Source organism: Lutjanus erythropterus, chromosome 23 (genome assembly GCF_056507025.1).
Source record: "Lutjanus erythropterus isolate fLutEry1 chromosome 23, fLutEry1.hap2, whole genome shotgun sequence".
NCBI classification, from domain to species: Eukaryota; Metazoa; Chordata; class Actinopteri; order Lutjaniformes; family Lutjanidae; genus Lutjanus; species Lutjanus erythropterus.
The window spans coordinates 17,007,943-17,254,473 of record NC_139339.1 but is presented as its reverse complement, the minus strand read 5'-3'; the positions used below and the strand labels follow the sequence as shown (position 1 = coordinate 17,254,473).

Sequence of the window (246,531 nt, the reverse complement as noted above, 5' to 3'; positions counted from 1 at the left end):
TCCCAGGGGTTCTACAGAGAATCCTTCTATAGTGTAATGGTTCCACTCAGAATCCTCTTTTCGGGGTCTATCCAGAATCTTTTCACCTTCTAACGGTGCAAACAAGAACCTTTCTTTACATAAACACAAACTGCTGAACCTGGTGTCTGGTACAATATCTTCTCTCATTTTTCCGCTGTTCTGTATACCACCGGTTTTCTCTAGAACCCACCAAGGGGGTTCTACCAGGAATCTTTTTATATTCCAAGGGATTTATCCAGAATCCAACCAGGGGTTCTACTGAGAACTCTTTTATGTTCCAAAGTCTTTTTAGAATACACTCAATGGGTTCTACAGAGAGTCTTTTATATTCCAGGAGTTTTATCTAGAACACACGTAGGGTTCTGGGTAGAACATCAGCCCTCCAGGAAGAATCCTTCTGGAACCCTTATTTACATTATGTTGAAATGGTTCCTTGTTTTTTTGTTTGTTTGTTTTTTTTCCCTTAATTTTCTTTAAGGAATCCAGCTTCTGCCTCAGACGCCTTTCTGGCCATTTGCTGCATTTCCCCCATAGTAAGAAGTTTTCCCACACTCTCCCTGCAGACTGAGATGATTGGGATCGTAGATAATCACTGTTGTGGAATGCCACCAAGCTGCAGTGCCACTCAGCTGAATGTGTGTGAGACTATATCTTTGTGTGTGTCAAGAGAAAGATCAAGTGAACGAGGGAGGATAGAGAGTATCAAAGACAAAGGGAGACAGACGTGAACGTGCCCAGACAGCTCACTTCTCATCCAGACCACGAGGAGTTTGTTTTGGTCAGATCAGACATTTTTTTCTTTCTTTTCAACCCCCATTTTTTTGTTCTCAGAAACTCTGAACTGTAATATTTGGTTTGGTGGTGAGTGCTGCCTTCAACTGAGATCAACTTTAAAGCCAAAATAATGTTTTCTCCAGCATGTGTTTCTGTCATTTTTAGCAGGTTTTACAGCATATCATCCATTCATCTCCTCCACCACTGAGAACAATTTACCAGAAGATCCCAAATCTCTCGGGCTTCAAATTATACAGGAACAAACAACATATCAAAAAGATGCAATTAGAAATATAACCAAAGTCTGGGAGTGTTCAGAGTACAAAACTAAACCACGATGCAAACAAAAGATCTTTGTACCAAAGACCAAGAGAGAAAGTAACAAATTATAATTCTCACACAGGACTGTAACCGAGCAGCTTCACTCACTGTTTGTATTTTATGCAGTGGTGACAGATGTGCCCAACTCACAAAATGTGGTTCCCAAAATATTCTAGGAACATTCTGGGAGTGCTTTCTTAACATTCTTGCATTATGTTCCCTAGATGTTAAAACAGCAAGTTTTTCTGACATTAATGTTTTTAATATACTTTTAATATGACATTTTTTTCCTATGTAAAACTAAAGTTATAGTTATATTCTGAGGAGGTTAGTTGAATGTTCCTGTAAGATCATATGAACGTTTCCTTTTAATGTTCCCTTGATGTTACAGTGGCAAGCTTTTCCTGTGTAAAACTAACCTTATGGTTTTGTTCTGGGAAAGTTAGTTGAATGTTTCAGGAAGGTTACATGAACGTTTCTTTGAACAAACGCATTCTAACAAAGTTCACATTCTAACAAAGTTGTGCGATGGTTATGCAGAAGGCAACCAGCAGGAAATCTCATGGCAACCTTACAAAAATCACCCCCCCCCCAAACATTACTTTGTGTGATTATTAGGACATTTTGGGAATGTTTCTTTAAAGAAAAACATTTGTGCAACATTCTTCTAACACTGTAGGAGATTACATAAGACTACCAACAGGGAACCTCAGAAAATATGATCAAATATGATCCCAAAAAACATTCTTGAAACATTGTGGGAGGGTTACTGAATAGAAACATGGAAGGAACATTCCACAAACGTTATGGGAATGTTATATGTTATCAGGTTACTCTCTTTTACCTTAGAGGTATAACAGGAAATAGAAAATTCTTCAAAACTGTACTTAAGTACAGCACTTTATTAAATGTACTTTCCACCCATACTTTTTATAACGGAGTATTTTGTGAAACCAGCACTTACTTTTCAATGATTTTATTAAAGTAATTATGTGGGGAAAATTCATGTTGCTAAACCATTTCTAAAATTGTTTGAATCACGAAGGTTTTTGTTTGGTATCAGAATGAACAATCTCAGTGGTACAGGGAATCTCTGTCGCATTATGTGTCATTCTGCCACCTGGTGGCACCAAAGTGAGGTACTGCAGTCAAGTGCATCCTTTGCAGAATTCAGATTTGTGACTGTCAGCAGAAAACATGTTAAATTGTGCCGTTTTGCACTGAATTTGCACAAATATACAGCCATTTCACAGAAAGTTATGGGACAAACCAGTTGCCCAGCATCCAGCAGACTCCCAAGAGAACAGGAAATAATTGTTTTTACACAAAAGTGAATGAGCTCATTTCCTAAAATGTCAATTTCTCCCTTATTATTATACAAAACTAACTGTTCCTGTACTTTTGATCAACCAAATGATCTTCTTAGCTCCTCAGCTCATCCATCTTGGCTTCAACCTCAAGACTGAAATTGCAAATAATTCTAACAGTATTCTACAACAGAATACACTTTTCAAGAAAATAAAAAACAACAATAAATTAAGCTTTAGTACAGATGCATTTTATTTTATTAACCATTGTCACTCGTGATAAAAAAAAAAAAAAACTTTTCTTTTCCACTATAACATTTCTTCTTTGTGTGTTTTTCTAAGATAGGCACTTGTTTCAAATTTTTTGGAGACTGCTCACATTATAAATATGTACAAAATGCAAAAATGTGACGTCACAAGGCCTTCACAGTTACATTGAGTCGACTTCCCGTCCATTAAAATTTTTTCTTTTTAGAAGTTTCTAATTTCCTACAGCAGAATGCAGCCTCAAACATTATCCCATTTTTTTTTTCCTTTTTAAGCACAAAAATACAGGTTTTGTTGCCGTTTTTCTGAGAATCAAAGCCCTGATGTGAAACACAGATCAGGTTTTTTAAAAGAGAACAATGAATACACACACACACACACGAACACACACACACAAGAAAGAAAATATTCATTAGGTGGCTGTGGTCTGAGGTTGAAGATCGAAGATGGATTCTACAGTGCCCTCAGTTTAATATTACAAAAAAATTAAACAGTGTCAAGTTAGAGCAGTTTTCTTAAAAAGGTACCCCTGATGTTTAGTCACTTGAATGTAAGTCCCACCAATTTTTCGCTCAGTGCTAAAATAACAATTGGGCAAGTGGAACCGGTGGAACCTCAGTCAGCTTTCACCTTTTCTGTGTCCTGTACTTTGATTTTCTGAGTCTATGTCGATAAGAAAATCATTTTGAAGATGGTTAAAAGATGTTCCTGGGAGACCTGCAAAAGTAATATATAGCTTATACAGCCACATCCTAAGATAGCTAATGTTAGGAAAATGATACTTAGCTAGCATTTTGCTATAACTAACTAGCTTAAGATTGATGTAGATTAGTTAACTAGTCAGTGTTTATTTACGTGAGCTAACTGTTAGCTGGCATTTTGCAAACATCAGCAATCAGATGTAACAGAATAGCTAAGGATCGATGCAGATTAGCTAGCTAACTGGTGTTTTTTTTTTACATTAGCTAACTTAAGATGTGACTATATACACGTCATTTTTACAGGTCCCCCAGCCACATCTTTTAAACACACTGCAATATAGATGAGCCTAGCACATAGCAGGACCATGTTGACCCATGTTCCTGAAGGAGCAGGACTTTGGGAGGGTCAATTTAATGAAGTTAATGTCAAAGTTAAATTAATTTGAATTAGTTATCCTGGAAGTCAGGTTTAGCTTAGTTAAATTACCACTTAAAGTTGGTTATGTTGCCCTTAAGTGGCTTAAAGTGCTTCCAAATTTACCAGCTCCCTTTGATCTCAGTAGAAACTTACATTAATGACTATGAATTTAGCGACCAGCACATTCATCAATCTGCACAGTGCTTTAACAGCTCACAGAACAATTATTCCAAAAAAAAAAACAAAATCAGTAAATAGACATAAATAGTCTTCACAACCCATATAGTTCTTCACAGGTCAGAGTTACATTCAGCCGCTGCCTTTTAAAGTGCTTTAACAGGGATGGTGAAGATCTGAAACCACAACAACTTCCTCCTTCCAGTCTCAAGCTCATTATGGTTAGCCACGAAGCTGTAGATCAAACAAATGACCCACCAAATCTGCCCCCTTTAGTCTCTTTTCCTCAGATCGAGTCATTCAAGTCTGCTCCAGAGTCTTTAGCGACACGTGCACGACTCCGCCACCATGTCCTCCATCTCCCTGTACTCCACCTTCTTCTTGTGCACGACCAGCACGCTCATGGGCATGTACTTATAAGGCACGCAGGACGGAGGTGGAACGTCCCCGACGCCCAGGTCATTGATGACTGTCTGGATGATGGCGTGGTTGGGGGAGTGATAGCCGTAGTGGAGCACCCGTGGGCAGTTTCCCTGGCAGAACCGTGGGTTGTACACGGGAGGAGCGATGAAGTAGTGACCCCAGCCGAGCTCATCGAAGGAGAGGCGGAACGAGTGGAGCCTGCAGCGGTTCTTGGGCGTACCAGTTTTGTGTTTGTAGTTGGGGATGTCTGAGATAATGGAGGCAGAGGGGGAGGTGGAGAACGAGGAGGAGGAAGTAGGGGCGTTTTTCAGAGCATCCAGCGAAGGATCCTTGGGCTCTGAAGATGAAAGGTCTTTGGACCGGCGGCGGCGGCGAACCGAAGGATGCCACTGCCCTATTCGCCTCATGATGTTCTCCCCCTCCATCCCAAACAAGTCCCCCATCCAGTCTTTCACTTCCCGCTCCTCTTCCAGGTATAAAAGAAGAGACGGGACTTCCAGATGAGATTCACCACTCCATCTTTTTCTTCCTCCAGTCCACCACCTTGAGAGGCTGGCATCCTTTTCAGCTTGCCCAGGTTCGGTGCACCAGTACTGGGCAGTGAGAGTCAGGTGCCCCCTCGCACCCTGGCTCTTGCTCTGCTGGACATGTGCGGTGATGTCTGTCTCTGTCCACCGCTCGTGTGGCTCCAGGGTCACCAAGCTGTCATTGCCCAGTGAGGTGATCCGAGCCCTGCAGCGGGGCGGCTCCAGGGCCTGGGTGGTACCTGAAGTTGCAGTGGAGGAGGGGGATGAAGAGGATGAAGAGCGGAGATGGATGAATGAGACTCTGATCAGCTGCTCCGAGGGAAGAGTGTCGAGTTTGTACTGGACTGTGAAGCTGTAGTGGTGGTCTGAAGGTGAGACGGAGACACAGAAGAAGAAAGAGCATGAAATGTCTGCTGCATATCATTCAAAAACTTTAAATCATATACTGCTACCACAGCTTAAATACTGGTTCCAGAACAGTACTTTTTCAAATAACAAATGCATTTTAACAAAAGAAAATGACAAAGACCTGGAAGCAGCTAGAGAAACCTGGAAAACTGGACCAACCTGACGAAACTGACAGACAATGTAGAAATTATAAATAACTGTCAAAACAAACTGCAAAGAGCAAACAGTAGTTTCCCACCAGCATTAGAGCTTTGTAAAAGCTTTCTGCATGTTTAATGGCTTGCTGACGCTGATGAGATTTACTCCTACTGAACTTTGGTATCAAATGACAAAGGCATATTTTGATACTTTAGTACTGATATTACAAAAATTAACCCCCCAAATACTACTCTATGTGATTATTAGAACGTTTGGAGTATGTTACACTTATTAAAAGCATTTACACAACAGTCTTACAATGTTGTGGGAGGGTTTTGTAAAGGACTGCAAACAGGTGATGGATGTTGTCATCGTCCACCATGATGGCTGACAGTCATCACAGACTCCTTTACCTTTGTAACATCATAATTTAAAAGACCTCCGTACTTCAGGTGCTGACCCCCTGATATTTGCCCAAGTTCTGTTTTTGACACATGGGAAAGAAAATAACTAATAACTAAGTTACAGACGTGTGGTCCAGAGAAGACGACCCCTATAGACGCAACAATATCGTCCAATGCAACGTCTCACTTGAGACATCATCATATGCCATTTTGATAGACACTGCCCAATCCTAGCTCCTTGTACCCAGAAGTTAATCTGTTAGAAATTTCATTTGTGATGCTGGTTGGCGCTGATACCTGGAATGAAACTAAGTACATTTACTCAAACAGGCTACTGCACTTAAGTACAAATTCAAGGTACTCATACTTTACTTTAGTATTTCAATTTCAACTTTCTATTTCTACTCCACTACATATCAGAGGCATAAACTCTTCTTATAGTTACTAGTGACTTTTCAGATTATAATGTGTCATACCCCTCCTGTCCAGTGAAAACCACAACCCTCAAAATTTAGTGATTTTAAATGTTTGTGACAAACTGAAGGATGAAGTTTACCTTTACTGTAACTCATTGTTTTTAAATACAGAACTTTTACTTGTAGTAGAGTACTTTCACAGTGTGGTATTTTACAGAAGTAAATCTGAATACTTCTTCTTGCACTCAAAAGTTAATTTCACCTCTGGACGCAGGCAGGTAGTGCATTGAGGACGCCGATGGTCTGAGCAGACGCACAGTGTTGGAGCCGAACTTCCGGTGTTGTTTGGGTCTGCCGTCCGGTCCGGCTGCGCTCTGGTACAAACTCAACATGAACTGCAGGTTCTGGTCCGCCTTCTGCTCGTCCGTAAGCGGGCGATGGTGCGCGCCTTCGTGCTTATTTGCGCTCTGGTGACTGAAACGACGGCTGCGCTTCAACGTGGGGTGATGGGAGGCCACCGCTCCGGTGAAGCAGCAGGTGGAGCACAGCAGGAAGATAAAAGCAGACAGGACGCAGACACGCAGTAAGCTGTGTGTGGAGTGGGTCGCCCTCATTTTGGTTATAAAACCTCTGGTGCTAAAGAGCTCCACCAGGGTTGGCAACCATCCTCTGCACGACCGAGGGCGCGATTTACAGGCTCACCTGATCACCAGCCATCACTTCAATGACGATCAACTTCCTCACGGTGACGGTGACCCCAATTAACCCCTCGAGTGTGCGTGAGCCGCCAACAGCGGTGCGTGGAAGCCACGTGATTGGTGCGTAAAGGTGCGTAAAAATGGTAAAAAAAAAAAAAAAAAAAAAAAAAAAAAAGAAGAAGAAGAAGAAGAAGAACGAGCCTTTTTGTGGCTAATTTATTGCACAAATTATTTTTTGTAGTTTCACATACTTGTTTTCTATGGAAGCCCAGGTTCTAAAAATGATGATATAGAATCTTTCAATAATGAGAAATTTTCTCATAATAGTTAGTATCTCAAAATTATAACTTACCCCAGAATACTGACTTAGTATTGCAAAATAATGAGTTAGTATCTCAGAATAATGACCTATTTTGATATGCTACGTTATTATTTTGAGAAAGCTTCTCAAACGACTTACAGGATCTTTTCATCACATTGGCGGACATGGGTTTATTTTTCAGTGAAATCATTCTTTTAAAATCTCAACACATTGTACCACTAATTTTGGTACATTTAGGGTAAACTTTAATACTCAGTTTTTTCATTCTCATTGTATGTCTTATGTAAAATTTAATTGAGTATGTCTAACACTTTCAAGACTTTACTGTTGTTTAAATCTGCTGCTTTATTGTGATTCTCAAGCCTGTTCTGGTGTGCCCGCCTTCAGAGTCTGAAAAAAGGTGATGCCTCCAACTCTGCAATTTTATATGAGTCATTAACAGATTGAGATAAGAGAAACAACTAATAAAAAAGGATCCAAGTTTCATTTTAGTGAAATGAAGGTCAACCCATAACATCAGCAAACTTTTTTTGTTCATTTCCCTACATAAATCACGTTCATTCAACTTAATTTCACTACTTTTTGCTCTGGACATCAAAGAAAAAGTAGTTTTGTTCACAGCTGATCACCACAGGAAAAATGGTAAATACCACTGGTATTGGTATCACTTTTTAAATTTTAATTTTTAAATGATACTCAGTCCAAAAAACATAAGATACACATGTCAGTTGCTCAAAAACATTGAAAAAAAGCCACAATATACAAAATTGAGTAATTTGACTCATCAAATCAATTGAATTTAAAGTTTGTGAGAGTTTAAGATTGTGCAGTTTTAACCATAAATAAAACTTGAAACAGAATGATCATAAATAAGTTAGTTATTAACGTACTTGTATGTTGTGCACATAATCTTTTTGTAAAAGACCACTGTAAAATATAAAATGTTCAGAGAAGTGCATTACTGCATAGAGTCCAACAGATGGTGCTGTTCACCAAGAACAAAAACTTGGTGCTTAGTGTTTCTGCAGGCAGACAAATCCTGCATCAAACTATAGAAACTGTTTCTCTAGAAAATAAAAGCTTGTTAAACATTTGAATTTCTTGCTTGTGGTTTGCATGCATTGATCTCTGTGGCCTTTCTTAAGTTTCACAAACCTTTTCTCTTTGCCTTTTATTTCTCCCTGACCTCACTATCAGCAGAAGCCTTTGAGGAAGGTCGTGTCAGATTTACATGTAGGAAAAAGGTCAAACAAACAATCAGTCTTTGTCTTACACATGTAGATAACAGGTGCTGTTTCCACCAGAAACGAAATGTTCAACAAATAACTTCTGAACACAGAAAAGAACACAAAAGTAAATTTGTGTCTCTCATTTATTGTCCCAGTTGTGGATTTTAGTGCTCGTAAGAATGTTTTTTTGGGTCTGGCATATATGTTCATGTAATGTAAACATGATTTAATTACCTAAAAAGGTGCATAGCAATAATTGTGACAGAGAGGAATAAATAAACACAAATGCAGTCATGATAAGGAAAACAAAACACAGAGAATGAATTCTGTAAGGTTAAAATGTAAAACTACAAGCATGAACCCCCTCACAGAATCAGAATTAGCTTTACTCATACACATACACTGTAAAAATAACTTTTAACTTTAAAAAGTTACCCACTTTAAGTTGACTGAATTTGAAAAAATAGAGGTTGAGTTAATTTTGTAATGATTCAAAACAAATTATTCACTTTTATTTTAATTAGTTTACTCAACAATTTCTAGTCTTTTAGAAGAAAAAATAAATATCTTAGGGGCGACCCTTCAACGATAAGTGGTTATGTACAATGAATGAATGAATGAATGAATTAATTAATTAATTATTATTGTTATTATAATCATTATACATGTGTAGCACCAGAAAAATTTGCAAACTGGACCCAAGTAATGTTTTTATAATTTTATAATGGACGCACTGTGGGTGACAACATCTACTGCCAATCAGCTGTTCCAAGTTTAGTTTACAGTTTACAGAACTACTAAAGAAACTACTGACCTATTTTCAGGGTCAGAGAGGTCAGAGAATTGTTGTCCAGTGTTCATGTTTAAATGGACTGAGGAATAAGGAGAAGTTCACTCAAAATGCACAATCACGTAGTTGTGTCTGTGGGCCAGATGTGAAGATGATGTGAATTTTGTAATGATCCTTACTTCCTGAATTTAAGCAGTATAAGTTAAGATTGTGAAAATATCGCTGTCCTATTTAAATTAAATATGCAAGAGTAGTCATACATGTCACTGTTTATGACACATGGCATTTATCCTTTGCTGGACAGGTCACTTAAATAAAAAAAAAAAATGGGGCATAAATTATATCCACCTCTCCAGGCACCACTGCATGACCTCTACTATTTCCAACAGGCACCTGAAGGCAGCATAATGATGAGAATGTGTTCTGACCAGGGCTGTTTCATTTGTGCCTTGAAAACACAAATGATTTCCTTGGGTTAGAGCGGTCAAAATACATTAAATTATGCATGATTATTTAGCGGATGAAGGGCAGTGTCAGTGTAAGTGGGTCACAGAGAGGCCATCACTGTTTATGACAAACATGTACACTCTCCACAAACAAACATGTAAGTCATGATAAGCTGCGACCTATTTAAACATAAATGCAAACCTTTAAGAATGAGCAAATTTGTTGAGAGCAATTTAAATGTGTTGCATGTAACTTTTCTCATTTCCTTATCTAACTTCTTATTATGTATTTTTTCATTTCTATATAGTTATATAGTTATTTCTATAAGTTTGATTTGATTATTATTTCGTATCTCTTAATCCTACATGTACACATATTTTGGGCAGTTTTGAAAACCAACTGACCTCCATGTTAATTGAGTTATTCTCTGCTGTGCACTACATATTACCAGGCTACTTCTCAGGTAAAGAGTGCAGTCAACTACGATGTTTCCTGACCAGATGTCAGATAACTGGATGTCTGTCACAGTAACCTAATACCCTCAAATAATACAGCAGTAAACCTGTTTTCCTTGCATCACACAGAGGAACAACAACAACTTAATGGGAAACAACAAGATTTTTACTTCCCTGTGGCTCAATATGACCTTGATAGCATCTTTATAAGGTTGTTAGTAAAAGCCAGTGTGACTGATACTTTGTCACATGCAAAAGAGTTTGGGCCTTGAAAAGACACTTCTCAGTCAACACACCTCTGATCTTTCGCTTGTTTTGAGCGAGCTGCTTGAGTGAAAAACAGTATCATTACAGAATTATTTATTGCAGTGATTTGGGGCATTAATTTGGTTTAATTTCATTCCCGCTGACCTCTAAAGACTTTTACATACTAAAATAGACAACGAATCAAATGATGTAATGGTACTGTATGTTGGCATGGAAGTTAAACAGTCCATCCACTAGAGGGCGCAGGTCAGGGTCAAAAGTTACCCCAAAGAAGAAGAAGAGTAAAAAGTTTCTGATTGCAACAAACATAGCAAGGTGATTGTAATAACATATATCTTGAGAAAATGTTAAAAGCGGCAGCATTGTGTAGCATCATAATTAAATAAATTAATTAAATAAATGCAAGAATTCTTTTCACTAATTAAATGATGAAGAACAACAATTCCATTACTTACATATGATAGTAGGAGTGTAATACCGATACCATAAACTCCAGGTATGATAATATCACGGTAAAAAGTCCATGATGCGATATTTATCATTATATTAACAAAACGCAGAAAATCGTGACTTGAAAAAATGGACTTTTGTTAACTAAAAAAACATATGTACAGTATTTTTCATAGAAAATTCGTTTTTCCTTTTAATTTAAAGGCCTTTTGTTTTCGGTCTTGAATAAAATAAGATAAAATAAAAGTAGCCAGTCATGACCTAAAATTGCCATGCAGTGTCTTTGGCAATGATTGCTTCATATATGATTACAAATGCTAAACAAAAACAATGCAACGGTCAGAAGCAGCCCCTTAAAGATAATAAAATAATATAACATCATGTTAGATATTGTTAGTGTCCAGTATGTTTTTGAGATGTTTTTCACTGTGATATCTTGATATTCAGTATATTCTTACATCCATGAGGAACAGACATGTAATGATTTCTGTTAGATGGGAACCTGTCAGTGAACACGACTGGTCACCTGGACAAACAGCCTCTAAGAAAAACAGGAAATACTGTACCAAGGTCATTGTTTCTTCACTGAGATTTTTTATGCCTTTCCATGGGAACCTAAAGATGGAAAGCAGAAGCATTTTAAGGTACAAGAAAAAAATATATACAAACAAAAAACACTATACACATTAGATTTATTAGTTCATAAAAGACATTTTTTCAAGTCGTCATTTTTCTTTGTTTTCTAATACAGCAAAAAATGTTGTATCATGGACCTTTCATTGTGGTATTATCGTACCATTTGTACCAAAGCATTTCTGCTGCATAAATGGCATTTCGGTAAAAGTGTATTTATTAGGCGATTTCTCAGAAAGAAATGTTGAATTCGTTTTTATTCTCATTTTTCCCCGAGTCTCTGGTGCTGATCTGTTACCGTAACATTTGTTTATAGAGTGACTGACTGGAAATCCTCAGTTTTATGGGACCTCCTTGTTTGTTTCCTCAAGGGATTTCTGGTGTGTTGTGGTTGTGTCCCTCTCATCCTAATCTGCTCTGACAGATGTTGTAATGTTCTGGAATAACACACACGCAGAGGCACACTTCAGCCAGACTGATTTCCCATAAACGTCACACGTGGAAGAGGTGACCTGTTAATAATCAGATTTGACTGAAGCCAGACAGAGGGCCATAAAGGTCAGTCAACACAGAAGAAATTGACTTTTGAGTTCTATTACTGGATCCTGTGTGCAGAAACACAGTGTGTGTGTGTGTGTGTGTGTGTGTGTGTGTGTTGTGAAATGAGTCAGCAGCATGGTCACACAAAAATGTCAATGTTTGCATTTACTGTATGCTGTGACATGGTTTCTTTCCGTACACATGCCTGGAATTAGTGAAGCTGTCTGTCCCCTATGGTGAGGAACATGCAGCATCTTAGTATTTATTGAAAATGTTTATTTAAGTTCCAATCAAGTCAAAATCAACATTTTTTTGACGATCGTTTTGAACACATATTGTATTTCATGTCACCAATATGCCAGTATCCCACCCAAAGATCACAAAAAAGTTGTTTTGTTTTTAATGCTTTTTCCGAGTTTGTCTTTTCATAGAAAATGATTAATAACTCATTCTAGCCTACTATCAAACAGTAATGTTAGCTAGCAGGCGGTTGAATGCTAACCTCAGCTGCTGTCTAACAGTTGCTAATGGGTTAACAAATATTGTTTTAGCTTGAAATATGGCCCATTTTCTCTCCAGATTTTCTCTATCCATTGTCTTTTCCCTGGTTTATCAATCCAGAAGCAGTGAAATGATTACCGCTTTGTCAGATTTCCTATCTTTATATGACTTGCAACATGGAAGACAGCAGTGCAACATTATCTTTTTGATAACAGCATTTGAGCTTTCCATCCTGAATGTGATGTCAAAGGAAAATCGCTGCCACGTACACTATTGGCTTTTAGCTTTATTAGCTTTTTTGCATTTTAGCTATTTGGAATCCTTGCATGCTAACATTATCATGCCAGCTTTTAATGAGTAATTTGATGTTAGAAAAAGGTGTATCATCATGCATCATGATTGACAGCAGTGGGTGATACCACAGATCAAACCCTGATCACTGATCAATACTGGCTTTAAATGGTGTCACCTGCACAAGATGACGGTACTTGTATCCAGAATATTTTGGATTCATTTTGTCCATCTTTATAAGGTCAGTGAATGTATCTGATGAGGACTAGTATGTTCCCAGCAGGCTAGGTGGTTAGCTTTCCAGCTACAGATCACCAACCAACCATCAAAGTCAGGGAAGAAGACTGTAAGCTTGCATGGATGGTATCAATGCTTGATTTAAAATACTTAAAAAATTAGGTTTGCTAATGTTTATGAAGAAAGAAATGCACTCTATACAAGTCCACCAAATAAGCTTTGTTTCCTAGTAAAAATGATTGTAAAACTGTATGTTGCTGCTAATTCTAAATGACTTCAGATGACTTTTTAAAAAGAGATAAGTGCTGCAAGAGATGAACTGTCACCAAATGCACTATCAGAGAATTACTGGCTTTGATTCAAGGCCTAGTCACATTTATAGGGATTTCTGGGTAACCAGTTCCTGTTAACGTCATCCTGCACAGTCCATACAAGGACTGAGAACTGGTCAGATGAGGTCATGTCTGCAACTGTCTTTCGATCCGTTTGTCCAGGGGAATTATTCCTTCTGACTTCAGGGCAATCAAAGATTAAAGTTCAGATGAACACTGGATGGTCAGCCAGGTTCTTTTTTTCCTGACCAGTGGACCGTGGACTGACTGGAAACTGGCATACTCTGTCTATAAACGCTCAACCGTCAGCCTCAACTCTGCTGCCCACCCCAGCAGACTGTGCCAATAAAGACAAAACCTACATTATAATGGAGACTTTTATGTAGGAGCTTTAATCCAGCCAGCCTGGTCTCACAAAATGGCGTATGAATAACACACACATCTTAGGCACAAATCATTTTTCACAGGTGAGGTAATGTATTAAAGTTTTATTCTCGTTGCGTTTAGTTACATTTGCCAATGTCCTCACAATCTGACGGATCCTGTGTTTTCGAAGAAGTTACAGCAACTCGTGTATCCTTTTTAGACATTTTAATCTGGAAATGTTAGATATCATACCTTTGATTTACAGATGTGATGCAAGTTAGTCATGCTTTCTAAGTTAACTTTTTACTAAAGTTACAGAAGTCACAGTCACAGACATGAACTACAGTCTCCTCTGTAAAAGTAGTGCTTGTTTGACTGATCCATTCACTCCAATCTCCATGATATCTGGACTTCGTTGCTCTTTATGCTATGTCACGTGACATTTTTGTCTGTATATCACACCCCATCTCAGCCACAAGTGAGTCCAACATATTTTCACTTCTCATGCAACAGAAATGATGCAGCTGTCTGTAGCTGTGTCTTGTCTCTCTACAAGGGGTAAGTCAGCACAGACTGAAGGACACATAAGAAGCAAAAGAGGCATTGTGAAAACATGTGAAATGACTTAGACATTGGCATGTTATTTATACACCATTTGATGAAACCAGGCTGCAAGCATCTTAAAACTTAAAATGTTCTCCACTCTTATTATTGTTTGTGTGATGATGCACTTTCCAAGCTCATGATGATAGATCTGCACTTTATCATCTACACTTGTTTCCACATTTGTCCCTTCAAACATTCAAACCATGACTGCAGAAATCCAACGCTTTGCATCTGTCTTGCTCAATAAGCATAGAAAATCTAGTAGAAAATGTAATTTCTTCTCTTAACTCTTCGTCTCTGAAGCCTTCACAAGCTCTCTCTATCTCTGCAGCTGCTCAGCCTGTCAGGCACAATCTGATGAGTCATGCTTGGTGATTATATATAATGCAGATGTTCTGAGTTTATGTAATGCAGGGGTTCCTGTCAGTCTCGTGCTCCCCTGGAGACCTTTAAGTGATGAACAACCTTACAGGAATCAACGCTGGAATTTTCCATTATATCCATGTGTGATCCTCTGCACTGCTTGATTAAATCAAGCCAAGTCATCTCAAATTTTATTTACATAGTCCAATATCACACATCGCAATTTGCCTCTGGGAGCTTTACAATCTGTCCAGTGTGCGACACCCTCTGTCCTTTAGACCCTTGATCGGGAAATGAAAGACTCCCCCCAAAAACATGAAAAGGATCAACTGTACTTTTCCTCTTTCCTCCTGTTCTCTCTAATTCTTACATTTCAGTGAGTGTTTAAACATACTTTTGATGTGAGACAAAAGTCTTGAACATCCTGCCTCTCATCTGTCCTCTGCCAGGACTCCCTTTGGATAAAAACATGCTTGTCTCTTCCAAGCTGACCTGATCTGCCCTTTGAAACCTAATTTAGATAAAAAACTGGCCATGGGATTATTGTTGCTGTGGTATAACATCCCACATCTATCTAACAGAAAGATCTAAAATCTCTTAATTTATGTTTTGTAGGAAGGCACATTCGGTGACCTTTTGAAATTAACTGAATGCCTTTCAAAATTACATCACTGTCCAGCTGGAAATGAGGCTCAATTGAATTTCTGAAGACACGTGTCCTGTAAAAATGCAGTCACTCTCACCTTTGTCTTACTAACCTAAATGATGAGATCCAGCCATGTGACATGCTCCCATTTTTGTTACCCACTCTAGTTTCACAGCCTGACAAAGGAAAGTAAGCATTATTCTGTCTTTGTATGAGTCACAGTGTGACAACGAACAGACTGGAGGTATTGTGTAAAATTTTTCTGGAATAGCTGGCCTCTGCTGGGAAATTCATCCTGGAGATAATCAATGAGAAAGCACTGAAAATTAATTTTCACTGCATGGTTCCACAAGTAAGTTCTTGAATATGTTTGGAACTATTTATGAAAGTCCTAACTTTGCAGAAACAAGTGCAGCTTGGTAGATCACATATGTAATTAGGAAAAGCCGCAAGCCTACTCTTTGATAAGGAATGCTTCTGCCACTGACCAAAATCAAGGCCTGGCCTTTGGACTGGACTTGGTCCCCACATACTGCTCTTTGCCTGCCCATTGCTCTGAAGTAACTGCAATAGACCAGTGAAGTGAAGGTTTTTATATGTCTTGCACTTGTTAGGTGACTGCAACCAGCCACTATAGCAGAAAGGAGAGACTAGAAAGGAATAAAGAAAAAGAGACAGAACATATGGCATTATGTTCAAAATATAGTAAATACCATTTATTCATAATAGGCCTTCATATTTATTTATTTAAAAAACTGACCTATTGTTTTTTTTTATTTCCACACCTGCCCACTCCCATTGCATTTTCTTCTTGTCCTGTCCCAGCTGCCGATGAATAGTGAAAATAACTCCCATCCTGCGGGAATCCTGCAAAACCCCATGTTCCGTGGGATTCCTGCAAAAATGTCAGCCTCCACCGCTCCACTTATCTGTTAAATTTTTCTCTGCTGCACCATCTATGGCAAGGTGAGCCAGTGGCAGGCAAATGTTTTCTCATTTGGGGCTGCCCACGCAGATATTTCTGACACCCTTCCCACTATCTTGGAGGCTGCCCTGGCCAATCTCAGCAGACCACTGGCTGACAGGGAAGGGTCGTCAGCTGATTGAACCCGGGGTCCTGGACCAGCCCCTAAATTTTCACTAAGTGACTCGAGGAATGTGACAAAAAGACAAAAGACAAAGACAAAAGTTTTTTATGCAAAAGCAAAAAAACTCGACTCCTATTTGTCAATATCTGGCTTAAGGAGAGTCCACACTGTGTTTTTTTTAAACATAAAAACAGAAAAAACCATCCCAGATGAGCCTTCATTTGTCACCATCTGGCTTGAGGAATGTGAGAAAAAAGAGTCCAAGTCCCCCCCCACAGAAAAACAAAAAAAAGCATCCCGGACAAGCACCATTTGTCACCATCTGGCTCAAGCAATGGGAGAGAAAGGGAATCCATACAAACCCACGGTCATCATCAACTGGCTCAAGGAATGTGACAAAAAGTAGTCCACACAGTTTTTTTTTTATGTGAAAAAAAAACAACCCAGATGAGCCGCATCAATTTTTTTTTACATAAAAACAAGAATACAGAAAATGAACAACATGGAGAAAACCAATGTAGAACACAGACACCTTTTAGAAAAAAGAAAAAATATTTTACTTACAATTTCAGCGTATTTACACACAACAAACACAAGTAATATATATAGCTTTACTCTTTCTTAGCACAAGACCCAAACTGTCATGAGTCCAGACATGCCTTCAGTCTTCCGAACAAACATGTACACACTTTAAGTCACGTGCCGGGGTCATATACCTGCTTATGTAAACCCTGCTGCCTTCCTATATTCCCTCTGTGTTGTATAAGTGGGACTGCGAGATTGCGTCAGGTCAGGGACATCAGTAGTCAAAGATAATGCAGCACACAGACTCTGCTGATAAAGCCTTATCTTAGTGCAAGTTCATTCACACACACTGTGGCATTGACACACACATACACACATCCAGTGACCTCTTTGCCTTTTTAAACCCTTTTTAGCCATCTGTGTCTCTTTGTTGCCATTCCTTCATGTTACAATCACGTGTGCGTTGTCTGGCCCACCTGTGCTCACGTTACCTGCACGTATAACAGAGGAAGAAGAGAGAATGAAAGTGTGTGTTTGTCTGTGTGCGAAAGAAAGGCCACAAAAAAAAAAGATTGGATTTTGATGGCCTCATTTAGGTAATGACTGGTTTTCTGCAAACACATAATGTCACATTTGGGCCAGAAAAGGGAGATAAAGAAAGGGGTGGATGACAGAGCATGGACTGTGACTCTTTCTCCCTCCCTCTTGCTTCCTCTCTCCTGGGATCATGGCCTGTCTATATAAAGGTGCCACAGCTGAGTTCGCTGAGTCAGGCTCACTTGAAGAGACTTCCAGCAACCCTGCGACTAATGAAAACCTGACTGAACGTGACTCCACGCAACCTCCAGTTGACTGAGCTGGTTGAGCCCGCGAGATCAGGGAACCTCGCCGGTCGAGATCAAATTTACTAAAGCCTGAAGAGCTGCCGGTCACTGAGGAGAAACGTGATCAGCCTAGCTGGCAAACAACTGAAAAGATGCAGGATAAAGTCTTCTTCACCCAAAGGAAAGCAGCTGTAGCACTGTGCATTGTGCTGCTAATGCTGGCTCAACAGGTGAGTGGATTGTCCTGAAGTAGTTACAGACATGAAGTCTGGATTTATGAGTTCATAGAGGGTAGGACCACTTACGTACCTTACTTAGGGCTGGTTATCATACTGGTAGTGATACCTGGGCTTCGATACTGGTTCCTGCATGATGCTTTTTTCCAATACCAATTTTATGCAATAAAATTTAAAGGAACAGTTCACCCCAAAATCAAAAATACATATTTTTACACTGTCCTGTAGTGCTATTTATCCATCTAGATTTTTTTGGTGTGAGTCTTTGAAAAAAAATAGAGATGTCTGCCTTCCCTCCAATGTAATGGGACTAAATGGCACTTGGCTCGTGGTGCTCAAAGAACCAAAAAATGCATTCGAAAAACAATATTCTGTCTGCAGTAGAATCAACTGGAACTACTTGAGAATCCACTGCAGCTGCTTTCGTTCCTACATGAAACTACTCACAGCAATGAGTCTATTTTCTATTATTTTTTTAATGCAAGTCAAGGGTTTTGTATAATGTTTCATGTGTTAGTCATATGCAAAAAAGTCTCAAAGTGATAAGAAGGTAAAAGCACTATACAACTTATGTACTACTGCAATGTAGAAATAGGAAAAATGTTATATTAAAGTTCATTTACAAGATGCAAACACCAGTTTGACAACTTTCTTTCATGATACTTAAATCACAATATTATTAAAATTTTAATTATTTTGCAATATGCTAGTGGGATATATTGTGTTTTATTACCGTTTTCAGCTGCAGTTATGTCCCCAAAGAAAAACTTTAACATCAAAGTTTTCAGTTTGCTCATCTCACCTCAAACAGACGGACTGACCAACACTGTCATAAAAACCTACCAGTCCTGCTGACTGTAACCACTGCTGACCTCAAGAGCAAACTTTATCCTTTTGTCAGTTGACTATTAAAACTATAATTTTAGATTGAATGACCAATTGTGCCTAAAAAAACACTGTCCCTCAAGTATTATCCTACCACTTTGATTCAACGTGCCACAATAAATCAATACCAGCTAATGCAGTGTGCCTTGTGTTCTTTTTGAATAAGCAATTTTGTACCTTTCTGTGTCGATCTGTTTGTGTGTGCCAGGTGTGTGCCGGTCCGCTGGTCCCACAGGTCCAGTCCAGCTCTGACCAGAGGGCAGATTCAAGCGGGGTCCACACACTGAGGAGGATAGCTCGGATGACCCCTCTGTGGAGGATTATGAACAGTAAACCGTTCGGAGCTTACTGCCAGAACAACTATGAATGCTCCACAGGACTCTGCAGGTAATTGAAAAGGAAGAAAGTACAAAAACACCACATTCAAGCCATTATTTTAGAGAATTGTTCTCAAGTAGAGGTACAATCATTGGTATAAAGTTAAAATAAATGTAGTGCAGTGTAAACACAGTTTTTATAAAATGAATTTTGATTGGACGGTGATTGCTTTTGGAGGTCGGGCATTTCTGAAATAACAGCTGCATCACAGCTTTCAGAGTCAGGTTAAGTATAAAATACTCAGTACACACTGTAAGGTCTACAGTGTAGATATTATATAATTTAATTTCTTTTACTTTCAGTCAGTTTGACAAGCTTTTGATTAAAAAAAAAAAATCTTGTTAGCTTCATAGATCCATCAGGCTAGCACCATCAGCAAAATTAGCAGGTCAGCGTATTCTGTTAAGAATATATACTATCATAGGTACGTTTAATTAGGTCTGGCACGTAGCTAACTTAATTCTTTCAACATATATTTACTTCCATTCAACTGAACATAAAAAATGCTTATGAAGATGAAGAAAATTACATTATTACCTTCTTAGATGTAATAGTAATGAAACAATTCAGAAATATACTTAGCAAAAATACTGAATAGGCTGCAAATAACCTAATCAGAAACTTGCTATATCCAGATTTTTACACTGGACAAAATATATTCCATCAAACTTAATTTTCAAGACAGAATGAGTGAGAAAATTGGCACTTTCGAAACTTGGGCTTTCACCTTAATCGTGTGATAAATCTATTAAATGTTGTGCAATGCTAATAACCCATTGTGGTCCCTTTTTCCTAATAATCCTATCAGGATTTGGTATAAAAATGTATGAAAAAATATGTAATTTCCAACTAATTCTAAGAAATACAGATCCGGGAAAGTGGTTTTAGTTAGTTGTGTTGAGTTATTTCTGGAAACCAAGTAAATATTAATTTATTATTCATTTGCAAATATTATTGGAAAGATTATTTCATATCTGTTTAGCTGTTTGCTTGCCTGCAGACAAATTGCACATTTTATTATCAAGTGTACCAATGAACCTGTTGAATTAGTTTGTAGAAATCAACTGCATCCAACTTCTTTTACTGTGGAAATAGCTAAACCTCAGTATTGAACTTGTGAGAATAATGAACCTTGCCTGACTTTTTTCTTTTCTCGCCATCTGTTTAGGGCGGGATACTGCTCCACCAACCACCGTGCCCCTTCAGAGACCGTCAACTACTAGACGTCCTGGGACACAACCAGCGTGTTTACATGAGTGTACAGCCATAATCCTCAGGGGTTCTCTATACTGGGGATATGCACATAGGCTTTTTTTAAAAAAACAAATTTGTATTTATATGTGCAGATATGTTTCTGCCGATATCTAAATGTTTATTTGAATTTACACAGCAGGTATCCAAAAAAAGGCAAGTTGGGGGAAATTACTGCTCCATTTTCTATATTTCAAAAGGAAAATATAAGAAATATCACTTCATTTAAGCTAGGAGGAGGTGGAAAGAAGATGGGGGTGATTTAGCTTTTTATACTTGATGTTTTCCATGATAGGATTTAATGTGATCATCTGACTTTTTTTTTTTTTTTTTTTTAGATTACAACAAGGGTGAAAATTAATAAAACATACCCACAGCTATGGACCAAAATCTTTCAACACGGACAAACAAAACCAACATTTTTTAATCTCAGAGGCTCCGTCCTGCCAGTTACCGTGGCCTTAATTCCACAAATGATATAATTTAAACTGCATAGCTTGAGAACAAGATTTCACTGGCGACAGTCCACAGATTCACTGGTATAACATCTTTAACCAAACACTGAAACAATATTAACACATTTTTAAAATATAGCTGTGCAACTATTGAGCCCAAAGTTCTCTGTGGACATAGAAATCTAAGTTTAACATTGTCATGATTGAACCACAAGTATATGGTAACTTCATGAAGGTATGACAAATACTTTTTTATCTGTTGTGTTCTTTTTGTAACAGATAATGATGGATGGAGCAGGGAACAGTGTGAGCATCTTAAAAGCTCCTGACCTTTGAATTTTTCTAGATTTTGTCATCTTTGTCTTGCGTTGTGTTTGACAAGTTATCACTTGAATGTGTCTAATCATCCCCCTGGTAATGTGCTAATGCGCTCTGAAGTGGAAACATTTTGATTTACTTTGCTTCTCTCACAGCATTTTGATTTTTATTCATTCTGACACGCATCATAGCAACAAAATTTGTTGTCTTAAACCAAAGTATGAAAAAAGTAAATACATGACATGTTTGGATGTTTTCTCTTCAACAAAGAAAGCACCCAAACATAAATAAAACTGTAAGATTAGCCGACCACCGTCAACTGTCAAAGGCAAAAAGTGTTTGCGAGAGGAAAACTATAGATAAAACAAAGAAGGAAAAGGGGCGTAACAGAAGATAGCGCTCTGGTAAAAATCAACAAAGAAAGGACAAAGATAAGTCAAAGCAAATAAAAGGAGCAGATTACAGGTTACAGAAATATTGAAGCAATACTCGAGTACCCTCAACCTTTCGAAGTCTTTCTTTTTTTTACATTTTAGTTTTATTCTACTTAAAGTTATATTAAAAGTAGGCAAAGCTTCTTATCAAAATTTACAGTTAGTTATGGTATAAATTTCTTCTCCTTCATAAGTCCCGCCCCTTTTTGGAACTTTGGTCAACTTTTTCATTTCCTCTTCCTGCACTCTACGTCAAAAACAACCAAATTTTAAAGATGATTTAATAAGTACAGGAAATAGGCAAGGAGAAAGTTGACAGACGTCATGCTGAGTGCCAAGTTTGCTCAAATCTTATTAGAGTGAAGAGCAAAAAGGGGCGGGACTTAGGAAGTGGGAGTTACTAAACTGTAAACAAACTTTACATTATTGATAATACAGTATATGCATGCATATGGATTTGGTGTAATGCAGTGATTCACTGATATTTTATTTATTTTATCCTTTGTCAAAAATATACCCATTTCCATCATTTTGTTTAGTTTTTTTTTTTTTTTTAAATACATATTTGTTCCTTATATTTTAATGGTTTGTTTTAGAATAATCAATCACCCTGGCTGGATTTTTTTCAGCTTCTCAAGTGGGAAGTGGGATTTAGACATCTACCTGCCTACTTATAGTACATTTAAATTTTGTATTGGCACAGTGTACAAATATTAAGAACAGATTCATAATAACAAGCTGCACAGCTTTGTTTTTTGTTTTTGCACATCCATCTCCTCAAATTGAAAAGCGACCATGGATTTAGCTTGAACCCGCCTGCATAGTTTACTTCATGCACAGAGCAGGAGGTTGCTGATATTTTGTACACTCAGCATGTTTGAGAAATGTTTGAGTAGGATTGCACTTTTCAACCCAAATTATCTTTGTACTGTGTACCGTCTACTGTATGTACTGTATTACTTACATGTAGAAGGATGGAGAAAAAGTGGAATAAATCTTTGGAAAAAAGAATTAATTGCATCTGACTGTTTTTAAAATTTTGATTGTGAATAGAGTAATTTAGAAGCATTAAACACATTTAAAACACATAACTGATTTAAATAACTGCAAGACCCCACTGTAAAATATATTTATATTATTAGTATTATTATTTTATTCAACATTTTTAGTTTTTATTTTCAGACTATTTAAGAACTGATAAACATGAGTTGTTCTGACTTGAAGCCTTTTTCAGTCAAATGAATTCACTGCTTGGAGTTGAAGTGTAAATAAAGAAGCACAGTCAGTGTATTAGTAGACTTTTTTTTTTTTTTTTTTTGAGTTTTGAGCCCAACTCAAACTCTTTTAAGTTTTGAAATAAACATTTAAAAAGTGTTGCCGACCTATAATCTTTAATTGAGATAATTTAGCTTTCTTCTTTCAATAAACTTGCATCTTTGAGTTTTAGCAACTTAAAAAACTTAACTCAAAGAAAAACTCAAAGATTCAAGTTTAACTTTATCTCAACAAAAGTAGTTGGTAGTTAGTGGTTGGAAAAACTTTTTGAATGTTTTTGAAAAGAGTTTGAGTTTGCAGTAAGTTTCTACTGTTCATTTTTACTGTTTTAGAGTTGATTCTTCTTCCACCGCTGTTCAAACACCAGCTCCATTTAACTCATCTGCAACGCTTACACTGCAGGACCTGTACGACACTCTGACTCATCTGTTCTCACACTGGAGACTGAATATGCCGTCAGCGTTCAAAAGTCAAACAGCTGTCGGTGTTCAGATATTCGATCTTTCGCAACAACAGAGACGAGCCAACTGTGTGAGCGCAACAAACTGACAGAGGGCTGGAAATCATGTGGACGCAAGAAGAAATAATGTCCCCTGAAGGATTTTTCCACTGAAGATGAGAATGTGCAGAGTCACCAGAAATCTGCATGTGTGTTTTCTGTGTGTGTTTAGTTTGCATACTGCATGTGAGTATCAATGCACGTGTTTACATACACAGACAAACATTTGTGATGAGTCGATGTCAGTGAGTCCCTGTCAGCCCGGAGTCAAAAGTAAATGACAATTACTTGAACATTTCAGGTGATTTATATTGTGTATTTATTCAATTTAAAGGCACAATATGTAACATTTATGCATGTAGTATATATCTATATTATATATGTTATTGAGTTGCATACTTACATTATCCCAAAACATGTTTACAACAATGTTCAAACCCAGAGAAATAATTTTGGTCAAAGTGTTTCATTTTGACGCCCGTCAGTGTTGTCATATCCCCTTTATCCCCTCTAGTTGAAACACAGGAAACACCAGCGTAGACTCACAAAGGCGCCTCATTGGCTGCTCATGTCCGTTGCTGTGATGCGTCAGTGTTGCCGCCATATTGAACCAACCAAGACTGGCCTGTAAATCGATGTTTGTAAACGGGGGAAATTGTGGTTCCTCTGGCTGAAAAAACACTGTAATATTTATATTTCTCAAACAGTGCGTAGTTAATACTATCAAAGTGAGCTTGTGATCTAGGCTACGTGGAGTAGAAAAAAGGGTTTTGGTCTTGGTCTTCCTTAGTCTTCTAATCTTACTCTTAAACTGATATTATACTTTCCGTGTCTGCCAGCACACGAGAGTCTGCTGGGGTCCTTTCATCATCTATATGTGTATTTGCAGACTCCGTGCAGCCCTCCATGTTTGTTGTGACTGCGCAGACTCATCTGCAGACCTTTCCTTGTGGCCACTACAGATGTCCATCTACTGCACATGTGTGGAACACAGACTCCAGAAACCAGTATAAATAAAACTGCTTTGGGGTACAAATCTGTCAGTGTAGGTTTTACCCTTGTGATTTGATCATGACCGTCCATAATTTGATCATGATCAAATTTTTAATGGTTTGTTTGACCTTAATCATACCATAGTTGCTATGTGCAGACATTATAGAAAAGTTGGCATTGGACATAAAATTAAAAATGTTATTTAACTTATTCTGTGTTTTTTTTGTCTGGCAAAAAGGTTAAAAGAACTTTGCAGAGCCAGCGATCTCAACTCCAATCAAATTCTGGAGAAATGTGCTGCAGTGTCTGCTTTCTCGTCTCCTTTGGCATTCAGGACAATAGATGATAATTTATGTCCACAGTCGCTTTCAACATTTAAAACGACACACCATTCTGCTGTCCACAAAAAACAAAGGATCAAAGTGACTAACGAAGGATGCAGATCAAATTTGAGTTAAGACAGGCTGACACATTAAACTCAGGGAACACATTGTTGTTTTTAAAATGTGTTTACTGTTCCTTTGTGACATATTGTGAAAAGTTCACGGTCCTGTGGCCTGATGTCAAACTTGGACGCTCCACATCACTGGCCATCAAACACTGTCTGGACAGGAGTCATCTAGAACACAGTGTTCCTTATACAAGTTGTACCAGCCAACTTGCTGCCACATCACTGTGTGAAAGTGTATGTTAATCTTTTAATGTATGATGATGATGAGTTTTTGGGGCAGCAGCTGAGATGGGCAGGTCGGCTCATTTGATAGTGATTTGCACTTAATTTACTAACTTTATCCATAATTCTTTGAGGGATACTTTTGGGATTCAAGTAACAGATTACATCGACTACATTCCATTATGAAATAGCTCAACCTTTCCTCTACTTTCATGTCTGTTTTGTGAACTGCACTTTTATTTTTGTTCACCCTTATCTTCTGTCCTCAGTTTGGGTTCAAAGCAGGTCTCTGCTAGAGCTGTGTCTGATTGGGGTTTTATTTCAGCCTACAAATGGACGATTAACGTCATTCCTTATATTCTACATTAGTCCAACACTGGCTGAGCCTGTGGGAGCAGGAACACATGCTAATGCCGAATTCAAGAGGACCTTCAAAATAAAGAGTAAAACAAGATAAAACATGGCAAAACATACAGCTTTCAAGTTTGAACTCACTGACAGCCAAGACTGATCCATCCATCAGCTTGAGCTGTTTTTTAAGTATTGCTTCATTTATTTAACATACATTGAAGTGTAAACTATGAAAGGAAAAAAAAGATAAAAAAAACATGAACATAGCGGTTTTTGTGGCTGCTTGCATCCCCTGTGGTGGCCTTGTATATAGGGTGGTATTTACTGATTGCCATTATTGTGACTGTCCTGTTTCTGACCTTGCCAGCCAGCACACCTGTTCCTCTTCAGGATAATTGTGAGGAATATATAGAAAGGTAGTGAAACTGTTATGAGGTTAAATTGTCCAGATTTTAAAGAATCAGGGACGAGCAAATTATAAATAAAGCAATTCTGATTTTAAAGCATTTCTTGTTATACATTTTCTATTGGGTTACCATGGTAAACTAATACCAGGAATACTTTAGACGCTGAACAATTATATTATTATATGATACTGAATATTAAGTTAAAGTAGTGTGCCTGATGATTGTTAAAAGATTGTATTCATTGCTCTCATGTCTGCTTCATGGACCCAACATACAGCTGGTCAATGACCTCACCTCCACATCTGTATCCACGGAGACCGTTATAACACTGTTCAAACATGCTGACTGTGTTGAGTCTGCTATCGGCACCGAGTCTTCATAATTTCTACAGCATGTATGCAGAAGTTCACCAGCCCGTGCTGCAGACTGCATGACCAATAAATAAATGTAGATATTTTTCTCTTGTAAAAGTAGAGAGCAAAGTTTTACAGTAATGTTGTTTGGTTGATTTAACAGCTGCATGACAAAGCTGACCTATTTATGAGCAAACAAAAGTCTACAGCTGCTAACATCCCTGTGAGGCTGTGACACTTACCGGAGCAGTGGTAGTGCTCGATGAAGTAATGATCACTAAACTCAGAAATGTTTCTCCCAAACTTAACAAAAATTTCTGTTGAAATATCTTGGAACAAAATTAAAGGCTATAGAACAAGCATGGCTAAAAAAGAGTTGGGTATATGTGTTTTGGAACAAGACTTTACATCTGGTTTCACTTATTGATCTCATAATTTGCTGTGCAAGCTCAACAACTGAGACTGATACAAATAAAATAATAGAGAAAAGATGATAAACTGCAGGCCGATGTTTCACACGAATCTTGAGAAATCTTTTTGTTTATTGTTCTGCTGACTGCTGCAAACTGGGTCATATGTTTCACATTTGAAAACATTTTTAATCCAACAATTTAAGACTTTTTAGTTTAGTTTAATTAAATTTGATCAGTCAAAAGGAGCATTGATCGGGATGAATATTTAAATACTGCAAGACAATTTTAGAGCAGTTTTATGATGGCATGTGCTCACATGTACCAGAAATCAATATTTTCAGGCCTAGACAGAGAATGTGTCTGCGTTTATTCCTGTCTGTTTGCTTTCTCTGATGTATAAAACCAAGGTCACTGTCTGTGTTTAACATCAGTAAACTCTGAACTCTAAACACCATGTTTCAAAGTTTAACATGATGTATACTCATTTTTCTGACTGAATTTTCTCCTTTGAGGCTGTTGAACTTGAGTTTTTGTATTGATTTTACTTGAAGAAACCTCCGACTTCTTATTTCTCTAGACCTTGCATTTTTAGCACTGCTAGCTCTTGACAACTATTAATTTAATTGCTTCATTCAATAGTCTATATATCTTCAAAACTGATTTCATTTCATCACCAGCCTCAGCCTTATTATCCAATTTTTAGCTGTTCAAGGCCTTAAATAACATTTAATCTGTTTTCAACTTTGGTTTGGAAACTGAAGTTAACAAGAACACGAGCTCCAGAGTCAAAACTATGTTTCCCCCAGAGAATAAATAATGAGTTTCAGCCACAGTTTCTGATCCAAGATGTTTGACTACATGTTCACTCTGTCATTGTGTTTAATTGACATTTCACTTATCTTAAACAAAGAATGTAATTTCTTATAAGTTGCTTTGAATTTTTATGACGCCTTAATATTTTATTTATTTATGTTTTGCTTATTTAATAGAGTTTAAGTTAACAAAGCTTCCACCTTATAGATTTGCACTGAGAGGAAAACAGCAGAAATCACAGCAGTAACCAGAGGACAGGAGAACAGCAAATATAATGCTTGTACAGACTGCGGATTTAAATATTTAGGATGTTCTATATATATGATATTACAGAAAGTTACAATTACATTTATACCAAAATAATTGGTAAAATATTCAGACAAATGCAAGACAACAGAACACAACAAAGCTTCACAGTCTTCATGCAGCAGGTACACTGCTGAGACTGGCCCCGACCTGGAAGCACAAGGTTAACACCAGGGTTAATGACACTAGAATTAGTCTGAGCACATGTAGTGCCACCTGCTGGACGCTTTAACTCACCTGCAAACAAAACATGATGCTTTTGATCTTTCAAGTCTTCATTTACTTTGATAAATGGTTTGAGGCTCATCATTGATATCTTGAATTCTGAACAGGGGTCAGAAACATCTTTAACAACTACTTTCATGTACTGTCAAAATTTAAATAAATGTGATGACAGCAACTTTTTGTTTTATTTTATTTGAAGCCTAAACCCTTCATTATTGACCCTGAAAGATAATAGATAATAAATGCTCAGAAACAATGCATTTCTCAGTTTTTTATTACAGAATTAGTTTCAAAAACAACAACAAAAAATCAACCAGTTGTTCCAGTGGACACACTTTTCAGATTATTATTTAGAGAAGTGACTTACTCTTATTTAGCCATGATTGTTCGTAGTTCACATGGAGTGTGGCGCTCACCGAATGTCAGAAATAACTGATCGATCAGTCGGTTATTGTACAATTATTCAACAGGCATCACACATTTCACACCAATAGCTCAAGTTAAAACATGTCTGTTATTGAATTACCATCATTAATTCCATGTAACATTATTTTTCACTCAGTGTACTAGAGACTGAGAATGGGTTGCATCAAAAAGGATTCATTTTTAAACCCGATTAAACCTCAGTTTAGCTTTTATTCTGATTAAATTTAATTCTGGCGCACCAAAACCTGTTCCAATTCCAATTTAAGATGTGTTCATTTTAAACACTTAGGGTGATTTTACTTGGCTAACTCACGTTTTTGCTAGCTTGTAAATAATGTAACGTTTTGTAATTTTTTTTTAACTAGCTAACAATGTAATGTTTTGTTACATTTTTTAGCTAACTAGAAAAGAATGAAACATTTTAACTTTTTAGCTAACTCGGAAGCAATGTAAAGTTTTGTTAACTTTTCCTGCTCTTAAACTAGGACCTGACATCACTCAAATTCATTAATTTAATTTCAATTCAATCATTTATTTTAATTTGTATAAACAAACATCTTCATATCTGTTCATATCACATCGAAACTGTTTATTTTCAGTTTACATCAATAAACTTGGATTAACAAAACAGATTAGTTTTGGGTTGTGCAGTAGAGCTCTGTTTAATTTTACATCTGGATTTACTAGTTTTGCTCTTGATTATAACTAATCTTAGATTAAATTCATCTTAAATGGTGAAACCCAGTCTGAACCCCTAAAACATCTGTGCAGCAAACAGTTAAAGGTGAAATGTGGGAAAATGTAAAACAACAGACGTGAGTAAATCGCTAGTTTTACTACAATTACATTAAAATAACTCAAACAAAGTTACAGTTTAGTCACAGTTAATTAAGGCATTTCCTTTCTTAACAGGACAGAAATCTTAATTGCACTTATTAAACTGACTTGAAACTGCATTCAGTAATACATGTACAAATCCACTGCATGCTGCAAACTTGTTCATTTCCAACACATCCACATGTTAAGTTCATTATGTGTTTAAAGGTGAGGTGGTTTGAATCACTACACAATCTCCAAAGTATGCTATTTTTGCATAGTTAAGAAAAAAAACCACACTCCTCTAGTTTCATTCACACATGCTTTTAAGTGCTACAGTGTTAAGGCATTAACAGACCATTGTTCTCTTTAAGACACACCTGACATCTAGTTTAACTTTCTTTAATCATCATTTGAGAACTATAAAATAAATAGTAGATTATCTAATGCATGTCATTATTTTATACATCATACAGCATGTAGGACTGGAGGTAAAGTGAGTTTTAGTAGGTGAGCTGCAAAGCAATATTTAATGCTAACGTTCCAAAGTCAACAATGGTTTGTTTTTCAGTCGCTGAAGTTACAGATGAACTGAAAAGTGAAAACAGTGAAAACTATGTGTATTCTGGCTCAAAGTCCATGTTAATCAGTGGTGATTTAGCTGTAAAGATACCACTTTATGAGGGTCAAATCACATTAATTCTCACTGATTAAATTAATACATTCATCTCTTTTCACATAAGAAAAAGTTCTTACATCGGACCTGTATGAGCAGAGGACGGAAATCAATCTCTCCCTGGTGATTTTCTGTATTTTTCTTACTGTCAACAAATCCTATAAAAAGGCCAAACCCAACAATAAAAAGTCTGGTATGTGCCCTAGAGCTCCACAGTTTCTATTCAAGAGCGACTCTGTTGCACTGGATGTTCCTTCATTTTGATGACAAAGAGCACGGGTGTCAGGCTGTCTGTGATACAGTATGTGCGCAGGAGAAGAGCAGGTTGTCATGGAGACCAGTAGTCACATTTCCATCCATTTATTTATCACTCAAAAGCTCTTTTCTCCCTCTACTTTTGACTCTTGAGCTGCTGTAACAAGTAAATTTCCCCTGTGGGATCCATTAAGTTTATCTTCTCACATCCACATATTTTTACAGGAGGTTTCTGCCTTTTTTTGAAAAAGACTTAATGCACTAACACATATTGTAACACTATATGACAGATCCTATTTGTATGTGTTGTTATTTTAATGTGAAATGTACTGAAGCTGAAAACGGCTGTGCTTGCAATTTTTTTTAATGCAGTTATCTTGATATCACAAGTTAATATATAATGAGATAATCAACTTGTTATCACAGGAAAACAAACACTCTTATTACTTAAAATGATAAACTGTCTCACTCTCTTGAGATTTGTTTTCTTGTGATAAATAATCTCATTATTTTGAGAAATGTAACTTATATTTTCTCTCAATAAATTACCTTGAGACTTGACCTTTTGTTTTCTTGAGATAAATCTAATTGTTATCTCAAGAAAACTTCCTTTTGTTTTCACAAAGTAACAAGATAAATGAACCTGTTATCAGGAGAAAAGTAGCTTTGTTATTTAAAGAAAATTAAATAATTAACTCATGATGTCATCACTAAAAATAATTGCATGTGCAGGTGAAAATTTTAGCTTTGACTTGTTTTAATTTTGGACTGAGTGGTTTCACCGGTTGTCCCCTCACTGCACCGCACATGACCCACTGGGCAGGAAGTCCTGCACGTACACCGCCACGGCCTTGGTGAGGTAGGTCATGCTCCCAAAGCGGCCACTGGGGGCACTGTCGTACAGCAGCCTGCACACTCCAGTGGATGGGTCCCTTTCCAGGATGTGCTCCTCTGCTCCGAGGTCCTTCTGCAGGATGAGGAAAGGAAGAAAATACGGTCATACTTCATGCCAAAAATATTCATCTTGGCTCCAAGAGCCTTTGGATGTCGCCGCCCACCTGATCCTTGTAAAACATGTCATTGGCGATGTTGACAATCTTCTCCACGTGGATGATGGAGCCGATGCTTGGGATGTCCACGTCGGCCAGCATGGTGAGCACCAGGATGGCCTCCACCAGCAGCTGTCGGTACTCAGGCTGAGGGACGCGGTTCAAAACCGTCTCAACGTGGACTGAGAATTTGATCTCTCCTGGTGTCATCTGGAGGGGGAGTTCACAGAATGAAGAGAGGAAGAAGAAAAAAAAAAGACAATTAGCAATAATGGTTACAGACTACACGACCCTGTAGTGGATTCATACTGATTTTAAATTGTGTAAACATGCAGCTTGTAAATCTCAACTGATTTAAATGATTTTATTAATTTTATTTATATTATCATGGTCACATGAAATAATACTTTCTGATTGGCTGAAAAGTGTCTGTTAAAGCTAATTTATGTATCACAAAAATGTGATATCTCTAGTAAACCTTTAATTTGAGTTCTTCAAATTGATTTTTAGCATTTAACTTAAACAGATCTGATGAGGGACTCAGACTGAGATTTAATAAAAATACTTTTGAACCCCAAACCCAGTGTACGGCTTTAAGTTGTAAAGTGAGATGAACAAAACCTGAGGGGCACAATGTGTGTGGACAATAATCAGGTGGATCTCTTACCTCCCTGGTGGTTGATGAAGGAAGGACAAACCCTTCTATGGACAAACCGTGGCACTGGAAGACAATGTATTTGTATGGTCACTATTTTTTTACAAACAAAACGTGTTTTGCTCCAAGTTTTATTTTTACAACAAAAAGTTTGGAATTGAGGCTGTACTTTCTCCACTCCTGCAAAACCCGGATCATGACCAGGACCCTCATGTGAATGTACTGTATGTGCAGACTGACCTTCTGCAGGATCTTCCAGACTTTCTGGTAGAAGCCCACAGGGACTCGGTTCAGCGCTCCGTCCAGACGTCTCCTACGCAGCCATTGGCCATGTCGAGTGTCTTTGGCAACCGGAAGAGTCTCTGGAATGTCCAGAGATTCTATGGACGGCAGCCTGTACTTCTGAACAGCAAGAAAAACAAACAAAAAAAAGATTTAAAGCTCTGTTTGTTATAAGAGAACAGCGCCCTCTACCTCTTTTGAAGTGTAAAACAGTCCAGAAGACTACGCTAGACTAAAATTAGGCATACAAAACTGTCAGCTCAATGCAGTGTTCAGAAATATCTGATCAATAGACAAGACTTTACCCCAGATTCAAAGTTTTCTATGTCCAGAGAGTGAGATCGCATGCTCTGAGAAGCAGAAATAGAACAGAAGGGAGAGGAGAGAAACAAAACAGATGCACAAAATGAAAAACACAAAGCAAGTAACTGAAGTGTGACCGATGGATCCAAACAGTGATAACATAAATAAAAAAACAACCCCGAAGCCAGTTGTAACACGTCTTCCACTGCTAAAACTGAAAGTCACAGCATACATGAATCAGAATTAAGATGGGAAATGATTTACACGAGGTTAGAACAGATAAAACAGATTAATTCACTTTTGTGTAAGCTTGCAAAATTTAGCGTGATGAAATAGTGATAGCTCCAAACTGAGACACAAGTGAAACTTTAACCAAACTTAATTATCAGTTTGCAGCAATTTAACAAAGAGCTAACAGCCCAGTGTCCGTTATATTTAATGGACAAGAGACTAAAGGAAGAATTCAGATTTGTTTTAAAGTGAGTCTTTATGAGGTACCTATCTATAGTCAACTGACAGAAAAGTAATTGGCAGCAATTTTGGAAAACTTATGGACTGGATTTTGGACTGTTAGTTGGACAAAATACCACGTGATAAATTTTCTGGCATTATGTTATAGAGTCATAGGAGTGCCATAAAAAAAAAAACAAATCTGTGAAAGAAAATAAATGTGAAAACATTAAGACAAATAAATAAAAGACTAAATAACTAAATAAAAAAAAGTGGAAATATAAAGAAAGAAAGAATAAATGAATGTGGAGATATAAAGACGAATAAAAAAGAATATATAGAAGCAGTCATTTATTTTTATTTGTTTCTGTATGTTTATTTATACATTTCTAAATATCTGTATATTCTTCTTTAAACTTCCACATTTTCCTATATAGGTTTTTATTCTTTTATTTATTTTTGTTTTGTTTTTTTGTATATTTTCTTATACTTTACAGACTTATTATTCTTTTATGGCACTCTTGTGACACCATATCTGTTGACCAAATTATTAACAAAAAAAATTATTGGCAGATGGATACTAAAAACAATCATTATTTTCAGCTCTACTAAAAATTAAGAAACAGATATTTAAGCTGAAGCCCTGAGAGACTGAAAATTAGCAGCCACATGGTAGCAGAGTGTTAATCGCATATATGTTCTGCTCTTTTAGTTGGTGTTCATGTTAATTATTTCAGATGAATTAACATCCAGAAAACAATGTTTAAATGTTAATATTACTGTCACCTTTCGACGGGAGGTCAGTGACTGGTCGAGCTGAAATGAAGACAAAAAATCCACTTTGCATTACAGACTTTAACTTCCTACAAACCCGTTTAGACCCAAGTCTAAGTCCGCTACCTCTAAACTATACATATATAAAAACTAGATTAAAATTAATTGCACCTCAGCTTTAAATTTTAATCTTATATGAGGCAGTTACAATTTTAAAATGGCGGACTCAACTTTTCTTTTTCTTTTTTTTCTTTTTTAAACTTTTTAGCTAGCTAGGAAACAATGTAACATTTTGACCAAATTTTACCTTGCTAACAAACAATCTTGATTTTTAAAAACTTTTTAGCTAGTAAACAATGTGAGATTGATTTTTCACAAGCAAGCAATAAAACCTTTTTTTTTTTTGGGGGGGGGGGGGGGGGGGGGGGACTATTTAGTTAATAAGCAATTAATAACTTTTTTCCAGCTAGCTAGCTAACAATGTTTTGCAAAAAAAAAAAACTGTTTTTTGCACCAAAAGTTTCCCCCCTCTTTTATACTCACTAGCTAGGTCCCAACAGCACTCACGCTTATTTTTTATTTACTTATTTTAGTAGGTAAGCAAGCACCTTCATGTTGATAGATCGGTTGCAATTGTGCGACAGAGCTCTGCTTGATTTTAAGTCTAGATTTTCTCATTTTAGTTTAGCTTAACTCTAATAAGAACTAACCTTAGATTAAATTAATCTTTGTTGGAACCCAGTCTTAATTCAGTTCATCAACACCAATGTCATAACAAAATCCATGCTAATTTTCAAGGCCTATAAACACTGCAGTGATCACTGCATATGGGACAGTTATTTTAGGGATATTATCAAATTCAAAAACACAAAAGCAATTCTAATGACTGACACAACCACAACACATCATCATCATCACTTTGATCAGCTCTGTCAAAGACAAACTGCATCTTGAATACAAAACTAATTTAATTGCAATTTAATTCCTTTGTTTTGATTCAGTAACAGCTGATTTACCACAATCAAACGCCAGTATCTAAACCTTCCTCGTCTCTTACAGATTCTAATTTATGAATTTCATCATCACCTTAACTGACTCAGTCAAAGACACCCTGCGGTCCATCTGCAACAGAGGAAACACAATGATTTGAAATGTTTAAATGCTAAATTGCACTATTATTAACAGCCTGTAGCAAAAGCGTATCTCTTTTCCACTGCAAAGCCATTAACATCCTTCTCAACATTGTCAAAATCAACTCCACAGCCAGATTATTTAACTCCTCTTAAAATCATCATCCTCATCATCACCTCCGCAACCGGTTCTGTCAAAGACAACCTGGGTTCCTGGATCAAAACAGAAAACAAAACAAGCAGCGTTATCAAGTTGTGCTTGACGATTCATTCTTGACCTCTGAAGCAGCAAAACAATCTCGACCCAAGGTCCTCTTGCTCATTCAATCAAGAGGTGAAGTTAACTCATTTGTCAAGAAAGTGTACAAGTTCAAGTTTCCCCATTATTCTTTGGACTTCTCATCCATGTTGGCTTATAAGAGGAAGTTTACAGTTTGTTCATGACCTTGGAAAAAAGCTGTGGACAAACCACTCAAATTGATAGCTCCAGAAAAAGCGAGTAAGTGAACCTTGACTTGAGATTGCTTTGTCGACTTCTGCCCAGCGTGGACGAGAAGTCGGAAAAGTTTGAACACCCACAGCTCAGCGATGACTGAATACACCCCATCTGATAATGTAGCCGTGTTTCCATCAAGATTTATTACAAATTTTAACTAGCTAGCAAACAATCTGACTTTTCTTAACTTTTTATCTACCTAAGAAACAATACAACTTTTTTTTTTAGCAGGAAACTAGGAAACAATGTAATTTTAACCGGATTTTGAGTAAATCAGCAGAAGAAAATGCATGTGATTGCTTGTTTCCATCCACAACGTTAAATGATTATTAGATGTGATTAAAACAGTTCCAGTCGACCCTCATACAGTAAAAAACAATTCAGAAAACATGATGGAAATTTGCATCAGATCTGCGTAGAGCGATCATATGTCCCTATTCCACAAAACAAAAGACCACTAACGCCCACTAACATTTGGTGTTTCTCTACAGAGAGAAAGAGTACAATCAGCATTCATTCCTGGGTCTCTGCAGTGGTCGTGGGTATTTATCGGCTCCAGCTCTGATCAGCAGTGATAAAAACATGATACTTGGGTGAACACATATTTTCACTTTTTCAGCGTGCTTGTTTTGAGTCGAACAGCTGTAAAATGATGGATAAACACGTTTAATATCCAAAAAATTCTTCACAATAAAAGTCTCCTGATATTTTGTTATCTAAAAGTTTTCTTAGGAAGCAGCTAAATCAGGAAATATTGTGATCTCCTGGGTTGAGTCTCACTTTTCCAGCACATTTCTGACATTGAATGCAACACGAGAAGAAAAAACAGAAAGGCAAATTCCACCAACAAATTTTGCCGTTCCCATGAACCTTTCTAATGCAATACTTATAAAATACCTTGATGGAAACACGGCTATTGTGACACTTCATTTGTAACCGACAGAAAGTAGGACAGCTGAGTCACTGATATTCTGATTGATCTGATTGGTGATGTTTACATGGAAGGTGAATTAACACCTACAGCATATTCTGGATTTCTACTTCATTTACCAATAACTGATGTCTTAACAGTAAAAAAAAAAGAGAAAGAAGAAACAGATATAAAACTGCGATAGTTAATATTCCTTCATGTGATCATCACCTTAAAAGGATCCGTCAAGGACAACCTGTGCTCCGCCTGCAACACAAAAACCAAGTTATAAATAAATCACAGTCAAAAAGCTGCTTAAGTGATTTATTTAAAACTGAGAGTGACTTTACAGCTCCACAATTAATTCAACTGAAAAACTGACAGTTCTTTGAGGAGCAAAAAGCTACATCTCAATCGCCTCAATTTATCAGCTGTCAGTGATTTCCATAATTGTCCTCTGATGCAGCCCGTCACTTTCATTTCACCACAATTATCCCGGTGAATTACCACCTAATCTGATTCAACATCAGCATCATCATCATCATCATCATCACCTTACTCGGATCCGTCAGAGACAACCTGTGCTCCAGCTGCAACAAGACAAAAGTGAGTTCGCCAAAAAAAAAAAAGCACAAGATTTTCAAAGTAAGAGCCTCGTCTCCTCACACTTCATCACCATCAGCACTTTGAAAAATACACTGGAGAGCAAATTAGCACAAAAACTCTGACAGTTTCTCTTTTTTCCACCTCAGTCGTCTTTTAAAGTCGACTTTAATGTTTCTGGTTCTTGCAGAAACAAAACAGATTTGCTTTTAAAATCAGGATCTGTTGCTGAACCTGTCAGCTGCTTTACGGAGGACCAAAACTGCCAAAATCAAAAATAAATGAAGAAATAAATAAATGACTGATAAATAATTAATGATTATGCCATTAAATGCACCAAAACAATGTTAAAAATCCAGAAATTAATTAATTTATAAAATGTGACTTAAATGAATATTTCAGTTTTGATTTGCTTTTGTATTTATTTAGCTGTTTATTTATTTACCCATTCCCATTTAATTTCATGTACTTTCCCATTTCCCATTTCATTTATTAAAATTTGTGTATTCATTTATGAATTACTGTCCCTCTGGGTATTTCCACAAACCTATTTATTTCTGTATTTTATTTTCACATTTCTTAATGCATTTCTGCTTCATTATGCAAATGAGGGGACTGTTGAGTGTGTGTTAAAGTGTGTCATGGCGTCAACTCTGTGCATATTGGTTCATCGACATCAGAGTACAGAGAGTGACAACATTATTGAATAAATAACTAAATTGGGGAGTTAAAACAAAAGTAAAAAAAACAGTAGAAAATTTAAACAAATATCAATTTTTATATTTATCTTTTTATTTATTTATTTATTTATTTATTTATTTATTTTGGCAGGTTTGGTCCTCCAGACTCCTACAACAGTTCTAAAAATACATGAAACAACATTGAGACAATAATGTGAAAAATATTAAGTGTGTGAAAAATATTAACTACTGTACCATGTATTCCACGTCTACACGAGAAGAACGTTTTAATCTTACAAACATGTCCTACCAGCTTCATGTCGCTCTTCAGTTTGCTGATGCCGGCTCGCTCGCTCTTGGTGGCGCCTGTGTTGCCGAGGTGATGGATGGAAATGGCGGGACTGACACCAGCATCTACATCTCTGACTGTGGAGTGGAAAGAATGAGTGGCAGAGCAGAATCTCATTGGCTGTCTGTGGACAATATGGGATTTGATTCGTCGTTATGACAACAGAGTGTTTGGACTGGTGGACTGACCGCTGCGCTGCACGCCAAACTCTTTCCCACTGAGGATGTGGTGAAGGAGATTCTTCAGTTCTGATGGACTGAGACTCATCAGACTCTCTGTGGCTTCCTCTCCTGCATACACGCACACACGCACACACGCACACACACACACACACACACACACACACACACACACACACATTTCAGAACAGATTTCTGAACTTTAACTTAACTAAAACAGCTGCCTTTTTGAGATGAATGAGAAAAATAATCAAGTTACTTGAGAAAAGCTGAGCGACAAACTTGACTCAGTTGATACTGTGCTTTTGTTTGTTTATTAATCGATTGTTTGTCTGTACTGCTGCATTAATTCAGCCATGATTTTCTCAAAAGAAGAAAAATGAAACCTCTGCTCAGCCGTCATAATGACGTGAAGCTCAGTAAGCTAACTTTTCAGCCAGATATCAAACAATGTAATGTAACTTTTTAGTTAGCTAGCATATATTGTGACATTTTCTTAACTTTTTAGCTTAGTGTTTACGAGCCCATCTGAAGTGGAGGCTTCCTGTATGCTCTAGGTTCATGACATTCTGTTCATGACTTCTGTGCCATAATTATGAGTTCCATTTGAACGCCACATACAAACTGTTGATCAGTTTGCTCAGACAATAACTAGGAGCTGCAGTCTTGTTTTAAAACACCACCTTTTTCCTCTCGTTCCTGCCTCACCTGAGCAGTTGAGTGACTGAGCCAGTTCAGTGGCCATGACCTGGATAATGAGGCCGATGCGGAGCCTGAACATCTCACTGAAGAGGTTGGGCTGAGTCCTGATGCTCATTGCCAGGTACACCATGAGCTCCTGGAGGAGGGAGAGGGGTTAAAGAGGACGACAACAGGACGAACCCCAAGGTGACGGTGGGACATGTCACTCACCTGAGTGAGTATGGCTACACTGATGTTGTTATCGCTGGCCTCGTCGATGAGGACAGCCAGCTGGTCTGCAGGTATGGGAGCACTGATGGTTTTCTCTCTCGGCTCAGGAGGCAGACCCACGGTCAGGTGCTTCTGGTGCGCCAGCAAATCAGAGCAGGCCTATGGACAGATCACAACCAATCAGAACCAATCAGACTGCTGATAATATGAGACAACAACCAACAACCAAAGACAAATCACTATGCAGGTCTGATAAGAAATATGAAGTATAAAGAAAAAGAATAAAATTAATGTTTGAAAAATTTAATAACTGCACCACAGACCTTTTTTTATTTCAACCTTTGAAAGTGATAGTTTGCATTCTTTGAAGTGGGGTGTATGAGGTGCTTAGCAATAGTTAGTGTATTACATACAGTATCTTGCAGTTCACAAAACAAAACAAAAAAAAATTAAAATACTGACTCAGTAAAACAATAAAACAAGCAAAACAAAATTTCCACGTTTCACAGAAATCTATTCAGAGGTTTTTCAGACATCACAGACTGAGTCACTTGGAAGAAAACATAACCTCGTTGGCAGAAGGGAAAACCATTCAGTGAATGTCACCCTGTTTTATTTATAGCAGGGTCCATGTTCACGTGTGTGTGTGTGTGTGTCCTACCGAGTCAAGCTCCTCCACCTTCTTTTTCAGCATGCCAGAGATCATCCTGATGAGGCCCCAGTGTTTGAGTTCACCCGCCTTCTGATAAAGGTCAGTCAGCAGAGATCTCACTGTGGAGCCTTTACCGTGCAGACCGGTATCCCAGTCCATTCCCCTGTGATGAAAACAAACGCACACACAAACACAGAAGGTCTAATGAGGACTAGACTTGCTCAGACAGAGACTTGAACAGCAGCAAATGAAGGAAAGGTAACAAACATACAGAAAAAATGCAAAGTACCAGTGGATTATCAGTTTTTTGCTAGCTAGTTCTACAGACTATAGTCTTAAAAACAGACTACTGGCTCTGCTGACACGAGGATGTAAAGAAATGTTTGCAAATGTTTGAACACTAGAGAACTGACACTTTATTTCCACCACTTGTTGCTCTCTGCTCTAATAATGGAAGTTTGGTATCCAGCGAAATCTCAGTGAAACTCCTGTACTTTAAGTACTTTTAAGATGTGACTGTTTGCAATTATATTGCTTTTAATAACAATAATTAACAATATTTTTCTCAGCACAGACTATCTCAGCACATAGCATATGTAAGCTGACTGAGGTTCTGCTGGAGTAGTGCTAATATTTGAAAAGTGTTTCCCTCTGTGACAAAACAGTCAAATGACAGCTCTATAAAACTGTGTATCTCACTTGTCTTTGAAGAGGATGTAGAGTATATCGGCCTGGTCCTGGAGACTTTGTGTGTCTTTTAGCAGCTGGGCCAAAGCGTCATAATCGATGGCTCCACTGGCATCTCTGGGGATGCCGCACTCTTTTGTCACCGACACCTGTGGAACCTGGAGGACAGAGGTTGAAAGTTAAAAGCTGAAGCTGGACGGTTGCAGAGAATCTAAGGATGGAGTCTAGTCTGAACTGTATCAAGAACAAAACATTAAAGGAATAGTTCAGATTATTTCAAGCTGGTTTGTATGAGGTACTTATAGATAAACCATGTATTGATGTGGACAGGGACAACGGCAAAACTTAATTTAAAAATGTCCAACTAAATAATATCCCAATATCATTTAAGGTGTACAGAATAGTAGAATATTTTTACCACTTTACTTTGCAGACAGCTTTTTCTGACAGGAAACCACTGTTATATAAGCTGAATATCACTCTCTCCAAACCAACCAAACTCCAACGACAAAATCAGTAATTTCACTTTCCAGAACACAGGAGTTGCTGGTCTACCACTGCCTCCCTCTCTTAGTTTGTCTGTGTTATTGTGTGACTTAAGTAAATCCAAACTATCCCTTTAAATTACAGAAGTCACAAAATAACACAAACAAATTAACAGATCAAGTCATCAGTACACCAGCACCTCCTGTTTTCTGCAATATTTAATTACTGATTTCACCCACGCAGTTTGGTTGGTTTAGAGAGAGTAATATCTGGCTCATATTTTGGTGGGTTCTACAAACTGGGAGGGAGTGTTGACCACCACCTACTGTAGATAATACACTATCAATCGATCATACACTCCAACGTCAAATAATCTGAACTGTCCTTTTAAAACACACCTCAGTGTTTTGCGGTGTGGCTGCCTCCGGGAGGTTGAGGTTGAGTGAAGGTTGAGTGGAGCGGAACAGCTTGTTTGGCAGGTACATGTTGACATCTGGACAAAAAGAAACAAAAAAAAAAAGAGTTTAAAGTCAAAATATCTTCAGAAGGAACCTAAAAGGCCCAAATGATGGTGAAGGATCCACTCACTTTGTATATTGAGATCTTGAGCCTTGTTCATCAAAGACACCATCTCCTTGGTTTTAGTGGCCACGGCCTTGAACCTCCCCAGAGCTCCAACCTGACGTTTGGTCTTCTTGGGGGCAGCGTGAGCCAACAGGTGGTCCAGATACTGGGCGAGGTCATCGGCCTCTGGAGAGGACGATAGGTAGAGAAATGGAGAACAGAAAAGAGATAATAAGGTGAGAAAAGGTGAAGAAAAAAAGAACAAAGAAATAAAACGAGAGAAATATGATATCACAGAGAGCAGAAAAGAAAACATTTATCAAATTTAAAATATCAATATTCAATTTTCAACACAATTCAACTCACCTTTATTGAGTGTGCACACAGACAGGTCCATAAACCAGACAACCCATTTAACTTAAACCATCTAAACTGTCTAACTTCATGACACAAATAAAAATATCTAAAAGTAATTACAAGTGTTACTATATAACATGTTATGTAACATGCATTTTTCACCGCAATCCCCCAAAAGACAGATCTTTCCATGCACACTTAGTCGAGGAGCTATATTCTATTGAAGTTAAAATATTGTTAGACATGCTGCTACCATTTCTTTTCAGTGTGATTAATAAATGTTATAAATAAATGCTAACACTGACTGGACATTTACATAACAGACAGCAGCTGTCAGACAAGCAATGTTAAAACATGCTGTATATTAAATGAAGCCTGACTTGCACTGAATGTGACAAAACCTGTTAAAACATGCAGAACTGTGAATGTTTTTATTGTTGTCCAATTCCTGCTGAGAAAAGATTCAATACAAAACCTAATAAACTGTAAATTTGAGAACATCGGCTTATTTATGCATGTTTCAATGTTTTTAATTATGTTTTAAAGGGGCTCTGTTATGCATTTCCATCATATATAATATTACAGTGTTGGATGTTCTTATTAAACGAGACCAAAGTTTCATAACATACAACAGAATTCATCACCAAAAGTCAAGGCAGAGCAGTCGGAGGAGAGAAAAAACAGGAAATATTTGCTCTGTACAATATGATCCAGTTTTACCAAAATATGTGAATAAAGTCTCAGAAAAGGAGTGTAGTTGCTGTAGTCTTGCATAACCAGACCGATCTCTGAACTAACTAGCCAGCTAGAAGTTAAAGTAGCCACTACTGCCAAGTAAAACTGTCCATCAGAAAATCCTGCAGTGTAAATAACTTGAGGCAGAGCAGCTGGAGGACATAACAAGGAAGACAGTAATGCATGAGAAGAAAATATTTCATCTATAATATATGATGTAGTTTCACAAAAATCAGTGAATGAAGTTATCAAATTGCTGATAGTGCAACATGTCATTTCATGGGAGTTTTGATGCTTATGATATTAGCCACTGTCAAATTGGCTTCAAAGCCAACTGGGGACTTGTGTCATACAGAGGATGAATAGAGGGGCTGCATAAAGGGCCAGTGCAAAATAAATAAGGATGTTTTTGAAATGGGAATCATGCAAAGCTACTCTAGTGGAACCCCAGAATAAAAATATAGAGCTGGAAATGAGCATAATAGGTCCCCTTAAACGCAGCACAAGCTAAGCCACTGAGTTACAGCTCAGTACAGACAGGATGGGGACGGGGGACAGAGCAGTGATCACGTGACAGTAGGAAAAAGCAGGTAGAGGCAATTAATGAGAATCAGGTTACTTAGTTTGATGTCACGTTTATGCTGAGATAATTCACAGGTTATGTTATTAAAAGATTTATTAATTTTGTGGATTTCAGAATGGGGTGAGCTGAATCAGATCATTCTCAATGACAAAGAAAGAGACAGACATGCATGTAACACAGACACATTGTGGGTTCTGTGTAATTTTGAGTGTCTAGTGGGTAAGTCAAGGTATTGACAACAGTTGCAGGCAAAGTCCAACTACTTTGCCTGTATGTGCTACTATCAGGAATGGTCAAACCAACGATGGAGAGCAAACAAGCAGCAGCTGCCACTATAAGCTCAGTCTAAAGACTTAAATGCATCGGTGGTCTCACCATTCCTCCCCATCCATCCATCGATCTGTTTTTTTCTTACCATCATCACAACGTAACTCATGCACGTATCCATCGGCGTCACCTGCATCATCATCATACTCTTCGTCGTGGCGGTTCATGCTGCCAGAAGCCTTACCGTCCAGGAAGCTCAGATGAGCGAAACAGGAGGTGGTCAAGAATTCCGACAGCTTCCCCGTCTGGATCCTGGAGAGGAGAAAGATGAGGAGAAAATCAAACACTGGTGTTTACTAAAAAATCTTAGTCAGGGACAGCCTTAGAGATTGATTTAGTTGTTTACTATACTGCTGTAAAATTGGCTTCATTTTTCAGGTTTTCAGGTTGCTGCTTGGTTAAAGCCTCTAAATTCCTACAAACTAAACATGAGACATGACCTCAGTATCCTCTGTAAAATTCACCTTGCTCCTCCATAATATCCATCCTGAAGCTTCTTCAGCGTAGCCAAGACTGCAGGGTCGAGGTTTGTATGGTCTTCAGCTGAAACACACACACAGACCCAAAATGAGGATTACGTGCACTCAAGGCATATTTAATCGCAATTGCTATAATATTGTGACATAGCCGAGTACAATATCCAAAACATAGAATCAGAACCAAATCGTGATTTTTTGAAACATTTTTCAACACTTTGCAAGCCACTGTCTTGAAATAACTTCAAAATACATGGTGTGTTCGTGTGCACTTACTCAGCATAGACTGTGAAATGGGCAAAGTGACTGTGGGTCGTCCAGTCATCCTCCACCTGGACGAGAGGTAGGCGATTTCTGTCCTCAACATCTCCACGATCATCTTGTTGTCCAGCGCCATGTAGAACTGCTGGTGGTCGATGAACTGGATGGTTTTAACAGGGAGAAACAGAGGCATGATGGGAAAGTTTCTATTTTTTACTCATTTTTACCAGGATGATGTCAAAAATTATCCTGACCAGTGAATTCAAAGTGACAGTATATCACAGGTCATGCAAACAGTTATACTTTTATGGTCTTATTTGTTCTTTAATGACATTTTCAAGCTATAATTAACTTCTCATTTTGAAATTAAATCACTTGTAATTCCTTCTAACTATCTACCTATTTTCATGCATTATATCTCAAGACTTTTTAGCATTTTAATGTAAGTATTATAATAATATTATGAGTAGTGGCAACTATTTCTGAGCTACGACAAAATGACATTCACTGCCATGTATTTCTTATTAACCTGAGGTGTGAATGAAAATATGGCGTTTCTGATGATGTAGAATTTGGAGGTTCCCAGTACTCCTATTCTCCTGTTGGGTCGTCCCGTCAAACCCAGCCTCGGGTTACGGCCTGCAAAAGAGCATGAAAATTAAGAAAAAGGTGAGTGAAAGCCTGGAGACGTAAGTCAGGCTTACCTAAAACTTGCCAAAAGTCTAAAAGTGTCTATATTCTACATTTTTCTGCTCTTTTTTTTTTTACCCCTTCATGTGATTCTGATGTTTTCAATTTAGCTCCAACAGCTGCTGGTCTGAGCAGTATTAGCCCTCACCGGCACAAAGCCTTTATTCATCAGCACTTAAAGCAAATAACAGCATCCGTCTCATGTCTGACTCAGGCGCCTGAGTCACTATTACATAGAAGTCAACAAAGCAGTCTCAAGAAGTTAGACCTGGTAACTTTTCTGCACCACTTCCAACATGGGACAAGTCTGAACTGATTACCATCAGACTGAGGTACAGGTTACAGGAGCACAATGTGTAAAAATATAGAATAGAGATTAAACATGGTTGTTGCTCTGTTGCTCTATCGCTTAAAGTGTTGATTTAGTTGCATCTAGCAGGGAGCTTGCAGATTACAAACACTTCGACTCACCCTCCAGTTCCAAGTGTGTAGGAGAACCTGTGGTAAATGAGTCAGTGTTTGGTTTGTCTGTTCTGGGCTACATAACCTACATCTGAATGACCATACACATTCCCTCGTTACTTAGGGTGACATTGTAATTTTTCAACTTTTGGCAAAACGGAAGATTCCTCTTGATTAAAAAACAAAACAGTCATCCAAAGCTTTTGACCCAAGACAAGTTATAAGAAAACGTTCCCTGCAGTTGTACCAAGTCTGGCGTAGATGTGACTCAGGACTCTGGAGGGCTGCACGTGGATTGGATAGATGTCGGCAACAGTCTCCACATCGATACCGTTCTTCCTCAGCAGCTCTTTAATCTCCTCAGTCTCTGCCAGAATGGACACTGCAAGAGGACAAACAGGCTTTGAACATGCATAAAAAAGAATTTCCACATCAAATCTGGAATTGAAACAACAGCTGACCCTTCATCGAATGTGTTATAAACTCACCTTGTACGACCACATCAGGTTTGGTGATGGTGGAGAAACGTCGATTAAGAGGGTCAATCTCTCCGGGAGCAAGAAATCCCTTAAAAATGAGACAAAGCTTAATAAGTCAGAGCCCCAAAATCTGTATGTTGGATCTGCCAGGGAGATCTGCCAGATGGAGTGAAAAAGCTAGAATAGGTTATGTTTTAGAAGCATTTTGTTAGATTTGCTTAGATTAGCTTTGACATAAAAAAAGAAAATCCAGTAAATGTGGCTGTCACTGTCCTGTAATAAGCCTTTCCAATTATTTCATTCAGCCCTGCCTACTTGTGTGCCCGCCTACCCGTGCACTCTCTGCACTCACTGTAAGGCTGCAAGTAACAACTACTTTCATTGCATTATCGAGTAACCTGTCTGTCATTTTCTAAAGTGCTCTGAAGTGGGATTATATTCTTCGGTTATGCATTTTTAGTGTTAGGAAATAAAATGATCACTCACCTCGGTCAAAAGGTTTCCCAGGATGTACAGAGACTGTCCCCATGCCAGAGGACATTTGCCCATCGGGATCCTCTCCACAGAGTGAGGGTTCACATACTCCTCCTCCACCTGTTTGTATACACAAACAAAAGTCAGAGGCATGTTTATTTATATAGCACCATTCAGACACGAGACAATTCAAGGTGCTTTACAGGAGCACAGAAATACATTAAAATAAAACATTAAGAGAACATAAAGCTGCATTTTAAAGACAATAAAAACAAAAGACAAAAGCAGTCAAGCATTTAAAAGATAAGAATTGCTGTTATCCTATTTACGATACAGAAATCTTACAAAAATTCAAAGTATTATCAAGAATTTCTAGAATTTCCCTCAAAGTCGTGACCTTATCTGCAGGGACACTGTAGAGCTCTGGCACCAGTCGCATCCCATCTTTCTGTTTGATCAGGATGCCCTCCAGAGCCTCCTGGTACTCCTGAACCTGGATGATTTAACAGAATTTATATCAAACATTTAGCTCAGGAATAAGAGGTGTGTTTTTGTAATGGTAAATAATGACACACACATACACACTTAAATTACCTGTTCAGGGCTGTTGCTAAAAATACCATCCAGTATGAGGTAGGTCCAGAACAGCGGCCACTCACACTCGATGTTTTCAAACAGCTTCAGCTCTGCAGACTCGTAATACAGACGGTTTGGATCCTGGAGGAACGAAGAAGACAGAATTAGAGAGAAAAAGAGCTCTCAAATTACATCAACATGTGAGAGGGCAGAATATAAAAATATGCACATGATATTCTATTGATCCCTGCAGGGAAATTCTTGTTGAGTCAGATGTTACTGCATCTACAAATCTACATATCTGAAACTGACAGGATTTCATATGTTCACTCTTCATTTGAAAGTTGATCTACTGCACTGGACCAATCTGTGGCAAAAATAATAATTTACAAAAGCTCAGGTTCAGACGGGAGAAAGACAGATTGTTCCCTGATTTTCTGGACCAAAATGAAGTTATTCTTTATACTACAAGTGTCTAGTGCTGATCATGCTGTCAAAAACAAGCCAAACCCAAACAGCATGGTTAAAAGCCTAAATATGAAAATCAGAACACAAAGGAACATATCAGATATACTGACAAGTTTAAGTTTTCAGTATTAATTACTCAAACCCATTTTCTATCCATAGAGAGAGAATGTGTGATGAATGGGCTGTCTGACAGAAACAGCATCGACCTTTACAGGCTGTTTACCTCTTTAGGTGTTTTGTGTCCGTCTCTGAGGAACCTGCAGCAGCCATATCGACCCTGAACAGACACAGAGAGGAAGTTAGCAAGGAAAAATTTAGATTAAATATTCAGCAGTTTGGTTACTTCAGTAAATGTGGGAGCATCTGATTATTGTTCATGCCTACATACTCTCTTTCTGTAATACACTGTATTTATCATTATGTGTTTGCTGTAAACATTTTCAGCATATTCCATGAACAAAGTTAGATTTCTTCCTTTATGAAACGTTTTTTGTCATATTTCAGACTACGATTGTAACTTGGCTTTAAATTCTGCTGTACCAAAATTTTGAATTAAAATTAAATCTAAAGTTTAGTTTACGTTTGGTTTTACCTAGATTAAATTTATTTCTATTGCACCAAAACTTTAAACTCCAATTTAAAGTATGCAATGAACTGTTTTGTTAACTTTTAAAACAATGCAATGTTTAGTTTTTTTATACTTATTCAGTCCCGACAGCACTCAAATTTAATCAACAGCTCTTTAATTTGTTGCAGCCCTATGTTCATACTGACAGTAAAACATGTTCTGTATCCTTTTATTGCATTTCTCTGCACCTGCAGTTTAGAGATGATCTCCTCCTTGGTCATGTTGACGATGCTCATGTCCTCCACAGCAAAGGCAGGATACGAGATGATGGCCAGGACGCCGGCATCCACCTCTTTGGACATGGATGCTCTGGGTAACATGGACGTCAAGATAGACTGATGGGGGAGGAAGAAAGAGGGACGAAGAGTGATATATTTGACATTTAACACTAAAGTAAAAGTTCATCTCATATATAACTGTATTTGAATCTGTGTACCTGGCAGTGCTGGATGTCATCAGCCAAGGCATGGACCACAGATCCAGGTCCTCCTTTTGCTCCAAACAGGTTAAGGTCGTCTAAAGCCTCCAGAGCTGCCTGGAGGACACAGAGCAGCGTGACCCTCGTTAAAAACTAGACAACAGTATAATGTGGTGTAGTATACAATAATTTACAGACAGTACACTTACTGTAGATCACATATACACTTTAGAGTAGAAGTACAGGGTGTCCACAAAGTCTCTTTACAATTTAAAAAAATTATTACAAAAGCAATTGATGAGATATATGTTAATCAGACTTGTTCTATGAGGTCAGTGGTTATCAAAGTTTTTAATCACATTGCATTTGTGTATTTCAGGTACCCTGTTGATGAAATAGGTTCTGTTAAATAAACCCCTAAAAAATGGGTACTCCTCAAGAAAAGGCACATAGACAGGGACAGTGTTGGATAAAGGGAGGAGTGGACGACCAAGAATATCTGAGGAAAACACTGATCGTGTAAGACAAGCCTTTGATCGTTCTCCTACAATGTCCATCCGTACTGCTGCCAGACAGTTGTCCATACTTAATCCTGTAGTTTCACTGAGTCTGCGTATCCGATTTTGTTTTTGTTGATTTTACACAACATCCGAAATATGTGGCATTAGGGTTGTGATTCACGGTATCATCTGTGATGTATACTGTTATTATGTGTATGTACAGTAATAGTGCATTATACCACAGTTCATTAAAGTGCACAATCAATTCATGCTGTTTTGCTTCTATAAATACTATTAACTACATGTAATTAGTGGAGCAGGGAACGTCCTGTAGTGGTGCCTGTTTCCAAAGTCTTAATTTAAACTGTCTGTGTGTGTGTGTGTGTGTGTGTGTGTGTGTGTGTGTGTGTGTGTGTGTGTGTGTGTGTTTGTGTGTGTGTGTGTGTCCGCGTGCGCACTCAGTACTGCAAGTCCTGTGTTATTTCTGAGTGAGACGCCATTCTTGGAAGACCAGAGAACATGATACCCCCTGTATACTGCCGGCCAAGGACAGCACTGTGTCAGGCAGGGAGACCAAATATCCTGTTATGTGAAAACTCTGTGTTTTCTTTCATTTGATGCATTTACAGATTGAGGCAAGACTTTTTGATGATATAAAACTCTTTTAAACATACTATAAGATGAAAAACATCCTCCTATTTAACTAAAAAAAAGGGCCTGCCACCATTAGTTCTTTGAAATTAACAATTTTACCATTCAGGAGCATTTTATTTATCTATACTGACATCAAGAAAGTAACAGTGCTACTGTGCACACCTAAAGTCCTTCCATCCAGTCCAAAGATAGCGTGGAGAGTCTGGGTTGTCTAAAGGTCAATGTAAAGGCCGTCGCAGTGACTAGACACCTTCTACCCTGCCAGAGATTTTTTACTGGGGCACCTGTTCTGTCTCTGCTCTCGCTCAGCACTCAGGAGCTGTTTTCTCCTCCGTCTACCTGTTTCCAAACCTTCTCCTCACACAGATATCACCCACAGGACAAAGGAAAGACGAAACTGATGAAACTGTGCGTGTATGTGCATTAACCTTGGCCATGCCTATAGAGCTGGCGTTAATCTCAGTGATGCCCTGGTTGGTTTTGTCTCCTCTTTCCCACATCCCGTAATCCTGCAAGGAAAATGGATCAGAAATTATTTGAATGGATCTCAATCATGAGCAGCTCAGTTAACATCTTTGCCCTTTTTTTAAGTGTTTTTTTGTTTGTTGATAATGACTTAACACTTACAGCTACTTTGTAAGCTGCCTCAATGTAGAACATGAGATTCTGAACTACATCCACTTCATCTTGGGTGTAGACAATATGGAGACCTGGAGCACACAGACAGACACAGGAACAGACCATTTAAGGTATTTAACAGTTGGGACATAAATCTGTTCAAACAACCAATACAGAAGAGAGCACTCAGTACTCAGAGTGCAGTTCTCCACCAGGCAAAAGGTGGTGAAGCACCTACTGCAAGGTCACCACAACTGCCACATGAAGATCTGTAAAGTGTTCATTAAAGTGTTTTGGTTTTTTTCTTTGAGGCAAAGAAGAGCGCAATGGTATTGTAATTGAGTGTCCTGGGTTCACCTGACAGTATAAACTTCATTGTAATAATGGGATGATAATTCTAAACCTCCCAATTTAAACACTGTTATCTACTTTTAATGTTTTTTTATTTATTTAGAACATTTGGAACCTTGAGTCATTTATTTGAAACATTTTGTTATTTACGTGGAACAATTAATAGAAGTTTACATTTGTGGAGAAACTCGCAAAAGCTGAAATTCTTAATTAACTTTCAAAGATCAGAGCTTGCATGTCATAGTGGAAGTTGTGGCCTTTGGCACAGAGCTTCATTAGATCATTGTCAGTAACTGAATTTTATTCCAACAAGTAAAAACATGTTCATGTTCAGAATAAGCAGGTTAGAGTTGATTTGGTAGTGAAGTCCACACCTCTCATTAAAGATAGGAAGGATGGAGTTGACAAAATTAAGTACCTGAACCGTTTCCTTATACTGCAAAGATTTATCAAGATTTGCAAACATGAATTTGTGTTGTGTATTTACCAGATGCAGTCATCTGAGCGAGGAAGAGCAGGAAGAGAGAGGTGGCATCGACCTGTAGGTGTCCCCACTGGTCGTCTCCAACAACAGGAGCACAGGTCCTGGTGTTGTACTTTGCATGGAGTGAGTCTGAGGTACTTCTGCTGTATTTAAACTTCTCCACCTTATCCAGCTGGAGGGGGACAACAGGATAATACATATGATGATATGAAAGAAATCTGTCGATCTGTTCCAATAATGTTTATATTGTGATATGCATCCTTTTAAAATCTAAGATTGTATTATGCCTTGCAGGCAAAGTTGCAGGATTATGTTATGGTAATTTTGTTTTTAAATGGTTAAATGACAGTAAGTTTTCATGAATTTAACACACTGAATCAGCCAAATACAAACCGTCCCACGTGGTAATTTTATCTGCAGGTTCTTAACTGAATTTCTTCACATGGTTAACAAGGAGCTAGGACACTGTCCAATTCCTGTGTTTACTGCTCATTCTATTTGTGTGTGGCGATGGACAGATAAAGCACAATATCAAAAAGGGTATTTCAGACAAGAGAACAGCAAAAAAAAGTGAAAGGTTGTGAATGTGTCTGTTGGAGATAAAAAAAAACTCTGCACCAACATACCTGCCTCATTATGCACTGGAGGATACCTCTCATTAACTTCACCACACTCTAGAGACAGAGAGAGCTGGTTAAATGTCAGAATTTCAAAACTCATCGCTCTTAGTCCAGGCAAAGAAACATGAGACCAAAACAGGGCCCTTCATCAGCAGGGAGAAAGGAGATGAACGACTACCTGCTCCAGTTCATAGGCCTTGGCCTTGTCTTCGTCCCTGTCGGCGTTCTTCCTGTAGGCCAGACTAAGGGCCCACACAGACAGCACGCAGTAAACATTGTCTCTGACCCAGGAGTGCGGCTGATCTGGGCTGCCCGGCAGAAGACCCGTTACTGGATCCTGTCAGACACAGATCAGTCAAAGGTCAGGAGTTAACACAAATTAATGAGATGCTTTGGAGGGTGTAATGTAGAGGCAAACCGGGGTTATAATATTATTTGTCGTGCAAACACTTAAGTTTATCTGTTGTTTCATAATTACTTTGAGGGACTCGAGTATTATCAGCAGTTTATCTGAATTTTGTCCATTTTTGTTTTCATTCAGTAATTCATGAATAATGACTTTAACTAGAGTTGTCATGATACCAGAATTTCAAATTCCTATACAATACTATTGTTAAAAAAAATATCCAGAGATGCACCAGATCCTTCTTTTCGGTTTGGTTTATTGTTATTGTACTTGAAATAAGGGTCCCTTATGATAAGCTGTGATGGAGATTTGACAAGGAAAGTGAAAAAGATACTTTGTTTTATTAACATCTTGCACACAGTGCAGGTACACAAAAAGTCACTGAAAACTGTCAGGTTTTGCTGCTGCAAGCCAAATTTCAGGCAGGATGATAAAGACTGAACTCAGTTCAATGAGCACATAGATCAGAGTATCATGGCTTTGGTACTTTCGATACAATAAGTAAAAGATATTGGCATTTTAAATGTGGTAATAAAAGTATTGATACTTTTGATAACCTTGCAGCCAAACTATGCAGCCAGCTATGGAACTGGAATAGAAGTTTAATCTTATTATCTTATCTTAATATAGCTTTTGCTCTCTGTAATTGCAAGGACCCTAAAAACATTTTCCTGATGTTTATGTTTTGTTTGCAGTCATTTTATTTCAGCTAACAGAGACAGTTCTTTCAACATCGAGTTAGGTTTCATCAGCTTCTGGTATGTTGCACAAATACACCAGCAAGAGAGAAGCCGATGCTAGATATTTGTCAAGGCTCCAGCTTTTGCTTCTTCGTAGAAAAGTGGGTATAAACAGAGTGATTTATGTGTTTTAGAGTTGCACACGTTGACTTATTTTACTAATGGAATATACTGTTGAAAGGCTACATAACGCAGAGCTCTGGCTGAGACATATATCACCCACAGCAACCCTAACAGACAGATTGACTGTCATTAAATGTATCATTCTTAATCAACTGGACTGTGTTGTATTCCCGACTCTTGGCTTGCGCCTGCAGCAAACCTCTGCTCTCACTGTCACACTCATTAGTGCAATGATCCATCTGAGCACTGAACTGTATACAACTGCAGGCTGGCTGTTATCCATTTGGGACGGATTCAAAGGTGACTTCTCACTGAGTGTGTCCACTTTCATATTCCACTTGAAATTTCTTCTACAACCCCAATTCCAACAAAGTTGGGATGTTGAGTAAAACATACATAAAAACCAAATGCAATGATTTACAAAAACATAAAATACAGTACAAAGACAAGATATTTAATGTTCAAACTAACAAACTTCATTGCTTCTTTGTAAATACACACTCATTCTGACTTTGATGCCTGCAACATGTTCCAAAAAAAAGTTGGGACAGGGTCATGTTTACTACTGTGTTACATCACCTTTTCTTTTAACAACACTCAGTAAGTGTTTGAACTGAGGACACTGATTGTCGAAGTTTTGAAAGTGAAAGTTTGCTTAATAAACGACTCCAGGAGCTCAACAGTCTGTGAGTCTCTGTTGTCATATTTAGTGCTTCACAATGCACCACACATTTGCAGTGGCAGACATTTCTGGACTGCAAGCAGGTCAGTCTACTGCCTGAACTCTTTGACTACAAAGCCACGCTATTATAACACGTGCAGAATGTGTCTTGGCATTGTTTTTCTGAAATAAGCAGGGACGTCTCTGACAAAGACATCGTCTGGATGGCAGCATATGTTGCTCCAAAACCTGTATGTACCTTTCATCATTAATGGGGCCTTCACAGATGTGACAGGTAGCCATGATGCCATGGGCACTAACACACCACCATACTATCACAGATGCTGGCTTTTGAAGTTAGCGCTCATAACAATATGGATGGTCCTTTTCCTCTTTAGCCCAGAGGACAGGACGTTCACGATTTCTGAAAACTATCTGAAATGTGGACTTGTTAGGCCATAGTACACTTTTGCAGTGGACAGATTATTGTTCAGTGTTTAAAGGAAACACTCAGCAGAGAAGGGGAGGATACAGAGGATAAGCAAGATGTTTGTGTTCTTCTATGAGTTTCACTATGAGTTCACAATGAGTGTTTAACCTTGTGAGGCCGTTTGGTGACATATTGTTTGGTTTTCACTTCTTCAAAAGGCTGTTTGAGGGCTTAGACTTGTTTTTAGGGTTCTATTTAGATCAAGGGAAGTTAGTTTGGAAGCCATTATATTAGTCTCTCCAAAGTCACCACGCAAAAACAGTAAAACTATCTCATACAACACAGACATTGTTCGTCTACAGTTGTCTCTGTTAAGTTTGTTTGTGTAATTGTGTGACTTTGGGAAATCCAAACTAACCCTTTAAAACAGTGGTTCTCAAACTTTTTTCAGTAACGCAACCTTTTGAAACATTTTTTTTTCTGCAGAGTACCCCCTGAAAAGTGCCAAATCATTTTTGTAATTCAAAAAAGGCTACTTGAAGAGGTACAGGACTTCCTAAAATGTCTAACACGATTTGCAACAGTAAGAGGTGCAAAAACCAGGACCGGCCGCTTAACACTGTATGTTAACTTTCCCTTAATTTACCTCTTAACTGCTTCTGCTTAAGGAGGAACTTCCCAAGTCAGTGAAAGTAATGGATGCCGGGAAGGGGGAAGTTAGCTTTCAGGATTTTTCACAGAAAACACTTCTGTTGACTTACTATCAGGGTTCTTTCTAGTTAGTTTTCATTTTCTGTAGAGGTTTAGGCAACAGTCCCTCATTTTTTTGGTTTAGGAAACAAGATCATGGTTTTGGTTAAAATAGAGCATTAACCACATGTTAGAAAGGCTTTCTGGTAGAAAGCCCTAAACACTAACTTCTTCCATGTGCTGGGTACCAAAAAATATGAGACAAAGTAAATGCATGACAGTGTCAGATGCATACATATGTTAAAGTGAAAATATATGTATGTGAATGTGGAATGTAGCTGTGCATGTGTGTGTGTGGGGGGGGGGAGCAAGACAAGAAAATGCATGAGTATGAGTGAGAGAGACAGAAATATATATCCAAAAAAGGAATGTATGCATGAGAGAATGAAAATATGTGTATGTGAAATGAGACTGTATTCGTGTGAGAGTGAAAATATATGTATGTGGATTAAGAATGTATGACTGCATGTACGTATTGTATATGTGTGTGCACGTATGTATGTGTGAGAGGGCCAGAATGACATATGGCTTGTATGGTCCCTCATACATACAAGTGATGAGTCTCTTATATGTGTATGATGTGTGTTTCTGTTTGAAAAAGGGCTGCTGCTTTGCGCAATATCAACTCATATCACCTACTGCAACAAGCGTGAAAACACAAGCGAGTTCGGCTCTCACTTTAGCTAACATTACCTGACTGCAGGTATGCAGCAGCTACTGTTCCCGTCTTTATTTAACTGTCTAGTTGACTAAATGTACGTGGAAAACATACTTAAGCACTTACTTGGTGTCTTAGGATAGTTTGTTGTACCATCCGGGCATAATTATCAAGTTTGACCCCCGAGTTGCTCCTGCTTCTCATGGTGTTAAATCAACGGTTCAGTTCAGTCAAAGTTGCTTCAAGTATTCAACACTCAAAACGCGCTAAATCCTCGACAATAAAGTCATGTCTTCTGCGCCTCTCGGAAGTCCAAAAAGCCGTAAAGGAGGACAGCTTTCAGGGCGACCAGGAAAGCTGCTGCCTGGCTGTCAAAAGAGCAGCTCTGCGGCGGCTGCAACGGAGCTCCAGCAAGTGTTGTAACCTGAACCTGCGGTGGTCAAGTATAGGAAGGGAGCCCCAGACCCGCGAAAGATCTCGCGAGAGTTATCATTTTAACCAAAACCACGATCTTTCTCCCACCTTAAGAAATTGTTTTTGTCCATAAACATACCAAGATCTTAATCACAGCGCTGCCACGTTATAAAATATAAATACTTTGTATAATGCGCGCAATGAACAAACAACGCGTAAAAATCTCGCGAGAGTTTCTCAAATCAAGAGTTCCCTTTCCAAACATTAGCAGCTGCGGTAAACTAGTCACAGGAAGCAGACACGAAACGGGAAGTTAAGACATGTTTACTTCAAAGTAAAGGCATGCAATGTAAAGACGCTGTCATATCCGTGCAGTTTCTTTGTTTCTTTGTTTCTTTCTTTATTGTGTAAACTAAGATAGATATCTCTTTTAGTTTTTCCACAGCAGCAGTTTAAAAAACATGAAATTTTCATCTCTTCTCAGACTTTATAATGGGTGTGTATTGCGTGCGGTCGTTAAAGCTAGAGTGGGTGATGTCATCGCTAGAGTGGAGAGGGGGTACAAAATCATCCAGAAATTTTCTCTTCAACTCGCCGCTACGGCCACACCGTTCGCTCTACATACACAAATTTTACAGCATTTTGTAGGAAAAGCCGTGCCGGTCGCAGAGGTGTGACCGCCGAAGCCAACGGACAAACGGTTTGGGCTGAGCGGGGTCCAAAAGGGCGCCAAGTCGAACCGGCTGCCCCATTCGCTCCCATGTTAAGCGAGAGCCCAACATTTTTGGAAGAAAGCAGACGATCCCTGTTTTTTCCATCGCCCTACCGGCCTCATTTTTCACACTACAGAAATAAAATTTGCACCATCGCGTTCGCCATCTCGTCCTCTCGCTCACCGTATCCGGTTTTTAGCTCTAGCCATTACGGTTGTTTGTTAAACGGCTGGAGTTTGAGTGGTACGTTTTCTCAACTTTTGCCTTTGTTTGGAGTATTTGAAATTGAATGTGCGGTTGCTTGCAGGCGATTGGCTGATTCAACCAACAGCAGTTAGGCTGAAATTGACCAATCGCCTGTGTGTTACAGAACATTCAAATTTGAATACTGAGAGGACCTGAGTTCTTAAAACCTCATGCACAGACAATTAGACTTGAAGCAGCTCAAGGTTTGAAATTACCAGCAGTTTTAAAAGACTGTCTCTCTGTCTCTGTCTGCCACTCTCCATACCTGTCTGTCTCTCTGTTTGACTAGAATTGAATGTCCTGTTGCTCACAGGCGATTGGCTGATTCAACCAACAGCAGTTAGGCTGAAATTGACCAATCGCCTGTGTGTTACAGAACATTCAAATTTGAATACTGTGAGGACCTGAGTGAAAACCTCATGCAGAGACAATTGCACCTGAAGCAGTTCCAGGTTTGAAATGACTAACAGTTTAAAAAGACTGTTCGTCTATCTCTGTCTCTCTATCTCTGTCTGCCTAGAATTGAATGTGCTGTTGCTCACAGGCGATTGGCTGATTCAACCAACAGCTGTTAGGCTGAAATTGACCAATCGCCTGTGTGTTACAGAACATTCAAATTTGAATACTGAGAGGACCTGAGTTCTAAGTAATTAAAACCTCATGCAGAGACACTTACACGTGAAGCAGTTCAAGCTTAGAAATGACTAACAGTTTAAAAACACAGTCTGTCTATTTCTGTGTGCTACTCTGCATGCCTATCTGTGTCTCTCTGTCTGTCTGAAATTGAATGTGCAGTTGCTCACAGGTGATTGGCTGATTTAACCAACAGCAGTTAGGTCCTCTCAGTATTCAAATTTGAATGTTCTGTAACACACAGGCGATTGGTCAATTTCACCAGCCTGAGTTCTTAGCAGTTAAAACCTCATAGAGAGACAATTACACCTGAAGCAGGTCAAGGTGTTTGAAATTATCAGTTTAAAAAGTCTGTCTGTCTGTCTCTCTCTGTTGCTCTGCATGTCTGTCTGTGTCTCTCTGTCTGTCTGTGTCTTTCTGTGTCCACCTTGGACATTTTGGACTGCAGTTTTTTTTTACCGGTCAATAAATTCGAAGTTTCAGTTGCTTTATGTAAAATTGTTACCTTTCTTTCTTCAGATTTAGTTCTTTCATCTTTCTAACAAACATTCAAAATTTTCTACATAATTCTAACATTCTTGGATTTTCATATCAGCTGTTCAGCGTGGCTTTGGCTTTTTAACTAATATTCAAATATTCTACATAATTCAAATATTCATTTATTGTCAGCGCAGCTATTCAGAGTAGTTTCAGTGTTTAAAAAAAATAATCAAATATTATACTAAATTCAAATATTAATTTATTTTCATGCCAGGTATTCAGTGTGGCGTGAGCCTTTCTTCAAACATTCAAACATTTCACATAATTCAAACTTTCTTATATCATTCACGCAGCTTTTCAGTTTGGCATCAGCCTTTCTACATACATTCAAACATTCAAATCATTCAAAACTTTCTTGTATTCAAGGCAGCATTGCAGTTTGGCTTCAGCTTGAAGCATTCACACCCGCAATTTCTTCAGAAATTGCTTTTCTAGTTTGGATCGATATGCAGAACTTTCTGTCTAGAAAGACCACATCATAAAGAAACGTGACCAAAGGTTACTTAAAAAATGGCAACAAAGTGACATACAATACTGGATGGAAAATTTAGTCCACTGTACTCCTCTGTGAGAACTTCTAATGTTTTATATGCACCTAGAGATCATTAATATTAAAATAAATTTACTCTGGGAGGTCTGTGGGGAATTCCACTCAGGTTCAATTCACTCATGTGTTATCTTAAAGTAACTGTGAGTTTTATATGAAAAATATTACATGATATATGTTGTGTTGTTGCATGCCCTTTTATTCAGAATGTGAATCTCTAATTGTCAGTCACATGAAAGCAAGCAGTTCACATAAATTTAGTGCTGATATGAACTGCTGTTCATGACTCTTTCCACCAGAGGTCGCACTTCACCACTATTTATCTTAAAGGGTGAGAGGAGAGTGACCATGAGGCAGTGAACTTTTGTTTATGATGATTCATTTTAGTTTAGAAAACTTTGCTTCCTGTTTCTGCCCTCTACTAGACTTTCTCTTTGATCACAGGTTCATGTTCAAACCTCTCTGCAGTGACTGAGATATTATCAGTATAATTTGTGTTAAGTAGCGACAGAGGAAATAATCCACCACACTGTAAAAATAAATTCAGTACATTAAGAAAAATGTGCTCAAAGTATTCAGAGTACTCAATAAAGAAAAATGTTTCCTGACTGTTATAATATCATATATTACATCAATAGATTATTATGACTCATGCATTAATGTACAAGCAGGATTTTACTTTTGTAGTCAGAGTGAAGTTCATTTCGAACTATTCTGTACAGGACTCCAGCTGGTGATCATTTTTGTTATGGTTAAATTTGATGAATCAATTTATTGATTAATCAGTTGATTGTTTAGTTTGTACAAACTACAGAAAATAGTGAGAAACGCTGTCACAAAGTCTCAGAGATGCATTGCACAGTGACTGATTCGTCCAACCAACAGTCAAAAAAAATATTTATGAAAAAATATATTAAATTGTTAAAAGCAAATCCTCACACTACAGAAGATGGAACTATTTTTGAATGATAAATGAATTAATTAATCTTTTAATGATACTATGGATTGTAGATGGTGAAGTTCCTAAATTCCTGCAGTTTTGTGGTAAGTGGTCCAAGCAGGTTTTTTTTTTTGAGCATTTGAGTATTATGATGTTTACCCCTTCAAACATACAGAAATAATACCACTAATGGAAATATTGGCCGAGTCTGTGATTTTATTTGACTGTTTTAGAGCCGAGTGAAACAACAAAATTCTATAATTTAAGTCATTATTCATTCCCAAATTATGAATTAGTGTGATTTTGAAGAGAAATTTCCAGTAAATTAACTCAGGTTTTCTCCAAAATGTCTGAGAAATAGAGAGGAGCATGTAGAAGCAGCTGCATCTCCAAAACATTGAGAATGTTGCTCTGTTTGTTGTGGTTTTTTTTTTTTTCTGTCATGCTCTTCTGTTTTCTTCGCCTGCTTCCGTTTCCTCCTTCTATTGTGACTTTTTCAGTTTTGTTTATGAAAATGAATACACAGTGCATATTTTTGTGTCAATATGGGAAAACAGACCTAAAGATTAAGGCTTAATGTAGGATGACTTGTTATTGTTTTTAGGACTTCACAGAGGAGGATTAAGTCTCCTCCTTCCGAGAATAGATGCATATTAAACCGGTTAGGTGAGTCGTGAACAATAGTGAACATAGACAGCACATCTATTTTGGGAACATCCTGAGCAAGACAGAGAGAATTTTCACAGGAGGAGGCTCATTGGACTTGCTCAGTAAATGATATCCAGCACGTCGTCTAGTGATGTCTGATTCACCTCTGCAGGAGTTTAAATTAAAGCAAGCTGCAGTGAGCAGTGGCTGTTCAGTCTTTTTAACAGCAGGTCAATGCATTTGCATATTGTACAGTGCAACAGTGGAGAAGTACGGGCAGGTAACAGTGAGTGCGTCATAGCTTTAGAGGAAATGTCATGGGACAGGAAGAATCTTATTTGTATGACGGAAATGAATCTAATCTGGTATGTTTTATTCCAACAGCTGTGTACTGAATGATGAATAAATGAATTAGCATCCCAGGAGGATGGGTGCAGTGGAAAGCCTCCCAGCATGCACCAGTTGCAGACATCAGTCTCAGTTTATGCGTGTTTCTGCAGTGTAAAAGGTTCGATGTGGGTTCCAGATTGTAAATTGTATAAACATAGAGAATGTAATGTTAGCTCGCTGTCGTACTGTTTCTTGTCCAAGTAAACTAGCAGCTAAAACACTGTGTGAAACAGATAGAAAGGTCAGGTGAAGACACAGCAATACAGTTCACATTTATATTAGTCTACATTGCAAGCTTAATTACTTCCAGTGTGTTTTACTTACAGGCGTAAATAAATGTTTACCATCAAATAGTAATATTAGTGAGATGGTGGTTAATGCTAATGTCAGCTGTTGTGTAGCTGATGGGTTATAAAATATGTTGTTTCAGTTTGAAATATACCCTGATGTCCCTGTGGATTTTCACAATCCATTGTCTTAGATGTCCATAGATACATCAGGATTAATTTATGCCTTTCCTATCGCACCATGTAACACTATCAAATGGTACTGTTTGCTAGGAAGTGGTTGAATGCTAATGATTGTTGTGTGAACTAAGGAGTTGTCATTATGTTGTTTTAGCTTGGACGTATGGCCCAAAGTCCCTCTGGATTTTCACTATCTGTTGTATTTTCAGGTGATCAATCAGGAAACAATGAGACAATAACAATTTGTCAGATTCTCCACTTTTAAGATTTGCAACAACATCTAAGTGTGCCATCAAAGGAAAAGGGCTGTCGTGTGAACATGCTGAATGTTACCTAGCCATTTACAAATTACTCCATCTGCCAATGCCACAGAACAACCAACAACAGACCAAGGATGCAGAGCCACGTGACAGCCAGCTGGCAAACCCAAACTTACTGCATCTTGAGTTGAAGTTAGTTAGTTGGTCACTGCTGCCTTGCATTGCTCTTGGCTAGTAGAAATCAATTGTAAGTTACACCTTTAATTGATGATTAAAAATCATTTATCTTAAGGGCAACCTATTTGGAGATGAGAACACAAATGGTTTATTGTTGTGCTGATGCAGAAAGTGCACTGCGCAACTCCAGCTTGCCAGTGAATTATAAGGGAGAACTCTAGTTTGCCACAATCGATGTATCTAATAGAATATGATGCCTCTAGTGTCACAAAACTACTAGAGATGCTTAATTTTATTTTGCATGTTACAAAATCAGTATTTTGATTGTCCCCAAGTTGCATGATGTCTTATCTAACTTCAGTTTCATTTCTTTAGATTGTGTCTGTTCTTATAGTCACTGTAAAGAAAGTGAAAGTGCACATGTATTTGCGGGTTAGTGAATGTTACACAATGTTTTTCTCTTGACTGTTTGTTTAGTTGCTCGTTTTCCTGTTTAAATTTTGCTTTGTCTAACTGGCTGGTATTTTGCTTTTGGGTTATGTCCAGATTCCTTTTGTCTTGCATTTTTCATACTTCAAAATGCTTATTTAAAGGTCCAGTATGTAAGATGTGCAGGGATTTATTAGCAGAATATGGCCCCTAAAAGAACCCCTGGATCCTTTTAGGGGACAGAAGATCGAAAACCTTATGAAAATATTATAGGGTAAATGTATCTCTATATTGCACCATACTTGAGTAATAAGTTTGTTCAGACATCATGCAGAAAACTCAATCAGAAACGTCATATTTTCCAGGCAAATCACACGTATTATAGCATAAATCTAGCAATGAAACAATGCATTAATATACGCATGGCTTCCACCTGGCACTAAAACCTGCAGCTGCACCATTTTTACAACAGTATGCGTGTGTGTGTTTGCTGATGTTGTAAAATAGGTTGTTTGGCAATATAGGGAAATATTACTACATCAATAAACTTGTTTGATTTGAAAAAACAAATAAGACAGAGGGGCCCACAGAGGAGAGAGACATAAAGTATATTGAGTTTATGAAACTATTTATGCAGGGTACTGTGGGTTGGTGAAGCACAGTTCTTTTATAGCAATGCCTCTTTATTTTTTTTTTTTAGCTGTTTCAAAGAATACATTTGTCATGAAGTGAGACATGTTTCCCTATAGGACATTTTTAATGTTTCTCCATTTTTGTGTTCTACAAAGGCTTCCTCTTTTCCACTTGAAACGTTACCAGTTATATGTTGGTTTCTCTACTATTTTCTGCACACTATTTTTTTTTATTGCATTTGCCAGTGTAGTGTCCACATATCTAAAACTAACACAATTTAGTTTAAGAGAAATTTACTTCATAAAAATCAGCACCACTAACCACAGCCCCCAAAATGATTTAAAGAACATTGTGGGTTGATTTATTGCAGGGCTGTTATATTATCCAGTAGCATAGGTGCACCTAATAAACTGGCAACCGATAGCAAAGACTTTGACAGCATTTTTTTTTTATGTAGTGCCAATTATGGCTGACAGCAATTATTTCAGTTATTTTTCATGCAAAAACATGTCAGCGTTTTAGCTTCACAAATTCTGAGGATTTGCTGCTTTACTTTTTTTTGGACATACATTAAATTCTGCTTTTTAAATTATTTTTAACATTTTTTAAAGGTTTGGACTGTTGGATGGACAAAACAATCATTATGCAGATGTAACTTTGGGCTCTTGGTAATTGGGACACCATTTCTTACGGCATATTTTCAAAATGTTTAAAAACCAGTCAATGAACGAATGCACAAAATTATCGACAGATTAATCTGTAATGAAAATTATCATTAGTTACAGGCCTGTACAAAGTACTTGAAAATGAACTCGACCGCTTCTACTAATCTATTGATATTATATATGCTAATATAACACTGGCATTGTAATTTTACTTTTAATGCTTTTATTTTCCTGAAAATACATTTACTTTTTCTCTTTTTAACATGTTTTTATGTGATACTTATTTATACCTGTTTTATGTATTTTATGTATAAGAAAAGTATATTATCTCAACAAAACATTCTTAGTTGGTAAAACTTGGTAAAAGTTGAACCACTCAAAAAATCTATCAAGTTGTCTTAAAATTTTTACTTTTTTCCTCTTTTTCATTTTTATAGCCTATATTATATAGCCTATATTAATTGTATTATTAGTTAGTGCACATATATGATTGTTTTATCATACGATAACTACTTTATTTCAAGCAGTCTGTGGGTAACAAAGGAATATGATCAAACAAGTCACAGTTGGCCCAGGTCTCCCCTACTATTACTGAAATACAAAACATTTTTCATGCAGGGAGTATTTTTACAGAGCGGTATTTTACTAAAGTGAAATATCTGACTACCTCCGTCCATCAGACAGCAGATAGTCTGTCCTTTGACCTGTCCTCCTCTTCATCTCTCTCCTCTCTGTTTACCTCATCCTCTCATATTTGCATAGCTGGACCCGAGCGCTCGTGCTCGACTGTGCACGCCCCCGCACTCACCTGCCTCGCGCTCGGACCTCACACTGACAGGCTCTCGTGCGCTGAACCAGACGGAGACGTTCAAACGGCTCTTTTTACGTAGAAAAGACGATTTTAAGAGGATATTTTTTGCCCTTTTACGTGTTTTTAAGGGTTAAAATTGTTTGTGACGACAGTAAAATTGGTGACGGATAATGCTGAGCGATAAAAGAGGGAAATAAACCTCATCGTGTGAGAGCAGACAGACATTAAAGGGAGTGACGAGACAGACCTTAACGTTAATTAACAATGAGGTAAGAATATTATTTACCCTTATGAACTTAAGTTTACTTTGAATTACTTGTCTGGCTTAATCTATTATGTTACAGTCTAAGCTCCGTGTTAATTCAGCACTTTTAACTCTTTTATAAGTTAGTCTAAATTACTTATGAACCGATAATAGTAAGAGACCTTGATAAACCTAGCTTGATAAACCTTGATAAACCTTATCAAACTAGCTGTTAACGTTTATTGCCATACAAAGTTAGAAAATACACGACAAAAAAGTTGCCGATTTAAGTCCTATGTGACCAATAAGGTGATTTTTTGTGTTGAAAGACGAATCCATGCTTTTCTGTTTAAGACAATTAGTCTAGCTTAACTGATTATCAAATTAAATTGACTTTTATGAAGGTTTATTTAACAGTTACAGCTGCTGCCATCATCTGTTAACCTTACAGATAATGCTAGTGAGATTTTAAAGATAGCTTTAAGAGAGTCATTCATTGGTGATAACATCTTTTACTATATTTCCTCTTTCAAATTCAGCAGTTCAACTTTTGGAGATGTAGCTGTGTGTTTGTGAATTTTGTGGCTGGACAGTTTCTTTGTAAATTATCTTGATCCACATAGACCTAAAGAGACTCACATTTTTACTTACCCTTAATTGGAAGACATTATGCACGGAAAATGCATATGTTGTCAGTCACTGAAGAAACTCCATTTGAATATGTTGAAACGTTCAATGTAAACAGCTGACAAACACGTAGAAGATTATTCGGTTAGATGATAAACAGAAAATTACTTTTTTTGAAAGAAAAATGTCAACATTTGCTGATTGCATCCTTTGTTGTTATCTGTCTGGACAGCTATGTTAAAGGAATGTGAAAAATGCTCATCACAATATCCCAGAGCCTAATGTGACATGTATAGTGTTAGATTGCATCTTTTGTCCAACCAACAGTCCAAGACTCAAAGACTTTTGATTTACTATCATAAATGACAAAGAAAAGCACACCTTGCCACATTAAAGAAGGTGGAAGCAGCAAATGTTTGACATTTTTACTTAATAAATGACATGATAATGAAATGAAATGATAAATCGATTGTCAAAATGGTTGGCAACTAATTGATTTACAGATAGATTAATTGACTAATTGTTGCAGCTCTAATGATAACCTTAATATTCTGTGGTATCAAACTGTTGGTCAAACAAAACAAGCAATTTGTGGGCTTAACCTTTGACTCTGGAAAGTTGTGATGGGCATTTTTCACTTATTTCTAGCAAAAATAGGTTAATGGATTGATTGAGAAAATAATGGACAGGTTAATCAATAATAAAAAGAAACTTTTAGTTCTAGGTTCAAGTACAATAGGAGCTCTTAGCCAATGTGTGTAATTTAAAAATATTTGAATTTCTCTTATCTAAAAGTGGCTGAAAAGTCAAATTAATTGCACCCACCTTGAGTTTAACTGGGAAAGCAATCAAGAAACAATTTAAGTAACATTCAATAAAAGCACAATGTTCACAATGTTTGTTTTTGAACTAAAGAAGTATGAGGTAGTTTTGGAAAACCCCTCTCTCTTTGAAAAGTGCTTTATAGACAAGCAGAACAGAGTAGTGAAACCAGCAAACAGGGAAAAAGGACACCAGTGGACACACCAGCAGCTCACACAAGTAAGAACAATAAATGTACTGTCGTTACCACACAGTGTCACAGACACACAGTACCTCCATTTGTATCAGTGTAGAAAAGAAACCAGATTGTTGTCATTTAATGTAAAAGGACCAATGGGGTCAATCAAGGTGAATGGATGAATCAGATGAATTACTCTTTAATCCTTCCATGACTTTGCTATTAAATCAGATGTGTACCTGTAGCAGAAGAGACAGATTAAAGAGAGATTTTTTAATCCTGGAATTAATGTTGACATTGGAGCACAGACAGAGGAAGGTGGGCATGATATTTTGCACACTGATCAGACAGTCTGTACAGAGTCAGACGATAGGGAAGAAGCAGCAGAGAAGCAGATGACAGTAAAACACTGAGTGTAGGTATGTGGTAACTGGAAAAAATGTTTTTAATGTGCACTGGGTGCGTCGCTGCTGACATGTCATTCCAGTACACACCTGAACAGTGTGTACGTGTGTGGTGAATGAGTATGTGTCACAGGGGAAGAGCCAGCAGCAAGACTAACTAGTTTTATGGCATAATGGGAAAAGACTAAAAGAAGCTTGTTATTAAACTGGCTTCAAAATCATGTGCAGGTACAGTACACTTTTAGAAGTATAAGTGCTAAACAGAACCATATAGGGATGTTCGTAGAGTTTGGTAATAAGTTAAAATTTTCCAAATTATCATTGTCAGCCCATCCATTGGCGATTGGCGATATCTTCATGCCCACTACCACCTCCACCTGTCCTGTCCAGTCTCAGCTGGGGAATGTGTGCAAGCGGCGAATTCACTATGTTACGCATGCTGCGTACATTTACTATGTCCAATAGACAAAATAAACTCACCAAGTGTCTAAAGACTACATGTTCTACAACCATGCACCTTCTGAATTCAAGGTTTCCTTTTACCGAACTAAGACGACCTTAATTAGCTCATTAATCCTCGGAAAACACACTTGATTCAAACTTGACAGAAGAACATGTCTTGGAATCCCGGTGCTAACTAGTTTTGAGCAGAACCATTATAATTATTATATTTTTTGGTACCAGCTGGGAACAAACCTTTTGAGTTCCAACCATTTTATTTCTGGTGAAATGCTCTGACTGATTCAAAATTAGGTGCTTGAACCAGAGCAAGAACTTCTTGAACAAGTTCCGTTCAAGAGCCTTGAAATCCTGATGCTATCTAGTGGACCAGCCCACATTTATACCAGTTTTCAGTGTAAGAATTAGAATCAAGGATGTTATCCACAGAGGGGGTGCTGCACAACTCACAGTTACCTGTAGAATATGACACCCTCACATTGGTTCCCAAGGAAAACCGCCTATTTTTTGGTTCCAGCTGGGAAACAACTATTCAGGTTCCAAACCAATTAATTTTTTGTTGAAATGCTCCGAACAGCTCACTGGAACAGGGCCAGTTCAGTGTTGGTGGAAACAAGGCATATGAGAGGTCCTACAGACAACCCTGTTATGGTTTAATGGCTCCACCCTAAACTTGCCCTGGAGGTTTTATTCATAACCTTTCCACCTTCTAAGGGGCTAACAAAATCCAAATGGGGGTTTCTACAACAAATCTTTTTATATTTCAATAGTTTCATTTAGAACCCACTCAAAGAGAATGTTTTTTTTTTGGCTGAAAGGGTTCTTTACTGAAAGGGATTCTCAATGGAACCCTTAGTCTTACAAAAAAAATCTCTTACAAAACTTTTTGTTCAAAAAAAGAATTCCTTGGCTGAAAAGAACTTGATTAACCTTTTTATTTTTAAAAAGTGTTTTTTGGATGAAATGGGTTCTCAATGGAACCCCTACTCTTACAAAGAACCCCAGATGAACCCTTAATTCAAAAAATGTGCTTTTTGGATGACAAGAGTTCTTAATGGAACGCCTAGTGTTACAAAGAACCCTTGATTAAGGGTAAGCCTTTATTAAAAAAGGATTCTTTGGATGAAAATGTTCTCAATGGAACCCATAGTTTTACAAAGAAGCCTTGACAAACCCTTTCTTCCAAAAGAGGTTCTTCAGAAGCAAATGGTTCTGGGTATAACCTCAGCCCTTCGGAAAGAACCCTTTTGCAGCACTTATTTTTAAGAGTGTATGACTTCCTTCCTGGCTTTAATTGAAATATCTACAGTCTCTTAATTCACTGAATTCATGTGTTTACTCATTGCTTTTTGCTGATTTTGTTTAATTGTTCATCTTTTTTTGCAGTGAGATTCTTCTTCAATCCAGTATGGATCAGCACTTGTCAAAGGAGATTTTGCTGTGGTTTAAGATTCCTTATCAGCGATCTTTGGGACCTTAATGGATCTATGTAATCCCAGAAAGACTGTGGCAGTGATTATCTTCATCATTATAAACTATTTTGATGATATCTTTTTTGCTGTAGGAGCTGGACTCTCACTGGAACAATCTGAAAATTAACAGATTTTTCTTTTTTTTCATTAATTTAATCTGACACATAGACAGACATAAATAACACCTGACACCGAAGAATGAAGAAGTAAACACTATTCTGGCATGTACTCATCGTGTAGACAAGCAGACAGAGAGACAGACAGACAGAAAAAACAAAGTGACAAGTTGATAGACGGTGAGATCCCTCACACTTGCACAGGTCACGATGCCAGACAAGTCACAAGGCTTTCAGGACAAGGGGAGGCCTGGAGAAGAGGCATCACATCAGGTGTCTTTGGTACCGGACATCATGGTCGTCTCCAGTGATGAGAAAGGCAAACCCACTGGAGACAATATCTTGGAGCTTGATGACTTCAGTAAAACAACAGACGTTGTAAAACAAAGCAGTGACATTAAGGTTTTGCAATCAGGACTCAGTGAATCCCAGGTTGCCGTAGAGGTGGGTGTGGCAAAAACAGCACAAGCCCCCGAACCTCTCAAGGCCAATTCTTTGTTGAAGGGGACAGGAGTGACCTCGCAGGCGATGGATCACGGTGCCCCAGTCAACGTGTCCTCTGACAGGCTGCAAACTGACAACAATCACTACAGTGACTCTGACTACAGCAGCTCAAAATCCAGCCCAGGTTATGCTTGCACTAGTTTCAGCACTGACCTCTGTGACAAAGGGTTATCTGAACTTGATAGAAGCTCCTATGAAAAGATGAACCCTATTTCTCCTGTCAACCTCTCTGAACCCAGTTTAGACACAAATAAAGACACAAAAAATGGGCCAAACGATGACAGAGACATTTCCGAAATAGACTTGACTGTTAAACCCAAAGCAGAAAACTCGTTCAGTGGCAGTTCACCTGTTTTCCCTGATGATTCATTCAGAGTCTACCAAGCAAGGGACAGCATCGATGTGAGGTTGGACAATGAGGATGGAGACGAGGACAGGCGAAGCACCCATTCCAGGCGGACTGTGAAAGATGGGGTGTGCTGCTGCTATCAGGCATTCCACAGGGCTTGTCTGCAGTGTGTGGAGGAGACTCCGGCCATGTTGTCTGGACTGGTGCTGTCTCTGGCCTTCTGTGTGGCCATCATCGTCCTCATTCCCACAACACGAAAGGTGAGTGTGTTTGAGGGGATCTGCTGCATATGTACACACATAAACTTTTAAACTTTACGTTTACTTCTCAACCTTCCATGTGTATGATTGACAAATACATATAGATTTTGATTATTAATAGTTATTTATCAAGTAAAAGTCCCAAATCTTTCGCTGGTTCCGGCTTCTTGGATTTGTAATCCATTTAGATTAAATGATGAGTTAAAAGGGATACTTACAAAACTACACTTGGTTACATAACTTTGGTTTCACATCAGAAAAGACTATCTGATGGCAAACTAAAAAACTGAAAATATAGGGTACACTTGAACTGAAATTGATTGGGCATGCTGACTGCCATCTACTGTGAGTAGTACACTGACTGTGAAGTACCTCATGCAACCCCACTTCAAAACATCCAAACTATCCCTTTGACCAAAAGTAAAAAAAATCAGAAGGTATTTAGTTTACTGTGATATATAACAAAGAAGAGCATCAGGTTCTCACATTGGACTGGGGAACCTGGACTGAGAGAATTTGTCACATTCATTTTTTTCTACATTTTTTCATGAAAAATTATGAAAAAGTTCAGTGATTATCAAAACTAAATATTTCTCTAGCCATTGACCAATCGGTTGGTCAACTCAGCCAAGTGATCATTTCTGTAGTTGTTACATGTAAATTAGGAAAACCTCAGAATTCTTGAACTGAGTATGAGGAAGGTAGTCGTGATATTGTGCTCACTTATAGTTGACGGTGTGTTCAGTACTGTAAGAGACAGCTGTCTCCACAGACTCATTTCACAAGGAAGAAGAGGACATTAATTACTACACTGCCAGTCAACACAAGCACTTGGCTGAAAAAAGTTTCACAGCCAACTCCAACATGGGTTTAGAAAAATGGAGCATTAAAACCTGTTCCTCCAAAGTACCACTACATTCTCATGCTTAAGAGTACATGGCTTCCCATTCTTAAAATCAGTGGCACATGAAAACAGTCCATGTGTAGGTTGTCTGTATAAACCTGCCGTTAAAAGGATAACTCAATTCTAATTATCTGCAGGGTGTCCATTAACTCCCGATAATGGACACTGACTAAGAAGCTCCATTGAACCTGCCAGTTCACTCTTCTCTCTGAATGCACTGGAATGAATAACCATAGTAACAAAGCCTCTGTTTACAATATATTGCAACACATTAAATAGCTAACATCTAATTACAATGAGTGATGTCAGCATTTCTATTAACATGTTTTGAAAACGCAGCTGAAGAAAGAAACTGAAAATAAAAGAGACAAAAAATAACTTACAACCTGCAGGAAGACACTGCCCCTCTAAACTTACTTCAACTCACTACTTCAGGCTGCTGATGACTGTACACAGAGCAAAATATATTTACAAAAATTATATTTACCCTTTGTCAAACTTGGGCAATGTTATTGAATTTGAATCTTACTAGAGTAAAGTTTAGCTTTCCAGCTAATAGTTATGCGGGTTTTATGAGCTGAGCGGATTAGAAATATCTCCCGTTTCCAAGTTGTATTTAAGGTTCGACCTGTTTACTGGAGAAATGATCAATGTTTACATTGCATAAGAAACTTATGGGGAGATATCAGTCAGATCTTCATGTAGTACCAGTGAAACAGAGTTTGGACTAGTGAAAAACATTTGATTTTGATTGCAAGACACATGAAAATATAAATTAAAGGGTTTTTTTTATTATGTAAAATGCTTTATTTGTTTATACTGAACAGACATGATAAAAACAACATGCTTTGGATCCACTTATGTTTCTTGGTCCATCATGAGTTTCAAGCAGCACATGCCTGTTTGTTTTCTAACAATCATAAAAGTTCAAAAGACTAGGTTAGTGCTAGTTCACCAACCAATCACATGGAGCTTCATTCTCTTTTAGGAGAATCATTAAACTTTTACAATAGTTTTGTGTTTGTACTAGCCAGTACTTTGTGCTAACATTCACTCTATTTACTGTAAATATATTTAATTATTTATGTCTTTCTTCTACATCTCAAGGTTTTTATGGATCAGTAAAATACGTTTGACAGGCTTGTGCATTGGATGCCAGCAACAACATTGTTAATTCTCTGAAAAAAGAAAATATCACACATCATGTTGTCCCATTGCAAAAATGAAAATACCTTTACTTCACATGGCACCAGTAGATTAAAAATATTGCACCAGCTGTTTGAAGCTCAGCCTGGCTTTCATGTCTGATGAATAAAGGTATTTTAATTTTAGTGTAGAACAGACAGGTGCTTGTTGGATATGGTAAACAGCTGAGTCAAAACAGGACAAGACATGGTAGATCTTTGAAAATGGATATTAAAAGAAAGTGTTCCTCTCCCTCTGTGTCTGCTAATTAAAATGTTACTGCCTATAAATTATTTTTTTGCAGCTTTAACTCTCCCTATACCTGAGATGTTGCTTTGATCAACAGCCATTAACACACTGATTTGCAGTTTTTGCTCCTTTTCTGCACAGGATATCTATTTCCATGTTGGCGCTCTGTCGGTGGTGTGTGTGGTTCTCTGTCTTAGTGCCATCCTGCTCGTCTGCCTGCCCTGGCTGGCCACGGTGAGGCGATGTGGAGGAGCTCTGGCTCTCTTTGTCTGGGGGACACTGTACATCACTGCCATAGTCTTCATCTTCACTGGAGGACCTGTCACTACGTGGGAACAGGTGAACAAGAAGCACGAAGAGACAGAAATCACGAGTTTTATTGCAGTTAACTGTTCTTTAATGCTGTTGACTTTTAACTCTCTGCATCTTCCACTCCTTCACTCTCCCTTCTTACCCTCTCAGGTTGCATTTTTCCTCTTCCTCTCTCTGAGTGTGTACACTGTGCTGCCTCTCTCTATGGCCTGGGCCCTCATGGTTGGCATTGGGACCAGTGTTTCACACATCATTATCATCAGTGTCTACGTCCCCGTCACAAGCCCAGAGACACCAGACCTGGCTGTGCAGGTGAACATTTGCCATTGCAATGTTTTTTTTTTTGCTCTTTCCCATTACTAACAATGACAGCTAAGTTTGTCCCTGCGAGTTTGTAGTTTAGTTTTGGGTAAAAAACAAATAGGTTCATGTAATTAAGTTTCAAATGTAAATGTACAGGCAAGAATTTGCATGTGACCTGTTTATGTAAACAAACTTTCGGCAAAATACCATCCAAATTCAAATATCTGTGTGAGGCTTTAGTCAGCCTGCACAATACTGTCTTATGGTCTGTGACCAGCAGTTTACAGTTACACAGGAAATAATGCAAATTATCTGCATCACTCACTCTGTTGATTGTCAGAGAAGTCCTTCATCTGGTCTGGACACCTGTATAGTTCAATTAAGTATAATATTCAAAGTATCAATATCCTTTCTTCTCGTCTGACTCCCCCCTCAGCTGGTGGCGAACGCAGTGCTGTTTGTGTGTGTGAACTGTGTCGGGATTTTCCATCTGTGGATGACCGAGCACGATCTCAGGATCTCCAACCAGAAGAGAGAAGAGTTCAGCGCCATACGCTCCCAGAAGGAAATAAAGAAATATCAACAGGTTCAAATACCCATTAGACAATTTAAATTAAATAAATAAATAGTTTATTTGCACAAACTGCTTTTCGTTTGAGTCAGCCTTTATTTACCCTGCTTGTCTTAGTTTATTGCAGTCCAGTTCATAGGACTCCTATGGTTCAGTTATACTAATTTTAATGCAACACAAATGTCATTTTCATTAAAAAATCTGTAATTGCAGATGAGCCAAGAGATTAATTTATTAAAACAAGCAAACAGATATTAGCATACTCCAGCATAGCATACTACTCTTTGGTTTTCTTTTCAACATAGACAAGTCTAGTACATACTACTACCCTTAACATACGTACTTATGTTATCAAAACGCTAACTAGCTAATTGATATTGATCGTTAGCTAGCTATTTGATAGCTAATGTCAGCAAGACACTGGATAACTAACAGGAAAGGAGAAAGTTGTTGTTTTTGGAGCACAGAGTGAAAAGGGGTGGAACTTAAGAATGGGTCAATTGACAGCTTTTTGACAAATATATTTTAAAACCTCACACTTGATAAAAATTATTTGATGAAATTAATATTTCTATATTGTAGAAGTCTAATCTAGTTCTCTGTTGTGTGGTTTGTTTTAGTTACTCTAGATTTAAAATCGCTATGTGTAATCAGTCTCATTCAAGAGCTCTTTACCTGGACAGCCTGGGTTTGGTTACTGTATGCTTTTCTGGCTATTAGGTCAATAGATTAATCATTCACTTGTCTGGCGCTCAGCAGCAATAGAATTGGCAAACCTGAATGGATGCTGTTCACAGCAAGTACACAAATAGATGAAACGTGATCCACTGAGTAAACATGGCATCGCTTCAAAGAAGCTCTTGATGGCCACCTATTTCTTTTACAGCCTTTGTGAACAGATTGTCACCTTTGTAAGACAGAAATCCAATGACCCAGTGTGTGCAAAGCCTCAGAATTCATCACCCACCATCTCCATGCACAATATTACCCCCCATCCTCTCTGTGTCAACAGGAGCAGCTCCTTCTGTCAGTGTTGCCACGGTACATCGCCATGGAGCTGAAGACGGAGGTGATAAAGAGGTTTTCCAAGCCCAAGAGTGATGAGGAGAATGAAACTAACTTCCACAACTTTCACAGTCTATACATACGGCAGCACAAAGACGTCAGGTGAGCGTCATACTATTCCAGTGTTAACATGATGACATTACAGCCATAAGTTGTCTCTGTCCTTCCTCCTTCCCAGCAACTTTTTTGTGGTCACAGGATTAATGATTGTTCTGTCTCAGACTCCTATGCGCCGTACGGTACGCCTGGTTTCTTTATGGGACAAGTATGTGTACACAATATATGCAAGGAATTTGACTCTATTTTCATATTGCACAAAATGTGCTTACTCTGTAGTAAACATACCGCTAAGACTGAAACATAACACAAAACAAAACAAATAAAGGTAAAAAATGGAAAATAAGGAAGAATGGGCAACATAAATAAAAATACTTGGCAAAACTTGAAGTTTTGACTTGTATTCAAAAGCGTAAGTATTTAATTTCTGAAGTGCCATAAGTATTTTTATTTTGCAGATTTAAAAAGCAAAGAAACATGGATCTAATTTCGACTAGCTCTAATATTACTAGTAGGCCTGGGTGATATGGACAAAATATCAAATATCACAATACTTTTGACCAGATACCTTGATATGGATATTGCACCAATACTGTAGGGATGACTGGTGCTTTCACCAAATATTAACACAATGAGGTTTTTGATAATCATCTGTAATGCTGATACAATGACTGTGTAGGTAAAGGATGAGGTGGAATGGTACACAAAATTCATGGTTCAGTATGTGCTTTGGTTTTAGGATCATGGTTAGGTACATTTTTGGCACAGCAGGGAAGATGACATAAATTGTTTCCACAGACACCCCAAATTCAGTTGAACAATGTCGGCACACAGGTTGGTATTAATCTGTAACTTGTCAGTTTAACTTATCTGGAGCAGCGACGCTACACAAGCTTGTCAAAGCAGGCTGAGCCAACTAGCATGCATGCTTAGCATGTTCCAAGTAAATCTCCATGTGTGAATATTAGACTAAAACAGTTTTTACAGTTTTGGTTACATGGTGTGTGGAACTGAGGATAGATCCTATCTGAACGATTTAGGATGAATTCACATACTGTTCTACCCCTAGTAGCATTTAAAACCACAAAAAGACAACACTTATGCCCTATCACGATATAATCCTACTCAAATCTAAGACAACATCTGGTCTCTTGCCCCACGCTAAGCTTATAATGCTTATGCAGATGTAAACAGGAAGTATAACTAGAGCAACTATTGTTATATATATTTGTTTACATTTTGGCAAATTGGCACTACTGAAAAGTATGTTGAATTTGCTATTAGCATTTGCATTGTAAAGATATACAAACAACCATCACTTGATTAATTTGACGTTGTAAAAGACTTAAAAATGTGATAAGACAAGCTCTGGAGTTATATATTCACACAATAGTAAAGTTGACAGCTGTTGTCATCATCTTGGCGATACATTTCTGAAGTGCAACTGTGCTACAGGTAAATCGGAGATTTGTATATTTGTTTTGTATTTATTGTGTTTATTTTGTAATGCTGTAGCTGTTATTGTATGTACATATGTGTGCCTGATATTTGTATCAATTTGGATTTGTGTAGCATCCTGTATGCAGACATTGTGGGCTTCACAAAGCTAGCAAGTACCTGCACTCCAGAAGAGCTGGTAGCTGTGCTCAACAAGCTCTTTGGCAGATTCGATGACATCGCTAAGGTGAAAATACAAGCTCATCCCACCTAAAATAAAACTTTTATTTCCTCACAGAGAACAGTTTGGTATTAGTCTGACTCTCTGTCTCACCCTGTTTCTTTCTATCTGTAGAAGAATGGGTGTCTTCGAATTAAGATTTTGGGTGACTGTTACTACTGTGTATCTGGTTTGCCTGACCCCATCCCCACTCATGCCAGGAACTGCGTTCAGATGGGACTGGACATGTGCACTGCCATCAGGTCAGTTAATTTTTTTTCTCTCAGTGTTATTTGACGTGTTTTTCCAGCCTCAGAAATAAAAGCTATTCAGTGCTTTTAATTTGCATCTGATGTTACTTCCTCATGGTCTTCATGGCACGTTTATGTCACTATTTGTTCCTCAACAACTGAAACCACACTATACAGTATATTAATGCTCAGAGTGTGCCATTACAGCGTGTAGAAGTGTCATGATATGAAATTGACCATAATATTCTTATGAAACTACACATTTTCAATTAGGTTGCATCATGTTGATAATTAAATTATAAGTAGCATCAAAGTAGCAGCTATTAAAGGGTAAATTATTTTTCAACCTTGACCCTATTTTCCTGTGTTTTTGTGTCTAAGTGAGTAATTGCTACAACAGTTCTTGAAATTGGTCCACTATTGGCAAGACTGCTGCAAAGATGGATTTTAACATATTTTTATTCATTTTTTGTCTTTTTATTGTTACACATACAACTCAGACTAAAAATGTTGAATTAAAGTTCAAATAGCTCAACAAGGAGTTCCACACATTACCAGGACATTTTTATTCTGATTTAACTATACTTTTGGCTCCCTGTAGTAAACTGCGAGAGGCGACGGGGGTTGAAATCAGCATGCGGGTGGGTGTCCACACTGGCAACGTGCTCTGTGGTGTGATTGGCTTGCAGAAGTGGCAGTATGATGTGTGGTCCGATGACGTTACATTAGCCAATCACATGGAGTCTGGAGGTCTTCCTGGGTGAGAAAATTTTAAATCTGTTTAGAGATAATAACATTTTGAGTAGGTGTCTACATCTATTCATATAATTGTAGTTTTTTTTCCTATTTTGTTATTAATTCTGTTTTTATTATTAATAGGCGAGTCCACATCACAGAGGAGACATTGCAGCACTTGAATGGAGCATATCAAGTAGAGGAGGGGAATGGGGGGACTCGGGATCCTCTTCTTACAGGAAAAAAGACCTACCTAGTTATTGACCCCCTAAAGCCAGACAGTGTTTCCAGGAGATCTAAATTGGTAGGTGTAAACATGTTTGTGAAATGTATTTATTGTTCTCTGTCATCAGGTTTTGTAGAATTTTCTGAAAAGATTTTTTGTATCTCATCTGTCAAATTTAGTGTGCCTAAAAAGCAATGTTATATAGTATATTTGTGGTCTTTCATTTATAGCATGTTATCTGTACAGGTTTATTTACTTTTTTGATTAACTTGCGCTTCCAAAAATCACTCCTTATAAAAGAAAAATAATCAAGTTTCCGATGAAGTAATCTAAATATGCAACTTCCTGACAGAGACTGCATATGTGTATAAGGGGAAGCATGTTAAGCTACTACAGAGAACTTCAATATGTTGCTGACCCCCACCCCCACCGTCCACCCTGAGAGAAACAAAATATTTTATTTATGTTATTTACCTAATTTATGTGCAGTCGTTTCATTTCAGCTCAATTCAAAGTTGTTATGGCAGCTAGTGAGCTACTAGGTAATGTTTTTTGACTTTAAGAAGTGATGTTTGCTAGTTTGCTAACTATTCTTAAACTGATGTTTACTGAAGTAAAGTAAAATAACGTCATCTCTGTCTTGATTTCAGCCAAACGCTCTTGTGTCAGGAGAGAATAGACAGCGGGCATCGGTCCGGATGTCTCAGTACCTGCAGTCGTGGCGGCAAATCCACCCCTTCGCTGACCTAAGCAATCCTGATGCCACGCCCACCAAGAAGCCAATCATCCCCACCAATTCTGTCATGAGCCAATCACAGTTGTCTGCAGTATGTATTTGTGCTGTGCCCCTCTTTGTTGTTTAGCTTCTCCCAAATATGGAGTGGTGTATAATAGTTTATATAGGTAGAAATACAGCATACAGCATTTTCTAGATGTTAGCAGACACACATTTTTCGTAATGACTAAACCTACAGCAGATATTATGCACCACCTGATGGTCTTTTGCCTGTGTCTCACCAGTGTTTAATCACAACGTTTGTATTGTACATTTGAGAAAAGTGATATTAGGTCATGCATTTTGTATCTGTGTTTGCTTCAGGAAGGACCATCAAGCCAGAACAATGCCTCCAGGTAATCATATGCAAAATACACCATCATTAATGCACCTTCTTCTTGTGCATTACATGTGTTTAGTATATTGTTTTTGGTTAAAACTGTGTCTAATGTCTTCTTGATTTTTTCCAGTTTGGTTGTGGATAATAGTGTTATGGGGTCTCTGGACACAATAGACACTGCAGGGTAAGTTTCCATCCAAATTCTCTTGTAATCTGCTGCTTCTGTGTTGCGTAGAAGAAATCCACAAGAACCTCTTTAATGTGAAATACATTCTACCAGGGCTTGTTAATGCTTAATTTGTGAATAGAAGTTTTGACAATTCTGACAGTTCTGATAATTTTATTGATCTCTTCCTTTTACTCCAACTTTTTTGATATTTTTTCTATTCTGTATGTCCTATTTTGGGATCAAATTCCTGTCCATCCCTTTTTTATTATTCATTCAGGAGGAGATTAAAGAAGCTCAACTGTTTTACTCTGCTATTCAATGATCTGAGCCTTGAAAAACAGGTAACTTCATTGTCTGCTCTAACTTAAGAGAAGTAAACAAAATCATGTATACCATAGTATGTATTTATGAAAGAGTAGGCACAAGTGTGATGTGAGATGTGTGTGTTTGCAAATTAGTTATTTCTACTTTATTTGTCTATCTGTGTGTTTGTGTTCCAGTTCCGCATTTCAGAAGTGAAGGGTTTACACCACTCGATGAGCTGCATTGCCTTGATCTTCGTTACTCTTTTTGCTGTCCAGATGCTTGTCTCTACGAAGTGAGTAGCAGTTGCAACCATACTTAAATATTACATGTTTATGCTCAGTATGTTTGAAACTTTTTCTTCTCTAATCTTTATTTGCTCATTTCTGAATGAGGGACAAAGAGTAAATGATTTGTCTTCACCCCCTCCTAGTAACTTTGAGATGGCAGTGTCCTATGGTGCGACTTTCCCTGTGATGGTGCTGCTTCTGTCCATCGCTTTCACTGGATACTTGGAGGTAAATGAACACTTGGTGGTATGTTTGTAATAACGCTGTCTAGTATTATAAGAAGTGCAGATCTTGAAGTTTCATATTAATTTACAGTATATAAGGTTTAGTTCTCAATCTGCAGCAGCAAATGAAAGCAGGTACGTCTACATTAGAGTTACCCAGATTGATTGGATGGTCATCATTATGAGCTGATATTTATTTTAAAAAATATGTGATTGAGAGATTGAGATTAATGTTTTCTAGGCACCGATCACAAAAACTGATGATGATGAAAAAAGCCTTGAGCCAGTTCTCATTTGAATTGGTGTCATTGTCACATGCTACTTAACCAAAAGGAACACTTCACCCCCATTGTGATTTTGAGTTATTAACCCCTTGCTGCCTTGTGTTGCCTCCATGTAAATGTACACTGAAACACAAAACTATATCAAAACAATGTCACACAACTCACACAGTATAATCAAACCTCATTTATGTAGTTGTGTGCTTAATATTAATTAAATGAAATTAATACTAACTACTAATTCAATAATTTCTGATGGAAAATGTGTATCTACATAGCTGCTTCAACCAAACAAAAAATGGTAGGTATAGATTGTGTATTGTCTGATATGGCTTGTAGCTGATTGTGAATCAGGATTGGTGAACTCAAGAACAATTTATTTGTTACTGTTTAAACTGTTTAAATTTTCAATTTGTTTTTAGATTGTTTCTTATCTTTGTATTGTTCACTGGTTATCATTTGTTTGTATTACAATCGAATTATTGCTTTGTACCACTGTGAATTGAAATATGTAGTGTGATTCCAATGACCAGCAGCATTTTTATTAAATGTTTAAACGAATGTTTGTTTACAGAAGTGGCGGTCCAAGATGCCAGTGGGTGTTCAGTGGATATCAGGGCTGTCCCGTGGTGTCTCCACCAAGGTGGTGCTGCGCCTGTTTGTGGTCACGCTCTGCATACTCATCACTCTGCTGATGGCCTTCCTCAACTTAGTGAGTTCCTCTTCTGCCTCCCATTTATTTTGCCACAGTTTTCTCTTTCTATTTCCCATCCTTCCTTGATACATTTGTTGTTCCATCAATCTTTTTTATTTAGTCTGGTTTTGTCCTCTTGTTTTTGTCTTTCAGGTTTTTCTGCCTGGAAACAACTGCACGTCGAATACGAACCAGACAGAGCTGGAGGGTCTCAAACTCTACACCGTGCCCGTAAGTATCCATGTTTCATTTTTATAACGTCTTATAATTCCTGTGGTAAATTATTTTAATGCTGTATTGTTTTATTCTGAATTTTGCTTATAAGTCAGTCCAAACCTTAGCATTGTTATAAAACATTTATTAAAACATCACATTTTTTTCTCATTTTACTTGTTCAGTTACTGTTTTTTCACACACACAAGACACAAGAAGCAAAACAAAAGCATCCCCTTATTGTTTTGAATGTGTGTAGAATATGTCCATCCTATTTAGTAGAATATTTCGCCTTTTCCATAGCCAGGCATCAGCCATTGCTTAACAGTTGGAGCTTTAGTTTTTTTACTCTTGATTCATTCATTCATCCTTTCTTCACTTATTAGGTATACATATATCAAGTTTTTCATTAGCTTTTGAATGTTGAGAGCTTCATTACAAGCTTTGAACATCACACATAAACCCATAAACCCATATTTTTCTCTTTCCACCTCACCTCCCTCTCCAAACATCCAGTACTACCTGTACTGCTGCCTGCTAGCCATGCTGGGAGTGATTGTGTTCGTCAGGATGTGCTTGTCTGTGAAGGCGCTGCTGCTCACCCTGGCTGTGGTGGTTTACCTGGCCCTCTTCCTTCATGTTTACGCCCCAAAGTCAGACTGCCTCGTCCAGCTGCTTTACACCAACAACACCAAGTAAGTCACATGCCAGGGGTTCAATATAGCTTTTATGTGCATGAACATTATTTTGAGAATTAAATTAAGCAGCAGCAGAATAATCAGTTCTAATATTTAATCAATTAAAGAAGAAGCTGCCACAACACATAATAATTGTATATAATTCTAACCAGTTACGTTCAATAAAGTTTACTTTAAATTGACTACACTAAGACATTCCCTGATCTACTTATCAGGGAATGTAATCCTGATAAAGTTCCACTTTCCACTCATCCACATTCATTCACTGCTATCTTTAGTCATCACACTGTCTGTCTTCTTAGCTGGAGGTGTTAAATTCCCTTCCTTTTGTCTGACACTCAAAAGTCCAGATTGTGAATCCTTGTCTAGAGTTTCAGATCACCATCATTTATTCAGGAGCTTTCTATAGACAGAGGCCCAACTGCCCGGGGGTACAGGCCCCATTCACTGTGAGATACAAGACACTCTTGTCTGAGGAATTATGTAATGGAAGGAAAAAAAAAAGAGTGGCAGTAGTTTAGCAGTCCAGATTAGGTGAGAGTGTGACTCTAAATATGTTAACATTTGTTTTTTACAGGCCGGGAGTGCTGAAGGACCCTCAGATCATGTCTGGGGTCTGGCTGGTCATTTTTTACATTGTATGTCTCATACTGGCCAGACAGGTATGTGTGTGTTTACAAATGTTAACACAGTGACTCTTCATATTGAAACATATGAACATGCATCCAAATTTGTTCCTACATTTTGTTTGTACTCCTGCTGTCTGTCTCTCAGGATGAGCTGGGTTGTCGTGTGGACTTTCTGCTGGATCGTTGTTTTAAGATGGAGCAAGAGGAGATGGAGACCATGGAGAATGTCAACAAGCTCCTCCTTCAGAACGTGCTCCCGCTCCACGTTGCCTCAGTCTTCATTGGCAAAACTATTCGCAACCAGGTAAAGGAAACAAAACACAGCAGAGATGTACCGTGCAGTATTGTATACAGAGTGGGAAATTGTAAGGCATAATACATTTTAGATCACTAGAAAATTAGCTGCTTCCCCCACTGAAAAGACTGAGGATGAATGACATTTGCAAGCATGTCTCTTAAGAAAATAGAGAATTTTTGAGACAGTATTTACTTGTCTAGACCCCGGTAAAACTGGCAATTCTTGGATAAATTATCATTTTCCCACTCAATCCAAACAAACAGCTCGATCTCAGAAGCAGAAAGAAACTGACAATCACAAGTTGTTTTTATTTTTAAAAACACAATTTCCTTGGCATTTGCAGCTTTTTAGACCAAGTTTGATTTAATGTATTTCAGAAAACACCAGACAAAACAACAAAAAACACTAAAACTGCTGTAAATAGCTATGATGAAATAACTCTCATTCTGCCTAACAGAAGAGAAAGTAAGTTCAGGTAAATTTTATAATGAATGTATTTTCCACAATATTATTCTCTGTTTGCTCCCTGAGTCAACATTTAAAAGCTGAACAGATTCCTCACCAGATAATGCTGGACTTTCAAAATAAGAGAGAAATGTCCCACACTGTACCCCACAGAACTATGTTACAAGAACAAACAACAGTAATGTGGTAGTAGGTAGTGTTTTTGACTCCACGGTGCACTCCCCCCGGAAAACAGCGTCCGTTCCTGGCAGTGAGAGCTGAGTAGGTCTTACTGCTCACTGATGGTAATTTACATGTGGAAACATCACAACCTGGTCAGTTGTCTTAGTCATACTTCCATCAGGAAAGCAAGATCCATCTCTGGCAATGAGAGCTGAGTAGATCCCGCTATTTACAAAGAGCGTGAACTAATTTCTTTGTCATTTTCCACAATGCATGATGGCTCAGGATGTCTCTCACAACACAATTGTACAACATCCATGAGATTATGAAGACAGGGTTGCGCTTTTTAGATTTGTAACCCTTGGAAAAAATCACAGATTTCAACACTACAATGTATATTTATATCCATATGTATTATTTCTATATTATCTCAACCAATTAACCTATTTGAAAAGATTTATTCCACAAATAGACATCCACCATGTAGGGAAAAAAAATCTCACTTAGAAATGAATGTTGGCATTGAGGTGATGGACATTCTTATGCAAAAGTAGCTGAACAGGTTCAACTCCGTTGCTTGTACATCTGTTCATCCCTGTTTGATTTATAATTGTTTGTTACAGTACATACAATCTGTACAGTTTTTGTTCCTCAGCTGTTCCTTGTTATTATCCCCCCGACCCTCAGATTCACTTGTAAATATTCAAATTCTTAGTGCTTTTTTAGTATTTTGTTTTCACCCTAGTATTATTTGTTTTATTACTTACAAGCACTGGGGTCTGAGAGAAATGGCAATTTGATCCTCTATTTGTGCTGTGCATAGGCCAGACTTAACAGTAGTTTTGAATTCAAGTTTCTGCTGATGATGCTGATCTTGGAAGTAAATCCTTTCCTTTTAAAATTTGTGTTTCAGGACCTGTACAGTCAGTCATATGACTGTGTGTGCGTGATGTTTGCCTCAGTGCCTCAGTTCAAAGAGTTTTACAATGAGAGCAGTGCCAACAGGGATGGTCTGGAGTGTTTGCGCTTCCTCAATGAGATCATATCAGACTTTGATGAGGTATGAGGAAGAAGATTATCCTGTCAGTGTCAGCGTCACCAGATTGGAACATTTATTTTGTCTGTGTGTTTTTCCTTCCTATGTCTCACTTTCTCCTCCTCCTTATCTTGCAGCTTCTGTCTAAACCCAAATTCTCCTCAGTGGAGAAGATTAAGACCGTTGGCAGTACGTACATGGCTGCTGCAGGGCTCACACAGTCACCTCAAGGGGACGAAAGAAAGGTTGGTTCATTCTTCTCAAAAATAAAGTGATTTCATCCATTTTTTTTACAGGAATTTACGAGATGTTTTAAAAGCAAAGGTGAAAGACCCTGCCCTACATTAACGTGATCTCTGGCTCCCCCTACAGAAAATTGAGGTGTCCTACAGTCATGTGCGTGCCATGGTGGAGTTTGCCATTGCTCTGATGGGCAAACTGGAGCTTATCAACACACATTCTTTTAACAGCTTCAAACTCAGGATTGGTGAGTTTATTCTGGGCTAATACTGATAAGGTGGTTAATAATACTAAAAGGCACCTGGCCTAAGCCTTGTTTCTGTGTCCCCAAATATCAGTCTACTGTTTTTATGGTAAAAACTACCTTAAGTGACTGGATCCATTTGATACTGACTCAGAACTTCCAGCTGGGATTTCTTTATCATAATTTTCTTGTTCAAACAATACTAGAATTTCTACACACTGCAGATTCCACCATTTCAGTATTTGAATTATATAAACAAGTGTCAAAACTATTTTCAAGTTTGAGGTAGAAGAAAGAAGATTAAGTGCCAAAGAAGGCAATACTTTAATAAAATCTCTAACCTCTAAAAAAAGAAATGCATGTTCTATTTTTCTGAAATGTAATCATTCCTCCTCATTGCATTCCCCCACTTGCAGGAATAAACCATGGTCCAGTGATTGCTGGGGTGATTGGAGCTCATAAACCTCAGTATGACATCTGGGGGAACTCTGTGAATGTGGCCAGCAGGATGGACAGCACAGGAGTGTTGGACAAGATACAGGTCAGAGACAAAGAGTCAAAAGACAGAAATATACCCTACAACCTGCCTAAAAAAAAATACAAATTAAGCAATATTTCTATGCAATTTGCAACCTTGCTCTAAAAGGATAGGTTCACAGTCTTTAAAGTATGTTTTAGTCATCATATGGACACCTGACTGTTGTTTTAAGACAGACTTGAAAAATTATGAACCTATATTTTAAAGGCAGCATGGAGGTCTTCACTGAAACAGATCCATGGAAAACCTACATGAACCAGAGGTGTGAAAAAGAGACCCGATCTGAAAGGGACCTGAAAGTTATGCCTGATCCTAATAAACCTGTAGAAGATTTATCCCAATCCAAGCTTTGGTTGCCCCAAACAGACACAAATGGTTAGAGAATACTGGGAAATAAGAGCGATACGTGTTTATTTTTACCTCCAATTTATAATTCACAGTATCTGACATCAAAACCACATTTTTGCAATCATTTTAGTATGGCTAATAGAAGATATTAGATATATTGACACACACAGACAAGCCCAGTTAGACTTAATAGAATTTGGAATTGGCAGGAAACCAAGCAGATACGTGAAGACTTAAGGGTGAGAGATTATTTATCCACATTTATCTTCAAGCCTGTAGACTAAAAAGACTTATTTAAAAATGTGCCACAAATCAATTAATTTCCTTTCATTCCCTGAAACCAATAACGTTAATGTATCATTCTCAGAAAATTGACGCTTAAGTTCCCAGATCCACTTTAATTGAACCAGTCCAACACCATCGAGTCAGGTTGCGGGAGCAAAACATGAAGAACTAATGTTATTTTACTCATCTCCACTTGGACAAACTTAGACCAAAGAGAATTTTATTTGCAAATGGCAGCATGCAAAACGTGCAATACAACTTCCAACTTTGTTTGACAAAAACAGTGAGTCAAGTCTCTGGTGTTAAAATGGCAATTACACTTAGTGAAGAATTATGACTTGTTTAGGATTTGAAACTCAAAGTTTTAGGGCTTGTAGCTTGTCATACTTGACTTGGGACTTGAGTGCAAAAACTTGAGTATTACTTGTGGCTAGCAAAACAATGACGCAGTCTCACCTCTTTGCGTTACCATTTGTGGTCCACTGTGGGCAGATAGATCAGTGGATGCTAAGGATTGCACAGTAAATGCTGTCATTTGTGTTCATTACCTCTGCAGCAAGGAGTGAATGATTGCCACACATTTCCTCTGTAATTCTTTTCTTTCTGCTCCCAGGTGACAGAGGAAACAGCCCAGATGGTGGAGAGCGTGGGATACAGCGTTACTCTCAGAGGAGTTGTCAATGTCAAAGGAAAAGGGGAACTCACCACCTACTTTGTTAACACGGACCAATCATCTCCTCAGTTCTGACCTCCACAGTCAGATCTTGAACAGACTGAACATATCACTCACTAGTTCCAAAACTGCAAATGCTTGTGAGTGTTTGTTTTAATGAATCTGGAGCAGCAGATTGGTTGGTCTTGTGAACTGTTGCCTGCAGAGCTAAACGCAATCACTGGCACGGACTTCAAAATACTGCTGTATGTTTACCCAGGCTTGGACTCATCATGAGCATCTGCACTGACTTAACGTTGAAACAGAGATGTAGCAATACATCTACAGAGGAGCTGCCTTTGTCTTTCGGATGAGACACTAAATAAAATCCAAACTGGTTAAATGAAGACTGCAACTATAAATAGAGAGCTTTCTACTTATGGGCTATTAAATGGCAAACCATGTTGCTTACTTTATCTGTACTGTAACAATACACTTTACACTGTATTATTCAGAAAACATGTAATCTGAATTGTTTTTTGCTTTTTTTTATTTTGGTACACATGGTTGAATCACATACACTGTCCAACAGTGTTCATGTATGCTTAATTTATTGGAAAAAATACTATGAGGTATCCATCTTAGGTGTACCAAAGATTTCTAATGTTTTATGAAGGATATTATAGAAGTAGCTTGTGCCTCAAATAAGTGAAATAAGCAAAATATTCTTTGCAGTTCATATTAGGTTATTTACAATTTTGTTTACTATTTGTGTGTTTTTTTTAGCTTTGAATGTTTCATGTCAGTGTGGGGGCACAGAAAATTTTGTCTGTAAATGTAGAAAAAATGGGGTAGATAGTTTGTTACGTGAAACAGCTCTACCAGTTGGCCTTTTCCTCTAGTTCCAAACTTCCAAAAGGAGACAAGATAAATCTGAGGAGTGAAGAGATGATTCACAACATAAGAAAAAAAAAAAAAAGAAAAATACAAAATATGTGCTGTATTTTTTTTCCTCTCTAATTTGTGCTTTTATTGTGAAATCCTAGATAATTTTACCTATTTTTCTCCTATTCAACCCAATGAAAGTGGTACAAATGAAAAAACCTGGAAAGGGAAACTCACTCAATTCAGAAAGCACAATATATTGTAGTTTGTTTTATCTCTCTGCTTTTATTGTGAAAATCCTAGCCATTTTTCCTCATGCCCAATGAAAATGAGTTCTCATGCTCAATTGCATAAACATGTACAAGTAGACACTGGTTTACTTTAGGTGTCCAACTGAAAAGGTAAGGAACTACTGATTAGTGTTGATCACTGCTGCAGCCATGTTCATAGAAATTATGGTTTCTGTATTCGCTACAGCCCAAAACTGACACTTGATGCTGTAACACATTTGCACGCAGGCATAATGATGTGTTGTGCCACGAGAAGTCAGATAATGCACATTTGACATTGCACTTTCTAAAGTGTTGTATTTTTTAAAGGGAGTTCTGCATTACAATCCAATGTGGATTGCATACAGAATTTTAAGTATAATGTATTTCTGTGAGGGATGATGTGCAAATATAATAACAGAGTTTGAGTATGTTAATTATAGGGAAATATTTTTCTATGCTATTTATAAACTAATAAAAAAAAACAACTACTGTCTTTTGTTTGCTTATCTGTTTTAAATATCACAATAGCAAACTGTACACATAGATTGTGAACAACATCAGTCCTTGCACACTGAGAGGGCAGGATCAAACAGACAGAGACAAAAGAAACAACAGATCCATCAAAGTAAAGTAAAAATGAAAAAAAGTGTGACAAATCACTTAAAAACCTCCAAGTGCTTTTTCAGTACAGCTACTAGTCGGTTTGCATGTTCCAGCTTCCTACGTGTATATAATGAGTACCTTGCTTATCAAGAAGTGTGGAATTTCCCCCCAGTCCTGGTAAACGCCCACGTGCGCTCTGATTGGCTAAAACTACTCATGCAGAACTTTTCTGACTTGGTATTGGCTACCGCTGGTGTCAGTCGCTGTGCTTCCTGCTTCACGGTGCGGTTTGTTATTAAACCTCTCTTAAATGTGACGGGAAATGTTGACGGTCGGAGTAAATGAAGTCGGTGAGTGTTTGATGAGTTCTTATCAAAATTCAGAACTACGTGTTTTTTTAGTCGACAGGATGGCGAAAATGTAGGTTGTGGCGTTTTCACGGCTTTTACAAGCGAAATGCTGTTTGAACGTGAATGAAGAAAGTTTAAATATGAACGTTACTTCAGCTGCCAACACCTGCGTTAGCATTAACTGTCGGTGGAGGTAAACTGACAAACCTCGGTCCCTCTTGTCGCTTGTCTTTAAATAATTAAATGTGTTCAGTTTACAGGAAAATGAAGGGTTTAATTCCTCTGTGAAGCAGCTACATATAAAGACACGCTGAAGATGTCAGGGGCCCATGAGTCAAACAGGAAGCGCCGCCCCCCCAAAATGTTCTTGATCTCGACCGACCTGAAGGTCCAGGACCAGCTGGACGGTACCATTCGGCTTCAGCGGGGGTTCATCTGCCAGGAGCAAGATAAGAGCAGGGGCGACTTCCTTTGGGTCAAGGTATTAACGCACAAATTAACATGATTTATATTTATATGATAAATGTTAACACGCCCCACCATTCAGTGTACACCAAGGATATTTTGATACCTGGGAAGAGAGCTCTTTTGCGTAATGCCAGGAGAAGAGGAGATCAAAAGTTATCAACAGAGTTTACCTACTGTACTGGAAAATTCTGTGTAATTTATTTTAGGGATGAATTGATTATCCCTTATTTTGGTAATAGATAGATTAAGTAATTCGGCAAGCAAAGATATCTCACATTAGTGCCAGTTTATCAAATGTAAGGATTTACTGTTTTTGTACAGTGAATACTTTTTGGGTTGTGGCCTGTTGGTTAGACAAAATATGTAATAACAGACACCACCCGAGGGATCTGGAAAGTTTACTATGTTCCAACACCTAAATAAATTGGTTTATCAAGTAAATCAAATCACTAAATTAATAATCAAATCTTTTGCAGGTTATTTGATAGTGAAAATAATCCAGTTACTTCAGCTAATCTTAAATGACCAGTGTGTAGCATTTAGTTGCATGAAGTGGTGACTTAGCAGACTGCAAACCCATCGCCTCACCCTCCCCTTTCAAGCATGTAGGAGAACCTGTGGTGGCAGCAAAAACATAATGCAATTTTTGTATATTTTCTTATTTATTTTTTGTATTTATTTATTTTGTTAGGATGGTGCAGGCAGTTTAACACCATTGATCTTACTGTTTCACTGTCACTCTCATTAGTTGCAGCCCCAATTTGGTGAATGATTGACTGAGAGGTGGCTGATGGTATGCCACTAATGCTACAGTAGCGCATGTAGATCCCGAAGCATGGGAACCTGTAGATTCACACCAAATTTGGAATTTACAGTCAAATTATTTTAGGTGTAATCAGTACATACATGCAGTGGTTATCACTGTTGCCTCACAGCAAGAAGGTTCTGAGTTCGAATCCCCCAATCAGCTGGGGAGCTGGGTAGTCTGTAGCTGGGGCAGGACCTTTCTGTGCGGACTTTGCAAGTTCTTCTCGTGTCTGCCTGGGTTCTCTCTGGGTTGTCTCTGGGTACTCCGGCTTCCTCCCACATTCCAAAGACATGCAGTCTAATAGGTTAAATGGTCACTCTAAATTGCCCGTAGGTGTGAATGTGAGCCTGAATGGATGTTTGTCTCGACGTGATTGCTCTGTGATGAACTGGCGACTTGCCCAAGGTGTACCCTGCCTCTCACCCAGTATCGGCTGGGATAGGCTGCAGCGCCCCCACAAACCATCAGGATAAGTAGTTACAGACAATGGATGGATCAATACATAATACTAATGAATGAGTGGCATACCATTTTAGACAACAGCATATACCACTGAATGAGCGGCCTCTCACTCTACAGATCTACATATGCTGCTGAAGCAATACTGGCATACCATCAGCCACTTTTTGATCTCTGCGCTGCTGAACTTATTTTAAAGGTGCAGTGTGTAGGAGTTACATGGATCTATTGTATTTTTGTTACCTTAGAATGAGCTGTTTACTGTATATCTACAGGAGCTGTGCATCCTCCCCTATGGAGGCTGCGATGTTGGACTGACATGTTTCTACAGTAGCACAGAACGGACAAACCAAACACTGGCTCTAGATATGGTGTTTTGTGTTTGGCAGCCACTGTAGGATCTCCTACACACATGGAAGGGGAGAGTGAGACAAGGTATTTGCAATCCATAAGGGCACCGCTAGATGCTACTAAATGCTAAGTAAAAGTGATGTGAGGTAGATTTATTTTAATCACTTTTAACCAGAAGTTTTACATGGCTTGGCTGGTCCTTTCCTTGGCTTCACCCATACTGAAACGTGCTCCTATCATGGCACCATGTTCTCTACCACATGCCGCTGAGTCACCTTATTCTTATTTAAATGGTGGATATACTTAGAACTGATTTCACGCCTCCTGAGTTTGCTACTCGCCTCTAATATCTTTCCTCTTCTCTCCCACACATTTGTCTGTCTTTGTCTTTGCCTGTTGTTCTCCTGCAGGTGTTGGATAATGACATCATGTTAAAACTAGAGAGGAAGTTCCTGCATGAAATCCCGGCTGAATTCAGTGGCCTGTTGGAGCCTGTATCTAATCCAGAGACCCGCTTAAAGCTTCTAAGTAATACATCAAGAGTTAATTACAACACAAAAGTGGTTACACTGTATACCATATTAGTATAATGAACAAGTCTGTATCAGTAGAAGAATTAATGGACACTATGTAGTGATAGTTAAAAAAATATTGATATTAAATAACAGTTATGGTAGCGATAGTAGCTATAATAACAATAAACAAAGACTATTCATAACTGAAATAGTGTTAGTAGTGGCCAAATAAGGTCAGTTGTAGTAGTAGTAGTAAAAATAGGAGCAGGAGCAATAATGACAAAATACCAGTGTTACTGGAGTAAAGCTTACATAGTTTCATTGTGTTGTATTTTACAGACAATCCCGGGAAGCTGCAGCATTTGGCTAATTTGCCTCTTGATGCTCCGCTGTGGGTCCAAATAGGCCAACAGGATGAGCTGGCAGAGGCAGAGCTTAAATACGTCGGCCCGCTGACCAGAGGGAGCAGTGCTCTGATTTTTGGGGTACAGCTGAAGGTAAACTCAACTTGAGGATATAAGTTGAAACTTTTTAGTATACCACATCATTGAGGATTAAATCCAATAATGCTATTGACGTTAAAGTTACAGTCTCTTAAGATTTCAGGTGCTTATTGTTCCAGGATTCCAGACAACAGCCACCTTTTTTTATTATATTATGGAGGCAGATTCAGTACATAAATTCAGAGCAAAAAATAAATGGATGAACAAATAAATGAATAAATCTGGAAGGAAAAAACAGAAATTCCATACATGTATCTATCTGTATCTATATATAGTTATTATACCCACAGTTATAACAGAAAATGCACACTTGGATATGTTTGGTATTTGGTACTAGTCCCCCAGTAAATGCAACTTTGGGATTAAAGGGATTCCTGACTCCCAAACCAGCTGCTTAAAAATTCTAATACTTTTATCCAAAGTGGTCTAACCAAACTACATTCCCATATACAGGGCAGGAAAGTTAATGTTTCAGTTTTACATTTCCATCACATATTGTTGTTTAATAACTTTATTCCATGGAGTCTCTACAGTATGTGATAATATCTATGCAGTACTTTATATTGTTTGAGCTCTCCTCTCGCTTCTTTCACATATTTGCCACATCCTGACAATTTTAGACTATTTATCACCTTAAATTTCTTCTCCAAGACTGTGCGTCAGAGATTCAGACTTTTCTCACTTTTCGACAAGTTATGCTTTTTCCATGTCAGTTTGGGTGATTTGTATGAATCATCCAGCTATTAAATTAATTGAACAAATCTCCTTAATGATTCCTGCAGTTGGTGGTTAAATTGGCCGACACAGAGGGCTACGTTCTTCTACAGATCCGGGCGGCCCCACATGGTGTTTACAACTTCCATGAGACAAAGACGCAGGACTAGTCTTTTGGTCATGAACAGAGAGAGTGAATTCTGGGAATAACAATCGGGTAAATGTGTAGGAACACTCTAAAAGTTTGGTGCCAAGATTAAATTAATGTGCTAACATTAGCTCCAGCCTAATCAAATAACTAAATAAACCCAAACTGATCAGACCGATCAACACTTGAACAAACTACCTAATTGACAGAAACCATGTTAGAGAAAAACTTATTTGATGTGACATTTTTGTTTGACTCATGAGTCATCTGCTAACATGGAGGGGGTGGAGTTTATGACCACCACTGCAGCCAGCCACTAAGGGGGCAGTCAAGTTTTGGTCCAGCTTTTTGGGGAAGCTGTTTCTTGTTCATCTCTATATATGTCAATACTTGCATAGAAAATGCAGTTTCTTTACATGTGCAGGGTGTCTGTGAAAGGACAGAGCTCTGATTGGTCAGACAGTTTACCTGTAATAATGTTGTCCTGTCCTTTTCTCTCCTCTGCAGGGTTCTGCAGCAGGTAAAGGAATGAGTAATGGTTCCTATAAAGGCCATCGACTCTTCAGCTGCCCTGAAGGTTGTGCCCTCTTTGTCCCAGTCAGCCAGATCAGGCTCCGCCACTGGTCTCGCAGCAATGGCTTAGACACACGTGAGCGAGACCGCGAGCGAGACCACCACCGCATCAGCAGCAATAATCACCCCAGCAACGGGCACCATAGCAACAACAACGACCGCTCAAACCAGCATCACCATCAACAGCAACCCAGTCGTCACATTAGTTTCCATCAGCATCGTCCCAGCAGCCCTCCTCAGCAGCCGCATCCTGTTGGCATCCTGTCCCGAACGGCGGAGTCGGCACCCATCGCAGTTCAAAACCAGATCCAGGTCCGAGGCCCGGTGTCTCCACCACCATTCCATGTTGGCCAGCGAGTTTGTTTCCCCCTGGAGGACACCGTTTGCAGCGCGGAGGTGCGCTTCTGTGGCCTCCTGCCTGGTCGGTCCTCGTCAGGGATGTATGTTGGAGTCCTGCTGGTCAGTACGACATGAGGTTATATCTTGTTAGAGAGATAGTTCTCATTATTTGATGTCATTGACATAAAAAGAATGCAAATTTTCCCTCTGCTTAATTCTCTATTATAAAAAAAACATTGTCTTATTCAGCTTATTCAACTATTCAGCTAATTCATTTTCACTCATATGTTTATTAGGAAGGTTTTGTGTGTGCAGCTTTGTGTTTGACTTTGCGTTCCACGTTCCAGGACACTCCTGTTGGTAACTGGGACGGGCTTTATAAGGGAGAGAAGCTCTGCCACATTCCTTCCCCTCTGTATGGAAAACTTCTGCCAATCACCAAGGTTTCCCCAGGTATGCTCAAGGTTTACACAACAAGGCCTCACACACACATTAGTTGAGAAAGTGAGTGACTTTACATGTGCAAAATATTCCCATTAATATGTAGTCATGCATACTCTTGATTAACACTCACAACCTCAGTCTATCATTAAACCATCCTTTTGAAAAGGTTGCTGTTGTAATACTTGTGCATATCCAAAAACCTGTTTAAATAAAATTAAGCTAAGTCTTTCATGATGTTTAAAATAGGGTCTGTTTCTCCTTCTGACCAGAAATGCGGGAATTTCTCTTGTGCATGCATTCTACTCCAGTCTTACAAGTTGTTGGTTATTTGGTTTGTTACAGCGCAGAGAGCTGATTGTAAATGTGTTGCAAACTGTGGTTTAAAAAAAAAAAAAACTTAAGATGCATATTCCGAATATTGTACATTACTGGATGCGGCCTCTTCTTAAAATCAAGATGGTTAACGTAGAGAAGACATTATCATTAAGAATGCAATATTTTATCAACAGTTAGAATATGAGAAGAAAAAACAATTTTGTGTGCAAACATATCAGTTAACAACTAATTTAGGTCCAAGGACTCCATAGACATGCACACAAACATAAACAGAGACACACAGGGACGAGATGCACCTCGTAAACTCTGAAATACATAAGCCTACATCTGTCATTACTTTTGTGTTCTTTCACTACAAAAAAATTCTAAAAAACAAAACTCTTCTAAAATTGCTCGACCGTTTCCTTTTACAACAGGTCCCCAAGTTGTTCAATGCTTACACTCATTATACAGTGTTGTTAAGAATGCTTAAATTTATAAACAGTTTTACATGATAAATAGGAGGCTTCAAATAGTCTCTGTGATCAGTGATTTGCATTAGCCAGTACTGCTTCCAGTGATTGCTGATCAGCCTCAAGAATCCTGATCAGAGCACCCTTAATTTAGAACACATAAAGAAAAAATAACGCACCCAACTCTTGTTCCATTTCCTTTCAGAGCCTAAATCCCACCGTCACAACCCACCTCACCACATTCCCAAATCCATCCTGAAGCCCGTGCCACCTCCTATTACTAAACCCGGCCCTATGTCACCACCTGCCTCTGCTCCCAAGATCGCCCTGATGCCCCCCACCAAACCAGCACTTAAACCCCCTCCGCTACCGCCACCGAAACCCAACAACAAACCCCTGCCTCCCCCTCTTCCACCTCCCAAACCCCGCAGCCCGACATCACCAATCGCCACCGACCAGCTGCAACACACCAATGGGGTGCACGGACCTCCTTCGCCGCTAAGGTCACCAGACTTTGTTGAAGCTGCAGGGGAGGATGGAGAGGCAGTACAGGAAGGCGAGCTGGAGGTGGGGTCGATGGTTGAAGTGAACGACCCGCCGCTCTTTGGGGTCATTCGCTGGATTGGACGGATCAGTGGGATTTCAGAACAAGTGGCAGGAATCGAGCTGGTGAGATTTATAATCATTTTATAGTCTTGATTTAAGGTACAGTCTGTTATCCAAATCCTGTTTATGTCTCTAATTGATTTGTTAAGGGACAAATGTGAGAGGAGCACTAGTAACAACTAAATCAAAGGTTTTAATTGTTTCCCGAAGCTGTAAAAAGTTTGTTTACATCATTAATAACTTGATAAATGTGTGGCACAGCAAACTAAAGTAGAGACATTGAACTGACTCACATAATATTAAATGATACACTGATAAACACAAACCCTGTGTGTGTGTCAGGATCAGGAGCTGTCTGCAGGAACAGACGGCAGTTACCTCGGTGAACGGCACTTCCGTTGCCCGGCCAACAAGGGGCTATTTGTCAAGCTTCGCAACTGTAGGCGGGACTCCAGGTTTCCAGCCCCTGAGACACCTGTCAATCAAGTGGAGCGATGCAACTCTATAGGTAGGAGAAGCGGCCTGTAAGTTGTTAAATTTGAATTATTGTCATCTTGAAACCGACTGTGACCAGAAAGTGATTGTGGAACCAGAATACAGTCCCTTAGTCGTGATATTTATATGTCATGTGAGTGTATATGAACAGTTCTATTATGTAACACTGTCTCTTGTGTCCCTGTGGCTCCCAGCCTTTGCAGAGTGGGGCAGCGAGCGTGTGGAAGAGCACACTCCCCCTGTGGACGGGGAGGAGGCCAGTGAGCTCTATCAGGGCTGGAAGAGAGGCATCCAGGGTCACCTCAACTCCTGCTACCTGGACGCTACACTGTTCAGGTAAAATCAATGCAATCTGAGGCTGCCGATGTGCTCTATAGTAACAGATATGATTAACGGCAAAGCAGCTAGGTGTGCAATTCTTCAGAAAATCACTCTAGGCCCAGTTTAAATACAGATTTAATAATTATAGATTAATGAGAGTGTGTGTCACATATTAAAACTGGTATAGATATTGTTGTAATCTTTAAAAAAACTTCTTCATTATAAATACTGTATCCTTATGAATTATGTAACAGTGTGGTTTTATTGCCTTTCTTGGCTAATTCAGAATAAACAGAACCAAGTTAGGTTGAGTACTGAACCCTACCATTGTTTAGCTGTAAATTAAGCTGAATTCATCTGTAAAAATATAAGTATGGCCACTTATTTTGCTCCCTCTGTCATGTCAATGTCATCTCTCTCTCTCTCCAGTCTGTTCTCCTGCTGTAGTTCAGCAGACTGGGTGCTGTTTTGGCCCTCAGACCCTGAAATGGTCAGTCAGGCTCAGGACCTGCTGCGCTGTGAGATCGTCAACCCCCTGCGAAGGTCTGTAAATGTGCTCAGTATAATTCACGACATGTTATTATTATTATATATTTTTTTACACACTATTTTTTTTTACTTTAAATTGCTATTGCAAATGCAGTTGCTGCTGAGGATGCACTATTGCTTCTAAAGCTGCTAAAGTCCATTTTACACTGGACAAAAAAAAAACAAAACTCACAAACACCCACCAAGATCTGGCTTTTGTCTTCAGTGGGAAAGTACAAATGCTATTGATTCCTGGGTCAGATGGCTCTTCAGTAGTCACAGGGGTTTATTGGCTCCACCCCCAGTTGGCCGTGATAGAAACATGATACCCAGGTGGATGTGGACGGTCCTCATTCCTTCTGTAAAAATTACTTTGTTGTGTTTTTTGTTTTGTTTTGTTTTTTTTTTAAATACAAAAGAACTTTGTGAAGTATTTGTGCACTGTTATTTTTCCCAGGTATGGCTATGTGTGTGCCAGTAAGACCATGGCCTTGAGACGACTGCTAGAGGCTGAAAATAGCAACACAGGCTTCACCAACCAGGAGAAAGGTGTGTTTGTGTGTGTGTGTGTGTGTGTTTGTGTGTGTGTGTGTACATGTGTGTGCGTGCGTGCGTGCGCCTCTGGATTCCTGTCTCTCATCACTCTGCAGGTGTACCTGTCATGAACAGTGTTTCCATGTGTGTGATCAGAGGAATGCTGTCATGCTGCTGTTGTTCTGTCTGTCAGATCCTGAAGAGTTCCTCAACAAGCTTTTCCAGCTCCTCAGAGTCGAGCCACTCCTCAAGATCAGGTAACCAGCTCACTGCTGTGTTTCTGTGCTGAAAGTAAGTAAGTCAGTAACACAATGTGTCTCGTGGGGCATCGGTTCACACATTATTTGTTGAGCTTTTATCTGCATCCAGTCACACACACAGCCGCACCCTGATCCACTATCACACAGGCCAGTTGTTCTTATTTGATATGAAGGACACTGACTTACACTGGCTGGAGCTGAACTCAGTTTACCTCAACTCACCTATTTCCTGAACCTTCTTCATTCTGATTTAAGAGAGTCATTATTAATAAGAACATTTTATGTATATACCAACAAGAAATAAAAGTAAAGAAAATCCACAACATGAAATTTTAAACAAAACAGAATAATTTAAACAATGTGTAGGATTTAGTGGTATTTAGTGATGAGGCTGCAGATTGCAAACAACTGAATATCACTCCCCTCACCCTTCCCTTCCAAGTGAGTAGGAGAAGTGGACATAAAACTGGAGAGAGGTGCATATCAAAGAGAAGCAAAACACTTGTGATACACTTCTTGTTAATCTCAGTAAATAACACCAACTCCTGATTTTTTTTTCTCTTCCTGTCTTTCAGATCAATGACTCAGCAGCCTCAGGAGTGTCACCTCTACCAGCTCTTCCCACCCACCCTTCCTCCCTCTCCCTCCTCGCCCTTACCCCTCTCCCCAGTCGACTCCCCCATCCCTCTCTCATCACCGTCATCCAGTCGGATCAGGGTTGCCAGCGTCCAGGCGCTGCTGGAGTCCTCCTTCCTCCACGCCGGCCTCAAATTTGTCGAGGTATCAGAATCAAGTTTCAATATGTTATATTGCGATAATTTTGGATCAAAACTCAGCCTTTCGTTAGAAGAAATGACAATATAACTATCAGATCATGTGTGTCGATCAACCCACCAGGCTCCCTCCTGCCTCCTGCTGCTTATGCCTCGGTTTGGAAAGGACTTCAAAATGTTTGATGCCATCTTGCCCTCCCTCAGCCTGGACATCACAGATCTGCTGGATGACAGTAAGGGCAATTTTTGTAAAGCAATCTACATTTTAGTTGAATTTTATTTTGTTTCTGGTTTGGTTTTAATGTATTTTAAGGCTTAGTTTTAGTTGTTCCTGAGGTGTTTTTGTCTCTCTTTGTGTTCCCAGCTCTGAGACAGTGCAGCATCTGCCAGGCTGTTGCAGAGTGGGAGTGTCTCCAGTGTTATGAAGACTTGGACATCACTCCTGGTCGTCTCAAACAGTACTGCCAGACCTGCAACACACAGGTAACCATGTCTTAGTGTGGACCTGAGACTGATTTGTAGCCTTGGCAGATTTCACCTGATGTTATCAGTTATTTCAATATTGTCTATGAATATTTTAGCTTTTTTCTTTTCTATATTTTTTAATTTTGTTGCAAAATATCATAAGATTAGATTTATTTATATTGAAAGAGTGATTGGTTAGAGATTGATGATAGCTCTTCATTTGTTTCTTGACTCAGAGACTGTAGACTACTGTGCACTGTAACTATGGTAACACCTTACCCTCAACACTGTTCACTACTGTTCATCTTTTCTATCCATCATCAGGTCCACAGTCACAGGAAGCGGGTGTCCCACAGGCCGACGAAGATTGCTGTCCCCCAGGGGGGGCCATGGACGGGCCCTCTGCACTGCACCCGCCAGCGAATGTCTCTCTTTGCCGTAACGTGCATTGAGACAAGCCATTACGTGAGCTTCGTCAAGCATGGGCCACTAGCTGCTGATTGGCTGTTCTTTGACAGCATGGCAGACCGGGAAGGTGAGACATCCTCGCCTAAGTTACAGGATCAAAAATAAATGGTTATCTTTTCTATAACCATCTGTCCCTCTCTGCTGTCACCCAGGTGGCGAGAATGGCTTCAACATCCCACAGGTGAAGACATGTCCGGAGGTGGGACGCTACCTGAGTCTGTCAGAGGATGAGCTGAGCAGAGTTGATCCCGCCTCTTTACGGGAGCCCACCCGACGCCTGCTCTGTGACTCCTACATGTGTCTGTACCACAGCCCTGAGCTCAGCCTGTACAAGTGACCTGGACACACACACACACACACACACACACACACACACACACACACACACACACACACACACACACACACACACACACAGATCTGAGCCTTGAGCAACACACCATTCAACTCACACACAAAAGTTGTCCTCAGGTTCTTTGTCTTAGCTGTCTGATTAAAACCGTCCATAAAAAATAAATAATAGAAGTTTTTCAGTCTCTTTGACCCTGCTCACACTTGCCAGTAAAATGCGTCACTTATAATCTCTGCCTCTGTTTGTGCCGCATGTTTTATCATTACATTCAAGTCACAGATCTCAGCACCCACGTTTCCAAATAAAACCCCAGCTTCCAGCTGATATGCACATGCTCAGTTTGTCTCAATGTTAACAAACTTTATAGAATATATTTTCTTTTTATTTGAGTTGAAAGTCAACAGATACAAAAAACAAGAAAAATCCACAGAGTCTGTGTGTAGCAGGGTTTACAATACAACTGACGCTCTTTTACCTGAAATCTGAGATTTATGGGTTGTAAACCAACTTTAAGAGATGTATTATCACTTCTATTTGTGTATTTTGATGTTAACTTGTATTATTTTTTATTTTCAAACTCAATGTGTTTGTATTTGTCTTGTTGTACAAAAACTGAGATAGAGAGATGTAATTTCATAACTTGATAGAATGTGATAGAAATTGTTACTCTGCAGAAAACTGAATATTTCTTCATCTAGATGGTTAAAAAACATCTTTGAGAATTCTGGTAATGAGTTCACGGCCCTCTGGCTTTTTCAAAGATTTGACTATTTATTTTCAGCAAATTGGGTTTTCAGCTGTGCCTCAATGCTACAATGAGATTTTGTACTTTAGTGGGAATACAGATTAGAGCCGTTAGCTGGTTTAGTATTGGCCAATATTAGTTTATTACAGATATTTTGATATTTGCATACATGCAGACATGATAACAAAAACTGCAGTATGAATGTTAAAGATGTTTGAGATCATTTAAAAACAGTGTTGCTATTACATAGTTTGTCCACCAGAGTGTGCTGACGTAGATACAGGACAATGTTTTAGATCTATAACACGGACAACTTCATATTTCCACATACAGCATCCTATTACATCTGAAAAAAGTGAGCTTAAAGGAGTCTTATCATAAATATGAGCTCTTACTTTGTGTTTATGTTAAAAAACAAATACTGGCTGATAGGGTTAGGGTTTAGTGTAATGTGAAACTTTCCCTATTAAGTCATAATTTTGAGAAGCTATGTCATCATTTTTAAGTAATTGACTCCTAAGTTTGAGATACTAAGTCATTATTTTGAAATAAGGAAGTCCTTATTTTGAGATAGTAAGTCTTAATTTTGAGAAAGTTTGTCATTATAATGACTTAAGGACATTTTATTTTCATCATGTTGGTGGAAATGGGCTTCCATATACATCAAAAACAAAACAAGTTCAACTTTGTACCCAAGACAAGCAACATGTTCATAGCTCAGATTGTTGTGTTGCAGCTTTTTCCCCCAAGAGGTACAAACAAGTTGAGCAAGAAGATGCAACATCTGTTCACACTTGAGTTGCATTTGAGACCTTTTCTGAACCTAAGTTTACTGCACCAGTTTGCCCCGAGCCAAGGCCAGATCTGGTTCTATGATCTGCCTTAAAAAGACTGAACAACATGTAATTTGTAATGTGACAATCAGCTAAATGAGAACAGTAGTATGATGCATGTGTTCTAATGTGCCTAATGAACAAACAGCCTGCTGTAGTTTGTTGGTGGTTTAAGAGCTTTCTTCACTCAAGAACGTGGTGGTAAATTAGTCTGAAGGGTGGAAGTACCTGTGACTGTACAGAACCACTGTGCCTTTACATGTGTACACTTTACAATTCAATTTGCACTGCTTTATTTACACGTCAGTATGTGTGTGTATATATCATATCCTTGCCTTAAACTGACTGTAAAGCCTGCACACAAATGTTTAAACTATTATATTGCTTACAGGGGGGTTTCAAATAATACAGCTGAATGCAGTGGGGATGATGTCCTGCTAATAAATGATATGATACTCTTCTAGTTTGTTTATATTTGTGTGTCTCTGTTTGTCTTTTTTTAATTGAAATCTATCTACAGACATGCAAATAACATTCTGTAGCTCAATACATTATAATAAAGGTATAAATATAAAATATTATTAAAACATTTAAATATCACTAAGTAAATAATCTATAAATAAACATTTTTTACCCATAGGGAATAATAAAGACCAGTTTTATGCATGTCACTGGTGTTTCAAAGCATCATTGGTGATTTTTGGTCTCATTAAATAAATAAAAATGTTTTAATAATAATTTTACATCCACTGAATTTTGCTACAATCAGACTTTAATAATGTCAAAATGTTATAAATATAAAAAAATAGGTCATAATGTACAGATAAATGTATTTGATATGATGTTATATTTTGTGGTCAGCTGGTTGAACTGTATAACTCAGTTTTTGATTATTCCTGGTAAATTCCACATTCACATATCAAAATGGTCCAAATAGCTCCAAACCCAGCTGTCACTGGTTTGCTGTTTGACTTAAACACTGTGGCACTTTCTTTAAATATGTGTTATGTATAATACGTAAAGAACAAAGAAGCTCCAAAGTTACTTTTTACTGTTTGAAGTTTGTATGACAATTATTATATCTCTTTGTTGGAAGTAAAGTTTTTTTTTTGAAAGAAAGAAAAATAAACAAATAAATAAAAAGGTAACTGTGGAAAGATTGTTTCTTTATTTCGAACAAAGAAACTTACATGGACGAAATTTGTACTAAAGGGAGCACAAGAAATTTAAAAAAAAACATACAAAACAAAAGTAAAAAGAAGAAACATTTTAACGTGAAGGGGGAATAAATAGAAAATAAATTATTTTTTTTATTTTTTTTTTGTTATTATTATTAATATTTAATTAATCTTTTTTCCTTCTTTTTTTACATATTCAAGCTGTTATAGTTTTAATAGCTTTTTGTTTCAGAGAGTCTTAAATAGAACAAGTGTATGTATAACATAAATTGTACATCGTAGAAAAAAAGGCGGACGTGACGCAATATCCACAGCGGCAGCGTATGCGCGTCATCACTGCGTGCCCCGGAACCTGCGAGCGACGAGGGGGTCGACTTGTCTCTCGTCTCAGCGAGCCGATTTCCTCTCATTTCATCAAAAATCACAATAAAGAAAACAGCCAGCGGTCATTTGGATGCTTATGTAAGGTGAGATGAATGTTTCTGGATTATTTAGATTTAACATCAACGTCGTTACGTCTGAGCTGCTCAACAACAGCGACGTCAAGTGATAACGTTGGTAAAATCGTCTGGTTTCATCGTGTGTGGTCGTTATAATTTTCTCGTTTTCTGTTTGAATTGTCATTATTTTTACTTGTACGGGAGAATCTGTACGGTTTTGCTCTTTGATGTATCTAAGGCAACTTTATTATCAATCAATAACTTGCTTCTAACAGCCTGCGTCTGTTTTTTTTTAACTGAGCGAGTTTTATACAAACAAATGATGCTGAATGAGGAGAAACATGCCTGAAACCATATCACTGCTTTAACTACTCATGTTTTTAGTAGACATGTACTTATATAATGTTTATGTAATTGATGCGGATAGCGTTAAAATGTTATAAATCAGTAAAGACTTTTGTAACAACCCTGATTGCAGGTGCAAAACAATTTAAGCATTTACTAAATACTTGCTCCAGTGAGATTTGGGGTATAAAAACTGATTAAACATTACATAAACCTTAAAAAAAAATCAATATGTAACATAAGTGACCTAAATTCTGCGCACCCCTTGACACTGAAACAATGACGGAACACAATATGGCTTGGCATTTTGGTGCATAACAGTAAATATGTAAGTAGAAAAATATTAACATTAACAGAAAATTTGCAATAAAGATATGTAAAAAATTTATTTTTTTGTTTGTTTGTTTTTGTTTTGTTTTGTTTTTTATCTTTGTAGGTGATTTCTGTCTCTGAGGTCCAGCAGTGCAGACGGTTGCCATGGCATCTCCAGGGAGACAAGGAGGAGGTGGTGGAGGAGGAGGAGGAGGAGCTCTGTCAACAAGAGGAGGCAGCGGGGCCAGGAGGATGAAGTGGGCTCTGGAGCTGAGCCTGGGAAGCACCAGGTAGAAGCATCGAAACGATCTGTCAGACATGAGTGCAAAAATACAGTTTGTGGACCTGGACATCTAAAACTCCTCCGTCTGGTCTGGTGGTCCAGGGATGTAACATCCTCATCTGGATTCTCGTGTGAGACCTTGGTGACATCTATTGAAGGCAAAAAAATAAATAAAAACAAACAAATCTGTCACGACAAGGTGCAGAGAACTGGAATTAAATTGCATTTTTACTCTTTTATGTACAGAATCAGAATCCCCTTTATTGGCCAAATATGTAAACACATACAAAGAGTTTGACTCCGGTGTGGAGTTCTTCTTAAAGTGACACACAAGAACAACTTTCAGGAAATGGACATAAAGCTGAACAAAGGCAGATAAAATAAACATTTCAAGTATGTATGATTTACGAGGAATATATTAGCAGAACTTTTAATTACTCTTCATGTCTCTGTAGGAGTCGTGGTGACCGGCAGGGCGGTCAGGGAGACGTTGTTTACCCCATTGGCTACTCTGAGAAACCTGTCCCCGACACCAGCATCCAGGAGACAGACAAAAACCTGGTGGAGAAGGTAAGCAGGGAGGAGAACCTTTACCTTTTTATTACGCTTGGGGTACCAGGACAGCAAAAGCTTCTTTATGATGGCATTTCTAGAGTTTGAAGGGTTTTCTTTGGTAGTTACTGGTTTCTGTGTTCTCTCTTTGTTCATATGTAAGTTGTGTATGTATATATATATTTTAGTTTTGTTAATTTGTGGTGTTTGGTGTGATCCTCCCAAAGGAAACGGTTCAGAGTAATCATCCATATAAGACTGATACATGTTGAACCAGAAATGAATATATTAATGCTGTCCGTACCTTTATCATCATCTTTCTTCTTCTTCTTTGTGGTGCAGCGATGCTGGGACGTGGCTCTTGGGCCTCTTAAACAGATCCCCATGAACCTGTTCATCATGTACATGTCAGGCAACACCATCTCCATCTTCCCCATCATGATGGTCTGCATGATGGCCTGGAGGCCCATTCAGGCCCTCATGTCCATGTCTGCCAGTGAGTATCCACCAATCACACTGTTCACAGCTGATTTGTCTTTTTATTTTTCCCGTTTTTGGATGGGAGGCTGTTGTAGGATCGGTTGTATAATCATTATTTTGCAGTGGGTTTGTATGAGGTACTTTGATAATCTGTATAAATTACATTAGATGCTGGCTGGCACACCCTCAGTTACAAGAAGGAGAGAGGACTCACAAAACAAGGCATATTTTCGCCACTTAAATATTCACCTGAAAAAAAAAAAACAATTTAAGTTTAAGTGTACGCATATAGAATATTTTCACTGCTTTAGCTTCCATGCTCATGTCCCTCTTTGCCTCTCCAAACTGGGGGCGTGTCAGCCACCATCTACTCTGGCTAATACACTGAGTATTGATAACTATCTCATACAAACCAACTTCAGATTATCCGAACTGTACTTTTAATTTCTGTGTCATAAGTTTTGTGGCCTTTCATTCAGTCCTTTGTTCTCTTGTGTCTCAGCCTTCAAGCTGTTGGAGAGCTCCAGTCAGCAGTGGCTTCAGGGCCTCGTCTACCTGATTGGTAACCTCCTGGGCTCGGCGTTGGCCATCTACAAGTGTCAGTCAATGGGACTGCTCCCAACACACTCTTCTGATTGGCTGGCATTCATAGAACCGCCTCAGGTAAATGTAGAAGTTTTTTGTTTTGTTTTTTTAAGATTATTTTTTGGGCTTTTGCCTTTATTTTGATAGGGACAGCTGGAGATATGACAGGAAAGGGGGTAGAGAGAGGGGGGATGACATTCAGCAAATGGGCCACAGGTGGGAATCAAACCAGTGACCGCCGCAGAGGACCAGCAGCCTCAGTAGGCGAACACTCTACCAACTGAGTTATGGGAGCACCCCAGAAGTTTTGTTTTAATAAAACAGCACTATAGATGGTGTTTGTGGTTTCCTTTGCTACCAGTTTATCGTCTAAGAGTATTGCAGACTGTCTGTATGTGTCTCATTTGGTGCTGGGCCCTAAAATTTGATACAGTGCCCTTTAATCGAATCAGACTTTTCAATTTATGGAGTTTTGCCTCATTTCTTGTGATGTCTCTTGTGCTGTTCACTTGCCATTAGGCCAGTAGAGGGCAGAATATGACCGTTTTGTCATTATACTTATAGATCATCATTTATAACAGTTAAAGCTAATGAAGCACTGTGATGGAGGGTTTTTTTTTTTTTAGAACTGCTGTGTCTGGTAGCTGACATGATTACCTTGTAAAATAGATTTGTGAGGAAAAGATCCAACTTTTAAAGAAGTAAAAGTCAGTCAAACAGAAATTTGCAGCAGTGTGCTTCTCCTGACATCACTTCACATATAAATAGTCACAATAGGGCTGCAGTTACTGATTATTTTCATTATTGATTAGCCTCATTTAATGATTATTTTCATTATTACTGAATTGTTTACGTTATACATTTTTTGAAGAATGCTCATCATAATTTCCCAGAGCCCAAACTGATATCTTGAAATAGTTTATTTTGTCCAGCCAACAGTCCAGAAGCCAAAAACTCTTAATATACTGTCATAAATGACAAAGAAACGCAGTAAATCCTCACTTTTAAGAAGCTCAAATTAGTAAAAGTTTTACATTTTTGCTTGAAACACATTACTGAAATGAGTAATCACTTATCAAAATAGTTGGCAACTAATTTTCTGCAGCTCTAGTGTATAATATATACTGCATAATATGCAATCCAGTGTTTCCATCAGGGAATTATTTAACAGAGCTTGTAAGCCTCTTAAATCGTCACGCATCTCATCACATGATTAATCAAGTTACTAGATGACAGTCTAAAAATACTCACATGTCAACATGGTGTGTATGGATGTATGTGTATGAACGTGTGAAGTAGTGCATGAGCATGTCAACAATATAAATTAAAAAATAAATAAAAGATAAAAGAATAGAAATTAAAAGACAAACAACATAAAATCAAATTATAGAATGTGGGTAATGAAAAAAAACAAACTTATTTAGGAAGGGGGTTCATAATAAGTAATGTATCTATGTACATTCTAAGGATGGACGATACCAAACTTATTTAATTTGATATAAAACTGATACTTTTGGCGCAATTTTATCAAGATCAATACTGATCATTTTGTAAGTGGGCATGTGATGTTAAATACGAATACAATTAAATCAAATGTTTGTGCCGTCTATTTTATAGAAATACTTTGATAAAATTATAATAAAATAAGTAATTATCTTATTGTTTTTGTTCAGCCTTCCTAAAAGTTTCAGGGTATATATTTTAAGAGGTTACTCGTGTTGCTGCTGTGTGGCACTTTCTCGTCACAAATAGAGCATCTCGCAGTATTTTTATCTATAGGTGAAAAGTAACACCGCACCACGCCGCGTTTCCTTTCCGCCATCTCTCACACTGTCGTCTCGTTTCTCATGTCTCACAGGGTTCCACAGTCATGTGGCACTGACCTGCTAAATATTTCAGGGCTGTTTATTGACACAAATATAGAAAAGTACTGAAAATATTTTGTAGTTAATTAATTTTTGTTATAAATATTTTTTAAAGGAATCAATACCAACTTAACAACTTAACTTGTGAGTATTGAAGTATTGATTGTTCAGAAATACAGTTGATTCTTGAGTAAGACTGCGTATCAGCACTCAGTACCTTTAAGGTATCAAATGAAATAATACATTAACAAGTATTATTGAAACTTCTCCAGTCAAAGAATACTTGCTTTCAATCCTTTTTGTACCCTGATCTAGAAAAAGACTATTTGTGTGGTTTTGCTTGCAGCCAATCACCACAAGTGTTCTTAGATTTAATGTGGCGCGTGATTGGCCAGCTGCTGCAGCAGCTACAACCCACACAGTCTGTGGTGCGGTGAAGTCGAGTGTGGTGTATTCGACAGTGTTGGCTGTTCAGCATGTTGAGATGTCATCAAAACATTCAAACATTCCTCACGTAAAAAGAAACGTGGAAATCCTGTAGATTGTAGTAACTTCATATGTATTTTGTTTCTTCTCAACAGAGGATGGAGATACTGGGTGGAGGAATGGTGTTGTGAAGAGGATGGAGCGTGCACATAACAGATTGAAATATTTACAGAGGTTATATATACTGTATATTTTCCACCTGCGCCGTACAGCCTGGCTACCTGTTCAGAGCTCTTGTCTGCAACACCTTCAACCTCTACAGCGGCAGATACGACGGGCAAGACGTTTAAAGTCAGCAGCAGGATGAGCGGCACAGATTTCTACACACATTTCGTTTGCCTTTTTTTTTTTTTTTGACAGAAACATTAATGTTACTTTAGTCTGCTGATCTGCTTCATGTCTTTATCATGACTTCCTCATTCTTTTAATAAAGATCTGTAAGCCAACAGATCATCATGTTGGCTGTTGAACTACTGTATTTTTTATTTCCAGTTGAAATTTACAACACAGTTAGTGGTTATTTAAGAGATTATACCCCGTTTGAGGAGAAAGCATGAAAACGGAACGTAATCATCAGAGAAGCGTTTTAATTTTGATGTGTTATTAGGTTGTATCACAGTAGAGTCTTCTTATTTTTTTCCTCTTTTTTCATTCTTTATTTTTGTTTCTCAGTTTGTAGTGACAAACTTCATTTTGTCAACATGGTTTCAGCATGCTCACAAGCTACATTTACTAACCTGTTTAATTTATGGGTCTGTTTAATTTATACTGATTTGCTCTATGAAAATGTTCTATAAAATAAAATCCTTATTGGCTTAAATAAAATGATTTAAACTATGTCAATAAATGCGTTGGATGAAAAAAGTTAATTTTGTTGTTAAAAGGTGTGGTTCATAAGAAAGGTTGTTGTAAATCCTGTAAATGTTGGGTGGCCTTCAACATGGGAAAACTAAGAAAATGAAATAACGCCCAAAAATGTCTGACAGAGATGTTAAATCACATCTTCATCACTGTAGAAACCCCTGGTATGTTAGACACATAGTGTGATCAAGAAAGAAACTTAGCTGCCTCTGTATTTTTGTTCTATTTGTTATGTTAATAGCCACAGTCAGCTTGTTTACCTTCAAACTGGGCGTGGAAAAGTGAAAATCAAACAACTTTTGGTGAAACTCGAGTCTTTTGTACAAACATACTGGCTGGGTTGCACCAACAAGGATACATTTTTAAACATGATTTAATTGCCATATAACTTTAAATGTTGTGACACCAAACTAGCTTAGAATTAAGAAAGATTAAATTTATACTTCCCTTTAAACCTCAGATTAGTTTTTACTCTAAACCTAGATTAAGTTTAATTCTGTTGCACCAAAACTTAAAAACTCCCATTTCAAATGGGATCCAGTATTGACTTTAAACTTACACTTGAGGGGGTTTAACTTCAAAAACGGCTGCCCTCTTGAGCTGGATTGAGAAAATAATCCAAATAAAAGTTTCTCGGTGAAAGTTCATGGACAAACTCAACCATGTTTTGTGATTTATGATTATGAAATTTGAGTTTCTGTGCTGAGCCATCATGAGAAGAGGAAGGTTTTTCAGGGAGCTAACAGAGCTGTTGGCAGTGATCCTCTCTACACTTCCAAGTAACCAGGGGATCATTATCCACACTGGATCTATGGGCAGTCTACAAAGGAAAACTGCCACTGAGATCCTAAAAGATTATTTTCCCTGCTCTTGGAGAAACTGAGCGATTGTCAGTCACAATATTCTTTCATTTCTGGCCCCATAGCAAATCTGGGGAAAGGAATGAAATCTTTTACCAGATTCTTTGCTCTGAATACATGGCTGACATCAATGCGGCTCATTAATGGGATAAAGTTTTTGACACTGTCAACAACTTTTGGAGCTCTAAGGACCGTTTTCAACCTGATGGGATTCATCCAAACATCACTGACTCCAGACTAATTGGAGCAAACCCAAAAAAGAGCAGATAAGAGTGAAGGACAAGCTCACGGAGACAGACAGCCTGCATCTCTCCCCCTTCACCAGAATCTTTTATCCAACAAGCCTCCTCCTGCCCTCCAACACACTCATCAGGGAGCCAACGTCAGTCCTTGCCCCCCTCCAGCACACTCACCAATCAAGGAGTCAGTTAAAGCTGCCACGCTAAAGCCCAGTCAGATTTATGAACTGAAAAACAGCAGCCATACTGATGATATTAAACACCTGGTGGCATGGATGGTCAAACACATCTTGAAATTAAAAAGAATCAGTATGTGTCATTTCTGTCTTCAACTTGGAGCTAAAAAAGGCAGTCTCTTTTCTCTGAGAATATCAACAAAAAATAACAATAATGCACAGACCTTATTTACTGTTGTTGCTGACAGCCCATCGGCATCAGTCCCTCCTGAACAGATATCCACCAAAGCATGCAATGACAAACTATATTTGTTTGATTTCACTTTTGTTTTTATGTCTTTTAAATGCAAGTTCTGTCATGTTTTAACTGTTTATTGGCTTGCTTTTAGCTTTTGTTTTTACAGTATGATCTCAAATGCCATATTTTAACATTTTATTTTAATGTATTTCTATGCCCCTGTAAAGTACTTTGAATTGCTTTGTGTTCCACTCTGTTGATTTGTAGTTGTAGATGCTTTTAAACATCAGTCTATGCCAACATGCATCTACAGTTTAGACTTTGACAACAGTCATGTTGGACTCGGATAATTTCTTTGCTCAGGATAATAATATTTCAGTCACAACCACAAGATAACCAGATAATGATAAGATCAAGCAAGTCAAATTCATTTGTGCAACATGACAAACAGTATGAGTCATGGTTGAGTAGAACAGTTTCAATTTTCACAAATTTTACTGCACTGTTAAGAGCAAAATTCTCTTTAATTTCTTTGGTTGTTTAATGAGTAATGCTGCATATCAGTGAGTACATCATGTCTGTGAAGGTTCTCAGTCATCCAGGTCATGGTATTCGTAGCAAAGGTTGTCATAGGCAACTGGACTTGATAGAGTTCTTGAAGACGTTTCACCTCTCATCCAAGAAGCCTCTTCAGAACTGAAGAATTCACTCTATCAAGCGAGTAGATCAGAGGGTATTTAATTTGCTGGAGTAGCCAAATTAGACATTTCCCTGTTCTTATTTATTTATTTATTCTTATCTATGAACTATTTGTCAATAGATTTTCTAGAAAAAACAGTGTGATTATATATATTGATTTATAAAAAAAAACAAGTAATTATCTATATTTTATCTTCTAATTTCAGTATAAGTGACAACACCACAAAATTGCCCTGCATTTCTGCGCAAAATAAAATAATTACCAAGGACATGATTGGAAATATAGAGGAATAAAAAAAAATAATTGTTATGAGTAACCACAGCTGGTCTGGGTTTATACAGAAACCCCTGCCAAAACAGGGTCCATGTGGTCAAAACCACCAACTAAAAGTGTGTTAACTTCATATTGACAACTTGGCAGCCCATTATGATTGAGTTTGAACCTCTCAGCTGACCTCTTCTTCTCCTTCTCTCTCGTGTTTTTCCATGTTCTTCTTTCTGGGTGTGTGTTTGGTATTGGTATCAGAGCAGCAACACCCTGAAGAGAGAACAAAAGCAGTCAGGTAGGGCAGAGGGAAAACTTGAGCGGCAGGTAGCACTAAGCCTGTACAGCTTATGTTTTTGTATGACTGTCCAATAAGATTTTTGCATATTCAGCACATGATTTACAAAATTATTTTCTTTGTTAATCTACATAATTTACAAAATATCCAGATATTCCAACGAAATCTCTCTATTCAGTACTGTATGCAGTGTATGTCAGGTAGTAAAGTATGCAGCAGTCAAGTCCAGTCAAGTCAAGTTTTATTTATATAGCCCAGATCACAATTTGCCTCAGAGGGCTTGACAGTTTGCACAATGTAACACCCTGTGTCCTTAGACCCTCATATATGGGTAAGAAAAAAATCCCCCAAAATCCTTTTAATATTATGGTCCTGTCTTTATTGTGTGCTAGTACCTAATACCTCCCTTTTGCCTTCAAAACTCCTCAATTCTTTGTGGCATAGAAGTGCTGGAGATTTTGGACCATATTGACATGATAGCATCACACATTTGCTGCAGATCTGCTGGCTGCACGTCCACGACGCAAATCTCCCTTTCTGCCACATCCCAAAGGAGCTCTATTGGATTGAGATCTGGTGACTGTGGAGGCCGTTGGAGTACAGTGAACTCAGTGTCATGTCCAAGAAACCAGTTTGAGATGATTTGAGCTTTGCGACAACCACGCCATGTTCAAAGTCACTTAGATCACCTTTCTTCCCCATTCTGACACTCGTTTTGAACTTCAGCAGGTCATGTTGACCATGTCTACATGCCTAAATTGCTTCGAGTTACACTGAGTTGCTGTCATGTGATTGGCTGATTAGATATTTGCGTTAACACAAATAGCAGTTGAACAGGTGTACCCACTAAAGTGGCTGTGAGTATGTAATCGGTATTATTAGTCAGTACATATTGCTTGAATCAAAAGATGACAAGTATATCTCAAATAGTCTCTTAGGCCGGAGATATACTTGCTGTTTAACCATGTGTTTGTGTTTGTGTAACGTCAACTTCAGAGGATGTGCACAACCATCTCTCCAAATGGACGCAGGACACATGAGGCAGCCATAAAGAGTAGGGATGTATAGGAGTGTGTATGTGAACAAGTAGTTAAAGGCAAGTATATTTCCAGCTTCAGTGTTGTGGGATAGATGTAAAAAGGTTACAATGGCTCCAAGTCTCCCCTACTTTAGGTTCTTATGTTGATAATACAGTTGCATTGCTAAACTGTGTTATTACTACTTTTACTTGATTTAATGGTCTGAATACTTCCTCCCTTTTTCTTAGTAAGTCTTTTGACTTACTAAGAAAAAGTATAGCCTTATATTTCAATCTCAGTTTACAGATAAATTCTAATTTACTCATTTACTATACAATACATAACTTCCCTGCACTTTGTCCTCCTAAAATTCTCTGCATTAGTTTCGGGGACCGGTTTGACTTGCCTGACCCACCCATGAATCGCTATGGGGCGGGCTGTCAGCCTGTGAAGGGGCGGGACAGGTGAGGAGAGCCTACAAGACAAGAAAGGATGGGCTGTTTTACTTCAGTGTGTGTTTCGCCATGTGGCCTGATCCCATCAAAGTTTATTTTTAACTGATTATCGCCGTCTGCTTTCGTCCGCTGTTGGCCGTGATATAGCCAAGCCGACATTTTTTTTTCTCGTTTTTAGCTAAAGTTCCATTTTAAGCCTGACTGCGCGAGACACTCACGGTTTTGTTTCTGAAAAGAGAAAAAAAAGTCAGGAGCTTCTTACACACAATAACAACTTATTTAGCTCACATTTTTGAACCGATAAAGCAGTGTCATTTCTTTTTTCTTTTTTAAAATATTGTTTTAATTAAACTCGTCGGTCAGGTTTGTCCCGTCGCCATGGAGAGACACGGCTGTCACTCGGCAACGCACGAGTATCCACATCCTTTCATTCACGAGGTGAAGCTGACCACAGCGCAGAGGATCAGGGTAACGTTCACATTAAAGTCTCCATGTTTGATTTTTCATGGCTGAAATGGACATACTAAGGCACTGATTAATAAAAAAAAAAACTTTAATTCAATCAAACGAGCAGTATTACATATGATTTGTTATTTCTGAAGGGCTTCATTAAGCCCCCAAATCCAACACCTGAAACTAATCAGGCAAAAAGAAAAAAAAAATCGACTGGCAAGAGTTGAGTTTGTCCTGAATAGACTTCTAGCAAACAACTAAAAACTTAACTCAAAATGTGCTTGCATGTAATGACAGGCAACTAATCTACAGTTAAACTTAAAATATAGGTGCTGACCTATAACAGCTATATTGGTATCGGCAGATATTTTGTCTGATATGTGCCCAAATGAAAACTTTTAAGGTAAACAGAACATAATGCAGATTATTTTAATGTTTACTTTATACGCAGAATTTTAGCTATAATCAGTCCTTTTTCTTAATGAGGGTTTTAAAAGTTTATTGTTAAACTGTGAAATACCCAACCTATCTTTGTCACAAGTGTTTAATAAGCACATGTGAGGGATTATTGGAAAAATGTCTACATATTCTATATTACATATATAGAATATCAGATATATCAATAGATACCTTTATTACATACAAAGATATCCAGTATCAGCTTGGCCCTAGTAAATATACAGGTTTTATTTATGTAGTTTAATCAAATTTATGTTTATTTTGAGAACATGTAAGAATTTATAAACATGAGTTCTTCTAACATGACGTTTATGACTTGAAATGAGTTGAATGAATGTCCTGTACAGAGTTCAGTCAAATCATTACATCATGTTTTTAAATAAACATGATCAGTATATCAGCAGACTTCCCAGCATGCATACTTTAACAGTTAAAACTATTTGTTTTTTCTAGTTTAGAGAATACATTTGTGATGAAAACTTGTTGTGTGACACTTAAAGTTCAGTTGATTTGAGTTTGTTTTCCCTTTTAGGATCTTTTAAAAGTCATCTAACCTCAAATTGTCACATGTATGTTTTTTGATTATTTGCGTTTTTAATTCTCCAGGAACTACCCACAAGAGAACAAAGAGTCTTTTTACAGTTCTCTTTCTGACTTTGGTGTCTAAGCAAAACAGACATGCCATAAATGTTTCAGGCGCAGACAGACAAGACAGATGATAACAACATACCTACTGCAGAGTTGCGTAACTCCATGACAGACATTTACATCAGTAGGGCTGGGCAACATGACTGAAACTGGTAAAAAGCAAAATATGGCAGATATACCTGAGATCACACCTAGAACCACTCAAACTGATTGTCAGTGCAGTGAATGGTGTTTCACTGTTTCAGTATTGTCACATCAAAAGTCTTGACACAATGTAAAATTAAAGTTTTAATCATTTTTGTTTTTTACATCTATATAAAATCAAACTGAATTTTAATTATACTGTAGAAGACTTTTACCCTTACAGACCTAAATGATCTTAAATTAATGTACCTTTTCTTTTCTGATCCTCAGGGCATCATCCTGGGCAGCATCCTCTTCCCTCTACGCGTCACCCTGACAGCACTTGTCTTCCTCATCATGTGGCCTCTTGCCCGGCTACGATTGGCCGGCCTGTCTAAGGAGGAACGCTCTCGGCCTGTTGAGGGCTGGCGTCGCTGGCTCTTCCACCCGATGATGTTGTGGCTGAGCAGAGCCGCCTTCTTTTCCCTGGGCTTCCTGTGGGTGAAGGTCAAAGGTTGCAGGGCGGACCTGAAGGAGGCGCCCGTGCTGGTGGTGGCACCTCACAGCGGCTTTCTGGACATGCTGGTTCTGTGTCCGACCCAGCTGGCGACGGTGGTGTCGCGGTCAGAGAACACCAGCCTGCCAGTTATAGGAGGTGAGGAGCTGGGATTCACTCAGACAAAACTTAGACACACTGAAGTTTCTTCTTTGTTGGTTGTTACAGTTTCTAGAACTACAGATGGATAATTTAACCAGTGCTGACATGATTAGTTGATTTATATTTATTTGATGTTATTTATTTTACTGGAAGGATGCATGATATACATGCACTTTATAAAGGATGTCTTGCTGTAGCTAATTTTCAGTCCTTGTCCCTGGTCAGACTTTTAAGGAATAAAACAAAAGATACACTGTAATACAGACATGGAGACTAACAATAAAACAGACAAACAACCACTACAAACACTACAACTTCTCTCCAAAGAAGCCAGACTCCACAGGAGAAAACACAAATTTTTACCCTGCAGAACACAGAAGTTGCTGGTCTACTGGTGCCTTGATCTGTTGGTTTATATAATAAGCAATATTTGGTTTATATAATAGAAAAAGATGTTTGATGGCAAAGTAAAGAAATAAAGAAATACTCTAAATACAGCATACACTTAAACTGTTTTGTTTTTTTGGTGGGCCTTTATTAGGTGGCTAAAATACATTTTGCTGCCAGCTCTGTTCACAGCAGTATATTGCTTAGCTTCCTACACAGGAACTTTAGCTGCTTCAAACTGGGGGGGTGTTAACTGCCATTAACTGTAACTAATGCAGCAATACACTGACTGTTTTGGTGGTGTTTTTTGAAGTTCATGTCGACTTAAAAGCATCAAGACAATTCTGACTTTAATCTTTTGCCCATTTCCTCCTCCTTTTCCTTGTATCTAGCTGCATAATTTACTAGTAGGAGACAGAAAAATCTGAAAGACAATGGTGTAAAAGGAGAAACACAAAATCGTTCCACATGATGTGGTACAAGGCAGTCAGAGAAAAGTGTAAAATTTCACTTTGAATGAGAAAAATGAGGAAATGGAGTATTCACCATGCCAAAAAGTGAGTGCTGCCAGCACCCTCCAGGCAGGTTAAGTCATAGTTTAGTCGTTTGTTCATGTCAGACATATTTGTAACTTTCACAGTGGCTGGATGAGCACAGGGCAGTGTGCAATCCAGCTATCAGACAAACAACCCAGAGTAATATTTATAATAGAGGGGTCGAGGAAAATACAAGTATGTAGGGAAGTCCCAAAGATATACAAGTGACTCATTCCTTTGGCTTCTAATCTGCTCTCCGCCTGCTTTGGCACTTCCTGTCTTGCCTTCAGGGCTGTCTTGCTCAAGACTCCTCCCTTTGGTTCTGGTTCTGATTTTGTTCTTGTGTAACTGTTTTGTTTGTGTGTGCCTGTTTCAGCTCTCCTGGAGTTCAACCAGTCTGTACTTGTGAGCAGAAAGGATCCAGAGTCGAGGAAAAAGGCAGTGGCTCAGGTCACAGAAAGGCTCACCTCCAATGGCTACTGGCCTCAGGTGAGATGTCCTCTGATGTCTTGTTTTGTCTACAACACAAAGATGTTTAGTTTACTGTCATAGATGAGTAAAGAAACCAGAAAATATTCACATTTGAGAAGCTGAAATCAGAGTATTTTGACTTTTCTGAAAAAAAAAAAAGACTCAAAATGATTAACTGATGTCAAAATAGTTTACAATCAATTTCAGAGTTGACAACTAATCAACTGACTGATTGTTGCAGCTCTCAAGTGTATCAACAACAATGATGGTGGACACACCCCCAGTTTGGAGAAGCACAGAGGAGTAGCAGCATGGAGGCTAAGCAATGCGCTGCTGTGGACAGGGTCAGCAGAAAAGCATATTTTAGCCTCTCATAAATAACGTTTAAAGTGTACGCTATATTTAGTCTGTTTTCACTGTTTTACCTTGCTGTCAGACAGCCTTTCTGATGGGGAAACCACCATTATATAAGCCAAATATTGCTCTCTCCCCATTAGCAGTTGCGGGTCTACCGCTGCCTCAATCATTTAGTTGGCTGTCATTTTTTCCTTTCAACAGAAAAAAACAATGTACACATTTTAAATGCTTCATCATAGTTGTAGTGCAGAAATATATTTTAAATTAGTGGAATTTCTTCCATAGTCTTTTACTTACTTGGCGTTCCCATATTGTACGCCTGCTGCTTCTCCAAATTAGGAGTGTGCTGCTTGCCATCTACTGTAAGTAAAACACTGACAGTGCAGAAGTACCTCATATAACCCCACTTCAAACTATCCCTTTGACTTTTGCTAGCAACAGAAAGTCTGTTGGACTTCACATTTATTTAAGTTAAAAGACTGTTGAAATATTTGCTACCATCTTGGTTGCAGTCTTGTTTACAAAAGTGGCAATTACTCCCAAATTATCCAATCACACTTTGAAGTAATTAGGGGAATGCTGGTTGTCACAGAAACAGCAACAACAAAAGCGTTGCAAACCTTATAGAAATAGTTCAGTTTCTGTTAATGATGGCTTCGCAGATCAGAGCCTCAACCTAAACAAACAGCTGATCAAGATTAGATAAGGTCTTTGGATTGGGAACTTGATTTGGTAGATTGGAGAAGAGGGGAACGACACATTTTCTGCCTCCAGGGACGACGTTTCTTATCACATCCTTAATTACAGTTTGGAAATTTGTTTCTTTGATTCAGCCTGTAAATTCACCTGCACCGCCCGCATTACCTCATAGATCACATTTCTTTATTCTTGGCTAGATGCTGATGTTTCCTGAGGGGACCACAACTAATGGCAGCGCACTCATCAAATTCAAACCTGGTGAGTCCTGTCTGGTTTTTCTTGATGTCTGATGTTTGTACAAATATGGTGTAGGAACGAGCGGCATGAGAGTTTAAGGGCGTAGCAGCTGGTTGTTTTGCTCTTGGATGATTAACTTCTTTCTCCGCTCTGTCTGTTTTTTCCTCCACACATCTTTCTGTCCTCAGGTGCCTTCCTCGCTGGAGTCCCTGTCCAACCTGTTCTGTTGCGTTACCCCAACAAGCTGGTGAGTGAAGTCAGGTTCATGGGCTAGTTTGTAAACATGACAGATGTGTTACTTAAAAACTGTCTTTTGTTGGGTTAAAAAGAGGAGGATTGGGTCACCATGTAACTTTAAATTTAGTCACCCTGGATGAAAACACCTTTAAAAGTAAACTTACAAGGTCTCAGAGTAAGAAAACACTTAATGTTGTAATAAACATTGATGTTTTAATTTTGAGGGCTGGTTCAAAATAGTAGATGGTTTGTTGAACCATTTTTAACCAATGACATTATGCAGGTTTTAATTAATTTGGTAAGAAATGTCAATATGAACACCAGCAGTAATGTTTCATCATAGTCCAGTCATGTCATTTGGTTACAGCTAAAAAAAAAAATACATTTAAGCGTGCAGCACCTTTTAAAGAACTGTTTGATAAAAGAAGTCAAATGAATGTGCTAAGTCGTCAAACAAAATAATGTTTCGCGGTCTTTTGTGTTCAGAATTGTAACTAGTATATGCAGAAAAATGACAGACATGTATCTGTTGGACAGACCATACAAAATCCAGGATTTCAGGACCATTTTTTGGCCTATCTCTGCCTTGAGTTCTTATATACAAAATAATATATGGAACAAATACACTCTCATATGTGAGCATCTCAGTTTAAATTGCTGAACAGAATTTTAGCCATAATCTCCACCTGACAGATTATTCACTTATTTGTATTCATTTTAACTCTAAATTAACATGTTTTTCTATATTATTTTAGGTTCGTTTTTTTTACTTGTCTGTGTATATATTTCTACCAGCAAAATATATACAAAATATATACCAGGAGCCAGAAACTGTCACTAGAGCAGCACTCAAACTGTCAGGTGTAAAAGTAAAACATTGCAGGTTGCTCAACAGTGAACACAGGAGATGCTTTGTTCTGTAGTTGCAGTTTTCTTTTGACTCATTTGTATGACATCTTCCTCATCACTTCCTGTCCACAATATAGAATGGCTGTGTACACACACCATCCTACATTTTATCAGATTGTAGTTGCATTTATGAACGTGCTGTAATGTTTGTCCAGGCCAGTGTGTTTGCATACTGGTTCCTGTCAGGGTGTGTAACTGGTGAAAGTGACTGGAAATGCACAAGCTATTAAAAAACCTCTCCACCCAGTCTGTTACAGGATTGTTTTTGTTCCACTTGGTTGTTTTGTGTCCACTGTTTGATTACAGTGTCTCTATGACTCTTCTCAGGATACTGTTCGCTGGACATACAAAGGAACAAGCTGGTGAGTTCCTCTGTCTGTCATCGTCAATCCAGTGTGACAATGTTGGGCTAATTTCATTACATAGAAGCCATGATAAATGACCTGGATTTCTGCAGAGACAGGAAGTTAGGTACGCCTGGAAAATTGTTTCAACAACTTCCATGACTTCCTGATATTATTTTTTTTACTCCCACAATTGTCTGCTCAGTAACCTTGTTTGAGATTAAAAAATACATATTTTCAATCAATTCAACTCACACACAGCTGTTACATTTGCTGCTGTTAGGAGGGTTTAGTTTTAGGAGTGTATGTCAATGATGGAAACGGCTCTCTGTATAAGATGTTTGACAGCGCCTCAAACTGCAGCCTCCAGAAAGATCATTAAGTTGACTTAATGTCTCTCCAAGACAGTTTAAACAGAAGCTGGACTTTATAACAGTCATGAAGGGAGGATTTATTGCAGGACTGTTGTATTAGCTAAGTGTACCTTATAAACTGAGAACTGAGTGTATACTGGAAGTGCAGGTCTGTCCACAACAGACTCAGTTAAGTTCTTGACCATCAAGAGATATTTGATGCATTCCAATATCCATACTACCATACTATTATAGTAAAAATATTTAGTATGTCAAATGCAGCATGCTAAAAATACGAGGATGTCCTGCTGCATCCAGTCACATTTTGCAGTATGCAACAGTATGGACAGACAGTAAAACAATAGTATCTTTGCCCCCCATTTCCTTTGTTTTCTTCCCTCCATCACTGAGCAGCATTGTGTTATGGTCATATTGTTTTAGGGTTTTTTGTATCAAAATGCCTTAATTAGTCACTTTTCTCTTGACCAGTTGGTAAAGTGGGTCAGAACTCTACTTGCTGAAGCCAGTTTTTACTTGTCTGTGTACAAATTGTTGTTATTTAATAGCAGCTAATCAATAAGACAAAGACAGAGTGTACAGCCCATGTGCTGAGGCTGCCTCTGCAGTGTCTGTGGTTTTGGCTCCAGCCTGCGGTCCTTTTCTGCATATCTTCCCCCCACGCTCTGTCCTTCTTTCCTGTCCTCACTTCAGCTGTGCCATAAATTAATGGCATAAAAGCCCCAAAATATGAAAAAACATAACAAAGACTAAAGTGGATTGTCTTATTTGATCTATGACTGCGACATCTGTAAAATGTTTATCACAGTTTGTCCAAGGCGACATCTTTAAAAGTCTTGTTTTGTCTATAACCAAATATGTTCAGTTTAATATGATAATAAATGGAGAAAACTAGGAAACATCCATATTTGAGAGGCTGAATCAGTATTTTCTGAACAGCAACAAGTAATCAATAATAAAAATTGTTATTTTTTTACCACTAGTTAATTGCTGAGATTTCTAAGCCCAACAATCTGTAATGTTGACCCCTGGTGGGGGTGAATGAGCATTATTAGTTGGAGCCCTGGCTGCCATGTTTATGCAGCACCTTCCGGGTTTTTGGAAACTCATGATCTATGTTTTTTCTCATGGTTAGCAGTTACCGCAGTGACAGTATTGATTTTTCTACATAAAATATAATCTTATCTCTTTGTCCGTTAGGGTTGAGGCTCTGTGGCACACAACTTCACAGTTCTACACCAACATGACTGTTGAGGTAAGACCAGATCAATCACAGCTTAAATAAACTGTCGTTTTTTGTGAAGGAATTACTTAACAGCTGCTGAAACCACTTTTGACCTGCAGTGGTTGAGGTGTGTGTCGAAGTGCACTCAGGGTGTGTTTGTTACACTGTGTAACTGGTGTAAACTTTCAAACAAAACAGATTAGTATTATAGCTTGATATTAACTTACTTTTTAAATGTTTGTTTTGAATGTGTCTGTATTAACCCAGTGTGTTTTGCTGTTAAACTTCCTCCTGTTCCATGTTTGCCTGCTTCTGCTGTGACTAAATTGTCTGTTATTGTGCTGCAGTTCCTGCCAGTTTACAACCCGTCTCAGGAGGAGAAGAGCGACCCCAACCTGTATGCAGACAATGTTCAGAAACTCATGGCCAAGTAAGTAGCAGGATAAGCAGCTGTTCTATCACCATGTTAGGAACAGCCAAAAATGTCACTGGCTGTTTGATCAACAGCAGTTACAAACACCTCTGCTTATAATTTATAGGCAGAGACTTCAACTGTTATGTTGATGTCTGCTGGAATTTCAAACTTTCCCAACATGTAATCTCTCAATCTGGAAGAAAAAAAACAAACGCCGGGGTTTTCTGAGGACAGTTTGCAGATGTTGTTGTAGTTTCTCACAGCTGCCACTAGATGTTACTCAAGAGCCATATTTATTTTACACATTTTATTTGGGCTCTCTCTGTGGATTTTAATGTGCACTGTAGTTGTGCTGTTAGAGTGATGATTTAATTAATCATCACTCTAAAATTTATCCAAATAATCCAAATCATAATGGACAAAATAAATATTTGCTCTATTTTTTGGTTCATTTCTCACTGACAAATTCCACCAACATCACATTTTTCATAACAAAGCTTGTGATTTGGACAAAGTCTTAGAGTTGTTTCATCCCTTGATCCCCTGTGGTCCATAAAAATTATGAAAATGTTGATCACGGTTTCCCAAAGCCCAAGATGATGTCCTCAGATGTCCTTTTTTGTGATATTTACTTCTCTGTTTTGGGGAACTAAAAAACAAAAAGACATTTTTTTCATCATTCATGTAAACCAAAAAATATTTAAATATTTGAAAATAAATGATCCTGTCATCATATGTATCATTCAAAGCGAGATTAGTCCTCTGGGGAGAATACTCAAACGAGGATCACTAAAAATAATAATCAATAAAAACAGCCAATCCTATTTCTTCCAAAATATGTTGCTGGGGACCCCCTACAACCTACTCAGGGACCTCTGATGGTAATACTGTAATAAATAAAGGCTTGCATTAAAAAAAATAAGATAAACGGCCATCATAACAGGGCTATACAGAAAAGGCTCCATATTGTACAGAATGTCTCTTATAATAAACTTTTCTGTTGTGTTTCAGGGCTCTTGGAGTCCCAGCTACAGATTACGTGATGGAGGGCCGAGTTCCTGTCAGTAAACTGGGCGGTCTGTCTCTCCCGCTGGACTCACCTGCCAGAGAAACTCTCTCACTACTGCACAGAAACGGGTAAGAGAAGCTCCGTGTTTGTTTATTTACTTTTTTTTGTACTTGGTTTTCTTTTTTCTCACCCTCTTTGTCTCTCTTTCAGTCTGGGAGCTGAAGAAGTGGAAGCAGCTCTGGACAGGATGATTGACAGGTGTCAGTCAGGACCTCAGGGATCGGTCCAGGCCAATATGGAGGAGCTCGCCTCTATTCTTGGGCTGACGGACAGACAGGCAGCTGTCACTATCTGCGGCCTCTACTCCAAGGTAGAAGCATAGGTTTGTCTACTAAGATAACTGCTGGATGTTATTTTTTCACTGGTGTTTACACCTGTGTTTTTGATGATAACTAACAGCTGCAGGAAAAACGTACTTTGGAGTTTTCCAAGAGTGCATATATGCTGCTTTGTCAACATATACAATCAGAGAATTTTTTTTTTGTTTCTTAGATGACTCCAAACTCTTTATACTGCTAATACAGTTGAGCTTTTCTGTTAACAGTTACTGCTTTACAGATACTCTTCTTCAAAGAGTAATTTTTAATTATAATTTAGGTAATTTAGGCATCACAACATGTCTATTATCCAAAACACTGTTCTGCTTATTCAGACTGATTCAGTGTCTTGTTCAGATGTTCTCTCACCTTCAATGTGTGATACCTCCTGTAATAATACAGGATCACAGAGTTTTCAAGGAAAAAAGGAAAACAATTTCCAAAGGCATATAATATGATTTTCATGTTTCTTTGTTTTTGTTTTGTTTGTTTTTTTCCAGGATGAAATTGTGGACCTCAGGCAGATCTATCTGAGTGTTACCGCTCTGTCAGGATTTGTCAGCTTCAAGTCACTGCTTCACACTGCTTTTACTGTAAGTCCTGTCGGTTTATTTATACCATTCGTTTGATTTTATTTTCTTCCTGACTCCAGGTTAAGGAGGTTAAGGGTACCCCGTGTCCATATAGCATTATTTTTTTCTGGTAGAAAAGTGCTGGCAGCGTCCTAGAGGGTGCTGGGTTGAAGCATATATGTGATGAGAGGAAAAACACTGCATGTGGGGTTGACATAGCAGAGGACTGACTACACAGCTGACAACAACCATACAACGCTGACCAGCAACATCCAGTGTCTGGCCAATCAGCTCCCACAAATGGGCTTTTTCTGTCTCTGTTATGACACAGTTTCTCCTCAATTTTCTGGGTTACCATATTGACGAGTCCTCATGTAGTATACTGGTTCCCTGTAGAACTGCAACAATTAATCAATGAAGTGAGTGTTAAACTAACTATTTTGATAATCAATCAGGTTGAAAATTTTTCAAAGAAAAAAGTTAAATCTTTGATTCTGGTTTCTTTACTCCTCTAAGACGGTAAACTGAATATCTTTTGGTTGTGGGCAAAACAAGACATTTGTGGATGTCATCTTGGGCTTTGGGAAACAAGTGATCGACATTTTTCACCATCACCGACATTTTATAGGCCAACAAGTATTGATCGAGAAAATAATCAGCTGAGTAATCGACAGTGAAAATAATGGTTACTTGCATGAAAGACGTGACAGCAATAACACCAGCACCTTGGTAAAAAGTTAAGAGATTTTGAACCAGAAGCAGAGTGGCCACACAATTGTGGAAGACTCTGAGGAGAAAGAAAAAACATTTGGCACAACACTTATTCTCTAGGTGGCAACATGCTGCCACAGATGTTCTCTCCTCATTGGGAATAATCTAATGTATCCCATCATTCTGCTAAAATCCATAATGTTTTCTTTTTTTCCTTTTCTAAATGTGCTGTTATTGTTTTCCAGCTGTTTGACAGGGAGGCCAGAGGCAGTCTGAGTGCAGAGGAGCTGTCTGGACTCATGGGGGCGCTGCTGGGTGTTCCTCAGCACAACACTGCTGAACTTTACACTGAGGCCTCCAATCAAGGCCAGCTTACTGAAGGTGAGAGTCTCAAAATCTTTCTGCCACTAACCAGTATCTGCTGTGATGTGCTGGAGTGAAGTGATGCAGCAGCCTCTGCATCAGACTTTTTTTTTTATTTAAGGGTACTGAATTGTTTTCACTTTGAGATTATTTGTAATGAAATGTAAATTAAAATAAAATGTAATTACTTGAACGTCAGGATTTATTTAGTTTTACTTGCAATAGTTAAAACAACTGTGCCAAAAGATTTTCACACTTCTGTCCATTCGATAACAAATACATGAAGAGACAGAGCAGCCCACACAAAGTTGTAAACAAGTTAGTTTACAAATATAGTATATGAAAATAATTCTGACACCAGAAAGAGAAAAACTTGTGTTAGTAATGGTAATAAAACTTTTTTTAACCGATAAACATTTACAGTAAAAATGAAAATCTTTGTCAAAATTTAGAATTTAGTGCACAAACTCAAAAACCAAACCTTGTTTAAATGCCTTAAACAGTAAACTGTATGTTTGATTAAAACAGAACTTTTCACCATCATCTTAACACAAAAGTGCAGGGTGCTGCCAGCACCATTTCTTAAAGTGAACTGAAAATTGTAAGGAAAAAAACAAAAAACAAAAAACAAAAAAAAAGCTCCCCTAAATTTTACAAAGTAAATAGAGAGATGTGGCTGCATCAGAGCCAAAGTTAAACGTTTTTAATTAAATTATCTAATTGCTAATCAGATTCCACTAATCCAAAAATGCTGAGTATTGGACCTGATGATCAATCAATCCCTAGTTGAAACACATTTAAGTCCTTATTTATACCGGCCTTGTTTTCCACAGAGTCTCTGCTGCGAGTGCTGACGACCCACCCGACCTATCAGAGAGTGCTGAACGAGTACCTGCAGGCTGAGGAGGCAGGTCCTCTGCTGGCCAATGGAAAGGCAGTGAACAACAACGGAAACATGCACAACGGCAACAGATCCCTCCACTACAACAAAAAGTATGAATAAGAAGTTTATATTCTTCGGATTCCCTTTATTTTTTTACAGGATGCTGAGTAAAGTTTGCTAGTGTATCAAATTGAAACAGAATTACCTTCGACAAAGGATTGTATTTTTTAAGTTTGATGTGTGTGTGAGTGAGTGAATGTATTTTTTATTAAATTACTGTAATGGTTTACAGTCACAGTCAACTATGCCAACAACACCAAAGAGTGACTTAAATAATGACCACAGTAACTCTCTGAGGCGTGTATGTGTGTGTGTGTGTGTGTGTGTGTGTGTGTGTGTGTGTGTGTGTGTGTGTGTGTGTGTGTGTGTGTGTGTGAAAGAAGGTTCATGTTTACCAGTTTACATTTTAAAGTGCCATCAAATCTTTTTTCACTTGTTGTTTAAGGACGCAGTTACTTTTGTCATTTGAAGCCATACAATGTCTTATTTATACAGTTCTCCCTCATGTATGTTAGATCTTTTTTCAAAGGGGACTAATGATATTTGTAAAAAAGAAACCAAACTCTGTAATGCAAAATGTTTATTTTATATGTAAACTAATTCTTATTACATTTTTGTGTGAACATTGTTTTGTATAACAATTAAACTGTGAATTCTTTTAAGGAGGTTTTGCTGTGTGTGTGTTTTTTTTCCCCCACCATCAGATGTCTGGATTTGTTCGTCATACTTTGGTTTTATTTCTTTCTGCATCTTTTAATATCTTGATGATTACACCTTTTTCAGAGCAAAATGCACATTAACTATCCATCTTCTTCCCACATCTTTTTGTTTTTTGCCCTTTTCCTGCCTTCTCTTTCTTCTTATCTAGCTGTAGTTTGTGCCTGTTTGTTTTGTACATGGTAAAGTCTTTATATTTTGAGGGCAACTTTCTGGAACATGGGATGTTGGTTGTTTTATGAACCCTTGCTCTGGTTTCTGTTGCATGTCTTCTGTCACCTCCAAAAGTTCCTTGTCCAGCTGATAAAGTTGAGATCTTTTTGTCCCTTGCCTTTCTATTACTTCTTGTTAAAGGTGGGCTTAGTTTATAGCCAGGTGTTTCCACCTCCTCTTGTGCACCATCATCTTTCTCATTCCATGTCAACTTTTTTTTCCACCTTCCTCGTTTCATTGGACTGAAGCTGATCATTTTAGCTTCATCTACCTTTGTTGCCCTCTCTTCAGAAGCCTCATGATGTTCATGTCGGCATCTTTTCATTGGACTTGACGTGAGAATTGGGCGTTCCATGTCATGGTCACCCTTCACACCGGCTGTCTGGTCTGGATTTGGTTTGGGGTTGGATGGTTGATGTGTTGCCTTGCTCTCTTGAAACCCTTTATCTCTTTGAATTCTTGAGCTGTGTGGAGAAGACTGGGGTACCTCCATGGGACTGCTGTCTTCAGAAACCTTGTCCTTAGTGGAAGGGCGATATGTTGCGTCAGTTGTCTTGTTCTCTTGAACGCCTGTCCTTTCTACTGTCCTGTTTGACACATCTGGCTCAGGAGTCCTTGTCCTTAAGCTGTACAAGCTCCAAGTTTCGGATCTTGTGACTCCAACTCTGCTTGATGCAACCTTTTTGTGTGGTTGCTGGGTCTCTTGACATAAAGCGAGACTTAAATGTGGATTTTTCTCATCACTTTTGACAGACGGTGACTTCTTTCTCTCATTAAGCAGTTTTTCGGCAGATTCTTGTCTACTTTGATCATCCTTTAGAAAGTCTTTTGTTGAAAGGGTATGTGGCTGAAATCTTGGGCTCTGCAGAGACAGTGTAGGTACAGAGACAGGACCTTGGTCTCCAGAAACCTTGTCCTCATTGGAAGGATGATGCGTTGCCTTGTTCTCTTGAACCCCTGTCCTATTTGACACGTTTGGCTCATGAGTTCTTGATCGTAAGTTGTAGAAGACCCAAGTTCCAGTTCTTGTGACTCCATCTCTGCTTGATGCATCCTTTTTGCATTGTTGCTGGGTCTCTGGGCGCAGAACGGGGCTTAAAGGTGCATTTTTCTCACAGATGATGTTGTTCAGCCATCCTTCACGGGATTCTGGTCTACACTGATCATCCTTTGAGTCTTTCAGGGAATGAATAGATGTCTGAACTCTTGGGCTCTGCAGAGAAGATTCAGGTGGACAGACAGGACTTTGTTCTCTAAAAACTTTGTCCTCGTTGGAAACTTGACCTGAAACCAGCAGCTGTTCAGTTGCATTCTCCTGTTTGTTGCCCCTCTGCATCTCTCCCTTTGGTGAGGACTTTATCTCTCTTTTCTCCATCTTTGACTGTTTGATTTTCCCTCTAGCTCTGGTGGTAGGAAGAGGAGTTGGTTGCACTTTTTCCTCCATCATCATGGTCCTAGTTCTTCTTCTCTCAAAACCGGATGTTTGAATCCCTTCCTCATTCCTTTTAACCCTCCCCTCGCCCAACTCTTCCGCCTCTTGTTTAATTTCTACCCCAATTTCTGTGCTCACATTCAGATGTTGTTCCATCTCTCCAATCATGTAAAATTGTTCAGCTGTATTTGCTGTATTTGTTGCTTGGCACGACGCTTTAAAATGACTCTCCTCTGGTTTAGAGAACTGCCTTCCTCCTGAGGACCATCTCTTCTGTTTTTCATATGTTGCCCCATCTCTCTCTGGGATGAATTTTGCTGTTTTCTTTATGTTTGTCTCCTTTACTCCATCAATTATGAATTCACCACTTAGTTTTGCTTTATCTTTCTCGTTTTGACCTGACAGCCTCTGACTGCGTCGGAGTTGGACGTTGTTTTTCATTCCTTTGAGTTTCTTCTCATTCTCCTTATTCTGTCCACTTCCTTCTGGAGACTTTATAGAGCTCCCTTGCTCTCTTGCTTTTAAAGCTGTTTGCTTTGTTGCTCCAACTCCTTTTTCCAGATTTTTCTCACATTTTCTGTCCATTTCAGCCCACCCTCCAGAGGAAACGCCAGAGGATTCACACTCTTGAGAAGCTTGCATTCCTTTTGGTGGCTCTACTGTCTGGTTTTCAAGCTCCAGGTCTGATAAATTGCCATCAAGTCGGGGATCACAAGACTCTGCATCGGAATCTGCCATGCAAGATGAATTGGCTTGCACAGGAACTCTGTAGTCCTCAAAACAAGAGGGCCTTGGCTTTCTGTTTTTAGGACAACATTGTTCCTCAGGCTCGCTTATCTGAGCTGTTGATGAAGCCAGGACAACTGGAGCTGGAGAGCTGGCCAATTTTGGTGGGCTGACAGTCAACAAATCAGCACTGAAGCTGGGTGCAGGATCCTTCATGGCAATGGCATGAGGGTTCTCGTTGGACCCTGCAGGACTGGAGGTTGAGGGGACCTTGGAGGCAGGAGGATTTGTAGGTAAAGGTCCACCTTGAAGCTTTTTGGGTGTCTGAGCTGACTGTGTGTCTGCAAGCTTTGAGAGGGACTTTGAGGCTTGTTCTGACACATCTTCAGTGGGATATGTAACTGCAGGTTCCATTACCAGTCCATTGTCATCTCTTGGTTCCAAATCAGAAGTAAGACTGCTTTCTGGGAAGATATCAGCAAGCAGCTCCAGAGTTGAATTTAAACTGTATTCCATGAAAGGGCAGCGATTGTTATTAAGAGGAGACGGTTCTTCTTCCAGAGGGGGTGAAGAAATGAAGGGAGAACAGCTTGTCCAATCTTCCTTGGACGCAATCTTCATCATACTGAGACGTGCATTTTGTCCATTGTGGTTTGGATTTATGTCAGACTGTGCACCTTGAGGACCTAAAATGGGCAATTTGGGCACTTTTTGGAGCAGTGCCTGGACACACAAAGTTTCTGGAGAGGTTTCTTCAGTTACGGTAGTTATGCTGTTGGTGTTGGCAGAAGGTGGATGTAATTGCTGCAGCAGGAGCGCCTCCAAAGGCTGTTGATCAAGTGACAAACAAAGAGATAAAAAAAAATATGAAGGATGAAGATAATTAGAGCTTTCCTCAACATTTTACTAATAAACTGCCAATAGAGAAGCTGTTTACACCTGGTAATAACATGCATCAAATTTTGGAGTTGTTCTGGGCTGCACGTGACCATGCATTGTAATGCCAGGTCTCACACAGGCTATGAGTGTACATGTCTACAAGTCTTTTGCAAGTCAAAATAGCTGGTGCACAGTACAGGCTGTCAGGAAATGCACATGTAATCCAATCGACCCTAAGTACAAAGTACATTTTGTTCACCAAGCAACATTTTTCTCACAACACTACAGTTTTTATCTTGAAATATTGCAACTTTTCTCTAAAGATTAAAACTTTTTTCTTACAGCAAGCAAGATAGTAAAACAAATAGCTGAATATTTGCTTTTCACCCCTCACACTTTTCATGATTAGAAGGGTAATAATGACCTAAGTACTTGGCAACACACCAGAGATATTTCTTTTGTTACAGGATTGATACTGGTGCCTGTAGCAGGTTGATGCTCCTGCAGCATCACCTGCGAAGTCAGATAGAAAAAAAACAAAAAATACTGAAAGTGTCTTGCTCCTCTAATCTTCCTGTAGTGCGTAAGGCAACAAAGCATTTACAGTGTTTATCATGTTACCCCCTGATCTGGTTTTTCCAGTGCAAGAAGGTCAATGGGCTCTGGGTCTGCAGAAAGGAGGGACTCCAGGTACTCGATATTCAGTGTCGACCCCACCTGAGAGACCGAGATAAGCACAGGTCAATTAGAAAAAAAAATAAATAAATCTCTGCATACATCACCATCAGCAATCGACCAAAAAGAGTTGTAAAGTAGTGGATTTTGGCAAAAATCCAATATTTTGTTTCCTTATTTTTAATGTTTGCTGGAAACGAGACAGTCATTATGAATAAAAAGGCAACCCTGACATTCTTTGTCATTGCCTCAGAGGGTAAGCTTTCAGGGTAAAATTGACAGTTTGTCACTCGATTGCAATGTTAGAAATGCAGCAAAAAGGTTCTCAGCTCCAAAGTTCTGCTGTGTCGTGGTTTACATATTGTGTTGATGCCACTGCTAACTCACATTTCTGACAAAGTCCTCATCACTGCACAGTTCCTCCAAGTACTCCAGAAATGAGCAGTTTTCTGTCTCCTGTTTTGTCTTGTCTTCATCCTCGTCTTCCTCATTTTCTTTGGCCTCCATGCCTTCTGGGATCTGAGCGCGGTCAGAAGTATTTAAACTTTGGTGGTGCTTTAGTTTCACAAAACATAACTTTGCACACCACACAAGTTTTGTTCCATGATTAAAAATATTTGCTGTTTCATCAGAATGATGAATGAACGGACCTTGTGAGTGAGGGAGTCCATGATTGTCATCGTTGTTCTATTGCCATTTGTATCGTTTACGTGTGGTTTGTTCTTGCCAGGTGTGTTTTTCTGCTGTTTTTCTGTGAGGAAAGACAATGAACAATAAAGACTAAAGCATCAGATTAACTTTTAACCATTTTCATTTCTTCTAAACATGCCTTTTTATGAGATCTCAAAATTCATTAGTTCATATGTGAAAAGTTAAGAGATCACCAAAGTTAATATAATTCATCCCAGGAGGACACATACATGTCTGTTGCAAATTGCATGGCAAAAGATGAAAAGCCTTTGGAGAATTTCAGTTCATGATGGTGTGAAAAGAAAATTCACATGATCGCAGAATTCTGTAGGATTCATCCTCTGGGGAAAATGAGATATTTCAGTCTGGACCAAAGTGGTGGACTGATAATTTAATAAAAATTACACATGCACTTCCAGGTAATTTGCTCTTTCATATAAACCCTTGACCTCTGACCTTTTGACTTGACTTGTTCTTCTTTCTGCTCTTTCCCTGACAACACAGCCTCTGACCTTAACTGCTCGCTGACCTGTTGAGTTGCTCTCCTCGAGACCCTGAAGTCAGAAACATTGTCACAATCAGGACTCAGTCATATTTATAAATTTAAAATGATGTCATCTGCTGTGTATGCCTTACGGGTCTGGAGCGCAGGGCTGATGGACGGGACAGACTGACTGAGGATGCAAGCATGAAGGATGAACCTCAGGCAGCAGGACTAAAGAACAAGGAGGTAAATATGGGCAGCACATGAGGACTGGACTGCTGACGGGGACCAACACACAGGAACTCAAACCAAAGCTGTAGTTTGGCATAGAGGTGCTGGGGCTCAGCCAGCAGGGGGCACCAATGACCTCTGCTGGTAAAAGAAGCATTGGTTCGGGCTGGGACCCAGCACCTGGTAGTAAAGCCTGCAGGCTGAGTAGAGAAGGACTGTCCTGAGCTGATATCTGGTGGTCAACAGGACAAATCAAGCCTGGGACCAGATGCTGCACAGATTGCTGGTTTGAATCCCTTTGTGATTGATTGTCTGTTCTTTGATCAGAATTAGCTCTCTTCTGAGGTATTTCTGCAACTGTGGAAGGTTTCTTTGATGCCAGTTCATCCATCGCAAGATGAGATCGGCTGATGGTCTCATGGCTCGTCTGAAGGGAAGGTTCTGACAGTTGGAGGGTTTCTAGCTCTTCCTGTGGAGGAGATCTACCAATAGGAAACGGTGGGTGATAATGAGGGGAGACAAGATCGGGCTCCTCACTGTCATCTAGGATGAGCTCAGGCAGAGAAAACAGCATTGGATCCATGTTTTATCTCTGTTGCTTGTAACTGTCAAAGGAAAATCAGACAATAATGACGGTCGATTGCAAATTGACCAGTTCCAACAGCAAAGATAACATGAGTCATTAGTCAAACAATAAATCAAGGCAACAATAGGTGAGCGACTCCTCTGTTCTCTGGGGTAAAACTGCTTTTGCCGAGGGAGTTTGGATACTTTGGACAGAGTGATGTTTGGCTTATATAACAGCACATTATCTGTAAGAAAACTTAATAAAAAACTACTGCGCAGGCTTCAAGTAGGGGTTATTTTGTCAAATTGTTATTTCCAAGGTCAAGAATAAATTTTTACGTATTGTAGCCTTTATTATTTCTATTAATTTAGTTAATGGAATTCAATATGTTCTCACACTATATAACATAATAGCACAGTACACTGTGGTGAAATGACAAATGGTTTTTAATCAGGCTTATATTGTCTCTAATTTATAGTTATTGTTTTTGTTAGTGAATGAATAATGTCATTAAATAACAATATCACATAGCATTTACACTGAATTAGCTATTAAAACAGTAATCTCATGCAGTTGTCTGTCCACAACAAGTACCACCACTGCAGCTCATATTATTAACATATTTTGCAGTAGCTTCCTAATTGGATAAAACTACGGTTCTTATTCAGTCATGCGGTTTCACGATTTAACACTTTAAAATGTCTGTAAACCTTCAGGATTAAATCAAAGCTCCAATGTTTAGTGTTAATGTGAAAAGCAGGACAAAACTTTGTCCACATGCAACTGTTTTAACTATCAGTGACAACACTAATAAATTATAATATAAATTGATCAAATAATTCTCACCTTTCTTATTGGAGATGATTAGTCTTAAGCGATTGCAGTTTCAGTCAGTTTGCATCTGCTGTATGGTTTAAAAATAAACTTGATTCAGGTTGATTTATTTTCTTCCAAATGAAAATTCTCTGCATATAAACATTCCAAACTTTATCAAGTTTCATTCATTGAAATGTAGGTCTTCTACTATTTCATGTATTGATTTATTTTACAGTGTAGCTACTATATTTGTATCTGTATTCATGTATATTTGTATGTGCCTTGTGATGATTGATTTAAATAGCTTATTTGCATGTAAAATGAAACCACAAACATTTCCTTCTTGTGTTGCCTAGTGTAGCCAGGAGTGCCATTAAACAAAATAAAAAAAATAAATGTGTAAATATAAGGACTCATAACAAAACACAAGAACAAGTAGAAACATTTCCATCCATTTTCATGTTTATTTGTTCATTTATTCCAGTATGTTTCAAAGTTGTCAGAAAAATAAATCGTCAAGTAAAGTAAAGACACCTGAAAAATACACTAAGTATATATATCACATCATAACTGAAGTATTCTAATTAATTCTAATTCGCAAATGGGATATGTGAATATCTGTCAGAGGAAATGAAAACATGACCTTGTCAGATTTGTCTGGTTCCCAGGCTGCCTGCAGCTTCATAGAAAAGTCTATTGGAAATGTCTTGGACCTGCATGCTCTCGTTGTTTTTTATGAACTAGGGATGCAGCGGTGCCACTTTTTTTTCAGAGCGAGTACAAGTACAATTGCTTAAATTTGGGTACTTGCTGATACCAAGTTCTGATACGAGCACTTTATAATGCCATTACAGTTCTTACAAGTAGGTAATTTAAAAAACACAATAACAAACACCAGTGAACATGTGACAAAACTGTCCTGTCCTGTCTGGCCGGCTCACCTTTTTACACAGATGTTGATTCAGCTCTGTAACTGCCTTCACAACAAAAATTATCCCACATTGCGTATCTGTAAATTTATACAGAAGGTACAGCGGTCTAGCATTGAACAGGCTGTGTCAAAAGCCATTTAATACCATAAAACTCTCCTTAGCTACCTCATGAGGCCAAAAATGTCACAGCAAAAGAGGTCAGAACTCAACATGCAAAACTTATTTGAGTTTTACAACCTCCCCAAAATAAACTGTATTTAAAAAAGTATTGAGTAAGTGCACTGAAAAGAAAGTTTCCTGTTTTTTCGGGCACCAAAATAATGACAAATCAGGTTCACAGCTCACTGTGGCCAACTTTTGAAATACAATAATTTTATTTTTGAATTTCTAAAAATCAAAGATTTAAGTTTGTCTAAAGAAAAAAGTAAATCATCTCAACTACAGGTTATAGGTTGGCAAAACCTTTTTAAGTTTATTTCAAGAGTCAAAAAGTTTGAGTTGGGCTTCTTGTTTGAGTTACAATAAGGCAGACGAATCCCAAATCAAAAAAGAGAAAAGTCTGTAGGGAAAAGAAAGAATTTACAGACCCTCGGCTGTAACCTTTAAAACTAGAAATAAATTAAGTAACATTTTTAATGCGTACTTATTTAATATTATATTAGCTGTATGCATACTTAAAAAGGAATTTTTTTTTTTTTTACATACTACTTTGGGATGTTGGGCAAATTGTTATATTGGAAACTGCGTTTCCCAGGATGCCTTGCGCTCTGGATTGTAAACAGGATATCCGCTCTGTTTTCAGGCGGAGTAGAAACTTCGCCACACGTGGAGTTCAACAGTGAGCTAGCGTGTTACCTGCAAAGTTTGAGGTGTTTTTGTTATAAAACAGCCTCTTCTATATATTTTGTAGTTTTGAAGCTTTAAAACAATTTGTCTTCAAGATGTTTCTGCAGTATTACCTCAATGAGAGCGGAGACAGAGTCTACACTCTGAAGGTAACAAACGTTGTATTTACGTCCTTTATATCTTTACATTATTTTGTGTTAATATATATTTACTTGTTTATTAACGTTTCACATTGGTTCGATGTGTGTTACGGTTCATTTGAAGAATTAAAGCTTAATCTACAAGCTTCAGATTCATATTTATGCACTTTTTTGAATTAGCTAGCGGCTAATGCCTGAAATCAAATGATTCATGGCTTTTTCACTTTCTTATTAAACTTGAAACAAAACCTGTTCAGGTCAAACACAGAGGTGAGTTAAATAGATAGGTTATCAGCTACGGAAAGAGCTGAAATGACCGTAAACAGTATGATGTCTGCAGCTGGAACTGAAAGTTGTGATCAGGACCATTCTGTTTTTATAACATGGAGGCTACTGCAGGGAGTGTGAACCAGTAAAAAAAAAAGAGACAAGAATTTAAACCGTTTAAAAGAAACATTGATTATAAATAAATAAATAAAAGAAAAACAAAGCAATAAATAATGAATTTCAATAAAAATGAAAAACAATAAGGTAGCACATAAAAAGCATGCAACTCAGAATCTGTAAAACTCGTGCCAGTGTCATGGCCATCATATAAAGTGTCTGGTACTATTGCACTCTCATCTACTGGGTAATCATGTCTAGGAGGGTTTCTTTTTTGCTTAAATCACAAAAAAAAAAAAAAAAAATCATTACAAATGTATGTAAGTAATCATGGAAGTTTCCATGTATGCATGCCATATATTTTAACGTGTGTGCCTGTTGAGAAACTGTGTTGATCAAAAGATGAGATGTGTCAAGACCTGGGTGACATCTTCTAAACAGGAAGGGAATGGTGCAGAAAAATGAAGTGCATTGTAGTCAAGGAAAAAAAACAGCATGAGATTTTTAAAAATTAATATTCATTGAATAATTTGTGCATGTCATAAATTTTGGAAACTGAAAACTGCAGAATCCGTACATTCAGACAGTTTTGAGTACTGATACTGCCACAGGAGATGGGACAGGTTTCACGTTGAGCTGTGCAAAAGAAGGTGCTGAAGGCAGACTGCATGCAAGACTTAAATAGATCAGTGACAATGTATTTTATTATAGTATAAAAGTTTAATCAATTATCAACCATAAATGACAAGAATTCTGTATTTCCCGTTTTTTTGTTTTATGTTTCATACCCTTGTCAATGTTGAAAAGGGTATGAAACTATTGTCTAAAAATGTATTTATTTTATTAATGTGTCCCTGCACTGAACTCAACTGAGCCGTTTTTCTCTTCTCTTTCCATCTTTGTCACCACAGAAGGTTGCTCCTGATGGGCAGCCCACCAGCTCGGCCCACCCGGCCCGTTTCTCCCCTGACGACAAGTTCTCCCGACACCGTGTGGTGGTGAAGAAACGCTTCGGCCTTCTGCTCACCCAGCAGCCCAGACCTGTCCTGTGAGAGAGCGATGGAGCAAGAGGAGAGAGATGGATGGATAGAAATTAGACCAAGAGACGGAGGGATGAAGATGGAACTGAAAAGCAAAATATACTCTCAGGATCCTGACTTAAGAAAGAGCAGCGGGGACATTTCCTCAGTTTCACCTGAAGCTCCCGGCTCAAATATAAGGGACTGTTCATGAGGTGGATACTAGCTGTCGAGCTTCTTTTTATGTACCGATTCATTTAAGTTTGATGTGATAATTATGTTTTCATGAATAAATGTTGGGTTGATGGTTTGTAGTTGGTTGTCTCTCTGTGTGTATAAAATCCACATGGTACTATCGTGTTCAGTCACCAGATCTCAAGTTAAATGAACAGGAGATTTTCCAGTGGTGTGTTAGACCAGTGGTTTTCAAATTGCGGACTGGGGACCAACAGGGTCTTTCTTTGGAGGTGCCCAACAAAAGGAGGAATTTGACCTTTTATCTAATTTTTTTTGCTGTTGGGACAATAAGGGAAGAAATAAGGCTGGCTACTTTGATTGATTGTACAACCCCAATTCCAAAAACAGTTGTTTGCGTAAAAGTAAATAAAAGCAGACCACATAGACAAAGATATGTAATGCCTGAACTGTTGACTTGATTTTTTGTAAATATACACTCAGTCTGAATTTGATGGCTGTTCCAAAAACACTGGGACAGAGCGTGTTGACCACTGTGATACAGCACCTTTTCTTTTAACAACACTCAAGAAGTGTTTGGAGACTGAAGAAACTAAAATTCTTTTTCACTCTTGCTTAATATACAACTTGAGATGCTCAACAGTCCAAGGTCTCTGTTGTCATATTTTGTGCTTCATATTGTGCCACACGTTTGTCTGAAATAAGCAGGGATGTCCCTGAAAAAGACATCTGGATGTCTCCAAAACCTGTATGTACCTTTCATCATCAATGGGGCTTTCAAAGATGTGACATTTACCCATGATACCATGTGCACGAACACATACCCCCATACCCTTTCATTTTAACACTTAGCCCTTTATAAAAAATTCTTGAAAATCAGGGTACTTCTCAAGAATTTTCCAAATCAGACAGCATCATCAAATGACTTGCATAAGATTTGAGGAAGTTCTTAAATATCATGCTGATCCTGTAGAGAAATAAATGCTTTTCTTGACTTGATTTACTACTAAACAGTTTCATAACTGTAACTATGTTTTCTGAAAAATAGACTCTCCTTCCTAAACCAAACAACCAATCCACCTCACATGCGAAAGTCAAACTTTCCACGGAGAACAAACTCATAATCTTGTAAACCAGTAGTGTGAAAGGGCTTGTAAGATCCTGCATTAAAAACCCAATGTAAAACTACAGAATTATATAGGCAAAATATACTATACTATACTATAGGGTGTCAAAACAGGATTTATACAGGTCTGGAAGTCTAAAATCCTAATCCTAATTAAAAATTGATTGGATTATGATTACTTTATAAAGTTGTGTTAACTTAAGTCTCATTTTTAAATGTGTTTTTTGGGGGGTGGGGGGATGGGGAGTATTCATCATTCAACAACAACAAAACAAAACTATTTCCATTATATTATATTAAATGATATATATTATGTTATATTAAAAAAGAAGGAGGAGAGAAAGGAAAAGAAAAGAAAAACAATTATTTTGCTATTCTAAGATCAACAAGGCACATGTCACCTTTATATTTTTGTATGTTAGAATTTTGATCACCAGAGGCGTCTGAAAAGGTCCTAGTAAATCTGCATAAGAAAAAAAGAAAGAGACTACACTTCCCAGTTAGCGCTGACCACTCGTTCGTCAGCACACATGCGCAAATCGTTACAACGACGGCAAGGGAAGTAGGACCAGCCAGGCGCCCTCGCATGTTTTTTGTTGGGTCGGCTGGACAAAAAAAGTGCCGAGAAAACCTGGGAAAGGAGCCAAATTTTCCCAGATGTAATTGAAAACAGCCATATGGTGGAAGCGTCCTTTAAGGAAAACTTGAGCCAGGTATGTGTTTTGTGTGACTAATATGTCGGCTTTTAGATTTTCAGTGGACATTTGTCGCTGTCAGTGAAATAACTGCAGGTTCGCGGAGTTAATCAGCGGCATGGCTAGCCTCTGGCTAACGTTAGCTTCGGCTAGCTGTACTGACTGTACCGAAACGGCAGCGACCACCTACCTCACCCGATACAACCCCAGCCTGTGTACCTACAGCTACCCAAGTGATGGCTCAGTGCTGGACGCGCTGCTGTTCTTCATTATGTGATGCTTCATTTAAAGGAAACCCACAACTTTGTAAATGAGAGGCTAATTACTCCACCAGTTTATCCCAAATCAACTGCGCGCCTTGCTGATTTTAGCCGGTTTCAGATGCGTTCAACTGAAATCGCAGCTTCGCACAGATGCCGCATTGCTTTTGTCAAGAAAACTGCTGTCTGTACTCACGTTATAAACAACATCTTCTCATAATGTAATCATGACGCCAGCTCTGTGTGTGTATTAATATCAGGAGGTGTTTACTGACCGGTTCAAGCCAGAATTATTATGGCTAGCTTAATTGGCTTAGAATGGCAACTGAGTGGCGGTTAGCAAGCGAGCATCTCCATCAGCTCAGGTCTCCTTAACTTGCTGCTGGTTGGGACTAATTAGACGATGTTTATCCTAATTGATGAAGGCGTGTTTGGCTGTATGCTCGTCCCTGGATCGTGTTGATTACAGCTGCATTAACGTGACAGAGACATCTGGGTAAGAGAGCAGGACGACACTGCATCCTTATTCTGACTTTCATACTTAGTTATTGGTAATGTTTGCAACATTACTTTGGCTGTCAATCCGGGTGCTTTGATGCAGTATTTTCAGTTATGGGATGGTGATTCTCATGTGATGGATATGGTAAAAATTTTCAACTTAATATTAAATGACAGTTACGTTAGAGCCATTTAGCCTACTGATCTTTATACTCAGATAAAACTTAAGATAATAATACCATCTTTAATACAGCCTTTAATAAATCGAAATAGTGAACAACGTGGCAGATATTGAGCTGACCAAAGCTGATATCAGTTAAATATCAAGATATTGAATGTAAGGCTCCAACTAATGATTATTTTCACTATTGATTAATTAATAGTCTTTCAACTGTTAAAAAATTGTGAAAAATGATCATCATAATTTCCTAGAGCCCAAAGTGACATCTTCAGATTGCTTTTTTTGTTCAGCCAACAGTCCAAAACAAACATACTCTTATTTGTTGTCATAAATGTCAAAGAAAAACAGCAAATGCTCACATGTAAGAAGCTGGAGTCAGCAAATCTTTGGCATTTTTGCTTGAAAAATGATGGAAAGAATTAATTGATTATCAAAACTGTCAACTATTTCTAAACAGACTTTCTTTGATTTCAGTCAACTAATTGATTAATCATTTAATAATTGCACCTCTAATCATGATAGGTAACTTCAGTAGGGGTACTTATTCATATTATTGGAGGAGGAATTTAACACTTGATTTAGGGCTGAGAATAAGAGTAACACATTATACTGTGCTGATTCACTGCTCTGTATCTGTCAAAAGACACCTATTAGTAGTACAGGGTGAACTATTGTCTAAGACAGACATTGTCAAAGTGGGAGGTGGGGGGTTATTACATTAGTTGTCAAACAGGGATAACATATAATAGCCTACATGTTTATGTTCTGGTTAAAGAGAGTTCAGACATACAGTAGTTTTGAGTTGTCTTTCAACTTTCCTAGAGTCAGAAACTAGCATTTACTGAGTTTACTAAGTTTTGTCAAACAGCAATATATAACCTTTGAAATCACTTGCTCTAAGTTACTAATTCCCAAATATGGGTCTTTGAAAAGTTTCAGATTTATTCTAACAATGTAAAACTCTAAATAGATATATAAATCCCCCCTCACCAATTAGTGCATACAGATATATAGATAAATAGACAATACGGACAACGTGACGTACAAAAACATTACAGGACACAGGTAACAGATGACAGCAAAGAAAAAGATAACAAATCACAAACAAAACAAAAAAATAGAAGAAAAAACCCCCCAAAACAAATCAGAACCATTAAAAGAATTAACAATAAGTAATCAAATCTGTTTGGGTTTGGGCTTGGGCTCATTTCAGGTGATTTTTGCAGGATCATACATATATTTCTTTCCCTTTCTTCTTCTTTGTCTTCCTTTTTCTTTTTTCCCCTTCCTAGCTTCCCAGTACCAATGTTTTTTTCTTGTAGAGCTGATTGTTGTTCCATTGATATCTGTTGTGTTAGGCGGTCCACCCATTGTGAAATGTTGATCTTTTTTCCTGCTTTTCCAGTTTAGCCATTTTGTTTTCCTGTTCATAGGTAGGACCACAAATAGGGTATAAATCTTCTTCCTGTCAGTCAAGCACGAGTCACCCACACACCACCTATTAATGGTCAAAAATGGCCTTAAATGTTCCATGAGTGGGTCCTCTCTATATTTTTTTATCTTGTAAGGGGTCCGTGGCTGAGAAAATATTTAGAATGTTTGAACTACAGCTATTTATTCATGATATTTGAGGAACTTAACACTTGATTTAGGGCTGAGGATCAGAAAAACACATCGTACTGTGCTGATTCACTGTGCCACAATTAATAAAACAACAACTGTTAGTACTAATACAGTATGAAATCTGTGTAACAAGACAGAAAAACTATTGTCTGAGATACAAAAAGAACAGCCAAAAAAAAGCAAATATCAGAGCTGACTTTCCAAAAGGAAGAACAAAATGTTCTGCACCCTGTAGTTGGTCTAATATTAGGATGCAAGTGGAAACTTCAGGTTTTATCGAAACCAAATCTGCATTAATAGCAAAATAAGTAACAAGAATAAGGGAACAAATGTCTGCAGTAAGAAAAGGAAAGACCCTCCCCCAGATATCTATGTTATCAATACACTGGCACAGATATCATAAGGGAACATATTGTGATATCTGTGCCAGTGTATTGATAACATACATACAATGTTTAACTGTACTAAGATATATTGCGTCATAAGATGGGAACAGTACAGTGTGTTCATAGACCTGAGATGTTTGGGGAAACTGGTCTGGTCCTAATTGCCTATAGGTAAGAATGTGTTTGTCTAGACTACGTCTCTGGGGTGTTTCCCAGGCCTTTTACACAATGCATGCTGGGATAGGCCTCAGCTCTCCTGCTGAGTCGCCTACAACTTTGTGAAAATAAGGGAGACGCTTTTCTAGTTGAGAAAGACGAGTAATCTGTCTCTTCCCCCTCCTGTCCATCTCTGAATGTGGACAAACAGACAGAATGTGTGTGATTGTGAAACAGGGAAATGTGCCGTGTCTCTGCATGCAGAGTGAGAGAAAACAGCCAGCAGCTACCGGCACAACCGGTTGGAACCGCTCTCTTTTAATAATTAAATTATGAACTGAGGTAAAACAACAATTCAGCTATACCCACCTGTCACTTTTTTCCCAAGACGACAGGGTATGGGGTTCTTTCTGGTTATTATTTGACATCCTCTCCATTTAGAAACATGTTGCTTTTGAAGGATAAAACCTCTCAGGATGTCTCTAGTTAGTTTAGCTTAATTAATTAACCCAAAAAATACATTAGTGTCTGATTAAATACTTAAAGGAAACAATGAATATATGGTCAGAAAAGGGAATTAATTCTTAAATTTAGTGTGTTTTTATTGTGTAGAAAGGCATGTTGAAGCCTGCATTTGTTGATTTTAGAGAACATGGGTTAGGTAAAGGTTAGAGACAAACCTTTTACACACAAACTTTTTTTTTTTTTTCATTTTTCTTTACTGTGCTTGATTTTTTTTTAGAGAGCAAGCATTGTAAAACTGTGTTCAACTTAATATCTTTACAAGTTAACACATTATACAAATGCTGCTTGGTGATAACTTCAACATACTACCACAAGATCTCATAAGATTTGGTGAAAACCTGAAATGCACATTACTTGTGATACAGTTTTATGAAGATTGCTGCCATATTTTAGTTGTTTAATTCACCACACATGTAGCCTACTTTCATTGTATAGGGATAATTAATTCTGAAGTAGGTTTGTATGCCGTACTTATCTATAGTCAGTTTATTATCAACATTAGATGGCGGTTGGCAAACCCCCACTTTGGAGAAGCGGCAGGAATACTGAAAATGCACAAGGAGAACATTGGTGCACTTATTGAAAGATATCTTCAGGACCACAGGCACTGGCAGTTGACTCTTAAGAGGGTGAAAGGATTAGTTGGTAAACAAGTTTCAGCTCTTGTTTTTTTACGCAATGCAACAGTGTGACTGGCGGTAAACTTCACAAGCCGAATCTTAAAATCACCACAAATTGCGTAACTAACTGTGACAGAGACGTAGAGTGGTGTGATGTGCTGTCAGCCACCTCATCCAGGCACACCTGCAGAGTGCGCAGAGCAGGTGACGCTTCCTTGTTGTGCTTGTTTTTGCCTCTGACAAGGTCAGATTGATATTGTTAGTGTCTGACAACATTATGGAAAGAATCACAGCAGTGAGACCTTATTTTAAAGAGTAAGATACACTTTGTTTAACCAGAAGCAGCTGCTTAATTGCTCTTGCCAAACTCACTAGACTCTTTTTGTATCACCGTCAGCTTCAGACTTTACAGAAACTAAATAAAACTCAACAAAAATGTCTTGGTTTGGCTTTCCACTGTCCCAACAATCACCAACTATGATTTGATCCAAATAAATCCTTAATTCAGGTGTGCAGAACAGCTGATGCTGGACAACAGCTGCATCCTCGGAAGTGAAGCTACGTACTTCTGCTGATTTTATCACTGAACTATAGGAGAACACACACTTTTAATTTCTCTGAAAGCGTGAAAATCTGACAATTTCACATGACAGATGACGAAGAAAGGCGTTAAAACGTGAGTCTCATCTAGGCACATATTAGGGTTGGCCGATTGGATGAATGTATTGTCTGTTTACGTTGGGCTGAATCCATTGCCGGTCGCTTTTTGGGTCGACTGTTGTGGCGATATTTGTCATTTTATTTTGCTAATGTAATGATCTGCAGAGGGACAGCTGCTGCTCTGTGCCACGCACTCATTCAGTGGCACGGTACACACCCACTCGCTGAACCATGAGTGCACTGAGCTGGGTGAGGAGTGAGAGATTAACATATTGCTGAACTCTAACACATATAGGAATTACCTGTGGTGCACTGCACTGTAAAAAACCCAAAAGGATGAATTGTGGAATATCCGTTTAGGATGGACAAATCTGATTCAGCTTAAGAAAATCTTAGTCGGGGATAGCCCTATTTAAGTCTATGCTATATTTAGAATATTTTCACTGCTTTAGTTAGCCTTTTCCAACTGGAGACCACTGTTATATAAATATTGTTCTCTCCAAACCAACCAGACTCCTTTGGCAAAAAGTAATTTTTACCTCACAGAACACAGGAGTTGCTGGTCTAGTGCTACTTGTTTATTTGTTTGCGTTAGTATGCTATTTGTGTGTTTTAAAAGCATAGTTTGGATCCTCCAAAGTCACAGGATAATGCAAACTAACCAACCGAGGCAGTGGTAGGCCAGCAACACACTTTACTCCAAGGTAAAATTGCTATTTTTTTTTTTTTTTTTAAGGAATCTGGTTGAGCGAGAGTGCAATATTTGGCTCATATAATGGTGGTTTCCCCTCAAAATGCTGTCTGACAGCAAGGTACAGTGAAAACATTCTAAATATACCATATAGTATACACTTAAAATGATAATGATTCTTGTTTTAGGTGGACATTTTTTTTAAGTGGCTAAAACATATTTTGTTGCTGACCCTGTCCACAGCAGCACATTGTTTAGCTTTCTACCTCATTTCTACCTCATCTCATACAGACCCGCCTAAAATAATCCAAATTATCCCTTTAAGATACTCTGTGCCTTTTCACAAATCCTATATAAACTAATTACTCCTTATTTTTTCTCTCTTCCACAATCATTTTTTTCCCATCCTCACCCTCACTGTTCCAATGACTTTTCTTCCCACCATGTCATCCCTCCCTCTGGTTTGGGCCTCTGTACCCATGGTTGCTATCAGTAGAAAGACATTTTTATCTCCAAAAGCGCATGTCAGACAGATTTTAGTTGTGTATACTTGTGAAACGGCAGAGAGGAAGACAAGTTTAACATGCTATATGACAGCTATTCAGAGCCATAGTCCTCATCCAGTAGGAATCAAGACGTAGTTTAGATAGAAAAGACATTAGTGCAGTTTGATAGAAGATTGAGCTTGAAAGAGACATCCTCAACTCGTTATTTTTGTGTACTTAGCATCTCTGATAGCTGCTTGAAACTGGCACCCAACATATTCACACATTCACAGTAAAGAAATTTGTACTTATAAATCCACTATAGTTCAGAATCACAGACATTATTGACACTGATAGGCACAAAAAGAGGCCTGTTGTAGATTTGTATTCACATGCCTGCTGGCAGCCAAACAATTTGCTTCAATGGAGAAGTGCAGCAGCAAAAGAACAAACTATAGAGGCCACCGTCACCTCAGCATCACCTGGGAAATAGCCTAGCTCAGCTCAGGTTAGCACAGCCCTGCTAGTGAGTCCTTGACCGCTCCCAACCCCGCCCTTCTCCCCCTGCATCCCACACAGCACCCGTCCCCTCCCTCTTCTACTTCTTCCAAGCGAGTTGCCATGGCATCGGTGCGCTTCACAGTGACGCCAACCAAGGCAGAGGACCTCCCGGGGCTGTCCGACACATCGCCTGACATCAGCTCCCGCTCTGGTGCCCGCGTGCGCTTCGGCTCCAGGGAGAGCGTCAATCGAAGTGACCCGCTCAGTGAGGCATCAGGGGGTGTGACGACAGGAGGAGGGGCCGACACACCGGAGCACAGCAGCGTAGAGCAAGGTGAGGATCACACACACATCCACATAGACATAATGTTTCATTACTGAAGTTTGAAATACATAGTTAAGAGTATTTGAAGTGGAGTTGTATGAGATACTGTATTACCCACAGTAGATGGTGGTCTGCACACCCCAGTTAGAAGAAGCAGAGAGGAGCAGCAACATATAAGCTAAACAATGGACTGCTGTGGCTAGGCTCAGCAGCAGAACATAACTTAAAAAAGGCCGATCTGGAAAAATTTGCATCAGTTTAAGTGTACGCTACATTTAGAATATTTTCACCGCTTTACTTTGCAGTCAGATAGTCTTTTCCAATGGGAAGACATTGTTGTATAAGCCAGAGATTGCTTTCTCCAAACCCACCAACTCCATAGGCGAAATCAGTAATTTTACTTTGCAGAAAATGGGATTTTCTGGTCAACCACTGCCTGGATTTTTTAGTTTGTTTGCGTTATTTTGTGACTCCAGTGAAACTTTTAAAAGGCTTAAGCAAAGAAACAGAAACACACAGAAGCAGCTGTAAGCCAGGAACTCCCATTTTCTGCTGAGTGAATTGACTAATTTTGCCTATAGAGTTTGGCGGGTTTGGACCGAGTGCTAGAAAAGGCTGCCTGACAGTAATGTAAAGTGGTGAAAATATAGCATACACTAAAACTGATTGATTTTTTTTCCCAGTGGACCTTTTATTTTTTAAATGTTTTGCTACTGACCCTGTCCACAGCTGTACATAGCCTAGCTTCCTACTTTGCTTCTCCAAACCGGGGGTGTAGACCATCATCTATGGTAGGTAAAACACTGACTATTGATAAGTCCCTCATACAAACCCACTTCAAATAATCCAAACTATCCTGTTAAGGCAAGATTTTACATGTTTAAAATTTTCCTCCATAAAGCATGTTCACACTTTTAATGGTACCTAAAACGACTGGCTTAGGTGTGTGGAGAAATAAAAAGTAGATCCCACACCTTGTCTGCATACCAATCTGTCACTCTGATATATCTAATCCCACTGTTTGGATTACTACTGACAGAGAATCCACTGTTTAATCCATATGTTTGAGACATGTCAGCCAGCCACTCCTTCATCATGAGAAAAGCATGCAATGTCACAACATCCTGAACAGTTGGACCCGTTGAACTTTTGAATGTCCACGTAACCATTTTGATTTCCATTTAACTCTATTCTACTCAGTCTCTATGTATGTTCTGAAAGCAGCAACAAGACTGTTGGATTTGTTTTTAGATCTTTTGGGTCCCTTGTCAGTCAATAGTACCCATTGCCATAAAGATTAGATTTTTATTTAATATTGTATATATTTTATGTTGTTCTGTGTTTGAGTTGCTATAGAAACTGCAAATACCAGTGAAAATGGATTTCAAAGGCAAATGAATGTAGGTTATCCTAGTTGTGGTACACAAGTGGAGATAGCGGTCCAGATCACATTAAATATTTTCAGTACACTCAGATTTGGAGCTTCAATGTTGGGATGATCCAGTTTATGATAACTGGCTAACTGGCTACATGTATAGGGTAAAATAATGATGCTCAAGCCCTATCCTCCTTTGGCATCTTTTGGTGCAGAAAAGAGGAGAGGAGGGGCTGGTGAAATTTTCGCATGCAATTTCCTGACATTACATCACATTATTTCTTTGTTTTCTTGAATTTCAGTTCATTAGCCTCTTCCTGCCATTTGGAGCTGTCAGTGTGTGAATTTGTCTGGAGCTTTAACCAATTTACATGTCCATGCATATATACACACCGTCACACATTAGTGACAGTTTTACACTGGCCATGCTGGTTCATGGTTTTCTGATCATATCTGTATGCTTGCCTAATTGTGTTCTTGTGGCTGTACAAAGTTGCTCTTAGAGCACTAACTGATTCCCACACAAGAAATTTCCAAGAGTCAGCCAGTCAGAAAGGTTCTCATTGTCAAGAAATACATTTAAACTCACAAAGTTTCAGGTCATTTTCTGTCCAAAATGACAGTTATATAGAAAGTAAAAAGAGAAGTGCTATTTTAAGATGCATCCTCACGCATGTCTCAAATTTAACAATGAGTTTTTAAGTGTGTTTTATGGCTCTCCAGGTCATAAAGCACTCTGTGTATTCCTTTAGGGTCTCACAGTAGAATGAGCAACATCTGATTGCACTCTCCAGACAGTGAGAACAATAAAAGGACTGTAAACGTGAGCCTATTGTGATCGTTATGTAGGTTTCACTTCCCCCTCCGCTGTCATCAGCCCACCTACAGAGGAGATACAGTGATTCAGTTCTTTATTTAATGGTGGCTGACAGCAGGAAGATTTTCACGTGGACTAACAGGTACAGATGTACCCCTCATAAGTCCAGTTTAACATGAAATTGTGTGTGAATCCAGATGAGTAGATGGAGGAAAATGTTTTCTTGCGACTGCTGTGCAGTTGTCGTGTGGAGTGCAGTAATTCACCTTCCGCAAGTGTTTAAGAATAGCTGCGCTGATTCACTGGATCAACAGGGGGGGTATAACCGTGGAGAGATGGAACTGTATTAGCTACACTGATCCACTTAAGCAGTTGCATAGTAGTGAGGATGCCCCACGTTGTTTAATAAGCTTCTATAAATAGAAATCGAGCCAGTTAATCCGATTGAGCTTCGATCAGGCTGTGTGATGCTGTGGTTGTTTATACAGAGGAACAAAGAGGGAGACACAAGTGCACAGCAGTTGTCTCAACTGAAATAGAAAAGCCAGCATGCTGACAAGAAAAATGCTGCTGTTGACGTGAATGAGTCAAGATCCTGAAAGGCGATGAGGAGGAAAAGGAGGCCAGAGGAGTGGGGAGTTATTTTCAGAAAGGTCAAATGCTCTGTGATCCATTATTCTTTGACACCAATAAAGTTAGCTATTGAATTTGACATGCTTACAGCTTGCAGTCTCCACACACAGACACACACACACCTGGCTCCCGTGGCTTTCTGCTTCACTGGTTGCTCACGCACACAAAAAGGCATCATGCTCAGATGTGGTAATCTCAGGTGGAGGACTTCTCTTGGGGAACACACACACACACACACACACACAAATAGACAGCTGTGTTCCCTTGTGTTAAGTTGAGTGTTAGCTCAGGTATTTAAAGAGGACAGGACGGTTATTCTTTTCTGCAGCAGTGTTTACCCTGCAAATGCCTTGGGGAGGGGCGGCCCAACTCCCTTGAAAGATTCCGATAGTTACTTAATTTATGTGCACTTGTTTCATTATAGCTCAGTATGAGAGTCTTTTTGAAAGTCTGTCATTAATGGTCATGTTAGTTTCTCTTGTTTTCTTGTCAGTCTTTTTTTTGTGTCCCAAGTTTTTGTTGTTTTTTCCATTTTCATTCATTTTGGAGTTAACAGTTCATATGAAAGTGCCATAACAGAAATTGAATTTACATAGCTCATCATCATCATCATCATCATTCAGTTGAGTAATTCCATAAACCTTATGTACATTGCTTTCCATTCACATATTGACGTGGAATTAAGTGAAATACCTGAAAAGATGCTGTCATCGTCTTTCGGATTTCTGACCGTCCTGATCAACAGGTTAGGCTTTGAACATACCAGGGGAAAATCCCACAGCTTTACTTTTTGTTTTTGAGCATGCAAATAATGCTCTAATCATCATAAATAATCAAGCATAGTAATATTTTGTAAAGGATCAGCTGATCAAAATTTCGGAATGATTAATTCACAAAAGTAGTTGGTTGATCTTTTCCTACCACAGTTGGCATGCTTCAGCCACTGAATATTAACAGGAAAGGTGCAGTCAGTTTCACATTCCCTGTCTTTGGCTACATGAAGGACTGCAAACAGAATGGGAAGTTGCCTCCCACCAGTCAAATGCTGGTATGTTTTTTTCTTTTTTTTCGCCCTTTACATGGCGGCAGATGTTTGCTGCTAAGATGGCGAAAATATGCTGATTCATCTGGGATTTTACTAGGTTGTGTGATTTTACTAGATTGTGTGACGCAGAGGTTCCCAGACTCTGCCTTGTGGCCCCTTAAAATGGATGAGCAGAAGTGTAGTTATTTATAGAGCAATTCAACCAATATGAATTATTTTGACTGGCTTGCAGAGGTGAAAGTATCCAGCTCTTCACAAGAAAAAAGCAAAAAAATAGAAAAACAGAAGTAGTTTTGTGTAACAGAATGTTGCATTAAGAACTGGCCCCTGACTGTGATGAAATCTAGACAGGAAAGTGTTTCTTTAAAAAAAAAGGGTCTGTGTTGCATCTTACATGATTGTAGTATATCTCTTTGTACTTTCAATTGTCAGATCAGACTACAGAGAGCTGGGAAATACTTTATAAAGGCAGGATAGCAATGTAACAAAGGCTTTTATTTTAAGATTACACAGATGCACCAGTCCACTAAATCAATCAGAGTCTGTTATTGTTTAATCTAGTACTGCAACTCAAATCAGTGCATCCCATTATTTTCCAGAATAATGATTCAATCTATCATTCAGTCTACAAAATGTTAGAAAATAAAGAATAATGTCCATCCCAGTCCAAAATTATGTCTTTAAATGTTGTGTTTTTTCAGTGCAAAACCCAGAGTTATTGAGTTTACAATTTACCATAAACAAAGGAAAGCTGGAAATCAGCCTATTTGAGAGGCTAAATACAGCATTGTTAGCCATTTTTGCATAAACGATTTTTTTTTAAACTACAATTAAATGATAATCAAAGTAGTAAATAGTTTGACTCTTTCTTTCTGTTTTTTTGTCATTTGTCTGGTCAGGCGAGTGAGTAGCTCGATTTATGTGTTTGCATTTTACTTGTCCCAGACAAGTGTATAATGATTATGCCTGTTTTTTTACTTATATATTAACTAGACGATTAGTTGATTAATCAATTATTTATCGATTATTTATCACCTATTAATTTAATTGCCAGATATTGTAATAATCGTTTAATCATTTTTAGAGATTTTAGCTTCTCAAATTTGTATTTTTTCTGTTTCTTCACTCCTCTATCACAGTAAACTGAACACCTCTGGGTTTTGGACAAAACAAGACATTTGAGGACGGTATCTTTGGGCTTTGGAAACAGAAATCAACACTTTTCACAATTTCTGACATTGTATGGACCAAACAACTAATGAGTTGATTGAGATAGTGATTGAGAGATTAACTGATATAGAAGATAATCATTAGTTGCAGCCCTAATATTCGCATATTAGTTTTTAACAAATGGCCCATGCTTGATATGGATCTGAAGTCATGATATATATAAGAGTCCTTCTGTTAAATGTGGCAGTGTGTGCGGCTGTTGGCTGCGGTTAGCGTGAGTGTGGCGGAGCAGAGAGGGAAGTGATGTTGCTGACTCAGGTGCTGCTGATGCAGTGGTCTGTGCTGACTGAGGCGGAACTGAACTGGTGACATGATGGCCGTTGCATCAAGCTGTGTGTGTCTGTGGGAAAGAAAGCTTTGTTGACCGTGGTGAAAATTGTATTAAAGGATAAGTTCACAATTTTTCCAAGTCTGTCTAAAATAGTCAGCGCCCATTTAAGCTTTGAAACAGCTGCGTCTAACAAATATTGTAATTATCCATTAATCAGATCTGTACTTTTACTTTCTCTCAAATAGATAAAACAAATAAAAACAAAAAATGGGTGGCCAGGTAAAGTAAAGTCTGTTTGGGAAACTGTTAGGGGACACACAAAGAAGGAATTTTATATCACTTACACTGAAACTGCATTAAGATAGACCTGTAAATTAGAACTGCAAAAATTAGTCTATTAATTGGTTATGTCATTGAAAGAAAATTAGTTGGCAAGTATTTTAATTAGGGCTGCAAATTATTTTTGTTGTTGATACATCAGTTGATTAATATGTTTCTCAAATAATCAATAAATACTTGTTCGTTTCAAGATAAGAAGTAAAGTAAAAAGAATATTCTGAAAATTGTCAGTGTTTCTTGAAGTCTAAGATGATGTCCTCAAATGTCTTGTCTTATCCACAACGAAATTAACTGTGGAGTAGAGAAACCAAAGGATATTCACATTTAAGAAGCTGAAATCAGAGAATTTTGATGTCTTTTCTTAAAAAAATATTCAAACCAATTTATTGATTATTGATAGTTTACAATTATTGTAGTAATTGATTAATAACTGATTAATTGTTGCATCTTTAATTTTGATAATCATTTAATCGTTTCTGTAATCTGCTGGTTCCACCCTTTTGAATGTGAGGAGTTGCTGCTTTTCTTTGTCATATGTGACAGTAAATGAAGAGTCTGTAGGTTCTGGACTGTTGGACAAAAGAAGCAATTACAAGATGTCAGTTTGGGCTCTGGGAAATTACACTGATGAGTATTTTTCAATTTTTTTTGACATTTGATAGATGAAATGATTAACTGAATAATCATGAAAACGATTGTCGGATTAATCGATAATGAAAATATTCATTAGCTGCAGCCCTTCAGTAGATGGCAAGTATGATAAACAGAACTTGTTACAGCAAGCAGAATCTGTTTCACTGTTCATATGGGCAGCTAGCTATTGTTTTAAGACTTGAAAACTGTGAATCTGTCCTGTTAAAGATGGTTTCCTGCTTTCTTGTTATTCATAATCTCTTCTCTTTGTGTTTAGGTGATGGAAATTCCAAAATCTCCAGTGTTTATATCAACAACACCCATGGGGTGGATGACGATGACTTCTACGACAGAAACTTGGCCTTATTTGAGGTTTGAAACACAAAATTGATAGAACTATTGACCATAATAATTATATTATAAATGATCTGTAAAACTGTGGGTTGTATCAAAAGTAGAAAATACTTGTTCTTGTTGCCATATTTGCTGCTTTTCCATGGATAAAAACAGAACCTCCAAATGGCGGCTGTTTGTTTGCCAAAGTGTCTGCTAAACTAGAGACAAAAATAAACCAGCATTTGGCTGGTGGGTGCAGAGAATTTCTTTTTTTCTTGTTTTTATAGATATTGAAGTTCCCTGGAAACAGCATCTCCTGCTTCTTTAACAAACCATTCAATATGCCTCTTTCTCTCCTCAATTTCCTGTTCTTTTCTTATCTGCCACCTTCCTCTGTGCTTGTCATCCCTTCTTCCCTCCATCTTTCGTCTTCCTCGCTCCACTTATTCTTCCTTATTTATTCCCTCCCCGCTCCCTTGTCAATTACCCCCTTCCTTTCTTGTCCCCTGGCTATCTCATTCCTCCTCTCTTCTCTGCTCTCATTTGCCTACTGTCCACCTCTATTCTTTATCTCTTTCCACCCTGTTTCTCCTTCAACCACCCTTCATTCCCCTCTCCTCCTCCTGTCACATCCTCCCTTTTCCCCCCTCCTTTCTTTTCACACCACAGGAGGAGATGGACACACGGCCGAAGGTGTCCTCTCTGCTCAGTCGCCTGGCCAACTACACCAACCTGACGCAGGGGGCCAAGGAGCACGAGGAGGCTGAGAGCATTGGCGAGAAGAAGAAAGCCAGCAAGGTATACCAGACTGCGTGCCTGACTCACTTTTTTTTAAAGCTGATAATAGACGTTCAAATCCTTAAAAGGATTTCCACATGCAGTAAAACCACCCTGTAAAAAAATAAAGGTACAGTAAAGCACATAACAAACAGAGCTACACCCACCGTGTTTGTTATATAAGTATCTTTGCCGATCCAACCCCCAATAATTCACGTTGACATCACCAATATTTTTATATCTCTTTTGGTGAAATGAGATACTTTTCTTAAAGACTAATAAAATCTTCTCAGAGAATCAATGTGTGGCCTATGGAAACCCATTTAAGTAAAGTTTGTGATTATTTTGAGGTACTTCTTAGTCATTATTTGGATAAAGTTTTCCAGTATTTTTAGGAAGTTCCTTAGTATTTTGCAATACTAGGCCATTTTATGAGGGGGGTTCTCATTCATTTGAGGAACTAAGTCATCATTTAAGATACTAAGTCACTATTTTGAGATACCAATTCATTGTTTCGAAATTCTAACTCATTATTTTGTGGAGGTTTCTCATGATTTTGATTAAGTTCCTTAGCCTTTTGCCATTCTAGGTTATTATTTTGAGTAGGTTTCTTATTACTTTGAAGTACTAAATCATTATTTTAAGATACTAACTTGAAAAAGTTTCTCATTATGACTTGCGGGGTCTTTTTTTCATTGCATGGGTTGAAATGGGCTTCCATACGTGCCTGCTCACAGCTAAAATATGCTTTTATTTTCTGTTTAAAAGGTAACATAAGACTTGCCAATGGCAGCATGCATACATAATATATTATATGATCCCAAATGTACTTTGTCTTGTTGTGTAATGTTCTTATACCACTGCAATTATAACCAAGATGATGATTATGGGCACAATGGTGGCGTAACAGGTGTGAAGTTGATATGATCATGATCACAGTAAGATACGTCATGAAGTAACTTTTATATGGTTACCACTGCACATGTTGTAACTGAAGTCATTTAAAGGAATGAAAAGGAAAGAAACAAGAAAGAAATCGTCCTCCATCCTTTCATCTTTAAATAACTGTCGAAGACAAATCATATCTCCCACTATTGCCCTCTTGACTCACTGTCTGAAAGTGAAAGTGCAGTAGAGTGTGACCCTGATCTGCACTGTCTGCAATCCTTGTTGATAAGAAGGCGGCTGGCCTAGATAAGACAGTCTGTTGTGGTGGTTCAGAGCAATTTACTATTTCCACCCTCTTCTGATTGCATGTTGGCAGGATTTGACACATTTGCCAACAGATGGCAGGGAAACCAAAAAATCTTAACCTTTCCTTCTGGCCATACAGTGTGTTCAGTATAAGCATTAACATAATTCTGCTGGCACAGGGTGGTGAAGTGCAGTGATTCCCAATGTGGGTACCTCTGCAGTTGCCAGGGTGTCTGTGGAAGGATTGTGGAGAGCTCATCTTGAATGAAAAAAACTGTTTAACACACATTTGTGTCTTGCGTACAGTGTTTATCCATGTTTACCTGAAAGACAAAGTAGAAAGAAAAGGAGAATGTCTAAATGAAGTCTTAAAAACAGTGTGTTGAATTTGTCTTTCTGTTGTATCTCCCTTCCAGTCGCCACAGATGGGGACGTTCATGGGTGTTTACCTGCCTTGCCTCCAGAACATCTTTGGCGTGATCCTGTTCCTGCGGTTGACCTGGGTGGTGGGAACTGCTGGGGTGCTGCAGGGCCTCTGCATTGTCTTCATATGCTGTTGCTGTGTGAGTATTTGGACTTTCACCTATTTAAGAGATGAGAGGAAAATTAAAACTCTCTAAATTCACTAAAGTCTGTATTTATGTTTCTCTGCAGACGATGTTGACTGCAATATCGATGAGTGCAATTGCCACTAATGGAGTTGTACCAGGTATTCCTCCACCTTTCACTCTTTCCTTTTCATCCTTTCCTTACACGTGGATTTGATGCTACTGGTGTCCTGTGGTAATATCTTATACTAAACCCAAAGCTTACCTTAAATGTTTGACAATTTCATGACCTTCATACATCACCTGTTGAACATGAGTGCAATAGATACCATCAGTGTATTAACATGAAAGAAGCTGGCTGCAAATGCAAAACATTTAATCTGTTTATTGCAATATAGGTAAATTATTGAAAGCGAAGGACTTGAAAACTCCAATAGTAAGTTAATTACTTGATGGATTGTTATTTTAAGCATTAGGTTTATTATCAAGCTAACATATCAAGCTTTTGCTGGTAACAACTTAAAAAGGCCAAGATTGGGGTGCTTTTCTGTGCTTGTTGTCATCATAAATTGATATTTTGTCCTGGCATTTGTCATTATTATTAAATTAATCAGTTAATTCAAACATGATGGATTAATCTGTGGTTTAATTGGATTTTGATCTATTTTCATTGTTCACTGTGGAGATAGACAGGTAAATAGGAGGCGGTTATGGTAGCAGACATTATCTTATCTGCAGTATATTGGTATTGGCGCACATGGCAGCCAATAAATGATAAGAAATTAGAGTCCAGAAATTCCAGAAAATGTGTTTGAGGTAATTTAGATACAGTGTTCCTATTGCATAGTCGGCCCACTAGCTCTGATAAGTTTATTTTTAACTGTAAAACATCCCATTCAGCACATATCTTGGTTACAGTTCTTAAATAATTAAATTTAAGAGATTTATTAATGAGACATTCTATTTTGGCTCATATATTAACAAAAAATGAAAAAAAAATAATCTCAAATATTGATATCAACCTCAAAAAGGAGAGGACAATATTGAGAAAACGTTTAGTAAATGTTTTTGGTTAATCCGGTGAAATAAATACCTGGCAACTCATGGTACTTCACCCACATAAGCCACATTTGGACAGGATTTACAATGCTGTGATGGTAGTGTGGAGTGTTAAAATCACCCTAGCTCCCAGAGAGAAATAAATCCAGTCTGAATGAGGCTTTAGTCATGATCGCGACATAGCTGAAAACTGTCTTACGTGCACACATACACATCGTTTGTATCAGTGGCACCAACACTAATCATTTGCTTTACTGTGAAATGAGGTTCAGCCAGCCTGATGGTTCAGCAGTAAGCAATTCAGCAGTAAAATATAACTACAGACGTGAGGACATGCAAATATAGCCAACATCTTGATGACAAAGCCGCTACGTGACTCTCACACAGCTTATTTCCACCATAATTAAACTTTTTTTATGACAGCCATTTTGACTTGACTCAGCCAAGTGTCCTATGAAGATGTATGGATTTTCCAGGTTGTTTTCCCCTTAGTTCGTCTTCCAACTACGGCAGTACAGAACATATGTTTTTTTCTAATGAGTGTTATTTCTGTTTGTCCTGTCTCTCCCTCTGTCTACCTCTCCCTGTCTGTCTGTGCACATTTAAAAACCCAGGATATTTATCTGCCATTGACTTTACCTTTCACTGGAACGCCTCTAGACGAATATCCCAAATGTCAAAGTAGTGTGATATTTCCACTGGCATGTGACATTTTCGATAATTGAATGTAGAATGAAAACCCTTGGTAACATAGAGAATTAATCTAACATGTCTTGTTTGGCATCAGACATTTCATTCCATGCTGTCTTTTTTTCTCAGCTTCAAGCTCTCATGCTTTCTCACCATCTAGACTCAGATGGTAGTTAATAATACTTTATTTATGTAGTTTACTCTGGGTAATGGAAAAGAGTAATCACGAGCGTTTGGCTTCCCAAATACAGCAGAGCACGATTTTCCTTTCTTTGAATCTGTGAGATGTGTAGAAAAACTTTACAGGGAGTTTTTGTAGCATTTATTCAGTTTAACCACATCACATTCATATGCCCATTTATATTATTAACATGAATTTTGTTGTTTGTCCAATATACTCGAACTTTGCGCATGCTTTTTGTTGCATTTTGGAAGCCAAACATTGAATTCTGAGCTCACAGCCAGTAGTGAATTTGTAGATTCTCTTACTGTATGATTTCCCCTTGTGCTCTGTTTTATAACTGGTTCAAATTGTATCAGCAAATTATGCTTACTGTTTGTGTGAGCTCACTTGGAGTACCACTTGTGTATGGCAATACTCTGTACATGAGGAAGTTCAGCATATTTCAGACTGGGTTTTATTTTTATTTCTTTTATACAGTATATATAGCACCAATGCAATAACTGAGTTTTGGTACCAATCCTCAAGTAAGAAAACTAAAGTATGTGTGGTGTTTTGCTCATTGATGCCTGTATTCCCTGATCAGATAAACAATTGATCAGTTAGAGCTTACTTAGCTGGATTAAGACTGGGTACGTCATCTTCCTACATGACTAGCAAGCAATATTTTTAAAATCAGAGACAGAAAAATGGCAACAAGTGTGGATGAGCTTGTTGTAGGTACATAGGTTGTTGTTAAATCTGCTTTCAATAACAACTCTTAAATTGACTTGACTGATTTCTTTGATTAATGTAAAAAAAAATAGCTCCAGTGTTGACAGAAACTGATGTCAGAATGGATTTGTCCAATAGACATTAATTAATTAATTTACAGGGGGGGTGGACCCAGTTCATTTTGTTCATGTGTGAATAGTAAACCAACTCATGAACAACTATTGCGGTTGGATCAGTCAAGTCAAAGTGTTTACTGTCATATGCACAGTTAAAAAGAACTCTGAATGCCACTTATAAATGAAACACACATATAAAAAGAGAAGAAAAAAAAAATATAAGAAATTTTCTGAAAAATACCAATATAGAAACACAGGAGACCTAAATAAAGATATCAGGAGAGATAAATGGAAAGAACACAAATAAGTAACTGAAGTACACATGTACAATTACTACATGCAGTTAAAAAAAAAAAAAAACGTTATGCATTGTCCAGTACACAATAACTGTTATCCGAGACTGTGCAAAAGTAGCAGCATTGTGGGAAATGTAAAAGCAGCATAAATATAAAATACTGCAATACTGTGCAAAATGTGAAAGGAGGGTGCACTTGGTCATTTTGCTAACAAGGGGGATGACATGCCCCCTTATCCCCCCTCAAATGGCCTTCTGGGTATGTCCCTTGCTGCAAACAAAATGACCTCCGTTCCTGACAAGAAATTGATTCACACAAACACAAATTCAGACTGGATGAAAAAAGGTTGCTGTTTGATACTTGCTTAAGGGCCTTCCACACCGGGACTAATTACTGTAACAAAAACGAAAACGATGTGAGCATCTAAACCGAAGAACAGTGGTGCCAAGCACACTCTGTACGCTTCAGCTGGGTTGGCAGCTTAGAAAAATGGATATTGTTGACCTGTTCATGCTGTAAGATGCGCAGAGAAACAAAAAAAAAACACACAATAGTATGGTTTCTCAGGCAAAGACGAGAGGAGTTTTGTTATAAGAGTTGTCGTGGACTCAGCCATCCACTATAGTTCCAGTGATTTTTAGACCATTATATTTATTTTTATAGTTATCGCTTTTGGTATGGAAGGCCCTTTATACCTGACCTACAGAGTTCTCTATCGTTTACTTTCTTGACTACCTGACACCAGGTGTACTTCAGTCTCTTCATGTAAGCCTGGAGATCCCATCATGGGTGTTCATTGACTGGTCTCTTGTCTTCTTCCAATTTCTTCTGCTGCTGGTTGTTGTGGTGTCCTCATCCACAGATCGTCATTGCTATTCTTGGTCTGGACGATGGGTATTGTCAATTCTTCTTAGGCAGTTGTTGATAAAGGTTTGCACCTTATTAATTGTAATCCCTGTCATTCTCTGTCTTGGTGCTGTAAAGCAGCAGTGATTTTACATTGGAGCTCTAATTTTTGTTTGTTGCTGTATCCCTCTCAAGTGCCAGATGTTCTTTAGCTGTAAGGAGTCTGTCCTTACCTTGCCCATTGTTACTTTGACATCTGCATTTGTACCTCTCTGTTTGTTAGTGGTACTCCAAAACTAGCTAAATGACTTCTTTGAATCGGGTGCTTTCAGGTGTGATTGGTTCAGCATTCCTTGCATTCATCCTCATGATCTTCATCTTTCCTTTAGGGATGTACAGTCCTACTTGTGAGGAGATTAGTTGTTAGTGTTGTGGTCTTGCCCTACATCTACCGATGGTTTGTTTGATAGTAGTGCCAAGAGGTCCTGAATTGATTTGATATGATTCAATATTGGTTCTTTTAGGTATATTTCAGCTATGATACCAGTTTTGCATGGATATGAAAGAGATTCTCAGAGAACTAATGCTGTAAATTGTAGAAGGAGCTTCCTATCCTGGTGCATTATTAAAACTATTAAAGTTTATGTTAAGAATTGACCCTGCAGTGTTTACCATGGCCATGCCTTCATAGCCTCTTTAAATTACCTCCAACAGAGCAGATAGTTCCACTTGGAGATGACGTGTCTTTTAACACCCGTTCTCTTGCTGTTTTGGCTCATTTCACGGTGTAGATAAATTATGTACCGGTCTGTGTACGCCTTGTGATCCCCGGAGTCCAACTTGCCAAGCATTTGGGCTGGAGAAAGCTTTGTAATCCTGGGCAGGAGCAAGAAACACCCACTGCAGCTCATGGGAAACCAGCTACATTCAAGCCACGTGTAACTAAAAATCAGTTAAATTAAGTAAACACCACTTTCTTGTTGTGTGAAGAAGAAAAAAAAAGAAGAGGCCGGCCATGCGAGTCGAACAAGGTTAAAGACTCACACATCCACGAGAAAAAAGCATATATAATAAAAGAGCTTGGGATTTTATGAATTAATATCAAATTATTCAAATGAAGATTGATTTTGAATCAGGACTGATCTCAAACTGGTTGGTAACCTGTCCGTCATGTATCACTCTACAGATCATTTCATGATAGTTATTCTTGATAAGATTAACTAGCATTGTGTCTCAAAAGCTTCCAGAGGGTCTCCATTTTGACACTGTTAAATGGCTTTTCATAGTTGACATACAGTTAGGAAGTCCACTCAATGATAATGTGGAGAGTAGCAATCTGGTCAGTATGAGATTCATTCTTCCTGAATCGTGCGTCTTGGTTCCAGAGCTGTTGGTCAGCTGCATCCATGTTGACTCTATTTAATTTGTTCTCTGGCCCTGAGAGTGGGGTAATCCCTCTACAGTTGGAACAGTTCCCTAGGTCTCCATTCTTAGGGAGCTCGTTGATAAAGCCATCGTCCCTGTCTGATGGTATTTCTTCTTCTTCCCAGATCTTAACGAAGAGTGGATACAGCAGCCCCAACGTGGTATTCAAATCCGCCTTTATTGCTTCTACTGGCATGTTATCCAATCCTGCTGCATTGCCGTTCAGTAGTGTCTGTATTGCTTTGGTTTCTGCTGGATATCTGGAGGATTTAGTGGTGGGGGTCTATTCAGCAGCTCCCCAAAGTGTTTTACTCATCTAATCAGCTGACTTCCTTTGGTCGTAATGGTGTTACCTTCTTTGTCTTTTACTGGTCTTTACAGCTTGCTATATTTGCCTGATATCTTCCTGGTGGGGACATTTTTTTTGATACCTTACTTGCATGTTTTTTTGTTTTTTTTTCCAAACGTTGTTTTATAATGTCCAAGCCCAAGTTCTAAAATGCTAAATGTTCACATTCACACAAGTAGTGCAGTAGAACTGTTGGGATAAACTAAAAATCATAAACTTAAATGGGAGCAGGAGGTAAACAAATTACTGAGTCTGTGCTGAAAGCTGCCATCTGATTCTGTTGCTACATTGCCCTTTTTTGGGTAAAAATGATCTCAGAAACATAATGTAGTGTTTAGTTGTAATATGGTAAAGATAGTGACCAGGTGGCTGCCATTGTGTCTGTGGTTTCCAACGGAGCCTCCCAAAACTCAGATCAAACTGTCAAACTGGACAATATTGATAAAATATAAATCAAGATTCTGTTACTAATATTAATATTGGAAAGACTGACCGCCATTATTTCCTGCTGAACAGATGAGCAACAATCAGCTCCATGGTTTTGTCGGTACTGCACTTGCTTTTGTTGCAAAAAAACAAAATGGTAACCCCACTAATGCCAAACTTGTGGCTTCCCATGCACTAATGGGTGATGTCATGTCATGGGAACGCCGTCCACTTATTCTGCTCTCTATGGACAGTGCGTGCACTTCAAGTGAGGCAACAAACAGTAAAGAGTTTTTTGCAAATGCTATTTGACCAAAGATCTGCTCTGTCTTCTTACTCCAATGTGTCATGTAGAACATTATGCTTATTTCTTCAAGCATAGGATGACTCCTCATCATCTGTACTCTTTTCTCTCTCTCTTTACCTCCTAACATCACATTATCACTAACATCCATCCCTCTCTCTCTTTTTACGTCCCATCTCCTCTTCTTGTCCACCACCTTCTCTGTTTTTCTCTTTCTCCATCCTTTACAATTCTTTTACCTCCTTATTTTACCCTGTCTTCCTCTCCATTTCCACTTCTTCCAACCCTGATGTACAACCTGCCCCGCTCTCTCTGTCTCTCCCTCTCTCTCTCTTCCTCTCCTCCTCTCCTCCACCTCCCCCTCCAGCGGGAGGTGCCTACTTCATGATCAGTCGCTCTCTGGGTCCAGAGTTTGGGGGGGCGGTGGGCCTCTGTTTCTACCTGGGTACCACCTTCGCTGGAGCCATGTACATCCTGGGAGCCATCGAGATCCTTCTGGTGGGTTTACCTTAACCCATTTTGTTCCAGGGTTTTATCTAAAATTTTAATTTAATGTAGTAGTGATTATTAAGGGGGGATTCCTCTTGTATTTACAAACCCTGTTCCAAAAAGCTTGGGACATTGTGTAAAACATAACTAAGACAGAATGCAATGATTTGCACATTACATACTACACAGGCTTGGGAACAGAGTCTGTTGCTACATCTGAATACAGGTTTTGGAACAACATATGCTGTCATCCAGACATCTTTCTCAGAGACATACCTGCTTATTTTAGCAGGACAAAGTTCAGGTACTAGACTGACCTGTCTGTATTCAAGAGCTGTCTCAAAACATGACAACGGGGACCCTGGTCTGCTGAGCACCTGAAGTTGGTTATCAAGCAAGGGAGATAGTATTTTAGTTTGAAAACTTCAACAATTAGATCACATTTTCTTTTAAGAACATTCAGTACTAGAATGTTTTGGAAGTGAGGATACTGTCACAGTGGTAGACATACTCCTGTCCCAACTTTTTTGGAACGTGTTGCAGACATCAAATTCAGAAGCAGTGTATATTTACAAAAAACAATTAAGTTTATCAGTTGCATTAAATATCACCTCTGTACTGTATTCATTTCAATACAGGTTGAAAAAGTATTTGCAGATCATTGCATTCTGGTTTTATTTATGTATTAAACAGTGTCCCAATGTTTTTTGGAATCAGAGTTGCAAATTAAACTGCCAATAGAACTGCAGAGCGATGTGTTCACAGCGACAATGACGCTAATGACACTATTAGACATTGTGGGCTGTGTTGTTACCATCAGAATGTGTAAACACATTTTATAATAAAAATTGTATACCAGCTCATGCCTGCTGTGATACAGTAAATGTGGTTAATCATGCAAAATTAAATAACTGATGGATCAAGCAAAATTCATGTTCAAGTCTTTGCATCGTCTCTGTTTCATTCACACTTTTGTCGCCCTCCTCCAGATGTACATTGCGCCTAAGGCAGCCATTTTTGAGTCAAAACAGCCTGAAGGTGAAGGGGCAGCCATGTTGAACAACATGCGGGTCTACGGCTCCATCTGTCTCCTCCTGATGTCCTTGCTGGTCTTCGTGGGCGTGAAGTACGTCAACAAACTGGCCTCTATCTTCTTGGCCTGCGTCATTGTATCCATTGTTTCAATCTACGTCGGAGCGCTGGTCTCTGCCTTCAAACCGCCCAATTTCCCGTAAGTGTTGATCCAAAAATTCAACGGAGGCCAGTCCTTTAACTCTTGCAATTTTGAATCATCAGTATACTTCTCCATCCACAGCGTGTGCATGCTTGGAAACAGGACGATCAGCGGCCATGAAATTGATGACCACCAGTGTGCGAAAACCATACTGCTGCAGAAAGAATCAGCTGAAAGAGTGGATTCCAACTTCACAATTAGTAATGGTAGGAGTATATCCTACTCACACCAGCCTTCTTACTTACACCTGTTGAGTTTCGTTTTTGACACACTGTATTGTTTCCATTAGAAAACAGCACCATGGGCCCGACCTTTGACCCCAGCCTCACTCCTGCTCTAGTGGAGAAGACTACATATCTTTGGAAGCATTTTTGCGACAGCCCAGAACTCAACGCTTCCTGTGACAAATACTTCAAATCTAATAATTTTTCTGAGATTGAAGGGATCCCCGGTCTGGCCAGTGGAATCATTTCAGGTAGAGCGTGTGTTTGTGTGATGAGTATTCAAAAAGCAAAAAAGAAGCAGACAAGACTGTTGGAAGTTGCCAGTTATGTGCTTTCATATCATTTTCTGTGCCTGGTTGTCAGATGATGAATATTCCATTATTTACAGATTAAAACTTCTAACATATTTGATAGCATTAAATTACCGTAAACAATTATATTTTCAGCCTCTTATGAATTCTTTTGAGGAATTCAATTTAATTTCAGTTCAGCTGAGTCTGTATAGAACCATATCTACTATGTATTAGTTTGTCCAGCTGTTCCCTCCTGAGTTGCACGCAGTTTATTGATTGATTGATTGATTTTAAGACCAAAAGATGGTCAAATTTCTGACCAGTGAAGGATCTTACCACTTGAGGCCATGATAATGAATTGGCAGTTGTGTGTTAACTGTTCATGGTAGTATATCGTTCTTCTTTATTTTAAAATTGTAATCCTACTAATAATACCCATTTTTACTAAATGAATCTGTAATCTGTTTACATCTGTTTTATCTGTAACTGTAGTGGAATATGGTTAACTTTTTTGCATCCAGATTATATAATCCTGTTACATGTAATCCATTACTCCACTATCTAGAGAATAATGAAAACATAATCTTTCTAACGAGCACGTTTTGAATCTCCCCCTCACAGAAAACTTGTGGAGCTCCTACCTCAGCAAAGGAGACGTGGTGGAGAAAGGCTCCCTGAACTCCTCTCGTGTTGCACATCCGGCCTCCACCCATCAGCCTTATGTGTTCGCTGACATCACCACCTCCTTCACACTGTTGGTGGGCATCTTCTTCCCCTCTGTCACAGGTATGGATTTGTTATTATTATTTATTTATTATTGATTTATTTTATTACCAGATGCAGTCAGCACTCAGGTGTCAGTAGCCAACAATGCTATTTGCACGTAGGGAATAAATAGTCACTGTAGCTGTTTACACCTACATGGAGGAGACATCCCATGATCCCTTCCTAACCAAGTAGTTTGGGTACCTAAACCTGACCAAAGTGCAACTGAAAAAATAAACAATTATATAGATAACGAATAAAAACAAACAAAAGTCCAAAATTCTAAAGTCAACGCTAGTCTAGTTTCACATAGTACTGGAGGAGAGTCCTGTGTTTAACCCAGTCATCTTTCACAACCTCTCTATGGAGATGTAATCGCTCTTTATAGCTAATCTAGTTGCTGTGTGAATATTCTCACCTGGGGAAAAATAGACACTCCTGTTTTTGCTTTTTGTTTGTTCCCCTTCCTCAAATACTAAATCAGCTGTGTTAAAGGGTAACTTAGAAATAGAAACATGAGACATGTAAACATAATGTTGCCATCCTTCTGTTATGAAAATACATTGTTGGCAGGAAGAACACAGTAGGTGTGATATTGATTCTTGCTCATGGTACAGCTGCTGTTTTAGGATCAGCTAAATCATGTGTTTGCCATGGCATCTATTGTTGGATTTCTTTTTACTCACTCAATACAATAAATTTAAACAAAATTCTGTGCAGTTTGGTTTGATTTCATACTTTAATTTGAAACTGTCAACAGCTGAAGACTGGAATGGATTTTCTGTAATGATTTGAAGAATATTTTGACCCTTATTTCGTTTAACACAACCTATGAACACTCATCAGATACAGTTTAAACAAACATGGTATGAGCTAACATATAGGTTTTCTTAAATAATAATACCAACTTGTAATGCTCATAGTAATGATTATATTCTAACCTAACTAAATGACTTTTTTCTTTTCTCAGGAATCATGGCTGGTTCCAACCGGTCAGGGGATCTGAAAGATGCCCAGCGCTCCATCCCCATTGGAACCATTCTCGCCATCCTCACCACCTCTATCGTCTGTATCCTCTCATGACAGATTAGTGATTCAATTTCCAGGCACTCTAATTCAAAAATAACTCAAAGAACCATTCACACAGAGAATGTATGTTTGAAAACTACATGCATACGGTCCTTCTACTGCACCTTAGTAACAAAGTGTTCATGCAAAATGCTGTCTATTTAATTATTTCAGGCAGTGTTTTATCACTGTCTGCTTAGCTGAATTGATTTCTCACTTTGTGGTACTATTATATCTAAAAGGCACTTAGCTGTCCAATCAAATCAAATCAAATGTATCCTGAGTGATGTTTTCCTGAGTGCTGACCATCCAGACCTGAGCAGTGTTGTATTGTTTGGAGCCTGCATCGACGGAGTGGTCCTCAGAGACAAGTCAGTACATCTGCTCTCTTATCTGACTGTATGTGTGCTCTGTTGCATGTGAGAGAAAGAGGGTAGTTTTAATAAGTAAGTCCACTGCTGTTAAAGCTCTAAATGGTTGTTTTGTATGTTTTTTTCTCCTGCAGGTTTGGAGACTCTGTTAGAGGGAACCTGGTGGTAGGGACTCTGGCGTGGCCCTCTCCCTGGGTCATTGTGATCGGATCCTTCTTCTCAACATGTGGCGCGGGCCTCCAGTCACTGACCGGCGCTCCCCGACTCCTCCAGGCTATTGCCAAGGACAACATCATCCCATTCCTACGGGTTAGAGCTGCAAACATTCATTTAAAATACAGGGACTCAAATGTAAGAAAGCCACTTTGGCCTTTGATATATACAAATTTATTGGTGCATCAAGGCCAAAATTTAGGGCACCAGTAAGTGATAATTGCATTATATGAAGACAGTATGAATACAGTTTGCTGATAATTAGCCTGATCAACTACTGTCAGTAATACAAACACACCTTTTTAGACTAAACCATTAATCAAGTCAGTAACTAAAATCAATCAATGTCATTCAACCTTATCATAACATTACTGTAGGAGTTACTTAGTGTTTTTGTAGGGGTGACAAAATGTTAAAAAAATTGCACATACAGTATTATCAATTTGAAATAAACAGATGCTCCCTGCACTATTTAGGGGAAATTTTACACCAGACTCCCTTTAATATGACATATAAACATTTCCTATGTTCAGTTGCAGACTCCAGAAACCCAAAATAAAAAGTGCCACATGTCTTTCTGTCAGTATGATCCTGTATGAATTTTATATTTTTTGATTTTGTTGCCTCAACTCCTTGCAAGACTGTTGGTTAGCTGCACTGTTTTAGTGGGAGAAGACTGTGGGAATGAGAGGCAGCATTAAGGTGTCTTACTAAAAAAAAAAACTGAATGGAGAATAAGATATATGCCGAATCCTGTTCTGTTCTGTACTGTTAATCCACCGGCTATCCTGTGTGTGTGTGATAGTATTTATTTGAGTTTTTTTTTTTGGCCACTACCAAAGTAAGTACCAGTTTGGTGCTGGTAAAATAGCACCCTGTCAGATTTTACAGCAAGTTGTAAAGTCTGTTGGGGCTTTTCCATGGGCACTTTGGGCCATGCCGAGTCAAACCGTGCTGCACTGATTTGCATTTCAGTTACCATTGAGTTACCGTTGAGTTGCACGCGAGAAAAACCATCTGTGTAATGGGGCCAAAGTGTGCCCGATGAGAGGCTTTGTACTTTCAGGTATCTGCTTTGTTTTATGCTTTCACCTTTGCTTTCAGTTACTTGTCAAAGCAGGTTGGAGCCCCCAGTGAATCAGTGTTTATTGAAGTGATGTAGAAACTTGATTGTGTGTGTATTTATGTTTGTAGTTGGCTAATGTTATTAAGCATCATTCTCATAATATAGGCAGTAATGTAGGGTAATTTTAGAAAGGGCATTATATCCACAATCCGCATCTGCGTGACTGGCTGTTTGTCTCTGGTATAATTCCAGCCCTGGAATATGCAACATCATGTGACATTAGTTCTGTATACATTTTTACTCTTTTTCCTTTGTGTGTGTGTGTGTGTTTCAGGTGTTTGGTCATGGGAAGGCTAATGGGGAGCCCACCTGGGCCCTGCTGCTGACAGCACTGATAGCTGAGCTGGGGATCCTCATCGCATCTTTGGACCTGGTGGCCCCCATTCTTACAATGTGAGACATGACAGCCTGTGTGTGTGTGTGCGTGTGTGCGTGTATGCAGGGTGTAACTCATGGTTTAATTTCTTGTCTTTATTTAGGTTCTTCCTGATGTGTTATCTGTTTGTGAACCTGGCCTGTGCCCTCCAGACTCTCCTGAGAACGCCCAACTGGAGGCCACGCTTCTCCTATTACCACTGGTACTAACGCACACGCACACACATTCACACACATGCACACACACTCACATTCACACACTTAAACACTGATCTGTGCCTCTGGTGTGTCCAGGACCTTGTCATTTTTGGGGATGACGATCTGCCTGGCGCTCATGTTCATATCCTCTTGGTACTACGCAATCGTTGCCATGGTGATCGCCGGCATGATCTACAAGTACATTGAGTATCACGGGTATGTTGCCATGGAGATGTATTCCCCCACATGATAGTACATGTACAGCATGGTCAAGAGCAGTCTATGTGTAAAAGTGTGTTTAGTATGTGTGTGTCTGTTTGCGGTATGAATCATCTAGTTGTGTGTGCACATGTGTGTGTCTTAGAGGAGTTCACAATATACACACCACGTTTCTCAGTGTATATTTATATATATATTCTCTGTGTGTATCAGAGCGGAGAAAGAGTGGGGGGATGGGATCCGTGGTCTTTCGCTCAGTGCTGCCCGTTATGCCCTCCTGAGGTTGGAGGAGGGACCTCCACACACCAAAAACTGGAGGTACAGTACTGAAGGCCGCTTTTCACTGCACCATCATAAACATCAGCATAGACACGGTCATTCCCCACATAAGACTGACTGATCCTTATAAATGCAAACAATAATTTCTTCCTAGGTTGTGGAGGAGAATCTGCTGTTATTGATTATATTAACTCACAAATCTTCTTCTTGCTGTTCCGCTCCAGGCCCCAGGTGTTGGTCTTACTAAAACTGGACGAGGACGCCCACGTCAAGTCTCCTCGCCTGCTGACGTTTGCCAGCCAGCTGAAGGCGGGAAAGGGCCTGACCATTGTTGGCACAGTTGTCTCCGGCAACTTCCTACAAAGCTACGGAGAGGCCCTTGCCGCCGAGCAGGTGTGAACTTCTTATCCTGGCAGTGTTTCAGTAGAAATTTAGTTGTGTTCGGGTTTCGTGTCAAGGTTTGTCAGGCTGCAGTTTTAGCTACTTTTAGATGACAGAGAGTCATGATAACCAATACAGGAAATACTGTTTCCTTCCTTTACTGTTACTATTGTTATTATCATTCGGGCTGCAACTAATATTTTCATTGTCAATTAATTGGTCAGTTATTTTCTTGATAAATAGGATGACATCCTCAAATGTCTTGTTTTGTCCACAACCCAAAAATGTTCAGTTGCCTGTCATAGAAGAGCAAAGAAACCAAACAATGTTCACATTTAAGAAGTCAGGAAATTTTGATTTTGATTTTTACAACACAATACAATGTTTTCTTAAGTCTACAGAATATGATGTGTAGGCTAGGACTCTACAGCACAAAAAATATATGTATATACAGCTGAGGTGAGGACAAGAAACGGGGAGAGAGAGTGCTGGGATAACATAAAGCAAAGAACTGCAGGTGGGAGTTGGGTGCAGAGGACTCACAGCCTTGATACATTGGCGCACACGTTCTACCACCTGAGCTACATGGCCACCAGCACAACAATATTTAATCTAAAATAATATTTTGACATGCGTTTTGTTTTTAACATAATATTGCACTTCCTACAATTTGAAAATTGCAGTAGGCTATATTTGGATTTGGATAAGATTTTGATGAATTGTTCAGTCGTACACGCCCCCAGTTTGGAGAGGCTGCAGGAAGCAGGAGTACCAGCATGGAAGCTAAACAATGAACTCCTGTGGACAGGGTCAGCAGCTCCTCTCTGCTTCTCCAAAACTGCATGCCAACCATCATTTACTGTGGGTAATATGCTGTAGATAAGTACGTCACTATATACAACCCCACATCAAATAATCCAAACTATCCCTTTAGTTAGTTAGTTAGTCCTTGAGCATTCCTAGCAATGATAGACAGAAACCTTTCATGAGCCTTTGGCCATGTATTTGTCTTATTTCAGACACTGAAGCACCTGATGGATAAGGAGCGTGTGAAGGGCTTCTGTCAGTGCATCGTGGCTCAGAAGCCACGTGAAGGCATCAGCCACATGATCCAGTCCAGCGGCCTTGGAGGAATGAAGCCCAATACTGTGGTGATGGGCTGGCCTCATGCCTGGAGGCAAAGTGAGGACCCCCAGGCCTGGAAGACCTTCATTAGTAAGTCAAAGACGATGGAGAATAATTCTGAAACTGTCAAACATGTTTGAGGGAGAAAATGTTCAGAGGTATTCTTTCCTTGGTATCATCACTTCAGTTGTTGTTTTTTCAGAGTTATTAGGCTAACAGTGCCCCCTCTCTTCCTTCCAGACACAGTACGGGTGACCACAGCAGCCCACCTGGCCCTGCTGGTGCCCAAAAACATCTCCCTGTTCCCCAGCAACAGTGAGCCCTGCACAGAGGGCTACATTGACGTCTGGTGGATTGTCCATGACGGGGGCATGCTGATGCTGCTGCCCTTCCTGCTGCGACAACACAAAGTAAGAAGGAGTTTTTCTGTATTTTATGCTGTATCTCTCCTCCAGTGCTGCATCTCTAATTTCTTTGTATGAATATTCTCTCCCCCTCAGGTGTGGCGTAAGTGTGGGATGCGCATCTTCACAGTGGCCCAGATGGAGGATAATTCCATCCAGATGAAGAAGGATCTGGCAACCTTCCTCTATCACCTACGCATCGAGGCTGAGGTGGAAGTTGTTGAGATGGTACGCTTCTCAGTAGAGTAAATCCAGATTTGAATTTAAGCAGAGCTCTGTGGCACAATTTAGAAAAAAATTCTATTTAGTAGATCCACACTTACTGATGTAATAATCTGAATTAATCGATATGGGAGGGGTTAAATTAAAATAATATATAAACTAATAAAACTTAACTAAATTCTGGGGCATTAACATTAACTATAAATCAATAAAAGTTTTGTCTGTGCTCATCTTTTGTTTTCTTTTTGTGTTCCCCTCTGCCAACACCTTTCAGCATGACAGCGACATCAGTGCATACACCTATGAAAGGACCCTGATGATGGAACAGAGATCTCAGATGCTCAGACAGATGCGATTGTCTAAATCAGACCGGGAAAGGGAGGTAAGTTTTGGCCAGATTGCGAGATTGTGATGACAGGGCGTAGAATTGCATATGGAGAGTTACAAGATCACTGACTTGTCTCCTTTAATCACTTTTAAGCTTCTACTCAATGTTTATTTGTCCCAGCGATGGATCAAAGTTGTATTAAATGATTAGTCAGCAGTTATATGCAAGATCAGCCATGATATTACTGGTCTGTTTTGTTTGTGATTGTCGTGCATCATTTTATCAGGGAAATCCTGGTAGCAGCAGCAGTAGGCCAGAGGCAGGTGGAGCTACAAGGTCTCAGGTGAGGTCAGTGATTATAGCCAGCTGGAAGTTCAACTGTAGAGGAATTTCTTGAGACCATTTTAAACATAGTTGCATAGAACTTAAGTTCTGTATTTTCATCTGTTGGTTCAAACAAAAGCAAGCTATTTTCTAGTAAAATTGTTTAAAAAGTGATTTACTGTATTATGGAAATTTTATTTCTGTCCCATATTTAATTGTAAAAATTAGGGGTGTCACGATTTTGATTTTTTTATCGAAATCCATCGAAATTACATCATGTTCTCGAGCATCGAAATCAAAGAGAGGATCAATCGAAATGAGGATTTGGAGAATCGTGACACCCCTAGTAAAAATAATATGTTAAATGTCATTGAAAATTAATGAAAACAAATTCATAAAAGTCCTGTAAAACGTCTTGTATTTGAAGCTTTTCAGCCCTGAGCAAACTGGAGATTATGTGGTTTATAAAGATCCCTCAACTTGGCTTTGAGGTCACTATTTTCTTCCATGAGTTCAACATAAAAAACAGATGTTAGAGAGACTTAAAAGGAGAAACGGCTTTGTTTTAGAGTTTGCAAGGTCTACGCATAATCTGAGATCAAATTTTGTGAAAGGCACTTTGTATATGCCTCTGAGAGCAGGATATATCTGTAAAATATTTTAACACAGGACAGAATTCCCCAGTAATACAAGGTATTTCGTTTATAACACTTGGAACATGAAAAGATATTTTTGTGCTGTGACACTTTTTAATAAACAACAGTAGGAACAGCATCCCCTGTTCAGCTTTATTATTAAAGTTTGTGTCATGTCCTTTTGCCACTGGTCTCCTCAGCGAGTACGCTGGAGTTTTGATGACGTAAGTTTACTGGTTACACAGTAGTAAAGTATCAACTGTCTAATGTAGAACAACTTAGATATAGTGTTCATAGATCAGAGAAAACCTCCCGAATCCTTCAGAAAAAGTTAACTATCAGTTAAACTAATTTTTGAATTAATGAAATGCATTAGTACACAAATAAATATATATTTTGTTAGCATATTGGCATAGTGAATAAAAGAGCATCCTCCCTGCTACAAGATAATGCTTTTCTAGTATTAGTTGACCCTGACCTTTGACATCTCTATTGTCACGAGGGCAAGCAAAAGGACAATGAATTAGAGATCCGAATCATACCAGATCTCACATTTATTACACTCTCGCTTATGTGAATATTTTAGTTCTTAAAAGCTTTGGTAACACTTTATTTGACGTTATATGTTTTCTTGATCAATGTCGTTACTAAGACATTGATAAGTTATGAGGTCTTAAATCATGACAAGTTGCCATAACAAGGACATTGACATTGGTAATGTGGTCTATGTTATTGTCGAGCTGTCATAACAAAGACCTCTCAAACAATATCAACTTTGCATCACAAATGACATAACTTGCCAAATACAATTATGAACAGTCAAAGACATTTATAAAGTCTCCTTCATCTTCATGACTGACATGTCAGTCTTATGCGCGCCCCATAAAACATAGTGTTACCTAAGCTGCTTTACCTGAAGGATTCATGATGAGTTTGTTCAATAATACTTATATTTGCTGATCTGGGTCAAATGTGCTTTTTTATTATTAAACAGTCTTTTCTCTAAATTGTTTGACTTTAAAAAAGATCATTAAAGAAATTTCTTCTACTTGTTTTCATTCCTCACTGCTGAGTTTCAGTTGCCATTTGACTCTGGTCTTTTCAGGATTATTGGCACTCATGTCGTTGTGTCCCTGTAGTTCACCTCCAGTGCTTCTGCTAGTGTAGATGCAGTTTTGTTTTAGCAGTTAGGTGACCTTGTGTTGTCTGTAGGTGTATCTTTCCCCCAGGTACTGGAGCACTGGAGTCCACAGCTCAAACACCTCCAAAGGAAACAAAGACAGACAGGTACAAAGAGAAAAGAGAGACAGGGAGAGACAGACAGGAGTAAGGAGCTGGGGAAGGGAAAGCAGTGATGTAGAAGAGGGAGGCATCGAATACGGTAGAACAAAAACCGTCGCGATGTGATGAGAAAGAAGGCGTCTGTCTCTCACCAGGCCCAGCTGGTGAAGGACCGTAACTCCATGCTGCGGCTGACGAGCATCGGATCAGATGATGACGATGACACAGACGGTGGAGAGAGAGACAGGCCGTCGAGCAGCGGTGGCAGCTCAGAGCATCATCGACGAGTTCAGATGACCTGGACCAAAGAGAAGACGTCACAGTACAGAGCTACACACTCTGGCTGCTCCACACCCGAGGGCTTCAGAGACATGCTGAGCATCAGACCGTGAGCGAAAATGCCACATTCACATGTTCTCTCAGAGTGTCTTTAAGTTTTAGTCAAACACGTCTTGTTTTCTTTCAGGGACCACTCCAACGTCAGGCGGATGCACACCGCTGTCAAGCTCAACGAGGTAATTGTCAACAAATCCCATGATGCCCGGCTCGTCCTGCTCAACATGCCAGGACCCCCGAAGAACCCAGACGGAGACGAGAACTGTATCCTTCACGATTAGGGTTGCTCTTTAACATTTAATTTACCAATTGCTGCCAGGATGCTCTTTTTTGCAAAATGCAAAAACAACTTCAAGTGAGAATCAAACCTTTTTTGTTAAATTGAGAAAGCTTTTTCTAATTTTGCCCATTCAGTCAGCCTCATGCAATACTTCAAAACATGCTTAAAAATATTATAACATAATGTGCCTTAAAATATAATTATTGTTATTATTATTGAAATGATTGAATATCAGAGTCAGTAGAGTGTTTAATCAGTAAAGTAATAGTATACAATAATATGCCAGTTAAGAAGTAAAATGTTTGTTATTCAGTCAGAAAGCATTTTCAGGGCTTGTGGTTTCAAAAGTAGACATTTTCTTTATTGTCTTGTTATTACCACAAAAGTCCTAATCTGTTGTAACAGTGTATCACTTTATTTTCTTATAGCACAAAATATTCTTGTTATTTCTGGTTATTTTAATGATACAGAGCCTATCTAAGCTCATATGGGCACCTTCTGTGATGAGGTACAGCTAACAGATACAGACAATCACATGTGGGGACAACAGTATGCTCACATAGCATAAAGCAGAGGTGTCAAACTCAATCACAGAAGGGGCCAAAATTTAAAACACAGTCTAGGTCGAGGGCCAAACAGGATTAACATTTATTGAACAGTGTAAAACTGACTATATTTTATTCAGAAATATGAATTTGAACAGCCAGACTGCAACAGCTTTTTCCTCAAAATAAATAAGATTTAAATTTATTTATTTTTTTTTTTTTTAAGATTTTTTTTCTTGCTCACATATCCAGGTGGGGGTTACATTTGAAAATGCTTGCTTTTTGTCTGGACACAAGATATCGCACACTTTAATCATGCAAACCCTCAATGGCACTGCATTTGGCATAAAAATATGCTCATATAATAATATTACAAACCCATCAGCCCATCAGGAACAGATGAACATACTGACCTGCTCAATTTAACATTAAGGCCAAAACGCACTGAGAACTTCAACAGAAAAGTCAACTGTAGCTTCTATGGTGCACTGCAGGCTTCAGATTTAAAATCTAACACCACAGAACCAGCAGTATTTTAGGAAAATTTTAAACTGCACACTGAGGAGATGAAGAGGAGAGACAGAGTCTGGACTCTTAATCATCACTTACAATAATGCAGCAATTAAGTATTTAAAAGTACACAAATCAGACTTGGAGTTTAAAAATAGCACGCACCACAGAAGTGTACATTAATATTATGATTCATGATCATAAAAAGTTTTTTATATCAAGTCGACACATCTGTCCATATTGACATGCTCTCCTCTCTTATTTTTATTTTTACCTGGTTTCAGGTGGAGCTGCAGTTCATCTCCCTCCTCATATACTTGTTTCTTTGCACTGAGTCAGTTGCCTAAACAGACAAGCCTGTTTACATTGTCGTTTGACAGAAGCTCGCATCTTCGCGACTGCGAGCTGATTTATTTCTCGAGTTGCGTGGCAGCTGTGGCAGTGCATTGTGGGACTTGTGGTATGAGTGGTGGGAGTGCTATTTACCCACGGGACATTCATAATACACACGTGAAATTATCTTGTGGGCTGTATACAATTTAATCGCAGGCCAGCGTTTGACATGTGGCATAAAGAAACCTACAGAAACTCCTTAACTTGCTGCCCAGACATGGAGTTCCTCGAGGTTCTAACAGAAGGACTGGAGCGTGTCCTGCTGGTCAGAGGTGGAGGAAGTGAAGTCATCACAATCTACTCTTGATTGGACAAACGGAGGGAAGCCAGCATTAAAAACGATCACGCAGAAGTGAAGCAAAGGGAGACGGTGGGGGGCCTGTTAGCTCTGGGGGACATGGGCCCCAAAAAGAGAGTCATTGGCTGCAGTGTCAGTCATCACACCCAACAACCCCCCTCCTCCTCCTCACCACCTACAGCTTTTTACTTTTATCTTTACACTTTTCTGTCACGACAAGGGTTTCCATTCCACGTCTGGCCCGCGGGCCTTGAGTTTGACACGTGGCATAAAAAAACCTACAGAAACTCTTTAACTTGCTGCCCAGACATGGAGTTCCTCGAGGTTATAACAGAAGGACTGGAGCGTGTCCTGCTGGTCAGAGGTGGAGGAAGTGAAGTCATCACAATTTACTCCTGATTGGACAAACGGAAGGAAGCCAGCATTAAAAACGATCACGCAGAAGTGAAGTAAAGGGAGACGGTGGGGGGCCTGTTAGCTCTGGGGAATGTGGGTCCCAAAAAGAGTCATTGGCTGCAGTGTCAGTCATCACACCCAACAACCCCCCTCCTCCTCCTCACCACCTACAGCTTTTTACTTTTATCTTTACACTTTTCTGTCACGACAAGGGTTTCCATTCCACTTACGTCAAGCTACAGAAATGCCAACACAATTCCACGAATGAGCAAAAAAAAAAACAAAAAACAGGAGTGATCAATTGTGTGTGTGTGTTTGTTTTGTGAGTCATCCACCTGAAGGAGGTTTGGTTTGTCGGAGAAAGGGACCACTGTTGTGTTAGGTGTGTTTGGGCGGTGGACCAGCGAATGAGATGACATGTATGAAGTAGAGCGTGCAAGAGAGGCTGCAAAGCGTCCCAGAAACGGAGCTGTTGTTCCACTGATGAGACTCAGGGTTGCTTTTTGTACAGAATGTATTTTGAACGCGGATGTGAGTGTTGAGTTGTCTGAATTAAGTGTTTTTTTGTCCTTTTTTTCCTCCTTAAAGACTCAGTAAAGTTTATTCCAAGTCATACAAACTGGAAAAGTAACACTGCATCAGAGGAAGTGAGGAGTTTTAAACTTGCTCAGTGGTTCATTTAAGAAAGTCATAGTCAAAGTCACATATCTAGTATGATCTAATATGTAGTAGTAGTTTTTTCCTTTTCTTACCTCAGAATTTGTTTTATTCAAGTTCAAAGTCGAGTGACACTGAATTGTTTTCTAAATCTTGCGCGTTTGTCTGAACTTGCTGCTATTTCTCAGAATCTACTCTCCTGTGTGGAGGCCCATTTTCTCCAGGCAAAGTAAAAAAGGCAGGCTGGATGTGATGAAAATAAAAATGCTTAAAAGTTTTATTTACTACTACTGCTACTCCTAATTTTGTCTTATCTCATAATTGTGTCTACAAATTTATCTTTCAAAGTCAAAATTCTGAAATAAGTTAAAAAAAAAAAAAGACAGTAAGTCAAAATAATTTGATTTCTAAATTTTGACTTAATAAATCAAACTTGTTTCTTTTTTTTGAAGATAATAAAACAAGATTTTGAGGGGAAAAAAGTTTTGACTTAATTAGACAAATTTAGGGGTGGGCAATATACATGAAATCAAATATTTTTGACCAAATACCTCCTTGATATTGCAACAATATTGCAGGATGACTATTGCATCGATGTCTTTACGAAAAATTAACATGATTACAGTTTTGATAAATAATAAGTAATGTGGATATTATAACTCAGTGGGTAAAGACACATAATACAATGGCTACAACAGTCTGTTATGTTCAGGAAATTATGTTACTGTTGTAACTGTACAGCTTTTAACATCAGGAAAAGTCAACTTTTATGCCATATCTCACGATAACGACATCCAGAATCTAAATCATATCTAAATTCATATCAGCATATCAATATAATATCAATATGTTGCCCAGCCTTAGACAAAATATTGAAATATTGGTAAAATAATGACTTTGTAAGATAACAAGGTAAGAATTTAAATTTCAAACAGGCAGAATTTGTCAGTATGGCTGTATGAGGGCCATTGTAGCTTTAAAAAAAAACATAGCCAGGGGATGCTGTAATATTCAGAGAAGAAACTCAGAATTTCCAATATTAAAGTCATAAATTAATGAGAGAAAACTCAGATCGTCTGTGAGATGAAAGTCACAATTTTATGATTTTTTTTTTTTTTTAAATGTTAGACAGCCAAATAATTTAATAGGAACCACATTGCTTCGGTTCATCCAAATCAGCTGTATGTAAAATAACATTTATTTACATTTACACACATTTTTGACTTGGCCAAGTCAAGATTATGACTTGGTAAAGGGATTTATGACTTCAGTATGTCAAAACTACAAAGGCAATTGTAGGTTTTAAAAAAAAAACAAAGAATATGGAATATTACCCCTTCCCTGGCTTTTTAATCATCATTTTTAACCTGCAATGGCTTTAATATACTGTTTTTAAACCATCAAGATTGTCAAAGTTGCCATCTTTTTGCCTTTCTTAGTAGAAATGGGCTTCCATAGACCTTCTCTCCACAAACTGATGAAAACAAAAGACAGAAATGATAGACAAATACCAAGTGAGACATATCTTCATCTGCAAAACAGTGAACTTGCATTGCAAACTCGTTGTAATAATCCAAGTTGTATGGGAGGTCCCAGAAAGTAACGTTAGTCTTCGCTAGACTCATCATGCCAATAGGCCACGGTAAAAAAAATATAAAGTTATATAAAAACCTTATATGAAAAATATGAGTTTTGTTTAATGAGGACCCTAATACTCAGTTTAAAGCGAGACAGGCCGTCGAGCAGTGGCAGCTCAGAGGTAATTGTCAACAAATCCCATGATGCCCGGCTCGTCCTGCTCAACTCGCCAGGACCCCCGAAAAACCCAGACGGAGACGAGAACTGTATCCTTCACGATGAGGGGTGCTCTTTAACATTTAATTCACCAATTGCTGCCAGGATGCTTCATCAGAGGAGCTCATCTGATGGTCGAATGCAAATCTTCCCTATGACCGTTTCACCCCACCTTTAAGTGTCCACTTGCACAATGTAGTGTGATGTATATCCGTTTTATGGACCGCCCATAACTTAGTTTCTGGTGCTGGGAATGTTAAGGAGATTGTGGACACTTTTGACAGCGCTGACACAGAGCTGTGTGCACTAAGCAGACAGACACCATCACTGCTTGGTTAGTGTAAAACACAAAGCCAGCCTTAAAGGTGAGCCCTCAGCCCTCATTTCTGGGTAAAAGGGCTTCTATGGAGTGGACTGCCCTCTTCATGAACTTTGCTGTGGTTTTCATCATGTTAACAGCTCGTCCAGTTGTTTTTTCATATCCTCTCGTAAACCGAGTCGGATTTGTGACAGCTCTGTTTTCATCTCCCGCAGGCCTTCAGCTACCACCTCGCTCACCACTTGTCGAAGGGAGTCAAGTGTGGCTGGGGAGTCCTCCGCCCTGTCGCCATTTTCGTCTGTACAGGCCCCGCTCGTGTCGCCGTCTTTTCGTGTTTCTATCTCCTTCTTACTTCGTGTAATGACTCTCCCTTTGCTACCTTTATCCCCGCTCATTGTTATTTTTAACACGAGTCACTTTTCCTCGAGTTAGGAACTTCACTTGCGTGGTTTTATGTCGGTCGATGCAAGAGCTCCTTTTTTATGCTGCCATATTTGTTGCCGCGTCACCGGAAGCAGTGTTGCCAGATCTCGCGAGACAAATAAGCAACCAGGCCTTTAAAAACAAGCCCAAAACAAGCGACTTTTTCTAAGGAGCCCCCTTAGGTTCTGGGGAGAGAAAAATACAGAAATTGTGTGCATATTCTTACAATCTGTGTGGATGGATCGTAAACTGTGGGTACTACAGATTGTCAGTGTACATTCATATGGACAGATTGGTGAACTGTGCGCAGTTTTGGAAAATTGTACCGACGGTACTGTTTATTTTTCTTCCCCTGAGCTTCAGGATAATGACCAGAGGGAGTTAAACCATCTTTTCACATTTTGTACCATTAGAAAACAGATGGGATAACAAATATAAACTGATGCAAGTACATTATATACATAGTAAACCCCCACAAATAAATATCCTGAATTCACAAATTCTTTATTGCTGCTTTTATGCACCAATCTTACTTTTTTTCTTTTAGCTACATGACTTTGAAACAATATGTCATATCATCATTTCACATTTACATACTCTGCACAGGGCTTTCGAGTCATCCCCCACGACAGGTTGAATCCATTCTTTTAACCCGCTCTCTTTCTCCCAGTCTTTGTTGTATTTCTTCCCGTATTTCGCCCACTTTGTCTCAGGGCATTGTTGCTTAAAAAAAAAAAACTCTCCCACAGTCCATCAGTCGGCAGTCGCGCTTTTTCATTCAAACCTCACCGACGTGGTTTTTTCCGTAACAGAAAAAAACACTGCCCTGCTCAGTCTGACGCTGATTGGCTAATACTCATTGCCATCAGGATCAGAGCCAATTTGAAAAAGGATGTGGGTGGGAACAGACTCTGCTGTCTCCTCTGTGAATGTGTGTGTGTGCCTGTGTGTGGCGGGGGTTGGGGGCAGGCAGGACAAACTATCCTACCTTTAAATAACACATTGAAATTATCTGCTTGATAACTTATTACGGAGCGGGCAACAAGCCCAAATAAGCAACTACACTTTAGAAACAAGCCCAAGAAAACCGCGACTACAAATATTAATAAGCGACTTCACGGAAAAACAAGCCCAAAGTCGCTTATAATAAGCGGACTTGGCAACAGGACGGCTGTCCTTATGCACCACATTTATGGATTTGTGATGTCAATCAAGATCCCAGGAAAACCAAAATGAAACCAATGATAAGGAAACTATCAGAGGTCTTCTCTGTGTTGTGCCATAAACTGGCCCCACGTCGGACTGCATGTGAGTGATTCATCTTGTTGGTGTGTTAGAGTAGATGATGGCAGTGTAGAGTGTGTCTGGAAAAAAAATGTTGCGAAGGCATCGGAAAGATTTTAAGAATTTGAAAATCAGTATTGTTGACACACTGGACCATCGTGGAGAGGACCACTGCACTGCATGCTGTCAAAATGTCACTTACAAAGAAGCGCGTGTGTGTGAGTGTGTGTGTGTGTGTGTGTGTGTGTGTATGTACTGTATGAATGATGCAGTATATGGTGTATTCCATTCCTTCTTATGAGAATATTGGCTGCGCTGTGTAGTGTGAGCTTGTGCCCCCAAACACTCCACCTCACCAGACAACTGAACTAAACCTGCGGACATCCTGCTTTGTGTGTGTGTGTATGTGTGTCTGAAAGTGTGTGTGTGAACGAGAGCTTGTTGCTAAAGTACGGAGCTGTAAACTAGAGGTGTTTGATTCCACTCTAATGCTTTTGTTCTTTTTCTTTTTTCTTTTCTTTTTTTTTTTCTTTTTTTTTTTTTTTTTTTACAGTGTTATCGTGCAGGGATTCTTTTATGTTCATTGTTATTTCCGAAACATTGTTTTTCTTGCTTGTACATAAAGACAAAAAAGATCCCAAGTTTTATCTTTTTTTAATTACATTAATATAAAAAGGAATCATAAAAAACTTTGCTTGAAAAAATATGGGAATAAATAAAGCAATTTTGAAGGAAAATTTACAAGACTCGTGATCCTTTTTGTTTTATTATGACAAAGTGTGTGATATCAGTACTATAATTTACTTAAATAACAAATTTACACAAATTACACATTTTCCTGGTGATTATAGTCGAGATGTTTTATCAAGATAGCAATTTTGATACAGAAACACCGACTTCTTAAGTGTGATGCTAACTGTTTTTATTGATTTATTGCAAAGTGACGTCACCTTGAGCACTTTTTTTAACCAACCCTTTAAGAACATTCATCAAAGAAAACAAAGGATGGTCTGACTAATATTTTGTTGTGTCCCTAATGTATTTTTTATTTCAGAAAGTTCTGCATATGTTCTTGGATGACTTATCATTGATTAATTTGCTGATTACTGATTGTTTAGCCTAGAAAATGTCAGAAAACAGTGAAAAATGACAACTAGAACTTTAGAAAGCTCAAGGTAACAGATTCAAATGTTTTTTTTGCTTGTTTTTTTTGTCTGACCAACAGTTCCAAACTTAAAAATATTCAATTCGTACAACAAATCTTCACATTTATGATGCGGGAAACAGAGATTTTGTGTGGTGATTGTTATTTTTGCTTTATAAATGACTTTTACGGTTAATTTCATTGTCAAAATGTTGTCCTTTTTTGTCTCTCAACTAACTGATAAATCATTTTACTAAAAGAGACTAAACTTTGTCGTAACTGAAGCCACTTTTCTGCAAATCGTAGTGAAACACTTTTAGAGGTAAGTTAAAGTCAGAAACCCATCAATAATAAAGAAATGAGAAAACCACAACTCTTTAAGTTATACAAAAACATAAAGGATAAACAGTTTAAAAAGGGGAAACAGAAACAAAAAGCACATTCTCAACAATTAGGCATATTTTTTTCTTTATCCTTGGCACAAATACTTAAAGTTAAACTATTCCAGTCATTTCACCTTCATTGTCAACATTCTGACTTCATTCTTGAAATTCAAAATAAAAGAAATATCTGCATTTTCCCAGTGCATCTTAGTTTTCTACTAGTCAAATATTTTGTCACATATAAAATGAATTTATTAAACTTTTTTTTTTTTTTTTTTTTTTTTTAACAATTTTGAATACATACATACATTTAATCACATTAATCACAAACAGTATTTATTTTCTGGATGTATGTGAAACTTGGCTTGTATTTGCAATGGAACTGAGATTAATTTACAGGGAAAATGTGGGTATTCAATGTAAAAATACATTTACATTATTAGCTCTAATTATCTTAAGAGGTAAACTTTATGACTTCCATATGCTGTAGGAAAGTTGTCTGGCTTTTATTCTGGAACGCCGACGCCCCAATTCTGCGTGATGAGGTCACTTCCACTTGTACGTACAATCCGGAAGCCGGTGTTGTGATTATATTTGAGGAAATCAATTCTGGGCGAAGTTCACTTGCAAAAAGTGGAATAAAAACAAAACATTAATCAGATTTCGGGGGTGAGCATGGAGGTAAGAGGAGTAGTTGGTATTAGACACTTTTTGACTTAATAAAAGAATCACTTTCTGTCTTCATATGTGATGATCAACTACAACTCACGATCTTTGGTTGTCACAAACACAACAACGATGGCCTTGTTACGAGCGGATCACCAGGCTGTCTCAGTTATTATTCCTTTATTAAATCGGTTAATTTAACTTCACCTCATATATTTTCCCCCTTTGGAAACTGTTAACCCCATATACGTTTGTTTTAAGTCAATTAATTCGCCCCTGATGTTAATTTAATAATCACGCGCTAATTTTAAGTTTGTAAAGCTAACACCTAGCACTGAAACAAGTCGTGTAGGCGATAAATATCTTCCAAAATATTGTAAATTTTGATCGTTTGAACGATAAATGTATTCTTAAGAACTGTACTGTATGATTCTCTGCTTAGGGGGATCGCTTTGGACCGAACCATTGGAATATAACCGGGGGTAAAATAAGCTGCCAGGCGGCCGTTAAGAAACCTAAATAACCGACATTTTACTTGTTAAAATATTACAAAATAGTCTGATTGGCGACATAATTTTGTGTTTCGCAGCTACACGTAATTTCAGACGTTATTTATTTATAATCACCTGTAGAAAATCTTGCCGAGAAGAGAATGACAGGCCACTTCCTATCATTGCTTTCAAAATAAAATCTGACTGAGAAAAATTTGATTGATCTCCTGGGCGAAATTGGGGTATGTTACATTTGCTCAAACCAAGAATAGAAATATACATAGGATTGCAACTAACGATTATATTCATCCTCAGTTAATCTTCCAGTTATTTTCCAGGTAAACTGTTTAATTGTTTAGTCTGTATAATGTGAAAGGAAAATGACTTTTATTGCTTGAGAAATGACTGACACCATTGATTGATTATCAAAATTGCAGATGACAAAGTTTCTTTTGATCAACTAATCAATAAATCAATTAATTATCGCAGTTTTAAGTATACATATAAGCATAGGGAATCATCAGAAAATTAAATAAGAAATATGTTTTTAAAAATATGTATAACATAATATGTAACAGTAGTGTCCATTACCAATAATGCTGAAAAATGGTCTTAAAATGCAGGAATATCATAAATAAGAATAATCATTGAAATGTACAGTGTAAATGCAGTATTGATGCCAGTCTATACCAGAGTATTGTATGAATAATTATTGCATAAAGTGTGATGACAGTGAAATTATTGTACTTTTTTTAATATTGCAGGGTTGAACATAAATTACAATCAATCATAGGTTATAGCTCTCGAGATCATGACTCATAAAACCTGTAAATGAGAGGTTATTTCTAAAGCCAGGCCAAAACAGGACTTTTTGAGATATTAATGTTAACATTCAAACAATATGTCACCAAATGTTCATTTTTGTTCAAACATAAATCCATAAGAAAACATTTCATACATGTCCCATAAATCTATGCATCATTTTGATTAAATTAGATATCAGCTGTGAACAACAGTTACTACTAGCTTATAGTAAAGTTGTGATAAGAAAAATATTTAAAAAAAAATGTCAGCCTATAAAACAAAACAATACAAAACAAAAAACCCCTGTGTTCTAAACTTCTTATTTATAATAATAATATTCTTTTGTCTGTAATGAAATAATAAGAATGACACAAAACCTCAACCAGTGTCTGTGATAAGCTAGAACTGTCCAATAAAGTCAACCCTACTAATGCACTGACTGGCATCAGTTATGGTTGAATTACTAACTGAGCAAAAACAGCAACAGCTGCAGGGCCCGAGACACCCGAAAAAAACATCAGCTGCTTGTCAAATATGGTTTAGTATGTAGTAGTTTTTAGGGAATTTGCATCACTAAGTCTAAGTTTGGTCCTGCATCATACCTACTCTTTAACTCTTAATTTGGAGAGGAACCCAAAAGAGAAATCTACTTGCAAGACTAATATTTTAGTTTTTTGTGTGCTCCTTATAAGTATATTTAAGTATAAAAATCAAATCAATCACAAAATTATTATTTTTTTAACCGTATCACACAGCCATAGAAACTACCAAAAAAGAAGGAATTGCAGCTGGAATCAGACAATTACATGATGAATTAAAAAAACACAACAGATAATTAAAAAAAATATATACAAACCATTTAATCATCTATCAAAATAGTTGGTGGTTATTTTTTATAGTTGATAACTAATTGATTAATTGGTGAAGCTCTGGATTTTTTTTTTTTTTTTTTTAATATCACAATTTTAGACAACCTCTCAGCATTGATAATGTGTCTTGCATTGTCCCACATTTGTTTGGATCTGGTCACCTCATTGCGATACTTATTTTGTCACTTTTATTTCGTCTAACGGTTAGTATTGCAATGCTTTTCAATACTTTGATGTGTTTTCATCTCAGCTAAATCAGAAAAGATCAGTTAGCAATCTGATTTTATTTTGAAATCGCTATCGATCAACATCCGGCGTTTTCTTGTTTAGCTCGACCCCTCTCGTTTATTTCGTGGTCTTGTTCGAAGGGAACCCTGGATCTACGGAACTCTCGCGATATTTGTATACAGCGTTTCTTCATTGTGTACGTACTATAAACTAATTGTGTTTTACAATGTGACAATGCCGTGGTTAAGATATTTTTAGGCTTAGGGACAGAAAGCTACTGGTTAGCGTTAGAAGAATGTCATGATTTGTGTTTAAATGGTCAGTCTCGCGACATCTTTCGTGGGTTCCCATCCTGACACATGATCCGTGGCTCGGGATCCATTGAGCAGCCTGGCCCGGGCCAACACGAAGCAGAAAACGGGGATTCGCTCTGCCTTCATTCCCTGTCAGACACCTTGAAAACGTTCATTGCCGTTTTCCAGACCTCTCGATTAGCATTAACAACCTGTTAAACGTATGTAGATATGTATGCTAGCCGCGACCGTTGATTGAATGAGACGTTTGGGGACCGTCAGACAAACGGGCGCCAGGCTGGAGAAGCACTGCAGCCTTGCGTCAAACCCAGCTAAGGCTAAACCGTGGTAGGACAAGTCAGCATTAAAGACCGCCGGCCGGGTACCAGCCACGTTACCTCGGTGTCTACCCAGCCAGCAGAGCAGAGCAGAGCAGACCAGACAGGTTATTTTTGGCACGACTGCTGCTGGCGTACACATGCTCTGTCTTTTGGTCGTGGGAGCTAACAGCCAACATCTTTGTTAACCTAAAGCTGTCAGTGTTGGCGGTTAATTACAAAAGATTTACGGCTAATCTTGCTATCTAGTTATCTCAGACGACTTCAGACACACATTTTCAAGTAGTATAGGTAAAAGATAGAATTATTAATTGCGTGACATCTGGAACTGAAGAGGGTCCTCATAGCTAACATATGAGGCCCGGTTGAAAAGATGGACCTTAATTTTTATTCGGATTTAACGGACGGTACCGGGCAGCACGACGGTGATCCAGAGTTCTTGGACCCGCAGTCTTTTAATGGATTTGACTCAGACAACAAGGTGACTCTATCTCATGAATGGGACACACAACCTTTAGTAGTTTGCATAGATACTTTTTAAATATTTGAATTAACCATTGCCTGTCACTGAACGCATCTCAGTATGCAGATAATACATATCTCTTTCAGTTTACTGGACTGGTCCTTGTTGAGTGGCTCTGTACCTGTGTGTTTTAAAGGGGCAGTTCACCCCAGAATCAAAAAGACATATTTTTACTCTTACCTATAGTGTTATTTATCCCCCTAGATTGTTATGTTGGTAGTTGCAGTCTACTGGAGATATAAAGAAAATTATTTGCCAGTTGTTTTGATAATTGATTATTTGTTTCTGTCATTTTTCAATCAAAAATGTCAAACTGATGCTGGTTTCAGCTTAGCGATGATAATGATTAATCGATGCACAATTAATCGGTTGTTAAGAATTTGTTTTGTAATGTAAAATTTAATGAATATACTATCAAATAAATCTCAAATATAGGTTTAATAGAGATTATATTTATGAGGATGCTCCACATGTTATCTGATATTCATTTGTATACCTTTAGTATGTAGCTTTATCACTGTGTAGACAAAAGTGTGCATCTACTTATGGATCCTGGATTCATGTAGTGTTGGAATAATTGTAATGAAAAAATAGTTCCTGACTGGGAAAAATCTTGTGAATGTCAGCTCATGTTGGAGAAAAACTTGGAAAGTCAAGAAAAAAATTGGTATGACTTGCCTTGTTCTCTGTTGATGTTGCAGAAACGTGGCGATAACTTCTTATGAATTCTCTTACTGCATATAATTTACTCATACAGGAATTTGTAGTATGTTATTGGGTTGTAACAGTCAGTTGCTGCCTTCATGGAGTTACCTAGATTAGTTATTTTGGTTAGTTATATCAATTAGAAAAGTTATTTATTATCATTATCCTGATAACTGTGAAAAGTAATCCACTAGTGCTAGTGTTTCCACATTACAACTCAAACACATGAACACAAAATCGGAAAAATTAAATCAGAAGAACAACTTACCAACTCAGAGAAATGGGACCACCTGATAAGCGCAGGCAGCAACAGCTCAGCTGAGGAGAATGCCATTAATGTTTACATTGTTCATCGCTGCAAGCACGAGCCTCTCCTCCACGAGCAGATGCAAATTGCTTCTGCAAGGTGATACAATTGGCAGGTGTAGTTGGGTAGAGAGAATAGTCTCTTGTGAAACTGCTCACAAAAGGTCTGTGGATTATTTTGAGTAACTGGGTTATGATTTCTGGAAGGAAATGTTTGACTGTTTTTCAAGATTTTCAAATTTATTTTTTTGGTGCTTTGAGCACCACAAGCTAACTTCCATCTAGTTAAATTATATTCGAGAGAAGGCAGATATCTCTATGGCCGATATATATCTCGGTAAATACGAGCACTCTTGGTAAGAGGAAAAATGTATATTTTTGACTGTCCCCTTAATATCAAAAAACAAACATGATGTCTGGTTTTTGATAGAATGGGAAAATTATTAGAAAAACGTATAAAAACAAATCCTTTTCAAACTAATCTTTCAACATGTGCAACTTAATGTTTCAGTTCCCTGGAGGCAGTGACAACTACCTGACTATTTCTGGGTCCAGCCATCCCTTCCTTTCTTCTTCAGAGGTAGGCTGTTGCATCTTTCAGTTATGTTGCAATGACTTTCTCTTTGACAGGTCTTTATTTATTATCATAGAGACCCTGCTGTGGAGAGATGCTATGTCTTACAAACTCACAGAATCATCATGTCTTACCATACACTAGAGTCACAGAGCTAATGCACCTTTCAAGTCATGTTGGAGTCACAACTGTTTTTTTTTCTGAGCACTCCAACATGTCTGGCTTGCCGCTTGCTAATTGGATATACATGGAAACCAAAACATATGGATTCCTAACATCATCCAAAGTCCATTGTTTAAATCCAGATTTTTATTGCCAATGCATAGTGTTTTAAAGGGATAGCTTGGATTATCTGACGTGGGGTTGTGTGAGGTTCTTATCCATTGTCTGTGTATGACCTACAATAGATGGTGTTCAGCATGCCCCCAGTTTGGAGCAACAGAGAGCAATCCCCGTGTAGGAAATTAAGCATTGTATTGCTGTGGACAGGATCAGCAGCAAAATGTATTTTAGACACTTAAACAAGTCAAATATTGCTCTCTCCTACCGGACTCCACTGGTGAAATCAGTAATTTTACCTCTCAGGAACACTGGAGTTGCTGGTCTACTGGTGCTTCGATCTGTAAATATATTTGTGTTATTGTGTGACGTTGGTATTATAAAAGGTTAATTCAGATTCACCAAAGTCACACAATAACACAAACAAATTAACAGATCGAGGCAGCAGTGGAACTGCGACTCCTGTGTTCTGTGAGGTAAAATGACTGATTTCGCCTATGGAGTTTGGTTTCCTTGGAGACAGTGATTTTTGGGTTGTAACAGTGGTTTCCCATCAGAAAAGGCTGTCTGACAGCAGAGTAAAGTGGTGAAAATATTCTAAATATAGCGTACACTTAAACTGATAGTTTTTTCCCCCATACACCTACTATCGGTAACTGTCTCATACTGTTTAACCTCCCATAAAATAATCTGAACTATCCCTTAAATCCCCATATGACCATGTATGTAATCCACCTTGATGGCATGAATGTGGACTAAGTGGGGCAAATAAATGTGTTTTTCTGGAAGATAAATATCTGGAAATGTTATCTGCGATTGTTTCAGTAGACTCCATTATTAACAACACGTCTCCTACACATGCAGCTTCTCTGCTGCTGTGCAAACAATCACTGTTGAATATGTCTGTGGAAAAAACAAAAACACCTGCTGTGTTTTTGGGCAACTTTATTAAACATCCTGCTGATGAAGAAAGTCAGCAGATCAGGCACAGACAGGGACAGAGAAACGGAGGGAGGCAGAGTGGGGCGAGTCCCCCTGGTGAGACCTGAAATGTCTGGGTGTGAGGAGAAAAGCGAGATGAGCAGATTAAGGTAGTTTGTGACTGAACAGTAAAATAAGGTGAAGAATTAAGTGGAATTAAAGCAGTGAATGCTGGACACTTCGAGTTACTTCACGTCTTTCATTTCACTGCACTGACCTCGCTGTGTGTGTGTGTGTAAGGAGGAGCTGCATAGACACAGAGAAGAGAGACACTGCAGCCTGTGATAATAAACTACATCAAACCTTAAACTTCAGACCTTATCAGTACTCTGGTTTTAAAAAAATCAGATCTGCCCGTTCAATTTCAGTACTCATTCCTATGTGTAAAACACAGTGCACTGTATAGCTGTCCAGATTAAAATTACTCAAGGTTTTTGCTTATTCAACCAAACTACTGTATGTAATTTTAAATGGGGGTTTTTATGAGTAGCAAAAAGGGAACTACAGCTTAATCTTGCTATACAACCATGTGTTGTTCAGTGGTAAATAAATCTAACATGCATCTTGATCAAGATTATTTCAAGAGATTGTGATCCTTGTCATTGACACATACAGGAAGTAGTTATTACAATTTTGTTCTTGCGAAAATCGTGCAGCTAATGTTTTTTACTGCCTGCAGCAAAGTTTAAACCTCCCGTGAGATTTGTGTTTGGACCTGCGTGACCAGTCCCAGCACAATACTTTAACTTGTAGTTGTCATCCAGCGGCCTCATTATTCTTTTATCCATGTGATTAAAAGAGTCTGGTGATACTGAAAATACCACCAAAGTGGTGGTAATTGTTGTTAAGTGACCCTCTCAGTTTTTCAAAGATAACCAGATATTTTATCCTTCAGAAAATTGTATGCTTAGCTCTGTGACTTGAATGTAATATTACACATTAGAGGCACAAATCAGCATTAATCACACTACAACCATGCCTAAAGTCAGTCATCTCTATTGCCTTGCATTTGGCAAATATTTTCTAGCATTTCAACCATATTCATGTTTGATTTTTTTTTCAGCTTTCATTAAGTAAAATGATGTGTGAGTGATACAAAATAAGGTCTTTGTACTGTATGTATGAACCATTTAATGTCAGTGCCATGAGTACATATAAAAACAGTTTTACTGCCACAAGTATGACCCATGACATCTGTAATCTACTTCAACGTGCACTTACTGACATACTCACATTTTTTAGTGTGGCACTAAACCCATTGACCTCTTCAACCTCGCTGGATCTGCTGGTGGAGTATGAATTATTTATAAGTACTTTATATTTCACACCCCTCCTACTGAAATTCAGACACCTTTTTGTTAATAAAGCTGTCACTTAGGAAAAGAGCGTGAATCATCAAACACCCTGTCAGAATACAAATCTAAAAAAACTGACTCATCCAAAGAGATAGTCAAATGATGGAACTGCTTTCACTGTGAAGCAGCTGCAGACTCATGATGTGTACGTAGAGGCATTGTTTCAGGCCATCCTGTTTTATTTGTACATGTTTCAGTGCTGTTCTGTCATCAGAATAGACAGAAACATTAGAAAAGGGCAAACAAACTTCACCAAAGAATAAGTAATATTGAAATCATCAACATTCTCACTGTTTACATTTGTCTACCGTTCATCCTTCAACACATTGTGCAGTTGTGAGTGATGGCATGGTTTGACAGTTTGAAGCTGGGTGCATGACCAGGGGCCTGTATCACAAAGCAAGTTCAACTTAGTCTTACCCTTATTGGTAATGGGTATCAGAGCTGGTTGTCAAGTTAATTTATTAAACTGTGATGGTGTTTGTGTAAAAGAGGCAAAACTTCTCATCATAAGCCCATGCAACATCATCATAGCCATAAATGGAGTGCTTTAAGTTGAGATGAAATGAAAAATTCCTATTTAACCCTTTTAGATCACATCCCTGGATATATTGTGCACCTATTTAACAAAATATGCCCCAAAACCCCAACAAAAATACATTTCTGTGTATTCTTAAATCAAAATCCATTTTTTTCCTATAAAACAAAATATGATGCACGCTTATGTAGGGTTGAACCAACAATTTCAACCAATACATCCACCCATCAATCAATCTTCGACTTTTAGTTCGGTCAATTATCTAAAGTAATATCTGAACTAATCTTACTATGTGACACAGGCCCCTGTAAATCCAAATTTATTGATATAAACCACAATTAAATTGAGTTTTATCAATATGGAGATGCTTAAAGCCAAATTAAAATTAAGGAAAAAAAGAGTGCTGTTGGGACCTAGTATGTATAAAAGAGAGAGGGAAACCTTTGACTTTAAGCTTCTCTGTATTCCTTAACAAAACGTTACATTATTTGCTGCCTAGCGAAAAACTGACCAACACCCTGCATTATTTGCTAGCTAGCAAAAAAGTTAGCAACACATTATGTTACTTGCTAGTTAGCTAAAAAGTTAACAAAATGTTATGTTATTTGCTACTAAGCTAAAACTAAACATGTTACATTGTTAGCTAGCTTGCAAAAATGTTAACATGTTACAATGTTTGCTAGCTAGTGAGAAAGTTCACAAAATATTACATTGTTTGCTAGCCAGTGAAAAAGTTGGATAGCCTATTCATGATTAATCCTCGTTGGTGCAAATCAGCCTCACAAAATTAATCTTTTTATGAACTTTTGTCCAAACTAGTAAAATATTTTCTGTGTTTAAGGCAGCTGTAATTACTGACTATAATCTTTTATCTTTCTTGTGATCCTCTTACCTTCCTTTCCAAATTGTTATTTACTCCTCTCCACCCCAACTTCTTACGAACTTATTTTCTCTTCTCCTCCTTCCATTCCTTCTGTTCTTCTCTTACTTCCATCGTCTTCTCTTTACACTTTTGCTTCCGTCCTCTCCTGCCTCCGTCTGCTCTCTAGACGTTCCACACTCCCAGCCTCGGTGATGAGGAGTTCGAGATACCTCCCATCTCTCTGGATCCAGACTCAACCCTCACCGTGTCCGATGTGGTGTCCCATTTCGGGGAGCTGTCAGACACCGGTGCCTCCGACAGCGTGGTAGTACCTGGGAATGCTGTGGTTGAAGGAGACGACCCCTCCTTCGCCTCCACTTTTGTCAACGCCCCCTCACAGGGACTGGAGCACCTGAGTCTGGGAGTCATCAACCAATCAGGAGGAAGTGCTCTTTTGGGGTCGTCACTAGGAATGGTGAGTAGTACAGGATGTTTTAACTGAAGTTATCTCCGTATTAAACTCCAGGTTCATTCACTCATATTTTCTGCTCCTGTCTTCCCAGGACCTCAGTCATCCAATCGGCTCTCAGTTCAGCAGCTCATCTCCGGTGACCATTGATGTCCCATTGGGTGACATGAGCCAGGGCCTGCTGGGGTCCAACCAGCTGACCACCATCGACCAGTCGGAGCTCAGCGCTCAACTGGGGCTCGGCTTAGGAGGCGGGAACATACTGCAGCGCCCTCAGTCGCCCGAGCACCATCTGTCGGCCACGGCATCGCCCACCAGTTCACTACAGGATGATGACATGGATGACTTTAGAAGGGTGAGCCCCAAAAACCTGCATGAATGTGAACACACCGTCATCTGTAAGAGTTTGAACTAGTCATGAAATATCAAGCTTTGTCTTTATTCCTCTCACACACCAAAATCTATTCTGCAGAAAAGACACTCCTTATAAATTCAGCTCTTACCTCATAATAACCTCGTTTGGATATTTTCTTCAGTATCAAAACTAGTCAGGTGGCGTTTTTTGGACCTCCATGGTTATGGTGCAAACAGGAACAGCTAACAGCTAATTTGGCTTGACTTTTAATGGGGATATAGGCTTAAAAATGGAGCTTGAGGCATGGCCTACAGCTAACTTTCAACATTACATGTCATGCTGGCATTCTACAAAATATTAATGGAAGCTCCTGATAAAAAAAAGAAATTACAACATAATTAATCCCCCAAACAGAAGTGAGAAAAATAATTGCTATAGGATTGAAAAATAACTTTTTGGTTTACACTAAGAACATTATTTCAAAATACTTTTTGTTCTTTATTCTCATGTACATTGTTCTCTTTCGTCCAATCAGAGTGTCTTGGTTGAATCTCCAGTCTCTCTGGCGGTCTCTCCTGGTGTTATCTCCCTTGATCCCTCCCTGTCCGAGTCTCCGCTCTCTGCACCCACCTCTAGCGTGTCTCCGGCTGTTGGACGGAAAGGTGGAGCGGGAGGGAAGAAGGGGAAGAAGAAGAAAGACCCCAACGAGCCCCAGAAACCCGTGTCAGCCTACGCTCTGTTCTTCAGGGACACACAGGCAGCCATCAAGGGTCAAAATCCCAACGCTACGTTTGGGGAAGTTTCAAAGATAGTCGCCTCCATGTGGGACAGCCTGGGGGAGGAGCAGAAACAGGTGAGAGGAAACCCTTTCCAGAATTCCTGTAGATATGGAAAACCTGGACTTTGTCCCTAGTTTTCAGTTGGTTTGACTCAGTAGATTGTGTTAAGCAAAAAAGGCAGATGTATGCTTTCATTGTTGAAATCTTACAGCAGTGTTGTAGTTATACAAAACAAGATTTTGGACAGTCTGTACATATAATATACTGTACAAAGGAAAGATGTTTTCAGCCATGGAAGAAAAGATGTCTTTAAGTATTTTCCCTCTGTAAGCTATATGGAAGAAGTCAATAAGATCTGGTGAGATTTAAATACAGTTTTACCGTTGGGCATAATTTATGTTTTTTATTTCAGGTTTACAAGAGGAAAAATGAAGCAGCAAAGAAGGATTATTTGAAGGCACTGGAAGAGTACAGAGCGGGTCAGACTTCTCAGGTGAGAGCTTCTGATTGATGAAACGTCCTCCATTTGTAAAACTTGACAGCTGTTCTGACACAGTATGTGACGGCATAAAAGCAGAGTCTCTTTTGAAGTGGTCAGTTGCATGTTTGTGTATACATGGTAAGAATTGTCTGTCACTATTGAAAATTTCAAAATTTCTTTTTGAGGATTATTATCATGATAATTTATATTGCCCAGTTTTTAAATATAAGCAAAGAAATATAATAATAATAATGATGATGATGATGATGATGATGATGCTGATAATAATAATAATAATAATGATAATAATAATAATAATAATAATTATTATTATTATTATTATTATTATTGACTAAAATAAATGGTATTTAAGTTTATCAGGAGGGCAAAGACATGGCCGACCCCACTCTGCCTCTGATTGGTTTACCCTGACATTGTCTCCTCTGTTCTCACTCAGACTGACATTTGAACTCATGAAAAATGGGAGCAAAAATAAAGGTGTTTTGTATATTTTTGTTGAGTGTATGTTCTGCATAACATCTGATTACAATACTCTTCTTGTATGTCTTGATTGTCTCCTAATGCCGTCTCTTCAGGCCCCCATTGAAGTAATGGACGCCGCCCCATCACCCCCACCTCCAGCCCCAGCTCCTGCCGTCACAGCCACATCTACCACCACCCTCGCTGCTCGTTCCACCAGGTCACAGCATTACAACCCTGAGGAGAACACCATCACCAACATCTGTACCTCCAACATCATCCTGGACCTACCTCAGGTCACCACACGCTCCCGCACCGGTGCCATCAAACCCCAGCCCCCGCCTGTTACCACCACTCCAAACCCCCCCACTGTCACTAAGATCATCATCAAGCAGACGCCGCTGCCCTCTGGTGGCGTGTCCGTCACGGCAACAGCCGCCTCCTCGCCCCGCCAGCCGCCGCCACTGCAGCAGATGCAGAGCACTCCTCCTCCGCCTCGGCTGCAGCAGATGGTGCATGCCCAGGCTCCTCCGCCTCTGCAGGCCAAACCACGGGGTGCAGCCACCGCTCCACCTCCGTTGCAGATCAAGGTTGTCCCGTCGTCACGGCAGTCTGATTCAAGTGCGCCGATCATTGTGACATCAGGTGATGAAACATCCACGTCAGTGTCCCCCTCCGACGGTCTGACGGTGGAATCAGCTGAAGTGGTGGCGGGAGGAGAGGAGGTGGCGGAGGCAGAGGAAGGGGTGAGTTCTACTGAGTCACTCTGTGTTTATTGCAGATTTTGACCTGTTGACATATTTTAGAAATATGGGAAATTTAGCTTAAAGGCACCATTCACCCAAAAATCTAAATTATAATTCTTTCTCTGGCCTGCAGTGCTGCTTATCCATCCAGATTTTTTTGTTCTGAGTTACAGAGTTTTATAGGGACTATTTTCTGTCTATGGTAGAATCTACTGGAGAGAAAGTAGTTCCTATGTGAAACTGCTCACAACAAAGTCTGTGGATTATCTCGAATAACCAGGTAATGATTTCTGGAGGTTAGTCTGGAAGACTAATATTGAATTTCTCAAATGTGTTTTTTGTGCTTTAAGCACCACAAACCAAGTGCCACTCAGTCCCATCATATTAGAGAGATGGCTGTCATCTCTGCGGTCAGTATCTCCAAAATCTGGCATCTCACACCAAAACAATCTAGATGGATAAATAGCAGTACAGGAAAGACAAAAAGTGTTTTGAGTCTGTGGTGACCTGTCTCTTTAAATGTCTGTTCTTCCTGTTTCGTCTCTCAGATGGAGGTTGAGGTTAATGTCGCGCCTGTCCCGAGTGTGACTCCCGCTGCCAGTCGCAACATCTGTGTACGCGCCGGCTGCACCAACCCAGCTGTGGAAAGCAAAGACTGGGACAAGGAGTACTGCAGTAATGAGTGTGTCGCCACACACTGCAGGTAGGCACAAAAGCAGCAACATGCAGGCCAAATCTGGGTCCTAGAGTTTTTATCTTTTTTTGTCTTTAAAAGAGAAATCTGTAACATATTGACTGTACTTAATATGTCATCAGAGAAAGTTGAAATACTGGCTTCAACTGCTGACAACAACAGCACAGCGAGCATGTTCTCCTTTGAAATTTCCATTCCAGTCCAGAATGTCTGTTTTAGTTTTCTTGTTTCATGTTTATTTGAGTTAAAATTAATGCTGAATGTTCACTGAATGAGTAAGTGTCTGTTTATGAGTCAGAAGAAATCATTATTTATCTTTTAGGAGGAGTAGATGTTTTAATGGTTAAATTGAGCAAGGTGTTAATGGAGTCTAGAACGCATTAAGACAGGCAGGAACTGAATTCAGACTTCAGAGTGAGTATTTTCAGAGTGGTGGTCTTTTGTTTTCAGGATAACAGGCTTAACTTTACATTTGTTAGACAACTGAAGGTTATAAACAGCTGATCAACTTAAGTGTTGGACTCATCGCTTGTTATTATCAAAATATAATGTTGTGCTTGTCATGCCCTGATGTAGCTTCACTGTTCCTGCAGCCTGCCTCAGTCTGGGGAGGAAGGGACCGGGGAAAACAACACATTTCAATCATGGATGGATTAATTGCTTCAACTTGCTATTTAGACAGTAGAACTGATTTTTGAATGATAGTCACACACATTTCTCTTCTAAAGAGATCGTCAGCTACTGTGTCACTACAGTTGTGAGCTCCTGAAGCTCTAAATGTGGTGATGAACTGAGGAGCTTTACAGGCCTTTTAATAATTTGTTGTAGCCATTTAGCAGCTTCTTGGTAGACCATCCATACATTACTCTATTTTTCTTTTTGATGAGTTGAGCTGTCACCGCAGCTATACATGTTGCTGTCCTACACATGTAGTAATTGTTCAGTGCTTGTTGGCATTCGACATCTTCCTTTGGGATTTAATGACAGATAACTACACTTGTAAACATATATACTGTCCCTGTCATGCATCAATGGCACTATTAAAAAAACACTGTAAAAGTACTGTTACATTTTCAACATTTTGACATCATCTTGGCACTGACATATCAGCTCTTGTGACATCCCTATTAATCACACACACACCCCTTTTATCACCCAGAGAATATCATATTTGCTTTGAAAAATCACTAATGTGACTAATCGTTAATCAGAAGATTTGCTGATTGATTTTCTGTTAGTTGACTCATTCATAAATTATCCATTTGTGATGTATGGCACAGTTAAACACCATCTTGGTGTCTTATTATATTATACTTTTATGATCACATTTACAAGTAGCTTAATAACACAGCTTGTCTTTGTGTCATAAACATTATATCCTGAATTTCATCAAAATGAGAGAGTGAAAATTAGGATATTAATGTGCTTGTAAATATACTCACAGTCAATGCACAAGTGGGGTAGTAACAAATTTAGTATATTTAATGTTCTGTCTGGTTCAGACATTAGACTCTGCATACAGTACAACATGTCATAAATAGACAACATTGGGGTGAAATTGATCTTTTTCTTTGATCTTTTCTCCTCCACAGAGACGTGTTCATGGCCTGGTGTGCCATCAGAGGGCAGAACTCCACCACGGTCACATAGGAGAAGAGGATGTGTCCGACAGAGGAGTGCTACACAGAGAGGACAGGACTAAGAATAACACATGAAATGCAAATGAACAGAGGACTGAATGAATGATAGGCTCAGGTATCGGCACATAATGGTTTGTTTTGTCATGTCATCTTTATGGAAAGAACAAAGACAACACAAAGGTCACTACAACATACTTTTCTGTGATGGACACCTCGGCTCCCGGGACAAATGCAGTGGGAATGATGGGTAACAACAAGGAGAGATGGATTAATATAATGATACTGAAGAAAAAGCAGGAAAAGAAGCTAAAGACTTGGCTCTGCTGCCCCCAGACTTTCCTTCTGATCAATTGTGAATTGTGGACTTGATAAAAAACAAGAACATTTTATATGAACTTAAGGGGTTTTTAATTGTTTTGAAAAGAAAAAGTGCAGGAAGAAAATCCTGATCTTGCAGAGGACTTCAGTTCATTTTATTCCTTTCAGAAATTCCACTTTATATGTGTATGCTCTCCCTTTACTGTTACATTGAGGATTGACCGAGTAAATGAAATCTGAGAAGTGATATTTTTGTTTGTTTTCAGCAAATGTGAATGATTTGGTGTTAAGGGGCCTGTGGCTGCTGTAGAGATTTAAAGGTATAGTTTGAATTATTTGAAAATGGGTTACTTGAGGTACTTACCCATAGTCAGTGTGTTACTTACAGTAGATGGCAGACGATATACCCCCAGTTTGGAGAAGCAGAGAGAAGTACTGGAATAGGGAGCTAAGCAATGAAATGCTGTGGGCAGAGTCAGCAGCAAAACGTATTTTGGTCACCTAAAAAATCAATAACCATGTAGGTGTGTGTTATATTTAGAATATTTTCACTTCTTTACCTTGCTATTGGACTGTCTTTTCCACCTGTAAACTGATGTTATATAAGCCAAATGTCACTCCCTCCAAAGCAACCAGATCCCTTTAGCAAAACTCTAATTTTACCAAGGAAAACATGGAGGTTTTTGGTCTACCACTGCCTGGATCAGTTAGTGTTTGTGGTGTTTTTTTTGTTTATGACTTCAGTGAATCTGAACTATCCTTTTAAAACACTGAAGTTACATAATGGCACAAACAAACTAAGAGATTTAGGTAGCAGTAAACCGGCAACTCTCCTGTTTTGTGGTAAAATTAGTGATTTCGCTAGTAGAGTTTGGTTGAGCGAGAAAGAGTGACATTTTGCTTCTATCACAGTGGTTTTCGGTCAGAGAAAGCTGTCTGAGAGCAAAGTAAAGCACTGAAAATATTCTATATATCGTACTCCTGAACTGATATCTGTTTTGTTTGTGTTTTTTTGGTGGACCTCAACCACACTCCAATGGCAAATGTTGGAAATCTGGTAATTTTACTTTCCAGAAAACAGGCATTGTTGGTCTGCTGCGGCCTCGATCTGATAGTTTGTTGATTTAGCTGTTTTAAAAGGATAGTTCAGATTCACCACAATCACACAAGACCAGCAACCCCTGTGTTCTGTGAGATAAAATGACATCTTTTTTTAAGGAATGTGGTTGAGTTAGAGAGTGTTATATGTTATACAGGGTTTTCCTGTCAGAAAAGGCTGTCTGATGGTGAGGTAAAGCTGTGAAAATGTTCTAAATATGTTGTTCTGTATTGTATTAAGTATTGTATACTGACCCTGTCCACAGCAGTATGCTTGACTTCCACTACTGCTGCTTCTCTAAACGAGGGGAGTCCACCGCCATCTACTGTAGATAATACACTTACTATGGATAAGTACCTCATACAACCCCACTTCAAATAATCCAAACTGTTGCTTAAATGTACAAATGAGCAACAACTGGGCAAAGCACAAACAGTCTTACAGGTAGTTTGACGTCATACAAGGGGGTAAAATGTTGGTAAGAAGCCATTTTGAGACAAGGTGGAAATTAATTTGCCACCAGCCAAATGTTGTTAAAGTGATAGTTCACCCAAAATTGAAATTTCACTCTATATCTACTCACCCCTGTGCTGATGTGAGGATGGGTGAAGGTCTCCAGTTCACAAAACACTACTGGACCTTCAGCGGAAAACAGCGTTGCAGCCAAATCCAGTACAACTGAAGTTAATGACGACAAGTTTTAAAAAACCCAAATTGTCTCCATACTGCTCGTGTGTTGGGTGAGAGCCTGTGTACCTGCATCAGGTGTGTGCACGTGGATCAGGTCTGAGAGGCTACAGTTGACATTTAGGCTAAAAACATGGTGTAAATGGCATCTTTTTTGCGTCAAATTTTAATGTCGCGGCTTAAAGACACTTGGATTACACCACACGAGAAGTATGGAGACATTTTGTGGGGTTTTTTTGTGTTATTTTTTTACATTTTAAAACTAGTCACCATTAAAAAGGATTTGGCTGCAACACTGTTTTCCACTGAAGCTCCAGTAGTGTTTTGTGAACTGGAGATCTTCACCCATCCTCACATCAGCACAGGCGTGAGTAGATATTGAGTGAAACTTCATTTTTGGGTGAACTATCACTTTAAGCCACATTCGGGGGAGAACTACCATCATTCAAAGGCTTTTACTTCAAACTTTGAAAACAGGTGCTAAAATTCAGGAAAAGAAATCTCAAGTGTTCTCTGTTCTCCTCTCTTTCTGAAATACCCCGCAACATAAGAGCAATTTAAATATGTGGTGCATTTTTTTTAATTTTTAATTTTTTTGTTTTGACAAGGAACATTTGTGGTGAAATTGGGTTTTTGAGGAAAAAGAAATAATTGGAATGAAATAAACACACCAGCTCTGACAACACTACTGTAAGGGGAAAGGGAATACAGTATAAAAGCTTTAATTTTTGAAATAAGTGTTTAATGTAACACGTTGCTTTCAGGTCTGTTAAATAATCATGGAAGGCTTCCAAAATAACTGTTCCCAGTCAGATGAAATGATGCAGAGATTGGTCTGGTTTATTGTAGATATCCTGGAAATGTTTTTAATGGTGAAATAAAAAATATTTTATGTTTTAATATACATTTGGTGATGCAGATTTTGGCCTCACAATTACTGCTGGAATGACATTTATTTGATTACTCTCATATTTCTTCATTTTTGAACAGGAAGTAAGAATAATAGAATAAACCATACTTTTTAATTTGTCCATTTTATTGACAATAGATACATGGAAGAAGCTATCTGCTTTACCATGGAAGATCAGAAGAGTTTTTTTTCTTTTTTACATAGATAAATGAACAAGGAAAAATTCCTAGTGCAGTACAATAAAGATTAAGCACTCTTCATTCAGCGCACAGAAGAAGGTGGGCAATGTATTATTTGCCTTCCTTTGTCAAATCCAATAAAATAAGGCTTTTTAATTGCATTTATTTGTACAAAATTTAACAGGGTTATAAATATACAGTTGAGAATTCAAATTTATGTTATTTTCTAGGATGCCAATTAGTATGGAGTCAAAGGAGTGTCAGAAAAAAGAATAATGATAAAGAAAATGTGTTAATACAGTATAATGAGTAAATAAAATTAGTAAACAAAAATTTGGAAATAAAGAAAACTAAATGTGGAAAAAAATAAATATTTTCATATTTATTTGCTCACTTGTTTTTGTACATACTTATTTTAAAATGTTTGCTTATTCTATATAAATTACTACATTCTATCTATTTTTGGCATATTTTATTTTATGCATTTATTTTATTTATTTGACATAGTGTCATTTATTTTTATACCTATATTTTTCCCTGTTGCTTTTGCTTGAATGAATACTGCCAGGACTCATTTGTGCAGATTTCTTTCAATTAATGGCAAAAGCAATAGGGAAAAGAATAAGGGTAAAATGAATGAAATTACATTATATGTGGAAAAAAAAACCCATTCAAATAGTCATTCATTTATTTGTTTATTTCTCTTTTTATTTCCACATTTTAATGTACTTATAGTTTAATTCTTTTGTTTCTGCTTTATATTGCCGCATTTATTTCCTACTCTTTTACAGATTTATTCTTTTTATGACACTCCTGTGACTACAATCCATGTTCATTCAAGAAAAACCAATAGGGAAAAACACAAGGAAAAATAAAGCGATAAAAAGAAATAAATGACATGATAAAAAAACAAAAAAAAAAATTAGAAAAAATAGAAAATTGTATATGCATTAAATAAATATATTTCTGAACTAAATATGTATGTTAAAATAAATAAAAAAATATCATTTTTCTTGTAGATCTAGATGGATCTGTCTATATATCCACATTTATTTATTTTTTAAATTTTATTTCATATCTCCAATTTTTTTACATACTTATTCTTTAATGGTTTTTTTTTTTGGTGCCCTATGTCACCATGTAAAGCCTCATAGACAGGCAGAAAAAGGCGATCTCATTGCTGCTGTTTCTATCGCGAGACCCGCGCCAGTAACAGCGTTTGATGACGATGGCGGGAAAACCCACCATGGCGGGAAAAAGCAGCGTGGTCAACATGAGATAGGGGGTGCTGTTGCGCAGTGCAGCGCTACAAATTCATTAAAATGCGCCACAGGCTATTAAATAAAATTACAAAGTAACAAAAGGAGGACGTGGATTCACCAAGCACTCATAACGTTTATTTTTTTCTCTTTTCCATCAAACACATTTATTAGAATCAAGTAAGTAGGCGGTGTTAGGCGCCATTACAGTTTCAAATTACGTTTGTTTATTAAAAAAAGCTGATGTGAAGACTCGGAGGGGGAGGGAGAGGAAAAAGAAGCACAGGAGGAAGGAAAGGAGGGGGGAGTGAGGACTTAATTATAACAGATTGGTGTGTGCGTGGTTGTGAGTGTGGCGAAAAGCCAAATTACATTATATTTTAATAATTTTGTGTATTTTAATCGCTTATTAAGGTTATTGCGTGGTTTGTTTTGCGTAAGTCCTGAGTGGAAAAGGCCTCTGGTAAAATTATACTGGAAGCAGCAGCATCTCGTAGTGGTTCGTGGATCTCAGCAGGCGTGGAGAGAAAGTAGCGTTATTGTTAGTTGACACTCATCATCATCATCATCATCATCTTCCGGCCTGCTGAGAAGCGAAGCCGGGAGCTGGAGTTTGCAACACAGGACTCACCATGGCGGTAAACCTGGACAAGGAAGCGTACTACCGTCGGATCAAGAGATTATACAGCAACTGGAAGGTAAGAAATGGACGATTTGAAGCGTGTGCTGGAGTTAGGGGGTCTGCTGTGTGTAGTTTTAATGTAGAGAAAGTGTGTTGCTGGAAGATGTTAGCCGCGTTTTTCTGCCCAGCGAGTTGAGTCTGTTGTCGGTGTGAGCGGTGATGTTTCTGTGGCCGCATCCAGCGCCGACAGCCAGGCGAGGGACAGGCCTCAGGCTGCTGGATTTGCCTAGCTTTATTTCCACTGAAACCCCTTTCCAACCGGACATGTTTATTTGAAACGAGATAATGTTGAAACATCTCCAAACAGGCTAGCTAACTTCTGTTAGCACACCAATCATCCCACATTCACCACGTTAGCTAGCCTGCTTGATCGTGTCAAGAAGGGAACTCCAGACCTGCGAATGATTTCGCGAGAGTTATCATTTAAACTCAACTGTGCTCTTTCCCCAACACTAACGAAGTGTTCGGGGTTTTTGGTCTCTAAAAATAGCCAAATCTTAACCATTGCCTTGTCATAGTATAGAACATAATTAGTTTATGTAAGGTGCACAGTGAAGAAATAACGCGCTCAAGCCTCGCGAGAGTTTTAAAAATCCAGGGTTCCCTTCTCCACACGACCGTTGCCAACGAGCTAAGTTACTAGCCACGAAGCTAAATGTGTAACTAGTGGACCAGCGTCTGTTAATTTTACTAGAGAAATCGTGCTAAAGTGATCACACAAATATTTTAACTACGTATTACCACTTGCTTGACATATGTCTGCCAAGCTGTTACACGCTACTGTCTGGTTGCACTGGAATCGTTCGCTACATGCTAATTTTAGCTGGCTAATTAGCATCAGAATAACGCCAGCATCCCGGTAGCATGTGCAGGATGCCAGTAGGCTCTGGAAATTACTTTATATAGTTTTAAATATTCCAAAGTACTTTATGTAACATTGTGACAACTTTTTAAGTCTGAAACTCATTTTCAGAAGTTGTATTTTGATTTGAGTTTGCTTTTGCTGCCCAGTCACTCAGATGTGCAGTGTGATGAAGGGCTTTCACAACGTATCAAAGAACGTTTCATGTGTATTACAACCAGTGTTGGCAGTGTTACTGAAGTTAAAATACTAATAATACACTGTAAAAGAAATAATGCACTATAACGAAAAGACAGTGCTGAAGTAAAAAGTTAGTATTATCAAGAAACATACTTAAAAGTATGAAAAGTAAAAGTACTCATAGTACTGTAAAATGGTCCCTGTCAGTGTGTCAGTATTTTATAGAATGTATATTATGTTTTAGGATTACTACCAACAAGTTTATAATATTGAAAGATCTAGGATATTCTATTTATGCACAACTTTATGATGCATGTGTCTCCCCTGTATTAAATTATGCTTCAGGGACATGGGGCTTTAATGCATGTAAAATAGCAACTCCAAACAGAATAAAGCTGCAGGGGTGTTCAGGCATTCCTAAGATTACTCCCATTTTGGCTGCTCAGGGTGATATGGGTTGTATTGCGAGTTCAATAAGACCAAAATGTTAACACTGTGAAATCGTTTGCATAATATGTCATAAAACAGGGTCAATAAGGTTTGTCTTGGGAGTAAATTGACCCTGATGAAAGCTATGAGTGGTACATATCAACTTTTCAATGATGCTAGCAAAACTAGCTAGCTACCTGTCTTCACACACCAGGGTTATTCATTTAACAACTTAAATGAGCACTCTTCCTACAGAATAACTGATAATTAAATTTTCACATGTACTTGTTTTGTGTGATTTCTAGAAAGGAGAAGATGAGTTTGGCAAAGTTGATGCCATTGTGGTGTCGGTTGGAGTGGACGAGGAGATTGTGTACGCCAAATCCACAGCCATACAGGTAAGATTGCATCCTTGTGGAAACTGTCTGGGCCTTTTATGTCTCATTTTTTCTGGATTTAGTTTAGTTTGAGTATAATTACAAATCTTTTGGTTTCTTCTTGTTCTCAGACATGGCTGTTTGGTTATGAGCTGACAGACACCATCATGGTGTTCTGTGACACCAAAATCATCTTCCTTGCCAGCAAGAAGAAGGTGGATTTCCTCAAACAGGTGGCTGTAACGAAAGGCAACGAGAACGCCAACGGGGTCCCACCCATCACACTGCTGACCAGAGAAAAGGTAACCTATGTAAAAACACAAAGGTAACAGCCCAATACAAACTTTGTTTAATTATCTACCAGTTAATTAAAGATATGATGGTGTGATTTGTTAATGATAGAGCTTTTCTGAAACGGGAAACAAGAGTTGATGCTTCCTCTTCTGTGTTTTGTTCAGCAATTTTAAAACATCTTTTGGTTCTCTGCACACATCAGTTTAAAGTACTTTGTCAGACTTTCTATTTATGAACTTTTCATTTCTTTCCTGAAAGCTCACACTTATAAAAGGCTTTTTTCCCCTTTCCACACCTCTCAAATCACCAAGACAAATAATTGATCATAAAATAATAGTCAGACTCTTAATTTCCATTAAATTGTTCATCCCAACTATATGCAGTAATAATTTAAGTAAAATACAATTAAATGAAAAGTTCTTTTGCAGAATGTGAGCCTCTTTGGTTTATGGATATGATTTGAACTTCAAGCTAGTGTTGCAATAGCAAGTAAGGTTTAAACTCTTGTTCTTTATGTTGGCCCTTGTCAGAGAAAATCAGATTAACACTTATTGCCACTGGTGTCTTTCAGAATGAAAGCAACAAGGCCAACTTTGACAAGATGATTGAGGCGATCAAAGGCAGCAAAGAAGGCAAGACGGTGGGCATCTTTAGCAAGGACAAATTCCCTGGAGATTACATGAAGAGTTGGAACGACACAATCACAGCTGAGGGGCTGGAGAAGGTAAGACATGACCCAAAGTGTCATTTGAAGTTGGATTTTTAACATCTAAAAGCTGGAATAAAGAGTGGGAGTCTTGTATCTCTCTAATACTTGTCCCTTTCTGCTTTGCGTCCCGTCTCCAGGTTGACATCAGCGCCGTGGTTGCATACACAATGGCGGTGAAGGAAGATGGAGAGCTGAGCCTGATGAAGAAGGCAGCGGCCATCACCAGCGAGGTTTACTCCAAGTTCTTCAAGGAACGCGTAATGGAGATTGTTGATGCTGATGAGGTGAGGAGAAGGAACAGTGGATTCACTTTTGATTTTAATACTGATTTACTGGATTAAAGCTGGTATTTTGTACTGGAATAACGGAAGATTTTTGTGGCATACTGTTTGTAATTCTGAACTAGTGTTGGGCAAAATACTTGTGTACACTGTACAATATTAGAAATATTTGGCAGTACTGTTTCTACCGTGGCAGCTATCCCTTAGTCTGTGTTGCAGCAGCAGTTTACACCTAGCTTTACAAAGCTAGGTGTAAAATGAGTAAGTCCAGATTTAAAATTAAACTTTTTAAAATTGTGCTTTGGTGCACAATTAAAAAGTAATCTGAGGTAGGAAATCCTTGTCTGTTTATACAAGAATAAAATGATGATTTGTCATTTATAACAAGATTGCAAAATGAGATTGTGTTGTAGTTCCTGCTTTGATTGATTGTAGAGATAAAAATGTAAACTGAAATTAGAGCTAATCAATATGGCGATGCTTGCTTACTCAAAATGAATAAATGCCCTAAATAATAAAGAATAGATTTGAGTGCTGTCAGGACTTAGCAAGTCTAAAATACGAGGGGAAATTATTAACTTTCGGCTGCTCTGTATTCTTCTAAAATGTTTGCTAGCTAGCTTAGCTAAAAGTAAACAGAAAGATTCCATTGTTTGCTAGCAAGGAATTTAACACAATGTTCCATTAATTGTTAGCTGGCATAGCTAAAAGTTAAAATGTTACATTGTTTGCTAGCTAACATAACAAAAAAAGTTAACATTGTTTGCTAGCTAGATTCAAAAGTTGCTTCGTCAGCATAGTCATAATTTATTTTTTATTTTATTTATTTTTATTTTTTTATTTTGAACATTTAAAAAATAAAATGTCTTGTAGTGGGGAAAAAAAACTTACAAAACAGAGACAAAACAATGAATAATTGGCAAACTTACAATGAGAAACCAAAACTGTTTCCCGTCCGAAAAGGAGAAGGAAGAAGCAACATGCCTATCTAGTCCTACCTCCACTGTCACACTATACTAATCCATCACTAATCAAGCTATTTCATACATACAATCTCTGTGTATGTGTGTTATCTTTGCTTTTTTTTGCCCCAGATTTTTGATATAAGGCAATTCACTAGTGTTGAACCTCCTCCACCCAACAGAAAGTGCGTCACAGCAAACTGGCCGAGTCGGTGGAGAAGGCCATCGAGGAGAAGAAGTACCTGGGTGGTGCAGATCCCTCCACCGTGGAGATGTGTTATCCTCCCATCATCCAGAGCGGAGGGAACTACAGCCTCAAGTTCAGCGTCATCAGGTAGCTCATCACGTCACCTTAGCAGAGAGTCACGTGTTTGGTTAAAGCTGTCTTTTTTTAGGGTTGCAACTAATGATTATTTTCATTATCAGTTAATCTGCTGATTAGTTTCTCCATATTTTTTTTTGGTTTATTAAATGTTAGAAAATGGTGAAAAATGAAGACTGAGGTTGTGTCTTAAGATTGCTTGTCTGACTTTTGTTGCCAGATGTACAATAATTACTGTATTTGTACCATAATTTCAACTATTATACACACACACATTAAAAAAAGGAAACCAAACTTTGTGATTTGAGAGCAACCAGTGACATCAGCACCACACTGATTAAGCAGCAGCAGCTTTGATGAGTAATGACACAAAAAATGACCATCTGTGAAGCATTACACAGTTGCTGTCATGTTAAGATGATGGAGCCTCTGTGTAATATGGTGCACATGGTATGGTTCTGTCATTAAATGTAGTATCCTGGCAGGCTGATTCAATATTGATGATAGGTTTTGTGAAAATATGACAATTTTGATCTTAACTATGTCAAACAAACAGTCATTAGCATTAGACTGAGGGAGAATTTTCAATTATTGGATGTGGGATATCGCAGTATACCAAAGTGAAGATAACTGTCATATTTAAAAATTAAATATTGATATCATGTCAATAACACACATCTCCTTTCTCCAATGCCTCGCACAAGCACACATTTTTTTCAATATCCATAAAGTGTAATTATACTTTTTGGGCTCTCTCCACTTCCCTGCACTTGTGTTTTGAGTGCAAAAAAGAGAGACAAAACACACAATAAACAAAATTAAAGATAAATCCTACTGACTGCATAATTATTATTTCATATAATCCACAGATTGTGAAAATATCTTTCGTAAATTCTTTTTTCCATAATTGTATAAGTGCAGATCTTAATATCGTGACAACCATAACCGTAGGATCGACAAATTGGTTAACTGAATAAAATTGTTTCAGCTTTAAAATTTGAAAAGCTTGTTGCAAGATTTTCAGAAAAAGATTATAGAACATAAAATATATGTCATAACTATGTATGTGTGTATAAAAAGGCTTGCAGTTGCTCTTAAAGGAATTTCGGGAAATAGGAGCTGGATGACAGAAACAATACCACTGTCTGTTAAACATGAAGCTAAATCCACAACACTGTGATCATAGAGTAACAAGACTGAAAGCAGGGAAAAGATAAGACAATCATACAGTTTCACCCTGATCATCATTCAAACAGACGCCACTTCTTTCTGTTCCAGTGATAAGAACCACATGCACTTCGGTGCCATCACGTGTGCTATGGGGATCCGCTACAAGTCGTACTGCTCCAACCTGGTGCGCACCCTCATGGTAGACCCCCCTCAGGAGATGCAGGACAACTACAACTTCCTGCTGCAGGTGGAGGAGGAGCTGCTCAAAGAGCTCAAACACGGTGGGTTCAGGAGCACCCTGGGAGTGTAAGCCAAATATCATGTTAGTGGCTTATAGTTTTGATGAATCTTTGAGGAAAAATACCCAAGGTCATGTTTCCGAAATGCTTGTTTTAAGTCAAACAAAAACAAAGTATCAGATTTGATTAAAAAAAAGCTTCAAATCCTCACTTTTTAAAAGCTTAACACAGCAAATATTTGTCGTTTTTGGTTGAAAAATGCTTAAAACAATTAGTCAACTCTCAGAATTATTACAGATTCATGTTTTGTTGAACAACTGAACAACAAAACAACTAATCCTTGCAGTTCTAGAATTAATTGAAGGGGGTTCTTATAAGCCGTGAGGCAACTGATAACAATAAAAAGAGCAACTTTGAGCATATCTGTGTGCATTTCTGTTATAAACACTTTCTCTCTCCTCCTCAGGTGTAAAAATCTGCGAGGCCTACAATACTGTTCTGGAGTACGTAAAGAAAGAGAAGGCAGACCTTGTTTCAAAGCTGACCAAAAACCTTGGGTAAATTTGCAGAAATTCAATCTTTTTCCTCCATGTACTCTCACACACATCCACACCTGTTTCATATCTAAATTTGTTGTCCTTGTTTGTAGCTTTGCAATGGGGATTGAGTTCAGGGAAGGCTCCCTGGTTTTGAATGCTAAAAACCAGTACAAACTGAAAAAAGGTGAGAATTTTTCTTTGTATTTGACAGTTATAGTAACATTTAGTTTAGCTTTAATATCACAACTCTTAAATATATTGTATTTATTAAAGAAAATAATATAAGTGTGTGTGTGTGTGTGTGTGTGTGTGTGTGTGTGTGTGTGTGTGTGTGTGTCCGTCCCAGGCATGGTGTTGAGTATCAGTTTGGGTTTTGCTGACCTCATAAATAAAGACGGCAAAAAGGACGAGCAGAAGAAGTACGCCTTGTTTATCGGTGACACAGTACAGATCAATGAGGTGAGATGGTGACGAAAAGACACTTGAATGCAGCATCTCCTAAATAAGAGTTTGTTTGTTTTTTTAAATAAGATAATTTTATTTTTCATTTTTGAAAATTTCTCTGATTGGTTATGTAGAAAACATGTGCCCTTAACATTATAAACCATCACTGCAACGTCACAGCATCTACTTACACAACATGTTTATTGCAACCTGAAATGTTTGTGTAACAGGAAGAGGCTGCCACGATACTCACACCAGTCAAGAAAAAGATAAAAAATGTGGGAATCTTCTTGAAGGTAGGTGTCTTTGCTCTTCATTTCATTTTTTTTTCAATGGCAATAAGTTGATGCTGAACTGTTAACTATTTGTTTTTCTAAAACTGTTTACATGATGCTCGTTAATCCATATTCAACATCAGTTTTCCAACTCATTTCATTTTGACACCATACTGACATTTTGAAGGTAAATGAGTAGGTTGACTTGAGCAACAACATTGTGCAGTTTACAGTATTTTCTCAAAGACGGGTGGATAAACTCCTGGAGCTTTATGCACTATGCATACTAACTAAACATTATATACATTTCTGTATCTTAGAACAGTAATTTACTGGGATTGGGGATTAAAATCACATGTTATTCTACGTGTATCTGACCTAGTTTGCACCATATTTGGTGACCTGCCACATCAACACCAAAATGTATCTTATATCTTGTCATTGGTACAGTTAATCTTGTTTGTTGATCAGAGTTGTGATTATAGGTTTGAGCTGTGGCATTAATTTTGGGAATGGAGAAATACGTATTATTGTTACAATCTGTCTTTTAAGAATAATGTTAACACCTTATCTTTGTTTTTATATTATGTGCTATTTGTTTTCAGGTGTAATACTCTTGTATGCTGTTTGATTTTTGTCATGTACAATGTATCTTAAACCACACTGAGTTAATACTTGCTGTATGAAATGTGCTGTTTAATTAAGTTGACTTGAATATTCGTTTTACAATATAGATTATTTATTGTTTGGTTCACTGTGATGGGGAAAAAAAAAGACAGAGGTGGCATGGAGATGACAACCACAACTACCCACATGATGCTTTTCTGGCTATAAGTAAAGACATGTCTCTCATTCAGGCCTGCATGTCTCTAATACTGGCCTGCTTTAAATTAAAGCCTGGTACCCTCTGCAGTTGAGGTACATGAAGATCCTGGTCCGTATTTGACAGTTTACGGTTGACTATTGCAGATCAGTCGTTCTTGGTTCGAGGCTCAGTCTGCATCCATTGGCCTGTAATGACTTTTTGCAAGTAGCTTAAAGTGACTTCAAGATTTATCCAGTGCTTTATCTGAGATTTTGTTCAGGTATAATCTAACAAAAGAACAATCAACCTGTGCTCATATTATTTTCATGATTTGTTCAGTATTTCAGTGTCTGTGTTCATGGTCATCTTAGCTGCCTATGATGAAACACTGAGTGTTTGTGCATCTGTTAATGTGCCTCGTGTTCATGTTTCCTAGAATGACGATGAGGAGGATGAGGAGGAGGAAGGAGATGATGCTGAGGAGCTGCTGGGGAAGGGAGCCCGCAGTGCCGCCCTGCTCGCAGACAGAACAAGGGTGAGTATGGATGGATGTGTATACATGTAGGTGGTTAAATATGTGACTGGTGATCAGTGTTAATGTGCCACCTTGACAGAGTGTTAATAACTAAGAGTGTGAATGTTTTTGTACTCTGCCAGCTACTTGGGAAGGTAAGTATTCATTATTTCTTCTAAAATCTCATCAGCAGAACTGATTCAGTTGTAAAAATCCACCTTCTGATGGGAAAAGTTGTCTTTAATTTTTTTTTTTTAATTTGCGTGAGGTTTTTTTTGTGTGTATGACCTCTTTTTTTCTGACCATCCCAAGTAACGCATATCTGTATTCTGCATGTATGTTATTTTTTCCCATTCTTTGTCTGAAAAAAACAAAACTGTAGACTCTGGTGTCTGTTTGTGATCACTTAGTTGTGTCTGTTGTTAAACTCAGAATGAGATGACGGCGGAGGAGAAGAGGCGAGCCCACCAGAAAGAGTTGGCCAATCACTTGAATGAAGAAGCCAAGCGGCGTCTGACTGAGCAGAAAGGAGAACAGCAGATTCAAAAGTGAGTCAAAATACTTAGAAGTCAGAAATTTCACATGTGAAACAAGTTTGAAAGTGAAAATAACAGTTATCAGGGCATGTTGATCTTTACAAATACAAACTCGATAGTTTGGCTATGGCATAGCTGTCAGTGCTTGAAAACAAGCCACAAGGTTGTCGGGGGTGTTTAGTTGTGCCATAAAAACATAACCACTGTGAAACAATCAGAAAATAGCATTTTGTTTCTCATTCAGTGGACTTTCTCCCCATTCAGTATGTACCCTGCACGCTCTCTCTCAAATACATGGACACAGCCAGAACAAAACTTCTTATGTCACTCTTTAGTAGCATAACCTTCAGCCAGATGTCAAAGCTCGGTACATGAAATGAACCAAGTGAGGACACGGCTGTGAGTGCCGCGTTTCTCCAAAAGTTGACTTTTTCTCCACATGGCGCTGCCATGTTTTTTTCGGCACCCCCTCCTAATGCAGCCATGCGAGCGTGCAGTCAAGACGACAGACAGAGTGAACATAAGTCCAAGCTGAGTTCCCCTGTCTAGAATGATGATGCAGTGGGTTAGCGGTTAACTTTTGACACAGGCTCACTTAAAGTTGGCTGACATTTACGGTGGATCATGCCGGCTATTCTCATTTTAGTGACAAGCTGCTGTTCCTTTGCTCAGGAGATAACCACAGTTACCAGTTAAACCAGCTAAAAGACTTTTTCCACATATCAACATGTCATGGATTGAGTTTTTGCATCAAATTATGGAAGGTAACATTGATAAAATCTGAATAGATATTCATCCCTAATAAATACTCATTTTCCACGGTATTGATTCTGTACTACCAGTAGCGATTTCACTTGCTATTGTCATGCTATAGCCTTATGTTTATTTTTTAATTAAAAATCGAAAATGTTTGCCCTCTTACATGCCCTCGATGTTGTCTCACTTTCCCACTGTGGTATCAAATTGTATTTAATATCGATATTTTTCCAGTTATTGTATTCTGATGACCCTAGAAGACAGAATACCTAGAAGATGGGGTTTAAAAACAACACAAAATGAACCACTGCCACAAATCTTTGCATGTATCACAATGAGGTGTTTTTGAGAATTGATACAGGATCACAAAACTGAATATTGCTATAAGCCAAGTGTTTTGATTTTCTCAGCACTCCTATTCATTACATGTCAACATTAATTTTGATGATTGAGTTATTTACCTACTTCTGACCACTTGATGTCACTGTTGCCTTGAGTTTGGTCTATATAATTGATTAACAAGATATACATAAGAAATCAGTGATCATCTCTGGGCAGGCAAATCATTTTTTTGTAACTCAAATACAACTTGATGTGGGATTTGTGGGATAATATGCTGATATGTAGTATCAGTTTGTTTAATGAGAATCAAGGTGGAAAATGAACCATGGAAAGAAGTGTGTGAGTGGAGGGAACATTGTGGTTTAGCTCTGTGGGGTCGTGTTTATATGTGGAGGTGCAATTGAGGGTTTTTCTTCGCAATAATTATCCTTTGTTTACATCGCCTGACATTTGAATCATTTTAATATGATGAAACCCCCACTGATAATGGACAAAGGCCTGTTTTATTTCCACAACAGTAAGTTATTAAACAAGTGCATAGATGTTTCTTAAATTATGCCCAAAGACCACAGTAGTTTAGGGATTTGTGGATTCACACATGTAATTAAATTTTTTCTCATTAATTAACTCCACTCTCTTTTTTGTTTTTCCCTCTCAGGGCCAGAAAATCCAACGTGTCCTATAAGAACGTCTCTCAGATGCCCAGAGAAAAAGACATCAGAGAAATGAAGATCTTCATCGACAAGAAGTACGAGACTGTCATCATGCCCGTGTTTGGTATCGCCACACCGTTCCACATCGCCACCATCAAGGTAAGTCAAGGTCATCCTCAACTGTCAGTACCAGCTTTTGTTACCAGTGTTTATTTCACAATCATGTTTCATATTGTAGGGTTTGTACAGGTGCACAATCTCACAAACAATGTAAGTGAATAGTGACCAGCTTTCTAACGTAAAAAAGTGCAGGAAAAAGAAAAACCTGACCCTCAGTCAGCATGAGGCTGAGTAGATGATGACTGAATTTTCATTTTTGAGTGAACTGTCCCTTTAAATATACACACCAGAAGCATTAAAGTGCAGAAAATTCTGTCAGTCAGTGGAATTTTATTTCACCATGTGGGTCCTGATGATGCAGGGTGACAATCATCGACACTGTCCAGTCAACAAATAACCGCTCTGTTTGTCAAAGTTCATGTTTCCTCCTCTTGGTTCATTTTTGAAAAGTCAGTGTGTACACAAACTGGACCAGAGCTAAAATCCAACAATGTTGACTTTTTTTTGTTTGATCCAGACCAAATAAACCAAACTACAGGTGTGGTAAATCCTTTAATGAGTGTTGAATTGAAAAGGAGAGAGAATACTATCACAAAACATAATTTTGGTTATCGCACAATAACATCTGATATAAAGTGATGAAGAAATGAAATGAGCATTTTGAGTATATATGTTTATAAATGGGATTTACCACAGCTGAAAGGTGATGGAAAATCTTGAAAATGCATGAAAAGTGCTTGAATTTGAGTTTGCAGAAGGTGCAGGAACCCTGATATTGACTGATGTTTTTGATCTTTCTTGTCTCTCCCCATCTAGAACATCAGTATGTCTGTAGAAGGAGACTACACCTACCTGAGGATCAACTTCTACGTCCCCGGCAGCTCTCTGGGACGACAGGAGGGAAACATCTTCCCCAACCCCGACGCCACATTTGTTAAAGAAATGTGAGTCTTAACTATTTTCAAAATAAACAGTAAAGATCTGGCTGCTGGTCCTTTAAAAAGTATTAAATAGTCTTAAATTCTGCGAGGGACTAATTATTTATTGAATGCTGTTAGCATAGTTAAAATTCACTCCAATCTCAAAATACCTGTGGACTTTTTGAAAATTGAAAATTTAATTTTCAAATGCAATTAAACAGGAACCCAAAATTTGTCAAGTTAAATGTGATGTTTTGGAAAATAGATGGACTGAGAGAAACTTCATAATTTCTTCTTGTTTTTTCTAGAAATGTTGAAATTTGGTCTTATTTAAATTATCATAAACGTGTGAACTTAAAAATTGAGTCTCGGGACTGAGCCAGCACATAAACACTGCCATATTACGGAGATGCACATGCATGGAGCAAGCTGCCCTTTTACAGAATAAATGGCAAAAAGGTAATGATTCTGAACGTCAGAAGAAGCAGCAAGGACAAAGAGACTTGACATTTTCTGAAAAAATTGTGATGATTTTTTTTTTTAAACTTCTGGAGAAGATTTTTAGGCCAAAGCATCTTTGCAGCACTGCAGGACTATGGTGGTGTTTTTCAATTAATTTTTTAGCCCTGCATACAACCTAACTCCATTTTTCCACTCAGCACATACCGAGCATCCAACCTGAAAGCCCCCGGCGACACCTCAGTGCCCTCCACCAACCTGCAGAACGCTTTCCGCATCATCAAGGAGGTACAGAAGCGCTACAAGACGCGAGAGGCCGAAGAGAAGGAGAAGGAGGGCATCGTCAAGCAGGACTCGCTGGTCATCAACCTCAACCGCAGCAACCCCAAGCTCAAAGACCTCTACATCAGACCCAACATCGCACAGAAGAGGATGCAGGGCTCATTGGAGGCACATACCAATGGTGCGAAAGCAGAGATAGAGTGAAGAGTCTGGTATGTGCTGCCTAGACCTTGGGACCGTTTCAAGTTTAGATAAATGATCTTCTCCTTGTGCAGGTTTCCGCTTCACGTCAGTCCGCGGAGATAAAGTGGACATTCTTTACAACAACATCAAACACGCCATCTTCCAGCCATGTGACGGGGAGATGATCATCGTACTGCACTTCCATCTCAAAGTATGTTAATTTCTTTAACACTGCTACAGACACAAGTGATCAACAACTGCTTCAGTCTGATATCTTGTTTCATCTTTACAAATCTGTTTGTAAAGTTGTGGTGGCATTGCCGTCTCTATCTTTAGGATTGCTAATGTTTAATTTTGTGCATCACTCTTCCGCCCCCCAGAACGCCATCATGTTTGGTAAGCGACGCCACACAGATGTCCAGTTCTACACAGAGGTCGGCGAGATCACCACAGACTTGGGCAAACACCAACACATGCACGACCGAGACGACCTGTACGCTGAGCAGATGGAGCGGGAGATGAGGCACAAGCTCAAGTCGGCTTTCAAGAACTTCATCGAGAAGGTAGAGACGCTGACTAAAGAAGAGCTGGAGTTCGAGGTGCCCTTCAGAGACCTGGGGTGAGTGAATCTGACTCTGCTTCAAGTGAATGCTACTAAAACGGACATGAGTGTAAAATATGAGGAGAGGGTGGAGTGTGTGGAAGCTGTATAAGCAAGTGGACTGTGTGTCTTTCTCTTCCAGGTTCCAGGGTGCCCCCTACAGGAGTACCTGCCTCCTACAACCCACGTCCAGTTCCCTTGTCAATGTGACTGAATGGGTGAGTGAGCATGTCGAGCTAATTTGTCAGTGTTTGACTCTTATTTTTTTATTCGTGAAATGTGTTTCTATTTATTTTTCTTAATTTCATCTGTCCAACAGATCCTGTACTGTACTTTGTTTTATTTTACTTTTAGTAAATATTAACAATAGTCATACAAATATCAACTTTGTAAAATTAAGAGGAAGTTGTCTTCAAAAGATCCAGGATAATCTTGGCTTTTCTGAGCTTTCCACTGACTCTAAATACATCATGATAGAAATGATGTATGTCTGCCATTTCTGGGAAAATGTAGCAGTCAAACTTCTCTAGGGTTTCTGCTGGTCCTTAAAACATCTTAAATCCAATAATCTAAATTTTTGGCCTTTAAAATGGCAAATACAATTCAGATAGATCTTAAACCTTGATTGGATTATGAGATTAACATTGTTTATACAGTTGCAATAATCATGTGTTTACATATATTTGAGGGGGACTACAAAACAAAACTAACTTGAAACCAGTTATTACTGCTACTATTACACACAGTTCTTTCAATGTTGTAATTCTGGGATTTCCTTCATATCTTTCAATTTTGTCTTTGACTTGAAATGAGTCTTAAATTGCATTCCTAGTGATCTTAAAGGTCTTACAGAGTCTTAAATTTAACTTGGTAAAACCTGCAGAAACTGAGTCACATTGATGTTACTCTTAATGTTCTTCCCAAAATATTTCAGCAAGGCTTATATTATGTTCGCCAGTAACAGCAGATTTTAGTTGGTTATATTTCTGCTGTAACTTTTGACCAACTGGGAGTCACAGTGATCCTTCAGGGGGGGAGTCACTCGAGCCATGTTGGTCCAGCCAGAATGAATCTCTTTGGTGAGAGCTGAGGCTGTTTGTCGCCATCTAGTGGCTGAATCACAGAAGTGACACCAGCGAGTGTTTGATCATTCTGTTCCTCTGACAGACGAAACTGAAGTTACCTCACAAAACTCTGAGGGCTCTTGTATTCTCCATTAATTTGCCTGTATAACATGGTGCCCTTCAGTCGAATATGAATGTTTGGTGTTTATTACCATCGTAATATTTTTGCAACATTTATCTTATTTCAGGATTTCTGCCAGTAATTTGAATTTAAGGTCTTAATATGTCTTAAATATGATTCTGACAGATCTTAAAAATTTAATTATGAAGTTTGTTGTTTTTATAAAGTTGAATTTAACTTAAGTCTTTCTTTTAAATGTGTTTTGGTACAAAAATTGTTGATTTAAACAACTACAAAATGAAACCAACCTTGAAGTAGTAATCACTATTTCAGACTGAACCTTTTTTTTGCCAGTACTGGCGTGAAATCAGTCAGTACAATGGTCTTAAAAAAAGTCTTAAAGTCTTTAACTTAATGAAAGCTGCTGAGACCCTGTCTTTTGGACATTTTGATTGTTTACTGAAAGATTTACTTCAAAACCCCTGAGTGTGTGTTTAGAAACTGTTGTATTTCTGTATTTTTAAAAAATCAAATTTACATGTACAGTTGTTAAAGAGCAAGAAAAGACATTCAGTGGCATAGTTATCTGTGGGATCATGGTTATAATGGAGACAATGCCATTAAAATTTAGATTATATAGCATGCGATTAATTTTGTTTATTGCATCTCAATTCGCACCATTATTATGATAGAAATCGGTTTACTTACAATGAATGTTTCTTATCAGAGGAAACTAGAAATATGCAGAGGCCTTTCATTTTGTCATTGTAGGCTTTTTTTAGTGCACAAATAATTCTGCAGTGTTTATGTGGTTAACCCAAAAAAATTTATTTCTTTAGTTCTCTTTGTTAATGTTTTTTTTTTTTGTCTTTATCCAGCCGCCATTTGTGGTGACTCTGGATGAGGTGGAGTTGGTCCACTTTGAGCGGGTGCAGTTCCATCTGAAGAACTTTGACGTGGTCATCGTCTACAAAGACTACAACAAGAAGGTCACCATGATCAACGCCGTGCCCGTCAACTCCCTCGACCCCATCAAGGAGTGGCTCAAGTAAGACGACAACGCAATAATAAAAATGTTTTTATAATCAAGTAATCAGTGGGGCTGGACGTACTATCTGCAGCTTATCTCACATTCTACTGGACCCGTCTGTGTTTTATTGTTGGTGAATCACCCCAACAATGAGACATCTTTGAGCAGACAATCATAATTTCTGAAAAACCTTGAAAAAACTTTTACTTGGAACTTGAAACTTTCATATTGGAACGCTAAAGATTCCAGAGAGGAACAGACTTCTCAACAAAATTGACTTAATCTAACTTGCTTAAGTCTGAAACCATTTTCAGGATTGCATTTATTTATTTATTTATTTATTTATTTAAATAAACATGAGAAATTAAACACAATAGTGGTTACTTGTTGGAATTAAATTCTGGTGACGGCTTAAATGATAAATAAAGAACAAATTGTTATCATTGGATGACAAATTATTCTCAATAAATATGTTTTAAATAAATAACGGAATGTCCTTAATAAATGACTGACTGTTCTCAATACATTTAAAAAAAAAAAAGTCGTCACATAACAAATTGTTCCATATAAATAGATGATTGTCCTCAATAAATAACAAGATGTTGTAAATGAATAGTAAAAATAATAAAACATTTGTGAATACAGAACAAATTGTTCTCAATAAATAATAAAATGTTAGTAATTATCTAAATGCCCCAAAGAAATAAGAGAATGTTCATAATAAATAGTGAAATGTCTCAAATGAATATGCACTCAATACACAAGTTGTTCATCTATATATGAAAACTTTCTCTATACAACACAGACAAACTTTGTTAAAAACTTTCCACTGGCTGCATCTGGCAGTAGTGGTGGCATTGCAGTAGGTGCTTTGCCATCTGTTGCCTGACAAAGATCTGATGAGTAACCTCTTGTAGTTGTGTATTCTTAAATGTTTTCTGTGTCTTCTCTCAGCTCGTGTGACATCAAGTACACAGAGGGAGTCCAGTCTCTGAACTGGACGAAGATCATGAAGACCATCGTCGACGATCCTGAGGGGTTCTTCGAGCAGGGTGGTTGGTCTTTCTTGGACCCAGAGAGCGAGGTACGTTCAAGCGCACAAATAATCTGGTAGTTACTGATGTCTTTGCGCATTAAGTAATGGTTCATACCAGTTTTTGCAACCCTTTCCCATTAATCTATTTTCTGTCGTATCTTAAAACAAAGACAACACTTGTATTATGTATATTTGTGATTAAATCCCTCTTTCTGTGTCTTGTTTTGTCTCAGGGAAGTGGCGCAGAGGAAGATTCAGAGTCGGAAATGGAGGATGAAACGTTCAACCCATCTGCAGATGAAGAAGAGGATGAGGAGGAAGACAGTGACGAGGACTACGACTCGGAGACGGAGGACTCTGGTAAGATTTTAGCAGGTTTTCTTTTTTCGTCTAACACCTGTGATGGGCACAAACCTGTTGCTGAAACTGTTGTACTCCGAGATGGATTTAAGACACGGAGTTCTTACTGTCCGTTGTGTCTCATAGATTACAGTGCGTCAGTCGGCAGTGAGGAGGAGAGCGGCAAAGACTGGGACGAGCTGGAGGAAGAAGCCAGGAAAGGTTCGTATGTGTGGAACATGTGTGCAACTGTCAGAGTGGCAGGACGCAAAAATCGTGTTTGATCAAATGCCTGACAAGAACTTGGTTTGACACATACTGGCTCCTTCGATTTTCAGTATGTTGTGTTTAATTTTTTTTAACTTGAAATTGCCATTTTTCATTGAATGATCAAGGCTTTGTTTTAAGAGCCTGGAGTGTATCTCACAAATCACAAACGTCTACCCTCCTCTTGCAAGTGAAGCAATTTTCAGACATAACCCATTAATGGAAACTAGCAATCTCTACGTGGATATTCGGTGCTGATATGGTGCAAATATTTTTAATTCACGCACAATAATAAATAATTTTTAATACTAATATCTTTCTACATTACTCTTGTGGTTTACTCTCACATAACCAAGACTATAGAAGTCAAAATAAAAGGCTTCATCAAGTAATTCCAAATTTAACAAAATGTTATGATTCAGAAACCTAATTTTCTCAGGTTGATATGAAAATATCATCCTGCTTCATATTCAACAAGTTTTACATAAATGTATTCTTTGATTTCCTTCCACCAGAGTGATGTATTTTTATTTAAAAATCTTGATTTTTACCTGTTGTCGCCCTCTAGCTGACAGAGAGAGCCACTACGAGGATGAGGACACGTCCACCAACAAGAAGAGGAAGGTCCGGTCATCAGCCCCGCCCAGCAAGAAGAAGCGGCGGTCCTAAATGTCTCTCTCTCACGCGCACACACATACTGCCAAACCTAGTTGACCCTCAACCTTTTCCTTCTACCCCAACTGGCTCTTTTGACTCGTACACTTGACACAAACACACACACACACTCAGACACACACAATGTGTATATAGACGTAGAGGCTCCTTATTTCTGTGTTGGTCAGTGAAGTGTCATGTTCAAATGGTAAGAAAGAACCAGCAGGACAGTCACACACACACACACACACACACACTCACACTTCATTCATTAGCTTTTTTTTCCCTCCCTCTCTTCATTCCTTGCTCATTCTCTTTTGTTTCCACTCCCCATCTCCATCCATCCATCAGGGTTTCATGTTTGTGTGTGTGTGTGCATGTGTGTTTAAATGGGTTTTTATTGCAAGCATTGTTTATTTTCTGTTAAAAAAAGATGAGTTTCTTAACTAATGGGTAATAAAAGAACACACTTGACAAATCCTCTGCCAAGTATTTTATATAAAAAGTGAGAAACTGATTCACCCTGATCTTCTGTTCTCTCCACATCCTTGTCTACGTTTCACTTTCCCCTCATGTTTTCTTCAGTGTTTGTTAAATTGTGCTAATAAGATGGAACATTTGTCTTTTTTTTGAGGGGGGCAGATACATTTTCTGATTCTTTCTTTTTTTAAATGGGGGTTTGTAAATGCACACAGGCACACACACACACACACACACTGTCTCTCACATTTGTCCTCCTCTCTATTCCCTTTTTTGTTTATTCTGAGTAGATGCGTTGTTGTACTGTTAATTCTGAAAATCCTGTTTTTGTAATAAAATTAAAAGGAACTGTAGTTTGTATTGAATGATGTATCTTCTTTCTAAAAACCTAAACTTGCTTCTGTCTGCAGGTTCAAGAATGTTGATGCCGTCTTGAGTTCTACGTAATGTGTGATTTTTTTTTTAGGAGCCCTAAATGGCACAGAGGATAATGGAAACTGTTTCCAGGAATGAAACACAGCTGGGACTCACTTGTCCCACCAAAAATACCTGCCGCAGTGTCTCAGACTTTAACTAGATTGTAGTAGAATTTTTCAGACTGCGTGTTCCGTATGTCATCAGGATTTTTGATTATTAGTAAACAATTAGTCAGTGAAATTTCTTAATTATTAAAATGAATCAAACTATTTTTATATTAAATCAGTAAGTCACTTTTACATTGTAACGCTTTGCTTCTTTTCTCTGTCATTTCATTGTAAATTGAGTAGTTTTGTGCTTTTGGACTGTTTGGACAAAAGACACCTCAAGATATCACCTTAGACTTGATTTATAATGCTCTGTAATTTTTCCTTCATTTTTATAATTGTCTTCAACATCAAGGAAAGAAAGGTCATGGAGATCTGACCTGTGTGGGAACGAGCGTTAATGAAATAATCACCAACAGTGCCTCTAAATGTTTGACAGTAGGTCAGTCTTAAGATCTCCAGTTCTGGTGAAGTCCAATCACGCCGTACAGTTCTCTGCAGTGAGAAAAGGGTCTGTCACTGCTCGTCTGGCTCTCTCGCCATTGTTATGGTTTTGATTTCTAATGGTCTAGCTGGATAAATGAATTCATGGTTAACAGGGTAGAAGTCACTGTCCAAGTGTTGAGCCATACATGTGTGATTTTGACCCTTAAAGCTAGCGAAAAAGGTAACAAAACATTTAATTGTTTGCTAGCTGACTAAAAAGTAAAACAGAAATGCGGAGAAAATGTTATATTCTTTGCTCGCTAACTAAAAAATAAACTTTTTTTTCTGGCAAACTGAACAGTAAAGTTGTTTGCCAGCTAACTAAAAAAGAAACTATATTGTATAAAATTGTCACTCAGCTATTTTACATTGTAGCTCAACTCTTTGAGTGTTGAAAAGTAAATTGTGGCTTAATGAACCCCTGAGGCTCCCTGTGCTTTACAACCAAAACCTGTTCTGCTTTGGAAAACCATGTCATGTCACTCAGACAGGAGAAAGCATTTGCAAGGAGGAAAGTGTTCAGGACCAGAAACTTGTCTGGTGACGATAATTACCTCACGTAATACCATTTCTTTCACAGTTTAGTGTGGGAGCTCAGAACAGAAGAAAAGATCCAGATTAAGAAGAAGCAGCTACAGGTAAGTGAAGACCATTTTGTAAAGAGTTGATATGCACTAAAATGTCTTTGTCTTGTATGATTGAGTTTGATACTTTAAACAGCAATATTTGATGTCAGCTGCAAAGGTGTGTGCTTTAGTGAGATATTAATAGTTCATTCTTGCAGCAAGGATCTTCATTTTAAGAGACGTCACTACAGCAGCAAATCAGAAAATTTGCAGCTGACTACTCTTAAATCTAATCAGCTGCATTAAGGTGTTCTCAGATCCTTTACATGATTTAAAGCAGAAACACCACAGTCATAAAAGTCTCAAAAGAATCATGTAGAATGGCTCCTTTCAGTGTTTATACTGTTTATTTTTTATTTATTAATTACTTTACATTTTCAGAGTTACCAAGTTATCATGGTCTGGTGAAAAAAAAAGCTCCACTGAGTGAAAATTTCACAATTTTTGTCTTTAAATCAATCAGTTAATAAATTGTGCTCAGCAAAGGAAGGAACTGCTGATCAAACTAATAAACCTAACCTCAACCATAAAACAATCAATCTGCATCTCTTTTGATAATCGATTAATAATTTTCCATTGCCACGTTTGAAGAAAAAATGTCTAAATTCTCTGATTTCAGCTTCTCAAATGTGAATATTTTCTGGTTTCTTTAACTCCTCTCCCTCTCTATATTTTAGCTGTGGACAAAACAAGACATTTCATGATGTCATCTTGGACTTTTATAAACATTTTTTTGCCATTTTTCTGACATTTAATGGACCAAACAACTAATCAATTAATTAAGAAAATAATAGACTGATGAATAAATGTTGAAAATAATCATTAATTGTGGTCAGGTGTGTGTACGTGTGTGTGTGTACACATTTTTTCTAGGAGTTATTCTGTTATTATCACTGATGAACACTTGAGCAAAATGAACTTAAACATTCTTGAGTAAAGTACAAGTACCTCAAATTGTGCTTAATTATAGTGTCTGAGTAAATGGAACCACATTCCACCTCTACCTGGAGCTTTGTACACCTTAATGACAGCTGTTAGATAGCATCACATTTAGAAATGTCAGCTTGTTTCTATTTTTGTACACTCTGTTTAGTGTCTGAGGAAAGGTAATTGTGTTTGTGTTGCAGGAAAACAGAACAGTGTGAAGAAAGCTGATGGGACATGGAGTGGAGACTGTCTGTCCTCCTGTTTCTCACAGGTAAATGTTTTCAGAACACTGACAGCTTTATTTATTGGTATTTGTAACATCAAACATACCAAATAGCCAGTTTGGACTTGAAATGTATTTATTCAATATAATAAATTCAAAAACTATATTATATGAATGGACATTTGTTGATTTTAAGATATAGTTTCAAATTGTTGGACAAATTAGGCTGCGGTCGTGGCTGGTAATGGCTGACTTCAGACTGATAGCAGTGTCCTCCATCCACAGGTCTGCGCTCTCTTGCCCACTGCCAGTATCACTTCATCGGTACCACCCTGCCCTGGCTGAAGGCCCAGACGTACTGCAGGGAGCGGTACACTGACCTGGCCACCGTCTTCAACATAGAGGACATGAACCGGGTGGTGAACACAGCTCAGGACTCCACTGGAGGCTTTACGAAGAAGGCGTGGATCGGGCTACACGATAACCTCACCAGTTGGAGGTGGTCGTTCTCAGACAGCAGTTACTATGGAGACAAAAAGGGTGACTACAGGAACTGGGATTTTAGTCAGCCGGACAACTTCCTTGGCAACCAGATGTGTGCGAAGATGTGGAGCAGAGGAATGTGGGATGACTCACCGTGCTCCCTGAGAAACCCCTTCATCTGCTACGATGGTCTCAGTTCAGATTTTATAAATTAATTTATGTATTATATTATATATTTACAAATGGTTTTGACTTGGTTGCACCAACAAAGATGAATTTAATCTAGACTTAGCAAAACCATGTTTAAAATGACTAAACCCAGATTTAACATTAAGCAGAGCTCTGCACAATTAAAAGTGATCTCAGTTTAGTTTAGCAAATTCATTGGTGTAATTACCTAGAATTTAATAAATATGGAGATGCTATCTTCCCCAAATAAAAAAAAATTTGTTATCACTTCACACTGATGGACGTTAAAGTACAATCTTTGAAGGTATTTCTCTGATCTCTTTTCTCTTTTCTTCTTTAGGGACGGCCGGCACCAGTCAGAGGTTCATTTTTGTCGAACAGGATTTGAGCTGGTCTGACGCTCGGCGGTACTGCAGGGAACGTCACACAGACCTCGCCAGTGTTAGAGATGAGAAAGAGAACCGGGAAATACAACAGTTGGCTAAAAACAGGAGTGTCTGGATTGGTCTCTACAGGTGTGGAACCTGACATCACTTTGTTTGAGGGACCATGCATTTACCCCCCCAAAAATACATTACAGATTAACTGACATCCAATAAGTTTTCATAAATCAAACATGATCTGAGGTTCTACAAAATATTTAATGCCAGGCCTTTGCTTCTCTGTGCAGGACACGGGAATGGTCAGACCAAAGTACCTCCACCTACCGCTACTGGAAGCAAGGCCAGCCTGATAATGTCGGAGGGAAGCAGCACTGCACTGCCACTGATCTGGGCAATGCAGGCCTGTGGTCAGATGAAGAGTGCAGCAGAGAGCTCGCTTTTATCTGCCACGGGGAAAAAGGTGAGTTTGTTAAAAAAGCCTCAGTGGCTATCACTGCTTGGTCTGAACAAACCATGCAAATTTGTGTATAGATTGTCTTTTATTACATTTAAAGGCTTGTGTTACTCTTGATACTCTACAGAATACACTGCCAACAGTACCCATAGAGATATTGCTCCCCTGAGTAATTCCAGTGAAAAATCTTCATAGCAATGCTTGTTTTTCTTTTTTTTCTACACTGGTGACAAAACTCCAGTCATGCCAGTTTTGTCCACCACCACCACAGTGACCCCAAACAAAATAACCACTGTCAAGGGAGACTCAGCCTCACTGGTGCATCGAACAACATCCATTCCTGGTGAGAGACACAGGTTTAATGCATGTCAGTTGATAATTGATCAGAGTAGGGACCCCTATCAAACACCACATGTGAAATGAACCTATGAAAAAGGAGCAGTTGTTATATTATTTACTGTTGCTTTACTGTTACGATTATTTTTCAAGTTTTCTGACAAAATTCACCACAAATGATCTCATTCCACCATCACCACAGTGATGGCAAATAAAAGAACCACCACTGAGACTGAATCAACCACCGGTCGTGTCGGTACTTCATCTGCACAGCCTTTAACCCCGGAGGTGCATCAGACATCACCCATTTCTGGTGAGAGACATGAGACACTTTTTAATTCTTCACTAACTTCAGTTATCAGTAAAACAGCTAAAATGTGAATCATTTTGCAGACCAAACTACCCACAAGTCACCTCATTCCACCATCACCAAAGTGACCCTAAATAAAAGAACAACCACTGAGATAGAGTCAACCACTGGTCATCTGAGTACCGAGATGACATCATTTGAGCAGCTTTCAACTCCAGAAGTGGACCAAACAAGACCCATTACCAGTGAGTTTAACTACTTTTTTTCTTTGGTGGCGGTAATTTCATCCCTCGCCACCACAGTGACATACAGAGATCAATTATCAGTGTCTCAATTTTGCAAAAGTAACTCCAAACAGCTCATCTACCACCACGGTGACCCCTCGAACAAAAACCACCACCACTGAGATAAAATCAACCAGTGGTCATTTGAGTACAGAGATGACCTCATCTCAGCAGCCTTCAACCCGACTTGTGGAGCAAACAAGACCCATCACTGGTGAGTTCAATTCTATTTTTATTAGTGGTAGTTCATGTTACATCCTGTCAATGTCATGTCTGCATTTTGCAGATGAAACTCGTCTGTTTACCAGCAAAATAACCACCACTGACAGAGACTCAACCAGTACAGACGCTTCATCTCAGCTGTATTCAACTCCAAAGGTGGATCAAACAAAAAACGTGCCCGGTAATGGAAATTACGATTTTGATCATAATGCCAGAAAATGCTCACCATTCACATCTACCTAGACTTTTTCTTCTATTCATCTCTGGTGATGTTGAAAATTTCTCTTCCGTTAATTTTATGGCTCCGGGATTTTAGTTCTGCCAGAAGTAAACCCAACTGCAGAAACCTTTTAATAAAGTCAATGCATTTCACATTGTTTGTTCTTAGTGTCATATGTGGTTAACCTGCAAGTGAAATTCAACTCTAAGATACAACTGAGTGAGGACGACATCAACAAGCTGGTGTTACTACAGGTGAGATACACGTGCAAAACACTGAATGTCCATTTTCATTATTCATTCAAATAAATTTGTGAACAAAAGTATAAAGATGACATCTAGTTTACCCGAAAATGAAAATTCGGTCACTATCTTCTCAGTCTCTTGCCGACTGAAGGTCAGGTCTATTTTTTTTAGTCCATAAAACACTGCTGGAGTTTCACAGGAAAACAGCGTTACAGAAGTGAAAGGTGACCATGTCACATATTAGGCGATTAAATTCCCCTCTCTAAAGAGAGTTCAGGGGTCAGGATCAGTTACAAAACGCCACCTGAACATCAATAAAAATTGCTTGATTAAATCTTTTTGCTTTCTCAGTTTCACAAATTTCTGATGGAAATGGGACTTCCTACGAACATCAAGGTGGGCTTGAAGAGGCCGCTGAAATAAACCGAGCGATTGAGACAGAGGGAAAAATGGAGGACCACTGAAGAGATGAAAAAGAGAGAGGCTGAAGTCCTGAAGACCATACCAAGCATCTCCCTTGTGGTCTTGTTTGTAAAAATCCCTCAGCCAAATATAAAAATCAACCACCGACAGCTTACATCAGTGTGTCAAAGTCTGTCTGTGTCAAAATGAAATGGTGGTGCTTCTGATTGTTTTATGAGGTTTACAGTTTTTATATGGTTCACATCATATGATCCATTACAATTCCAAATCATATTTGAGTTACATAAAAAAAAAATCCACGGGGTGGAACCGGAGTGCATTTTCAGTCTTTCATGCCAGTAGCTCTGAGCACCTTTATATATTTTCACTGTCAGCAATATAATTCAGGTAGTAAATGTTTAAACTGTTCAAAAGAGTTGATTTCTTGTGGCAGTGAAGATGGATTTAGCTTAATTTCATTACAGAGTCAACCTGTGTGGACACTCCATAGTACATTTTCGATTTCAGTACAACCTCAATTCCAAAAATGTTGTTACATCGTGTAAAACTTAGATAAAAAACTGACAATTATTTGCAAATCTGACAAGATATTTAATTTTCAAACTGACGAACTTCGTTCTTTTGTAAATACACGCTCATTCTGAATTTGATTCCTGCAACATGGACAAGGGCAAAAAAAGACCAGGAAAGTTGCTTAAAACGCACCTGTCTGAAACATAGCACAGGTAAACAGTGTAACTGAAAACAGGTGATATCTTTGTAATATATTCAACTGAATATAGGCCAAAAAGAATTAGCAATTCATTGCATTCAGTTTTTATTTACATTTTACACAATGTCCTAACTCTATTAGAATCAGGGTTGTAGAATCAGTTTCACTCTGTTAGACAGAAAAATGACCATTTAGTTGAACAAATCACTTTGTTTTTTGTATTGTGACAGTTTGACTTGGCCAAATGAGGTCAATAAAAGAAGGCATGTGCTGGGATGTGGTTGTTTTACAAGGTAGTGCTCAGCCATAAATATGCAGCCCAAAGAGACAAAGTTTGTCACTCAACAGCTTTCTCCTGGTAACAACAGGTCAACACCTAAAAAGGTAAGAATCAGTCTACATTCTTCATCTTCATTATACCTGTTAGACACAAAGGTAACTGATAGCGTAGAGAAGAATGAAACACTTGCAAAAGAAATCTATTTTGCCAGTTTGATGATTAATCAAATAAAAAAACAAACAAACAAACATGAATACAAAATTGCATTCATTAATAATCCAGGACTCTGACGGGATCTATTTCCAGGTCTGAATAAGTATGAAAGAAAGAAAAGAGAATGGAAAATATTTGTATTTCCAGACTATTTCCTGTTTTCTGTTTTCTACAATACAAAGTCAGAATTTCTAAAACTGAGTGTTTTCCGTGGTGTTAGCCAGTGCAACAAAAAATATTTACCCCTGTGTGAGGGAGTGGGTGTGGGCCAAAGCTATGTGTCATCAAAATTTAGGCAAGATGCAAACCTGCTGAACACCTCTGCCAAAAACTGTCTTAGCACTGTAAAAAATACCAACATCTGAGATCAATTTAGTTTAAAAGAAAAACTTTTAATTGCAGATAAAATAACATTATGCAGTTGCTTCCGTGGGTGTGTGTATGCATGTTCAAGGGACCTGCAATTTTTATTTTTATTTTTAAAACCCTAAACAAAACATTTTTTTATGCCTGCATGCCAGTGACAGCTGTGGCCAGAGGTCATATGTTTTCAGGTCATCCCTTTCTCAGAAATACTTGGAGGGAATTTGTTCAAACTTGATGCAAGTGTCCACTTGGATTTGAGGATAAAGTGATTAAATGTTGGTGGTCAAAGATCACGATATCAGTCCACTGTACTTCTCTGAAAAATAATGTTTCTCACTGGAAACACACTGGAATCACATTTGTCAATATAATCATAAAATGACACTTAACTTTTATTATATTCCTTCAAAGTTAAAGGTTGATATAGTGGTAAATTCTATATTAAATTCCTCCAAAATCTTCACTACTAGATTATATAAATCTGGATGTAAACTGTAACTTGGTTGGTGGAGAATTGTGAGGCAGCCATTCTATTTATGACTGTTCTGTATCATACAATCATTGACAGCTGACTTCTCTTCTTAACCGCCCACTAGGGGCCACAAGTGACCAACAACTGCTTCAGTTTGAAGTCATGTGTCATTTAGGGACGACATACGTGGAGGTCAGATTAATCTTGGTAGAGTGGGAAATCTCTGGTGGTTGCATCTGGCTGTTGTGGTGACATTGCAGTAGGTGCCTCATCATCTGCTGCCTACCATGGAGCTGCACTCTCCTGAGTAATGCCTTCCAGTTTTTACTTTCCCTCCTCCAAAAATATGGTCCGAAAAGTCTACGTTTGGAAATTTGAGTCTGGAAAAGTATGGAATTTTTGAAATGGAAGATGTGTAGGAACACTGACATAACCTCTCCAGCATGTTCTGGGGTCTCCTAAAGGAAGCTTTCTTTCTTCATTCTTTCCCGGCCTTTAATCAAGTTATTTTTGTTACCTAAACCTAATCCACTGTGAGACTCAGGATGTCTTGTGCTATGTGTGCCCACTGTCCTCCACGACTGGCTTTGTATGACAAGTGTGAACATAAGCCAGGCAGCAACTGTGTTTCTCAATAAATTAGTCATGGACAGTGTTGGTGTACATGATGATCTTTGAGTCGCAAGACTAAATCGGGACATCTCTCTCTCCTCCAACAGGTCGGCAAAACTAGTCAGACCACCTCATCATGGAGAACAATACCTATCATGTCAGGAGCTTGTCATTCAACTGGGAAACGGCCCGCGCCATTGCAGCAGGTGTTGCAGGAAACCCTTATTTGGCTGTAGGAATTACCCTGGGCTACGTCCTGCTGGGACTTGCCAGCTTCACCTGGGCTTTCTGGTCCCAGCGCAGCAAGCTCAGAGTTTTTAAAAGAAAGCATCATCTTGTACTTCTCGTGTCGGCATGGCAGCCTCAAGGGTATTCAAAACACCCACAACGGTCTTTTCTTCCTGCTCTTCATGGATGTTGTGAATGCAATCACAGCTATCATCTTGGCCCTTGAGCTCGCTGCATCCACCTGTGGCCCTGCACTCACCTGTGTCTACATCTTCACTGCGTGGCTCCTGTCAAGAATCACTGGAATGCTTATACATGTCGTGAGCGCCATGGGGACCGTCCTGTTCCTGTGCTACCCACAAAAAGGAACTGCACTGCGCTATAATACCACGATGTGGGCTGTGATGAGCGTCTTTGTCATTATCTACTTTTTCTTCAACCAGGATATCATAATCGTGGTGGGAGGTGGGATCTTTGGTGTGCTGTTTGTGATCAAAGTAAATTGTAGATGGTGTACTCCTGTGTCCCCCTCTGCTGCTGCTGGGAGGACAGCGATTGTGTCGGTCACCATGTTCACATTCTTATTTGCCTACGTCCCTGTGTTTGTTCTTCAGTGCCTAATGTTCAATTCAGATAGAAGATATGAGGAGAAAAAAGATGAGTATCTCGTCATTTATGTGAATGTTCTTTTTTGCACAAACTTTCAACTCTTTATGGATGGACTCCTCTGTTTTTTTATCCTGAAGCTCTCTACTGAAGAGGAACAACAGGAAGCACTGGGTTTTGAAAATTCTATGATCGATGGTGTTTCTGAAATTGTAATTTCATAATGTGCAAAATTTGAATTATGTATGTAGCACCATGAAATTTGTTTCTTTTTTTTCACAACTGCAAATAATAGATTCCTGTTTTCAAAGACAAAATCGGTAACTGTGAATATTAGCATAGCATTCGCATTGCCAACCTTTGAGATTTGTTGGTTTTATTTCTTGCATTCTGATGAGTTTTAATGAATTAAAATAGTACAATAATAAGTACACATTGTTTGACAAATAGATGACGTATAACTGACACTAATTAGCTGGAAAATACAATGTGACCACAGCATTTAGCCTTACCTGGTCCAATTTCATGCTTAATACAGTATCACAGAAAACAAATATTGTAGTCTCGCTCGTCATTGCTGTCCTGTGAAAAACCACTTATCTCCAGATCTGGCGACGTTGAATTTTTCGATGAAACTGAAGGAGGAGGTGTTCTGTCCTGAGCTGTCCTGCACCTGATTTTTTAATGTCCATCTGTCTCCACCTTGTCAAGGGTCATTAATTTACTCGGTGATAGAAAATGGGTCCCATTAGCACAAAGGTTTAAACCACTGTTCTAGCAGTACCTGGCAATGCAGAAATAAAATGGAGGGGACTGAAATGTCCTTCATTTTGCTCACAGCATGGAGAAATTACTTTTATATCCTGTTGTAAGTGTAACTGTAATTACTACACGCATAAGTAAATTGTTTATATTTAAGTAATAATATTTTTTACAGCATTATTGAGCTACTTGTAAATTATTATTTCATTGTCATTTATAGTACCTTGTATATTGTTTCATTTGTATGTTCATGTGCAGTGTTTAAGTGGAGTATTCCCTTGGTTGAGTTAATTGGTTCCTACCTGCCCTTGTTTTTGTAGGGACAGGTATGGGTGATACACACAGAGAGTGCCTCGTGCTTAACAGTGTAGAGATGTCGCCGTACCCCTAAGTTAGAGTGTGTTTTGTGCTGTCGTGCCGTGTTGGTGAGAATTAAATGAGAGAAAGAAAGAAATACTGCAGCCCGCTTATTACCCACAGCCCGGAAGAACTGGAGAACACCAACAAACAAGAAGAGAGGGTTACATAAGCAATAAAACACACAGAGGGACTTCACTGATACAGCTTTATTTGATCTGGTATGACCGGTTGCTGTTGGGTAATGTTTAACCTGAACATAAGATAGATATTTCTGAGTAACTCGCATTATTGAGTTACTTTACTGATTTCACTGTTACACTACCTTTTAGCACATCACAGACATTAGATAACATACTCTTTGGTTTAATTGTTCAAAACTCTTGTTTAATTGTTATAGTTTTAGTAGTTAATTTTGTATGAGAGTACATCATTGTGCAATACAGCTTCAAATTTTATGGCTTAATAAAGACGGCACATCTAACATGCTGGCAGCTCTGCCCCTTCTGTCCCGTACGTGACAAAAGCAAAGATGGGCAGGTGTAAAGTGCAGCAGGTATAAATCCAAGTTAAGCAACAGAGAGAGCTTTACATTTTCAGCTTTTCTCCTCCTGGGATTCAGACTACACAGGTAAGACGAAATACCAAATTAAAAAAAACCTTTGTTTTGAAACTTATCTTTATCCTTGTATCTGTTAGGATATTTTTTCATCTACCTCTTCTGCTTAATCTTCTGCCTAATTAATTGTCTTGCGTTCGAAAGTGGCTGTGAATGTTCAGTTTCATTTGGCTACAAATAGGCAGCAATAAATTTAGGTTTAATCATGGTATTTTTCTGTGTTAAGGATCACTGAATGAAAATAAAAATAAATGCACCCCACAAACAGCTCATGAGAAATAATTTTCAACCAGAGTGTCTCCTCTTCACCACAATAACAGCAGCCATCTTTGCACAACACTGGGACGATGAGCACCTTCCTCTCACAGCAACAGCCACAGTCACCAGAAATTATTTTCAGGCTTTGTAAATCACAGTGTGTGTGATAAATTAACCTATTCACATTTTCTCCTCCCAATATTTTGCACATTAAGGTAAAAACACCCCATATTGCATATTCATGAAGGCAAATGCCCTAAATGGACAGTGTGTGCTGTCTACAATGCAATTCTCAGTGCGCACTGTTAGTAGGTCAGTTTGCACATTTGTTTGTGGGTGATATAAAGTTTGCACACGTTTTTACACATGTAAAACTTTAGTAAATCAGGCCCCTTGACCTTGGGGTCTAAAGTCAAAAGTCTTTAATGATGTGAATCTCTCAAGTCATCTGTAATTAATCAGCAAAGTAACTTTGGCCTTTGACCACCACAGTGGTGGACAAAGTCCTCAACCCCAGTACTTGAGTCAAAGTATAGATACTCCTGGTCAAATATTACTAAACTACAAGTTAAAGGTGCTCAGTCAAAACTTTACTTGAGTTAAAGTCAGAAGTTTCCAAAAAAAACCCCAAATACTCAAGTAAAGTACAGTTACTCAAAAAGTGTACTTAAGTACAGTACTAAAGTAAATGTACTTCTTTGCTGTCCACAACTGAAATCTGGTTAGTTCAACTTTGCTATTTTTACTTTTGATTGGTGATGATTGTGATGATTTTTTTTTTTTTAATTGACTTTCTTTTTTCTTTGTTAGAAGAAAACAAGCAAGAAATAAAGAATGAATGAGTCTCCAGCTCTTGATGGTGTGGGTCACCTCAACATGGACACCAGTCACCTCTCCAGCATCACTCAGCGGTTGAATGCAGGCGTCCTTGCCAGTGACCGAGTCTTCATCAGAAACGAGCCAGCTCTTGCTGTTCTCCTGACTGGCCTGTGCATTGGTCTACTTCTGTTACTTCTTTTCTTGCTCGCCGCGTGCTGCAAATGTTTTGACACCCGAAACCTCACAGTGTTCAAGGTATCTCTGGTCTTTACTGGCCTCCTCCAGTCACTGTCCACACCCGTGATAGCGATGAATCTGATGAGTTCCACCTGCCTTTTAAGATATTGTGATAAGTTCTATGCTGTGTGGCACTCGTCCAGACAATGCGGAACGCTCCTCCACCTCTTGGTGGTGCTGGAATTCATCATCTGGAGGCGGTCGCGGGAGAACTCAAAAATTCTGCCGCTCTATTGGTCCCTGCCCGTCGTCCTCACGTTGGATCTCATCTGCATACTTTTCTTTGAGGTTATCAAAGCGTCTGTGGCTTTGGGCGCCATGGCCATGACTCTGACTTTGGTTTTGTGTGTTCAAGCCTGCTGCTCCTTAAAAAGTTTGGACAAACACTCAAGAAAGGTTGTTCTGACAGGCTTGCTCACCTTTGCTCTAATTTGCTGTCCTGTTTTTGTGATTGAGTGCATGATCATTAATAATGAATACGTTTCTCGATCGATCTATGAGATTTTTCTGTGTTCAACAAACCTGCGTCTGATAACAGATGGATATCTTTACTGGCTGACCTGCAGGGATGACCTAGTAGAAGCTCCAGAGCAGATAGAGGTTGGGCAGGTGAACACCGATTTTTTCAGACAGGCTCAAATTGAACAGGATGAGGTTTCTTCATCAGGAAAGTGACACTTGTGACTTGTAGTCATTCTCAGAAATGCGACTTCAAAGTTATTTTTCTGTAAATAAGAACCAGTAAACTACTCTATACTGGGCTGCACCAACAAGGATTTATTTTTAAACCCGCTTAAATCATGGTTTAACTTTAAATTAAGGGAAAGACTCAACCCAGTTGATTTTTATGATGCGTCTCTTCATTCTCTCTGTTAAAATAGTCTTTTGCTGTCAGACAGTCTCTTTTTTCCTTACTATGCTGTTAGTGCATTTTTAAATGTTCTATTATTTGGCTATATTACTCCATTAATTCAATCAACATGATTTTTTTTCTAAGAAGCCATCACGTTTAATCTAACTAGCCAGGCCAACTAAGTTTTCAGCTTGCTCAGTTTATGTAATGTTATGGTAACTTTTAGCTAGCTAGTAAACAATGTAACATTTCATTAATTTTTATCTAACAGTGTAATGATTTTTAGATTAAGCGAGCTAACAATGTAATGTTTTGTATTGATTTCAAATTGGGTAAGTAAGCATATTCATAGTATTCATGGTTTATCAATAAACCTGGATTTACTGCACAGAGATTCGTTTTGCTGCTTAATTTTGGATCTGGATTGATTCATTTTAAACCTAGTTCTGCTAAATTCTGGTTAGAACTAATCTAAGATTAAATTAATCTTTGTTGGTACAACCCAGTCTGAGTCAAAGGAAATTATGCTTGCTTAACATCAGTGTCTAATGATGATGATTTTAATATGAAAGAAACAGTCCAAGAGATAAACAGCTTATAATGATATGTCAGATATCTTGATTATATCCCCATTCCTGTTTGCTGAAATTAGTTACATAAATCAATTTTAATTAGATACAATTCTCAGTTTATCATTATTTCATACAGTACAAGTCTTCTTTTCCTGTTTATGTGTTTGTCTTGTGCTTTTATCATGTCAAAGGCACCTTTTGTTGCAAAAGACATCTCATCTCTGCACCAGTGATCTTCTAAAACTGAGATCTGAACAGTCGACCTGACCTGAACACTAAAAACTAATCTACAAAAATTTTGACAAAATGCTTAAATTTCAAATTGCATGTATAAATGTTTTCATTTAATAAATGTAAAATTTATCAAGCCAAAACTGATTTTCTTCTTCTTCTACTACTCCAACAATTAGGCTGACCTTTTGTGGCAGCAGAGACAATTTCTAGTCCCAGTGGAGTCAGCCAGCCAACTTGAGCTAACCTTAATGTTTTCCAGAGATTGTGGGATTTCCAAAAGTAAATAAATATCATACATACAAACTCAAAACTATTTTGCAAGCTCAATCTTGCTGTAACTAAGATATCTGATAAAAACACAGATTTAGCTACAACGCCCGCAAACTTCACATGTATTTTTTAGCTAGCAGCGCCTGTCACGATCATCACTTGTAAACTCAGAGCTTGCAAAAAACTTCATGATGTTCTGAATACGACATTTCAGTTTTTCTCAACTGGAAATTTTTTAACTCACCAGTAGACAAAACAAAACAAAACAAACTAAACTAAACAACACACTCAATAGTCTGAGCCTGGTTTGGTTGCCCACTAATGGCAGCAAAGTAATCTGGCCCAGAGCTGAAGCTGAGCAGCTGAACAGAGGGAAACCAGAAAGCATTTAAAAAAATATTTAAAATATGATTGCGTGTCACCCAAGTCAGTGAATAGAGTAAATAAAGGGATTTTAATCTCGTGGTTTACAAACGCTTGGATTTCACCACACAAAGATAGAGATACTAAGTAGAGGTTTAGCATAAAACATTGTAAATTCAGGTGAATGAGTCTCTATTAGAATATATTTGACAATGAGCACTGTTCTGTTGCATTGCACCATTAGATCTTTTTTTTTTTTTTTTTGCCACTTTAGAAGCTTAATAATTCATTTGTACAATCGTGTCACGCTTCATGTGGATAGTCAGGCGGATCAAAATTTTGCCTCTGAAGTATTAGTAATTTCATGCCATTTATTTATGTTGTTGGTGTGTAAAGGCCTTAAACTGTGAAAAGGGAGTGAGCTGTGAGACAAAACAAACAAAAAGCTCGCATGGTCTTTTCAAAACAAAGTTGTAGTTTTGACTGGTCCCCCCCATGCTCAGACAAATATTAACCGACAGTAACCAAATGTCCTGTCTAGACATCATGCACACATTATTAGTGGTCTACTGCAAACCAAAATATATATGTAGACCATCATATCTACGTGTTTAACCCCAACACTAAACTTAACCCGAATATAATGCACAATGATCCTGCAATATTGCCACGAGGGCTCGCTTTTAAACTGGATTTGTGTTTTAGACTCAACCAAGCAGCGCCAGCATGAAGCTGCCCCAGTATGTCCTTTTACTCTGTTACAAGTTTGTAATTTAAAGAACACAATGACAAACAGCAGTGAGTGCATAAATGAACAGCGTCCTGACTCACCATGTCGACTTACCCTTTTACACAGACGTTGATCCGTCTGTTACAGAAGTGAATCCTAGATTTGTGACTTTGTATGTCTTGTTTGAACAAGACAGCTCAACAGCAAATAACATCAGGCACAGTAACAACATATACGACTTCATTTAAAGCTTTAAAAAACTTTTTTCCATTTTAACTTTGATGATTCTCTGTCTGTCTCTCTCAAACACACACAAAAACTCTCACATATTGTTTTAGTCTATATAGCATGTTATTATGAAATTCTGGACATAGCCATTGTAACATTTTTTAGTCCACTGCTGGAGTTTCACAGGAACACATTATTGCAGAATCTCCCAAACAATGAAAGTGAAAGGTGACTAAAATGTGGAAAAACAGCAGAATAAAAACATAAAATGTCTCCATACTGTTTGACAGGTGTAATCCAAGTCTCCTGAAGCCCCGACATGCCAAGCTGACAAAAGAAATGTTATTTACACCATGTTTTAGCCTGAATCTTCACTCCTTAACTTGGAGCCATGTTTACATGCACATGTCCACTGTCTGAGCTTGTTGTGTGTCTTGTGACAGTGTGCAAATGGCAAGTGAGGACTATAGAAGACTTGGATTACACCAGATGAACAGTATGGAGGCATTTTATGTTTTTTTTTTTTTCATTTGAACACTGGACACCGTTCATTTACATTGTTTGGGTGATTTTTCCCCTCTTATACACTTAATTGGTCCCGGCAGCACTCAAATTTATTTTTCATTTATTTATTTAAATTTGGGTTTAAGCATCTCCATATTGATTAAAATTAGTCTTTGTTGGTACAACCCAGTTTGAAACTCTAAAACTAGTCAATGGTTCTCACTAAGATGGACGTGCGCTAACAAAAATACACAACCACTTACTTTTGGTCATTAACCATTTAGTACCCAAACAAGGAAGGAGATGTTTGAGTAAATTTTCTTCCAGGTGAGGACACAGACAGAAGAGGTGAGACCACATTTACAAAAGTAGCAACTTTTTGTGTACTTTTGTTATTTACAAAAATAATTGAAAATTAGATTTTTGATTCATATAAATTATCTGTGGAATTTGTCTCATTACTGCAGGAAAGTTGAAGAAACTGCTTCTCTTTGGTTTGTGTTGCAATTTTGATAATGAGCTTGTAAAAATAATGAAAAAAAGTATTTATTTAGAAAATTCATACATATGTATTTTGGCCCATGTGTTTTTTTTTTGTTTTTTTTTGACAGTGGATTTGACTTGTAATTCACAGGGACATTTTTTATGATCGTGGATGTCACACACCAGACAGGTAAGAAAACCGCTATTACCATACTATTACTACTACTACTACTACTACTACTACTACTACTACTACTAATTACTGTCATTTTACATGTATTTGTTTGTATTTTAAGAATGTAAAAGTACACAGAAATATAAATTAATAAGATTTAATTTGAAATTACAATTAATAATTATTAAATAATTATTGATAATTAAATAAATAATATGTATATTGCTGCTCTTGCTGCCCCCTTATGTACCCTACCAAATGTATGCACATATTCACAGGTAAATTCAGTATCTCTTTTTCCTTTAACCTTTTAAACCTTTTAATTGAGGGTCAGGTTTATTTTATTAGTCTCCAAAACGTGTATGTATGCATGTGTACATGAACGTGGCTCCAAGCTGAGGCTGTACAGGTGGGGATGCACAGGACAACTACTGTAGGGCTGTGGCCTCCTGCCTACATAGAGTGTGATGCAGGAGACAGTCTGGCTGACTGGATGCACACTGCAGGTGTAAATCCTGCTGTTGGCCACAGTATCATGGTGTTGGCTATCTGCTTCTCTGGGAAACAAGAACAACCTCCAAGCTGCAACCTACACGCTGAAAATGGCAAATTAGCATCTGGGATGTTGATGGTATGAATATAAACAAGCTAACAGCTGATAACTTTTCTTTTGCAGTGAGGTAGTAGACGTGCACACCATATTTTGCAGTAGCACTGTTGCTGCATGCTGGACTTTGTGCTGCCCAAGATGTTTGTGACTGGTTTAAAGAAATGCAAATGAGTCAGGGCATTTTTTTTTCCGTTTAGCAGAATATGAATGTGTGGAGCCAGACCTTTTTTCAGCACTGAGTGCTGTGGACAGCAGTCTGTCTGTGCAAGACTGTGTGGGAGGTTACACCACTCCGTGTTGCAGTAACAGCTGGAAGCGAGTTAACAGAGCTGGTCAGCGGCTGTCAGACCATCTGTGTCTGTACAAATTTTAACATAAATTTTTATGATGAAGAGCGTTGTGCTTTACCAAACCTTGATAAATCTTGGGAAGAGGTAATTTGTGCACTCCTGACCATTTTTCCGCATGACCTTATGTTATCTTGACATGCGTTATTGAAAACATATATATATATAGTTAACAGGTCATCTCATTATTTTTTCCTCATCTCAGCAGATAATATGGGACACTTTATCACGCTTCATTACTGAGAAAAATTGAGCACTTTTAAATGTTATTAATGGAGTTTTGTTTTGCCTCTCATCAGTAAAACAATATATACATTTTAAATGTTGTATTGTGGATATAAATCTTAAATTTGCAGAATTTCTTCCACATTCTTTTATTTACAAGGAGATCCAAATATAATCTCCTGTGACCCAGTCTTTGGGAATGACAGATGTGAAGTATTTCGAAACAGTCAACTCTGAACATTTTAGCCATTTTCAACCAATGAAATTTATGTAGAAATGTCAATATTAACACCACCATTGATGTGTTTTGTCATAGTACAGTAATATACTTCAGTTTTCAGCTCAAACATGCTTAATTTTAGTATTGAAGGGGTTGTGCTTTTTTTTTTTTTTAGTCAGAGGTGCTATTAATCCAGTGTACACATCTGCTCAGTACCAGACAGACAAAGTTCACAAATAGCTGGTGAGCATTCAGCTTAAGAGTCATATAACTGGCAAAGGACTTGGGAGAGAGCGTGAATAATGGAAAAAGATGCATCAGGTTGCCAAACACATGACTCCAATTAAATGATAATGTTGCTCCATAACTGCTGGACATGTAAATAAGAAACTGTTTGCTAACAATTTACCATATCAACTGAACAGGTGGTGCTGTGTTCTTGGTTTATTTCTGCTGCCCCCAAGTGGCAAAAAAGATCAGTTATTGCAGGTTTAAATTAAATTATACCTTTCTGCAGTCAAAAATACTGTTTTTTAATCTCTAAATGTCTAAATTTATTGTTCATAGTTTTTTTTTTTACAATTAAAAGACGTATCAGAACATTTTCATCTGTGTTTGATTGACTGGGAGGTGCCATCATGAGACAACAAATAAAAAAAAATTAATGTGATTTACAGAGTAAATGTAGTAGATAAAATCCTTTTAATTTCAGCTGGACTTTAAAACACAAGAGGGGTATGTGCTGTGTGTGTGAATGTGTGTGTGTGTGTGTGTGTGTGTGTGTGTGTGTGTGTGTGTGTGTGTGTGTGTGTGTGTGTGTGTGTGCGTGTATGGAAATACTATTACATATAAAGCGGTGTGTCAAACTCAGGATGAGATGTAGAAACAGTAAAAAGGGGAGGGGGTGCCCTTTAATTTATACTGATCCCACACCCTATAAAATGCTTCTGCATGTTCTTACTCTAACGTATTTTTGAATTTATTTTATTTTATTTTGTTTATGACATGACTGGAGGGGGACTTTAACTGCATTTTTTGAGCTGAAAACTACATTATATTACTGTACTATGACAAAACACATCAGTGGTGGTGTTAATGTTGACATTTCTTACATTTATAAAAATCAGCATTCCACGGGTTGAAAATGGCTGAAAACATCCTTTCCTGTTTTAAATCATCCTGAACCTGAAAATCCTGAAAGCAGGGCTGATGCTGAGACAGAGCTGACCACCCACAGGTGGCTCACAGGAGATTTTATTTATATATCCAAATAAATAGAAGAATATGGAAGAAATTCTGCACATGTAAATTTAATATCTGCAGTAAAGCATTAAAAATGTGTATATTGTTCTACTGATGAGAGGAAAAAAGAGAGCTTGTTCATTATGTTTAACTGCACTTAATTTGTCTAATTTACGATGTAGGCTTGAGTATTCTGTGTTGTTTTTTTGATTAGAGGAAATAAAAACAATAAGATGACCTGTTAACTCAGTTTAAATGCATTTATTTCATCTCTTTTTTTTTTTAAGTATTTAACATGTGTTCTGAATAATACATGTCAAGATAACATGAGGTGATGTGGAAATTGAAGAAAAATGGTCAGGAAATAAACAATTATATTGCAAAATTAAAAAATTAAAAAAACATATTGAACGCAATTTATTACTTCTTGCAGAGCATTTTATATTGTTTAAAATGTGACGAGGTGAACTTAAAATATCATTTTGACAAAGGTTTAATCTTAATATCACACCTTTATTTTTGGTTCAGGTTTGCACACAGACAGACATTTGTTATTGAGTGGCAAAAATCATCAACATGAAATGAACGCAGGACTAATAACTATTTAATTATACTATTAGTCTGCAGAAAATAAGTGCAGCAGTTAAATGACAATAAAAAAGAAAACTTGAAAATATGAATCACTTAATATAAAACATAACTGAAGTTATGATATGATCTTAAAAATGTTAATGACATGCAAATATTTTATACAATCAAATGTTAACCTACACATTAATTATATATTTAGGCCTAGATTGCAATTTGAGACTATGCTATGATGACAGACCTCAGTTCATCACTCTGCAAAGAAGAATTAACTTCATTATCCACTCAGAAAATGAAAACAAGAAAGTGGGATTATGGTTTTGTGGATGGAATTTCAAAAAATTTTATTCCAGAGTGAGACGACGAGGTCTGCAGCTCCTTCAGCTACATTTCCACCAGCTTCAAGTATTTTTCCACCAGCTTCAAGTAGGTTTTTACCAGCTTTTGTTAATGGATTTGAATTCTCAGCCTTCTGTCTGGCATCCTTTTCAAACTCATCCTGCACCTTTTTAATTCCATCCTTCAGTTCTTTTTCATGCTGTTCTTTTAGTTCCCTCTGCATTTTCATGAACTCCGCTTTGTCTTTCTCTCTGTCAGCCTTGAGTTTCTCATTAATTTTCTCCATTTCTTTTTTATATTTTTCTGCAAGTTTCCTCTCGACTTCCTCTTTTTCTTTTCGTATTTTCTCCTCGTTCTCTCTCATGATGCGTTGTTTCTCCTCCTCAACTGCCCTCTCGGCTTTTTGGAACATCTCGCTGGTGTAGTGGCTTCCTCCGTTCTTCTGGACTAAATTTCTGATCTTCTGGAACAGCTCAGTGACCTGAGAGCGATCCTGAAGCTTATTTTTGAAGACATGGTACTGATGGTTACATTTGGCCACAAGTTCTAGAATTTCTGGACTTTCATTAATGAAGTCCTCAATAGTGGTGTCCAGTTGGTCACCATGAGTAAAGAGAACCATGCTGTATTTGTCTGCTTCCTGGCCAAACATTTCTTGAACCTTTCTCACTGTCTCCTTTTCCTCTGCAGTGTATCTGCCCACTGCAATGATCACCAGGAACACATGAGGTCCAGGAGCAGCATAAATGATGCACTGGGATAAATCTTTAGCTGTTCTTTTCTCATCATACCTGGTGTCACACAGGCCCGGGGTGTCAATGACAGCAATCTTTTGCCCCTCCACCACAGCTGTGCCCTTAGCACAGTCTGTAGTCATAGACTTAGCACTGCACTTTGACACAAAGCATTGTCGGCCCAGAATGGTGTTTCCAGTGGCACTCTTTCCAATGCCAGTCTTTCCCACCATCACTATTCTCAGCTCCTCATCATTTGTTATATGACCTGTGGAGAAGAATGAGAGACAATGAATAAGAATAAGCTTGTATTTAAATGCAGCTTCTACAAAGATAGAAGAGAATTGCCTTCTGAGACAAACTGATTTAGTCATGCACATCTCTGGCTTTCTTTCCATTATCTAATGTGGCCTCAGTAAATTGTTCAGGTCACAGTTTACAGGAAAAAGCAGCAGCTCAGTGACTCCTCTGTCGGCTGAAAGTGGAACTGCATGGTGAAAACCTGACCACTTGTTCAGAGCAAGTGTCCCTCACTGCAGTGTGCCATTTAATGAGTTAATCAGTGTGGGTTGGGTCAATGTTTGACTCTGCCCACATTTAGCAGCTCTTTTCAGGTTGTCTTATTGGTCCATTTAAGGTTGATGTCGAAGGAAACAGTCATGAACAGAAGCACACATTAATACAAAGTTTGTTACATTTTTGAAGATGGTAAGAAATAATTTATATGTCCTCCATGCCTTCCACTAGCATATTATACAGACAACGTAGTGTTAGTGAGTAATTAATATATATTATACACTGTGTACAGTTCATCTATAGTAAAATCAACACACTAAGTTGTAGTGTGTAGGTTGTTACTGGAGGCGTGGTTTGATGTACATAGTGTACAAGTCAATATGCATAAACATAAAATCCATCATAATTTGAAAAGTATAAAATAAGCATGTATGTGTATGTTGTCTGTGAAAGTTGTCAGTCATCCAGGTCATGGTATTCATAGCTCACACTGCCATCATGTGACTAATTAGAGTCACATGAGTGTAGGTGGGTGTTAAACTGTGCAGTGATCTTAAGACTGCATTGTATGTGGTAGATACATTATGTTGTAGATCTCCTCCTCTCTGGAGGGATGGTTGTTCCAGGTTGACAAAAAGGCTTCTTTTACTCCTCTCTCAAACCATCTGTCTTCTCTGGCCAAAATGCGATCTCATTGCTATCTGTAGGTAACGGCCATTGTATCAACAATACACATTCAGAGTCAGAATACATTGCAGTGAGCAAACTCGACAAAGTTCAGCAGCACAGAACATCAAAGGTCAAATCAATTAGATAACTGTACATCTGGACTTCAGCTCAGTGCAAGTAGACAACTTTGTCCAAATAGAATTTCCTGATCGAAAACAATGCACAAATATTATAAATTTAAATTATGCAGAATGACAGCCTCACAAGTTGTTATTTTACATTTTATTTCTGTGCCAGTAGGTAATGGATTAAGATCCAGAAAGACGTAGCAATGCTAGTTATGTGACATCAGCCTCAGGTGGACCAAAAACCCCCAAATATTTTCCTTACAAAGATAATAACATCGGTAGGACAACATTTTCTGTGACATCACCCAATTCATCAGAGAACATGTTTAGCTGATAACTTATTTTCAAACCAAATCTTCCAAACCTCCCTCAAAAGAGAACTTTAATTCTTTAGAACAATAATGGTCTTTATGTTAAACATGCACCAAATCATTTTTAACTGGACACATTTTATAAATGTATCAAAGTGTTAAAGTACAATAAAGTACAATAGATTGTGGTCTTGGAACAAAAAGTTGTCTTTGCAATTCTACCGAGTATAAATCTATTGAAATATTTGTGTAGGAGTTACAGTAATACACAAAAAAATAATTTTACTTTAAAACATAGAGTATCATGACTTACCTGAGAAGTTGGTCATGTTGGGGTTGTAAAACTTGCTGGCCATGTTTGGGTCAAAGATCGCAGAGAGACGATGCTGCAGTTGAAGTGAAGACAGAGTGTCTAGGGGTCTGCTGCAGCTCCTTTTAAAATGTCTATATGCACCAAACCACACCCAGAAACATGCAGTGTTCTCATAACGAAAGTAAAACTAAAGCTTTATGTAACAGAAACCTGCTGACCTCCACATCAGCTTTTCCCTTAAAATAAGTAAACTTTACTGATCCTTGCTGTGGAAATTTACTCGTTAGAGCAGTTCAAGAACAGAAGCAAATAAAAGCCAGAGAAAAATAAAAATACAAATAAAATAGAAATAGAAAATAAAAACATAGATACATTATATACTTAAAGTTGCACAATTGCACAGGATAATCACATACTTGATGAATAGAAATATAGTAGAGAAAAAAGTATGAAAGATGTTGCCCTGTGAAATGAATAATTGCACAAACACTGGGTTGCACAGGATGCAAGAAGTAGGGAAACATAAATACACTTCAAATGCTGCCCACCCCTCCCTCCACCATTTACAAGGAATGTCCAGCAATTCTTCTAAACTCCACATAATGCTGTGTGCTGCTTCTCAGCAGCGTTCATGTAATGTGATTAACAGTGTTTTAATGTATTCTAATATCATTAAGGTTATTCGCCTCTCTTTACCTGCAACTTTTAACTGCCTAATCATCCCGTCATTGGTCAATGAATGGTTCAGATGGTCATATAAAAGGTCTGACTGTTACATCAGACCACCAAGGTCACCATGAGGAAAGAGACTTGCTCTGTGTCTGCTTTTGACTAAAAATGGTATGAGATGACCCCAAGATAATCTTTATGAAACTAAAACTGAAACTGAAACTGTAGTATTGTGGAAATGCACCTTATTATTTATTTATTTATTTATTTTTACAAATTTCCTAGGAAGTATCCTCTAATTAACTATCTCATATGGTATCAATAATGGGAAAGTATGAATTCCCTTTAATCATATTTTTATGTATAAAAAAAGTTAGGTATGATCCTCCATATAGCAGCAAGGAGTTGGTCAGTCACCATTAGTCAGTAATTCTACCAATAATAATAGTAATAACACATTGCTTGTATTTATAGAGCACTTTTCTCTGTACTTAAAGACATTTAGATAGGTTAAAAGATCAGAAGAAGCAGGGGAGTGGCCCTGTAGCTCAGTTGGTGGAGTGTGCACCCCATGTACTGAGGCTGTTGGTCCTACAGTGGCTATCAGTTGCCACATGACATCCTCTCTCTGCCCTCTCTCCTGTCATATCTTCAGCTGTCCTATGAATAATGACAAAAGCCCAAAAATAATCTTAAAAAAAAAAAAAAATCAAAAGAAGCAACACACTACAAGAAAAAAACAAAGTATCCTTCTTGTCAGCCTCTTTAGCTGCCCCATCCTGTGCAAACTCCTCCACGCTCTGACTGCTGCTCACCCCTCCCTTCACCATTTACTGGAAAGGCAGCAGTTCTTTCAAACTACAGAGAAAGCTCCACCTATTTGTCCCCTCTGTAGAATGTGCATACATTTATTTGGAATGTCATGCGGTACAATGAACAGAACGTACTGTTCAGTAGCAGTGTTGTGTTTAGATTGAGTGTGCCTGGGGTTCGGTCAGTGTCTGTTGCTTTCAGGGACTGTAGAAAAAAATAACACTGCATAAATGATCTAAAACATGCAGCAAAACTATATTAAAACATGCTTAAAACCCCCTATGTACACTGATCCTGTCACACATACATCGTAAGGAGAAAGTACACAAGAGTCCAAAATGTTTTACGCAGAAACTGGATTAATAATACTTGGCCAAGAAGAATGAAAGAATAATCAATACATGTTTTGTCCTGATGTTCCCTTCAATTCTGGAGTTTCGGTCCTCCAGGACAGTCTTTAATCAGTTACAGATAAGGTCATGATGAACCTTTGCCCAAATAAAGTCAGACCCAACACATCTACAGCATGTAGAGAAAACTATTGGTCTGCAAATCCAAACAGGAATTATACATTTACAAGGTCTGAGACCAGAGCTCACCAACCTTTGTTCCCATTAGTTCAGGGTCAGTGTTATCCGAACCAGGTTACAGTTATGTCTTCTCCTTTCAGAGAGGCAAGACACACACACAGCTCTGACCTCAGCTGCAAAGGAGAAGACAGCTCCATCTACTGTCCAGAAGAGAGACAGTATGTCTGTCAAGAATCAGAATCACACGTGAAGTATCCTGAAACAGTCGACTCTGTCTCAGACTTGGCCTTGACAGGTTCAGGATAATTTAAAACAGAACGGAATCATTTTAGCCATTTTCAACCCATGAAATGTATTTGTGAAATGTAAATATTAACACTACCATTGATGTGTTTTGTCACAGTACAGTAAGATAATTTAGTTTTCAGCTCAAAAAACATATTTAAAGTCCCTCATCAGTCATGTTTTAAACAACATAAAATGCTCTGCATGAAGTAATACATTGTGTCTAATATATATATATTTTTTTTTTTTTCAAAAAATGTAAAAATGGCTGACATATAACTCCACATCTTACTTTCATTTATTATTGAAGGCTTCATGAATATGCAAATAAGCTGATTGTTCAGTTGTCAGGTGGTCAACTTTACTGTTCTGGTTCACTCTCGTTGTTCTTACGGAGTCATTTTCAGCTGCTTTTTTTTTAGTGCAAAGGTGCCATTAATCCAGTTTACACAGCTGCTCAGCACCAGACAGACAAAGTTCATGAATAGCTGGTGAGAATTCAGCTAAATTGTCATATAATTGGCAAAGGACTTGGGAGAGAGTGTGAATATTGGAAAGAGATTAATCAGGTTGTCAAACACAAGACTCCAATTTAACGAAACTAATCTTAGCTTATGTTTCCCTGATCTGTGTTAGAAATGTCTGCCAGATTTCTGTGTAAATGCCAGTTTTACCATTTATTTTATGTATCATTCACTCATAAGAGGCAGTTTCTGATAGGGCTGTGAGACATTCAGAGTAAGTAGGGTTGTTCCCTCCCGCTCAGTGTGTCAATGTGACCCTCTTTGCTGTGGTGAGAGCAACCTTGAACAGTGGGCCTTCTTCTGGCCTACTGTCTCATTTCCTTTGAAGCTATAGAGCAGGAGTAAGACCGACACCTACTCCCAAACTGTCATTGATCTTTTTTTGATTCTCTGCCAATAGGCAGCTAGGCTAGGACAACTGACAAACATATGGATGGGCGTGCCCTTTTTTATACCGAGCCCACACCCTATAAAATGCTTCTGCATGTTCTTGCTTTAACACATTTTTTTTTCATTTTATTGTTAACATAATTGTTAACGCATAACATGACTGGAGGGGGACTTTAACTGTGTTTTTTTGAGCTGAAAACTAAATTATATTACTGTACTATGACAAAACACATCAGTGGTGGTGTTAATGTTGACATTTCTTACATTTATAAAAATCAGCATTCCACGGGTTGAAAATGGCTGAAAACATCCTTTCCTGTTTTAAATCATCCTGAACCTGAAAATCCTGAAAGCAGGGCCGATGCTGAGACAGAGCTGACCACCCACAGGCGGCTCACAGGAGATTTTATTTATATATCCAAATAAATAGAAGAATATGGAAGAAATTCTGCGCATGTAAATTTAATATCTGCAGTAAAGCATTAAAAATATGTATATTGTTCTACTGATGAGAGGAAAAAAGAGAGCTTGTTCATTATGTCTAATCTTAATATCACACCTTTATTTTTGGTTCAGGTTTGCACACAGACAGACTTTTGTTATTGAGTGGCAAAAATCATCAACATGAAATGAATGCAGGACTAATAACTATTTAATTATACTATTAGTCTTCAGAAATTAAGTGCAGCAGTTAAATGACAATAAAAAGAAAACTTGAAAATATGAATCACTTAATATAAAACATAACTGAAGTTATGATATGATCTTAAAAATGTTAATGACATGCAAATATTTTATACAGTCAAATGTTAACCTACACATTAATTAT

General features: G+C 38.3%; 15 protein-coding genes across 28 annotated transcripts in view; 11 read left to right on the top strand and 4 right to left on the bottom strand.

The window, feature by feature from the left end:
- Positions 1-2,666: 2,666 nt before the first annotated feature.
- bmp15 (bone morphogenetic protein 15) lies at positions 2,667-7,074 on the bottom strand. Its single transcript, XM_084712570.1, has 2 exons — positions 6,565-7,074; positions 2,667-5,301 (listed from the first exon to the last, which is right to left on the bottom strand). The coding sequence occupies exons 1-2, from the start codon at positions 6,914-6,916 to the stop codon at positions 4,307-4,309; spliced, it is 1,347 nt and encodes a 448-aa protein (XP_084568696.1). The 5' UTR covers positions 6,917-7,074; the 3' UTR covers positions 2,667-4,306.
- A 10,766-nt stretch (positions 7,075-17,840) lies between these two features.
- On the top strand, positions 17,841-21,669 carry LOC146305954 (liver-expressed antimicrobial peptide 2-like). The gene is made up of 3 exons (XM_084712468.1): positions 17,841-18,142; positions 19,242-19,420; positions 20,580-21,669. The coding sequence occupies exons 1-3, from the start codon at positions 18,065-18,067 to the stop codon at positions 20,632-20,634; spliced, it is 312 nt and encodes a 103-aa protein (XP_084568594.1). The 5' UTR covers positions 17,841-18,064; the 3' UTR covers positions 20,635-21,669.
- A 9,287-nt stretch (positions 21,670-30,956) lies between these two features.
- phka1a (phosphorylase kinase, alpha 1a (muscle)) lies at positions 30,957-55,845 on the bottom strand. Of its 2 annotated transcripts, XM_084711630.1 has the most exons (36): positions 55,567-55,845; positions 51,851-52,009; positions 51,679-51,726; positions 51,056-51,224; positions 50,227-50,309; positions 50,028-50,108; positions 48,464-48,562; positions 48,216-48,362; positions 47,623-47,676; positions 46,950-47,072; positions 46,753-46,848; positions 46,368-46,475; positions 45,891-45,969; positions 45,650-45,784; positions 44,780-44,889; positions 44,266-44,410; positions 43,978-44,056; positions 43,602-43,765; positions 41,536-41,697; positions 41,346-41,440; positions 40,474-40,619; positions 39,784-39,937; positions 39,123-39,281; positions 38,919-39,048; positions 38,220-38,321; positions 37,993-38,108; positions 36,954-36,989; positions 36,631-36,666; positions 35,171-35,206; positions 34,950-34,985; positions 33,876-33,905; positions 32,642-32,686; positions 32,295-32,456; positions 32,067-32,120; positions 31,409-31,609; positions 30,957-31,317 (listed from the first exon to the last, which is right to left on the bottom strand). In XM_084711630.1, exons 1-36 carry the CDS (start codon positions 55,642-55,644, stop codon positions 31,144-31,146), a joined length of 3,831 nt encoding a protein of 1,276 aa, XP_084567756.1. In that variant the 5' UTR covers positions 55,645-55,845; the 3' UTR covers positions 30,957-31,143. The 2 variants fall into 2 exon arrangements, with proteins under 2 accessions (XP_084567756.1, XP_084567755.1); XM_084711629.1 differs by lacking the exon at positions 35,171-35,206.
- An 8,141-nt stretch (positions 55,846-63,986) lies between these two features.
- LOC146305952 (adenylate cyclase type 2) lies at positions 63,987-86,591 on the top strand. Of its 2 annotated transcripts, XM_084712367.1 has the most exons (25): positions 68,458-69,388; positions 71,868-72,065; positions 72,189-72,350; positions 72,778-72,927; positions 73,925-74,079; positions 75,607-75,718; positions 75,827-75,954; positions 76,544-76,702; positions 76,822-76,981; positions 77,554-77,730; positions 78,003-78,034; positions 78,149-78,202; positions 78,465-78,528; positions 78,688-78,785; positions 78,924-79,008; positions 79,860-79,997; positions 80,133-80,210; positions 80,709-80,887; positions 81,468-81,552; positions 81,665-81,823; positions 83,358-83,504; positions 83,618-83,725; positions 83,853-83,967; positions 84,381-84,505; positions 85,749-86,591. In XM_084712367.1, the coding sequence occupies exons 1-25, from the start codon at positions 68,486-68,488 to the stop codon at positions 85,881-85,883; spliced, it is 3,906 nt and encodes a 1,301-aa protein (XP_084568493.1). In that variant the 5' UTR covers positions 68,458-68,485; the 3' UTR covers positions 85,884-86,591. The 2 variants fall into 2 exon arrangements, with proteins under 2 accessions (XP_084568492.1, XP_084568493.1); XM_084712366.1 differs by lacking the exons at positions 81,665-81,823; positions 83,358-83,504; positions 83,618-83,725; ... (1 more) ...; positions 84,381-84,505; positions 85,749-86,591 and adding an exon at positions 63,987-64,222 and having other exon boundaries at positions 68,074-69,388; positions 81,468-81,655.
- A 1,199-nt stretch (positions 86,592-87,790) lies between these two features.
- On the top strand, positions 87,791-99,411 carry cyld3 (cylindromatosis (turban tumor syndrome) 3). Of its 2 annotated transcripts, none has more exons than XM_084712299.1 (17): positions 87,791-87,897; positions 88,151-88,378; positions 90,394-90,511; positions 90,838-90,995; positions 92,371-92,895; positions 93,123-93,228; positions 94,213-94,676; positions 94,956-95,121; positions 95,303-95,444; positions 95,859-95,972; positions 96,415-96,506; positions 96,685-96,748; positions 97,327-97,531; positions 97,649-97,757; positions 97,889-98,007; positions 98,314-98,524; positions 98,610-99,411. In XM_084712299.1, the coding sequence occupies exons 2-17, from the start codon at positions 88,214-88,216 to the stop codon at positions 98,792-98,794; spliced, it is 2,943 nt and encodes a 980-aa protein (XP_084568425.1). In that variant the 5' UTR covers positions 87,791-87,897; positions 88,151-88,213; the 3' UTR covers positions 98,795-99,411. The 2 variants fall into 2 exon arrangements, with proteins under 2 accessions (XP_084568425.1, XP_084568426.1); XM_084712300.1 differs by having other exon boundaries at positions 87,811-87,897; positions 88,158-88,378.
- Positions 99,412-101,881: 2,470 nt separating this feature from the next.
- emc4 (ER membrane protein complex subunit 4) lies at positions 101,882-107,383 on the top strand. The gene is made up of 6 exons (XM_084712748.1): positions 101,882-102,032; positions 102,787-102,952; positions 103,401-103,515; positions 103,840-103,993; positions 104,480-104,640; positions 107,009-107,383. Exons 2-6 carry the CDS (start codon positions 102,828-102,830, stop codon positions 107,042-107,044), a joined length of 591 nt encoding a protein of 196 aa, XP_084568874.1. The 5' UTR covers positions 101,882-102,032; positions 102,787-102,827; the 3' UTR covers positions 107,045-107,383.
- Positions 107,384-112,340: 4,957 nt separating this feature from the next.
- On the top strand, positions 112,341-124,845 carry lpcat4 (lysophosphatidylcholine acyltransferase 4). The gene is made up of 13 exons (XM_084712651.1): positions 112,341-112,491; positions 113,998-114,361; positions 115,664-115,776; positions 117,012-117,072; positions 117,240-117,298; positions 118,525-118,559; positions 120,113-120,167; positions 120,485-120,567; positions 121,564-121,689; positions 121,772-121,931; positions 122,439-122,531; positions 123,467-123,602; positions 124,418-124,845. The coding sequence occupies exons 1-13, from the start codon at positions 112,402-112,404 to the stop codon at positions 124,585-124,587; spliced, it is 1,545 nt and encodes a 514-aa protein (XP_084568777.1). The 5' UTR covers positions 112,341-112,401; the 3' UTR covers positions 124,588-124,845.
- A 478-nt stretch (positions 124,846-125,323) lies between these two features.
- On the bottom strand, positions 125,324-131,458 carry LOC146305948 (uncharacterized). The gene is made up of 8 exons (XM_084713167.1): positions 130,496-131,458; positions 130,372-130,413; positions 129,747-129,949; positions 129,557-129,681; positions 129,116-129,211; positions 128,960-129,007; positions 126,002-128,509; positions 125,324-125,881 (listed from the first exon to the last, which is right to left on the bottom strand). The coding sequence occupies exons 1-8, from the start codon at positions 131,155-131,157 to the stop codon at positions 125,324-125,326; spliced, it is 4,242 nt and encodes a 1,413-aa protein (XP_084569293.1). The 5' UTR covers positions 131,158-131,458.
- A 2,225-nt stretch (positions 131,459-133,683) lies between these two features.
- On the top strand, positions 133,684-135,526 carry nop10 (NOP10 ribonucleoprotein homolog (yeast)). Its single transcript, XM_084712286.1, has 2 exons — positions 133,684-133,885; positions 135,172-135,526. Exons 1-2 carry the CDS (start codon positions 133,832-133,834, stop codon positions 135,310-135,312), a joined length of 195 nt encoding a protein of 64 aa, XP_084568412.1. The 5' UTR covers positions 133,684-133,831; the 3' UTR covers positions 135,313-135,526.
- A 1,640-nt stretch (positions 135,527-137,166) lies between these two features.
- On the top strand, positions 137,167-175,883 carry slc12a6 (solute carrier family 12 member 6). Of its 9 annotated transcripts, none has more exons than XM_084712738.1 (28): positions 137,167-137,313; positions 143,960-144,215; positions 150,827-150,921; positions 151,555-151,683; positions 153,273-153,419; positions 153,511-153,565; positions 160,178-160,308; positions 161,289-161,530; positions 161,615-161,739; positions 161,823-162,008; positions 162,672-162,836; positions 163,786-163,884; positions 164,197-164,254; positions 164,389-164,563; positions 165,868-165,986; positions 166,073-166,171; positions 166,263-166,382; positions 166,599-166,703; positions 166,889-167,057; positions 168,065-168,260; positions 168,411-168,580; positions 168,671-168,802; positions 169,071-169,178; positions 169,411-169,467; positions 171,296-171,370; positions 171,520-171,752; positions 171,831-171,964; positions 173,644-175,883. In XM_084712738.1, the coding sequence occupies exons 1-28, from the start codon at positions 137,278-137,280 to the stop codon at positions 173,733-173,735; spliced, it is 3,708 nt and encodes a 1,235-aa protein (XP_084568864.1). In that variant the 5' UTR covers positions 137,167-137,277; the 3' UTR covers positions 173,736-175,883. The 9 variants fall into 9 exon arrangements, with proteins under 9 accessions (XP_084568864.1, XP_084568855.1, XP_084568857.1 ...); XM_084712729.1 differs by lacking the exon at positions 171,296-171,370 and adding an exon at positions 158,857-158,892; XM_084712734.1 differs by lacking the exon at positions 171,296-171,370 and adding an exon at positions 158,857-158,892 and having other exon boundaries at positions 137,182-137,313; positions 143,392-144,215.
- A 7,561-nt stretch (positions 175,884-183,444) lies between these two features.
- Positions 183,445-198,590, top strand: tox4b (TOX high mobility group box family member 4 b). 2 transcript variants are annotated; one of them, XM_084711912.1, is made up of 10 exons: positions 183,447-184,296; positions 185,861-185,929; positions 188,426-188,476; positions 190,126-190,413; positions 190,502-190,762; positions 191,298-191,615; positions 191,954-192,034; positions 192,619-193,248; positions 193,797-193,951; positions 195,535-198,590. In XM_084711912.1, the coding sequence occupies exons 1-10, from the start codon at positions 184,189-184,191 to the stop codon at positions 195,590-195,592; spliced, it is 2,019 nt and encodes a 672-aa protein (XP_084568038.1). In that variant the 5' UTR covers positions 183,447-184,188; the 3' UTR covers positions 195,593-198,590. The 2 variants fall into 2 exon arrangements, with proteins under 2 accessions (XP_084568039.1, XP_084568038.1); XM_084711913.1 differs by lacking the exon at positions 188,426-188,476 and having other exon boundaries at positions 183,445-184,296.
- A 1,719-nt stretch (positions 198,591-200,309) lies between these two features.
- On the top strand, positions 200,310-219,314 carry supt16h (SPT16 homolog, facilitates chromatin remodeling subunit). Its single transcript, XM_084712240.1, has 24 exons — positions 200,310-200,732; positions 202,493-202,585; positions 202,696-202,866; positions 203,430-203,582; positions 203,705-203,851; positions 204,993-205,144; positions 206,411-206,583; positions 207,008-207,098; positions 207,191-207,264; positions 207,427-207,539; positions 207,755-207,820; positions 209,041-209,139; positions 209,551-209,666; positions 211,411-211,564; positions 212,342-212,469; positions 213,105-213,367; positions 213,462-213,580; positions 213,750-213,988; positions 214,113-214,188; positions 216,034-216,203; positions 217,140-217,269; positions 217,455-217,581; positions 217,708-217,782; positions 218,396-219,314. Exons 1-24 carry the CDS (start codon positions 200,667-200,669, stop codon positions 218,494-218,496), a joined length of 3,096 nt encoding a protein of 1,031 aa, XP_084568366.1. The 5' UTR covers positions 200,310-200,666; the 3' UTR covers positions 218,497-219,314.
- A 2,444-nt stretch (positions 219,315-221,758) lies between these two features.
- On the top strand, positions 221,759-225,365 carry LOC146305943 (C-type mannose receptor 2-like). Its single transcript, XM_084713166.1, has 8 exons — positions 221,759-221,795; positions 222,033-222,419; positions 222,760-222,934; positions 223,090-223,262; positions 223,498-223,599; positions 224,473-224,589; positions 224,797-224,882; positions 225,225-225,365. The coding sequence occupies exons 1-8, from the start codon at positions 221,759-221,761 to the stop codon at positions 225,294-225,296; spliced, it is 1,149 nt and encodes a 382-aa protein (XP_084569292.1). The 3' UTR covers positions 225,297-225,365.
- A 2,608-nt stretch (positions 225,366-227,973) lies between these two features.
- LOC146305942 (uncharacterized) lies at positions 227,974-232,701 on the top strand. 2 transcript variants are annotated; one of them, XM_084713022.1, is made up of 2 exons: positions 227,974-230,535; positions 231,595-232,701. In XM_084713022.1, exon 2 carries the CDS (start codon positions 231,616-231,618, stop codon positions 232,510-232,512), a length of 897 nt encoding a protein of 298 aa, XP_084569148.1. In that variant the 5' UTR covers positions 227,974-230,535; positions 231,595-231,615; the 3' UTR covers positions 232,513-232,701. The 2 variants fall into 2 exon arrangements, with proteins under 2 accessions (XP_084569148.1, XP_084569147.1); XM_084713021.1 differs by having other exon boundaries at positions 227,978-230,535; positions 231,592-232,701.
- A 6,684-nt stretch (positions 232,702-239,385) lies between these two features.
- The window catches only part of LOC146305941 (GTPase IMAP family member 8-like), a 10,098-nt gene continuing 2,952 nt past the window's right edge, over positions 239,386-246,531 (bottom strand). The window contains exon 3 of the mRNA XM_084711856.1: positions 239,386-240,824. Within this exon, the coding sequence (XP_084567982.1) occupies positions 239,816-240,824 (1,009 nt within the window). The 3' untranslated portion in view covers positions 239,386-239,815. The remainder of the gene's footprint in view (positions 240,825-246,531) is intronic.

Bases quoted from the DNA above. Each gene is read 5' to 3' on its own strand.
- bmp15 (XM_084712570.1), bottom strand. From the start codon at position 6,916: ATGAGGGCGACCCACTCCACACACAGCTTACTGCGTGTCTGCGTCCTG. The intron at 5,302-6,564 runs GTGAAATTAACT...TCTCACCTTCAG, and splicing joins CTACCTGCCTGCGTCCAGAG to ACCACCACTACAGCTTCACA.
- LOC146305954 (XM_084712468.1), top strand. From the start codon at position 18,065: ATGCAGGATAAAGTCTTCTTCACCCAAAGGAAAGCAGCTGTAGCACTG. The intron at 18,143-19,241 runs GTGAGTGGATTG...TGTGTGTGCCAG, and splicing joins TGCTAATGCTGGCTCAACAG to GTGTGTGCCGGTCCGCTGGT. The intron at 19,421-20,579 runs GTAATTGAAAAG...CCATCTGTTTAG, and splicing joins TGCTCCACAGGACTCTGCAG to GGCGGGATACTGCTCCACCA.
- phka1a (XM_084711630.1), bottom strand. From the start codon at position 55,644: ATGAGAAGCAGGAGCAACTCGGGGGTCAAACTTGATAATTATGCCCGG. The intron at 39,049-39,122 runs GTGAGTGACATG...TCCCTCCTCCAG, and splicing joins GTGTAGCCATACTCACTCAG to GAGCTCATGGTGTACCTGGC. The intron at 38,109-38,219 runs GTCAGTCCACCA...TCCACTCCACAG, and splicing joins GTTTGGCGTGCAGCGCAGCG to TCAGAGATGTAGATGCTGGT.
- LOC146305952 (XM_084712367.1), top strand. From the start codon at position 68,486: ATGCCAGACAAGTCACAAGGCTTTCAGGACAAGGGGAGGCCTGGAGAA. The intron at 78,529-78,687 runs GTAACTTCATTG...TTTGTGTTCCAG, and splicing joins ATCTGAGCCTTGAAAAACAG to TTCCGCATTTCAGAAGTGAA. The intron at 80,211-80,708 runs GTAAGTATCCAT...CCAAACATCCAG, and splicing joins TCAAACTCTACACCGTGCCC to TACTACCTGTACTGCTGCCT.
- cyld3 (XM_084712299.1), top strand. From the start codon at position 88,214: ATGTCAGGGGCCCATGAGTCAAACAGGAAGCGCCGCCCCCCCAAAATG. The intron at 95,445-95,858 runs GTAAAATCAATG...CTCTCTCTCCAG, and splicing joins CTGGACGCTACACTGTTCAG to TCTGTTCTCCTGCTGTAGTT. The intron at 97,758-97,888 runs GTAAGGGCAATT...TTGTGTTCCCAG, and splicing joins CACAGATCTGCTGGATGACA to CTCTGAGACAGTGCAGCATC.
- emc4 (XM_084712748.1), top strand. From the start codon at position 102,828: ATGGCATCTCCAGGGAGACAAGGAGGAGGTGGTGGAGGAGGAGGAGGA. The intron at 103,994-104,479 runs GTGAGTATCCAC...CTTGTGTCTCAG, and splicing joins CCTCATGTCCATGTCTGCCA to CCTTCAAGCTGTTGGAGAGC. The intron at 104,641-107,008 runs GTAAATGTAGAA...TCTTCTCAACAG, and splicing joins CATTCATAGAACCGCCTCAG to AGGATGGAGATACTGGGTGG.
- lpcat4 (XM_084712651.1), top strand. From the start codon at position 112,402: ATGGAGAGACACGGCTGTCACTCGGCAACGCACGAGTATCCACATCCT. The intron at 118,560-120,112 runs GTGAGTTCCTCT...TTTGTCCGTTAG, and splicing joins ACATACAAAGGAACAAGCTG to GGTTGAGGCTCTGTGGCACA. The intron at 121,690-121,771 runs GTAAGAGAAGCT...TCTCTCTTTCAG, and splicing joins TCACTACTGCACAGAAACGG to TCTGGGAGCTGAAGAAGTGG.
- LOC146305948 (XM_084713167.1), bottom strand. From the start codon at position 131,157: ATGGATCCAATGCTGTTTTCTCTGCCTGAGCTCATCCTAGATGACAGT. The intron at 129,682-129,746 runs GTTATGTTTTGT...CTCAGATCCCAG, and splicing joins AAACTTGTGTGGTGTGCAAA to AAGGCATGGAGGCCAAAGAA. The intron at 128,510-128,959 runs GTAACAAAAGAA...TAAAATGTTGAG, and splicing joins CAGGCACCAGTATCAATCCT to GAAAGCTCTAATTATCTTCA.
- nop10 (XM_084712286.1), top strand. From the start codon at position 133,832: ATGTTTCTGCAGTATTACCTCAATGAGAGCGGAGACAGAGTCTACACT. The intron at 133,886-135,171 runs GTAACAAACGTT...TTGTCACCACAG, and splicing joins ACAGAGTCTACACTCTGAAG to AAGGTTGCTCCTGATGGGCA.
- slc12a6 (XM_084712738.1), top strand. From the start codon at position 137,278: ATGGTGGAAGCGTCCTTTAAGGAAAACTTGAGCCAG. The intron at 165,987-166,072 runs GTGAGACATGAC...GTCTTTATTTAG, and splicing joins GTGGCCCCCATTCTTACAAT to GTTCTTCCTGATGTGTTATC. The intron at 166,172-166,262 runs GTACTAACGCAC...TGGTGTGTCCAG, and splicing joins CGCTTCTCCTATTACCACTG to GACCTTGTCATTTTTGGGGA.
- tox4b (XM_084711912.1), top strand. From the start codon at position 184,189: ATGGACCTTAATTTTTATTCGGATTTAACGGACGGTACCGGGCAGCAC. The intron at 184,297-185,860 runs GTGACTCTATCT...TTAATGTTTCAG, and splicing joins GATTTGACTCAGACAACAAG to TTCCCTGGAGGCAGTGACAA. The intron at 191,616-191,953 runs GTGAGAGGAAAC...TTTTTATTTCAG, and splicing joins TGGGGGAGGAGCAGAAACAG to GTTTACAAGAGGAAAAATGA.
- supt16h (XM_084712240.1), top strand. From the start codon at position 200,667: ATGGCGGTAAACCTGGACAAGGAAGCGTACTACCGTCGGATCAAGAGA. The intron at 211,565-212,341 runs GTAAGTCAAGGT...CTCCCCATCTAG, and splicing joins TCCACATCGCCACCATCAAG to AACATCAGTATGTCTGTAGA. The intron at 217,582-217,707 runs GTAAGATTTTAG...TGTGTCTCATAG, and splicing joins CTCGGAGACGGAGGACTCTG to ATTACAGTGCGTCAGTCGGC.
- LOC146305943 (XM_084713166.1), top strand. From the start codon at position 221,759: ATGGAGTGGAGACTGTCTGTCCTCCTGTTTCTCACAG. The intron at 223,263-223,497 runs GTGAGTTTGTTA...ACAAAACTCCAG, and splicing joins TATCTGCCACGGGGAAAAAG to TCATGCCAGTTTTGTCCACC. The intron at 223,600-224,472 runs GTGAGAGACACA...TGCATTTTGCAG, and splicing joins TCGAACAACATCCATTCCTG to ATGAAACTCGTCTGTTTACC.
- LOC146305942 (XM_084713022.1), top strand. From the start codon at position 231,616: ATGAATGAGTCTCCAGCTCTTGATGGTGTGGGTCACCTCAACATGGAC.